The following is a 268,558-nucleotide window of genomic DNA, read 5'->3' as shown; positions in this document are numbered from 1 at the left end:
AACTTCAGTATTTTTTGTTTAACCTTCTCAATAGTTGTTCTACCTGAGCCTCAAGGGGCTCCGTACAGTCACAAACAGTCGTCGGTTCCCAAACAATGCAATTCCAAGATTCTCTTGCTCCAAGTGATTCACTTTGGAATTCCTTCCCTGCATTATTCTGTTTCCTTGCATTCTGCCCATAATGATTGGATTTCTTTTAACCTAATTATCTAGGCCTATAGGCCTACTTGTTTTTCTATCCTTTTTGTGTATGCCCGCACACGGGTCCCTTGTTCTTTTGTAATGGTAGCTTTAATGAAATAAATATTTAACTTATAAAAAATAAAGTATTTATATAGGTAAAACGACGAGAGCACGCAATTCGAATCCTTTATAAACAGATTTTTTTGGAATGAAGGTCACATATTTTTTATATTATAATGAAAAGAAAACTGATAGTAGAAGCCGGAATACTTAATCCTCTTTCCAAATTCCCATTGTATGTAGAGCACGCAATTCGAATCCTTTATAAACAGATTTTTTGGGATTGAAGGTCACATTTTTTTTATATTATAATGAAAAGAAAACTGATAGTAGAAGCCGGAATACTTAATCCTCTTTCCAAAATCCCATTGTATGTAGAGTGCACTGCGTCAATAAAGAAAACAACGTCTGCTTGTTGTTTTCATTTTGCCCGTATTCCCAAATCCCTCACTTTAGTCTCAAAAAAGAATTATCAAAACACTGGTCACTTATAAAAATGAGAATCATTGGTTCACAACCTTTTTCTGTATACCTGTCTTTGCTTTCTAATTGCATTGTCCAAACAGAAATCTCGTCCGAAGAAGACAGCCTTTCTATTGTGTAATAATAATCGAACGAAATTTAATCAAAATTTAATCAGAATTTTCATTTATAGTGACCGCCAAAAAAGTGGTCCCTCAGCTAGATAGTCATTCATAACCATCTTATTGAACAGTTAATTGTCAGACAAGTTTGTTCTTAAAATAATAAAAAAAGTAATAAATCAAAGGGAAGAAACAAATCCATACTTTCATGTCAGAGCTATAAAGTTTTGTAGTTGCAAGGAATTCAGTGTCAACGATTAAGACTTTTGTTTGTTTTTATCATACTGATTTAGAATTCTCACTTTTTGTCTGGTTTGCAGTTAATCTATCTGAACGTAATTTGCATGAGAAAATGGAATTAGAAGACGAATTGCTCAGCAATAATAATGTTGGTTTTACCCTTTCATCGACAGCACTGCATTTTAGTGATAACGGTTCCAAAAGGTTATTGATGGCTTGTGGTATAGTGCACCTCTGCAATCTGCACAGTTGATTGGCCACAATGAATTTCCAACTTTGTCTCTGCCACTTAAAGATACTGGACACTATTGGTAATTGTCAAAGACCAGTCTTCTCACTTTGTGTATCTCAACATATGCATAAAATAACAAACCTGTGAAAATTTGAGCTCAATCGGTCGTCGAAGTTGCGGGATAATAATGAAAGAAAAACAACCTAAACATGAAGTTGTGTGCTTTCAGATGCTTGATTTCTCGAAATCAAATTTGTGGAAAAATTACTTCGCGAGGGAGCCGTTTCTCACAGTGGTTTATACCATCAACAGCTCCCCCATAACTCTTACCAATAAGGTTTTATGCTAATAATTTTTTTGAGTAACTACCAATAGTGTCCACTGTCTTTAAACTTTAAAGGCAGTGGACACTATTGGTACTTACTAAAAAACAATTGTAAGCATAAAGACTTACTTGGTAACGAGAAATGGAGAGCTGTTGATAGTATAAAACATTGTGAGAAACGGCTCCCTCTGAAGTGTAGTTTTTGAGAAAGGAGTAATTTCTCAATAAAATAATATTTGAACTGAATTCTCGAGAACTCAGCTCAAGCATCTGAAAGCACAACTTGTGCGACAAGGGTGTATTTTTCTTTAATTTTTCTTTTGCAACGTTGATGACTAATTGAGTCCAAATTTTCACTGGCTTGTTATTTTTATGTATATGTTGAGATACACCAAGTGAGAAGATAGGTCTTTGACAATTACCAAAGGTGTCCATCGCCGTTAAGGTGATCACATCCACTCTTAGGTCACTGGCTCATCTGCTCATGCAGTTCCTGCTTTGTATTTAGTGCCTGATAACATAGGCTTCCAAACTGACCGTTACTGCTTTTAAGGGTGCCTTCACTAATTGGCCATCTGCAGTATACCGTATGGAAACAATATACACGGTTTCTAATGCTATTTTGCCGTGAATGTTTAAAGGCTACGATTGAATGTTTTGCTAATATTTTATTATCAATAGGCCGTCCGTGCTAACCAGCTTGGTCTGTTTATTAGCAATGGAAAGGCTTGACCAAACAATTCGCTTTATAAATTGTTAGGTCGGGTATTCGTCTCTTTGTTCACCAGACTCCACTCTGCTCCACCTGACAAGCAGTAATTTTGTAAAATTGTACCAAAATGCTCTTCAAAATCACGTTCAATGACAAAAGGTTTCATCTTTCGTTTTAATACAGAACTATTACATTTTACCGAATGTTTCATGGTTTTCCTTGCTTTGAATGGGTCTTGCTGTGGCTTTGTTGTCTATTGTATTATATGCATGTTTACTTTTTACTTAACAATTAATGTATGCAGTTTTATACGCCTGGTGAATGTAATTTCACGTTATGTTCCTCACGTGAAAAAAAAAAACATTATTAAATTGTGTGGCCTGTATTTCATTTGTAGCCTACGTTATCATCGAGGTACGTCCAAAACATGCATAAAATAACGAATGTGTGAACATTTTGATTCAATTTGTCATCGAAATTGCAAGACAATAATGAAAGGAAAACACTTGTATGCACAATAGTTTTGTGCCTTCAGATGCCTAAAATAAAAATAAAATACCTCAGGCCTGACAAAAAAATACGTTACTTCAGAGGGCACTGTGTCTCACAATGTGTTATAAAATGTTTTTATCAACAGCTCTCCATTGCTCTTTACCAAGTAAGTTTGTATGTAATAATTGATTTGAGTAATTAGCAATGGTGTCATGCCCTTAAGTGAGTGAACAGGGATCAAACACCAGCCAAAAGGACCAATCGGTATCCATACCGTATAGGCCTATAACCCTGTGCCCCGAAGGCAGTCGAGTCCCAAGGCATGCCCGTTTGCGCGGCCCGGTTGTACGGGGCAATTTTTGTCATGTACATTAGAATTGCCATACTCACAAATTGCTTCTTTTTTTGTTTTAATGATTCCCCTTTTGAAACCTTTTAGAGAAAGAATATTTCCCATTGAAAAGCAATACGACAGTGGCAATTTTGATGTACAGAAATAAAAATTGCAGAAAACAAACTGCGCAAAAAAAAGGGGGTGGAGTATAGCGAAAGTCTTAGAGGTCACGTGCGAAGGGTGTTGGAGGTAAGTGCGCGCCTTTGCGAACTTCCTCCACGGTCGAACTTCTTGACCACTGAAGACCATCCTTTTGAAGTACACAATTAATTTTGAAGAGCGACGGAGGCATAATTGTCATCTCGCTCTCGAGTGATTTAAAAGTGTTCAGTTATTAACATTTTAAATGAAGTGTCAGTTTCACTGTATATGTATTTATTTTTCAACTTTGAAGTAAGTTTGTGTGTGTGAATAGGATGTGCGTTTAATAAGGCTTCATTCGAGCCTTCATTATGCAGAGCCCGAATCTACAGGCAGGTATATACAGGTAAACTTGATTAATGCTGCCATATGTTTGGTTCTGTGCCAATATTGTCCGTATAATTTTGAGTTCACGGGACTTCACATTGATTTCCCCTTAAAGGCAGTGGACACTATTGGTAATTACTCAAAATAATTATTAACATAAAACTTTACTTGGTGATGAGTAATGGGGAGAGGTTGATAGTATAAAACATTGTGAGAAACGGCTCTCTCTGATGTGACATAGTTTTCGAGAAAGAAGTATTTTTCCACGAAAACTCAGGTTTAGAATTTGAGGTCTCGAAATCAACCAACTAAACGCACACAACTTCGTGTGACAAGGGTGTTTTTTCCCCATTATTATCTCGCAACTTCGACGACCGATTGAGCTCAAATTTTCACAGGTTTGTTATTTCATGCATATGTTGAGCTACACCAAGTGAGAAGACTGGTCTTTGACAATTACCAATAGTGTCCACTGTCTTTAAAACAAATCATCTGCAGGTTACCAAAAAAATAAAAAATCACTGCAGAGACTGTGTGTTAAATTGACTCTCCCGGTGTATACACAATGATAACACCGACACGGTGCTGGTTATCCCCCATCATACTATAATGTAATTGGTGAGGTTTAACACAGTGGCGGTGTAAATAAATACCAAGATAATAAATTTTAAGGCACTGGACACAATAGTGGTAATTTCTCAAAATGATTGTTAGCGTAAAACTTACTTAGTAAGGAGTTATAGCTATGAAGAGGTGTTGATAAACACTTGTGAGAAACGTCTCACTCTGAAGTAAGATACGTAGTATCTTTAGAAAGAGGTAATTGTCCACTCAACTATTAAAAGACATCACACCTGAAGCCCTTTTAAGGCATCTAAATAAAAGCACAAAAATGTGTGCAACAAGGGTGCTTTTTCTGTCAAACTGTTCTCTTGAAACTTCGATGACCAAATGAGTCAAAATTTTCAATGATTTTTTATTTGTGTGCATGTTGGGATAGACCAAGTGAGAACTGGTTTGGTAATTACCAAACGTGTCCGGTACCTTTTTTTCAACTAGTTTGAAAACCCCCAGTTTGAAAAACCCCAGTTTGAAAACCCCCAGTTTGAAAACACCCAGTTTGAAAACACCCAGTTTGAAAAAACCCCAGTTTGAAACAACCCTAGTTTGAAAACATCCCAGTTTGAAAACACCCAGTTTGAAAACACCCAGTTTGAAAACACCCCAGTTTGAAACAACTCTAGTTTGAAAACACCCAGTTTGAAACACCCAGTTTGAAAACACCCAGTTTGAAAACACCCCAGTTTGAAACAACCCTAGTTTGAAAACACCCAGTTTGAAAACACCCAGTTTGAAAACACCCAGTTTGAAAACACCCCAGTTTGAAACAATAGTTTGAAAACACCCAGTTTGAAAACACCCAGTTTGAAAACACCCAGTTTGAAACAACTCTAGTTTGAAAACACCCAGTTTGAAACACCCAGTTTGAAAACACCCAGTTTGAAAACACCCCAGTTTGAAACAACCCTAGTTTGAAAACACCCAGTTTGAAAACACCCAGTTTGAAAACACCCAGTTTGAAACAATCCTAGTTTGAAAACACCCAGTTTGAAAACACCCCAGTTTGAAACAACCCAGTTTGAAAACACCCAATTTGAAACAACCCTAGTTTGAAAACAACCCTAGTTTGAAAACATCCCAGTTTTTGCAGTGGATGGGCCTTCATCTCTACTTATTTCAATGTAGTCGTCAACATAATAAAAAATATTTAAGTAGCCCTACGGACCCGTCTGATGATCGCATTAAAAACTTACTTGGATAAAAGAACATCAGCTTTCAATAATATGAAGCATTTTGAGAATAATTTTATTTTGAAGTATACAATATGTGGTTATGGGAAAAAAATTTAGTTTTTATCCCACAAAATTTGAATTTGGGAAATGTTTCTACAGGCCCTATAGATAAGTTTCTCAGATAACTCCGGTGCGTACACTATCACTCCGGATTTTCGACGAAGTCTCCAAAACACTACCATTTTTCGTAATGAAATGATCGCAACATGTCAGTTTTATTGTATCTACATTAATTAGGATTGGTTAATCGAATGGTTAAAAACAAGCTTTGCAAAGGTATAAGTCCCCTTTTACCCATGGATAAGGCTTATCGTGCCATGTGCTTGTAAAGCCTGTCGAATCTTTACAGATTTCCACGTAGGCTGGCCATGCACACATGCAAACTGTACACCGTATAGTACATCAGACTAAGCACGTCTCGCACGGACTCGAACTTCCGGTTTTTTTTTCCGTGGCGTACACGGCGGAGCGACGACTGGAACGGGAGACCACGTGCGCGAACCGAGTGGCGATTATGGGGAGGGTTAGGGTTAGACTTGATTCAAGTCCCATTCTCGTGTGAGAGGTCCCTAAGCATATCACCCATAACTTACAATGAAACAACCCGTCATCCGCCAAAAATGATGTGGTCCCGAGAATGCATGTTGGGGAATGCATGCAGAGCATCATGCAACAATAGTTTTCTGGGGATGGCACGAGATTGAGACTTGATTCAAGTCTAGGTTAAGGTAGGCGAAGTGTGGTCTCCATTTCCAGTCGCTTGGGATCGCGGCTCTCGAAGCCACGAAGTCCTTGACAAAAGGCTATAGGACTAACACGGTAAAGAACCCTATCGAGTTGTTCATGCGCGCAATTCGGGTACCATTAGCAATGGGTTGATGAAAAATAGACCTACTTTCTCAAGTTTCCGTTTTGTTTCAATGTTAATTTAACAAACAAAATTAAATAGCATTTACAACATTGTGTTTGCATTTTCAAGAATTTTGTGTAAATAGAATGCAAAAAGAAGATTTGATTTCAAAGAAAAATGTATATTCTTCGTTCGATTCTTTTTTCTTGTCGACACGCGCGAGACGTGCGCACAAAGGCTATAATTAAGAAAGAGACACTTTAACTCGCCGAGAGTAATGTGCAATACGAATCTCTTTTAATAGTTGCAAAACAATGCAATACAAGTGGAAACCAATTAAAATGTATTTTCAATGTCCCAAGGGAACTATAATGTATCAATTAAGAAATATTACAACTAGTTAAAACTTTAACTTGCTGACAAAGAAGCATCAGCGGATGTTATATTAGGATGATTTTTTAAATAGTAATACAAAGAGATACAACATATCACATTTTTTCATTTGATTGTCTCGTGTCATGTCTCACATTGGATCCGTTTCAAATCGTGACTTTGCCGTCTTCATTCATGTCCGACAAATAAGACCCTGCATTGATGATAGCTCAACCATGTGGATTGTTGAATGAATTGTTAGGGCCTTGTCACACGAGGCAACTTCTGCAGGCAACTTGGTGGCAACCAACTGCAGTGCATACTCTACATGACCACTTTGGTAGATTACGGGTCAATTTGCAAACATTGTCTTACGATCCACAAGAGAAATAGGTGAACATTCAAATGTGGATGCATTTTCTTCATGGAGATTGCCTGGAACTGGTTGCCCGTAAATTGCCTCGTTTGACATGGCCCTTATAAGGTTTTTTTTTAATTTGAGCCTCACTGACAGAGATACATCCGCTAGCTTAGTGAATAAAATTTGCCTGTAATAGGAGTAAATGTGAATCGATGTATACTCGTATAATGTGGTTGTTGGGCTGATTCTTTATTTGTTTGTCTGTTTGTCTGTTTATTTGTTTGCCTGTTTTGTTTGTTGGGGTGTTTGACTTGATTATAATCTATACCAAAATTGCCTGGATGACGGAGAATATTCATAAATGTTTTTTTGTGGTTTTTGTGTGTGTCTTTTTTGCTTGTTTGTTTGTTTGTTTGTTTGTTAGTTGGTTACAAGTTAAACAAACTAATATAATACAATTTTGTAAACCACTATCAACCAACAAGGTGCTGCAAAAAGAGGGACATTCATGTAATAAAATAAGAACTCCAAACACCAGAGACATATTTACTGTACACTGCCATAATCAAATGGGTAAACACAAAATAACATTGAGTCATTCATGAGCAAGGGTGTTTTGGGGCATGATTTTTTTTGAACGTGGTTGTTTTATAGGAACATAACGAATGGGAAAAGTATTTACTTTAAATAAATATTGATTAGAGCTGTTGTCCATAATCGTCCGATCCGTAGTTTCTAAAAACAGAAAACACAAATCGAAATAATTAATTCAACGCGGAATTTTAAAAGCCCTTTATAAAAAATATAAAAAGACAGTTTTGTTGGAGATAATTATAGGTTTTTACGGTTAATTTTTACATAAAAGCAGCCCATTTCATTTGTTTGCATTTTGTAAGGCACGTTAACAAGCCATGCGTGTTCGGCTTTCATTTTAAAGTATAAAACGCGGCACTATAGAAATAGTACAGTCGGATTTCGTTATGAAGAGCCCAAGTAAGAAGAGGTATGCTTTTAAAGAGTATATTCTGAAGTCCTGAATCTTATTTACGCTTTCTGTTTCATGTTCTCTTTTAACAATGTTAAAGAAACATGTTGCCTTGGATTGGTCTAGTTGTTCTTTAAAAAGCGTTTGTAACTCTTTGTTATAAAATGCATATGGCTAGAAAGATGTTGTAAAGGTAGAATACAATGATACACATAAACATGTTTCGAAACTGCACGGTTTTCCTTTTAACTCGTCGACTAACACGGTCGGTCATTAATTATGGGAGTAAACTTTTTGACTTTTTGACTCCCATAATAGTTCTCACAGAAAACAGAAAACCACGAAACCAGAAGCAATTGCCCACCAAAATATTTGAATTGAATTCGAGACCTCAATAATACTACGTTACTTCAAAGGGAGCTGTTTCTCACGATGTTTGATTCTATCAACAGCTCTTCATTGCTCGTTGACCAAGTAAGCATCAACGCTAACAACTATTTTGAGTACAATAGTGTCCAGTACCTTTAACGTGGTTTTAATCGCATTACGGAAAACCCCCGTTGTTTTACAGTTTTAAGTTTTGCACGAATTTACAAAACAACGCGACAAAGGCCGCTGGGCAAGAAATGACCAGGTTAATCTAAAGTAATGCGTTTTCAGGCTTCCGGAATATCACTGTTGATATAGGAGAATATCTGACCATTAAAAGCATTGAATTACAAGCATCTGCGTTCAAAAGTCATGGCCAAGTCTCGGTGACCCTCTTTTAAGAAAGCCATGGTGTCTATTTTTTGTGAAGAATTTTAGGACAGATACTGATCAGTTAAGCCTATTAATGGGATCTGAATAGTTAATGAAGTTCCTAATATCATATTTGACTTGAGCCTGGCAGTGAGGGTGGTGACGTCACTCAGATTAAAAGACGCGCGTATACGTGAGAGTGTGGTTTGGCCTCGCAATAAGGGCCCAATTTTATAAAACATGTAAGCGACCGTTTTGAGTTTACGGAGTGTCCATTAGCAGAATTTCTATTTCTGCTGTTTACCGTAAGCAATGGTAAGTGCTAGCTAATCCGCGATAACCACATAATTATGAGTGACTGAACAAATCAAATCCATGATGACGATGCCTGCGCGCCTACTGCTTACTTGAGAAATCATTGTGACAAATACGTTTATGCTTACGCACATTTTTCTGCCACAGTAAGCACACACATTTGCTTACCGGTATAAACAGCTTTATGAAATTGGGCCCTGGGCTCCGGGCCCCGCTGAATTATGAAGGGTGGTGGTAATTGTTTGATTTATTTGTGTTATATCTATACTGCTATTTTTCTCTTAAAAAAAACCGCACAAATTATTAAGAAATATATTGAAAAAATTTCGGTCTTCTGTGTAATCTTTAGAGCTGGGTTAGCATTGGACAGGTTGTGTGGTTTCCTCAGTCTTTACCCTTTTTGAGAATTTGTTTTTACGTTTTGGTCAGACCAAGGGCATTCATCATATAACGTCAGTGCAAAATGTCTACAGAGTGTAGACAATTATTCTCCAGTGGTTTTTACACATAATATACAAAATCAACATGAGTGCATGCTATGTTACAACCATTATAATTTTAAATCTTTTACAAAAGAAAAACTGGTTGGGTGTCAAAAATATTATCCACTACACGGTTTTTAACTGATACCCCATTCAATATGGCTTAACATGAAACACTTGCTAAACAATTTTTTCCGCTTAGCATGGTTCTATAGGAGCTCGGATCCATGGCCCAATTTCATAGAGCAAAAATATTGCTTGACACATCTCTGCTAAGCAGAAATTGGCAAGATATCAGTCATAAAATTGTACATGGGACATGGTAGTTAGGCTGGTAACCTTATTCTGGTTAGCATAATTGTGTTGTGCTCAGTTGCCTTTTTTGCTTAAGCAGCTCTATGAAATTGGGTCTATAACTCAGCGTTTAATATTACTCCCTTGAACGTGACTATCTCTGCGTCTGGTGCGTCTACCGCAGCAAACAAGATTCATAAATGCATCCATGTACAGTGGGTTGGCTATGGCGTAGCAGAACGGGTTCACGGTGCTGTTCATGTGTACAACAAACACGCTGGTCTAAAAAGGAACGAACACAAAAATACAAAGTCATCTTTAGGAAATGGTATTACATTTTCAAAATAATTACGACAATGGGGTTGATAACAATAATCATCATCATCAGATGTACATGATCTATCGCTGTCCTTTATCACAATGCATTAACAACGACCTTAATTACTATGCCACTATTTTGAACATATTATTCTCTGTCTCAGTAACAGTAATGAATGACAATGCTTTTTTTTTACAATAAGGAAACAGGCTAATTTTCCTTCCAGCATCGGTTTGGTCACATTGATCTTTGAATGTGAGAAAATCAAGATTGCCGCACCATGATTAGGTCTATAGAATTAGTACTGATGACCTCTCGTTATGTTTGTGTGTGCTTAGACTGGTATAGCGGGCATTAGTTAAAAGCACCTGGACATATTTGGTAATTACTTTAAAGGAACGTTACAGAATTGGTAAGAAACAAAACACGTCAAGATCATAGATTTACATAAAACTTACACCATCTAATGATGATAGTAGAAATATCCCTTGAAATATTCCTGTCTGAAATTTCGTATTGGATGAGAAATAAATAATCTAAATTCGCGTTTGGGGTTTATCGCTCAGTGAGCGTTTTTATTCATTTTTGCTTTGTCATCGATGCAATGCAAAATTTGATGTGGTTTTTTTTCACTAGAACTCTCGTGACCCAGATGGCCTATCGATCTCAAACTTCTACAGGTTTGTCAGTTTATGTGTATGGTGGATTACATAAAGTGCTTACACTGCCAGCACTTTTTTTGCTAGCAAAAACCAATTATGTAATGTTCCTTTAAATATTATAATAAATTAGCAAACAAATTACTTGGTATCTAATAACGGAGACTGTTGACAAAACAATGTTAGAAACGACTCTCTCTGAAGAAAAAAAAAGTATTTTTAAGAAGAGGTAATTTCATCACTGAAATATTTGAATCTGAGAAAGACTACAGGCCTCAGGCCTTCCTCGTGCATCTGAAAAACACAAATTTGTGCAACAATGGTTTTTTTATGCAAATTGAGCACAAGTTTTTACAAATTTGTAATTTTATGCATATGCTGAGATTCACCAAGTGAGAAGACTTTTCTTTGACAATTACCAAAGGTGTCCAGTGCCTTTATCTCAGCGGGGTTTGATTATTATCATAATCCAACGCAAGGTTGCCCAAAAAAAAATTCCCGCGCGTGACTCTCGCGTCACATCATGTTTACAAAAGTGCCATGTGTTATTTGATGCGGTTCCTGTTTAATCACTCAATTCAGCCGGTCGGTTGCAATGTCACTTTCAATAAACCTTTCGATTAAATTCATCGAGCTCACAGATCATTTAGATAAAAGCAATTTAAGCGAATGTTTGCAATAAATGAAATGAGCCTGGATTTCCTGCAGGACACAACCCAAAGGAAGAACCAATAATTATCTTACATTTTACATTACACTGGTGACTTTGATCGACTTTTGATGTGAATAAAGGGGCATTACTCGAAGCTTGCTGTTATTTTTTTGTATAACTCTTGAATAAACGTGGAAATTATGACGCAGTGAAAATATAAATCATCATCTCGCCTACCAGGAAATGATATGGAATGTACAATGTACACGGTCATTCATTTTGTAAGCATGGGTTAGTGGTATATGTACTGTTGTGCATCATTCATATTTAAAAAAAAAAATCCTTTCTCTAAAACAGCATTGAGGCTGTCTCTAAAAATGTTTGTAGAGAAATTTACCAAAAGTACACCGAAGTGCCTTTTAGTGAACAAACAGGGCTTAGGTGGGCTGTACTGTAGTGCTTATAACGTCATTATTAATATTAAAATTAAAAACATAATCATTATCGTTCCAGTCTGATAATTTTGAAAACTTAAGTACGCACATCTCTGTGATGAGGCACTCCAGCGTGCAATCCTCCAAGCGCCATCTCACTTTTATAATACGAGACATATTTTTATAATAATGGGGGGCTAATCATCCTCACTCGCAGCTAATTAAGAACTGAATTGCGGAAGACGCGGCTACAACGTGTTCGAGAAGCAGGCATGCAAGGGCGCATCATCAACAGCCACATCAACCCATTATAAGGCACATAAGATGCAGGAACCCCTCCCTATATGCGCAACACATAACGTAAAACAGCGAATAAAATATACTATAAACAATATTGTTCAAAACAAAAGATTCAAATAATGAGTCTTATAAAGTTCCTTGAAAATCTAAACAGAGTCAGCTTGCGGCAAACAACGAATTTATAGTCGTTCAATAATGAAGGTGCAACTATGGAACATTATACAGGAGCCTCTATACGCACAACACAAAACATAAAACAATAAAAACATTGTACTAAAAGCAATTGTCCCAAAAGAACAACTGTTAAACAAATACGAGTCTTGTATAAACGTCCCTTGAGAGTTTGAAGAGAGCCAGTTTGGCAAATATGAAGAGGTAAAAGTCTTTCCATCATAACGAACGTGCAATGAAGTGTGGGCGGGGAATCGTAGGACTGATGTTTGACCAAACAACGTTTTATTAAAGGCACTGGACACAATTGGTAATTACTCAAAACAAGTTAAACATACGAACTCAATTGATGGATAGATGTTGATAGTATAAAACATTGTGAGAAACGGCTCCCTCTGAAGTAACGCATTTTTTTTTAGAAAGGAAATTTCTCACTCCAATAATAAACTACTTCATCATAAAGCTCTTTTACTACGCATCTGATGTGAAGCACACACAAACTGTGTGCACCGAGGGTGTTTTTCCTTTCATTTTCGTTCTCTTGCAACTCCAATTACCAATTGGGCCCACATTTTCACCGATGCGTTATTTTAAAGGGAAGGTACACGTTTGGTAATTGTCAAAGACCAGTCTTCTCACTTGTTGTATCCCAAATAAGCATAAAATAACAAGCCCGTGAAAATTTTGGCTCAATTGGTCATCGAAGTTGCGAGAAAATGATGAAAGAAAAAACACGAATTTGTGTGCTTTCAGATAGGAATAAAAGACTTCAGACTAGAAGTCTTTTATTGTTTGAGTGAGAAATTACCTCTTTCTCGAAATCTACGCTACTTCAGAGGGAGCCGTTTCTCACAATGTTTTATACTACCAACAGCTTTCCATTACTCGTTACCAAGTAAGATGTTATGATAATATTTGTTTTGAGTAATTACCAGACGTGTACCTTTCCTTTAAGCATAACATGTTTTAGTACACCAAGTGAGATCACTGGTCTTTAACACTTACCAAACGACCAAACGTGCCCTATGCCTTTAACCCGTAGATCTTGAGTGACAGGCAATAATTTTAATTAAATCACCTGGCGATAGTCATAATATCAAAAGTGTCGTGTCAGAGGCTGAACTAGCAGTTAAGAATCCATTTTATCTTGTAATATAACTGGACATTTTTTAGTACTAAAGGAACGTTACAGATTTTTTTTGCTAACGAAACAGTTTTGGGCAGTGTAATATTAGCACTTTATTTTTTGCAGTGTATAGCACTTTATGTAAGCCACCATTATTATAAATATACAGACCAACCTGTAGAAGTTTGAGATCGATCGGCCATTACATCTGGGTCACAAGAAAATAGGGAACAAATCAACTACACATTTTTTTTTGCATGGCATCGATTTAAAAATAATAATAATAATAATATTAATTTAGTTTCAAACGATTAGTTTTATCATCAAATATGACATTTCAAACATAAATATTTCAAGGGATGTTTTCATCACCATTGGACCGTGTAAGTTAACCTGTGATCCTAGATGAAATGTTCCTTTAACGGTTACTTTTTCTAACCTCAGCTACAAATGTTTTCTTTGAATAAGTTTTGATAGTTTGTGTGATGTATTTTGTCATTGTGGATGTAGTTTATAACGAACCAAACCGATTATGGTTGTCAATAAAATGATTCTCACCTTACTTTATTTATTTATTTATTGGTCCGGAAGCGGAACAACCCGGACTCAATTTCATGGCTCCGTGAAATACTGTCCCATGGTATACTTTACAGGGCTTGTTTAAAAGAAGGTATACGTTTTGTAATTATTCAAAACAATTATTAACTTAAAAACTGACTTGGTAACGAGCATTGGAGAGCTGTTGATATTATAAAACATTGTGGGAAACGGACTCCCTCTGAAGTATAACGTAGTTTTTGAGAAAGAGGTTATTTTTAACTAAAATATTAAAAGACTTCTAGCTAGAAGTCTTGTATTCCTATCTGAAAGCACACAAATTCGTCCAACAAGGGTGTTTTTCTTTCAACATTTTCTCGCAACTTCGATGACCGATTGAGCCCAAATTTTCACATGGCTTGTTATTTTATGGTTATGATGGGATACACCAAGTGAGAACACTGGTCTTTGACAATTACCGAACATGTATAGTGCCTTTAAGCACTTTATTCCGTGTTAAATAGAGGCAAGAAACTGGACCCGATATCGTGCAGTGACAGTTGCAAATCCACGGACTACTTCGTAATAACTGTATTTTACAATATTAATAACGACACAAGTTTATCCAAATCAAATTAAATGAATCCGAAAAACGTTGCAACTAAAACGTGTCCCATCAGCCAGACCCCGGATTCCCAAATATTCCGTATGGTTGCCCGGATCCATGGGACATCGTGTATTAATGTCTCGTGCAAATATTTGCGATGTCGTAAAACAAAAACTCGCATTATAGCTTTGCAATAATAGTTGCGATGTTGCAAATATTTGTGCAAATATTTGCGGTGTTGAAAATAAAAACAATAATAATATCGAAACTATATCTATCCTTACTTGGTGTAACCAAACATTATTGTGCATAGCATAAAATTACACCTGTGGATCACGTTTTTGCCCATGAATGAAGATTCATATTTAGTCGTCAATTTTTCGAGAGAAAAAGACGTGAAAATCACAGAGCAATGTTTTGCAGGAGAGTCACGTAAATCTGCTGTAGGCTACGTGCTAAAATAATGTCCGTCCCACTTTATACTTCACAACAAACTACAGCACCCCAGCAATTAATGTTTTGATGGAAGCTTTCTATCCATCATTGTCTTCTCAGTATTAATGTCAACCTGTTGACGTTTGAGTTTTGGGTCTACAAAACCCAAACCCTTAAAGCCATTATACACTTTCGGAACAGAAACAAACAAAAGTTCACAGATTTACAAATAACTTACAGGGTTTACAGAAGGTAATGGTGAAAGACTTCTCTTGAAATAATATTCCATGAAATGCTTTACTTTTTGAGAAAACATTAAAACAATTATCAATTCTCTATAACGAGAATTAAGGACACGACATGACACGGCGAAACGTAATGAAACAAGGACGGGTTTTCCCGTTATTGCCTCCCGAATCCGATGATCGATTGGCCTAAATTTTCACAGGTTTGTTATTTTACATAAGTTGTGATACAAGAAGTGTGGGCCTTTTGACAATACTGTTTACCGAAAGTGTACAATGGCTTTAACATCTATTTGGACAAAACAACATACCTGATACAAAACAAGTGGCAAGCATGTCGGGCAGAGGCTCTGTATAAGCACGATGATAGACCATGGTATCGAGGATACCATTAGCACAATGAAGATGAGGGTCAGTGTACGGGTAGCTCTGTTGCTTTCCTTGCTGCTCTCTCGGTCTTTTCCCACCTGTGGGTTGGGCTGAGGGACGGGGGCCGACCTGGTGCTACCGACTTCGGGTGTGATGAGTGTTGACGGTCTAGTATTACTTTGAAGTTCTGGTTGCTGTTCTTCGCCTGGAAAGAACCCCGGGTTTTCATGACCTAAGTTCTGGTTGCTTTCAATGTCGGTGTTATGTAAGATCTGTGGGTTGAGATTTCGGTCTTGAGATGAAACTTCCACGCTTATGTTCGGGACTTTTTCATCACCCGTCACTGTCGGGACTCTGCTTGAGCTCGTGCTCAGCTCCTGCAGCATCACTGGACCTCTGCGTTGGGTACTCGCGCTCCGGATGACCATGTAGATGCGCCAGTACAGCACAGATGTTATGGGCAAGGGGATCCAAAATAAGACAATGGGGGCCAAGATGGTAAAGAAGAAACTGTCTTTAATGTACTGAGGAAAGCACAGACCGGGAGTTATGCGACGTTCACCGACAAAGTACGGCCAGAGAATAGTGTACGGTAACCATATGAAGAACGGGATCGCGTACGAGATGAAGATCATGGCACTTGCGTGACGCAACGTGCGTTTCTGCAGGTGCTTCAAGGGTCGCGATACGGCCTGGTAGCGATCGACGGCCAGGACGAGGATACCCAATACAGTGATATGGATAAATGCATGATTGAGATACAGGTAGATATCACAAAGTGCTTCCCCGAATGGCCAGTTCCCAAGAACCCAATATATACTGTACATGGGCATAGTGAATGCTCCTGCAACCAGGTCTGATATAGACAGACCTACGATGTAGTAATTGGTGTAGGTGCGTAAGCGACGCTCGGCACAGAACGCATACAGGACAAGGAGGTTGCCCATAACAGTGATAGTCGATACCACTATACTCACAACAGCAATGATTATCTTTCCCGTATCCCAAATTAAACCAACATCTTCGTCATTTTGCCGAGGCACCTCAAAGGTTCCGTTGACGTCATTGTCACCGTCGTAAAATGTGTCATTTTGTGTCATGGTTAAACTCCCCTCAAGCGTTATCCATATGTCGGTTGTCATCATATCTGATGGGAGGCCCTGGAAAGTTTGGTTACCAAACCCATGTAAAGACATCGTTGGAACCCCCAACAAAACAGTTCCCCGCGCTAAAATACGTACACAGTGCACTGGACAACTTCAAACGGGTGTGTTCATGCAACGAGTTTCGTTCGAGCTTTACAGTAAAGGCCTACACGTTAGGGGCCTATAGTTATGAACTCAAGTCACTTACCGAGCTAGCCTGGTCATTGGCTCCTATACTTTGCCCTGCTTAATAATTATTATCTCTACTGTTACAACGGCTTACCCCGTATTTCTGTCTCGGGGACACGGGGGAGGGAGGGGGGGTCAGGCATTATAGGGGGGGGGGGCAGAACCACGTTTTGTAATGGTGGGACGCAATGTGCTTGTGTTTTATTTGTTTTTTCAGGGGAGCATAATCGTTTTGTTTTAAGGTGCTCTAACTTATCTACATATATTTTTTCTCGCAAAAATTTGAAGTTATAAGGGGGATTTCAAACGTTGCTTGGTTGGAGCATGGTTGGAGCGCCATATGTTAACCCTCTAGTCACTGCACCGCCCGAGTTTCTGAAAACCAATTTTTCAAGATTCTTGCAGTAAACAACTGGAATCGTAGTTCAATATTTTTAACAGATAGCTTAATATTTATGCAAAATTTTTTACCCTTTCGGTAATGTTTGTATAAAAGTACAAACTCCCATTGGGAACAATAATCGGCTCTCGAATATTTTTTTGTAAGGATAAAATGGACACAATAGCTTTTCAAAGCTTTTATCTGGCTCAATGCTCATACTAATTAAATGCGAAGGCGTTAGTTTTCGACAATATCATCATTAATGATGAATAAATACAGTTTCCGTTGTGTTTACTAATTGGTATGAGCTAAATTATTTCATCGAAGCTAATGAATTTAACAATGGCTTACCAATGCTAACGAATGTCGAGGCGAATGACCGTCTTCGCAACATTCGCTGAAATTAACAAACCTGTTTGTAAATTGACCGATCTTCGTAAGGAGATGGGGCGTGACGGGTAACCGCTCCGAGTTTTATACGAACGCTTACGAAGACACGGCGAATGTTGCGAAGTATGAGCGATTGTCAAATATTTTCATTCGTAAGCAAATTCACTCTAATATTATTCGCAACAGTGTGAAACAGCATTGGGAAGAGCTTTTTAATTTCAGCGAATGTTGCGAAGACAGTCATTCGCCGTAGATTTTCGTAAGCATTGGTAGCCATTGGTAACGTTGGTAAAGCGTGCGTTAGCGTTGGCAACTTTCGTAAGCTATTGTAAGGCATTGGCAATCATTGGCTAGCATTGTTAAGCATTCGTTAAAATTCGTAACATATTGGTTCGGACAGGTCGAGGGGTGACCGAGGGCGAACGTGAAAATATTCACTATCAATTCGCAAATTTTGGGCGAATTCACCGCGAATTTCAAATATCCATATTCGCAAGAATATTCGCCCAAGTGTGAGAGTAGCATTATAGACTCAATTTATTTTTACCACTTCGTCAAGGACTCAGTCAATGGGTGCATCACAGCCTTCACAATCTGTACAGGCACTGGCCACCAATTGATAATGTCAAAGACCAGTAGTCTCATTTCGTGTATCTCAACATATGCATACAAAAAAGAATCTCTGAAAAAATTTGACTCAACTGGTCATCGAAGTTGCAAGAAAATAATGACAGAAAAAAATACCTCGTTGCACAAAATTAATTTGCATAATAAAAGGCTTCAGGTCTGAAGTATTTCAATGTTTGAGTGTGAAACTATACCTCTTTCTCCAAATGTTACTTCAGAGGGAGCGGTTTATCACAATGTTTAATAGAAAATATCAACAGCTCCTCATTGCTTGATACCAAGTAAATTTTTATGCTTGCAATTATTTTGAGTAATTGCAAAAAGTGTCCAGTGCCTAATCAATGATGCACTAAATGAGCTTCTATTGTGTTCAACGTAGTTTTCTCCCCATCTAGGTTACCATTAATTTTACATCACTTTAGTGATTTGTTAAATACTAATAAAGGGTTATTAAAGCTTAGTTATTTTCTAATCGAAGTTTGCCATTTAAGAAATATTGTAATTAAGGGACTGTGAGCCAGTCATACTATTTCTACGAAGCCGCCCCCCCCCCCCAATCAATTCCATTAGAACGTCGTGAGGACAGCAACAAGTGTATGCCTGTTAGTCTTTATGGGTAGTCATCCGGTGGCTTTAAAGGCATAATAATACCTTTTCTTTTGATTGTCTTTCCGATCGCTTGCTTTAATCCTATATAAATTTAGATCAAGGCCTATGCAATTTTCAATTCAATTCAAGAATACATTTATTTCCATACTCTAATAAAATATAAAGCAGTGGACACTATTGGTAATTACTAAAAATAATTATTATCATAAAACCTGTCTTGGTTACAAGTATAGGGGAGAGGTTGATAGTATAAAACATTGTGGGAAACGGACTCCCTCTGAAGTAACGTAGTTTTTGAGAAAGAGGTAATTTTTCACCTAGAAGTCTTTTATTCTTATCTGAAAGCACACAAATTCGTCCAACAAGGGTGTTTTTTCTTTCATCATTTTCTCGCAACTTCAATGACCGATTGAGCCCAATTTTTCACATGGCTTGTTATTTTATGGTTATGATGGGATACACCAAGTGAGAACACTGGTCTTTGACAATTACCAAACATGTATAGTGCCTTTAAGCACTTTATTCCGTGTTAAATAGAGGCACGAAATTGGACCCTGATATCGGGCAGTGACTAGACTTGATTCAAGTCCCTTGATCGTGTGAGGTCCGAAACACAACGCGCCAGCAGTCAAGTCACATAAGACAAGTGCGCCCCCATCGTCAAAATGTAGTTATTGCAGCAGCCAAGCAGAACAGGTTGGGGCCCGGAAAACTACTACTTTCTGTGACGGGATTGGGACTTGAGTCAAGTCTAGGCAGTGACAGTTGCAAATCCACGGACTACTTCGTAATTGTATTTTACAATACTAATAACGACACAAGTTTATCCAAACCAAATGAAATGAATCCGAAAAACGTTGCAACTAAAACGTGTCCCATCAGCCAGACCCCGGATTCCCAAATATTCCGTATGGTTGCCCGGATCCATGGGACATCGTGTATTAATGTCTCGTGCAAATATTTGCGATGTCGTAAAACAAAAACTCGCATTATAGCTTTGCAATAATAGTTGCGATGTTGCAAATATTTGTGCAAATATTTGCGGTGTTGAAAATAAAAACAATAATAATATCGAAACTATATCTATCCTTACTTGGTGTAACCAAACATTATTGTGCATAGCATAAAATTACACCTGTGGATCACGTTTTTGCCCGTGAATGAAGATTCATTAGTCGTCAATTTTTCGAGAGAAAAAGACGTGAAAATCACAGAGCAATGTTTTGCACGAGAGTCACGTAAATCTGCTGTAGGCTACGTGCTAAAATAATGTCCGTCCCACTTTATACTTCACAACAAACTACAGCACCCCAGCAATTAATGTTTTGATGGAAGCTTTCTATCCATCATTGTCTTCTCAGTATTAATGTCAACCTGTTGCCGTTTGAGTTTTGGGTCTACAAAAAGTACCCAAACCCTTAACATCTATTTGGACAAAACAACATACCTGATACAAAACAAGTGGCAAGCATGTCGGGCAGAGGCTCTGTATAAGCACGATGATAGACCATGGTATCGAGGATACCAATAGCACAATGAAGATGAGGGTCAGTGTACGGGTAGCTCTGTTGCTTTCCTTGCTGCTCTCTCGGTCTTTTCCCACCTGTGGATTGGGCTGAGGGACGGGGGCCGACCTGGTGCTACCGACCTCGGGTGTGGTGAGTGTTGACGGTCTAGTATTACTTTGAAGTTCTGGTTGCTGTTCTTCGCCTGGAAAGAACCCCGGGTTTTCATGACCTAAGTTCTGGTTGCTTTCAATGTCGGTGTTATGTAAGATCTGTGGGTTGAGATTTCGGTCTTGAGATGAAATTTCCACGCTTATGTTCGGGACTTTTTCATCACCTGTCACTGTCGGGACTCTGCTCGAGCTCGTGCTCAGCTCCTGCAGCATCACTGGACCTCTGCGTTGGGTACTCGCGCTCCGGATGACCATGTAGATGCGCCAGTACAGCACAGATGTTATGGGCAAGGGGATCCAGAATAAGACAATGGGGGCCAAGATGGTAAAGAAGAAACTGTCTTTAATGTACTGAGGAAAGCACAGACCGGGAGTTATGCGACGTTCACCGACAAAGTACGGCCAGAGAATAGTGTACGGTAACCATATGAAGAACGGGATCGCGTACGAGATGAAGATCATGGCACTGGCGTGACGCAACGTGCGTTTCTGCAGGTGCTTCAAGGGTCGCGATACGGCCTGGTAGCGATCGACGGCCAGGACGAGGATACCCAATACAGTGATATGGATAAATGCATGATTGAGATACAGGTAGATATCACAAAGTGCTTCCCCGAATGGCCAGTTCCCAAGAACCCAATATATACTGTACATGGGCATAGTGAATGCTCCTGCAACAAGGTCTGATATAGACAGACCTACGATGTAGTAATTGGTGTAGGTGCGTAAGCGACGCTCGGCACAGAACGCATACAGGACAAGGAGGTTGCCCATAACAGTGATAGTCGATACCACTATACTCACAACAGCAATGATTATCTTTCCCGTATCCCAAATTAAACCAACATCTTCGTCATTTTGCCGAGGCACCTCAAAGGTTCCGTTGACGTCATTTTCACCGTCGTAAAATGTGTCATTTTGTGTCATGGTTAAACTCCCCTCAAGCGTTATCCATATGTCGGTTGTCATCATATCTGATGGGAGGCCCTGGAAAGTTTGGTTACCAAACCCATGTAAAGACATCGTTGGAACCCCCAACAAAACAGTTCCCCGCGCTAAAAACGTACACAGTGCACTGGACGACTTCAAACGCGTGTGTTCATGCAACGAGTTTCGTTCTAGCTTTACAGAAAAGGCCTACACGTTAGGGGCCTATAGTAATGAACTCAAGTCACTTACCGAGCTAGCCTGGTCATTGGCTCCTATACTTTGCCCTGCTTAATAATTATTATCTCTACTGTTACAACGGCTTACCCCGTATTTCTGTCTCGGGGACAAGGGGGAGGGTGGGGGTGGGGTCAGGCATTATAGGGGGGGCAGACCACGTGTTGTAACGGTGGGACGCATTGTGCCTGTGTTTTATTTATTTTTCAGGGGAGCATAATCGTTTTGTTTTAAGGTGCTCTAACTTATCTACATGTATTTTTTCTCGCAAAAATTTGAAGTTATAAGGGGGATTTCAAACGTTGCTTGGTTGGAGAGCCTGAGGATTGCGGTAGCACCATATTTTAAATCTCTTTATGAGAATAGTGTTGGTTCTGAAAAGGAACCGGTGACTGACAACTCAATTATTTTTTAGGAAGTAAGCTCTGATGGTGTTCCAAAGACGACAGATCGCGTCACCGTCGCCGTCGCCGTCGTCTCCGGACTCTTCAGATAGGCCCTATCGAAACGTTTCAGAATCAACACTATATATTCAAAAAAGGTTTACAAAATAACCGTATGCTATCGCAAACATCACCTAACTAAGTGACGCGGTTAGCCTAGAGACTCAATTTATTTTTACCACTTCGTCAAGGACTCAGTCAATGGGTGCATCACAGCCTTCACAATCTGTACAGGCACTGGCCACCAATTGATAATGTCAAAGACCAGTGTTCTCATTTCGTGTATCCCAACATATGCATACAAAAAGAATCTCTGAAAATTTTGACTCAATTGGTCATCGAAGTTGCAAGAAAATAATGACAGAACAAAATACCTCGTTGCACAAATTTGCATAAAAAAGGCTTCAGGTCTGAAGTATTCAGTGTTTGAGTGAGAAACTATACCTCTTTCTCAAAATGTTACTTCAGAGGGAGCGGTTTATCACAATGTTTAATAGAAAATATCAACAGCTCTTCATTGCTTGATACCAAATAAATTGTTATGCTAACAATTATTTTCAGTGATTGCAAAAAGTGTCCAGTGCCTAATCAATGATGCACTAAATGAGCTTCTTTTGTGTTCAACGTAGTTTTCTCCCCGTCAAGGTTACCATTAATTTTACATCACTTTAGTGATTTGTTAAATACTAATAAAAGCTTATTAAAGCTTAGTTATTTTCTAATCGAAGTTTGCCATTTAAGAAATATTGTAATTAAGGGACTGTGAGCCAGTCATACTATTTCTACGAAGCCGCCCCCCCCAATCAATTCCATTAGAACGTCGTGAGGACAGCAACAAGTGTATGCCTGTTAGTCTTTATGGGTAGTCATCCGGTGGCTTTAAAGGCATAATAATACCTTGTTTTGGGTTTTTTTTTTACCGATCGCTTGCTTTAATCCTATATAAATTTAGATGAAGGCCTATGCAATTTTCAATTCAATTCGAGAATACATTTATTTCCATACTCTAATAAAATATAAAGCAGTGGACACTATTGGTAATTACTAAAAATAATTATTATCATAAAACCTGTCTTGGTTACAAGTAAAGGGGAGAGGTTGATAGTATAAAACATTGTGGGAAACGGACTCCCTCTGAAGTAATGTAGTTTTCGAGAAAGAAGTAATTTTCCTCGGATTTGATTTCGAGACCTCAGATCATTGGAATTCGAGGTCTCGAAATCAAGCACACAACTTCGTGTGACTAGGGTGTTTTTTCTTTAATTATTATCTCGCAACTTTGACGGCTGATTGAGCTCAAATTTTCACAGGTTTGTTATTTTATGCATTTGAGATACACCAAGTGAGAAGACTGGTCTTTGACAATTACCAATAGTGTCCACTGCCTTTAAGGTAGGCGAAGTGTGGTCTCCATTTCCAGTCGGCCAGACAGACAAGAAAACAAGACAATCAGACAGACAGACAGACAGACAAAATCGCTATTTGTTATTGTTATTATTATTATTATTGTTATTACAAACAGACAAAGGGACAGATGAACATAATACATGACACAACGATCGTAATAAAAGCGACAAGACAAGTATTGAAGAGGTGGATGTGCAATACAAAATAATCTCAAAAGTTGTCACCGATAAACGGGAGCGCGGTTGTGTCAAGAAAAAGAAGAATCCGTTGGAACACTTCACGAGAAAAATGTTTTAAACGTTTCTCATATTCGTTTCATTTAACATTTTATGATAAAACCTGATCGAGGGGCGCTTTTTTATCAAAAGACACTAATAATTGGTGCGTGCGCGAAGGCGTGGGGTCCTGCCCACCTAAGGGCCACGGAAGCTTGTTCCTACATGCTTTGTCGTGCAATCAGATATATGTATTGACGTGGCACATTATGTCCCGTGGCAGCATTATTTTCAATAATACTAATAATAATAATTATAATAATATTTATTCGGGCAATCACATTTACAAGCACATGTTCATACATTAAAAATATTTAAGAAAACAAAGTAAAACAACAGTGGGGTGCCCAGGAGAGCATAAAAGTAAAAAAAAAAAAAAAAACTTTCGCCAAAAGGCGTATGTCTCCTAAATCCCCCAAAATACATTAAGGCAAGAGAGGGCATATAAAAAAGCACAGAAGATAATAAAAATCACTGAACAACTATAAAAGGCAAACAAGCAGAGATATACACAAAAATACACACAATCCAAAAAGGATATTCGTTAAAAAGCAAAACCTTTATGCAAAACATTTACCCCATGAAGCGAATGCGTAAAAAGCAAAGCAAGATTTCAGTTCTTGAAGCCTTTTAGACCGATATTCTGCCACAATAAACAGCTTTACTGTGTAGGGTAAGAGCCCCAGAAGATTTTATTTGGCGTCTCTTTTTGTGCCGTACTGCGCCTGAGCGACGGACACTTTTCATTTGATTGGATGAAGATGTCTACCATGGGCCACCGTAGAATACACAAGGCAAATTTTAAGCAGGATTGCTCTGGGTACTGTACTACAATTCCGATGTAAGACTCAAAAACAACTGATGTATATCCATGCGTTTGAATTAGAAATTGCTGCCCTTTTTTATGTTGTTGTTACCCATAATTAAAATTACCCAAAATCCTCACATGTCGAAGGTCAGCACCTTGCAATATACAACCTCGTTCTCAATGACATAATGGCATTAGATAATGACACGTGTTTCGTTCTCCTTCCCTGGGAAAAAGACGCACACTAGTCTGGTTCCAACGTTGACCTTGCCCTTTTAGTGTTAGTTCGGTAAAAGGTACCGTACACACATGTTGTCATTACAGAGCACGTGTAAAATTTTGGAGTTCCACGGACGGACCACCAGTAGTACATTCCATCGCTTCGGAGCTTGAAGAATTGCGCTGGTTTCGCAACATTATGGGGAAAAGAAAGAGACCAGATGAACCGGTAGGCAATCTGCAAGTAATCGTAAAATAACTGCTAACATAACAAAGAGTGTCATTTGTTAAAGTTTAAACAAAACCATCTTTATAATGTATTAATTATTTATAAAAATAATTTCAATTTGGGTTTGATTGAATTGAAGTGTGAACCCACCGCCGGCCGTCCCATCATCAGGCAATCATTCAATTCAATGGCATAGCACTATTTTTAGTATTAGTGAAAACTTAACATTTGATTGTCTAATTTTTGGAGTGGGATGGGGGGGGGGGTGTTACTTTCTCAATGGTGTTTTGAATGTTATTCATTAGATATTGAGGAACATCTGTTGACTAGCTGTCTAATTGGACGTGTTTGACCATTTCGCCCTGCATCGAATGGGAGTGACTTGTAACCCTCCGGCTCCGCCGTCGGCAGGAGGGTTACGTTATCGCAACTATGTATGGGATTGGTTGCTGCTGCAATGTACATGTGCAAGTTTGTAAAGCTAGCAATCTGTTAATTGCGCTGCACAATCTCGAGATTGCACAACAGATGTTGGTTGAGCGATGGGTGCCGACGTGTTGCGCTACGCTCTCGCATTTGCGCCGTCTGGAAATGCTTAAATTCCCACGTGACACGTCGAGTCTTGTTTCAATGCGTTTATTGCTGGTTCTTGACTTTATACCAATAGAGGGCGTTTAATCTCACGCTATTGCATTGTTCCAAAACGACCTCTAGCGTTCAATGTTTCTTGTATTTATTGTCGCACGCAAAGTAACAACGACTAAAGAAATGAAATGTGCTTTTGTGTCAGTGAAATTTACAGATGTCGGTACGGTTGCTTTTTGAGGGCTTATTTTCTGTGTCATTTTTAGAGATTTGCGAGACGAACTTGGACATCATTGAATTTACAGGAAATTTTTTGGCCAGTGTAATAGGAAGCACACATATTTTTTTGTTTGGCCTTAATAAACCGGATAGTCCTCTAATTACAACCACCAAGAAACCTGATTCCGGGGCGACGACAGATAGGAATGTTTTGTCTGAATCCTTATGAAGCTTCTATTAAGACAGCATAAAATAAATATTTAACTATGCTCACTTCTATGACATTTCCAATATATTTTGTTCAAAGATTATAAAGGTTTTTGTTCACGTCGAGTCAATCACGATATCAAAAAAAAATCGCCAGCTTTAAATTAGATCGGGTTGTTTTTATGAATGAACAGATTGACACTAGCACCCTCTAGCGACAGGAAAAAATATTTGAATATCCGGTTAATTTCGGATAGTTGGGCAGCGGTTAACCAAAACCAAATTTCTCTATTCTCCCAGCGAATGTAACTACATGTAGGTTTGTGTTCGTCATGAAGTGTTTTTCGAAAGAAAACAATCTTGGGCACACGAAAATTTTGTCCAGCGCACCATTTTTGTGCGAGTGCATTTGGTGTTTTGAATCCGCATGTGGAGACCCTGTTTGAGTTCACAGAAGTATTAGACTCAGTACAGTATCCAAATTGAAGTGGCCATTAAAAAAAAAAATCACTTTAAGACGGCTTTGACTTTGAAAAAAATGTAACTTTTAAAAAAAAATTAAGCAGCACAATGAAACTTTATCTTACGTGGATGTCACCAAGTTCAAAAGGAAAAAGTACCTGAGTGATACTAAGAGCTTTGCTTTGAATAGAACTTCAGGTACATGTATTAGTCGAGAAGGATTCCAAAGAAATTCAGGGTCAACTTGTAGTTGGGAAACATCTTTTGTCTAGCACTAAAATGTAACTTTCAGTATGAATCAATAATCTTTCTTGCTTTGGGGAAGACTCGGTCAAGTATTGACCAGCACTCCTTGAAACCGTTTAAGGTCAGCACTCTGTAACTGCAGATGAATTAGGGCTAATACTGGATGTTTCCAGATGAACTGAGATGTATGCTTTTATAAGATGAAGGCTGCTGCAGTCCTAATGCACTGAGCAAGGTTGTACAAATTCAAATTGGTTATTCCTGCAGTCCTAATGCACTGAGCAAGGTTGTACAAATTCAAATTGGTTATTCGGGCCAAATTGCCGCAGTCTGCAAATTGACAACAATTCAGCACTCGCATAATTGATCAATACTTCCACTTACTCATCCAAATGGTGACTTTCTGATACAGAGGTCAAGGGAGAAGCTTGGAGGCTGTGATAATTGACGCAATTTGCAATGTTTGACCGTATTTTTTTATTTTTTGGCCTGCACGCTCTTGTCATAAAGAGACCAGCTTTGTCGGGACTTTCTTTAATAATAATAATAATAAGACATTTGTAAAGGGCCTAATGCAAAAGCCTCTAAGCGCATTAAAGAAACAATAAAATAAACAATTAGAGAAAGATACAAGATACAAATAGGCAAATTACAAAAACAAAGCTTTAAACAAATGAGTTTTCAACAAGGACTTAAAACATTGTAAAGTATTAGCTTGGCGAATATGCACAGGAAGACTATTCCAAAGAAACGGTGCGGCGTAAGAAAAAGATCTGTGGCCATAAAAAATGGAAGAACCTCTAGTAGCAGAAAGCAATGACTGTTGAGATGATCGTAAAGTCCGAGTAGGGGAATAATGATGAACAAGTTCAGATAAATAAGCAGGAGATTGACATGTTTGAGCCTTGAAAGTTAACAGAAGAATTTTGTAAACTGTTCGAAACTTAACTGGGAGCCAATGCAATTGCATTAGTACAGGTAGACAAGAAACGAGGCGAGCAGCAGTGTTCTGTACACGTTGAATTTTAGCAAGATCTTTATCGGGGAGTCCATACAGAAGTGAATTGCAGGAATCAAGTCTAGTAGTGACGAAGGCATGAACAAGACGAAGAGTAGTTGCTTCATCCAGGCTCAATGCTGCAGGTCTGGTTGTGGTTTCCCTCCTGATTTCTTCCCATTTTTGTTGTTTTTAAGTGGTGTTACTATTGTTGTTTGTTTAGCATTCACTGGATATGTACATGTATTGTTGTGTTTACATTGTCTCTGCTTGCGCCTTGATTATCTGTAAAGATTGATTTGGCGCATTACAAATACCTACTATTATTATTATTATTATTATTATTATGACATGGGCTCAGGGCCTTCCTTGTTTTTGACTTTTTTTTACAAAACTGAATTATTGGGAAAAGGGAATTCTTTAGAGAAGGGAATCTGAATGTAAAACAATGAAAAAAAGCATTTGTCTTACATGGTTTCTCTAATAAATGATTGTTATTATTTGGCATTCAAAAACAACATACACAGGCATAAGAATCTTCCGGTTTAAACCGGAATTCTGTTTTTTTTCCTTTCAAAATTGTGGTCTCCGAGTTCGATGTGAATTTGCTATAAAATTCGGGGGGTAGGTTTTTGGGGTATACATTTGGATTTCTCTAATCCCTCTTCTCTAGTCAGACAATGTCAGTTTACCTTTGTAATTGTTATTATCGCGGATCCACACGTACGGCGTTCATGAAAAAAACAGCACCTAAAAACTAAACAATAAATTGCCGTCCAGCAACTGGCCCAGTTTACGGCTTGTGGTCTTCCTGGCATCGCGCATGCATGCAGCAGCAGCGACAGATGTATAAACTTGCCTCATTCCTTGGTTCGTTTATAGTGGTACGGTTCAATAATGTTTGCGTGTAATGCGCTTGCTGCTGCAGCAAAGATAACATGTGTGGAGACTTTTGAAAGTCTACTGAAAAAACAATGCACGTGTTTGCACCATGTGTACTGTGTACTGTGTACGTGCAGGTTGTACACGAACCAATGAGCGGCGCGGCACGAATCTGAGATCGCCGGCAGGGCATGGAAAACTGGTACCTGTTATTGCCTCACAACCAGCGAATGATATATTGGGAACCAGCGAACACACTGTACGTCCGGACGACATGCTTTCTTCATTGGTTCTATTTCTATGTTGGGGTCTAATCTCAACCTCGTTCCAAGTAAACCCTATGCTGAATAACAACCTCTTTCTCAAAAACACATCGCTCTCGCCAGATATATAGGCCTATATATAGTTTAAAATGTGCGTCGCCGACGGATCGTTAAAATCACAAACATTTAATTGCAAAAGAATTTCTTTTACACAACCGAATTTCAAATCAAGAACCTTTAAAAACGGTTGTTGGTGAGAAAAAAAGCATTTTCAAGGGCAGAAATAAGGGATAAGATCGTCAGAAAAATTAAAATATTATTACTATTATTTTTTTTTTTTCCTTTCTTTTTCCGGAATTGTTACAAAATCGCAGGCGAACCCAAAATTGTTTGAATTGTTTGAGCTTTACATTCCTTATTTTCCCTTAACCTATTTTAAAAAAAAAAAATGGAAAAATCACACAAAAGTAGCTCACTTCTACCTGGAAAAATAGGTGTCAGAAATGCATCAGAGACCACCACAGAGCTTCTAAAATACCCAGAGCTCCCAGGGCCCTTAAGCGGGCCCTGGACCCCGGCCGTAGGGGACTTCGCGCTGCGCGCTTCGCACACAAAAATGATGGAATATTGACATTTCCGATCAACTGAATTTTTTTCCTGTTTTTTTATCATCACCCATTCTCATGCCTGCATACAGGCTGTCAAAACAGAACCTGTAATTTTTATGAAAGAAAATTTAGTTTGCCATTGAAAGCACCCTCTTTCGTTCCAAAATGCGTTCAATTCACTGGACGCCCTCACACAAGAAGTCTTGGTGGCAACCTTTTGGTAGTAGGTTTCCTGAGTAAAGGGTGCATCAAGGCGATTTAAGAAAATAGACCAGGCCTTGTTTTTCATCTTTGAGAGGGCAAGGTTATTTTCATTTTGCAAAAGGCACCACCTTTGCAAATCTTTAAGTTAATTGGAAATTTTTGAAGGGAAACGACTGCCCAAGGGATAGGCTTAAGAGCCTGTACAGTCTGAAAAGGGTATAAGTACATCGACTTTGACTGCCTCACAATCACATTGGAATGGATGTCATGATAACACTTGGGTCAACTTCTAGATGCTGTTTGACAATCCCTAGTTTTACGCAACATGCGGGAAGTACTGTACCCCAAATTTACGCATCATGGGGGAAGTACTGTACCCAAAATTGTTAACGTTCCAGTGAAGTATCTTATCTTACCTGCAAGAACATTCCAAATTCATTCCTCATTATTGTTCCAGTTGACTGTTTTGTTGTCTTCTAGAAATTGCTTCTGCCCTTGAAAGCCAAGTGAAATAAAGAATGCCATTGTTTTTCTCATTTGCAGGCAAAGGTGGAGAGCACACCCACTCGCGAAAAACATGACGAGACAAAAAGTGCTAAAAAGAAACGGCAGAATAAGCTGGAAGAGGTAAGACAAGGCTGCAGAGAATGTTTACAATGCACGCTTAAAGGAACACGTTGCCTTGGATCGGACGAGTTGGTCTATAAAAAGCGTTTATAAATTGCATATATGGTTGGAAAGATGTATTAAAAGTAGAATACCATAATCCACACAAGTTTGCCTCGAAATTGCGAGGTTTTCCTTTTTCTGTGCGAACTAACACGGTCGGCCATTTATGGGAGTCAAAATTTTGACTCCCATAAATGGTCGACCGTGTTAGTCGACGAGGTAAAAGGAAAACCATGCAATTTCGAGGCATTTTGTGTGGATCATTGTATTCTACTTTTACAACATCTTTTTACCCATGTGCATTTATAACAAACGATTACACACGCTTTTCAAAGACCAACTCGACCGATCCAAGGCAACGTATTCCTTTAATAGGCCTTAGTCAAAATCAAGCCAACTCATACTCTAACCACCTTGTTGCCTTGTGAGTGTATTATTTTCTAAAAAACGATTGCCCCAACTTGAGATTATTTCTCAAAACGAAGGTATTTAGTTTCCCTTCCTGGTTCTCTAACAACAAAATTCATCTTTAATTGGAAAGAGACGTGTTCTGTCTTTAAAGACAGTGGACACTATTGGTAATTGTCAAAGACCAGTCTTCTCACTTGTATTGGTGTATCTAAACATATGCATAAACTAACAACCCTGTCAAAATTTGAGCTCAATTGATCTTCGAAGTTGCGAGATAATTATGATAGAAAAAACTCCCTTGTCAGACGAATTTGAAGGGAAGCTTTCTACTATCATAATCTTCAAACTGTGAATCTGTTGACATTGTGTTTTTTTTTGTTAGGAAAAAGTACATATACCCTTTAAATGAAAAAATACTATCCTTAAGTATTTCTTATAGGTAGGAAAGAGACTGTATTTCATCAATCTCCCGTGGTAAATAGGCCTACTGCATTGTTATGGATGGCCGTTCCTGAAATCTAGAATATATGAGAGTAATTTGTTCATAAGATCTTATACATGTACTGTGTGTACTTTGATTACCTTTGCAAAACTTAACATTCTACTACAATATAACCTTTAAAAAAACTTAATAATGAATCGAGTTGGCTGGAGTACAAGTATAAGGTTGCCTAGTCTTTAATTTTTTGTATTGCACTAAAATATAAACTGTTGCACCGAAATAATTGAAGATTCCCCCGTTTTCCTTTAATACAGGAGAGAGTCATAGGTAACACACCTACTAGTGAAAAAAAAGATGAGACCAAAAGTGCTAAAAAGAAACGACGAAAACAGTTGGAAGAGGTAAAGTTAGTGTAATGTGGTCGTGGAGTTTATTGTATCCGAAATAAGTTATGGGGTCCAAGCCACCAGAGTATGGGTTTTAATTAGTTTAATTCTGGTCATGACACTTTGTGTCGCTTTGTGTCGCTGGTCATGACACTTTGTGTCGCTGTTTTTGTCGTGCATTTATGGTTTCTATTGTTTTCCAACTTCGCTTGGCAAAAACTTCAGCTGTGGCGTTAAAATCCTTTATCTAGAAAGATCTTTATACATGTAGGTGGTAAGACAATCCTGTTCTGTGTTTGTTGTTTTGGATCATTTTCTTCTCACCAGTTTTAAGGATAATTTTACTGTTTCGCTCATTTTCAGGTGGAGGAAGTAAACAATAAGAATAATGTGAAGACAAAAAGTCCCAAAAAGAAACATCTGAATCAGCAGAAAAAGGTAAGACAAATGTTACAGAAAATGTACAGGGTACTCATTTGACTTGTTGTATGCTTTAAAGGCTTCAAGCCTGAAGTCTTTGAATATTTGATTGTGAAATTACCTCTTTCTTGAAAAAACCCATTATTATTATTATTATAGCTGGGATTCCAAACCAGATCTTGTGTCCAATGCGAATTACTTTAAAGGGATGCTGCAGTGAATTAAAATAAAACAGTTAATGTTGCTGTCATTTTATTCTGAAATATGCATTGAACATCAATAAAATGTGTTTTGTTTTTTCCCCGACATATCTCACTTGCGTAATTAGCGAATAAGTCATGCCCCCCCCCTTTTGTGGATTGTTACCGCCCCCCTACCATCGACGTCAAACATATCGTCGGCAAAAAAAGTGTCTGATCCCTAACTACACACACCTAGGTACCAGGCCACACAGTGCACACGTTTCTATATGCACACAGCCAGGGGGCCCGACGGCTCAGGTTCATGACATGACGTCACGTTTATGCAAATGAAGGCTCCCTTTTAGGGGCGGGGTGGGTTCCCCTAATCTCTTGAAAACCATTTTTTTAAATACTTGCGCATTTAATAAAAAATATTTCAGGTTTAAGAAGTACTGTTTAATCGTTTAAATTATTTAAAAAAAACACTGCAGCCACCCTTTAAGTAATTACCAATAGTGCCCGGTGCCTTTAAAAAGCATGGATTAGTCTACAAAGTTTAATGAAAATGGCATTTTTTTGTGCTTACTTTTAGGTTGAGGTTGAGAAAGCACTGTCGACACCCAGCAACAAAACTGAGACGAGAAGTGGAAAAAAGAAACGCCTGAAACAGTTGGAAAGGGTAAGGTAGCGTGTTGTGCATTGAGTACAAGTTCTCGGCCCAATTTCATGGTTTTGCTTACTGCTGAATTAATGTCATTTATGGTGTAAAATGTCATTATATTTTATCAGTTTCTTTTGCAAAATTTGAAACATGATGACACCGTATTGCTCCAAATAGGTCTGTATATTCCAAAGAGACATTTTTGCGGCGGTCAAAATTGTTGCAGAAAAATGTACAGGCCATATATATTTGAAATGTGACATCAATTTTGACAGATAGTGCACTTGAAGGGTTATCAAAAACAATTATACAATTTGAACTTGAGGTTAAATACTTTTATGGACTATATGAGTGAATAAAAAACTAAATTTGACATCAGAGTCTCTCTTTTTATAACAATGCTCGCTTAAAGGATTCGGGTACTTTTTCAAAATGTCCATAGATTTCCATTAAACTTACAGGATTTGAAGAGAAAGATAGTGGAAAGCTTCCCTTCAAATATTACTATCTAAGGTTGTGTAGTTTTTGAGAAATGAGTAAAACAAGTCACAAAATCATTTTCGTCTCATGAGACCAAAATGATTTTAGCATGTAAAATCCCCTTTACCAGTTATGATATTATACCAAAACCATAGCATAACTGGTAAATACGTTTTTACATGCTAAAACCAAGATGAAAATTATTACTTTTACTCATTTCGAAAAAACTAAAGCACCTCAGTAAGTAAAATTTGAAGGGAAGCTTTCTACTATCATAATCTTCAAACTGTAAGTTTAATGTAAATCTGTGGACATTGTGTTTTTTGTTAGGAAAAAGTACATATACCCTTTAATTGGCTTTAGTTTCACAAAAATCTACATTTTTCTTCCAAGTTCTTTGAAAATATTACTGGTTTTCAGGTTGAGGAAGCGCAAGCCATGGTTAAAACCCCTTCCAACAAAAAATTGGGTGAACCAAAGAGTGTAAAAAATAAACCACGGGAAAGTTTGGAAAAGGTATGTTACATAAAACTTTTACAATGCTCACTTGTCATGCCTTAGTTTCAAGAATTTGCAATATTGTACAAACATAAACTGTTTAAAGTTCATTGAAAATTCCACTGTTTGGCTTCATTTCAGGTGGAGGAGAAGACAACTATGGTTAAAACGCCTTCTAACAAAAAACCCGAAGAGACAAAAAGTGAAATAAAAACACGGAAAAGTTTGGAAAAGGTATGTTACAGAAAACTTTTACAATGCTCACTTGGTGTGCCTCCAGCTTCAAGAACTGGTTTAAATTAAAGGGAAGGTACACGTTTGGTAACTAATCAAAACAAATATTAACTTAAAAACTGACTTGGTAATAAGCAATGGAGAGCTGTTGATAGTATAAAAGATTGTGGGAAACGACTCCCTCTGAAGTAACGTAGTTATTGAGAAAATCTGAGGTCTTTAAATCAAATTCGCGGAAAATTACTTCTTTCTCGAAAACTACGTCACTTCAGAGGGAGCCGTTTCTCTCAATGTTTTATACTATCAGCCTCTCCCCATTACTCGTTACCAAGTAAGGTTTTATGCAAATAATTATTTTGAGTATTTACCAATAGTGTCCACTGCCTTTAAGAGAAGCAATTATAGTAAAGCATCTTGCTCAAGCACACGAGTGTCAGGACCGGGATTCAAACCCTCACTCTGTTCATCAGGCATCTCAACACAAGTCTCAGTAGATGATGCCTCCATAACGATAATAATAATAAGACTTGTAATGCGCACGTATCCACCCTGCTGGGGGTTCAAGACGCAGTAAAAACAAAACAAAAACAAAACAAACAAACAAACAAAGCAAAACAATCTTGTACAGCTCCATGAGCTGCCATGTATGGCGCTTTAGCCCCTCGGTGTAGAGAAGCAATTAAAGCATCTTACTCAAGGACACAAGTGTCATGACCCGGATTCAAACCCACACTCCGATGACTTAACCACCAGAACTTGTCACCCTACGGCTTTAAATAGAAATGTCTTTATAATTTGTTTATTGTTTTTATTTCCCCAAAACCTCCAAAAATGTAGAACATCTATTATACAGTACATAAGGGACATAAACACGTAATTAAAGAAACAGGATAACCCTGACACTCTCGGTCGACCCCCAGACCAATTTGAAAAAGTATGACATAAAATGATGGTCAGAATGATCTGAGATAGTATCGAGAATATCAAGATCATCATATTCAAGAAACTGGTTACGAAACAAAACTGTTTGGACACTATCACAAATACCATGGTTGACTCACTTTACGTACTTAAGGTCAGAGATAATGATTAGCGGGTGTCTCAAACTAATTTCAATTGAAGAATCAAAATATTAATGACCAGAAAAGACAGTTGCTATATGGCTAAAAATATTCCTCAGAGTGAACTAGTGTCAATCAATAATCAATGGGTGCGTTCGATTAGCTTCCCTGTGTCGACCCTGCGGTGCTCACTCGGGTGAGCCCCTGACAAGAGCTAATCGAACAATCACTCACCCTCTTGTGGTGACGTCATGCATCACGGGCCAGCGCCAAAGTGACCAACTCCATAAGCAGGGCACTTGGGGTTGACCCGGGTGAGCCCCTGGAATGACGTCAAAGCTATTTGAACGTACCGGGGGCAGACCAGGGTTGATCCAGGGAAGCGCACCCAATCGCACCCAATATTGAGTATGATTTGTTGTTGTTTTTAGATGGTAGCTGAGCTAGAGTGGCAAGTACGTGAACTGAAAGAGGCCAAGAATAACTCACTCCGGAAACAACTGATTGATTTAGGAGTTATCAAAGAAGACACGAAACAGAAGGTAATGTGGGAATGTGAAGCAAGCCATCTTACACTCGCTTCAGACATAACAGGCGCATAACACCCTAAATTTGATGTCTAAAACAGTAAGTGGCTTTAAGTCAAAAAATCAACTTTTGCAGTCCTTTGTAACAACTCTGCAGCCAATTCCACAAAACTTTATGCAACTGCGTAAGTCCACTTGCGCAAGTTGCTCCATAAACGCTGTGCAAGTGGACTTTCGCAGTTGCATAAAATTTTGTGAAATCGGCTGCTGGAGGCGTCTCACCGCAAAGCCTCGGCTCCGGTTCTCGCCTCGTAGAAAGGAGCTTTACGGTTACTTCTTTAACAAATTTCTGTTTTTTCTATTTACTGTTTTGAAATTTTCAAGAAGTATGGAAATAAATGTGAGTTTTCAATTGAATTGAAATTATTTGATGGCTTATTTTTAGGTTGAAAAGGAGAACGCCATAGTTGACACGCCTACTAGCGTAAAATCAAAAAGTGCTAAAAAGAATCGAGGGAAACAGTTGGAAGAGGTAAGACAGGGTTTACAGAATACAAGGTGTTGGAAGTTGACAAACTAGTTCCAGAGGCGAAGCCTTGGGAACTAGTTTGCCAACTTCCAATACCAAGGGGAGCTCATATCGACTAGTCAACCGGAAATAAACCATGTTATATTTGTTTTACTATACTTCATACATATATAGTTGTTTAGAGCAAGGGAAAATTACGACTGTGAAATGAAATGAACTACGATAAATTTGTTCATGTTATGGATGTCGCTAGAGCGATGTTTGTTTGGTGTACACTAGTACCACGATCGTAAAGCGCATAACAAGTAGAATAGTGCCCCAGGACTACGTCGCACAATGGTAATGCACATGACAAGTAGAATAGTGCCCCAGGACTACGTCGCACAATGGTAATGCACATGACAAGTAGAATAGTGCCCCGGGACTACGTCGCACAATGGTAATGCACATGACAAGTAGAATAGTGCCCCGGGACTACGTCGCACAATGGTAATGCACATGACAAGTAGAATAGTGCCCAGGGATTACGTCACACAATGGTAATGCGCAAGACAAGTAGAATAGTGCCCCGGGACGTCGTCGCACAATGGTAATGCACATGACAAGTAGAATAGTGCCCAGGGATTACGTCGCACAATGGTAATGTCCATGAATAGCTCCAGGGAGCTATTCTACTTGTCATGGACATTTACCACTTGCGTGAAAACTCACGTGCGCACTTGGTAAAAGCAAAATTGACACCTGACACGCGATGATGAGTGGACCAATGAGAACTCGACTCTCGGTCATGAATATGTATGAGGTATAATAATAGTGCTTAGTCGATCGCTGCAATCCTCAAGAAGAGTGCTGTATTTTGACACAGGATTTTGTTGGGACAAAAAAATCATTGACATATCCACTGTTTTAGTCCATTTTAGATGAAATTATGAAGTATAGATAAATTGATTGTATTATCTGGGGGTATAAGCTGTGTTTAGACGACGTGACCCTCTGACGTCACTCAAAACTATAACATGATTCGCGCGCAAAACCTTTGTGTTTTGGCAGCCAGCTAGAAAGTACACTCAATCTTACCATGACTACCCGTCTTTTTGCACGGCGAAACATGACGTGCACAGTGTTTTGTCAAAAGAGGGGGGTTTGAATGTAAACATAGGTCACATCGTCTATAAAGGAAGAGGTGACATACTGGAAACCTCGATCATTATTCATCCCAATTTTGAAACCAAAACTTCATTTTGCATTTTGAATTTATCTTTGCTTGATTTGACCTCTGTCTCTTTTCACACAAAAGCTTGGTTTTTGCTTTGTTTGATTTTGAAAAAGTCATTGTCCCAAATTGTTGTTTAGGTAGAGGTGGAGAAAGCTGCAACGCCTGATGTAACAAAAAGTGCTAAAAAGAAACAACGGAAACAGTTGGAACAGGTAAGACAAGGTTTACGGAATACTAGATAATAATGCTGATTTCAATTTGTTGTTAACCCTTACTTCTATACCACTGAGCTATTCGAATGGCAAGATGCAGTTTAAATCTTTTATCACGTTTATTGCAATGATTTGAATGAGAATAATGCTTAGTTGTTCGCTGCAGCTGCAAGAAGATGGTGCTATTTTGACGCAGGATTTGTTTGGACAAAAACAAATTGGCATTTCCACTGTTTTCGTCTCATTTTTTGGATGGAGGATGAAATTATGAAGTATAGATTTATTGATTTAAAAAACTTGAGGTATAAATTGTGTAACAAAGGAAGAGGTGACTTAAGATTACGGAAAACCTTCATCATTATTCATCCCAATTTTTTAAACAAACTTAATTTTTCATTTTAAACAAATCTTTGCTTGATTTGGCCACTTTCTTTTTTCACACAAAAGCTTGGTTTTCTTCGCTATGTTTGATTTAAAAAAAGTCATTATCTCCAATTGTTGTTTAGGTAGAGGTGAAGAAAGCTGTAACGCCTGATGTAACAAAAAGTGTAAAAAGGAAACGACGCAAACAGTTGGAAGAGGTGAGATCGGGGCCGAATTTCATAAAGCTGCTTGAAAGCAAAAAATATTCCCAAACAATGTTCTGCTCAGCTGAATTGAGCAGGATACCAGTCACAAATGGTGCATAAGACATGCTTCTCGGGCTGGTAACCTTATTCTATCAAGCATGAAAGATCTTAGCTTCATTTTGTGTTTAAAGGCAGTGGACAATGTTGGTAATTACTCAAAGTAATTGTTAGCATAAAAACTTACTTGGTAACAAGCAATGGGGAGAGGTTGATAGTATAAAACATTGTGAGGAACGACTCCTTCTTAAGTAATGTAGTTTTCGAGACAGAAGTAAGTTTTCACGAATTTGATTTCGAGACCTCTGAATTTGATTTTGAGGTCCCAAAATCAAGAATCTGAAAGCACACAACTTCGCGTGCCATGGGTGTTTTTTCTTGCATAATTGTCTTGCCACTTCGACATCTACTTGAGTTCAAATTTTCACAGATTTTTTGGTGTGTGCATTTGTTGAGATAACCCATGTGAGAAGACTGGTCTTTGACAATTACCAAAGGTGTCCAGTGCCTTTAAGCAGCTCTATGAAATTGGGCGCGGTTTACAGAAAACTATATTTTAATCAGTGTGCTCATGATGAGGATTGCCTGTGCAGTTCTTGTTCGATTACGTTTTTATATAAAATACATAAAACATTAAGTTTATATAGTCATTGTCTGGAGGAAAAATGGAATTTCTTTGAAGTATTTGTTTCTTAATGAAAACTAAGACCTGAAAACTAGTTGTTGCACAAACTGTTTACAAACCAAAAACTCTGTTATTAATGCAATGTCTTATGGCCTCATGAGTCAACATTTCTTGCAAAACAAGAAACATATAGAATAAGATGTTTTTCCTTGAATGCGAGTTTGAATAATCAGTTTGTTCCTCTGTTCTCACTTTTAGGAAGATGCTTCCCCTGTCGGCAAAAGTGCTAAAAAGAAACGGCGTATAACAACGGAAGTGGTAAGACAGAGTTCAAGAAAATGTATAACAATCTTCATTCAATTTTTTTTTTTTTTTTTAAGTGCCATTAAAAACCAGTTTTCAATGGCAGTGGACACAATTGGTAATTACTCGAAACAATTATTAACATAAAACCATACTTGGCAACAAGCAATGGAGAGCTGTTGATAGTATAACTAATTGTGAGAAACTGCTCCCTCTGAGGTAACATAGTTTTTGAGAAGAAGTAGTTTTCCACGAATTGGATTTCAAGACCTCGGAATTAGATTTTGAGGTCTCAAAAACAAGTAGTCTCAAAATCTCAAAGCACCCAACTTCATGTGACAGGGGTGTTTTTTCTTTCATTATTATCTTGCAACTTCAATGACCAATTGAGCTCAAATTTTCACTCGTTTGTCATTTTGTGCATATGTTGACATACACCAAGTGAGAACACTGGTCTTTGACAGATACCAATAGAGTCCAGTGTCTTTAAACAAAATTCATTGAAAGTTCTACCTGCTCTGCTCATTTTTAGGAAGAGGGAGAGAAATCCACAGCTAACACACCTACTAAGAAAAAATCTGAGAAGACAAAAAGTGCTGAAAAGAAACCACGGGGTAAATTGTTGAAAGAGGTAAGGCAAGGTCACAGAACTAATCCAGTGCTCACTCGATTTGTTTTAGTAAAAATCACATGAAACATTTTCGTTTAGTTTCTTTTATTCTGGCCGTGAAGCCGAGGACTCTCAGAAAAGTGAACCTTATCACCGGCCAATGAAGATAATTATTCCAGTGAAAATCCATGCAGTCCGGTAGGAACTGAAAACCCAAACCACATAGTGCCTAGGTTGGAAGGCAAGAAAAGATACCACTACGCCAACCTGACTTTCGTTCAGAATTACGCACTTTGTCAAACAGTTGACCAAGTTCATTTAAAGGGAAGGTACACACTTGGTAATTACTCAAAACAAATATTAACTTAAAAACTGACTTGGTAACGAGCATTGGGGAGTTGTTGGTAGTATGAATAACATAGTGGGAAACAACTCCCTCTGAAGTAACGTAGTTTTTGAGAAAGATGTAATTTCTCACTTAAATAATAAAAGACATCCAGCCAGAAGTCTTGTATTCCTATCTGAAAGTACACAAATTCGTCCAATGAGGGTGTTTTTTCTTTCATCAGATGACCAATTGAGCTCAAGTTTTCAAAAAAACCCAGTTATTTCTCACTGATATATTTCAATTGAACTCGAGACCTCAGCTGAGGTCTTGAAAATCAAGCATCTGAAAGCACACAACTTGTGTGACAAGGGTGTTTTTTCTTCCATTATTATCTCGCAACCTCGACGACCACTTGTTTGTCATGTTATGCATAAGTTGAGATACACCAAGTGAGAAGACTGGTCTTTGACAATTACCAAAGGTGTCCAGTGTCTTAAAAAAATTGCACTGTTTTGATGTTTTAGATAGAGTCGAAGAAAGCCTTGGTTAGCCCGCCTGACGAAAACGAAACAAAAAGTGCCAAAAAGAAACGGCGAATGCAACTGAAAGAGGTAAGAAGCTGATACAATCCTTGATGTGTTTTAGTTTTCCCAAAGAAAGATGTCTACAATAAAGAATCATCTACATGTATATTGTACTGAACTTGTAAAGCGATGTGATACCCTGTGTAAGAGCATTCTATAGACGTTATCAAATAACCCCTTTTTTGCTTAAAAGTGCCCATCTTGTAAGGCAGGCCGTATGCGTGTCTTAACGCGTACACCAATGAAGAACGTAGCACGCAGCGTTCCTGGTTTGATTTCTATGGCACACGCATGTACACGCTTACAGACGCCCTGTTGTAGGGCCGGTATATCGCGATGTTCGATATAATCGCGATTAATGAAATTTGACATCATCAGTCTTAAAACTCCAAGTGAAAGTTGTAGAAGAGACAGTCCTAGCATAAGAGAGGTGTTCTAATGACCTATTCTTCTGGTTTTACTCCAAACCTATGGGGTGCAAGATGTCTCAGCTAGCAAATACATCGCGATATTTAATTGATATATCACGATATATCGCGATATATCGATATTTCGATTAAAACCAAATCCATCCGATATCGAAATCGTGTCCAAATTAATATCGCGATATTCGATAATATCGTGATATCGCCCAAGCTTAGGTGACGTTGTATTTGATACGGTCTATAAATGCCTGTTATTGTTATCCAGCAAGTAGGTATACACATGGTGTTACCGCTTACCAAAGGTACACCATTGATCAAGTTAATTAAAAGTGCCTCTGTTTTGCTTCTATTTTAGATAGCATTGTTGGAGAAAGCCATGGAGCCGGCCTCGGGTAAAACGCCCAAACCAAAAAAAATAACGGCAAGAGAATACTACAGAAAAGACCACGTTCCTAAGGTGAAGAAGTTGAAAAAAAGTGCAAAGAAGAGGATAAAAAAGAAGCTGAAGAAACAGGAGATGAAGGTAAGACCAGACTGAACAATTACAATCTCTTAACAAAAGAGTTTTTCAGGCGAAGTTTGCGATAGCATCATGTGTAAATCTCTTTTGAGTACTGTTGGTTCTTAAAGGAACAGGTAGATGATAAATCTACATGTAGGTAAGGTTTGCCGTAGTATCATGTGTAAAGCTCTTTTGAGTACTGTTGGTTCTGAAAAGAACTGGCAGGTGATAACTCAAGGTAAGGTTTGCAGTAGCACCACGTGTAAATCTTATTTGAGAATTTTGGTTCTGAAAATGACCGGTAAATGATAACTCAACATGTAGGTCAGGTTTGCGGTTGCACCATGTGTAAATCTCTTTTGTGAAGTGTTGGTTCCTGAAAAGGATCGGTAGATGATAACTCTAGCTGATGTTTGCGATAGCAACATGTGTACAAATCTCTTGAGTTGTGTGTTTCTGAAAAGAACTGCTGGGCGAAAACACTAGTGAGGTTTGCAGTGGTACCGTGTGTAAACTACTTTTGAGTACTGTTGGTTCTGGAAAGAACTCCATCCTGAAGTCTCCAAAAAAATAGCCCCACGCAAGAAAACGATTACTTTGCCACCATCTTCACTGAAACTTTGACTAATGCAGAAAGTTAAAAGTTAAGAATTTAAAAGTAGATCAACAAGACCAGTTTAATAGACGTTAGATTTGCATCTGGGATAATAATAATAATAATAATAATAATAATAATAATAATAATAATAATAATAATAATAATAATAATAATAATAATAATAATAATAATAATAATAATAATAATAATAATAACACCATTCATACAGCCCCTTTTCCTAAGGTTGCAATGCACTGAGAGAATTACAGGAAAAAACAACAATGGGTATGCAATTAAAAAACCGAGGGAAAACCATGTCTAGGCAAAGCCTGCAGCATTTAGCCAAGAAAGTAGTCCCTCAAAAAGCGGTCTCCGCCAGGACACTCAACAAATGTATGGGCCTTTGATAAAGTCACTTATTAAACACTTTTAAAGATCAGTCAAACATGGAAACAACTTACACCACCAAAAAAGGCTAGAAACAAATTTTATTTTGAGGGGGCTTTTGTGCTTACTGTATTTGGTTTTTGTTTGTTTTTTACAGAAGAACATGGTGAGGGTTCCAGAGAAGGAGAATGAAGAACAAGAGAATGAAAAACAAGCGACTGATTCTGAGGTTGGTTTTAAATCTCAATTTTTCTGCGAGGAAGTAATACAATAATACAAAATATATTTTTACAAAAAGATTACTTTGCCACCATCTTCACTGAAACTTTGACTGATGCAGAAAGTAAAAGTTCAGAATTTAAAAATCGATCAACAAGACCAGTTTAATAGATGTTAGATTTGCATCTTGGATAGTAATAATAACACCATTTGTACGGTGCCTTTTCCTAACGCTGCAAAGCACTGAGAGAATTACAGGAAGAAAACAAAACCAATGGGAATGCAAATAATAACCAAGAGGAAAACCACGACTAGGCAAAGCCTGTAGCATTTAGCCAAGAAAGTCCCGTGAAAAGCCGGTCTCTCTTTGACAAGATAGTGCAGGCCAAGCGGGGCAAGATTGAACAAGTATGTTTTCAGTGACCTATTGAAGATGGTAACAGAGCTAGAACTTTTGATGGAGTGTGGAATGGAACTCCACATCCTAGGGCCTGCACCTGAAAATGCTCTGTCTTTCAATTAAGAAAGTTATTTGGTTGTACCCATTCACGGACGTCTGAAAGTATTTTATACTCGGTACTTTCCCCAAGTCATGTGAACAAAATCCAGGGGCATATTACTCAGGTGGGAGGCAGGTCGTTTCCTAGAACACTTTTACCACTAAAAGTGCCTGTGAAAAACACACAAAACCAACACACAAAAAGGACACAGGTGTTTGACCAAAACTTGTACCCACACACCGATGACTTGATCAAAGCATGAAGTTACTGTTCTACACCGCTCGGCCACGACACTCTACAGTGTAGGGGCTTTAGATAATATCACTAAGGCAAAGGACACTATTGGTAAACACTCAAAATATTTATTAACATAAAACCTTGCTTGGTAACGAGTAATGGGGAGAGGTTGGTAGTATAAATCATTGTGAGTAACGGCTCCCTCTGAAGTGGAGTAAATTTTGAGAAAGAAATAATTTCCTCAAATTTAATTTCGAGACCTCAGATTTATCAAGCATCTGAACCCACACAACTTCGTGTGACAAGGGTGTTTTTCTTTTATTATCATCTTGCAACTTTGACGACCGATTGAGCTCAAATTTTCACAGTTTTGTTATTTTGTGCATATGATGAGATACACAAAGTGAGAAGACTGTCTTTGACAACTTCCAATAATGTCCACTGTCTTTGAATGATAGACACGCTACAAGAGAAGTCAAACGTTGAAACAACTTACACCACCAAAATAAAATGTTGGAAAATAACTGTACTTTGAGGCGTTTTTTGTGCTTACTGTTTTTGTCTTTTGTTTTGTTTTATACAGAAGAGTATTGTGAGGGTTCCGAAGAAGCAAGAGAATAAAGAACAAGCGACTGATTCCATGGTTGGTTTTAATTCTCAATTTTTATGTGAGGAAGTAATACAAAAATATAAAATCTATTTCACAAAAAGACTACTTTGCCACCATCTCCACTGAAACTTTGACCGGTTTAATAGACATAAGATTTGCATCTTGGATAATAATAATAATCATACTAATAATTATAATACTGTTTTTTGGTTTTGGTTTTGTTTTATACAGAAGAACGTTGTGAGGGTACTACCGAGGAAGCACGAGAATGAAAAACAAGCGACTGATTCCGATGTTGGTTTCAAGTCTAAATTTTTCCCTGAGGAAGTCATACACAAATTTAAAGAGCAATGGAAGGAGAAAAATCAACACAGAAAAGAAAGTCTGGTAAGAGGAGAAGTTTCTTAAAGGCAGTGGACACTATTGGTAATTACTCAAAATAATCATCATCATAAAACCTTTCTTGATTACGAGTATTGGGGAGAGGTTGATGGTATAAAACATTGTGAGAAACAGCTCCCTCTGAATTGACGTAGTTTTCGAGAAAGAAGTATATTTCCACGAATTTGATTTCAAGACCTCAAGTTTAGAATTTGAGGTCTTGAAATCAAGCATCAGAAAGCACACAACTTTGTGTAACAATAGTGTTTTTTCTTTCATTATTATCTCGCAAATTCGACGACCGATTGAGCTCAAATTTTCACAGGTTTTTTATTTTATGCATATGTTGAGGTACACCAAGTGAGAAGACTGGTCTTTGACAATTACCAATAGTGTCCACTGTCTTTAAAGTAATTGAGTCCCTGCAGGGGTGTTCCCCCTGGTAGCTCAGAATTTGTACTGGACAGGAATTGTTGTTTTCACTAGACCGGATTCAAAATGAGAAAGAATTGAAAAGACCAGAATCACAGTGGCATCACAGATTAACACGGTTTGATGCTGCTGTTGTTTACTTTTTTACTTCAAGAAGTGAACATTTATCTCATTGACAAAGGCAAGTGTGTCCAGTTTGTGTTTTCTTGCCCAACACTAAAATCACAGGACATGGGCATGTGGTCCATTGTCGAGTTCAAGCCCTACCCTGTAAGTACGTCTATTCCCCCGAGGGAGTTTGAGTGACCAGAAGAGGGACCTATTTCCCTCTCACAGACACGAGGGGGAATAGACGTACACTAGTTACCAAATTATGCCAGTCAATATGTGCTTTATATTACACCTCGGTCTTTAATGTGAACAGAAATCTGGAAAAGAAAGGAAGTTTTGTAATTGCTGTTCATGGTTCACGTCAAGAGAGGGCGTTGTAACCAGGCAATAGTTTCAAAGAATGGTGCCCGGCGGGCACTATTCACGCAAAACGTACGCATGCGATCACTAGACTATGTTAGTTCATCCCACGTGCCGTATTTCAGCCAACCAGAATACACAACAGGTGAAAGGTGTGTTATAATTATTTATAGTTTCTTCCTATTTCTCTACACCATGCAAAGCTTCAAACAATACTTACCAGAGTTTTATCTGCTTAGCCACCACAGTCTTACAAATCACAAACAGTACACCCAATCAAAGCCAATGCTCCGACTTGGATCCAACAGCAGGTTGAGCAAGAGTTTCATTTTTGTGTTGACGGTAATAACAATGAAAAAAACACTAATTAGGCTATCTTGAAATGAGCACAGTCATGGCAATGACATACATTTCCCAATTTTTAATATATGTTTTTCATTCCCCGAAACTTCTGTGTTTGTAATTCAACAAACACATTTCTAGTTGTAGACATTATTGTTTTCAATCGTATCAAAAGCAAGTGGATATAAATCTAATAGTGAATTTGAAAACCTTTTTTTTCCATTACAGCAATATGCGAAGATGTTCCTGTATCAGGAATTTGCGAGTAAGCTTGATCCGAGAGAGACATCTCAGCCACTTCGTCTTCAGGATATCCAGGACTTAATACAATTTGCTGTCCTCATGGGAACGTTCTCAAATATTCCCACAATCAGGTATGACCATCAAAATATTAAAGGAACACGTTGCCTTGGATCGGACGAGTTGGTCTAGGAAAAAGCGTTTGTAACCGTTTGTTATAAAATGCATATGATTGGAAAGATGTTTTAAAAGTAGAATACAATGATTCACACAAATTTGCCTCGAAATTGCGTGTTTTCCTTTTACTTTGCGAACTAACATGGTCAGCCATTTATGGGAGTCAAAAATTTGACTCCCATAAATGGCTGACCGTGTTTGTCGACGAGGTAAAAGGAAAACCACGCAATTACGAATGATACGTGTGTGGATCATTATGATCTACCTTTAAAATATCTTTCTAATCATATGTATTTTATAACGAACGTTTACAACGTGTTCCTTTAATATCATTTTGTTTTTGCTAATACATTGATGTGTATTAAGCACTGTAAACTCAGTATTTCCCCGAGTTCTGTGAAAAAAATCCACAGGCAAACACTCGGGTGGGGTTTGAGCCCCACAACTTTTGTATTGCAGATGTCACCTTTAGACCAACGAGCTAGCCCGGTGGCTAAAGGGAGTTTTAAACCAAAAATAAATTGAAAACAAAAATACAATTATTAAAATATAGAAAAATAGAATTAGCTGTAGCATACTGCTTACCAACCAAAAGGACGCAAACAATAGTTTGTGACCTGACGTTTTGACCCTATCAGAGTCTTTCTGGGATACAAAAGTAATGAAATTTGAAACTTTTTTTTGTCTGTGCAGATTTTGTAAGATAGTGCGAGTGTCTAAGATCCCTAAGGTCGCCGTCATTGTGGTAAATGGAGTCACCGAAAAACGCTTCCAGAATAATCTTGATTGCTTCCCACACCTGTTGTCGCACTACAGCATCGTAAGGAGATCAGTTATTATTTATGCTACACATTTGTTATTTAATGTACTGCCAGTTTTGTGGTAAGGTTTAAATAATTTTTTTAAACGCAAACAACTTTTGTAAGCGTTAACAACAATTTAAGTAAGATGGCCTGCAACTGTCGAGGCCTATAATTATAAAAAAATGCCTGCAAATGCCTAGTAAATTATAGTAGAGTGTCTTGCTCAGGGACACAAAATAAAATGCTTTCCTCAATTTCAGGGTTTCCTTTTTTAAACATTTGTTTGTGTTTCTCGTACTCAGACATCGAATGTTAAGGAGCCAGCCACGAGGGGGTCACTCCTCAAAAAGCTGTACTTTGTGAAGATCAGCTCAGAACAGACGAGTAAGAGAGAAATCTCGAACAAGGAAATGGACAAGCCTGCGGAGCAACCTGTAGATGAATCAGTCAAAGGTTAGGATTCATCTCACAGGGGAAAATATTTTGCGACTTGTGTGGACATTTTTGTCTGATAAGCTCCCAATTTTGACTTGACTTCTACAGCCGATTTTAAAGGGACACGATGACTTGGATCGGGCACGGTTCTCCTCTCTAACTTTTGACTCAATAAAACGGCCAATTGTGTTAGTTCGCAAAGCAATATAAAGGCAGTGGACAATATTGGCAATTACTCAAAATAATTATGAGCATAGAACCTTACTTGGTAATGAGTAATGGGGAGCTGTTGATAGTATAAAACATTGTGAGAAACAGCTACCTCTGAAGTAATATAGTTTTCGAGAAAGAAGTAATTTTCCACGAATTTGATTTAGAGACCTCAGAATTAGATTTTGGGGTCTCAAAATCAAGCATCTGGAAGCACACAACTTCGTGTGACTAGGGTGACTTTTCTTTCATCATTATCTCGCAACTTCAACAACCAATTGAGCTAAAATTTTCACAGGTTTATTTTATGCATATGTTGAGATACACCAAGTTAAGTGAGAAGACTGGTCTTTGACAATTACCAATAGTGTACATGTACACCACGCAATTTCGAGGCATATCTATGTGGATCATTGTCTTCTACTTTTGAAATATCGTTTTAACCATAAGCATTTCAAAACAAACGATTACAAATACTTTTCATAGACTAACATGCCCTATCCAAGGCAACATGTCCCTTTCATTCACATTATCGGGGACAGAGCTACTAGGGGACAGAATCTCCTAAATGACACATTTATTTAACAATAACTAGAGTCCAACAGTTTGGTCGTCGATGGTTTTAAATTTTGAAGAGAGTGTAGAAAGAAACCTTGTAAAGTTGAGAGAAATTTGTAACTTGATTTTTAAAGTTTCCATCGTTTGTTTGTTTGTTTGTTTGTGAAGATGATCTTCCCATCTAGCGAACTTGTCAAAATCCCACAATGGGATGTAAACACCAAGCTGGCAACAGCCAATCTCTCCCCTACAAACTTTGGTTTAACGCCTATGATTATAGTTGCAAAAATCAAGAAATTCTTGATTCTTTAACCAGACGACAATATCTATTCTAGTCATTTTGAAATCAGTGGTTAGCTGGGGGATTTCGAAACCCGCAACCTTGTGGTTGCAAGTCCTGCAGTCTTTCCACATGACCACGGTGACGCTAAAGGATATTATTTCCGTTATACTCATACACTGATGTGCGGCGTACTCCCTTAATTAGTGTACCACTGGTTTAAATCAACTCGAAACACCTACTATACTTGGAGAAACAACTCCTTAGACATGATACTCCAGTGGGATTCGAACTTGCAACCTTTGCCATTCTATAGCAGATATCTTACCACTAGACACCACTGAGCTTGCATGAGGTAGTCACAATGCTAATTGATCTGCTATATATTTTAGCAGCTTGTACTTCAATGGTTTTTAAAAACTTATGTTAAATTTGCATCATGAGTATACTTGAAATGTATATAATTGTTTTAATTTTTTTTTTCCTCTCCAGAAAAGAAATTTGTTAAAATTGCAATTAAAGAGCCACTCCCAAACATACCAGGGAAACTTCGCTTTGTGATGGATAAAGCGGCATTGGCAAAATGGCGTTACCCGTCACCAAATGACAAGAGTTACGTTCATACTAAGTTTACCGAGAATCTGACTGAGAGAAGCCCCCTCATTAGTATTGATTGTGAAATGGTGAGTAAGGAGTAAAAACATGTCCGACACAATGACTTCAGCTTTAGCTAGATCAGCTTGTCTACCAGTGTTGGAGAATAGGCAGGGGCGTGCGATCTAGGCCCAATTTCATAAAGCCTGTAAGCACAACAATTTTGCTTAGCATGAAATTTCTTCCTTGATAAAAACAGGATTACCAACCAAATTTCCACGTGATTTTCAGGATACGCAAACAACAGCTGAATACCACTTACAATCAATATGCAGCAAATGGAAATTTGGTTGGTAATCCTGTTTTTATCAAGGAAAAAATTCCATGCTAAGCAAATTTTTGTGTTTACAGGCAGGCTTTTTGAAATTGGCCCCTAGTCATAGCTATAGCCAAAGTCATCATGTGAATACCAATAGAGGACGTTTGGGACGCTTGGTGGCAGCAGACTTACCAGGTAAATCTGTTGTTCTCGGTATTGTGCAGCCGTAACTACGTAAACAATGGAATTTTACCCGATAAGTCTGCTGCCACCTAGCGTTCCAAAGTCTCCCATTGAGAATGTTATGAGTGCTTTGAATCACTGTGGGGTTATTATTGTGAATACATCATAGTTACCAATGTCTGTCAGGTGTGACAAAACACTAAGAACATTGCTGTTCAAATCTCATGTGAAATTGGGTTTAGCTGTTGGAACCGGGGCCCAATTTCATAAAGTCTGTAAGCACAAAAATTTCCTTAGCATGAAATTTGTTCCTTGATAAAAACAGATCACCAACCAAATTTGTATTTGGTGCATATTGCTTGTTGTTTGCTTATCCTGAAAATCACGTGGAAATTTGTTTGGTAATCTTGTTTTTATGAAGCAAGAAATTTCATGCTAAGCAAATTTTTGTGCTTACAGGCTTAATGAAGTTGGGCCAAAGGCCCAATTTCTATGAGCACAATCTAAGCACAATCTTTTTCATCTTCAAATTTCGGGTTGACCAAAGGAAAAATGCACTTAAGTGGGATTTGAACCAGAGACCTCATTGTTACTGTGCAGGCACACTACCAGCTGAACTATCTAGACATTATGTTTGCGTCTCCCTATTTTTTCTTGGCAGCCTCCAAAAAGGAGATATTGATAATGTGGAGAGACAACGAACATCAGGCTAGATTTGATAGGTCAGTTGGTAGAGCACCGGAACATTAATCCAGAGGTTATTGTTTCAAATCCCGCTCTCGTCAATTTTACCATTGTTCAATCCCAAATGAATCCAGAATTCCTAAAACACCTTCCTTATCTGCGCTCTCATGTAGTGTGTAACCAAAGCTGGCAGTGAATTGACTCGCGTGTCATTGGTTGACGAGGATTATCAAGTTCTGTACGACAGTTTGGTCAAGCCGAGAAACCGCATCCTTGACTACGTCACTAAGTAAGTAGAAGATAAATAATACAAGTAACATTTAAAACCCAGGCATGATGTTCTTCCTACTAAAGTCTGTTTTTCGATTTTGTTTACCCTTGGGAAAAATCTGGGGTGAAAAGTGACTAAATAGCCTGAACAGTCGCTTAAAGCCTACCCTATGAGTACATGTGGATCTGCAAGTAATGGGGAGAGGTTGATAGTATAAAACATTGTGAGAAACGGCTCCCCATGAAGTGATGTAGCTTTCGAGAAAGAAGTAATTTTCCACAAATTTGATTTTGAGACCTCAGAATTAGATCTTGAGGTCTCAAAATCAAGCGTCTAAAAGCACACAACTTCGTGTGACAAGGGTGTTTTTTTCTTTCATTATTATCTCGCAACTTCGGGGACCAATTGAGCTCAAATTTTCACAGGTTGGTTATTTTATGCATATGTTGAGATACACCAAGTGAGCAGACTGGTCTTTGACAATTACCAATAGTGTCCAGTGTCTTTATCGTTCTCATTTTCGTTATTGATATCGAGGCCCGTGTGACTGTGCCTTTACTCTAGGTTGTTGTGCACTGTTCTTTGAATCATTTTGTGGTAGTGGCAGGGTTCACATTTTGCACTAGACCGCAGACCAGAGGCAAGTGATGTTAGCATCGGCCACTAAACCTACAACCAGGGCCCAATTTCATAGAGCTGCTAAGCTCACAAACTTGCTTAGCATGACATTTTTGCCTTGATAAAAACAGGATTACCAACCAAATATCCACGTGATTTTCAGGATAAACAAACAACAGCTGAATACCAGTAACAAGCAATCTGCAACAAATAGAAATTTGGTTTGTAATCCTGTTTTAATCAAGGAAGGAATTTCATGCTAAGCAAATTATTGTGGTGAGCAGCTCTATGAAACAAAACAATTTCATAATAAATCTTTCTCAGTCATGTAGTTTCTGATCTTGTAGAAGAAATTCTGGTCCGGTAAAAACAAATTGAGCTGCAGGTTCTGGGGTCTTGTGAATTTTTAGCCACAAATCTAGCCTTTGGAGTATTCTGCACATGTGTTGACTGTAATTTGTATTTTGTTTTGTGTGTGTGTGTACAGATTTAGCGGTATTACTAAGCAGCTTCTAGACCCTGTTACTACGCGGATAGAAGACATACAGAAGGACATCATTGAACTGTTACCTCCAGATGCCATCCTCGTCGGTCAGTCACTGGAGAACGATCTCAGAGCGATGAAGGTTTGAAAGAGGATTTCCTTTGGTTCAAATAATTTTGCAGTGACACCATGTAGATAACACCCGAACCAAATTATTGAATTGAGTCCATGAAAAGTTCGCGTCTGAAACAGTTAGGAGCGACTAGAGGCGCTTGAAGTCGAAAGATCAACTGTTGCATTCGTTTGGAACAACTCTGGAGCGCCTTGATTTCAGACGTCGATCTTTTCACGAGCCGAGCCAGTGTAAATGTTATGTTAAGTTCGCCTGTCTGAAACCAAAATTTATTTGGGTCAACCTTCAGTCGCTATTAATCTATTTGGTTCAGTGCGACTCTGGCGCGCCTGTCTGAAATGGGTGTAAATCTCTTATGAATGATGGGGGTTTTGAGATGAACTGTAGGGCTTCAACAACTCTGATAGTGTATTGGTTCTAAGCTTGGGCGGTTCCAGAAATTAGGGGCTCGGTTCCGGTTTCCGGTTCTGAGACATACCCGGTTCCAATTCAATATAAAACATAAGCCGCCCGCCCCGAGCTCACACACACACAATTGAGCCGATCTATTTTAACTTAAAATAACCAAGTGAATCAGACATCGGTCCGGAGCTCACACACACACAATTGGAGCCGATCTTTTTTTTAAACGAAAAATTAATACCAGAATACCCACCAAGTCAATCAGGCATCGTGCCACCGAGCACCTATTCTCCATGCATTTATACAAGTCTTTGATTTGGCCGGCAGCAGTACGTCCGTAATTCAGTACGTCCGTCGTGCAGTACGTCCGTAGTGCATGCAGTGTGCCGTCTCTGTACATGGAAGTGTACCTGCCTGTACATGCATACAGTACTGTGTGTTTTGTGCATGGGAAAAGCTTTTATGAATATGGATATATCGGCAGCCAATCACAACGTGCTGTCTGGTTGGACTTTGGACTCTGTATATCTCAGCATATGCCTATGCATCTGTGCACTGTGTGTTGTATAATAATGCAGCCACATGTGATAGTTGATACTCATGTCGGCTTGAAGCCTTTGCACAGTGTATCTGCGGTCACCATTTTCAACATCAAGCCTCAATTTCTGGAGCCGGTTCGTCCCAGGATCGGCTCCACAGAGTCTTTTATAATTGGGACTTGGTCTTTTAAAATCGGAACCGACAAAAGCGGGTACCCGGTTCCACAGAAGAGTGGAACCGCCGGTCCGGTTTTCAATTTGGAACCGGGTAGAACCGGGTAACCGAAGGAACCGCCCAAGCTTAATTGGTTCGTCATCGGGAGAATTTTGTTATGATCCTTTCTACCATGTCTAACTTGCAACCCTTCAGGTCTTTTGTTCAGCTTACTGAAACCAATCTTAGACTGGAGGGGAGAGTAATTAGCTCACTTTAACCCCCTTTTTTTTCTTTCTTTTTTTTTAGACCCAACCGGCCAGAAACGGCTAGTACCAAAGTGCCATAAATTTCACGGGAATGTTTTTTAATCGGCACAACACCAAACTCACTATGCAGTGGACCAGTTTGCTGTGCAAATTTGTACCGCAATAAACTAAATACTTAAGTCTCAAAAACCACTGTAGAAACTTGCTAAAATATTTCCTTCTATTGCTCACGTGTATTTGCTTCTTGGTAATTGTGTTTGGCTTGTTTTGGTAAAATAAATAGTAATAAGAATAATAATGTTTAGCGATTATATTTGTTTATGACACGAGCGAACCCCCAAGTCTTTTTGTGTTAATATTTTGTTTTGTTTATTTATTTATTTATTTGTTTTCCCCTCTCCTTTTAGATATACCACCCTCACATCATCGACTCCGCCACTTTATTCACGGGTGACTACAGATTAGCTCTCCGTAAACTAACCAAGCAATACCTCAAGTAAGTCCATTCATTAATATGTATGAAGAGTATTTTCCAAACCTCGCCTTGGGCTTCACCTCGGGCTCCAGGCTATGTTTGATGTTCCAAACACAGTGTAATAGGGGCATTGTCAGGGTATTCTTTTGTTACTCTGCGGTTTTGCGGGTCGTTCGAGCTCCTTCTCTTCCTTCCTCCATGGTAATAGGTACACTGCTCCAAAATTGATGACAGACACAACACTGAAATCACTATGCATTGCTTAGCCGAGTCACAACTACCATTTGTCAACTACTTGATTAATCGTGCCGCCACGACTACTACAAAAATAGTCCGGCTACCTGCTTGGTGAATTAATTGTGTCGCTCACGCCTATTCACGTTGACATAGTGTACTTACGAAACACAACCAAACACAATCCTTTCAGCACAAATTTTACCATATTGCGCCTGCGTCAAACAATATGCCGCAATGCAGCTTAGGAAGTAAAAATTGGTGGCGACTCGGGTCAAAATCGCAACTATTTGAGGCGTGACTAGTCGAGTAGTAACTTTCACTATTCGCCCAGGCCTACTTAAAGGCAGTGAACACTATTGGTAATTGTTAAAGACTAGCCTTCACATTTGGTGTATCTTAACATAAGCATAAAATAACAAACCTGTGAAAATTTGAGCTCAAACGGTCATCGAACTTGCGAGATAATAATGAAATAAAAAACACACTTGTCACACGAAGTTGTGTGCATTTAGATGGTTGATTTCGAGACCTCAAGTTCTAAATCTGAGGTATCGAAATCAAATTCGTGGAAAATTACTTCTTTCTCGAAAACTATGGAACTTCAGATGTTTTATACCATCAACCTCTCCCCATTACCCGTCACGAAGAAATGTTTTATGCTAATAATTATTTTGAGTAATTACCAATAGTGTCCACTGCCATTAAAACACATCGATGTAGGGATAAAAACAAATTAAACTCTTTATCCTGGATGCGTAACATCAGACCATGCCTCAGATCTTCATCATCATCACACATACTCTACGTTTCCAAAACTTGTCAAGTTACGGAGACTGTGCCTTTTCCAGCTGCGCACCGCGTCTCTGGAATTGCTTGCCAGACGAGCTGAGGGACACACCTGATCTGTCAACAGTCAAACACAACCTCAAGACTCATCTGTTCAATTTGTCAGCTTGCTAGCTTCCGGCGCCTTTGAATGGTACCATTCCAGATACTGTGTGCCTTATAAATTGTTTGTTATTATTATTATGCAAAACTAACTCTTATTTTCTTATCCAGTTGGGAAATCCAGAAGGGTTCGGACGGTCATTGCTCTGTAGAGGACTCCGTGGCTGCCTTGAAGCTGGTTCAACTGAAGGTGAACGGTGGAAAGGGCGTAGTAGGGGGTCTATCGGATGTCAAGAAACCTGACGCAGTCATTCCTCCAGAGGCTCCCGAAGAGCCGGAGGACCTCATTGATGATCCCAATGTTCCAGTTGAGAGGTAAGGTTTTTGTTGTATGCCCTGCCTGCCGAAGCAATCCAAAGGGGCATGTAGACCTTTATCATGGTGTGGCCATCTTGTTTTTACTCCATTCCAACTCATTGTAACCAAACTGAGGCTGGACGAAATAATAGTCTGGTGCCATGTTTGCGCAATGAATGTTAGCATTCATTACCCTTATGGAAAAAGGGAACATGACCAAGATGGTGAAAGCGTGATAAAGGTCTAGAGCATACCTGCCGAATGTAGAGAAATGGTTAAAGGAACACGTTGCCTTGGATCGGTCAAGTTGGTCTTTTTTTTTGACTTCCATAAATGTGTGGATCATTGTATTCTACTTTTAAAACATCTTTCCAACCATATGCATTTAAAAAGAAAACGGTTACAAGCGCTTTTTATAGACCAACTCGTTCGATCCAAGGCAATGTGTTCCTTTAAGAAAATTTGAGCTGTATATTCTGAATTGATCACCCTTTATTCAGAATTTTGTGTGGATCAGCTGCTTCAGATGGCCAAGTGTGCCACCAGTACTAACTAGAAAGCTGCAGTAGCAGGCAAATAGGCAGTCACTATAGGGATTGTATAGTGGTAATGCTGTCATTTGCAACGTCAGAATGTATACATGAAGTTATACAATTGTTGCACGCTGTGACAGGGTCCATAGCTTGTTGTACACCCAAGGGTGAACCCTGAGGGTGCCATTTCACCCTGAGGGTGTGCAAAACGCCATGGACCCTGTCACAGCGTGCAACAATTGTTTTGTTATACCCCGGTAACATTATTATTCCTCTTCACGAAATTCTGTTGTCATCTTCAAACATTATTTACGACAAGTTTGCATAATAAGCAAACAGTTGGTCAAATAAGAGACAATTCTTCACTGTTCCCTTCGAACCCGCGGCCGTTTTGTACAGAGCGCTTGAAATCTACCAATGCTGGGAACGATCAAGGTAATATACACTGGTTAACAATACTCATGTAACCGGCAACGCTGCGCAGCCATGACACGTGCGTTTTTGTTGCACATCATGTGATTGGTTCTTGATCAATCAAACTTCACAATTTGTTACAGAGGTATAACTAAACTGTATGTCGTACACCTTCATTTCAAGTAATGAGTGCATTTTTGATAACAACTTCTGTGCACATATTTTTGTAAGGAACACAAGATTTTGCTTGATTGCTATTTTTAATTTCCCAAAGTTGGCAGATAAGAATAGTGTTAACCTTGTCCTTCTGCGTGTGTGTGTGCAGTGTGTGGTGTAACACAGGGTACTTTTAACAAAAGAACGATTATACCTTGATATCATCGCTTAACTTTACTTTCCCAATGATATTATACAATGTTGATTCAGATGGCAGAAAACTGTAAAAACTAAAGTATTTTAAGAAAAAAAAACAGAATCATGCACACTTAAACCCCAATGTAGCTAGGAACAAACTTAGTACCAGAAGTTGGAATACGCATGTCTCGATTGGGTTGCTCTGGTTTTCTTTACAAGTTCTCTACTGAAGACAATCGAAGTATACTGATCGAAACATCGAGCTGTTAAACAACAGAATCTTCTCGAAATAACCACAGCTCATAACGAGATTTAATCACATGGTAAACCTCAGTGTCACTTAATTGAAAACCTCAACAATTTCTCCTGAAGACAATCGGAGCATACTAATCGAAACATTGAGTTGTTACATGTTGACCACAGTTTCTTCTCAGAATTTCGTCTCACCACACCACAAACTTCACTCCATCTTCATCATGCAAAGCTTCAAATCCTACTTATCAATTATTATTATTCAGGCATGATATTTTTCTTTCTTTAGTCTGATTTCTGATTTGTTCGTCTTCGAAAAATGATAAACCTTTTGAATAACTAGCTTCTGGAAAGTGTACTGAAGCCCAGAGCATGTGTTAATGTAGGTCAGCCCTTGTAAATGTTGCTGCTTTTGTCCGAGTTCCAAATACCATGCAGAGTTATTATTGTTACTACTCTGATTGATTTTCTCTTTACCATTCTGTTTTCCCAGTATGTTCATGGCGTCTCATGCCATTGGTAAAGTCAACATGATAGTGGACTGTGAATACAGAGCCATGAAGTTCTTCAGGTACCCTGTTGGAACTCTTCCCTGCAACTCTGATACAGAGGTTTGTGTTTTTTAAATAGCTGGTAGATTGCTTCTCAATTGATCGCTATGTATATTTTTGGTAATAGCTCTGTTTTTGTTTGTGAGATGGTTGGCTGTTCTCACCTGATGTTGATACTCCATAAAATGACTCCATAAAATGGCCGACCGTGTTAGTTCGCAAACTAAAAGGAAAACGACACAATTTCGAGGCATATTTGTGTGGATCGCTATATTCTACTTTTAAAACATCTTTCTCACCGTATGCATTTTATATCAAACATTTCAAATGCTTTTCTTAGACCAATTCGTCCGATCTAAGGCAACGTGTCCCTTTAAGCATTTTTGAAACGATCTCATCTATTTCTGCAGCATCGGCAGCCAAATGGGCGCACTGATTGCTACATGTTACCATTCACATCAACCCTCACAGGAGGCCTCCCGGGTGATGAGAAGCAATTATGGTTGATTATCTTTCTAAATAACACAAGTGTCGCAACTGGGATTTAAACCGACATTCCAATGATTTAGGCCATCAGACTTGAATTAGATGCTCTAAACTACTTTGCCTTTGCACGCTATGCATTCAACCTGTGTGCTATTCAGGCGTGAAATCGTGAAGCTTAAACGGTGTATGTACTTTTTGTAGGACAAAAAATACAATGTCCACAGATTTACACTAAACTTACACAGTTTGAAGATAATGATAGAAAGCTTCCCTGAAAATATTACGTGCTGAGGTGCTGTAGTTTTTGGGTAATGAGTAAAACAATGTCATGAAAATAATTTTGGTCTCATGAGACTAAATTATTTTTAGCATTTACAAACGTATTTTCATTACATTGTTTTACTCATTTCGCAAAAACTACAGCACCTCAGTAAGTAACATTTGAAGGGAAGCTTTGCACTATCATTATCTTCAAACCCTGTAAGTTTAATGTAAATCTATGGACATTTTGAAAAAGTACCCAAATCCTTAAAACGTAAACTTGTGTCTATTGCTGGTTTCCAGGAGGGGAGTAACGATTGTGGACTAGACAAAAATGTCCCAAAAGGGACAGCTTGAAGCTGGGCCAGTACTGGCCAGGGGGCATTTTTTTTTACCATGGAAGAAACAATATCATGCCTTATATAAACACCTAGCTTGTATTGTAATTTGTGACATAATTACAAAAAAATTAAGACATAATTACTGTTTCTGTTTTATGGATTGTAGGCAACCAAATTAGCCGTCGAGCGGATACCAACTTCAGATTTTGTCAGCGTTCAGTTCTACGATTACGAGAAGTTGATAAATTGGTTCACATATTCTGAAAGTGAATCCAAGGTAATGCAAAATGAGTTAATATGCAAATGATTCTTCATTAAAAATAAGTCAATATGTAAATGACACAATTAGACTATGAGATATATTCCAGAGTGCTGAAAGACACTGGACACCTTTGGTAATTGACCAGTCTTCTCACTTGGTGGATCTCAACATATGCACAAAAAAACAACCCTGTGAATATTTGAACTCAACTGGTCTGCGAAGTTGCGAGATAATAATGGAAAGAAAAAAAACCTTGTCACACGAAATTGTGTGCTTTCAGATGCTTGATTTTGGGATCTCAAAATCTGGTCTAGCTAGCGATCAGGTTTGATCTCTAGCCAGACCAGCATGCACCTCATTCAACAGTTGGCATTTGCGCAATTTGGTATTTGTCAAAAGGTCCATGTACATGTGGTGTAAGCTTTAGACAACTTTTCAATCAGTTTTCCTAGGTTTTTTTTTTCAAGGCCCCCCCCCCCCCCAAAAAAAGGAGCTGATATCAGATTAAAGTAGGAATAATAGCACGTCGGAATTCTCATGTTTTGTCGTCTGATCTTCTTATTTTTAGGCTGAACTACGCTTGCAGGATAAGAGAATAGAGGAGATTTATCAGACCTTACCTTTGGGGAGTATGTTTGTGGTCATCTTGGGAGACTTCACCATCAACCATCCCGAGCCCCCTGCCGATGAACTAGGAATACGTTTCTTTACTGGATTGAGAGTTTAGATGTACGATTACCCTCCAATGGTTTGGAAGTCCAAATCATAGAGTCGTATATATTAGAACTACATGTAGAGAGTGCACTGGCCTAGATTTGTTGACCGGTGTGGGGCCATTTTGTAAGTTGATAAAACAGCATAGCATAACGTTATCATAACATAACACACACACCAGCGTTCTTACAAAAATGGCGCGCGGTCTCCTTGTGGACCTGTTGCGATTGTGCATTTACCATCACCAGTGCGCCATCTAGTTCTAATATATAACTGTATAGTCCAAATAGACGTTCATGCATTGCACTATCTAGCCGCCATCTTAGAGGCAAACGGACGAAGAAAAATGTAAATACACAGATTGTTGATGTGCGGCAAACAGGATTGGCCAATTAAGCAGCCTCTTTTTTACCTCTAGGCATTGGACGTCCTACTCAAATGATGTCATATGCATAAGTCATATTAAAACCATTCTTTATTGGCTTTGATGGGGAATCATTCTAATAAAGAGTGCATTCTGAATCTCCTTGGTTTGTTTGTTTGTTTGTTTGTTTGTTGTGTTAATTTGTTTGTTATGTTGTCCTCTTATAACACCATTCCTGTAGTAAAGAGGGAAGATTGAAAAATGTTAAAAATATGTCAAAAATTCACCAGGGGCGAGTCCAGCACTATCATCAATTTGTGTCAAAATCTTTAAACATCACAAAGGGTAAATCCAAATTTGTTTAATCAAATTTTGCCAAACAAGTATATCCACAGTTTTATCAAATTTGGGTCCAAAGTGAAACATTTCACAAGGCAGTTTTATCAAATTTGTGTTCAAAAATCAAAAGGGAGCAGTTTTATCAAATTTGTGTCCAAAATTGAAAAATCATAAGGGGCAAGTCCAGCTTTTTGTATCAAATTTTTTCAACATTTAAAAAAAAACACAAGGGGTAGTAAGTCCAGTGGTTTTTATCAAATTTCTGTCCAAAATTGAAAAACTCACAAGGGGTAAGTCCAGCATTTTAATCCAATTTGGTAAAGAAGGAATTCACTAAGGGTTAGTCCAGCTATGTTAACGAATTTGACGTAATGAGTTACTTTGAAGTTACTGTCAACATGAAGTATGTGAATATGTGTTGTGTTATCAATTAGCTTTTGACAAATACTCGTTTAGGGTCAAAACCTCAGGCAATTAACTAATTTAATTGTTTGTTTACTTTACTAACATCAACAAATTACAATCGTTAACTTAATTTTAAACACACATGTTCCTTTTTATTTTCCATCGGTAATAAAAACAAAACAATGTACCTTTGTTATATACTATCGATAATCAAGAATGATCGCTACATTCTCCGTACTATAATGTTGGTATAAAATAGACTACATACAATTTGAAAGCCTTGAGTTAATGCATCTAAAGCCCGATTCATACTTCCTGCGAATGCAAAGCTAATGGTGACGTCACAAATTTGCAACAATTAATGCGCAGGGGTTGACATGTGCTCAACTCCCTCAGGACTTCGCAGCGAAAACCGAGTTGTGACGTCAAATTCAATTCGCACTCGCAGGAAGTATGAACGGGGTTTTACTGTACAAACCTTTCAAGGAGAATTTATCCAATTTAAATGTGAATAATTATTTTATTGCTACAAATAAAGGTATTTTTAAATTCAGTGTCTTTAGTGATTTGTGTTCAAGATGAAGTGAATGTCTTGATTTTTTTATTCTGACTTTGTGAAAGGTGCAGTAGAATTGGGCTCAAAGTTTGTATAAATCAAGTATGATACTCTTCATAACATGTATAACAAAACTTACACCATGCATGTAGAGCAAGACCTTGTACTCAATCAAATGTTCACATTTGTTTCCTAGGTTGAAATATCATGTTTGATAAATAAATGCATCTGAAAATTGACCAATCTTATCCAAATTGTTCTGTGTTTTACCAAATAAGGTCTGTATACAAATAAACTACTTTGGGAAAAAAACCCAGATTCACCAGCAGTTCGTTGTTTTCACAAACGACTGAGATACAATGTACAATAACTTTACAAGTAATTATTTTTAGGGTGAGGGATATTACAATACCTTCTTGATACTGTCTTCAATGGTGTATGGAAAATATCTCTCGAGAGTTAAAAGATGCAGCGTTAGCTTCGAGATGGAATAATGTTCAGACGATTATAGTCAAAGCTGAAAACGCTTGATTCAGATACGCCAACGGCTTGACCCTTTGGAGACCATGGCAGCCACAAGCTTTGTGTACCAAAATGTCTCTTGCAGCCACAAACGGCCGTTATGGTTGGACCTACTTCATTTACATGGATGTCAAGATACATTTTAACTTTCCCAATTTCTAAACACAAAACTAAATACTTTGTTTAAGTTATTTCTTTGACAAATTTTATCCTGACAAAACTTGATTAAAGACATTGGACACTATTGGTAATTGTCAAAGACCAGTCATCTCACCAAGTGTATCTCATCATAGGCATAAAATAACAAACCCGTGAAAATTTGAGCTCGATTGGTCGCCAGAGTTGTGAGATAACTATGAAAGAAAAAAACACCGTTGTCACACGAAGTTGTGTGCTTTCAGATGTTGATTTCGAGACCTCAAATTCTAAATCTGAGGTCTCAAAATCAAATTCGTGGAAAATTACTTCTTTCTCGAAAACTACGTCGCATCAGCGGGAGCCGTTTCTCACATTGTTTTATACTATCAACCTCTCCCCCATTACTCGTAAGGTTTTATGCTAATAACTTTTTTGAGTAAATACCTATAGTGTCCACTGCCTTTAATAATACTGTCTTCAATGGTTTGTGGAAAATATCTCACTAGAGTTCAAAAATTGCGTTTGCTCCAAAATGGAACAATGTTCAGACGATAATAGTCATAGCTGAAAACGCTTGATTCAGATAAGGTGTAACCCTTTGGAGACCATGGCAGCCACAAGCGGCTTGTACCAAAATGCCCCTTGCAGCCACAAATGCCCTTTATGGTTTGAACCACGTAATTATGGTTTGACTACTCATCTACTTAACTTTGGTTTTACTCAGAATGGTTTGAAATATGTACATGTACATGTATGTCAAGAACTTTCCCAATTTCTAAACACAAAACTTTATACTTAGTTTAAAGGTATTTCTGTTTACATTTCTCCTAACAAAATTTGATTGAGGAACTTATTAGCAATGTCTGGGCGTTTTTACAGAAAATAATCAGTGTCTCTTTAGGGTTAATAATGTACCAAACAGAGCCATACCAATGATAGTCGGGGCATACTGATTGAAACATGAACTATTTCAACCAATTTTTCTCGGTCCATTTGAACAAATCTGACATCTTCTACAAACAGAAATTACCAAAGTGAAAACCACATAACCTCCTCACTAACTACAAATGGATTCTATTAACTAACCCCAGAGTAGATATAACGTTTTAATTAAAACGGCTCAAAGCTCAGACCAAATACCAATTATAGCAGCCCCTGAAAAGGTCAATTCGGACAGGGCCAAAACTTGCAAGGTTGTAACAGGGCAATGAATTTGGCAGAAGTTCAAACTTCAAAGTTGTGCAATTAATACCAATAACTTCCCCTATGTTAATAACACACATTAACTCACCATGAAAAGGGTGCACGTTAGTTCATATACAGCTTGTGTACAAAAAACTACACCTGTTTTTCTGAATAGTATAATTATTATGTAATCAATGTACATATACAATAATCAGTCCTGATATTAAATTAAATTAAAATCAACATCAATTACACTCTAGAATATTACTATTGTAAACCGCAACTCCCCAAAATGGCTAAACAAAATAAGAACCAAAAGTAGATGGTTTGTGTTTTATCCAATCAAACAGTAAAACATCCTGCCCATATGCTGTTACAGTAAAAAAAAAAAAATAATAGTTGAAATTGCCAAATACTAATGGAATCTGATGAATACCATCCTGGGAACAACCACTTCCTAATGTTAACCCTCCTACTATCTGACCCTTTATTAACATCCAATGTGGGTTTAGTGATGGATAAACTATCCAGATTTGGTATCATGTGGTGAATACATCTACACAGTCAACCCTCCTACTATCTAATCACTCAATATCATCCACTGTGGTTTAGAATGATAGAAAAATTATACCAGCCTGCAACGGTATCATGTGGTGAATCACCTAATGTACACAGCAAGTTACTTAAGTGCGAAAGATTGCGACTAGCTCAAACACAATGCATAAGTTTAACACAAAGTGGAGGTTTACGGTTTAATTAATTATTCATCGTTTCTTGATAAGGTTTTTTTATGTTTTGTCCTCTATTTTTGGTTTGTATGTTCGTGAGTTGTTGTGAGTGCATATTATGTATGAAATAATAAAAAAAGTGCTTGCAAAAAACAAACAAAAAAGTTACTTAAGTGCACAGCTGTGCCACCCAACACAACCCTTGCCGGTAAATACTTTCAAAGGGTTTGTCAACTTGTGGTACTCAAGACTAGGAGAGTTAAAGCAAAAATCACACAACAGCAGAGCCCAGTTTCATTGCTGCTTACCATGGAATTCTGCGCTTACAGTATTAACCATTCTCTGCTTAAAGGGTTAGCACCAAATTGTGAGGAACACACGAGAAGCTTGAAATATGCCCATGTTATGCACAGATTCCTTAGGTCCCTTTTAGTGGTCAACACAGAACCAAGAAATTAGCACATCCGAAAGTACATTCATTATAAAAGAGTACAGGTTTCATAGAAACATCAAATAATAACAATTGGGAAACTTAAGATTTTGATTTCATTAAACATTACAGAAGCAACGACTCTGGCATTTGATGACAAACAAAAGTACACTCCCATTCATTAATCATTGTAATCTTCAAGATTTCAAGAAACACACAAAAACTTAACATTAATTCATAGAGTGTTTAGTATGTACATGTAGCAATTTAATAAAACATTTAAGGACATTTTAGAACCTGCAACTTTAAACAAACAAAAACAAGATGCATGTTTGTAAGCAGCCCCATTCAATTAACCCAATTCACCAATGTCCAACTCAATGCATACAGCATGTCCTACTTTTATAGAAGATAAATATGTTAGCACCCACACGCTCGTTGAATGAAGAAAAATAGAGCGTGCCTGCGCCCCATATCTTGGCATTCAGCCTCGTTGGATGTGGGATGCTGAAGCGCTAAATTTGATAAACGTGCGCTTGTTTGATAAAAACTCGATAATGGACAGTGTAACCTTAGTTATGAAAATACTATTTAGGTCAATATTTTAATGCATGGGTCTCCCAGAAGAAGTCTGAAAATGAACATGACATTGGATACAGTGTATGGTTAAGACACTGCTCTGGAATTGCAAAGGTCGTAGGTTCAAATCACACCAGAGTTATAGGGCCTATGCCTGTGATTTTGCACAAAGCTCGGGAAAGTACTGAGTAACACGCATTGGTAGGATGGGTACAAAAATTAACATAAAAAGACAGTTTACCAACAATATTAGGGTTTTTTTTCTTCAAAAGTAACGCACAGAAAAACCACATCAGAATAAGATCAAAGCTAAAAACCCTATTGATGCTTAATATGAAAACCACATACAATACTGTAAAAGAATGTCCACAAGGTTGGGTCATCGATTGTTTTAAAACACTTTTGCAGGTACCTCTTGAAAAAAGAAAAGTTACAACTGCTCGGAAAACTGCTAGCGTGACGGAAGAAAAGTAGTACATTGTGTTCCTGTTCATAATAATAATAATAATAAGACTTGTAATGCTCCTGTATCCACCCTGCTGGGTGTTCAAGGCGCAGTAAAAACCAACAACAAACAAAACAAAACAAAGAAAAACAGACACAACAAAATTAGTCCTTGAAAACCTGTGACATAAGATAAGTTTTGAGAAGAGATTTGAATGTTGTGGTACAAAGACAAGATCTAAGATTAAGTGTTAGAGACCAGTTGCGTGGCGCAGCTAAGGAAAAAGACCTGTCTCCCCACGAGTGTTGAGATAGACCCATGCTTTAGGTTAATACAGAGAAAAGCAGACAATCCTTGATCTAATAATGGATGTAATCATTCAGTGGGATATTAGACAACAGCCCATTAGATTACTATACAATGATAATGTGTCGTTATTGAAACATTAGATTAACTCACTTCATGTTGTAACAACAACACATCCAGTAGCCTTCAACTATTGGGAAAATAGTACAGAGTTAATGTTTGTTCTGCAGTGTGTTCAAACATTGATCTTTGTCCGAGGCAGGTGTAAATATAGAGGACTCTGAACCAACAGCTATTTTGTATCGAGTCCACCTAGGGTATCATGCTGCAACCCCACTAGTTAAAGGAACGTTACAGAATTGGTAAGAAACAAAAATCGTGAAGATCACAGATCAACATAAAACTTACACGGTCTATTGATGATGATAGTTGAAAACATCCCTTGAAATATTTCTGTCTGAAATGTCATATTTGATGAGAAATAAATAATCTAGTTTCGTGTTTCGCGTTTCATTCATTTTTATTTTGGCATCCATGCAATGCAAAATTTGTCATCAGTTTTTCACTGTTCTCTCATGACCCAGATGGCCGATCGATCTCAAACTTCTACAGGTTTGTCAGTTAATGTATATGGTGGATTACATAAAGTGCTTACACTGCCAGCAACTGTTTTGTTAGCAAAAACCAATTCTGTAATGTTCGTTTAATACATATCATCAGTTAGAAACAAGCCAAAATAAAAGCGGCAAAGTTTCAATGTATAAAGTACACATTGCCTTCAAATCTTTCACAATGTTGCTGATTTGGAATTGCAATCTTTCCAAGACTTGTTTCCGACAAACATCAACAGTGTTTCGTCTGACTCTCTTGACCACCAGTGGGGAAAAAAAGGTCTACTGCCATTTAGTGGAGTCGAAAATTGTGTTCCACAAAGTAGCCAACTGTGTTCTCATGAAACTACACAAAAAAATCCCACCAGTTTTTAGGGTTATGTAGAAGCATTATGTTTTAGTTTTAAAACATCTTTCCAACCAACCTAAAGCGCCAATTACAAAGGCAAGCGTGACCCATCATGTTTTTATAATCACCAAGCTGGCAACAGACAATCTCTCTCATCTCATACAAACATTGGTTTAATGATCTAGGATCATATGATGATTATAAAATGCACAAATCAAGAAATTGTGATCCAGTAACCAGATGACAATATTTTATCATAGCCATTGTGAAAATCAGCAGTTAGCTTTAGTTGGATTCAAACCTGCCACCTTGTGATTGAAAGTCCTTCAGTCTAAGCCACTAGACCGTACAGTGAAACCAAGCTAATTATTACCAATGCGGTGTTTAAGACCTTACTCCTCAAATTACACCAGCCGGACTTGACTGCTCCTTTAAAGACACTGGACACTACTGGTAACTGTCAAAGACCAGTCTTCTCACTTGGTGTATCTCAACATATTGATAAAATAACAAACCTGTGAAAATTTGAGCTCAATTGGTCGTCAAAATTTGGAGATAATAATGAAAGAAAAAAACACACTTGTCACACGAAGTTGTGTGCTTTCAAAGATCTGATGCTTGATTTCGAGACCTCAAATTCTAAATCCGAGGTCTCAAAATCAAATGCGTGGAGAATTGTTTCTTTTAAGAAAACTACATTAATTCAGAAAGAGCCGTTTCTCACAATGTTTTATATCATCCACAGCTCCCCATTACTCGTTACCACGAAAGGTTTTATGCTAATAACTATTTTGAGTAATTACCAATAGTGTCCAGTACCTTTAAGGAGCAGCTGTTATGTCATGGACTGATTTGCAAAAAGTCCCTTTTATTCAATTGGACCATTGATGTTGAATTATAGAGGAAGGTTACCCATTGTCAACATTTTCTGGTCAAAATCTAGACACTTCATCTCAGACAAGGTTGGAGTGGCTTTTGTGACATAATAATGTCCCTTGAATGCTTTGTTCAAACATGGTTCAGAGCATCAAGCTCGGTAATTAAACCCAGAGAGAAGGCACACAATAAATGAGTAATTAGTGCGGAAGCTTCACTCTCATATCAAGCAAGGCCCTCTATTGAAACATGCAGACGGCATTCTGAAAACAAGGCCATGGAATTAGAATTGCGATTTTGTGGTCTTTATAAGCGCTCACTGTAGGCAGGATTTTCTCAAAGCGCCTAGATATCAAACAACTTTTAATTTGCAAAATTCAAATACAAAATGGCCGACCACACTTTCTATTACAGAATTTCGCATATCTGGTTTTGTCTGATGCATTCTTAACAAACAAAATAAAAACAAGAAATTATCAGATGTTAAAGTTGACTGATTGCATGCACTTGTGGAGCGCTATAGTGCATCTGACTCAAGTTATGGTGGCCCAGTCATCAGGGTGTGGGTTCAAATCCTGGTCATGACACTTGTATCCTTGAGCAAGAAACTAACATACAATTGGTTCTCTTCACCAAGGAAGAAATGGGTACCTACCACCTGTTAGGACAGCGAAGGCTGTCAAGTTTGCATGCCACTCATTTTGTTTACTTCTCTTACAGATTGAATTTCAATCAAGTTTGAGCATAAAGTTATAACTTTGGGAAAAAACAAAGTTTGGGACAGGCCATATTCTTAGTAAGGCTGAAGTATTTCCGTTTGCTGAGCAGCTGTAGAAAACTGGGTCTTTTGTTCTGCTGCGACAATATCAATATCAATATCAATATCAATATAAATATCACATTCTCTGTTGTAGTGCTGGTATTGTTGTATTTTGTGTACGTGACTATGTTTGCAAAGCTTAGTGGATGATCAGGTGGTACAAGTACTAGGGTTTTACGAGCCTCCTTAACCTTGTAAATATTTTTGTTACAGCTAGATCTAGATCAACACAGAAAATCTGGTGGTGGGTACACAGTAGGTACAAAGCTCCTATCATGTGATCACACCAAGCATTGTCTAGTCACCCGTACAAAACTCAGATCTTAAAGGCCTTGACGGACACGTTTGGTAATTGTCGAAGACCAGTTTCTCACCTGGTGTATCCCAACATAAAATGCATAAAATATTATTATTAACAAAATGACAAAATTGAAAAAAAAAAAAAAAAAAAAAACGAAGTTGCAAGAGAATAATAACAGCAAACACCCTTGTTGCACAAATGTTTGTGATTTTAGAAGTCTAAGAAATACTTCAGGCCTGAAGTCATCTCAGATTCAAACATTTGAGTGAGAAATTACCTCTTTCTCAAAAATCATGTTTCTTTAGAGGGAGCCGTTTCTCACAATGTTTTATCAACAGCTCTCCATTGCTCATTACCAAGTAAATTTGTATGCTAATACATATATATTTTGAGCGCAGGCAGCTGCAAGCTTGCAACAAATGTTTCCAGTGCCTTTACCTCATGCCCATTACCTCTGTAAACACAGACAATATAAGTGTGTAATGGCCTCCAATCACAGACCTCATTTCGTTAACCTTTTTGTCCTGAAACGTTGACCCCATTATTTTCCTTTGTGATAAATTGTGGACCCATTGTCTGCAAAAAACAGTATATGGCCCAATGTTTTGACCTAAGCAGAGTCTTTCTTTAAGGCCAAAGTCCTACCTTGTGTAGGTTTGAATGTTACTTACAAAGTACACTGTCTTTCCGGGTCCTTCCAAAACCTCAAACATTTAACGGCTTTGTCGGAGGGGTGGGGAGGAGGGGGGGGGGGTGGGGAGGAGGAGAGGAAAACAAGAACAAAATCTCTGCAGAATTGGAACCAGTATAACCTGTATAATCAATGAGCTTCCAGATTTGAACTTATCCATTTTTTAATGATTAATCAATCCATAGTTTGTTTTAAAATAAAAAGATGACAAAAAGAACATTGACTTTTCACATTTGATTTTTGCAATGTGGATTAAAAACACAAACGGTGCATTATACTCCTGACAGGAGCATTAAGCTTCTTCAACTACTATACGGGTAGATAATGGATTCACGACACAAATACACGTCTCGTCTCCCTACACCATAATAATTATCAACGAAATAACACGGTACTACTAATCTAGTAGTTGAGTTTTGGAAACAAAATGCAACAATTTTAAAACACTTTTATAACGAAGATGGTAATGGGAAAGGATCATCATGAGGGCTGGGAAGATTACTGAAAAGAAAACAATGATACAAACAATCATTGTCACTATTTAGCATAAATGTTACATAAACTACAAATGTCATGGAAGTTACATGTAGTATAATACACTACAAGAAAACTACAGAAACCTGCCACTGAAATGTCATATCGTAAAAAATGTCTACATTACTTTTTCTTTTTACAAAAGAAAATGTTCTGAAGTCACCAGAGAGGGTACTATGGAAGATTCCATTCTACAATTGAGATGGAATCATAGACAATAATTTCATGTACAATTCAGCTTTTATACTGTCCCATGTGGCCACTCTAGGTGAGTAGATTTACTCATTGTGCTTCGCTAAATGAAAATCCATGCGGGAAAATTCTCTCTCGAGACTCCCTTTAATATATCGAAGTCTTCAATAAAGCACGTATCTACCAACAAGGTACTCCCTTTGACGGACCCGGGAGCCATTGCAAGAATGGCTTTCTCTAAGAACTGACTACTACAGTCCTCCAATTTCACGATCCTGGCCTCGGAAATCTTCTCTTTTAATAGGATTCCGATTTTACAAGGTGTTTTTTTTACCGGTATGTCAACTTCTAGATTGATCAATGATGAATAAAACTATGCCTAACCTTATCGAGCTGGTCCTCGCCATCGAGATACGTTCTTATTTAACGCCAACAGTCTAATGAATTCCTTGTTTGCAGAAATATCAGAGCGAAATTAGAAACACTTCATTGGAAATCAATAATAGAAATGACATTCCTCATTTTGTTGTTAGTCAAAAGTCAAATTCAACACCGACACGAAAAATCAAGGAAGAAACTTAAAAAGCCAGGTACAAATGATGATGAAACTAAGCCAAAACTTATCCAGCTAGTCCTCATCAATGATTAACATTCTCATTAGCGCTAAGGTTCTCTCCAACAATTACTCTGAAATGTAGTCAACTTTTCAGCTCAGCTACACCAAAATTTAACTAAGAACTTATGGCAGAATCTACAAATCCGCTTGTTTTTTTTCCACAGGTTTTCCAATAGATAGAGTCCTAATAAAAAGTGGGGTAATATATAATAACAAGTCCCTAACCTCACATTAGGGACTTTTCGTTTTCGACGACGGATGGTTCTGCGACGGTAAAGATGACATTTGGCGTCATCTGCGCATGCGTCGGCTTTGAGGACGGTCGTCTCTCAACTTCTACGACAGTACTTGGGATGAATCTTCGTTGTGCTGAAAACGACAACGTTTAGCTGAACAACCGTCGCAGAACCATCCGTCGTCGAAAACGAAAAGTCCCTATTGAAACAGTGTCAACCGTAATTTTGTAGTATACTTGTGTGCAGAAAAATCAGAGCGAAATTTGAAACAAGGCTTCATTTGATATTAACAATAGAATCGACATTCCACAATTGTTGTTAGTCAAATTCAACACCGACACAACAATCTAGGAATGAACTTACATGTAAACGCAGTGGACACTATTGGTAGTTGCTCAAAATAATTATTAGCATAAAACCTTTCTTGGTGACGAGTAATGGGGAGAGGTTGATGGTATAAAACATTGTGAGAAACGGCTCCCTCTGAAGTGCCATAGTTTTCGAGAAAGAAGTAATTTTCCATGAACTTGATTTCGAGACCTGAGATTAAGAACCTGAGGTCTTGAAATCAACCATCTAAACGCACACAACTCTGTGTGACAAGGGTGTTTTTTTCTTTCATTATTATCTTGCAAGTTCGATGACCGATTGAGCTCAAATTTTCACAGGTTTGTTATTGTATGCATATGTTGAGATACACCAACTGTGAAGGCTACTCTTTGATAATTGCCAATAGTGTCCACTGCCTTTAAAAAGCCTGCTACAATAATGTACACTTCCATATGTCAATGAATATTTTGTGACTTTGAAAATTTTTGCAGTGTAAGGGTGTATCATACACAATGGCATTATTTTTAAAGTGAGGTTGGAAATTGTTAATTTGTTTCTACTTTCCTAAAGAACTCTATCTATTTGAAAATGAGTGCAGCACAAAACTGAACATGACGTTAGTTAGAGATCTTTCAACAAACCATGATAGATTTACTTAGTAGTATCAGGGGCCGATTTCACAAAGAACTAAGATTGATCTTAACTGCAAATCAATCGTATAGTGATGGTAAAGTGATGGTAATCTTGCGATGGATTGTATTGCTTTGTGAAATCGGGCCGGAAATATCAGGTAATGGTAGTATAATTAAAATATCGCATTCCTCAGAATCCTCAACACGTTTGTCTCTAGTTCTAATTTTGCACATCACGGTACATAATGCTGAAACTCAATATTGCATACAAAATTTATAATTACAATTCTCGAGTTGACTCTTATTTACCACCAACCTAATGTTTATTTACACAGAATTTGTACAGTTTACTGTTTGCCACAAAAGTGGCGTCCACATTCGTTCAGTGTGTTTTTAACTACAATTACTATACGACTGAAAGCAGAATAGGTTTTAAAGGCAGGGTAGACTTTTGGTAATTGTCAAAGACCAGTCTCCTCACATGACAGTTTCTCAACATATGCATCAGATATTACAAACCTGTGAAACATTTTGCTCAAATGAAGAAACCACCCTTGTTCCAAAGAATTGTGTGATTTCAGATGCCCGAGGCCTTCCTTGGAATCAATTTTGTTCATATCAATATATCACAGGGCCGCAAGAAAGCTCAGTTGGTAGAGTGCCGGCACGTCACTCCAGTGGTTGTTGGTTCGAGACCAACTCTAGTCAGTTTTGCTTTGTTCAACCCCAAATGATTTTTTGTGAGTGAAAAATTAACTCTTTCTCTAAAACTACATAACTTCACAGTAATTCATTTCTAACAATGTGTTATAATATCAACTGCTCTCCAGTGTACTTTACCAAGTTAGTTTTGGTCATTAAATTTTGGAGTAATTACCAAAGGTGACTCCCTACTAAAATATTATACACCCAAGGGATTTGGTCTTTGTACAAAAAACCTTCAACGAGGGAAAAAACCTATGGAAGTACATAATAATAGAAATAATGTCATTTTGCACACACAACTGTCTTTGTATAATTTGCATATGCAAATACAATGAATATACATGTATGTTCCCAACCGAGGTCAGATAAGAAAGAACGTTATGCACATGGATTTTGTGGAAGAAAGTCACAATTTGATTGTAATCCATGTATCTCCATAGCATTTCCATCGATTCATAATTTACATCACTTTTTGAAGATCCACCCAGAAAAATCATTCCTGAAAAAAATTGATGTGCGCCAAACTACCAGAACCATTGTTCCATGTCAAATTTGTTATTAAAAATATTATAAACCAACTGGACGTATACCTGTTGTGAACCCCCTTATAATGTTTCCAACTTATTTCATTTCAAAATTGTGGGGGCCTTCAGGACCATAATATTTGAAGTTGGGCCTAAGCACGCTAAATTGAAACCTGGGCCCAATGTCATAAAGCCTGTATGCACGAAAACTTACTTTAAAAAACGATTGCTTATCAAAAAATAGGTTACCAGCCAAAACACCATTCAGATACCATTGCTGCGACTGGTACCCCGGTTGTTTCTTGCTTAGCTAAGAAACTTTACTAAGCAGAATTTTCTGCTCAACAGCTTTATGAAATTGGGCGCAGGTCCTCAGAATGTTTTTACTTGGTGTTTTACTTTGGTTTTATAAAGCCCTACTGTGCTAACTGGAGCATTCTACATGGTTAATGGTTTCATCTTTTTCTTGATTTTAGTGAATTTCATTTCAAGGGAATTGCCAATTCTTTTGAAACTTGATGTTGCGAGTCTTCCATGACATTTAGCATTCAAGAAAGAAACCGCTAGGGCTGAACTGATAGGGATTTATAGACGATGTGACCAATGTTTACATTTAAACCGCCCTCTGTTGAAAAAACACTGTATCCCCACCTTTCGCCGGGCAAAAAGACACGCAGTCATGGTGAGATTGCATACACTTTCTAGCTGGCTGCCAAAACACAAAGATTTTGCCCGGCGGTATGCGCGCGAATCATGTTATGGTTTTCGTGTGACGTCAGAGGTCACATCGTCTATACCATAGGTCTATTTGGTTGGTACATTGTAATAATTTTTTTGTTATAATATAGAAAGGTTTGCGGTAACACCATGTAAGGACTATCTCTAATGAGTTGGGGTGGTTCTGAAAAGAACCATTGGTTTCAACCTCACCGTTTCGATCAGTATGCTTTTTGATTTTTTATTCTCTAACTTTGACATAGCACATGGACAAGGTTAGTCAGTAAGGCACACATCATTCAAAGCAAAGTGCAGAGCATTATGATTGCCGACCTCAGGAGATGAGACCCTAACAATGTCACCTCCAATGTCCATACCAATAATGCAGTGTTACTTAACGATGAGTCAGGGAACCATACCATCTTCACTATTTAGCACATTTGGTGTACATGTATAAAAATGTTTTTTTTTTAATAGGTCAAATTTTTATGAGGTAAATACTAATATCTTGTTTGTTTACTGAATGCCATTGTTTTAAATCCTTGTACACGGCACAAGGAGAACGTTTCATGGGCCTTATTTTGAAATCTTTTCTTAAACAAGGGGGCGAGTTTGACTCGTATAGCTTAAACCTACAGCTTGAACACTCCCTAACCTTGAACACTTTAAGCCTTGATAAAAAGGACAGCGCAGGACAGCCTACTTCATTTACAGTGTCAGTCACTTTGTGCCGTTGTCATTTCGCAGCTTGGCCACTTCAAACCTTTGGGTCACTTTGATCCTTGGCAAAGTTGGTAATTTCTTACCGTCAGCGGAGTCACTTTGCAACTTTCGCTGCCTTTGTGTACTGTTGTATGTCAGTAAAATCTTACTTTTTAATGTCAGCGTGACCTTTTCGAAACAAGGCAGAAATCCAGAATCAGTACGAGGTACAAAGTGTCTTGTAAGAAGGTACGAAGTGTCCAAGGTACGAAGTGTCCAAAGTCACTTCATACCTTGCAAAAGGTTCAGAGAGTCCAGAGTACAGAGTGAGCAGACACCATCTCACAAGGTGAAGGTATGAAATGACACTGGGCCAGTGAGCAGGTTATGGTAATGGTTAAACATGAAACCGTTGTAGTTTTGTTTGATGATTGGGCAGCGCTGTTACCAGCCTTTGGCTCTGCATTACCGTGTGATCGTCTACCCTTGCAGTGTTGTCCATCTGCACCTCTTGAATCCTGCTTGGTTTTTGCTCCTATAAGCAATAGTCTCCGGTGTACAGGTGCAGAAATTTGTACTTTCCTTTCAATCACTCCAATCGATGATACATTACATACCTCCGAATCCGAGAACATGTACTGTTGCGAGGGGTGTATGAAGCCTTGCATCCTGACTCATACGACATGACCAGCCTACTTTCACTCCAGCCTCAATATGGTTATAGGTATTGTAATCATAAAGAGATTGTAAAAAAAAAAGGGGGGGCATTAAAGTGTGATTTAAAACTCTATCGTAGATACTAGTGATAATATTAACATTCCCTCTATCTCGTTATTTTTTTATATTTTTTTTTGAAAAAAAGTTAAATAACTGGCGCTTTGTTAGAATATTGCATACGTCAAGCACTCAGTGAGAGTCTAGGAGAATTTATAAGACATGATCTCTCTTATTCACTTTGTCTTCCTTCCCATGGTGGTGGTCGTCCGCACCCTCTGCAGACTGCGCCTTGAAGCGGGAGAATAAGTTTGGTACATGTACGTTGACGTTGGGCATTTTGGGTACATTGGGCATTTTTGGCATGCCGGGCAGCCACCCACGGCCGCGTCCGACACACCCAAGATCCGTCACAGATTCCGCCATGGAGGCCGTCTCGACGTTCATGCCGCTGGCAGCGACTGCCTCCGAGGTCATTTGAGGCGGTACCGACTCCTCACCAGACTCGTCTTCATCCGGTGCCCCGTTCCCGGACTCGGGGTCACTTGACATTTGACCCCTTATTCGTGACACAATGTTCATGTTGACGCTGGGTAGCCAGTTGCGACGGCCGGCAAACCAGCTCCGGGTGTGATTTGCCATTGCGCTGGGCAGCTTGCATGGCTGGATCTTGGACAGGTAGGACCCAAACTGCTTCATATAATCCGTGAGAAAGATATTCAGGAAAGATAATGACGCAATTCAAATTACCTTGATAAATTCTATTTTAAAAATAATAATAATAACAGTGGCTTCTTAAAGCCATTGAACACTTTCGGTAAACAGTGTTGTCCAAAGGCCCACACTTCCTGTATCACAACTTATATATAAAATAACAAACTGGTGAAAATTTAGGCTCAATCGGTCATCGGAGGCCGGAGAAAATAACGGGAAAACCCCCCTTGTTTCTGAACGTTTTGCCATGTAATGACATGTGTTTAAAATAAATCCGTAATTCTCGATATCGAGAATTGATAATTGTTTTAATGTTTTCTCAAAAAGTAAAGCATTTCATGGAATAATATTTCAAGAGAAGTCTTTCACCATTATATTACCTTCTGTAAACCCTGTACGTTATTTGTTTTTGGGGGGTTTTAGTGTCCAGTGACTTTAAAAAGCGCACAATTCCGTCAGGCAGTGTCGTTCAAGGAGCCCAACAATATACAAAAGCAAAGAGCAGAACAAATCTGCTTTGAAATCTTCATTTTAACGCAATCTCAGAAACACATTCAAGACATTTCCCAGTTTGGATAATGATGACTTGATTGAAGCACTGCTGTATAAAAATAGAGAAAGTGGTGTGGCTGGCTGATCCAGGGCAAGTGTATCCACCCCACCCCGCCCCCCGAGTCATTTCATAGCCCTTCCCCCTCCTCCTAAACTAAAATCTCTGTAACCACCTCTGTGTAATACTATTTTCCTTTAGACTGAAGAACCAAACAGAACTAAACAACTTATACATTTCTGAACATTCAAAGGATATATCAGCGTCCATGGTGGCTGGCCGCCATTGACGTACAAGACATAAGACAGGCCGTCCTTGGGCTGGCCCCGGATGGCGTAGTAATAAGGCAGGTATTCGTGCTTCCTGAAGTTATGTTTCTCGTAGAATCGAATAGCAGTGATGTTGGTGGCCAAGACGTGGAGGTAGACGGCTTTGCAGTTGGAACGCTCGCTGGTGGTCAGGTATGAGATGAGGCGATCAAGGAGAGCAGTTGCTGTTGAAGAATAACAGTAGAAGAGGCAATGGTGTTATTAAAGGTACGGCTTGAGTGGTTGTGAACAATTATTTCCGCAGTGGTTTTTTCTTCCTCTATTTCAACCAGAACCCTATTGGGTTGGTTATGGCAGTCTTAGATTTGTTTTTGTCAATGTACATATGTAATATTGATTTATAGCCAAAACTACACATAAAGAGAGAAACAATACATGTACATGTCACATGTGAAAACAATTTCAGCTTAAGACAGTGAAACTGTCCGGTATGTTCACACCAAAGTAGAATCCGTCCACAGGACTAAGGACCAATTTTTATGGCTCTGCTTTCCGCCAAATTCTGTGTCTACAATCACCATCCCCCCTTAGTGTGCAAACTATGCCCAGTTATGGAGTACGCATGCCCACACGCAAAAATTCCCTGCTAACTAGTGAAATACGACTGACGTCAGAGTGGAATTCCCTGCTTCCGTAAGCGCTGAATCTTTGCTTTGTAAGCAGAGCCATGAGATTGGGCCCAGTTAACTTGTCAATTCACTGGTACCCCAGCTCTTTCACTGGTCCTCATGAAGGTTTTCTTCCTACTGTCATATACTGCATGAGACTTAGGTCGGAAAATATACAGATGCAGTCAGTGGGTTTCATGTAGTGTTCGGACGTAATTAACTGGCACTACTTGGACAGAATGTTGACTGTTCCTTAGAAGTTATACACCATGTTACTGGCATTTGGCCAGCAAACCACTGTTAAAGGAGAACGCTGATAAAATGATCGTACTCGAAGAATGTCAACAATGTTCCATGTCAATCAAAGGAACTTCTGCATTTAGCCATGACGGCCTTACACTTTCGTACTATGACCACCAAAATCCACCGCAGAAAAATGTATGCTGCCATTGAATGTGAATTAGTGGCTTCTAAATGCATGTAAGCTTTGAACATTTTCCGCCCCAGAAACAGGCCCTATTATCCTGCGTATAGCACAGAGGAAGAGTCGTATTATAGGGCTAATCTGCACTATACAAATATGTACAAGTGTACAATCAACTACACTCAAGTACTTGAAATGTCCACTCAAATCATAATTTATTGCTGTTAATTTCTATTTCACCTATTTTCCTATTTCTGTCCCCATCAATCTTTCCTGCAGGGCCCAATAGAGCTTGCTCAAGCACAAAGACCAGCTAAGCAAGAAACAATCTAGCTTGAAACCAACAATAAGGTAACAGCCAAAATATCATTCCACATACAGCCTAAATTGCTGCTTAAATTAGTAGAACACATTTTAAGCAAAACTGTCCGCGTGAGAAGCTCCTAGATTTAGGGCATTTATCAGAGTCAATATTTAATTTATATCGGGTATTCCAATTTTGTAAGTGAACTCAGGCATACAGAGCATAACATCATTAACATATTCATAGTCGAGTACATAGAGTACATTTACAGGCCTTGTACTTCACTCTTGAAGAGGTATGGCAGTTTTCCTCTGCCAAGAGGTGATTCTGCGAAGAAAATGTAAATTTGTATTGGATTTTAGCAAAGGGCACCACAGCAAAACCCCAGGGCACCCCAGCAAATTGCTGTGGGTGATGTGGGGTTAATAATTCAGAGAATGCATACTGGACAAAACTCTCCTCGCCATACAAGTGTTCATCATTATCACAATAATCTTGGTTGCGCCAAGTTGGTTTTCAATGTCCCAGTGTCGGTTAGTATGGATTTTAGGTACATGTACCAGGGTATTTACATTTACAGGGTATTATGTGCAATTTTAACTTTCAAAATGGCAAGCGTTGCAGACATCAATGGCACAAGTGGTATTGCAGGATAAAACACATACAAAACAATTATGCAAATGGACGATAACCTTGATTACCAAACGAGGTCATTCTTGGCATTTTATACTCGTAAAATTAGTTTCCACCAAAATAACACAGTTACTAACTAAGAGAAATTCCAAACAGAATTTCATCAACTTGAGTAAGAAAATTAATTCCAGATTGAACATGAGTTACTTACTGTACCGTGTCTGTACCAAAGTAAGGCTTTCCATTGTAAGGTTCCCTGTATTAACTAATGACAATTTCTTATTTCAAATATAACGGGATCAGACTATTGTTTGTCTATTTATTCCATCTCCAAAGAATCAGACCTACCAAGTCTCACGCATTAGGCTTGAGACTCACGCAAAAGGGGTCTGTGTCACGCTCTCATGCGCCGCAACCATTTTCTCACGCATTGTCGCCAGACCGGAGAAAAAAAAATAAAATAATAATTACAATGCATTGCCATATTGGGCACGTGTGTACAAATAAACGCAATCTACAAAGTTTGCACAATCTTCAGATTGCATGCAGTTTATCAGAATCATCAACTTGAGCTGCCGTACAAACATAGCGCAAACTTGCAGATTGTGCACGCTTTTGCTCTCCCAGAAGATTGAGCAGACAATTCGGCAGAGCGCAAAATGCACATTTTGCACGAGTTTGTCCCGGTTCGTTTAGAAAATTCGTTCAGTGCGCTCCACCAGCGTAGACTCTTTAACAACAGGCAAAAGTCGTGAGCGGAGGATTTTAGGCATAAGTTTTAGCCGAAAAATGATCTTTTGGGGGAAATAGTCCGACACAATCTAACCTCTATATTAACCAGCAACATCTCCTATGTACCTCATGTGACTTTGAAGTATACTGAAGAGGTTTTTGATGCGTTTTGAAACATCTTTTTTTTCCATAAATAAATTTCTCAGAAAAAAAGGTTTTTTTTTTTTGGGGGGGGGGGCGGCGATTCCATTCTCCGAGAGAGGGAAAAAAAATGTTTTGGTTTTTTTTAGAGGGGGGGGGGGGGGGTTGGTGGTGAGCTTTGAAAAATTTCACGCATAGCTAGCCTCTGGGCTTGGCATCTCTGTTATTGTTTGCCTTCAAGCATTGGTTCAGGAACCCTAGACAGCAACGCCATGATACAAATCTACAGCCCACACTGCACACATTTTACGTAGTAATGTACTTCTCTGTTTCAGAATACATGTACCCGTGTATAAACACATAAACACGTATGCAGGATAAAGACCGAGTGTTATGAATCCCTTGATCATCCCCCTTCACGTTTTTATGAGTACACTGAACGCAGTTAATCATCTGCAGATAGATCATCTGTAAGCACAGATTAAACGATTGAACTACTCACTCAAATATACCTTGCTGGTGTGATGACAGCTGTAATATCTTTCAACACGTACAGTTGTACTAAAGCTCTAGTGTGGGGGGACTTGTATGAAAATTCTTGGCGGATATCATTTACTGACTTAACCCAACGATTAATTGGTTAAAAATGCACGTATAAAGAACACTATTACGGATTGAATTTTAACATTTTGTGCAAAATATTTAGTAATGAACAAATTCTGAGTTAAGCTAAAGACAATAAAATAACACTAAAAAATAATAAGGTCAACACTTTGGAATGGAGCTGCCTTGTGACAAAGGACATAAATAGGACACAATGAAAACATCTCCCACCCCCCCCCCCCCCCCCCAAAAAAAATAATAATAATAATCAATCAATCAAAAATCAATTCATGAAAATTAAATAAAAATAACAAACTAATTATTTTTCAAATACAAAACAACACAAACAAAAACCATAACAACAACAACCACAACTGTTGCTCACACCATCTGCAACAACAATAACACATCCAAACACACCAAACAAATATGTAAAAAAAAAAAACTTCAACAAAAACTGCAATTTACACAATCAATTGCAAAAGTAATTAAGGCAAAACAATGGTCCAAGGAAAGAAAAATATGACCTAAAATGGCAGGATACTTCAGGATAAGCTCATTGAAAAAAAAAATAACAATCTAAAGACACAACATGCTACTGTTTGTTTGTTTTGGTTTTGTTTATGCATGTGATGGATATTAGAGTAGCGCCCTAGTAGTTTACATTAGTGCCCTAGTCACTGAGCCAATAATATTCCTGTAATCTTTCTCAGCTCCCTGGGGAGTATTCAGCCCGAGCGGCTGCGACGCTCCGAAGGCTTCATCAAACACAATATCAACCTCTACCCTCGCAGGTACACATTATTACCCCGGTTAAAAAGAAGCAATTAGTATATTGCTCAAGGACACAAATGTCACGATCAGGATTCGAACCACACCCTGATGACTTAACCACCCGAACTTGAATTCGATGCTCTAACCCACTCGGCCATGACACCCTATAAGGCCTGCATTCCCAACAGTTCCAGATCATCAAACATGAAATATAAGGTTGTCAAGATTTGAGTTCGGCTCGTATTTCAAGAAACTTTCACACTAGATCTCAGCACTCTCACCGGAAATCATTTTACCAGACCTGAAATAAATTTGCGTTTTGTTTGCTGAAATTTGAAGAGGTTTGCATTTACATCTGTAAATCTTCTCGTGCAATCACTACTTTGAAGACCTTATGTGGTACTACATGTAGGTCAAACAGCCAAATGCTAAAATAAATGGCCTTCTAGTCGTAGCTCCATTGGGTTTATTGAGTCCTGCATGAAGACAGAGGTGTCATCTTTTTATGTGCTTATGAAGGGAAAAAATACATGTTGGTTTTGAGAACAGCTAGATTGTTCAAAATTCATTTCAAAAGGCAGTAGCAATTTTAGATTCCATCGAAAATGCAGAGCTGTTATGTCTATGCAGGAAGAATATATCCTTAATTTTGGAATATACAATTTTCAGAAACTTTCTGGCAGTAACAGACTCAAATTTTTTGGGGCTAAAAATTGATATATTTTTCCATACTTTACTAACATTACTTGAAATTTAAATGAGTCTTAAAGGCAGTGGACACTATTATTGATGGTATACAACATTATGAGAAACGCCTCCCTCTGAAGTGCCATTGTTCTCGAGAAAGAAGTAATTTTCCACGAATTTGATTTCGAGACCTCAGATCTACAATTTGAGGTCTCGAATCAACCATCTAAACGCACACAACTTCGTGTGAGAATAGTGTTTTTTTCTTTCATTATTATCTCGCAATTTAGATGACTGATTGAGCTAACCATTTTCACAGGTTTGTTATTTTATGCATATGTTGAGATACATCAACTGTGAAGGCTAGTCTTTGACAATTACCAATAGTGTCCACTGCCTTTAAAATGCTTTATACTATCAAAATCTGCTGTGCGTGTACATACTTCACACCAAGTAAGTTTTTGTTGCAACTATTTTAAGAGTGATTACAAAACATATACCTTCCTTTTAAAAGAAGTCTGACACCATTTTATCTTGAGAAATCATCTTAGATTGCAAAGCGTCTTTCATAGCGATCGTCTGCGACAGAATAATTGTTACATGTTCATGTAAATTCTTGCATGCATTGATTTCACAGTAAATCGCAAGAGTCTTCCTTGCAAAGGTAGACCCTGGACGAGGATCTCCTTACGACATCCCTCCGTCTTATCATGACAGTGCATGCGCTACTCTGAAGATTATTTTTCCTTCTGGCCGAGGGGGGAGAAATAGTATTCCGTTCTCGGCTGAGCACGGAGCATTTGCTGTTGCTCTGGTCTTCACCTTGCACTCTCCAGTGTCACAGCTCCGCACAGCGTGTTGCTGTCCTTTTTTCTGCACTTAAAGGCACTGTACACTATTGGTAATACATTGTAATTCGAAATAATTCTTTGCCTAAATAATTACTTGGTAACGAGTAATGGAGAGCTGCTTATAATATAAAACATTGTGGAAAAAAAAAGGCTCCCTCTGGATTAACGTAGTTTTTGAGAAAGAAGTTATTTCTCCCTTAATTTATTTGAATTCATTTCGTACCTCAAGCATCTGAAAGCACATAACTTTGTGTGGCGCGGGTGTATTTTCTTACATTATTCTCTCGCAACTTCGACGACCAATGGAGTTGAAATGTTCACCAGTCTTGTTATTTTAAGGTGTCCAGGGCCTTTAAAGGTACTGGACACATTTGTTTGGTAATTTGTCAAAGACCAGTATGGTCACTTGGTAACACAACAAATACATAAAATAACAAACCTGCGACAATTTTGACTCAATTGGATTGAAGTTGCAAGACAACAATGTGTGCTTTCAGATGCCTGAGAAAGACTTCAGGCGTGCACTATCTCAGATTTATATATATTTGAACGAGAAATTAACAAACTATGTTAATTCAGAGGGAGTCGTTTATCACAATGTTTTATTCTGTCAACAGCACTCCGTTGCTTGTTACCAAGTTAGTTTTTACGCTAATACACACTTGTATATTTTGAGTAACTAACAAACGTGTCTAGTGCCTTTAAGATGCACTGTGGGATATCCAGCGTTGTCACGGCGACTGAGTAACCGGAAGGAGGAGAATTGTCAGATGTCATGTTTGGGGGATTTTGACGAAGAAAAAAATGCCACAGCTGTTCAGGAATAGTTACAAAAAAATGATAAAAGAGATAGTATTTACCGACACAGACTGAAAAAAAAAAATCTTAACGGAATCTCCTTATGATATGATACTAATAAGGAAACACCCAAGTCTTGTCATGCACATCAATTATTCAAACTAGACGTTACATCTCAGACTCAACTAAAAATCTCCTACTGCAAAAATATCTCAAAATATTCTCTTCCTGATTACGCAAAGCATTCATTCCAAAACTTCCATTCTCTTCAAAAGTTCTCATAAAACTGCCAGAATACACCCCATTGTATACGACAACACTCGGTCGAACAGCGCCCTCACATTTAAGGTTACCTCACATACACAAAAGGACCACCGGACGAAACACATAGTTGTTTCTTTGGTGTGCAAAAACATGCGCATGACCTCAGCGTATCAGCAGCCTTGCGCTTCATGGAAGGGGTCTATTAATAAAGGCTGTCTGTATTTCACAAATGATAAAATTTCATCCATTAAGTAAAAATAGTACATTTACATGTAGTACTTCACAATCATTAGGCGACATGTAGGTTCTTGGTGCGCCAAAACATGCGCATGACCTGAGCGTATCAGCAGCCTTGCGCTTTATGGAAGAGGTCTATTAATGAAGTCTGTCTGTATTTCACAAATGATAAAAGTTCATCCATAGTACATACATGTAAGTACTTCACAATCATCATGGACTCTATGACTTTGTTTGAAGTAAAATGTGAGCGTGGGCCTGTTGTACTCAAATGTGCTGGCAGACTTACTAACAGTCAGTCCTTAGTTTACATTCGTGTACAATCGTTATTTTTTAATGAGTAAGCAATGGGAGGCGTGAAATTAAAGGTGTACATGTATTGGAATGTGAACATTAAAAAAAATACCAGGAGAGTGGGACTTGAACCTGCAACCTCCAGTTTCATGTGCTGGCGCTCTGCAAATTGAGCACTGACTTGCAACACCGAACAAAGATACTTGTTACAAAATAGGGAGACCGCAAACAAGGGGCTGGATAGCTCAGTTGTTAGAGTGTTGGCATTTTAATCAAGAGGCAGAAGGTCCAAGTCCCGCTCAAGTGAAACTTTTTACATTATTTTTAGCCCCAAAATACATTTCTTTAAAAATTTCTAAATGGTTTATTACTTGACACTATTTTAAATGCTAAATAAATTCTGAATGTAATTTTTAATCTTTTATTTGATATAACCAAAAAGCTAGTCTCCCATTTTGTATAGAGCATTATATTCAGAGGTATCCACAGTCAGTTGCTGCATACTGTACAAATCTTTGCTTGCTCTAGCTTTCCAATCGTGCATAACTTGCAAGCCGAGTCTAGGAATACGTCTTTGCAAGTTACACAATTTTCACTAGACTAGACCATCCACTGAACCAAACAATGATGACCCTAGTCTTAATCTTAAGCCATGTATGCTACGGTGTTGCATGGATTATAACAAAACCAATTGCAATGTCCATGTACAATGTGCATGTTCTTTTTCAGTGGCAAATGTATTCGCTTGAACACTTGTTTTTTGCACCATGTAATTTTTTCTTCTGAAGGGAAAGGTCGAGAGAATGACCTTGACAAGAAGAATGTCACTTCCGAAAGGAAGAAATCAACCACTTAGAAATGTAGTGTAGGGAGCATATATTTCTGTAATACACTAGTATATTACATGTACCAGTACATAAATTTATTATGCACGACTATCTTTCTTAAAGGCAGTGGACACTATTGGTAATTACTCAAAATAATTATTAGCATCAAACCTTACTTGATAACGAGTAATGGGGAGAGGTTGATGGTATAAAACATTGTGAGAAACGGCACCCTCTGAAGTGCCATAGTTTTCGAGAAAGAAGTAATTTTCCACGAAATTGATTTCGAGACCTCAGATTTACAACTTGAGGTCTCGAAATCAACCATCTAAACACACACAACTTCGTGTGACAAGGGTGTTTTTTTCTTTCATTATTATCTCGCAAGTTCGATGACCGATTGAGCTCAAATTTTCACAGGTTTGTTATTTTATGCATTTGTTGAGATACACCAACTGTGAAGGCTAGTCTTCGCAATTTACCAATAGTGTCCAACTGTCTTTTAATAAATTGTTTGTGTACGTGTACACTGCACTTCACGCTGGACTATTCATGCGTTCACAAATTAATTAGCCATTCATAGAAGACAATAAATTAAGTACAGTCATGCTAAAATATTTTGTAATGAGCAATAACGTGTCCATACTAATTTTGTCTAGTGCACACCTCATATAGTACTATGTGCATGACATAAACCCAGTGTGCAATCATTTACACATCTATCCGAGTGTAAATTAAGTATGTCACACATGAACTGTTCATATATCCATTTTTCTTTGCAAATGTATGTGAAGGGTCGTCCTAATATTTTCCCAAAGTATTATGGTAAATGGTAATAAGATTTTTGCGGGAAAAAAATAAGTGCCACTTTGATTAGAAATCAAAGAAAGTGTGCCAACAAATCTTAAAATCTCAAAAGATCGTCTGAAGGGGACTCTTCAAAAATTGGTGTGGTGTCCATTGGAATGCTGCCCTAAATATGACCAGAGATGCATTTGGAACCCACTAAACATGGATGAATTTGACGTACTTGATGAAAACACTGCGGTCAATTGACTGCTTTCTCATCTAGAGTAGACAGTGTATTCAACTGAAACATTCACATGTGACTTTTGTTGTATCATTCTTAATAAATTTGTCTATTAATCAGCATTGCATAACATACCAAAAATCGAGACATATACATAAGCCCCTAAATTTATGTATAAAAACAACATCGAAAAAAGAAAGAAAAAAAAATGATGGGCTCTCTTTAACTTAATGTGTGTTGGCCTGCACTGATTAACAACTAGTCATGGGTAGCACCAGGCCTGGGCGGTACACAGTACACAGGTAGACAGATACTAATAATAAGCAATCCCTCGATGTCGAGAAAGATGTTCTCCACAGAATAAACTAAGTTATTAGGGTTGAGGTAGACAGAGACCATTACATGTAACCCTTGTTTACAAATAGAATGACCTTAAGACAGATACCTGGATGTTATAGACTATTACGTGTACATGTAACCCTTGTTTACAAATAGAGTGACCTTGTACAATACAATCCAGGGCATCCCTAGCAGGCAAGACACCACACAGATGTCATCTGGATATAAGTGTTTACATTTTGTGTCATAATCATAATGTCCACAATATTTCAGAGGCTTCAAGAATAAACTGCCAATATACATTTAGAGATGAGCAGCCTTTCTTCATATCAAAATGTACAAGATATTCACATAATAAAGGCTACATAATATTATTGTGTATACAATGTAAGACATTTATTTTTATGTACAGTACATCAGAGGTTTCAAGAATAACATCCAAATAAATTTAGAGATGTGCCTCCCTTCTTCATGTCAAAATGTAAAAATAATCAGACAGTGGAAATACGTGATTTCAAAGGCTACATAACAGGTATCCAATATACATGTACAAAAAAAAAACCATTACATAACATACAGTTAAAACAAAAGTGATGAAATTAAAGACCACAATGTACACACTATGCTGTGCATATTGTTCTATTACTTTGGTTGATTTATTCTATGTCAAGTGAAAGAGAAAAAGCAACTAGCCGTACTCTTGCACACACAAAAAAACAGTGTTTGTACGTCATTAGGTAGGTGTCCTCCATACACTGCAGCCTCCCCCTTGACTCATCGTACTTGTACTGTGTGCAGGCAGGCAATCTGGTAACCGCTACAACCATGTAGGAAGGAAAATCCACTCTTCCTCCATGATCCATGCTACCGCTATGTTTTGATGCATTGTTGCGATAGTAACTGTCCTACATTTACCTGTATACTATCAATTTGGATATTAGTGAGTAGACTGATGAATGCACATCAATCAGCGTAATTAATATAGTTCAAAGTCCCCATGTACAGAGATAGAGTAGTACGTAGGATTTCAGGTAATAATAATATAATAATATCAAATTCTTATATAGCACACGTATCTTCCAAACAAGGTACTCAAGGTGCTTCATATACAAACTTATATATTTTATAAAGGTACTGTATGCTTCGTTTTTGAAAAGGCAAGGGCACCAAGGCGTTTTCTCCTTGAAAAGGGGCACCCTATCTACATGTAGGAGGAAATTGGAAACTTCTACTGAAGCATTTCAAAGGCACCAAGGCATTTTCTCGTGATAAAGGGCACCCTACATGTATATGAGTAAATTGTAAATTTCTACTGGGAGCATTTCAAGGGCACCAAGGCAATGATCATTTTGGGCATTGAGGCAGTCCCCATTGTTGCCTCCATGAAGTATCAGGCCTGCATTTGGAGCGAGTAGTATTCATGTAGAGTGATGACTGCACGTCAACAGTGTAATTAGTAGAGTTCAAAGACTCATCTTTTATTAGGTAGGGTAGTAAGATTTGTAAGCGCCATTATGTCAGATTGTCTGTTGTTGGTGGTGTGGTGGATAATGGGTGATTATTAGTACTGTAGTGTATGTCACGTAAATTGATGACCACACATTAACAGCATAATAAGTAGAGTTCAAAGACTCATCTACTTAGGTAGGGTAGTAAGATTTGTAAGCGCCATTATGTCAGATTGTCTGTTGTTGGCGGTGTGGTGGATAATGGGTGATTATTATTACTGTATGTAACGTAAATTGATGACCGCACATCAACAGCGTAATAAGTAGAGTTCTACAGAGTCTCCATCCCTCACAGAGATAGAGTGGTTAGGATTTGTAAATACTGCCGTTATATGTCTGGTCTGTCATTGTTTTGTTGTTGTCGTCCTTGTCATGCTCAAGTCAGGCCTGATACTTAACAGAGGCAGCGCAGGGGATTGCCTCAACCCCTGGGAATTGCCTTGGTGTCCTTAAAGGCAGTGGACACTATTGGTAATTACTCAAAATAATTATTGGCATAAAACCTTGCTTGGTGACGAGTAATGGGGAGAGGTTGATGGTATAAAACATTGTGAGAAACGGCTCCCTCTGAAATGCCATAGTTTTTGAGAAAGAAGTAATTTTCCACGAATTTGATTTCGAGACCTCAGTGTGACAGAGGGTTATTTTTCTTTCATTATTATCTCGCAACTTTGATGAATGACCGATTGAGTTCAAATTTTCACAGGTTTGTTTGTTTCATACATATTATGAGATACAGCAACTGTAAAGGCTAGTCTTTGACAATTACCAATAGTGTCCACTGCCTTTTAAATGTAGACATTAAAAATTTCCTCATGTAGGTTGCCCTTCCTGCAGAAAAAAATGCCTTGGTGCCCTTACCCTTTCAAAAATGAAACATGGACATGGTATAGGCCAGCCAAGTCATCGTCTGTCATTAGGGAAAAAGCATTAAATTAAAGCACTGTAAGCCTCAAGTTTTTCATACTATGTTGGCTATGATTGTATAATGATTTATGACTTATGGATTTTTGATATTTTTCGAAGATTCGTGTTTGTATTGCGTTGTTTATTACGTAACATTATTTATTCATGCCTACATGATAATATAATTGTAAATAACCTGTCACTTGTCTTTGTAACTGCCATCATGAAATAAATGTTTTTTGAAATGAATTTAACTGAATTGAATATATTGTCAGATTGTTTGTTATTGGCCATTATAATAATGGGTGAATTACACTACACTAATGATGCAATCAATTAATGACAAGAATTATGCAGTCTTTTTTATTTCTTGCAGTCCTAAAGAAAACAGCCTTTTAATTACAACGTATTATATAACACCCAATTAGGTCTTCGCCAGTTGAATTGGAAGTTTGTAGATCGCTAAGCATTTACTAATTAAACCATTTTATGGTCGGTGTGTACGTCATAATAATAATAATCAATGAGTCTGCTGTTTGTCTGGTTTTTATATTAATTGTTGTTTTGTTTGTTCTTTTAACAAGAGGTATCTCCACTGGTCAAGCTGAGCTTTCACACTTTTATTGACATTAAAGCTTTTAAACAATCCCCTTTTCGTGTTTTTGTGGGGTTTTTGTTTTTGTTTATTTTTTACTCATTAAGCCTCTGTAGGTAATTTTTAGCTGATTTTGTTTAGCATTTACTTCAACAGTTCATTGACAACTGATGGGGCTGACCTGGCTAATAAAATTTTGTTAACAAATGTTCTAAGTGTTACAAGGTTTTTAAAGATATTGAATAATAAACCACAATTGGGAAGCTGACTGGATAAATTTTGAATCAAGATTTGATATTTACTTCTTCTTTTTTCTTGAACTGTATATTACTGTATCTTACTGTTTGGTGCAATCTTGGCCTAATAAATAATAATAAAAAATAAATAATAATAAGACAAATGAAGAAAGTCCATTCAACTCGGCTTCCCATCGTTAATTGGAAAATTCTGTTTTCATTTAAAAAAATGTTCTTATTATGAAACAATTAGTACACTATTAAAACATGTACATGTGTACATGTACATTGTAATTGTATTACATTACACTGTACATTGTATAATGTTCCCACCAAGGTCAGTTTCGTTTATGTGTAAAGTCTACATGTACAGGTATGTACACAGCATGCTGATATTTATATCAGTTTATTCATTCAGGCATTAAATTACATGTATCGGGCCTGATACTTAACAGGGGCAAGAAAGGCGATAGCCTCCAAGCCCCCTGGTCATTTGCCTTGGTGCCCTTTAAACGCTCCAGTAGAAATTTACAATGTCCTCGCCCTTTACCGAAGAAAAAATGCCTTGGTGTCAATCCCTTCCAAAAACGAAGCATACAGGCCTGATGTACACAGATAAACAACACAAAAATAAACACTCAACCACAAACGTAGGACTTGGAATTGCCCGTAGGCGAACCAAATCACTGTCTCAAACTGTTGCTGTAATTGCCATCCAATTGTGTCATATTGAGAGTGACAGATTTCCTGTTAGTTGTTGCATTATAGGAAACAGAAGTTGAGGCCTTATTTCATGGTTAAACCTGACATGGGCTGGTAGACTTCTACACTCTTGCCAGGGATGTTGTTTTTCTTCCATGCAATGTCAAAATGGTGAAATGTGCTGGTACATCTCTGGATCTTCTGAAGGCAATTAGAGTTAAATCTGACAGCGTTTTTTTTTTTTAGCATTAAAGTGACTCCACCATAATATGAGGCTATCCATCCTCCATACTGTTTGTATCAGGCTGCAAATTTTCGTAAAGCCTTTTTGGGGGGAGTTCGGTGATCATACGAAGGGCAAGGGGGTACGATTTTTTGTTTTATTTGTATTTCAAAATTTGTCTTATTTCAAACATTTTTGATAACCTAGATAACAAAGCGCCCAATACCAGGAGTGATTCTTACTAAGGGTAGATCATTGAATACGATCCACGATCATGTTGTTTTAGAACGCGCATTTTGGCGACAGTTATATCTGTTTACTTTTATGCTTAACTTAAGTTTTTAATATTTCTAATGTGTGTAATGTATTATGCTTGTGAATGTTTTGCCCGAAAAAAAATATTATTATTATTTTAATAATAAAGAATAAAACATTTATCAACCCTGCAGCCGATTTCACGAAACGCTACGATTAATCCTAACTCGAGTTAGGAAGAGAAACCTGTCCGAACTTAGGATAGGTTCAATGCGTCCTACGTATTTGGATACGGAACTGAACCCGGTCTAAGTCATAAGATGAATCCTAAGTTAGAGAGAGTTTGGTGAAATCGACACCTAGAGGTTTCAAAAGTTTGAGTACATCAAAAAGATTGTACTATTGGCTCTTTCCGAGTAAATAAAATAGATTTTACATGTACATGTAAGACCTTGGAACTGAAAGTGAAAGAGGTAATGAAGGAAACGGCATTGCCCCGGCAAATCAGGCCTGCTAGGCCTATTCAATCAACAATGATGAAAAAAACTAAATCGTTACGTACACATGATATGCTTTTAATTAAGCTTGGGCGATATCGATTTATTTTATTCACGATATATCGCTGACAATATATCGCAATATTCGATATAATCGCGACTAATTAAATTTGACAATCAGTCTTCAAACTCCAAGTGAAAGTTGTAGAAGAGACAGTCATAGCATAAGAGAGGTGTTCTACAGACCTATTCTTCTGGTTTTACTCCAAACCTATGGGGTGCAAGATACATCGCGATATTTAATCGATATCGCGATATATCGCGATTATCACAATATATCGCAATATATCGCGATATATCGCGATATATCGTGATATATCGCGATATTTCGATTAAAACCAAATCCATCCGATATCGAAATCGTTCCCAAATTAACATCGCGACATTCGATAATATCGTGATATCGCCCAAGCTTACTTTTAATATGTCAAGAGGGAAGCAAGGGGGGAGGCAGTGGATCGAGAGGATGAGGCCGAGATTTGACCTCAGAGTCAGATTAGGTGCAAAGATGCGGACAGACTTAGCGTCGAGCATTTAGCAACAGGATACCTGGGATTAATGACATCAGAGTGCGTCCCTGCATCCTGGAGAGCACTTAAAAATCTCTCCCAAGACGTTGGCGCAGAAGGAACGGACACAACACATCAAGAGAAAAAACAACCCACAATACCTCACAAGGTAAACAACATGTGCATCATCTGCATGACAAAATTGATTTGCACAATTGACGAGATGGGAGAATAGAGTGGTCCCATAACAAACGGAATCCGCTGACAAAATGTTGGTTAAAAAAATGCGATGATAAGCTGGTCCACAAGCAGGCCTTGAAAGGGCACAGAAATTTCTCTCTGGTAAAGAGCACTTGTTAATTCTACATGTTTGAGGAAATGTAAATTTGTATTGGCACTTTACAAAGGGCACCACAGCAAAGGCACAGGGCACCAAGGCAAGTGCTATTGGTTCCATGGGTTATTTTAAGGCATGGACTAGTCAAACAACCAAGCTAGTTCTGCTGAAACGTGTGGAACGCCAAAGAGGCATTTAATCATCGGGGATGGTCTTTTGCAACCGGTGATCAAATTTGTCATCGGTGGTGGTCCTATGCGATTGGTGGTCAACTTTAGCAATCGGTGATAAAACACGATCGGTGGTCCATTTTAGCGATCGGCCATGCATATTCATGATCGGTGATGGTATTAGCGATCGATCATGCATATTCACGACCGGTGATGGCTTTTTGCGATCGGTGGTCAATTTTAGTGATCGGTGATGACTTTTTGCAATCGGTCAACTTTAGTGATCGGTGATGACTTTTTGCAATCGGTCAACTTTAGGGATCGGTGATGGCTTTTTGCAATCGATCAACTTTAGTGATCGGTGGTGGCTTTTTGCAATCGGTCAACTTTAGTGATCGGTGATGGAATTTTGCAACCGGTGATCAAATTTGTCATCGGTGGTGGTCCTATGCGATCGGTGGTCAACTTTAGCAATCGGTGATAAAACACGATCGGTGGTCCATTTTAGCGATCGGCCATGCATATTCATGATCGGTGATGGTATTAGCGATCGATCATGCATATTCACGACCGGTGATGGCTTTTTGCGATCGGTGGTCAATTTTAGTGATCGGTGATGACTTTTTGCAATCAATCAACTTTAGTGATCGGTGATGACTTTTTGCAATCGGTCAACTTTAGGGATCGGTGATGGCTTTTTGCAATCGGTCCACTTTAGTGATCGGTGGTGGCTTTTTGCAATCGGTCAACTTTAGTGATCGGTGATGGAATTTTGCAATCGGTCAACTTTAGTGATCGGTGGTGGCTTTTTGCAATCGGTCAACTTCAGGGATCGGTGGTGGCTTTTTGCAATCAGTCAACTTTAGGGATCGGTGGTGGCTTTTTGCAATCGGTCAACTTTTGCAACCGGTGATGGAATTTTGGGATATCCAAATTTTGCGCCCGGTCGATGCAGGCCTACTTCAAAATCTATTATTGTGTAGATTGTGGATATTAATTGTTGTTATTTTCTAGTTCACACCACCATGGAGGAATAAATTACACTCACCAGCAGGTTGACTGACCTGCCAAACATTTTTAGAAGAGTACCATTTTATACCCAGATAACATACATACATTGGGCAATCAGTTATTCCAAATTATTACATTATTGCAATCAAGATTTATTAATATCTACAATTTTGGGGGTATTTTATAGCAAAAAAATCTCAACAAATTACATTACTTTGTCATTTTTTAATTGTTTTGACAATCTTAAGACATCCTGTGCCACAGCTTTGACTCGCTGCCTTGAGTTGACTGATTGCAAAAAGCCACCTCCGATCCCTTAAGTTGACCGATTGCAAAAAGCCATCACCGATCCCTAAAGTTGACCAATTGCAAAAAGCCACCACCGATCCCTAACGTTGACCGATTGCAAAAAGCCATCACCAATCACTAAAGTTGACCAATTGCAAAAAGCCATCACCGATCCCTGAAGTTGACCGATTGCAAAAAGCCATCACCGATCGCTAAAGTTGACCAACTGCAAAAAGCCACCACCGATCCCTAATGTTGACCGATTGCAAAAAGCCACCACCGATCACTAAAGTTGACCAATTGCAAAAAGCCACCACCGATCACTAAAGTTGACCACCAATTGCAAAAAGCCATCAACGGTCGTGAATATGCATGACCGATCGCTATATACCATCACCGATCATGAATATGCATGGCCGATCGCTAAAATGGACCACCGATCGTATTTTATCACTGCTCGCTAAAGTTGATTACCGATCGCATAGGACCACCACCGATGACAAATTTGATCACCGATTGCAAAAGACCATCACCAATGATTAAATGCCTCTTTGGCGTTCCATAAAAACGTAGACCAATTTCCGATTACAAAAGTGATCCAAAGAACAAAAGAGAAAACACTAACTCCAGCCAGCTCAATAATTCTCAAGAAGAAGATCTTGCTAGGGAGACGTAGAGGCTCCCTTTCAGGAATAGAAATCAGGACATTTCTATATTTTGCTATTACGGATATTAAATTAACCCAGTTTCTGATGAAAGTAATGAATGACATGTACACTGTAGACTCAAGGACCCTTCCAACTGCACATTAATAATTTTGTTAAAAACCAACTTTAAAAGGTTAATACATGCAGCGCCAGTTGTAATACAACTCTTAAAAATTTGAAACTATTTTGAATCTCCTGAACAAATTCAGTTGACTGCATGTACGTATACCAAGGCTCGAAGTAAAGAATAAAGTACCTTTTTACTAAAAGATCTCAAGTATATGAAGATACAGAGAACTTGATACAAAACATGAGGCCATTGCCTTGGAATGATAAAGATCCTAAGGTAATTTGAGTGTCTTTGGTATGGCTTTGGTTGATAACAGTATACACATATTGACTGGCAACGAGGTAACTAGTATATGTCTATTCCCACGAGGGACTTTGAGTGACCAGAAGAGCGACCTATTTCCCGAGGCCGAAAGCCGAGGGAAATAGGCCCCGTTTCTGGTCACTCACAAGCCCGAGGGGGAATAGACTACAATAGTTACCGAATTATGCCAGTCAATATGTGTTTTATAACACAGCTCGGTCTAAAATGTCAAATTAGAACAGAAAAAGGAGTTTTGTAGTTGTTGTTCACGATTCAAGTCAAGAGAGGACGCTGTAACTGGGCACTAATTGCAAAGACTAGTGCCCGCTCTGGTACTATTCCAGCAAAACACGGGCGCGCGATCACTAGCCTATATTAGTTCATCCCACGTGACCGTGTTTCAGCCAACCAGAATACAGAACGAGCAAGAAGTGTGTTATAATCCAAATTAGTGCCCTTATCTCAAAAATATTAATTTTAGTGCAAAGATTCTGCTCCAACAATCATTAAAATACAACAAAGAAGTAGAGGAAGTGAACTTACCTATTCCTCGTCGTCTGAATTCCTTCACCACACCGAGACTGAGTATATACGCCACTTGAGTTGAATTGGGGAATGTGGCAGATAGTATGTTGAAATCCTGGGAAAATAAAGAGAAAAACAGACAAAGTAAAAATACTTGATTTCTTGAAGAATAAAATTTCAATATTTCTTTACACTTTCAGGGCTAGGGTTTTTACACTGGACCACAAGGCCGAGGCTAGAAAAGTCCAGCGGTCTTGAGATTTTCTCACTATGCATAAGTTTTCCAAAAAAAAAAAAAAAAAAAAAAAGATATTTGAAATGAACAGTTGCATCTCCTTTTAAAGGTGATCCCTCTGCTGCTGCTTCTTTAGGTTGTATCAGAAACGTGGGTGTGACCCCTGGCCATGTTGAATGGCTTTCGACTGGAAATCCCAACAAAGATATTGGCAAAATATAAAGATCTCCATTTAGGGCTAGATAGCTCAGTTGGTAGAGCACCCCACACATTAATCCAAGAGTTTCCCTTGTGGTTTATTACTGAAAATCTTAACAAGCATGGAGCAGAAGAAGAAAGAAAAAATAAAACACCACGGAATCACAAGACTTGTTACGTTGTAAGGTAAACCAGCCCATGTTATTATAAATCACTGGATTGGGGCCAGTCCTCCACTTTCTGGGCTTAATTTCGTAGCGCTGCTTAAGAAGCACAAAAAGCAGCACAGCACAAAATAATTTTGCTTAGGAGAACGCAGTTACCGGCCAAAATACCATGTCACATTTTGGCTGGCAACCATGTTCTGGTAAGCAAAATTATTTTGTGGTATTAACAATCATACCATTGTGATTGTTATCTTGCTCATTATTTTTCTAAACATAAAATTGATAACCAATGTTTCCTACTTTTAAAGCAGCTCTATGAAATTGGGCCCTTGTTCATGTACATGAACATGACTTCATGTTTTAATTAGTCGTTACGTTGCTGGATTATATAGCTGCCCTGATATCATTAAGCCATCAAGTCAAGCGTGTACAGCCACTTCAACAATAAATGGAGCCTAAACATAGCCTCCATAATCCAGCGATGTCTCAAAATGATAATAAGTAATTAAATAAAGACATGCTGCGTTTGACTTCGAGCTTCTTTGACTGAATACACTGTGCTCGACGGGAAGGAGGTTAGATATCGGGTAATTTTTATTAATTTTTTTATCAAATAATATTACACAAGGGACACTGACTGGGTATGTCCCTATAATTTACTGTTATTGTTTTCAGATTTTAGAAGTTATTTTTAGCCCCTGTTAGCAAATAAAGCACTACACCATTTTGACAGATAATCATTACTTGTTTTAATTACTGAATCCAGTGTGGTTCTGTGCTGAGTGAACAGCTCTTTCTTGAACAGTGGAGACTGTACATTGGTGGGCAGAGATTCCGCAAAGATTCCGTAAACAACTCCTTATAAGGGAATGCTGTGCGCGTCGCGTATCGCGTGATGTGGCACAACTGTTTCAGCCGTTGCTCTCAACCAATAGGAATGAAGAAACTGTCTTATAAGAACAGGTGCAAGGTCGCGTGTCACGCGTGCCCAAAAATTAACACTTTTTACCGGTCATAAACAAAGGTTTATACACACCCACGTGACGTGCTCTCCACCAATGGGAATAGCAAAACTGTCTGAGGTATTTACAAATTAGTTTTTATGGCAATATATATTTTAAATATCAACCAAACGTGTCAAGTGCCTTTAAAATGTGCACTGTGACGTAATAAAATTATCCTACATTTTGCAATCTGTCATTGGTAAGAGAGAGGTCACTTATACCATACCATATACATGGTATACAGCTTAGTGGATTATTTACTTTTATCTGTTGTTTTCAACTTCCAAAATCTCATTCACAAAACAAACAATGGAATTAGTTTGTTAAATAACAGGGAGTGGGAATAAATAAAAGTTTACAGATACAGATAGTGTGTTTTCAGGGTTCTGCCCACACTGTGGTCTGTGCCGGAAAACCTGCATGGCAATCAGGATTTCCCAACCACCACAGGAAGAATTTCCTCCGCTTCCAACCACCACACATATTCAAAATTTTTTAATTTTTAATTTTATTATTATTAATATTATTATTATTATTTTTTTTTTTTGGGGGGGGAGGGGGTTTAAAGGCAGTGGACACTGTTGGTAATTACTCAAAAATAATTATTAGCATAAAACCTTTCTTGGTGACGAGAAACGGCTCCCTCTGAAGTGCCATAGTTTTCGAGAAAGAAGTGATTTTCTGCGAATTTGATTTTGAGACCTCAGATTTAGAACTTGAGGTCTCGAAATCAACCATCTAAACGCACGCAACTTCGTGTAATAAGGGGGGTTTTGTTCTTTCATTATTATCTCGCAAGTTCGATGACCAATTGAGCTCAAATTTTCACAGGTTTGTTATTGTATGCATATGTTGAGATATATCAACTGTGCAGGCTAGTCTTTGACAATTACCAATAGTGTCCACTGCCTTTAAACAGTGAATACAAATCTTTCAATTATTTTTAAATAAATAAACTACATGTATGTATGCATTTTAATTTTTAATATAATTCCCTTAGGATTCCAAAAATACAAACTAAATTCATTAGATTTGGAGCACGTCATTTGATTTGTGTAGTAATTCAGATTTATATGTAAACTGAAGCAAACATCTCCTTAGGAAATAAATCTTGATTTTTCTTTTGTTCAAATCTTACATTTCGGGTCCAAACCAGCCCTTTCAGAAGCATCAGTCCAATGTATTCTGAACACGTGTCATGTACACAAAGAACCCTTGTGCAAATAGATGATAAAAAATGAAATGTCTGACAATGAGTTCATTGGCAAACTCTCTATGTAATTGGCGAATATGTTTTTTTTCTGTAGTATAAATTATTGTCGCGTCTAGACAGTCTATTTTAGTCTGAAACCTTTTAAACAAATTATTTGTATCTCCCTATTCACAACCCAGCTTTTAGAATCTGTTAGCGTACAATATCATAAATTGATACAGCTTCCCTAAGTCCATTGCGATTAAAGATAGGGTCATATATTGGTCAGTACTCAACAAAATAATAATCATAAAATAATAACCATACAATTTTACTGCAGCTGTTGACAAACAATTTTGATATGGTTTGGATCATTTTCACCCCAAATAATTTCAATTTGAGAGATGATACATGTATATGCATGAATTGTTTCTCAGATATCTGAGGACTGGTGTCCGTTCGCTAATGCTGCAGAGAGAGATGCGATTGGTACCCGCTGTCAACTCGCTCAATGTGAATGGATTCAATGAATGGGTGGCATGGTTGGCTTGTGCGTTAAGCGCTCGCCTCTCACCAAGGTGACCCCGGTTCGATTCCCGGTCAAGGCAATATGTGAGTTGAGTTGTGCGTTGGTTCTCTGCTGTGCCACGAGAGTTTTCCAGACCATTCGGTTTTCCTCCCTCGGGAAAAATCAAACACTTTCGATCTTGGCTGTGCTCCGTGGTCATAATGGGTTGACAAGTAGACACAGTATACAGCTGTTACTTTCACTAGTAGTTTTTATGCCTCATAAAAACTTATATACTTGTATGTAACCACATTACTTTGATTGAAGTGAAATGTTTCTCAAAATGCTTTATAAATACTATTCATAAATACCTCAGACAGTTTTCGCTATTCCTATTGGTGGAGAGCGCGTCATGTGGGGGTGTTTAAACTGTTGATAATGACCAGTGTTTATAACTGGTTGTCCGCGCTAGTCTTGATGCAAGACGTTTCTTGTTACGGGCGATGCAGGCGCTGTCGGTGATTTGGCCGCGCTGTGTGTAAAAGGAAAACCAGCCAACATGCACCAAGACTATACGCGCATGCGCACGAACGGAACCGGAAAACACACGCGTGTACGGACATCGTACATGCCATTCAACACGTATACTGAACATACCATGGAGGTGGAAACATACAGAGCTCAAGCACTCGGAAACAGATAAGTTTTACAGAGTTTCTTACTTTATTACGCCTTTTAAGGTATTTATGAATGGGAATCAAAGTGTGTTGAATCGGTTTTCAACTAGTGGTTTAAAACCGCCGAGGCCTGGTTCTTGATAATTTACCTCGACTTCGTCTCAGTAAAATTATCAAGAACCAGGCCTCGTTTGGATTAAACCACTAGTTGAAAACCTCTTCACCACACATTGATTCCCTTAATAAAAGCTGCTATAGGCTTTTAATCAATTATAGTTTTATTGCCATTAATTTTAAGAGTGATTACAGATACATGTCCCTTCCCTTTGAAGACACTGGACACAGTCTTCTCACTTGGTGTATCTCAACATATGCATTCAAAAAAACTTGTGACAGTTTTAACTCAATCGGTCGTCGAAGTTGCGAGATAATAATGGAAGAAAAAACACCCTTGTCACACAAAGTTGTGTGCTTTTAGATGCTTGATTTCGGGACCTCAAAATCTAATTCTGAGGTCTCAACATCAAATTCATGAAAAAAATTGCTTCTTTCTCGTAAACTAAGTTACTTCAGAGGGAGCCGTTGGTCACAATGTTTTATACTATCAAAGGCTTTCCATTGTTTGTTACCAAGTAAGTTTTTATGCTAACAATTATTTTGAGTAATTACCAATAGTGTCCAGTGCCTTTAAAAAAAACTAAAAGCGCACAGCCTGTCATGGTACATAAACACAAATAGAACCAAGGTAAACATTGTGACTCCATATAAACATTTAAACACAACAATGCAGGATATGATTGTTTAGATTGTATGAAAACCCATCTGTCATCTGTCATTGGATTCCTCTTTCAAATTCATGGAGGACAAAGATTTGCATAAAAAGCTCATTATTAACCATTGATAACATTAACCTTTAAAATTTATGGACATTAAACAATTAAAGGGGAATATATGCATCATTGAATCTACTGAATAGTAGCTTTAGCCCAATCACTTGTGCAATATTTTAAGTCGTTTTAATTTGCCTACAAGTTTACTTTTTATTTATTTATTTATTTATTTATTTAATTTTATTGTTTATCCTTACCTTATCTGTTATTTTTACTTATTTATTTTTAATTTATTTTTTATTCTTATTAGATTTTTAATTTATTTTTTCTTATTAGATATTTATTATTTACTATTGGTTGTATAATTATCTGCTTTTACTATTGCTTTGTGTACTATATTTTGTTAAATCTATATTAATTTTATTGTGTACCCCAGATGTGGGGCAACAGATCTACGGATCATAGTATGTATTTGCTTTTGTTGTCCCTTGCCCATCTCGGGGTTATTGTCAATGTATTTTGTTTTGTAATGTTATGGCAAATAAAATAATAATAATAATAATAATAATAATAATAATAATAATTGGTTTTTGGAAGATAATTTTGTATAGATCCTCTAGTTAACAGTGCAAACAATCTGAATCTAAATTGTTGGCAAAGCATCCTACTGGAAACATCACACCAACTTTATGTAGAGGACAGGGAAGCAGCACGCTGAATTGAACCAAGGTCTTAAGCCCGGTTCATACTTCCTATGAATGCGAAGCAAATTTGACGTGAATTTGGCGTCACAACCCTCCTTTTCGCAGCGATATTCGCAAGTGAGTTGCTTAGAGTTGAACTGCTGCGAATTATTCGCTGCGAATTTGTGACGTCAACATTTGTATCGCATTCGCATTCGCAGGAAGTATGAACCGGGCTTTAGGAATTTCTTTGTACATGTACATGTGTATGTACCTTGGGTTTATCTTGGTTTTAAAAGCCCTGTTCAAGCTGTAGCATAATGGTTTTCTTTTAATGTTAGTGTGAAATCATTCAATGCATATCCACTGCGTTCGTTTTTGCATAAATACTTGTAGACCGAAGTTTGCATGTATCGGCCCACGATACTAGCTTGTTCATTGAGAGAACCCTGGGCATTATTTTATTTTATGAGAACGGCCACTTCGAGGTGAGGGCTACACTTAGGCACAACTAATTTGGGCTGTTGACCGGGGGCACATTGACCCGGGGGCACATTGACCCGGGGGCACATTGACCCGTACTCCTGGGACTAAAACAAGGTTACCCCCTCAACGTCCGTAAGGCTGTATTTTGATTATGATGATGATTGCACACCAAAGCTGGCTTTGTGAATTTGACCGTACTTCAGACAGAAGGTTTGGCACTACAAATATAAACATAGTTGGACAATTGCTATTACACATAACTCCCGAAGGTATTACAAGGATCAAATGGACCAATGAAAATACCGCATTCGATCAAGGATAAAGAGGTATAAATATGAACTTTAAAATGGAGAGCTTCAACATGTACGCTGAAACTAATATTCTTTACTAATATGAATGAATTTATATTATATGAGACCAAATATGCCCCATAAGTGAACTTACATCATGTGGAATGTAACATTTTTATCGAGGGTGCTTACATGGTCAACCAGAAACACCAGGGTTTAACCCCTACTCTTCCACAATAAGTTTTCTGGGTTCTTTTATGTGCACTGCCAATTCTTATACACAGGTCATACAGCTAAAATGTCGCGCGACCAGGGCTTAAACCCACACTCTGTTGATCAGAAACACCAGAGCTTGAATTCGGTGCTCTCAGAATCATTCTTCATTTTATCTTCAAGACAAGTGCACTATCTGTTGCCATCTGGTAAAGGTGTTACACCTCAAATGTCAAAACAAACTGTATGGAAACTGGCAACGATGGGTGTGAACTTTAAGATAGGTATGTCATTCTTCAGGGAATCGGGTACCAATTAACGCTTGATGGAAACTACAGAGATATAAAACTCCTTTGATTTTGGAAACATGTACATGTACTTCAACTCACTCTGGGCCCAATTTCATGGCTCTGTTTATCGTTGAATTCTGCACTTACAATCTCGGATCACCGCTTACTGTGCAAGCGCCGCAAATCTGCACTAGCATTATAAGCGGAGAATGCCTAGTAAATTGGAATATGCATGGCACCAGAGAAAAACGGCATTCCCAGTTACCTTGTTAGCGCCAATTCTTTGCTTATGGTAAGTAGAGCCATGAAATTGGGCCCAGAACTAAACCATACCCACAAAGTGGGTTCCCCCCCCCCCCCACAAAAACAAATAATAATAATCCTATGCTGTAAGTAACACATTCTTTCCCCTCTTGTAAACAGAGAATCTGAAAGCACTGATCATTTGTTCTACAAGAAATGCAGTGCTACATTGTATGTGCATGTATGTTCAAATTATAAGACTCATTTATTTACCTAACACCATCATGTAATGGTTTAACATAAATAATTGATATGTTTTATTGTATTGTACTTTTATACTACCTGTAAACGCATGAGAAATTAATAAATTAAATGAATAAAGAATGAAAAAATGAGAAATTAATAAATACAAAATGAATTAAAATTTAATGCTGATGTAAGGGACAAATCAATAGGTTTATAAACCTTGAGCTTCAGTTCAGACCATAATTATCAACATTAATCTTGTAAATCATACCAATGTATAAATCAACATTATACGAAGCCGAATCTCCATAATTTAGCTATCACTTTGTGACTACCCTGGTCTGGCTGTGGGTTTCTAGTCTAAGTAGGGTGCTGCTGTTATGGGAATTAACAACAAAAGGGAGCACAGCATTCCGTTCATCCTGGAAAAAAAAATCAGCTGCCCACGTACAGAGGTTTTGTTCACACATCGCCCATCCAAGCCTTGCAGATGAATCCTCCTTTACAAAGACTACATGGGTGAAAGTGAACTCATTTGACATTACGCGCTCTAGCATTTGAGTTGGAAGAAATCTCTTGTCTGATTTCAACCACAATGACCTGGAGTTTTATTAGGGCAAACAAATCAGACATCAGAGTAGGCAAAATAACATGCCTGATCTTGAGAACAAAACACAGGATTTTGTGCACATAAAACACATGCACTGAAAAGCAAACAAGGCAAAATTGTACGAAGCAGGGCCCAATTTCATAGAGCTGCTTAAGCACAAAAAGTAACTTCCAAAACAAATTATGCTTAGCACAATAAGGAACCAGCCAAAAATACCATTTCACATGTACAATATTTGTGACCGGTATCCTGCTCATTATTGCTTATAGCAGGGATTTTTCAAGTAGCATTTTCTGCTCAAAAGCAACTACTGAAAATTGGCCCAGGTTCTAGATCCTCTAATCAGGGCCCAATTTCATAAAGCCTGTAAGCACAAATACTTGCTTCGCACAAACAAAATTTGCTCAGCAAAAATAGATTTCCCACTAGATTACAGTACAGTTACTGCAACTTGTTCCCCCGATCATTTCTTGATTAGCCAAGAAGATTTCTAAGCAGAATTTCCTGCCTTAACAGCTTTATAAAAATGCATGTGGGTCCAGAAGTTCAGACAAGAGGGAGGAAAGCTAGGGGACCTTCTTAAATATGCTTAGCAAGTTTATAGCTACCTCTCTGTGGCATCTTGACCTCGTCTTGACCTCAGCAACGATCAGACCAACGATCTTCCCAGCTGACTCTGCCGAGAGGGAATAGAATTTCTGGTCGCTAGTGATGTCTCGATACCAGGAATCTGGATATCTAGAAAGAAAAAATAACAGTTTTTACAACAAATACCCTTTTTTTATTTGTTAACAGTTTGATTGTTTTAATCCTATATAAATGTATAATATTGAAACTATCATGTGAAAATTGACAAAATTTGCTTAGCAAAATAGATTTCCAGCCAGATTACGATACAGTTACTATTGCTGCCACTTTTCCCCCGATCATTTTTTGCTTGGCCAAGAAATTTTTTTAAGCAGTTTGAATTGAAATTGAATTGAAAAGGTAATAGGAATAGGTAATAGGAAAAGGTAATCTGAGAACATCCATACTCCTCTTTGTCTTACATACATTGTAAAAGATGTTTAAAATTTGCAAAAGTAACATTTTTTAGATATCGTCGCTGTACCCACTGCCTATAATGCCAAAACATGGGATTCTCACTGCCTCTAGCTACTGGGCAATCTCGGGCAAGCTCTAGAATTGCAAGGGTCGTGGGCTTGAACCCCACCCGATAATATGCCTGTGAGGTTTTTTCACAGGACTCAAGAAAGTACTGAGTATACAGTGCTAACACACATCGTTGTATGGGTAAAAACCAAAATTAACATACATTATATTCACTGCATTCCTGCATGTGTTTATTTCACATTCTCACATTTAACTACCATTATTGAGGGTACATACAAAATATTCCATTAAATTGAAATGTACTGAATTGAAATGAACAGAAACAAACCATTTAGTTTCAGAATCATGTTGAACACATGTAAATAGTGCTCTATTTTTAGAACGTTTGAGGAGATTCTGCTAAATTATCTCTGAGAGACAACCCTGAAGCTATGATCCACCCACTCCTCGCTTCAAAACATTCTCAGGATCCTCAGTCTCATTAGTTATTTCTTTTAAAAAGACACTTGGTAAATGTCAAAGACCAGTCTTCTCACTTGATGTATCTCAACACGCATAAAATAACAAACCTGTAAACATTACAGCTCAAGTGGTCGTTGAAGTTGCGAGATAATAATGAAAGAAAAACACATTGTCACACTAAGTTGTTTACTTTCAGATGCTTGATTTCGGGACATCAAAATCTAATTCAAAATTTGGGAAAATTACCCCTTTCTCGAAAACTACGATATTTCAGAGGGAGCCATTTCTCACAATGTTTCATACTATAAAATAAGCTCTACATTGCTTGTTACAAAGTAAGGTTTTTTATGTTAACAATTATTTTGAGTAATTACCACTAGTGTCCACTGCCTTTTAACATTCTCGGGATCTTCTTATCTGTATCATCATTTTACATTTTAGTAACAAATTACAACAGCAACTGAGCTGCCCTGTTTAACTTCAATCAGCAACGACAAACAAAACTTATTGCTGGAAAACAATAAATAAATAACAGCATGATCCTCTTCCCCTCCCCCTTCCCCTCCCCCTCCCCCTTCCCCTCCCCCACAAAGAAAAGTAATACAACCTTAAGGTTGTATTACTTTTCTTTGTGGGGGGGGGGAAGACCTTGTGTTATGACAAAGCTTACTAAACAGCTCTGAAATAATCTGGAAAATCTCACAGTGCGATAATATTGAATTGCCCGAGGAGGTAGAAAGACATTGTGATTTGATTTAAGTCTTGCATCCTTAACGCTGGACCGTTGTCGCTACGGATTTAAGTTATTAAAAGATGTGATGGCATGAACAGAAAATTGAAAACTTCAAAGCAATGTCCAGATCTCACAAAAGCAGCTCTCTCAGTATCATTCCAAGAAGATCTTCTTCATATCAATGCCTGACAAGCGAGCCTTCATGTACAGTGTCGATCATTAATCACCCCCCCCCCCTCCTTTACCAGGCCGGCGAAAGAGTAAACAAATCTGAGCTACACTGTAAAGAGCACCAAAATAGTACCGTATCTGACCAAGGTCAAAGGTAGTACAAATACATGTACCAAGAATGTTTTTGATGCAATTAAACGTGAGATTGCAGTAAACACAGTTCTTCTTTATTGAGAGGTTTTAAAAAATAATAAAAATAAGGTTACCAGCTAAAAAATACCATATCACATGGGTACAATCTGTGACTGGTATCCTGCTTATTTTTGCTTAGAAAAAAAATGTGTATGCACTTTTTTCTGCTTAAAAGCATACCTGCTCATAATCACGCAGTGTATAACCTGAGCATCAAGTACTGTGGAAGTTTCAATTCAAAAATGAGTGAACAACTCAAACGAATACCATTTTACTGTCCGAAATCTTGCAAACAAAAAAAACAAATACTAATTATAGTAAGCAAACATAGAAATTTTTACCACAATTTCAATGTTGATAATATACAAATAGTTTATTTAAATTAACACTGAAACAAAAATAAAATTTGGGACAAGGATGCTTTAAATGTTTAGAAACCTCTTTTGGTAATCACATGAGTTTGTGCGACCATTACTTGTTACAATGTAAGTTTTAAATGATACATGAATTTCAGTTGGGCAATAGTCTATAAAGACTTCAGAGGGAGCCGTTTCTCACAATGTTTTATACCACCAACCTCTCCCCATTACTCGTTACACCAAGTAAGGTTGTATGCTAATAGTTATTTTGAGTAATTTCCAACAGTGTCCACTGCCTTTAAAAAATGTTTACATTTATTGGAAACCAAGATCTAGTCTTATTCTCAGGTTTTCTTTGTTTATTTGTTTGTTAAACTTTTTTCACTTTCACGTTTCATCGCTAAATTTCACTTTCCAAACAATTCATTGTATTACATCTACTTGGCTTGCAGGGTTCTGCCCACAGTGGTCAGTGCCGGAAAACCTGTCCAGCACTCAGGATTCCCAAAACGAATTTCCCAATCTTCCGACCACCACACATTTTCTTAATATTTTTTTCAATTACACATGCAGTACCCTTCATAAGGTTTCCAACAAAATAAAAAAAGGTATTTATACGTACATGTACCAATAGAAAAAGTATCCAAAACCATCAACTTTGATCACTTCTTTGATTTGGATCTACCATGTAAATTCATTTATTAAGTTGATATTTTACCAGCCTGATGAACTTGTTTCATGACATGTAAATGATCCGTCTCGCAATTGTTTCTAGGGATTCATTTTTACACCACTAAATAAATCCTAGGCAGAACCCTGGGCTTTCCTCTTCACTGCATGCATGGTATACATGTAGGAAATAGTTGTTGCTACCAAAGCTCATCCAGTTTTTGCATTTTTATTAGTTTTGAAGTGCTACTCCTACCTTTCTTGTTTTTCCCATCAATATAACTATTAAAGGCACTGGACACTATTGGTAATTGTCAAAGACCAGTCTTCTCACTTTGTGTATCTTAACATACGCATTAAAATAACAAATCTGTAAAAGTTTGAGCTCAATTGGTCGTTGAAGTTGCGAGATAATAATGAAAGAAAAAAAACATCCTTGTCACATGAAGTGACTTTCAATGCTTGATTTCGAGACCTCAAAATCCAATTCTGAGGTCTCGAAATCAAATTCGTGGAAAACTACGTCTTTCTCGAAAACGATGTTTCTTCAGAGCAAGCCGTTTCTCACAATGTTGTACACTATCAGCAGCTCCCCATTACTCATTACCAAGTAAGGTTTTATGCTAGTAAACAATTATTTTGAGTAATATACCAATAGTGTCCACTGCCTTTAAAGCTACACATGTACAACAAATGTTAAAAGTATGAAAAACAGAATCGAACTACTAAAACTCAATATGGATGGTACAGTATGAACTTGGTCATGCACGAGACTTGCACAGTCTATTGCAAACCATGGGTCACAACCAAAAAGTGGGGCGACAGAACATTCAGGTTCACCAAACTCAAAGTCAAAACTAACAATTCATTGGAATTAGTCATAAAAATACAATATTTATAAATTTCTTCAATAAAATATATTTACCCCCATTACAAGTAGGGTCATAGATTGTTTTTTTTGTTTACATATTAATGTTTTACAGGCAAATTATAAGGAAAGATACAATAAAAGTCGCATGTAAAAGTTTCAGATAAGAAAACAGCAAAAAAAAACTGTCATCCCAGTATTTTCACATGAATGTCAGATCAATCCACAGTTTTTTAGCAAGTTTGGCGAAGGGTACCAACCACATCTTGGGTCACAAAGATTTGCAATCGGACACCCACCCTCAGAAATCTTTAAGCATCATTTTTCAGTTGTTGGGTGAAAATTTATCAACATCATATTCCTTGGAGGGAATCCTTTCTCAAAGTAGTGCTGCTCACCAAGAGAGTTTCGATGACCATTAATTCTTTTGCTTACTATGAGGGCGCACTGGCCTATATATATACACGCCCCGGCATGCGCACAGGCGGCCATTTTCTAAGTTGACAAAACAGCCATTTCACAGCGTGTGTTTGTGCGGCCATTTTGTAAGTTGAACAAACAGCATCTTGTGAGTGTTCAATAAAAAAACCTCAAACGTGTATTTTATATTCAACGCGCGTACATAATGGCGCGCTTGTCATCCTGCGGTCCCGTCGCGTTTGTGCAAGCAGCATCACCAGTGCGCCCTCTAGTTCTTATATAACTGTATGATATGACCCTAACTTTAAGGTCAGTCTGTTATTACAGGGGCGAGGGTCATTACTAATAAAACAATTTGAAACTTGGATACAAATTCAAAGGTATGTTGAAATGATGGCATTTCTACCATTTGGTAACCCCGGGGGTTATAGATTACAATGAGCCTTTGGGAACAGTATCCACAGCACTAGAGAAGTACACCAAAGAGCAGGATTTTTTTTTTTTTTTTTTTTAATAAATATATTGTCTGATTTTCTTCACCAGGCCAACATAAGTGCTGCATTCAGATAAAAGTCTGAAGAATCTCATCCCTGTTTTTAAAGGAACACGTTGCCTTGGATCGGACGAGTTGGTCGTAACAAAAGCATTTGTAACCGTTTTTTATATAATGCATTATGGTTGGAAAGATGTTTTAAAAGTAGAATACAATGATCCACACAAGTTTGCTTCGAAATTGCGTGGTTTTCCTTCTCCTGTCCTGTGCGAACTAACACAGTTGGCCATTTATGGAAGTCAAAATTTTGACCCAAATAAATGGCCGATGTGTTAGTCGACGAGGTTAAAGGAAAACCACGCAATTTCAAGGCATGTTTGTGTGGATCATTGTATTCTACTTTTACAACATCTTTCTACTCATATGCATTTTATAAAAAACGGTTACTAACGCTTTTCAAAGACCAACTCGACCGATTCATGGCAATGTGTTCCTTTAAGACGTTACATGTCAGCCTGCACATATTTGCATCAGGGTTCATTCGGCCGGCCATCACTGGTTTATAGAAAGGTTTGCGGTAATACCATTTAATGACTATCTCTAATGAGTTGGGGTGGTTGAACCGTTCGATCAGTATGCTCTGATCGTCTTCTGGAGAAAGAACCATTGGTTTCAACTCTACGTTTCGATTAGTGGGCTCTGTTCATCTTCTGGAGAAAGCTGGAAGCTGGATCACTGGTTTCTTTCGTCACTGATAGACTGAAATTTTCATCGGGACGATGGCCCAACAGTTTTCAGGCCAATGCTGCTTTGCTGATTGCAAGTTTGTGTTCTTACATGTATGGCATGCTTAGTCACACACTTGGTGGGACTGGGGCTTTCATCACATTTGTCTATAAATCTCCTCTCCACCTGGACATTGCTTCATAACCAATAGACAGCATTTTTCCCTAAGGCATTCAGAAACTGTGAAATTGAAACCTTTACGGAATCAAATTTCTTAAATTGAAACCTGTAAGGAATCAAATTTCTATACAAGTGACACGCCTGTGAAGCAATGTGTAGTTTAGATTTCCACAGAGCAAAATGAGGACTCAAAAAGAAAAAAGTAAAAAGAAATCACCTTTAAACATTGAAACAATCTAATATAATACTTACTCGACAGGAAACCATTCCCCGCACAATTTCTTGACCTCCCCCACATCATCCGGACATAAGAACCTCAGCTTAAGAAGCTGAGTCTTTCCTCCTCCTCCATTGCCACGCCCCCCTCCTCCCCCGCCTCCACTATTGGTGCCCTCTGGAACCCCACTAGGGGCGTGTTCTGTACCAGCACATGAAGTCATGCATGCAGTGGGGTGCAGTTACACTACGTCATTTAGTTGCCCGCTACTCACGACCAGGAATAGGGCTGCAATGTCAATAGATACAAAGAGTTTAATTGTTTCAAATGTAAGAAGATTATATTTGTATAAGATTTGAGGGGTTGCATGGTGAGGTATCAATGTATATTTGGTTTGCGGTAACACCATGTGTGTACTCTACTTTCCAGGTAGAGTCAGTTTGTTCTTAGAGAACTGTCTTGCTTTATTCTACTACCGCGGAGTAGATGTTCAGGGGTTCGGGAGACTTCTCAGTTCTGAAAAGTTTCGGAATAAAGCAAGACAGTTCTCTAAGAACAAACTCTGCCTGGCAAGTAGATACATACATGGTGTTACCGCAAACCAAATTTACATTATATTTTTAGTTGTTATTAAAATACACACTTTTGTTTGTTAGTAAATGCAGTTCTGGTAATGATACCAATGATGCATTATTAGTGAACCAAATCACTTTGTCGTTGTATGCAAGCCTGAGTGCTTACCACATACAATACGGTATTGTATGTTTGTTCGAATGATCTTCCCATCAAGGGAACTTGGCAAACTCAAACAAAGGGATATAAACACCAAGCTGGCAACAGCTAGTTTCCTCATACAAACACTGGTTAACGTCTAGATGATTATGTGCCCTCCCTATTACATACATGTATTTTCAATAAGGGAATCAATGTGTGGCGAAGAGGTTTTCAACTAGTGGTTTAATCCCAACGAGGCCTGGTTTTTAGTTAAAAATACAATTTATTCAACAGTTTGAAGGTGCATATGACGGTGCATATTTGGGTGCATATGACTCTTGTGCATATATTTAACGGTTGACTTATGTTCAAATGTTCTGTTAAAGTGCATTTAAAAATTGTTGTCGTGAGGGGTCGTGAGTTGTTGGTATTTAGTGCGACCCCGTACACTTGACCCACTACTATTCCACCAACCCCAAAACATGCAAAATATTGCAAATCTAGTCTCTAAAATTATGTTAAATATCTATCAGCTTATGTCATAAGCAATACAACAAAACAAGTATAATTTAGGAATTTATTTTCTTTTATTTTTGTTTATCATCCGATCCGAACCGGCTGATCGAGCATAATCCAAAAATAGGGCAAACAGGTTTGTATTTTTATTTCTCTACTCTAAGTCCAACTTATTTTACTTCGTCTTTCCTGTGTGGTCAGTGTGTGACTGATACAGACTGAAACACAGGATTAATCCGATTAATCTACCATGGAAGTATTTGTAACTAAATTTGTACATACCATTCACAATTTACTTCAAAATATCCCGAAGAAAAATCCGGTTCTTTCTCGAAGAATCGCCGACAAAAAACATCACTGCAAAAAAAAAAGGCTGCACAAAAAGATAAACAGAGATAGATACGCAAAGGTTAATGGTCAGTCTGATACCCATTGGATGTTATTATGACATAACTACAGACTGCACTACAGGAACCAGATTTCAAAGTCCGAAGATCGTACGGCTCTCTGATCGTACGATCGAGATGGCGCCCTCCCTTGACTCAACTTATCTTGGCCTGGGGAAGTTATGAAACACCATTTCAACCAAGGCCGTCACCGAATTAGCGGATACAGCTACGACTACGGCTAGATTTCCACTTCATTGTGCGCCGAAGTATTTAATGGTGTCCTTAGCAACACCCTTAGCAACAGCCTTAGCCGTAGCTGTAGCCGCCAATTCGGATACGGCCTAATAAACGCATAAACTTTAATCCCTAGTCATTTTTCGCTTTCAAGCAAAGATTAGTAGGAGGACATGCCTCTAAAACAATTTTGTTCATTATGTATTTTTTTATGAGACACTCAAACCAACATTCACTGAGCCATCATCTGACTTATCCGGATGGCAAGGGTTTGTTTGAATGCATGTCCCAAAGACAAAAGAAGATTCAAAATTCTGCAACAACAAAGAAACTACGTTCGCCCACTTGTCATTAACCTTGCCTCCCTCCCTACACTCCGTGAAAAAAAATGCAACAAAGCGTTCGTTCTTCTCAAATTGTAATTCCTTCAGACTACTTTTTGACTGGAAACTAAAAGTGTACATTGTTATAATTATGCCTTTTTGCAAACAAAAAATTAAACAATAAAAATATTGAAGAAAGTATTACAAACAACAAGGGAATCTGCGGTAATTTTATATTTATTCATTTATTTATTGATTTATTTACTTATTATTTATTTTAATATTATTCTTAAAAAAATCTATAGGTCGCTTCTTTGTTCAACCCAAAATTATTTGAAGTTGATAGTTGTAAGAATATTCTACAACATAAATTATTTTGTATCTAATATTTTTTTTTTTTGAATTATTAGCTTATTATTCAATGTCACACCTTAGCTGTAAATAAGGCAAGGAGGAATACAAAAATACCCTTTGTAACCAAGGTTTTGAAAAAAAGGAACCTAGCTTAAAAGACAGTGGACACTATTGGTAATTTATTGTCAAATACCAGTCTTCTCACTTGGTGTATATCAACATATGCATAAAATAACAAACCTGTGAAAATTTGAGCTCAATCGGTCATCAAAGTTGCGAGATAATAATGAAAGAAAAAACACCATTGTCACACGAAGTTGTGTGCTTTCATATGCTTGATTTCGAGACCTCAATTTCGTGGAAAATTACTTCTTTCTCGAAAACTACTTCACTTCAGAGGGAGCTGTTTCTCACAATGTTTTATACTATCAACCTCTCCCCATTACTCGTAATCAAGAAAGGTTTTATGATGATAATTATTTGAGTAATTACCAATAGTGTCCACTGCCTTTAAACATGGAAGGCTTTAAACATGGAAGATTTTTTTTTTTAAATGCCTTTCAACCAAGGTTCGGTGTGGCAGGAAATTCTGTCCCCCGGAGATTGTGTCCAGTCCAGCCATATGAACTGCGTACAAACTTCATCTAACAGCGCCCTCTTTAGAAACAGTCATTCAGTAAGCCATAGTTTGGGTAAATTGTCTGTATACACCAAATCAAACAGAAAGTGTACATACCTCAAAAAGGCTAATTTTCTAAGGGGGGGGGGGGGCAGAATCTCCAGCGAACAGATTTTCCTGGGACACCGGTTGTCAATGAGAAGAGAACTTCAGGGTTTCCGCTCGAAACGGCGCACCGAAACTACCACGCTTTCAGAGCCTGAAAACCTATGTTTCGCAAAGATCCTGGAGGTTTCATTTCGCCCAAAGGAAAACCAGGATTTTTTTTTGAAACGGCACAAAAAGAGTACCAAGCCACGCATTTTTTAGAGCCTGAAGAGTTTTTGTAAACAATATTATTATTATTTTTGTGACGAGGATCTTTGGGGTATCAGCCTGCATCTCAGCCTACCGAAACCACCTTTTCACCCTCTTCCATTTCGGTAGCTTCGATTTTCTCAGTAAGTTTGGGTGGGCTATTTTTCTATTCTTGCCCTTAGCAACAAGATGATTGATGTTTGGTCCGTCCCCCAAAACCATGTCACACATATTCTTATCCTCATCAAGACTGTGAAAACTCGAGGGCGTTTCGCATACTTTATGGTTAGACTTCTTTGTACGACTTCTGAACGGTTTACGAAATCGGAGTTTCCTGTCAAATGTCTCTGCAAAACGGTAAAACTCCAGCCGCCTCTTCTCAAAATGACCCGGTGTCGTCAAGACGTCTAACTCAAGAACGATCTGCGGACGCCGGCTATCGCGGCCTGGATTTGTCGAGATGTGAGTGAGATTCTTGTACTGGATTCTAACAGTGGTGATGTCGGTTGCATCAGCTGTGCTCTTGATTTTACAATCAGGAGCTTCTAAGATGGTTTGATGGAAGCTGTGTGGTCCTTCTAGAGGATCCTCATCTCTGGAGTTCTCATTACTGACATTGAAGAGGTCGATTGACTCCCACGGTGGTTGGACGTCTGTCATGAGCTCATCCTCCCAAGGCCCATCATCATCATCAATACCGTCAGCAACATCCTCTGTCTCCTCCCACTCCTCCACATAATCATCCCCTCCATCCCCACCATCACCATCATCCTCGTCACCATCCACCACCTCATCTCCAACATCTTCATCCTCATCAAACATCCAGAGCAACCTGACGTCCGCAATAAGTCCATCCTCCTCTGCATCTTCTAAGATAGCCACTGATGCAGCGTATCCATTCTCTCTTGCATCCTCCTGCAGGCAGTCATTTATCAGGGTTTCCTCATCCAAGATGCTCTCAAAGGAAGAGTCCTCATCACGCTTGGACTTTGCTTCAAGGCTGTCGTCCAGTGAGCCAGCATCCCTGCGAACGTTTTGACGAGGTGCAGAACCCTCATCACTCAAAGGAGAATTGTTTACCACCAACTCAACGGGTTTGTGTTTGGTTGATGTCATCGTGCCGTTTGTGTTGATGATAAACTGAACCTGGCCTTGCTGGTTTGATCCTAACCGGGCAAACCCTGAAGTAGACTTTATACAGCAAGCTGCTGATTTTCCACCGTTTACATCATGTGTCTGATAAACTGTTTCCTTTGTTGTGTTATAAACTGCACCATCTCCATTAGAAGCTCTGCCTTGCACAAGAACGTCGTGTGTGTCGATTTGTCGTTCGTTGCGTCCATCCTGCTGCCCCTCGGTCGTTTCCCCCTCTTTCCTTTCTTCCCGTTCTGCAGTTTCTTTAAGACTGTTCCTGGTAACTTCTTCAACCAAACAAGAAACCACTGCTCCCAGCAACACCTGGAAGATGAACTCCTTGATCTGCCGCCCAAGCTCCGGATGATAAACCTTCGACCAGGAGCACGTGTCTCCAACGCTGCTCACTGTGTGCTCGATTTGGAATGAAGAGTCAATCTCACCTTCGCTTTGGCCGATGAGGGCGATGTTCTGTACACTTCTTGCCGATGATGAGGATTGGGCACCAGTCTCCTTCACTGGTCCAATAGTGTCTTCTTCTTTTGGACAAGAGATGTTGGACGACGTCTCAGCGTCAACTCGACAGTGCACGCGTTCACCATACGAGCCGATGTTATCAAATGGTTCTTCGGTAGAACGTTCAGATACCACAGAAGTCCTGAGTCTGGTTCCATCTCCGTCGTTGTGCTGAATGTTGAACTCGTGTCCGTCCTTGCAGTGCGTCATCGTGTTCGTCGCGATGACGCACTCATCGGCTGCTTTTAAAGAGAGTTAAAAAGAATATAGTACATTTTGAAATTTTACACTTTGGCAAAATTGGCACAACAATGAATTCATCTTTCAGGTTTCTGAAAATTGTGTATACACAGCCACAGAAAACACAAATTAATGGCCAGTTGCCAATTACAGATATCTGATGTGCTATTACTATTTTGTGACGCGTATAATGTGTTGGGGTGTCTCACTCCTGCATGGTCATGTCAAGTTTTGTACACTTGTCAAAATTACATTTCAAAGTCAGTCTTATACCTGTAGGTAGCATCATCAACCTCCTCAAATTTATAGGTCATTACAGTTATGTTTTGTTACGCAATGACCTTTTAAACACAGGAAAGCTGTTTGAGTGTGATTGGCAATGCCTATAATATTGGTTTTGCCTGATCTTCATGTAAAATACCCCTTGTTGGAAGTCTTCATATACATATTTTCCCCTTACAATTTGACAGTATCTTTTTCATCCAAGTGGGAGCAAAGTGTACTTTATCCTCCTCCTCGTTTGTGTCTTTAAGACTGTGGACGTTCATTCTCCACGCCTTACAAGCCTTGGATTTCTTCCTCTTTACTTCTGGTATCTTGTCATCTACTGAGTCTACGTCAGCTTCAAAAGGAGCGGGAAAGAAGAATCAATAAGTTTTCCTGATCTTTTGTGATTTCTTTAGTTTCGGATATTCTGTAGCCTTTTAATGGTAATTTTATACAACAATGATAACTTAAAGGTAAAGGGTAATTCGGGCCTAACATCTTACTCAGACCACGTATGTCATGGCCTCCGTTGCCCCTGGTCTTGGCATTGTTGCCCCATCAACAGTTTCCCATGGACGTTAATATTTTACAAAGGAAGTGCCCTTTTTGCAAAATGAAAATGGCCCTGCCCTTTCAAAGGTTAGATTCCAACCCTGGATCGTCGTTTTGGCTCTTGTCAACGTGATAATGATTTATAGAGACACAATATTGTCAAGAAAGACGGATAAAAGTTGCTTCTAGAAAGTGTCAGCAAGAAAAATCAGGAAAATTGTTAAAAAATTGCTGCCCCTGTATAACACAAAAGGTCACGACAGAGGCCAGAGAACTGTTGTGACCCTTGACAGCTGCAGAGCTATGGGAGCCCATTATGGTACCCCAACGACAAGGGCCTAATTTCACAGAGAAGCTTAAGCACCCCAAAAATTGCTAAGCACAACAACATCGTGCTTAATACCAACAATAAGGTTACCTGCCAACCTACAATGTCACATTTACAAATTGGAAATTATATTAAATTGGGTCCTGCACTACGGTCCCAGGATGAGTAAGTAAGTGAACCATTCTCAAATGCTTCAATTTATTTGAGAACACCAACCTTCCCCCTCGTCCTTGACGGGGGTCTCTCTCTGCCTCAACCACGCTGGCTGGAAGACCTCTGAAGTGTCTCCATCTTCCACTCGATCGTCCCTCGAGAAACCCTCCCCGTTGCCATGACTATCAAGACGCCTCAGGTCTGGTATTTCTTCAAATTGGACAACATCGGGCTTCCATTCTGACTTTGGCTGATGTGGAGGAACGAAGGCTGGCGGAGCTGTAACGTCAGATTTTGTTTTTATTTATAAAATAAAAGTGTTTGAATCCCTCTTTTGTTAGAAGAAATAACTCTTCAATCTCGGGACAAGATCCTTGGGCCGAATTCACAAGGAAGCTACAATTGATCTTAAGTGCAAATTTAGACCTTTGTAAGCAAAGTCATATAAATCACTGTGAACATTTAAGATGAATTTGAGTTATTTGTGAAATCTGGCATGGGAGACAACTGTCATTGTTGTATATGTGCTATGGGACATCATTTGCTTGGAACCTGCATTATTTTCCTATACTTTTATTGGTCATCTTCAAACTTGGTTATAACCTTTAAAATAATTAATAAAGATGGCATGGAATCAATCCAATGCTAGAATGTGAGATGCGGTTCCAGCATTTTATTCAAGTCTTACAGTTGATATCCGCTGTTTTCTTGACGACGCGGGATCTGAGCTTCAATGAAGTTTTCTTGAGCAGGTTTTCGTCCCTATTTAGCTGGGTGGTTTCGGCGTTGTTGTTGGCGCTCTCCACCGGGGCCGATCGCGTCAAACACCGGGCGTAAGATCGTGTCAAACTCGGGGGTAACACCGGGCCTGATTCCAAACAATGAAAGTATTAATTTTTGTCTTTCTACTTCAATTTCAAAGTTTACCATAAAAAGGGACAAAACAGATTTACGATGATAGAACCTTCGACCACGACAGTTTTTTTTTGTCAAGCATAATGATTAAAAAAAGTATCCCAAAAGCGCCGGTTAAATAAAACACAACAGCATTAAGACAAGTTTTACATCAGTGGTTTCCAAACTGTTAAACATCGACATGAACAAAAACTGTGTACCCATAATATTAAGTCTTGACAATTTTCTTGTAAATGTTGTAAAGAAAACATAAAATGTAATAAATATTCAATTTTCCAAGCGATATGGTGTATGTTAAAATCTCCATAGGAACTGGGATGTTAATTATCACAGTGAAATGAACCTGATGCTGAGTCGGTCACGGCAACGTATGAGTTGTGACTAGTTGTGACCGGTTTTGACGTTCGGTCATAACCGCTTAAAAGCTGTCATTTGCAAAAGCAAATGGGTTCAATGTTTAAAGACACTGGACACCTTTGGTAATATTGTCAAATACCAGTCTTCTCTCTTGGCGTATCATGCACAAAATAACAGACCTGTGAAAATTTGAACTCAATTGGTCGTCGAAGTTGCGAGATAATAGTATAAGAAATAGCACATTTTGTCACACAGAGTTGTGTGCTTTAGATGCTTGATTTTGAGACCTCACGGATGAAGTCTCGAAATCAATTCAAATAATTATTCTACTGAGAAATTACCTTTTTTTCTCAAAGAGGGAGCCCTTTCTCACAATATTTTATACTATTAACAGCTCTCCACTGCTCACTACCAAGTAAGTTTTTATGCTAACAATTATTTTGAGGAATAATTGCCTTTAACCAATATACTATTACTATACTGTAGGTTTTTTGACACTATATTGTTTATTGGTTTATTGATTAATTCAACATACTTGGTGTGCAGATCCAATCAGGGGCGAATACGTCAACATGCGAAGTCTGCCTTACAGAGACCAAGCCTGTATTAATCAATATCAACATATGGATCAATAATCGATATCATTGTTAATTGATGTAGATCGTTCGAGCACTTGACCTCGCTCATTTAAGTGAAAACGACGGTCGATAGACTCGAGAGGATGATAGGATAAAGTCTTGAAGTTTCATAAAATGGCAGCAGCAAACATGTGTGTATCACTAAAGATGCACAGAAACTTCATAATTAATGGCATGACATTTTATTTGAATGTTACAAAAGTGTTCTCCTAATCACTTTTAATTTGATGGTTTGTCTTTAATATTATGTTTAAAAGCTTCACAATTGTTTATATTTAAAAGTAAAATCTCAATCATGTTTACTTCAGGGGTGGGGGGGGGGGGTCGGATTCGTTGCTGCTGTTAAAAAGTGCTGCTAAAATTCGGCCTTCAGTTGACGGTATAGGCTAATGACATGGCTAACCCTATAGGACTCTTCCTCTGTAAACCGCCAGGGCTAATGTCATGGCATGCATGGAGGAACATTTCAGTAAAATATAAGATTTTGTAAATTATTAAAGTGTGTGATAGTAAAACAAAAACACTAAATAGATTGCGCCATACATACCAGTATAATCCATGGCACATTCTATGCTCTGTTTCGTTACCACCGTATACCAGGAATATTTACTCCAAATCAACAAGTTTTTCGGCGAAAAATTTTGTCAGACGTTATTACAAAACGAAGTGTCATGACTTTTCAATGATACGCGTATGGAACATTCAAGTCATCACTCTGTATGCGAAATTCCAAGCAGTCAGAGTAATAAACAAAAATACACGTATAGAGAAAAGGAGACAAATTCGGACGCGGTTCATTCGGCGCGTATAAATCTCGCCTAGGTCAGCACATAGATATAGAATTAAATAACTAGATCGGCCGCGCGTACATACGCGCCATTACCTGTGTAGAAAATAAATTGTTCGCCATAGACGCGGTAAAAATTTCACGTTCGAAAGGCGACGCGCAAAAATGAACACGGGAGATAGGCCTTTGACGCGCTAAATGTCACGTGCTGACGGCAAAAAACCACGTGCTGACGGCAACGCACAGAAAATGTACAAGGGAGATAGGCAATGGCAGCCCCCATGCCAGAACCCGCGTATGTACGCGCGGCCGATCTAGTTATTCTATTCTATATCTATTGGTCAGCAGGGTCAGCAGTCAATGCGTCACGCGCGTGCGTATCAGCTGCGCACCCACATTTTTCGATGCATTACGGCCATTGATCTCCATTATACTGAGTATAATGGAGATCAATGATTACGGCCGTCTTGCTTATAGACCTTTATCATGGTGCAGCCTACTTGAATTTCGCTCATTGATATCAATGTTACCAAACCGAGGCTGGAAGAGAGCAAATTGGTCTGGTTCCTATTTGCAAAATGATTATTAGCATCCATTATAGTTATTCGATCTGAGGAACATGACCAAGATGGATACATTATGATAAAGGTCTATTAGCAAACATTATGTCACCAGCCACAAAAATGAGACTTTTATCATGGTGCAGCCAATCAACTCGTCAATGTAATCAAGAGGCTGTGAGAAAAAATACTATGGTTCCTTTTTGTACAGTGAATTGATGTTAACGGGGAACATGACCAAAATGGTGGCAGTGTAACAATGGTCTTATACCTGGTATCCATTGCTGCTAATGGTACCCCACTCATTTCTTGCTTAGCAAAGAAATTTGCTCAGCAGAATTCGGTGCTGATTCTCAAATCATCTTACAATTCTTACGACAGAAACTTTTTATTCTGAGAATAATCTTCGAAGAACGTAAGACAAGTTCAGATATTAAACTGTTATATAAGTGGTATAGAAGGTCACCAAAGAAAACTTGTTCAGTACCACTCCCATGGGCGTCTGGTAGGCCCTAATTAGAGATTTACAAATATTTGAACATTTGGCGGGAACATTAAATGGCCTTGACACACACAAACTTTTACACGCAACTTTGACGCAACCAACTTCAGCGCACGCAATAGGACCACTTACGATCCAACAGCGCCCTCATTATGGTATATCATTAAAATCTATTAACCTACGAAAAAAGAGGTAGCTCCGTTATTTCAGTGTAACAGAAAATATCCTTCGCCTATGACTACAAACATTCACATCACAATGGACTGAAATGAAGAAGTCACGTGGCTGTCTGCATAAATCAGCATTCAACCATTATCTTAACAATGGCTGGGAGCTAGGCCAACATAAAAATGGGAACAGGACTTTACTGTTTGAACACACACAAACGTCAAAAAGAAATTAACAAAGCTGGAAATTTCTTTGGCTTAGTTGCGATATATAATTGTGGTGATATTTTATTGTAATCCGGTATATTGAAAATATTTTGCGACCTTTTTTGTAAGAATTGCAAATCGAACGCCACCCGTGACACAGACATGCGCTATTGATCACAATGAACCATGACGTTGTACATCAAGCCCAGCATTTTATACAGTACAAAGACAAAAAATATATAATAGTATAGATGGCCTTGTGGAATTCACTGCACCAATTTCATCTACGGGTTTGGTAATAGCACGAGTGACAAACCAAAGGTAGAACAAACTGGTCGGTGATAATACTAAGGCAATGCCAGTGCTATGGCTATGTCTATTGAGTGGAAACCTATAACGTTGTGATGTCAGCATTTAGAAGGAGACACCAAACTGGTACTTGTGGACTACTATAATTACCACACATGCAGTCAGTAAGGCAAGTGTCTGTTGTATATCACTACCATTGTCATCTATGGTGATCGATGTGCAGTACAACTAAACATGCATGGCCTTTAAGCATGGTGTGACGTGTACAATATGATTTTAATTTATGGGAATCATAACCACTATAGCGAGCTCACCGTGACACAGCCTCTTGGTAGTCTAAGTGACTACCATGACATGTGTGCTGCACAATGTCTACTATTTTTCATCCAGTGTTAGTGATGAAATATCTCAGGGAAAAAAATACCAACTCGTGGATGCGTTATAGACACAGCCTTTGTTGAGGAAAATTGTTGTGTGATGCCTCGTAGTTTAGTGCAGCCATGAGGCGCAATATACGATGGCAAATAAAACGACTGCTCGTCGTCGTCATTATCCTGTTCTGCTTCCTCAACTTCGGGAGGGTCTTTCTGGCGCTGGAATCCAGCGAGTTGAATTCCTTCGCCGCGGATGCAAAACCGCGACACGACCTCAACTATATAAGGGAGCTCTATCAGAAGCAAATCAACAATGAGGAAGTCAGTCTCGATGAGGAATATTTCGGAGCATCACTGACGATTGGCCCTACGGTAAGCATTGGACCCATGTACAGTGATGAAGTTATCAACCCACACCCTTATTCTTTTACACTGACCAACCCCAACGCCTGTGTGGGCAATGCGGATGGTGACTCTTCCAGCAATGAACTCTTCCTTCTCTTATTGGTGAAATGCAGCACTTCGGAGTTCCTAGACCGGGCGCAGATACGTCGGACTTGGGGTGGAGTACGCTACCTCAAGGGAAGACGGACGTTGACAATGTTCCTCCTTGGATTACCGGAGAGTGCTGAAGAGCAGGGAAGGATCATAATGGAGGATGCCATCCACCACGATGTGATCCAGGAGAACTTCTTAGATACATACCGCAATCTCACCGTTAAGAACATGATGGGGTGGAAATGGATGACGACGTACTGCCCGCACGCCACCTATGCGGCGAGTATAGACGCTGATATGCATCTCAATATCCATAATTTATTGGCCCATCTTGAGACCGCAAACACAACTAACTATGCAGAAGGCCACCTTAAACCCACAGATAAACCCATGAGGAATCCTGAGGACAAAGCCAATATAAAATGGTACACCCCACCCGAGATGTACCCAGAAACCACGTATCCGCCATTTTTAAACGGGGCGTGTTACGTGTTGTCTGGTGACGTAGCCAGGAGGATTTTCAAAACCTCACTGCATGTCCGTTTTCTTCCTTGGGATGATGTCTTTGTTGGCATGGTGATGAAGAGATTAGGGGTTTCACCGTCCGAACATTTGTCTTTTGAACAGTTCAGGAAGCTGCAGAGAACACGAGATTACTTGAGGGCGTTTGCGGGTGGAATAGCAACAGGGGTCGGTCACCATCGTAAAACAATGGATAGTAAAGTCATCAGTGTATGGGACTACATCAGCACTATGCACTTAATCTTGAATACTTTCAAGAACTCAACTTAAACGTAAAACCAACGAACACGCGTCCTTCGTGATGTCCCATCGATGTTTACTATTGTTGTATTTTTACTTGCCTTGGCAGAAATAGCCATTATCACAGTGTTGTCACTATCGTTGCGTGCAATACTTGCAAAAGAGACTGCATCGAACCAAAACGAGGCCAGACCTACTTTGCCTTTCTAGCCTCACTTTGGTTTCATTTTTGTTAAACATGAGAGAGAGAAAGAATTTGTGGCACTATGGTGAGGTGGGGTCAAATTAAATCTTATATAATATTGTATTTTTTGTGCGAATTCTGGTTTAAGAATTTGTGGCACTATGGTGAGGTGGGGTCAAATTAAATATTATATAATATTGTATTTTTTGTGCGAATTCTGGTTTACTTTGGTGTTAAGTTTTGTTTTAAAGCAATAAAGGGATTGCCTTGGGTCGGTCGAGTTGGTCTGTGAAAAGCGTTTGAAACCATTTGTTATGAAATCGATTTGCAAGAAAGATGTTTTAAAAGTAGACGGAATAATCCACAGAAACATGCCTCGAAATTGCGTTGTTTTCCTTTTACTTTGCGAACTAACATGGTCGGCCATTTTATGGAGTCAAAAACTGACTCCACAAAATGGCGTGCCGTGTAAGTTGACGACGTAGAAGGGAAAACCATGCAATTTCGATGCATACTTTGTGTTGATTATTATATTTTACCTTAAAACAACTCTCTAACCATGTGCATGCTATATCAAACGGTTTCAAACGATTTTCATCGACCGACTCGCCCGGCAACGTTTCCTTTAATTGGCCACTTTGTCTTTTAATCTCTGAAAATGTTGCTGTTTCAAAGTACTCCTTATCCTTTAAAACACCGACATTTTGTTGAAATAAGTGAGTAGTGATAAACACATTTTGCCTGTGGAACTGAACACCGTAGTGGAACATACAGTCCGCCATTTTGTTGCGTCAAGTTGGTCCAGCAAAATAGCGACCGCGTTCGATCATGAAGTTACACAACACAAATTTCAAGGGACAGGAATCTATTTGAATAATTCATTCTACTTTTGAATTTCCTTTCCACCCAAAGGCCTATTCAATTTCTAACAAACGCTCTTGAAACAAAGCGCCCCGTCCAAAGGCAAAAAGTGTGCCAAAATTGTTTGCCTTTGTTGGTTGAAAAATTCAATGTGATATCGTCCACCGATTTGATGCACGTGTCGTGCACAACACTGTTAAACATCGATCAGGCACAACCCTAGCCCTAACCCATTGCAACACAAGCAGAGTTCAGGTTGCACTTTTGCAACCCTAATTTTGTACTTTTTGTATACGACAGAACAAAGACAGTTGTTTTCGGGTATAGGCTATACTTGTCCCTGAACATGAGAACAGGAAAGTGTGTCTTTCTGTATGTGGGTCAATTCTTTTTGCCAGAGAAAAGGTTTCAAAAAGTAAAATAAAACAACCTTTCCAGCGAGTACCAATTATGTTACTCTGTGGCTGAAACGCTGTGAAACAATCGTGGGAGCATTGTGTGCTTGCGGTTTTCTAAATGCTTTCCTACAACTGTCATGAATCGGATATCTTGGAAAAATTATATCACATATATTAATTTTCATAGTTTCCCTCGTCACACGGAATCATTGCATAAGTGGGCGTTAATGCTTGCGGTTTTATGAATTGAAAAATGCAAATGGCAATGATGGAATTTTTGTACGTAATGTTTTTATCATCATGAGTGCGACACAAACGTACAGTATATAGCGTGGGTCCGCCTCCTACACACTCAATCACAATTGAATTGAGTTATTCTTTTCGTTTTGTGATTGTGTCTCCTATTCTATAAATAGCGTCCTGTTATGGGAAAACGTCCTTGGTTTTTATTGCTTATTATAATATATTCAAGTTTATGCGAAACAGCTTGTATTTGAGGGTTGTGGACATTAATTTTAATGTTCCCAGGTTTCGTCCTTCGTTGTACCATAGAGTAAGGTTGTACTAATTATACCCGGAATAATAGCCCAATACTGTGTAAAGCACCACTCCATGCAGTTTAAAGGTATAATACAGGATAAATAAAGGATAACAAACATAGTTGTTTAGTTTTAGTCTAAAAACTTAAAGGGACACATTGCCTAATTGGATGGGACGAGTTGGTATATAAAAAGCGTTTGTAACCGTTGGTTATAAAATGCATATGGGTAGAAAGATTATGCAAAAGTAGAATACAATGATTCACACAACAACGCCTCTGAAGTGCGTGGTTTTCATTTTACATAGACTACAACGGTCGGCCATTTATGGTAGTCAAATTTTTTGGGGGAGATGGTTGGCTGTTCTCACATGATGTTGATACTCCATCATAAAATGGCCGACCGTGTTAGTTCGCAAAGTAAAAGGAAAACAACGCAATTTCGAGGCATATTTGTGTAGACCATTGTATATTCTACTTTTACCGTATCTTTCTATAACCGTATGCATTTTTATAACAAACGATTTGTATAGACCAACTCGTCCGATCCAAGGCAACTTGTCACTTTAAAGGCACGGGACACGTTTGATAATTGTCAAAGAACAGTATGCTCACTTTGGTGTATCCCAACATACGCATAAAATAGCAAACCTGTGAAAACTTTGGCTCAATCGGCCATCGAATTTACAAGAGAATAATGAAAGAAAAAAACCGATTGAGCTCAAATTTTCACAGGTTTGTTATTTTATGCATATGTTGAGATACACCAACTGTGAGGGCTAGTCTTTGACAATTACCAATAGTGTCCACTGCCGAACATGAAGGACAACGCGTTTACAAGCTAAACTATTTTGCATGGTTTTTCACACCGACTCCTGACTTCTATCTATTTAAAGACTCTGGATGCTATTGGTAATTGTCAAAGACCAGTCTTCTCACTTGGTGTATCTCAACATAATATGCATAAAATAACAAACCTGTGAAAATTTGACCTCAATTGGTCGTCGCAGTTGCGAGATAATAATGAAAGAAAAAACACCCTTGTAACACGAAGTTGTGCTTTCAGATGCTTGATTTCGAGACCTCAAAATCTAATTCTGAGGTCTCGAAATCAAATTCGTGGAAAATTACTTCTTTCTCGAGGAACCGTTTTTCACAATGTTTTATACTACCAACAGCTCCCTATTACTCGTTACCAAGTAGGGTTTTACGTAATTTTTTTGAGTAATTGCCAATAGTGTCCACTGCCTTTCAGTACAAATTTTCACAGGTTTGTTATTTCATGTTCATGGCTGATCAGACAATTAAACCATAAACACTGTGTGCGACTATTTTGTTAAGCTCCACCAAACCTGTCTGTCCCATGGGCGTTTAAAATTACACAATGGATATTGTAACAAATTGATACTAAAACAATAATCAAAATGTACACCATAGTGTGTTAAAACAACACTAATTGTAACACCATATGGTGTTTTATTTTTTATTCGAGGCTCCGGGATCTAAATGTAGCAACACCAATTGTGTCAATTGAAACACCTGTTCGTGCAGACAGGGCCTACCTTTTTGAGGAATAATCTTGTATGTTGCATACATAGCTTTCATTGCAACAATGGTTTAAGTTGGCAAGTTTACCACATTGTCACGCACCATTTTTTATTCGAGGCTCCGGGATCTAAATGTAGCAACACCAATTGTGTCAATTGAAACATCTGTTCGTGCAGACAGGGCCTACCTTTTTGAGGAATAATTTTGTATGTTGCATAGTTTACATAGCTTTCATTGCAACAATCGTTTAAGTTGCCTATAGTGTACAGAAGTAACTTGTGTACAGTTCAAGTGCCTTTATACCTTTATAGACTTGACTCATTTGGTTTTGTCACAGTATTTTTCGTGACGATACTTTAAAGCTAATGTGAGTAGTCGACATTTATATATTTTGGTTTAAGAAATTTAATATTTTTTATTGTGGAACATCATCAGAAATATGACAACTCACCACCTCCATTAATAAATAATCTGTGAAAGTTGTAATATTTTATGGAGCTTTTGTTTGCATTTAAAGGCACCTGGAAATAGGATTTCTTTTCTTTTAAACATAAGAGTATTTGTTAATTAACAATAAAACAATTTTTTGAGTAATTGTTTGTCACGATTTATATGTTAAAAAAATTAATTAAGTGCTTGGGGGTTGACTCCGCCCACCCCTTTTGTGACGTAGGAAAAGGAAGACTTTGCCTCGATCAAACATAGACCCCCCTCGATGCGTAGATAAACACGTGCAAAAGTACATGTAATTCTAAGACGTGAGTTTGTACGCTGCGAAAAAAAAAAAATTTCTGGCATTTTTCCGGCAATGCCGACCAGGTGTATTGCTGCTGGATGCAGCAAAACAACTAAAGATGGGGTCAGTCTTCATCTGTTTCCTGCAGATCCCAAGTATAGGCGGCTGTGGGCTGCGAAAGTCAGATTAACTAGAGCAAAGTGGTCCGGTCCGACGTCTTTTTCAGCGCTATGCAGCGAACACTTCGAGCCGTCGTGCTTAGAATCCGGGATACACCACTCATTTGACATGACGAGAAGAGCCATTCTCAAACACGACGCCGTCCCAACAATTTTTCCAGCTAGTGGGAAGTCGAAGAAGGTATCTGAAAGACGTGACGAACCCAGAGGAGCATTTGCTAAACGTGAACAAATTCGGGTAAGTTTGAACTTTGAGGGTATGTTTTTAGCTTTTGCCAAGTGACACGATTTTTTGTTGGTACCGCATGCGATTCACCGTGCGTGCAGGGCCCAATTTCATGGCTCTGCTTACCGTAAGCACAAAATCGGCGCTTACGGAAGCAGGGAATTCTGTGCTTACGGCAAGCGTATTTCACGGGTTAGCGGCGAATTTGGGCTTCTGCGCGTGCGTACTTCACGTTACTAGGCATTCTACGCTTACAAGGCTAGCGCAGAAATTCGGCGCTTGCACGTAAGCGGGGAATCGCGATCGTAAGCGAAAAATTCGGCGGTAAGCAGAGCCATGAAATTGGGCCCAGGTCCTATGTGACCGTCCGCACATTATACAGCAGCCATAGTGCGTGCGTGCAGTCTGCTCCGTGGCCGTATTTCTATAATGATACGTTGACAGACCCACATCTTACAACCCATTTGGTCACTAAAAAGTCGCATAGTTAAATAAAAACAGCAGCAATAGCTTTTGTAAAAACCACTAGGCGTTCAACATGTTCAAGTTTCAATGTACGTATGGGTGTAAAATCGTGTCTTAATTTGTTTTGATGTGCCATGTTCCCAGACGTAATGTACGGGGGCCTGACTACAAATTTTCTCTTCAAATATCGCGCCTTGAATTACGTCACGAACAGCGCCCTCTCGGGTCGGGGCCTACTCGTAAATTTGTAAATACAATCAAAACTAATATTTTTAAACCTTAGTTAACTTTTTATTCACATTCCTCTCATAAAAACACATATTTAAGTGACAAAAGCTTTATTTAAAAAAAAATACCACTTCCAGGTGACTTAAATGTAGTTTTCGAGTTGTTTGTGCGAGTCTACTTGGCGCCACAACCCGCGGTGGTGATGACCAATCAGTTGATGCCACGTCACAGCCTGAATTATTTCCTACCTGCTTGTTCTCAATACACATCCATATCTGGACAGATAGTGACAATATTTTTGCATGGAATTAAATGCATAGTCAGGGCATAGAGCTCTCATGGTTAATGTGTGCCAAGAGAAAGATATTTAGTTACATGTGGGCCACCGGCGCATTTGAATTTGGAAACTACAACTTTCAAAATGGCTGCCGTTGCTAAAGGTACCATCTTTTTCAAAAGATAAATCTGCGATGGCAATACATGTATATAGCCATCTTTCACAACGTACCTTTCCCTTAAACAGATCGAAATGAGAATGTTAAACTGCGTTCATTTCTTTACACGGCCTTTAATATTGCATTTACTGAAATAAAACTGTGAGAATTCACCTGGAGCCCGGTCTCCTCGTACAAAGTATTAATATGAATTGTTAATGGCTTTAAGGCATCATGTCGTCAGATAATGCTACAGGAATGAAAAAGTAATTACCGAGACAGACAAATAAGTCATGTTGTCTACATCGTCCGTTCCGTGGTAGACGACCGGGCAGATGCAATTGTGTCCGCCATGCAATACTGTCCACTCCGGACACTTTGGCATATGCAATCGTGTCCGGGGGCTATGCAAAAACCGTCCGGTGGACATGTACATATGACTGTACTGGTACATGTATGTGCGCGCGTAAGCGAGCATGGATGCACCGAACCTACGTAAATGCAGTTTATGATTGCAGCGAATACCCGGCGGCCAAACATTTCCCATGGCATTCATGACATGCACTTAGCTTGTATGTAAACAAAATGGCGAACGTGTTCCGTCGACCAAGGGCGTTTAATTTACTGCATGGACGGTTTCGCACGGGGGCGAACACAACTGCATATGCAAATGTGTCCGGGCGGACACCATTGCATTCCGCAGCAGCGTCCGGGCGGACACGATTGTATATGCTAAACCGTTCGGCGGACATTATTGCATATGCAATAATGTCCTCCGGATAGTATTGCATAGAGGACATAATTGCTTGCGACACCTTTTCCCATGAAATATGTAAATTGCACACCATGCGCACGGACCCTTATACGAAAGTTATTTTTTCCCACGGAGGAAACTATCTAATCAAACATAAAACAACTCCTCACCCTACAAGATACAAGTATTTTTCCAAACACTTTAATTTCATGTTATTTTGTTTATGTAAGGTTTATTAGGTTTTATTATCCACCAAGGGCAACCGGGGCCCTGCATAAATTTAGTTCAATGTTTACGACTTGCATACACGGAGGAAGAGAAGTGACCATCTGCTTTTCTGGTATCAGAGTAGTAAAAAAGCAGATTTTGTGGGTTCTAATGAATGTTTCTACTTTTCACTTTTCTGCTACATAAAAATGCATGTTCTCCCGTCTACTTTTCTGTTACTAGAAAAGCAGGTTTTACTTTATTTCCTTTGCATGGTGGCGGACGAAAAGTGGCAATTTGCTCTTCTGCTATCGTGGTGGTAGAAAAGTAGATTAAACGTTTTGTGACCTTTTTTCTAATTCTCTGCTAAAAAGCAGATTTAACTTTGACGGCCGAAAAGTGCTCTTTTGCTTTCCACGCCTATACGTCAGTCAGTCTGTACTGGCAGAAGTGCTTTTAGGATGACCGCGCAGTAAAGTTTGATCTTCCGGTATCTGAAAGTAAAAAACGCAAATGGCCACTTTTCGGCCGCCAGAGTAAAATCTGCTTTTCAGGTGGCAGAAAAGCAGAAAAACTGAAAACTACATTTTTACAAAACGTTTAATCTGCTTGTTTACTATTCTGATAGCAGAAAAGCAAATGGCCCCTTTACGTCCGCTGCATATAGCATAATAATAGGAGGCAAAATCGACACCTACTTTCCTGGTAACACAGAATTAACGTTCAACCCGATTTTCAAGTAGAAGAAAAGTAGAGAAGTCGAAAAATGCACACTATTCTACTATTCTGATATATACAAGGAAAAGCAGATGGACACTTTTCGTCCTCCATAGTCCACTCGCAATTAGGGTCAAATTTCATGGCTCTGCTTACCGTAAGCACATAATCGGCGCTTACGGAAGCAGGGAATTATTTGCTTACGGCAAGCGTATTTCACGAGTTAACGACGATTTTGTTGACTTCTAGCATTCTACGCTTAAATGGCTAGGCAGAAATTCAGCGCTAGCACATTTCAAGCGGGGAATCGTGATCGTAAGCGCAGAATTCAGCGGTAAGCAGAGTCATGCAATTGAGCCCTGTTTGTCTGATCCCAACTAAGGCCTTTACACCGCAGATGTTTCTAAACAATGAAGGTGCTTCGTTATTATGATCATAATGGTTTGATTGAATTGGCCAGTTTTCAAAGGTGTCATCCAATTTCAACAGAACACATGTGACTAAAAATAATGACTTTTCATTCTCAGTCATGCAAGCATGAACTTTACCCTTTTCCATTTTTGTTGTATACTATAAAACTCGGGGGAAAACTCCATGGTCTGTACATTATTGTTAAAAGGTCGGGCACAAAATATTATACACGCATTGAGTCCGAACGGCTGTCTGGTGAAAGGTTGAGGGATCCGTCTAGACTTGACTCAAGTCGAACTTTCGTAGAGTCGTCTGTCATATAATACCTTATAGCTTACTTTACTGCTGCATGCCGTTGACTTGGGTTCGACTTGATTAAAGCCTAGGATCCACTTCGTTACTCGCGTTTTCCCGCGCACAAAAATAACAATTTACACAGCAGTGGCAATCTCATTAACAACCTTGTTGGGTTGGCTAACTTAAAGCAATTAGCTTCAATGGTTATTGCTTTGGAGAATCGATTTAGGCTTATATGTCATGGAAATAATAATATATTATTGTTTACTAATGTTTATTTAACCAACAGGTGTGTAGATCCCATTTTCATACGTTGAGAAAAATATTACAATATTCTAAGACTGGGAGGCTCCATGTGGTAGAAAAAATACACAATGGATGTGCGCGCAAAAAATAATGTTACTTATTTGCTCTATTATTCACGCTAGCCTATTCTCCCAAGTTGATGAACTCGCCAACCGCTCAAATAAACCTACATGATATTATTTTGTCAAACTCCTAAAAAAAACTCATTACAAATAAATATATATTTTGAAAAGAGTGAAACTAAGTTACATAAAAATTAAGGTTTTCTTTGTGCCATTTTGTGTGCCCCGCTCCGAAATTGATTTACGAAATGATGGGAAGAAATCTGACAAAACGCCAGGTTTAATTTGCAAAAGAATGTATATAATTACGGTGCGCTCTAAGAACTAAGGCACCATAGTCACGTTTAAACATAATTGTCAAAGAACAGAATTAAAACTTGATGTATCCCAAACATGCACATAAAAATAACGAACCTGTGAAAACATTTTGCTCAATATTGGTCATCGGAGTTGCAAGAAAGTAATGACATGAAAATCACTCTTGTTGCAAAAATTGAAGTGCCTGTTAGATGTCTGAGAAAAGCTTCAAACCTGAAGTATTTTTCAGACTCAAATAATTTAGTTGAGGAATTACCTCTTTCTCAAAAACTCTATAGTTTCTTCAGAGAGAGAGTCGCTTCTATGAACAGCCCATTGCTCGTACCACGTAAGTCTGATGATAATGATTTGAGTCTACCAAACGTGTCCAGTACCGTTTAAGACACTGGACACTATTGGTAATTGTTAAAGACCAGTCCTCTCAATTGGTGTATCTCAACATATGCATAAAATAACAAACCTGTGAAAATTTGAGCTCAAACATTGGTCGAAAAATCACCCTTGCCACACGAAGTTGTGTGCTTTCGGATGGAAAACTACTTCTTTCTCGAAAACTACATTACTTCAGAGGGAGCCGTTTCTCACAATGTTTTATACTGTCAACCTCTACCCATTACTCGTACTAAGTTTTTATGCTAACAATTATTTAGAGTATTTATAACCAACAGTGTCCACTGCCTTTAATTATAGTACGTCTACTCTACTCCCTAATCATCATAGAAATCAAGGTCAGTGAATTCCAATGAATAAATTATCATATAATTTTTCACGATGAATCAACAACAGTACAATCTGATTGTTCTTTGAAAGACTGATTTAGCGTGATGCACATTATGTTCCAATTATGATACATGTACATAGATAATGTAACAAAATTGAAAAACTTTTCACTATAACAACAATTCATTTATTCCAAATTAATGTTTGCATAAGATTACTTATATAACATCTGTTCTATGAACCAATTATGATACATTATATACTGTTACAAGCTTGAAAAGGATTTCACTAACAACAATTCATTTATTCAAAACTAAATTTTGCATAAAATTACTTCTATAACATCTGTTCAAACATCCGTTAACAAGAAGCAACAATAATATTTCAAAGAACATTGGAAGAAGCAATGTATTAAGTATTAAACAAATCCACTAATTAAAATTGTTTGAATCCACAGTACAATTAAATTTGTAATTTTGTTTTAATAAACAACAATAGACAATCACAGTTCATGAATAGAATTTTACTTTGATAGTCATTCATAATCATTCCACACATTTCAAAATATTTAAAAAATTTAATTTTTAATCATTTCCATAAATTCCAAAGGTTTATGTTTTTCTTGTTCTTTTAAAACTTCCTGTAAAACTCGGTAGAAAAGTGCATTATACAAAACTAGATATTCATTAATTCATTATGTGATTATGCAGTTTGGCCTTCCGGAAGCGTTAAAATAATCATAAATTGTATTTAATAAATAAAAAAATCACAGCAGATTTAGAAAACCTGAAGTCTTAAAAAGAAATGTATCTACTGCAATAATTAATCGAAGATTTCCATCACTTGTCCGTGCCAATGGCTTTGGCTTCAGCCGGATTGGTCTATTCTTCAACGTTATGCTCTAGCCAACGACCATAGCCGTAATTTCAACATTGGCTTCTCTTTTCTTCTTTCCCATTATCACTTTCTGCATGGTTTTAACTGACTGCAAAAAAACAAAAAGGGTGGGATATTACAAACTGAGATACAGTTTATGCGTACGTTGGTTAGGAAAACATGGCATAGGCATGTAGGCCTACATGACAGATATTATATCAATAGGCCTAAATAATTTAATTATTTTTTATTCACCCTATACACCGATGTGTATTTAGAGGGAAAGTACACTATTGGTAATTGTCAAAGACCAGTCTTCTCACTTGGTGTACCCCAACATAAGCAAAATAAAAAGCGAAAATTTGAACTAAATTGGTCATCGAAGTTGCGGGAAAAAAAGATGAGAGAAAAATCACCCTTGTACTTTGGACGAATTTGTGTGTTTTCAGTTAGGAATAAAAGACTTCTAGCTACACTCAGAAAAAGAATGGTAAAAAAAAGTTATGTTAAATGTGTTAAGTGAAAAAATACTTAACATAAGTAAAAATTAATGAAAAATTTAAACAAAATGTTTGTGTAAATAAAAAACTACTCAAATAGTTAGTAAAACTAATAGTTTACATAACTTAGCAACTTTAAACACATATTATGCAAATTTTACTGAACTGGTTGTAAAAGTTTACATGGTGTTTAGTAAACCACGATATTTTACTCAAGTATTGTGCAAAATACGCAGCGTGTGACTTGTCTGCTGGGGTCGCGCTCTGCAGTACCACAGTGTAACCACACACAACGTAACGAAATGGATCTCATGAAAAAAAAACCTTCTTGAGTGGAACTTCCCTCATTTAGTTGAGACGTTTGAAGGTAAGTACTATAACATATTTCTGTATTGATGTTATTATCTGTAGTGATAGACTATACACGACTCGTTAGCACGAGTTAGCACAGATAAAGGGACAGTTGAACGTCATATTTTGACTGACAACACTTTTGAACAGTGACTTGAATATCACAAATACATACGTAGGTCTGATCAATGGTCCCCGTATTGTGCACATAGTACACGTACAGCATGCATCGTTGAAGACCATTGTACACATGTACATCGCCACTGTGTTAAAGCACCACCACTGCATACAGCCACGGTGCATCAGGCCAATGATTGGGCTAACTTTAATCTCTCATTTGTTCAGAAGAACAATCAAATAACTTTTCAACATTTTGTCTTTACAAGATACTGACAAATGATACAACTGACTTAAAATGCAAATTCTGGGAGAGGGGAATCGCACAAACACATCTACCCTTTGTTTATTTTAACCTGTTAAAGGAATTATTCAAGAAATCTCACCCCCCCCCCACACAAAAAAAAAGGACGAAAGAAAAAGAACAAAAAGAAAAATCAGATAAAGATCAAGAAAAATCAAAGTTTTCAGGTAGCCTACTGTTTGTTATGTGGGATTGCATATATAGCACCAAAATTATCTCTCCTCCTGGGATCCTATCACCTTATTCCAGAACTGCAAGTCTCCATCATTGAACCTTTTGTTGATTTGTTTATTTTTTAAGCCCCTATGTATTTGTTTATTTATTTTATTTTATTTCAATTTGTATTTGTACTTTTTTAAATTTATGTGCATGTACATCATGTACAAATTGTATTGCACATACATTGCAGTACTGGAACGTTGTCTCTATTGAAGTGTTGTAATATGATAATTAAACCACTATTGATATAAAATAATGGTTTAATCTGACATTGTGTGTACCCCCATCCTTAAGACAATCAGATTAAATCATTATTTTACAGCAAAATTGGTTTAATTGTAATATTACAATACTTTAAGTTCATTACAGACAATATACACGTGTCATACAATTTGTACTGCACCCCCATTGAAATTTAACCTATTGTGTTTAATATTATTCCCCTTTATGCAGGAAAACACAAGTTTGGACCAGTATTTGAAAGACATCAACAGGGACACCAGATCGCAACCATGCTGATATTAGGTGGGTCTGCACTGGCTCCACAGCAAGTGTTCGTAATTTTTGAGCAAATGCATTTGAACAGTCATCCCTTGTGAAAGCACTGGATGTGTGTTTCAAAACACATTTTGTCTTCGACTTGAGCTACCAGGAGGAGTGTTCTGGCGTTTGGGAGTTCATTGAATTGGTTGTGTTTGAACTCAAAGGCGGTGTGAAGAGCAGCACTATTCGAGAGTTCAGGGCTTACTGTTCATCTCATGATGCATCTGATTAATGTTGACCATTCCATAAGCATTGTAGTTAAAGAAGTTCTTGCACAAAATGTTTGCAAATACGTATCAAAATCATAAGAGATGTGATAGTTGTGATAGTTTGGATTTATGGAACAACCTTACAGTTTAAATAGGAACTCAAAGGTCAAATTCAAATTTGTATTCAACACCCTTCCAGTTTTGTCAAATTTGTCAAAATGTCAAATTCAACGCCGTTTTGATTGCTTAGCGACAATGAGGATAAACCAATAATTCCCCATACAAATTGTTCAAACCCAAAATTGAATTTTTACCATGGAGTTCTTCTTTAAGCTGTGTTAGCCTGGAAGTATTTATTCTGACCTTGCCAATTAATGTAATTTGACCATTCCAGAAGCATTGTAGTTAACCCTCTAGTCCCTGCACCGCCCGAGTTTCTGAAAACCAATTTTTCAAGATTCTTGCAGTAAATAACTGGAATCGTAGTTCAATTTTTAAAAGATAGCTTAATATTTATGCACAATTTTTTACCCTTTCGGTAATGTTTGTATAAAAGTACAAGCTCCCATTGGGAACAATAATCGGCTCTCGAATATTTTTTTGGAAGGATAAAATGGACACAATAGCTTTTCAAGGCTTTAATCTGACTCAATGCTCAAACTAATTAAATGCGAAGGCGTTAGTTTTCGACAATATCAATATTAATGATGAATAAATACAGTTTCCTTTGTGTTTACTAATTGGTATGAGCTAAATTATTTCATCGTCATTAGCTTCGATGAAATAATTTAGCTCATACTAATTAGTAAGCACAAAGGAAACTGTATTTATTCATCATTAATGATTGATGATATTGTCGAAAACTAACGCCTTCGCATTTAATTAGTATGAGCATTGAGCCAGATAAAAGCCTTGAAAAGCTATTGTGTCCATTTTATCCTTACAAAAAAATATTCGAGAGCTGATTATTGTTCCCAATGGGAGCTTGTACTTTTATACAAACATTACCAAAAGGGTAAAAAATTGTGCATAAATATTAAGCTATCTGTTAAAAATTGAACTACGATTCCAGTTGTTTACTGCAAGAATCTTGAAAAATTGGTTTTCAGAAACTCGGGTGGTGCAGTGAAAGTTCTTGCACAAAATGTTTGCAAATACGTATCAAAATCATAAGAGATGTGATAGTTGTGATAGTTTGGATTTATGGAACAACCTTACAGTTTAAATAGGAACTCAAAGGTCAAATTCAAATTTGTATTCAACACCCTTCCAGTTTTGTCAAATTTGTCAAAATGTCAAATTCAACGCCGTTTTGATTGCTTAGCGACAATGAGGATAAACCAATAATTCCCCATACAAATTGTTCAAACCCAAAATTGAATTTTTACCTTGGAGTTCTTCTTTAAGCTGTGTTAGCCTGGAAGTATTTATTCTGACCTTGCCAATTAATGTAATTTGACCATTCCAGAAGCATTGTAGTTAACCCTTTAGTCCCTGCACCGCCCGAGTTTCTGAAAACCAATTTTTCAAGATTCTTGCAGTAAATAACTGGAATCGTAGTTCAATTTTTAAAAGATAGCTTAATATTTATGCACAATTTTTTACCCTTTCGGTAATGTTTGTATAAAAGTACAAGCTCCCATTGGGAACAATAATCGGCTCTCGAATATTTTTTTGGAAGGATAAAATGGACACAATAGCTTTTCAAGGCTTTAATCTGACTCAATGCTCAAACTAATTAAATGCGAAGGCGTTAGTTTTCGACAATATCAATATTAATGATGAATAAATACAGTTTCCTTTGTGTTTACTAATTGGTATGAGCTAAATTATTTCATCGTCATTAGCTTCGATGAAATAATTTAGCTCATACTAATTAGTAAGCACAAAGGAAACTGTATTTATTCATCATTAATGATTGATGATATTGTCGAAAACTAACGCCTTCGCATTTAATTAGTATGAGCATTGAGCCAGATAAAAGCCTTGAAAAGCTATTGTGTCCATTTTATCCTTACAAAAAAATATTCGAGAGCTGATTATTGTTCCCAATGGGAGCTTGTACTTTTATACAAACATTACCAAAAGGGTAAAAAATTGTGCATAAATATTAAGCTATCTGTTAAAAATTGAACTACGATTCCAGTTGTTTACTGCAAGAATCTTGAAAAATTGGTTTTCAGAAACTCGGGTGGTGCAGTGAAAGTTCTTGCACAAAATGTTTGCAAATACGTATCAAAATCATAAGAGATGTGATAGTTGTGATAGTTTGGATTTATGGAACAACCTTACAGTTTAAATAGGAACTCAAAGGTCAAATTCAAATTTGTATTCAACACCCTTCCAGTTTTGTCAAATTTGTCAAAATGTCAAATTCAACGCCGTTTTGATTGCTTAGCGACAATGAGGATAAACCAATAATTCCCCATACAAATTGTTCAAACCCAAAATTGAATTTTTACCTTGGAGTTCTTCTTTAAGCTGTGTTAGCCTGGAAGTATTTATTCTGACCTTGCCAATTAATGTAATTTGACCATTCCAGAAGCATTGTAGTTAACCCTCTAGTCCCTGCACCGCCCGAGTTTCTGAAAACCAATTTTTCAAGATTCTTGCAGTAAATAACTGGAATCGTAGTTCAATTTTTAAAAGATAGCTTAATATTTATGCACAATTTTTTACCCTTTCGGTAATGTTTGTATAAAAGTACAAGCTCCCATTGGGAACAATAATCGGCTCTCGAATATTTTTTTGGAAGGATAAAATGGACACAATAGCTTTTCAAGGCTTTAATCTGACTCAATGCTCAAACTAATTAAATGCGAAGGCGTTAGTTTTCGACAATATCAATATTAATGATGAATAAATACAGTTTCCTTTGTGTTTACTAATTGGTATGAGCTAAATTATTTCATCGTCATTAGCTTCGATGAAATAATTTAGCTCATACTAATTAGTAAGCACAAAGGAAACTGTATTTATTCATCATTAATGATTGATGATATTGTCGAAAACTAACGCCTTCGCATTTAATTAGTATGAGCATTGAGCCAGATAAAAGCCTTGAAAAGCTATTGTGTCCATTTTATCCTTACAAAAAAATATTCGAGAGCTGATTATTGTTCCCAATGGGAGCTTGTACTTTTATACAAACATTACCAAAAGGGTAAAAAATTGTGCATAAATATTAAGCTATCTGTTAAAAATTGAACTACGATTCCAGTTGTTTACTGCAAGAATCTTGAAAAATTGGTTTTCAGAAACTCGGGTGGTGCAGTGAAAGTTCTTGCACAAAATGTTTGCAAATACGTATCAAAATCATAAGAGATGTGATAGTTGTGATAGTTTGGATTTATGGAACAACCTTACAGTTTAAATAGGAACTCAAAGGTCAAATTCAAATTTGTATTCAATACCCTTCCAGTTTTTGTCAAATTTGTCAAAATGTCAAATTCAACACCGTTTTGATTGCTTAGCGACAATTAGGATAAACCAATAATTCCCCATACAAATTGTTCAAACCCAAAATTGAATTTGACCTTGGAGTTCTTCTTTAAGCTGTGTTAGCCTGGAAGTATTTATTCTGACCTTGCCAATTAATGTAATTTGACCATTCCAGAAGCATTGTAGTTAAAGAAGTTCTTGCACAAATTGTTTGCAATAAAGTATCAAAATCATAAGAGATGTGATAGTTTTGATTTATGGAACAACCTTACAGTTTAAACTGTGTTAGCCTGGAAGTATTTATTCTGACCTTGCCAATTAGGAAGATTTTTTGTAATTTTTTAAATTCACTGAAATTGTTGACTGATTATGAAACATACAGAAAACCCATTTTTGCACATGTGATGTTTTGGATTGTTAATATTATTACCATTAAATTTTTATTAAAAAGTTGTTATCTTGAAATTCATGTTGTAGTCGCCAAGTCTCAGTATTTATGATGTGTCCATTTATTACAGCCCTAAACTCCATGAAATAACACTTTGCTAGTATTCAACACAAGCATTGTGTATATTATTACCAGTTTTAAAGGCACACAGTTTACATTAAAAATCGGTAAAATCTATACTTCAAAATTGAGTAATTATTTTACATGAGTGGATTTATACCCAGCAATTCAGTAAAAAAAAATACCCAATATTGATGTAAAGTTTTACACAACTATTTACATTGTAAAGCGGTAAAGTCTTACGTCACAATTAAGTAATATTTTACATGAGTGGGTTTACCCAACAATTCAGTAAAGAAAACTACCCAATATTTATGTAAACTTTTACACAGCTATTAAGCAAGATATTACCCAACGCCTGTTGGGTAAAGTTTTACCTAATAGTTATGGTGTTCGCCCACTACATCTAAAACAGGTAATATTTTACACAAGTTGTGTAATCTTTCCTCTGTGTGTAGAAGTATTTTATTATTTCAGTGAGAAGTTACCTCTTTCTCAAAAACTACGTTACTTCAGAGGGAGTCGTTTCCCACAATGTTTTATAATATCAACAGCTCTCCAATGCTCGACCAAGTCAATTTGAAGTTAATATTTGTCTTGAGTAATTACCAAACGTGTACCTTCCCTTTAAGGCCTATACAAATCTGTGCAAGGATGAAAAAAAAATTATATTATTTATCCCCGATGCAAAATAACATTTTTTTTAAATCTTTAGAACTGGTTGCCCATCGCTCGCATTTCCAAATCCAAACAATAATCATTCGATCCATTTAATCAGAACTAGGCCTATATTCTGTGTAATAGTGGTAACATGCATTAAGTGGCACATGGTTGACGGGTAACGCCGATCTTAATGTGGTGTTTTAATTGCTTTTGATGGCGCTTTAATAGACCGTCGGGCTTGTTGCCGTGACAGCTAATTATACAAATGATAAATGATCTTTAGCATTTTTTAACCAACGGCAAAAAGACCTGAACAAACGTTGCATGAAATGAATCAAACAAGATAGTGACTGTGATTTAATTGTGATGTTATATGGAATATAAAAAACTCCTGAATCACACGGGTCAGAGTGATCCAGGGCCCATAGTTTCAATAATTATGGATGGTGGATGGTTCTGCACAGTGACCGTCCTTTTAAAGGAATATTACAGAATTTGTTAGAAAAAAAATCTTCCAAGATCACAGATTTACATAAAACTAACACGGTCTAATGATAATGATAGTATAAAACATCTTTTGAATTATTTCTGTCTGAAATGTCATTGATGAGAAATAAACAAATGAAACTGAATTCCCGTTTGGAGTTTATCGCCCAGTGAGCTGCTTTGTTCCTTTTTTTAATCGATGTCATGCAAAATGTTTAATCGGGTTTTTCACTATTTTCTAGATCGATCTCAACCTTTTACAGGTTTGTCAATTTATGTATAATTGTGGATTACATACATTGCTTACACTGCCAGCAACTGTTTTGTTAGCCCCAAAACAATTAAGTAATAACACAATTTAGCGGTTGAATAAATGAATACATTATCATGGTTCAGCAGTAAACGTCCTGCTTTTTTAATGGTAAATTTAAATTGCATTACTATATGAAAATCTCACGGACATTGTCTCGAGATACAATATGGTGATTAATATGAAAATGAAATGTATTTGTAGGAATAATGTTCACTCATCACCAAAAGACTCGATGAGCGGAAACTTGTTATCAATACACTGTACATGTAATACAAAAACTGTGTGTCATATTGTTGTTAGGAATATTGCAAGAAATATGAATATATTTGTTAAATACTGTATGTAGGGTAGGTTTTTTTTTAGCCTTTTATTGATATAACAAAACATATTGTATTTTGTGTTTAGTTTTTAAATCTCCCCACCATGGCCATAATATGCTTCCCTTACCCAGTTCATTAACTTCAGTCACTACAACTCCTCTTTCTTCTGTCCTGATCCTCTTTCGGTTCGTTTTTTGCCCGTCATCTTTCCTTTTCCTGTCTGATCACGGACAGCCTTCCTTGTCTATTTTTTCAAAATTAGAAACAACATCAGCTTATACATGTAATTATCTAAAATCTTTACTCAGAACGTAATATAATAGTGGGCGTTTTGTTTTATGAAAGAGTCAATTTTGTTCTGATTTTTTACTTGTAAATAGATAAAGGTATCACGCCACCAATCTGTATCAGTGAGAATGTCGTTACATTGTTGGTCACTTAATGATATTAAATGAAAACCGAATGAAGAACAATCTTATTATCAAAATAAAAAGGAGTGGAGTTTTGCAAAGAAACAAGAACTGCGCTTGTATCTATATCTTTTAAATGTTATTAACAAAAACTAATTTTCAAAGTAAGAAGGAAAGGAACTACACTTTAATTGATTCTATTTTTTGTATTAAAACTAAAAAACAAAGAAAGAAGGACAGGAATTTTGCAAAGAAGCAGTAACTACGCTTTTTCTACAATGGAATTTAGCAAAGAAGCAGTAACTACACTAGTATATTGATCCTACGCTTATACAAAAACTACAAAACAAAGGAGGAAAATAATTTTGCAAATAAGCAGGAACTCTAACTCTAACGCTCGACTCAAATGTTTGTTTGTTTTAAACTACTTATCGCAATCTAAGAAGGAATGGAATTATGCAAAGAATTATACTTTATTTCTACTTTATTTTCATAAAAAAAAAATACTTACCGGTCCTTTATACTTATTGATACGGAAACCAGTTCTGTCTACCCCCACACAAGCATCAGTGACGTCAAAGCAGAGTGCAATCTCTCTCTCCTCTGGGTCAGAAAACTCCTTGAAGACTTGGGTAATTTCTTTCTTATAATCACCTGCAAAAACATAACAAGTTTCATTTAAAATGTCCACTTTATAAAAAAACATGATAAATAGGATAAACAGTTAGACATTTTGCACGTTTTTTTAGAGTTGGATGCAAATCCAATTCGTGATCATTTTTAGTTAGTTGCCATGATTTATTTCCTGGTATTGTATGTCTGTGGGTGTGCCCACGACCGGCATAATATAAAGGGCGCCCACTCTTGAGATGCATGATGCATCACTTTTTTCCATTTTATACTGTGAATAATTGCCGGCCCAGATCTAGTCGTCTTGCAAGACGCACCAGCCACATTTCGTGATTACACAACTCGGGCGTCTTGGAACCAAGACTAACCTTCATCACGAAAACATACTTACTTGCCCAGTAGTCACAAACTTTTTGCATGTTAGGAGGACTGAACTCATAGGCGCGTAAATGTTCCGTGTTACATGTTCTCTTTAGGACGTCTTTAATCTGGACGTCAATCTTGTCTTTGGAAGTGTGCCGTCTGTTCATCAATTTTGTGGCTTCTGAAAAGGGGGAACATGATAACTCACAACTTAACCTTTATCTTGAGAAGTCGGCTGATGGGCCTTATTGAAGTTCGTGTTTAAAGGCAAGGAATATATGTGGTTTGTGTAAACATTCGTTTGTTTTAATCCTAATTATGTTCTCGAGAAAGAACTAATTTTCCACTAAAATATTTGAGTTTGATTTCGAGACCTCAGAATTTGAATTTGAGGTCCCGAAATCAAGCATCTGAAAGAACACAACTTCGTTTGACAAGAGTGCTTTTTCTTCCATTATTACCTCGCAACTTCGACGACCAAAAAAGAGTTCAAATTTTCACAGGTTTGTCATTACCAATAGTGTCCAGTGTCTTTATAGAGACAACTATTTTATTGCTTTGCCAAATGTGATTTGGTTGTGATTAGATTTGAATCTATCAAAATCAGAAAGAGGGAACGAATAATGAGGCGCTGAAGGAAAGAAAGATTTTCTATAGCTTGTTTTTGTTTCAATTCTGAACTGCAGTGTACCAGTTGATTTGCCTATTCAGATAACCATATTAGCCCTTTTGGCCTTTCTATACGTTGCTCATATTTATAAAATAAAATAAAAATCAAACGGCCACACTTACCTGTTACAAATGCATGGCAGCCTTCACAAACGACCTCTACACAAATAAACACAAATGTAAATTATCAATTAAACAAATTTACAAAAAAATACATGAAACTAGTTCTTTTTAAAGTTTACAATTAGGTATAATTAGATTTATAGACCTTATTTGTTTTCTACAGGCAGAGTGTATACTCAACAAGTCAATTGAAAACTTTAAATCTAACAGTAAGGAATACACTGTGATTGTGGAACCTCAGTGGGTATAAATATATATCTTTTACTTGTGTGTCAGTGCATAATTATATCATTTTGGGACAAGTTGTGTTTTTGCAAGTACGTGTCATTAAGTTCAATCCTTTAAAATTTTATCGTTTTTGTTTTTTAATCACCATGTTATTTATTTGAACAAGAAAATAAGTGGCTTACTTTTTCCTATACGCCCCCCCCCCCTCTATTTTAATGGCCTTACCTTTCGCAAACTTTGTGGGTTTATATGGAGTGGCATAATCCACCATTAAAACCATCAAGAAAATGCTAACTATCCACTGCAACTGCATCGTGCGTTTGTGGTTCCTGAAAAACAAAGAAACACAGAATTAAAATATAAATGTCAAATGGGTCCCGTGATCTAAGTCCTGCCTGCCAACCTCGAGGCTCTAATAAATGGTGCTTAAAAACATACTTGGTGAAATGAGCAATGTTGAGAACTGTTGATGGTATAAAACATTGTGATAAACGGCTCCCTCCGAGGTAACGTAGTTTTCGAGAAACAGGTAATTTTCCATGAATCTGATTTCTCGAAGTCAAGCATCTGAAAGCACACAACTTCGTGTGACAAGGGTATTTTTTCTGTCATTATTATCTCGCAACTTCGACAACAGGTTTGTTATTTTATGTATGTTGAGATACACCAAATGAGAAGACTGGTCTTTGACAATTACCAATAGAGTCCAGTGTCTCGAAAAGATATTACTTTCGAGACCTCAAATTCTGAATCCGAGGTCCCAAAATCAAATTCGTGGAAAATTACTTCTTTCTCGAAAACTATTTCAATTCAGAGGGAGCCGTTCTCACAATGTTTTATATTTTCATCCTCTCCCCGTTACTCCTTAAACCAAGTTAGGTTTTATGCTAATAATTGTTTTAAATAATTACCAATAGTGTCAACTGCCTTTAAAATATTTTCAATCAATAAGGAAATCGAGTCAAATAAACATATATTATTTTAATTAATGTGTAAAAAAAATAATAATTCGAATCATTTCGAACACCCTTATTCCGCGCTTTTACAACTAAATATTTATGAAAGATTCGCGAAAAGCTTCGTTAGCGTTCTCATGTACGTCATAGTTGGGAGCTTCAATAACAAAGCAAACTCCCAGTCATGACGTCAAATGTGTAATTATGACGCGCGCCATCAACGGCAGAAGTGTTTTAAGCTTTTCAAAACCTTGTGGTTTGGGGGCCTGATTTTTTAATCGATAATTTAAAAAAATTCAGAAGTGAGTGAACACATATCAAGACTACATTAAAATGGTGAAATAAAACGCATTATAAACAAGTTGAAACAGCATTTCCGTTAAAAACTTTCTGCGCAAGTACCGGTAGCTGTTTAAAAATTGCAATCATATCAAAGCCGGATCTCTTCCTTGCTCTACGGTCGGATGCAGTGAACGTCCACCGGCCTCTCGAATGTCCTGGCCGTCGCAAGAATATAGACCTTTATCACGGTGTGGTCATCTTGATTTTACTCCATTCCAACTCATTGTTGTAACTAAACCGAGGCTGGACGGAATAATAGTCTGGTGCAGCATGCTCAATGAATGTTAGTATAGCATTCATTATTGGAAACAGGGAACATTACCAAGATGGTGACAGCGTGAAAGGTCAACCACAAAGCCCCGTTAATCACCTCCATAATGAGGCATGAATGTTTACTTCCATGGTAAACATTGTAAAAGGGTCTGGCTCTCTGATCAGCTGATTTGGTCGACCATCGAACCATGGAGTAATTTATTCCTCCATGATCGAACGTAGAATTTCATGGAGGATTTTGAGCCGCCAAAAGGTCGTTGAAGAACCGTATGGTTGAAACATGGAGGAAGAAACTACACTCATGCTACTTGTTGAACGATGTGAACAATGAAGAAGGAATTTGTAAGGTCAAACATTTCTGGCGCTTAAACATAAAATGCAAACTACCCACAACCAGAGAACCTCAAGTTGTGTCACAAATACATGTATACAAATTACAAGTAGGATTTGAAACTTTGCATGATGGAAATACGATATGGAAAGGTTTGTAATAATGACTACATGTATCTCTAAAATGTATAAATGAACTTAAATTCTTACCTCTTCACGGGATCTATTCTACTGTAACAGTGAAGTTGGATTTTAACCAGTGTTACCGGCCCCTTCCAATTAATATTTCTACATGTGGTTAATAAACCAAAGGTACAGCGTGCTGCGGCACTCTTTGACCTTTGTTTAGACTAGCAACGATAGTCTATTGAATGGTTGAATACACAATTCACCTTACACTGCAACGACGCGGAAATACGAGCGCAAGCCTCCTTTGCTTGTCTATGAATCCAAAATCAACAACACTGGCCGATTGTTATCGCACTGACTGTGAACTGTGTAATCAAAAATGGGCCAACCACATGATGCCAGGTCGACTTAAAAAAGACACGCATGATTTAAACAGTAAACAGGGACGGCAAAAGCTTGATTTAATTATATGTAACGCAGGTTTTCCCACAAAAAGGTGGGTAAGATTTTCTCGACATTTGGCGCTCGATATGGGATAATGACCCCGCCCCTTAGGTCTGTATCGTATGACTGGAATCTCTAAGTTGATTTTAGGTGAGCAGGCCTATCACACATTTTCGTACAATACAGGAGGAAATAGGTAACACTGGGGGACACCTTCTGCCCAATTCTGGCATGGCATAATGTACAATGTAGAAGTCTATCCACCAGAATCAGTGGATGAATAAGTCGAGTTCGCTCAACCTTACCCCCCCCCCCCTCACATAAATGATAAATTATGTTTTACTGCTAAGCAAATTGGAGCAGGATACCAATCACGAATGATACATACATGGTATTTTGGCTGGTAACTTTCCTCTCCACGAGCATATTTATTTTACGCTCAGCTATGAAATTCGGCACAGGTCCCATATATTTTATTGGCACGCTCACGGTTCCTGGCTGTTATATCTAAACTATTAAAAGCGTAACCCGCGCACTCTTGGTTTAAAAAATTAGAAGGTCCAGTGGCATGGCATCCTTGTGGAATACAACATGGTTGTGTCGTTTCAGACGTCGGGTTGCAAGTCTACAAAACCCTGACCCGAACTCCCACTTACGAGTTGTCTGATTGGCTGGAGTCACGAGCGATATCTCCTTACATGTGTGGTTGTCTGGTTTTGATATGGGCCACCTGTTGGTCTAAGGGGGGAAGCCGTAGGCTGCACACAGAGCCACCTCTTTAGATTTGAAGTGGGTGGCAACCTCGGACTCCCATTAACAATCCAGAGTGACTCATTGATGTTTCGCAGAGGGGTAAATGGCATTGTGTATAAATACCATTTTGTACAGGGGGTTTAATTTCGCGTGTTAAATAAAAAACATTAGGCTTTAATACATCTGTTACATATGTGTCTATTTCAATTAAGTCACCCATGTATAGGCCTACCCAACTTTCCAGCATTTTTTAAACCCATCAAACAGCAACCCATTGTTGTGAAACTTTATTTGTTCCATTAACTCTGCACCATTAGTGGTACAATCGATATGTCATCCCCCACACACAGAACGTATACACGCAAAAGTTGAAACATTTTCAAAAAGAAAGTGAATACATTACTGATTATTTTCATAGGTTTTGCCAGTTAAACCTACAAAAGAGTACATGAAATCACTGTTTAAGAATAGCATGCTTTCATAGTTACGAAATTTGTGAAACATCAACGGCTGTTTTGAAGCTGTAAACGAACATTCCATTCAAAGTTCTGAAGCAACAAAATTGTTAGATAGCAGTTTGGTCAGGACTCAGGATGTAGATGGTGCCAAATCCGTTTTGTATTAAGCAGTCGGCCGTCAGGTTTTGTTATCGAAAGAGCCCTCATGTACAGCTGAATCGGGTACTTTTTACGAATTTCTCCATACAAAATTAACCAAACTGGCCTACAAACCTTTAAAACAACAAGGCAAATGTTTTCTGAAAGTGAACTAAGTGAGAGGATGTAAGGGTAGTTGGCATACAAACCCTCAAAATAACTAGGCAAATGTTTTCTGAAAGTGAATTAAGTGAGAGAATGTAGGGGTAGCTGGCCTACAAACCCTAAAAATAACTAGGCAAATGTTTTCTAAAAGTGAATTAAGTGAGAGAATGTAGGAGTAGTTATTAAAGACCAATAAAATTACCGTTTCTATTATTTTAGTTTGTATACACGTATATAGTGTTCCACAGATAATTATGATATCATATATAATTGGACATTTTATCAGGGGACTTCGTCACGCGGGGCGCGCGCCCCGGCGGATGTTGACCAGAAAGTTTACATGAGAATTAATTGATATGAGAATAAACTAAAAATTAATGAGGCCGACGCTCTGTTACTCCCAAAAGCGGTGGTAAAAAAAACAGTAGATTAGATGTTGCACAGCATGTTCCGAAAACTCGCTTTATTTGGTGCTCAGACAACTTTGTATGCGTCGTTGGACGTACGCTCAATAAATCACGATGAATGGAGCCTTAGATTTTAAAATCGTGTACACGTCATTGGAAACAAAGCAAAAATCATTCGACAGTTATATAGCAACCAATCATTAAATATATTTATTTTCAAAACAATTTTGCAGAAATTGACTTTGTCAAGTCCATACCAACTGGCGCGTTTTTTTTTATCTGCTGTATACCAGAACTTCTTCCTTTTCAGTCAGATAAACTCCGCGGCTATTAGTGGCTGTGATTATGAGTCTGTTTTAAAAGAGGGTACCACTTTCATACAAGCCTTTTTAGTCGGATATCTCCTCTGCTATTAGCAGCGGTGATTATTGTTGAGGGGGGAGACCAGACTTAGACCACTCAAATCCGTGGCTATCGGTGACTATGGATTTGTTGCTAAGGGAACCAAATACCACTACTGATTCCAAATTCAGCGTGTTATACATAATCCGATTGGCCCATCTCCATATAAATAACCAAACTGGACGTACAGACCCTCAAAATAACAAGGCAAATGTTTCACAAAGTTCGTAACTATGAAAGCAGTTGTACATTTTGCCAAGTGTAACTGAATTATACCAAATGTGCTCAACACAATAAAATAAATGTGTCATTGGAGCAGTGTACGTGCTATATTTTTAGTCGACTAAGCATTATTACCCTTACAGTCATCTTAGCTGGGAAATACTCAGTGCAGTGGATAAAATTGGTACAATGACAAAAGCCGATTGCATTAAAACTATGCGTTAATGAGGCGAAATATAATCCACATTACGGATAATGCATTGGCCCGCTCGATCAACACTAATATAAATTATTACGAAATACCCTACATATCATGCCAAATACCATCATTGCCAAGTACACCCATCCCCAATATTAAAGCTCAATTCCAGAAACAAACACCAATTTCTTTAGTTGGAGAACGCAAGAGAGAAGGTGAAGAGGGGAGGCGACCGCGACGTTTCACAACTAAGTTGTGCACGCTCAACAATAAATTTTTATCAAAATACAACATTAATGACAAATTTCCATACCGATTACATGTATAAATACATTTCTAATCCAATCCTACGAAATGATTATTACCTGTAAGAATACCTCCCTTACCCCACATTTGTATACTAGAATCCTCCTCATCTACGCTAGTCATGGTTATATGAACACACACAAGACTCTCCGAGGTGAACACCCTTTACTAGTGTTTACACTGTGTAAATATCGCTTTAACCATAGAGATAGCAGGGACAGCTCCGAATAAAGTAATTTTCACCAACGCCAATTGGGGCCTTTTCATACCCCAATCTGTATAATTATAGACCACGTTTGCCTAACCTTTGTACATGTACATGTATACACAATTAGAAATACACTGTACATTCCAGGGCAATCCATGGCAGGCTATTAAAACTACAATTGTGCACGTTTACAAGGTACCCCTTTCTGCATTTCACCAAGGATGACGAAAACAAGACAGTGCAATCTTTTGTTTACATTGATGTGACCAGGTTGTTCGTCCTACGTGGTTTACTGTAAAGGAAACCTGAGAAAACTAACTGCGATTGCAGAAGTATCATTCGGCAGTACATTATTTCCTACAGTGTTTTGCTATTGCAAAGAAAGTTATACAACTTTGAAATGCAAACAATGTGTTTTTTTAGAGATCGACTGCAACTGGTTTGGGCTTCCGATTCTTTTCGATTTTCCACATAATGATTTCTCTCGTGCAGGAAATGTATTTCCCATAATTCTCTTTCTTGCGCAAACCTAAAGAAAGACAAGTAATTATTCATAATCAAAAAGCAAAGTTGAAGTATAATAAGACTAGACAACTTATGAAACAACACGCATCGTTTATTTATAAGGTTCGTGGGAATCCAAAATTAAAAAGTCCCCCATTTTAATGGAACACCTTCCTAGTGAAACGTACATGTACACTTACATGTTTTTGAATGCAATACACTAATGTTGACATTATAATGTATTAATGTAAAACAAAAGCTCTTTCGATCACTCTACAAACAAACAAAATAACATAAGTTTTTACATTAGGCAAACAAGACTCTACAAAAACTGTTGATTTCGGGTCACTGTACAAAATATACAAGTTTGGAATACTTGCAATATTATTGAAAAGGTAAATGAAATAATTCAATTGATTTAACCAACAGACTTTGATCAAGCTGAAACTATCATTACAAACAAATGTGTGCAAAATGTCATAACCAATCGAGCGATGATAAGCTGCAGCACTTAACAAATATTTTTCATAATTTCTTGTTGTCTTCAAAGATATGAAAGGGATTGTAACCAAATCGAACCAACAACCTGTACAAGTGAACAAATACTTTCTCTTCGTTCACGACTCTCTTTACATCCAGCACTGATGAATTGAGGTACAAACAAGATGGCCACTGGCCACAATATAAAAGTATTCCCAACGCAACATTACATGCAAAACTTAGATAAAATTCTGACACGGTTGAAATACCAATCCACTCAATTTTTCTGGGTGTTGTCAGTTATACTCACTATCCAAAACATCATATAAGACTTAACAAATAACACAGGAATATCATTACTCATATAAAGCAAAAAAAGCAAAAAAAATAAAAATGTAACAATCGGATTTCATTTTAATTATCTACTCGTGCACTGCTTAAAATGCAGGCTGCTACACTGTTGCCGTGGTAATTTCGACTACCCGATAGAGGCATTTGGCTTTTAATATGCAAATAATCCACACAGTCCAGTTAAAACTATAAAGGGATCAACCTCCCAGCTGGTTAATGAATTTGAAAAAGAAACATCTTTTTGAAACAGAAACGTATTTTTGTGTTATGTACAATTCAAATAGTTAGCAAGAAACATCAAGTAGTGATGATTGGTTAAGACATGGACATGACCTCTGACCATGTGACCTTTGACATAGAGCAACTTGATTTCCCCCATTTATTACCTAAATCTAATCAAATAGAGGATGGAAGAAAACAAAAAACAGTCAGGCACCTTTACATTAAATGAAAATATTCACTGTCACTGTCATTGTGTGAACAGGGAACCCAACAACAATGGCCACACCATAATGACAGACAACATTTGCCACCAAAAGTCAACAGTTCATGGTTACACTGAAGACATCACACACCATCAAACTATGGTGAAAATACAATCCCAAACTTTTGAATTGTGTGAAAACAGTCCACAAGCTTGCTTTAATACTTCTAGTTTATCAACCCCTAAAATTTGCAGCTGGAGGGCTGGAATTACATGGAAGCAACGGCATCTGTTGGCCCTGGTATTGGTCGTAGTGCCCCTTCAAAAGTTTCCTATAGATTATATGATTTTCCAATGGAAGCGCCCATTGGAAAACTAAAATGACCTTGCCCTCTTGAAGATGAAATTCCAGGCCTGCAAATGGTAAAGTTTGAAAAATATTTCACAGCTTCTTAATACTGTAGTTACTGTCTTTGTATTATTATGTCTATTAAATAGTCTACACGCTTTACAGATAGTTTACATAGCATTTCTCTTTGTGTTCCTGCTTCTTTTTAAACACATTTTAGACGCAGGCATGGTAAAAAAATTCCTGAACATACAGACCCCACCCACAGAAGCCACACATGAGCTACAGAAGGCCCGTGGTCAGGGAATCTGACTCACAAAATGGCGAAACCAAGATTTAGCATCTAAGGGTGATGATGGCGTCTGGTAAAATGAGCCCATACCCGCTCTTGGATACCTGTTCATGTGGTAACCGGCTGATACCCAGTTATACCCATCAAAACCCACTTTATATACCCATTTTATGCAAAGCCAGATCCATTTCGCAACATGCCTTAAGGATTTACATGCTCAAAAGAATAAGTCTGCCTCGTGGTAAATGTTCAAGGCACGTCTTGCAAAACTAGACGGGGAAATAATAATGGCAAGTCGAAAACACACCTACAAAAAAAAATACCCAAAAAAGAAGCCTATGTGATCTAAATATTAAAGTTTGTTACAAGTTGAACTTAATAAAAACCCTTGATGAAGAATAACTGTAGGCTGAGCTGACATGCGGCTCGACATGCAGGATGGCTTTATGCAGGTAACGAAAGCTTCTTGCCTTGCATAACTGCAGGAGAAAGAGAACAAGGGTGTAAGGGGAAATTGGTAAAAATATTGAAATTTAATAAAAAGACACAAAACAATTTAAGTATATTTATAGTCATAACTAGACTTTGGTAGCCTCTTACCATCAGTATTAAAGGTAACAAATTGTTTCCACAATCCATTGTCGTGCTTTAAAGGTTTTGAAACGCCCAAATTCTTAGAATCTGATAAGATTGGATTTGGACATCATGCCTAAACCCATGCCAATCATGCTTTGGCTTTGAAATCCCTCAGGAAAAAAAAAATCAGAGAATCAAAGAATTGAGGCATGTGGATTTGTGGTAGTTTGTGTTTATCCATGACAAATTTTCCCTCTGTCTAAAAAACCAGCTGCAGCAGTTGATCATAACCCCAGTACATCACACAGCACAAGGGCCTTCCATCTTTGTACTGCATTTCTTGTACGGTTGAAGCTCTGAAAGTGCAATCCAACTTGTTGATGTTGAGATCCTGTGATAATTTTCTGCAGGATGACGACATCATAGACCCAAGATACAACATCCGAAGATGATCATCTCGCGATGACGACATCTTGAAAGGAGAATGTTGTCTTCCCAATATATATTTTCTCTCAGGTTCTCAACATTTTGAGGTCGCTATCATCCCAAGATGAATTATATTGGAAAGTCATTGACATCCTACGTTCGGGATGTTGATATCCCGAGATCATTCATGAATCTCGGGAGGTCGACATCTTACTTTCAAGATGTCAACATTCTAAGATAAAACATATCGGGAAGAGTCAAGACAAATTGGGAATCCAAAATTAATGGGACACCTTCCTAGTGAAACGAACTCAGAGTTAATGTTATAGGTAAACCAATCAGGCCTTAAACTTCATCTATAAAAAGGGGAGACCATTTTCATTTTGCAAAGGGCACTTCCATTTGAAAAATCTTCAAGTAAATGGGTATTTGTTGAATAGGTACCAAGGCCAAGACCAGGGGCAACAAAGGCCATGGCCTCCCAGGTCGCATGAAATTGCAAGGTCGCATGAATGTAGGATAACACACAATTGCAGTATAAAATAACACACAGTTCTCTGTCTTTTCACACACCAAAATAAAGATAGTTGGTATCCTAGTATTAGGCAAACAAGAATGAGCTTTTTTAGGATTAGCGTTAAAGATTACACCCTAGACCACATTTAGTTATGAGCAATATAATTTATTAACTGTTGCAGCTCCTGCAAAGCCCAGAAGTTAATTGGTGTGGATTAGAGTAAGAACACAGGATTAGTGCCATCATGAAATGTGGTAAACTAAGAAGCGGCCTGTGTACTGTTACACAATTCTTGTGTCAGTCTGATAAAACCCCTTGCATACGACATCATGAGGTCAAACAGCTCCATCACTGAGGTCAAACCAAAAAATGCATTGAATGAGCATTGTATGTGGTGTGAACATTAAAACACATGCCTTGAATTAACCCAAAGCATCCACAGCAATTGCAGCGGTGCCGTGTGCTTTTGTTGTGATGTCCAACACATGTTTACATTTTTCTCATAGATGTGCCCCTTACCAGAGGAAAATTGTTGCGCCCCCTTCAAGAGTGAAGTTCAAGGCCTGGTGTATGCGAGGGGTCTATGCAAAATAAGATGGCAAGCAACACTTAGCTGAGGCTGTGTCAGATTTAAGCGATTACGGCTATTGGCTATGACTATTGGCTGCAGCAACAACATTGACAAATTGTATTTTTCTGTGTTGTGGCTGCAGCAACAGCCGAAGCCGTAAGTGTGGACATGTCCCAACACACAACATATCAGTCAACACATAGCATATAGGAACACATTAGGCTGTGGTTTGGGACAGCAGAGGATATAAAAGAAGCTCTCACTCTCTCTGAGAAGTCATTATGTCTTTGTGACAAAAACGATTTCTCAGATAATAATATGAAACACCAACCGACACATAATGATTGCTAAAGATAATCTAAGCAAGTTTAGGCGGCGTGAAGGTTACACAGAGATGCAGGGATATTCAGCTTACTTTAAATCAAAATTTCTCAAATGATAGTTTGATATCCCCAATGGAGCAATGGCTTCTAAAGGTCCAACTCGTATCCGCTTTCTTTTTCAGGGTCCACCAAAAGCGGCTCTGAAAATAATTACACAGCTAATGTAACTGAAAGGTAGAGTGTCATAAGGTACGTCCTATTATATTCAGGATACCTTGCAGACATTCTGTGTGATAACACTGTTTTTCTGAAGCCCGATTCATAGTTCCTGGGAGTTCAAAAGCAATGCTTGTTTTTGCTGCAAATGTTTTGAAAAAGGAGAGCACTGGGCAACTTCTGCGATCTATTCGTTGAAAACGCATGTAGTCAAAATCCTTATCGCAATCACATTCGCATTTGAAAGAAGTATGACCTAGACTTTAAGAGAGCACTACGCACAAAACAGAGTTGGCCTTCAACAGAGCATCAGTAAAAGGGCAGTTTTGTCAGAAAAAGACAAACATGAAAAGTTTCCCCTTAACTTTCATAAAAGCCTGTCGGTGAATCTATTGGGCTTCACTGCAGGATAAGGCCAAACCGCATGGATTAACAGATCTTCAATATTTGTTATGGTAGAAACGAGCCAACAGCATGAAAAGCAAAGCCGGCAGACTTGTCGTTACTCAAACCTTACCTTTAGTGATGTATAGATAGAAAAAGTCGCAATACAGTATCGTCTGCACACAGCCAGCCACGATGGCAATCAGGTCAAAGAAACCCTCAAAGTAGAAGCGGTAGACCCAGTTGACGATGTAGAGAGCTCGGTAAGCACCAAGGGCAAAGAGATAATGGCTTGTGATGGACTCTGCCTCGCCGGTCTTGCTGATCATGAAGAGCTGTGGTAAGATGGCAACTGACTCCAGGTAGATGGAGAAAGTCCACAGGATCTGATGGGAGGAGACAAAACGCATTTTATTCCAAGAGGTCAAGTCCGAAGTTTCAAAAATTTACATAGTAACATCATGGAGTTGTTGTATGAAAGGGTCATGTCACACAAGGCAATTTACAGAAGAATCTCAAAGAAGAGAAGCCATTCTCAATTGTAAGCATAGACTGAAGTTGGTGGCCTCCAAGTTGCCTCGTGTGACAAAGCCCCTTGCCAGACATGCCAAAGAGGAAATTACTGTGCTCCTTCAATCAAAAGCTAAGTTAAAGGCATGATAATGGAATATCTCGATGTGTTAACATTGCGGTTTTCCATCATCCAATTTCGTTTCTGGCACAAAAAATTTCTGCGTGTATCATACACATCTTCTGACACTTCACGAAGGCAACTGAAGCGATTACCTCCATTCCCCCTGGTCATTGCCCATAGAGTGCCATTAACCAAGGATAAAATGAGCATACAGGCCTGAGAACCTACCTCAAGAGGAGTGAAATCATGGTTGACAAGGAACGCCAAGCCACCCACAGGAACCACCAGGAACTCCATCCTGAACGTGTCATGGTTGCTGTCATAGGTGGCCTTGAACTTGATGTAGATTAAATATACGGTGGCGTAGGCGCACAGAATGTAGATGACTTTCATGAATGTGTTGTAGGGCGAGATGAAATTGGTGAAGAGATCTAGGTACCGCGATGTGAAGACAAGTGCAAAGAGGATCTGACTCTTTCCGGAGATTCCTATTGACAGGTGTTGGGAAGAAGAAGAAACATTCAATTTAACAATGTATTCACAGTTCCTAAAACTTGGAAAATTGCAAAAGTACAATTACTATAATAACACAAGAAATAAACAAATGTAATGCAATCCATAAAGGGCTCTAGTACATAGGATTTGAGGCATTGCATGGTGAGGTATCAATGTATATTTGGTTTGTGGTAACACCATGTGTGTATCTACTTGCCAGGTAGAGTTGTTATTATGGAACTGTCTTGCTTTATTCTACTGCTGTGGAGTAGATAATCGGGCTCTAGTACATTTTAAAGTTGGTAGGGCCTATTTTCTATTTTCACTATTTTCTATTTTCACTATCACTTTATTTATCTGGCCTGAAATTTTATTGTGTCTAACAACTTTTGTTAAACAGACATGCAAACTTTCTTTTACAATTTTGAACATGCTCCTAAAAATATATTGATAATGAAAATGCAAATCAAGAATTAGTTTGATAATGCACATCATTCATCAAATAAAACCATAAAACTAAAAAAGACACAATTACAAAATTACCCAAATAAAAATATATTATGAAAACACAACACAAAAATTTGAGAAACATGCACATTAAGCTGTTACTTCTTAGTTCTTAAAATAAACTGTAAATTTGTATTTCATTGTTGAGACACATTTATAAGGATGAGTTGACTCAGTCACAAAAAAAATAAAAACCCCATTTTATGTTTTATTAATTAATTAAAATCAATTGTGATTGTGATGTGACTGAAAAGAGAGAACTAGAAGTCAACAACACACGTCAAACTATAAAAACAAATTTCTCTCATCGTTCAAAACAATGAAAAAAATATATAAGCTCCCCACATCTACTTCACTTGGGTTACAAAATTCGCCAACCCAGTGGCCAGTGCGATCCAATTTGCCCGTGCCGCAAAAAGTGACCAAATGTCGGTGGCGGTGTTGTTCGGTGTCAACGTGGCCAACCGGTGTCGTGGCGGTAATAAACAAAAATCAAAAGCCAACAACTTTTTTGGTTATTAAAATGTAATGGATCTCACCTGAACAGGACCTGGTCTTCCATATTTTCCAGAGAAGAATTAAGATAGCCAGCAAGTGAGAAAGATCACCAACAAGCCGAAAAACATTCATTTTGATGCTGGTTGTTGGAGGTAAAGCACACGTAAATCGGTCAGGTTACTTCGAAAATGGCTGTAGGTTGACGTGGCGGCAGCGTGAAAAACTAAGTGGTAACCGAGATATACAATCGAACTGTACGTCACCGGCACACAGTGGGTACCAGTGGTATTGACGAATTAAATGGTTACTAAAAATAGTAGACTCGCCCCTCGACCACCGCGCGATTGTGTACATGTATTTCCAATGCGCACTTGCGGTTTGTTTATTCCGGTCCTTGACAATTTTATTCAATGGTTTATGGAGGACACGTCGGTAACAACAGCAGTGTTTTGTGTGTACCTTTTTTGTAAGTTTAATTCTCCACAGATATATAGAAGGTCAAGGATGACCAATGACCTGCCCATGATCAAGTCGAGGTAAAAAAAAAAAAGAATCGTAATAATTTTACCAGGGAGACCCCACCCCAAAAAATGAAACAGCACAGCGTTTTATTTGAAAAAAACTTCCATATGGGTACGCTAGTGAGCACTAGGGTATTAGTGGCGAGTCTATGGAGAGATAGAAAGTGACAGAAAAAAAGTTATCCGTTGTGCGGAGGGTGGGATGGGAAGGGGGGGGGGGGGCCGGTCAGGTTCTTTCCTCACAAAACATCAAAATACCAAAAACATTATGCTATCGGTCTTGTATCTGTAAATGGGGGGGGGGGGACAAATTTGCATTTGCGAAAAAAAATATATGCCCTAGGCCTACAGTATAGATGAAAAGTAGGTAGAGAGGCTACAAAGCTATTTTTCTAGATGAACCACAGACGTTTACACGAAAGTACCCGTAGGTTCAACTATGGAGCAATACTTGCTCCATGGTTGATTGTGTGTATGTATGTGTGTGTTGGTAAGAAAAATACAAAAAAAACACAACAAAACATAGGATTCAAACTGCCTTTGGCTACCGGGCAATCTCCAAGGAGAAAAATTTATATTAAAAAAAAACGGCGCTCTAGCAGCACTTTCGAGTTGATTTTTGCTCTATGATTATGTTTTCATCACGATGTCTTAAAAAAGTAACATATCCGTGTTAAAGAAAAAAACGTGTAGTGTGAACACCGTACTTGCACTGCTCCGTGTTAGTGTGGAACTGGGTTAAATTGGCTCTGGGTTAAATATTGTAGTGTGAAAGGAATCTCCGGGACGGTAAGTTTTAATCCGTGTAGAAAACTTTTACACGGGTCACAACTTACACGGATCAAGGTTGAGTAGTGTGAATAGGGCTTATTTGTATCACAGGCATATTTCTTCTCGGGTGGGATTCTAACCCACGACCCTTGCAATTCTAGCATTGCAAGGGTCGTGGGTTAAAATCCCACCCGAGTATTAAATATGTCTGTGCATGTTTTCACAGGACTCGGGGAAAGTACACAAGAGTACAGTGCACACATCAGTGTATGGGTAAAACAAAACCATTAAAACACAACTTTGTTTCAACTTTACAGTTACTTTCAATTTCATCTGCATTATTGTTGTTCTTTTATGTTCCCCTTGTTAAGGCTGGATCGACCATCATTCCACCATGCATCAACCATTACACGTTATTTGGCAATTGAAACAAGATTTACCCGAAGCACATTTTGTACGTTTACTTACCCTACACGAAAATAATGTAAATTGTGTGGGATTGTCAGTTGGTCTCCATTCTCCAAAAAGGTCGTGGACTCGACTACAACACTCCTATTTGTCGGGATAACTCACTTAGTAGGAATTCTCTGAGAAGTGTTCACTAAAAGTGTTCACAGATTAATTTTAATGTTAAAAACTACGAAACGGTTCCTTCCAAAAACCAAAGGCATACCTTGCCTATATAAGAGGTAGCTTTTTAGAGCGTATTTGGATCTGTAACGTTTATAAGAATATGTTATCTTTGTAAAAGCTTGGCTGATAGTTCAGTTGTATTTTTTAAGTTGTAAAAACCAAGTTGCATTGTTACTATTCGTATAGCCAAGTTAACAGTCAGTTTATTGTGTAACCGCCATGCCACTTGAATTGCAAGAGTTATAACATGATGGAAAATGCGTTCTCCGTGATTATAAGTAGGCCAACGCATGTGGCTGCATTTAGAAATACTGCGCGCCAACCGTCTGCATGCTCTTTTATAGGGTACTGCGCACGCGGCAACTTTCACAGGCAACTTGGTAGGCAACCAACTGCAGCGCATTCATAAAATGACTTGTGTGCCCAGTTTCATAGAGATGCTAAGCACAAACAAATTTGCTTAGCATGAAATTTCTTCCTTGTTAAAAACAGGATTACCCACCAAATTTCCACATGATTTTCAGGATAAGCAAACAACAGCTGAATACCAGTAACAAGCAATCTGCAACAAATGGAAATTTAGTCGATAATCCTGTTTTTATGAAGGAAGAAATTTCATGCTAAGCAAATTTTTGTGATAAGTAGCTCTATGAAGTGGGCCCAAGTCACATAGCACATTGAGTAATTGTTCAAACAATGTCTTACGATCCACAAGAAAAATAAGTGTGAACACTCGGATTGCCTGAAACTGGTTGCCTGTAAATTGCCTCTTGCCATGGGCCTATGAGGAATGGATAATTATTGTTTAAAGCGGGGGACGCACCTCAGCACAAAACAAAATAAAGCGCGTCTGCAATTTCCGCCATTTTTGGGAGTCAATTCCCACGTGTTCATCGACTCCCAAATGGGAGAGGCCTTTTTAATAGTGGTGGACACATTATTGTTACCATGGTGGAAGAAACCTCCACCTCCATAAACTCGTTTGTAAATACCAACCAAACTGCCAACCATATCTCGAAAAGGCTCAGATTTCACTATTAAATTCGACCTTCACGGGACGGGCAACGAATCGGTTTTTTGTGTGTTTTTTCACGCCAAACTTGTTTCTCGTAAACACCTTTGTGTGTTACATGGGAAAATTCACTATATGCAACAGTTGTTGATGAACCATTTTGGCTATTTTTGATAATAAACAAATTTTACAGCTTGACGCAGCTCAAAGTGAAACCCAAAGTTGCTCGTAATGATTGAGTTTACCCGGAACTCTGACTAAATGTGGCTGAATTATCTTTATAAAATTTCATTTATAGGCCAATTCTTAGTAAACAAAGGTAAAATGTAAATTAATTAGCAAAACAGTAGGCCTATATAGTCAACATGTATAATTAAATAATTTAATAAATAAATAAACAAAACAGAAATAATATAAAAGAGTCAATCAATCAATCAATAAACAGATAAATAAGTTGACAAACAAATCAATCAATCAATTATCCAAGCATTTATATAAATACATCGTAAATATAAAAAATAGTTTACACAAAAACATATTTACCTGGAATATTAGATCACTGAAGCAAGTACATATCCCTTGCCCATGTACTACGGGTGAACCCCAGAGGGACCTTTTCCCCCTTTTCTGAGACTATTTCCCACAAGTTATGTGTAGGCGATGTCCCAAAGCACATCTAGTTCATAATGGTACAAATTTCATAAATTTGCCTATTATTTACCCCACAAGACCCTAATTCTGCTAACCAGAATGCAGAACTAGAAAAAAAGTGTTTCTTTAAAATAAATATAAACAAATCTTGCGACATGAGAGAACACCTGTGACTACTTTTTTTTACATTTGTAAGTCATGAAAATAACTGGACAAGCTGTTGGCAAATCACAAAAATGCAAAGTATACCTTTGGTTTTTGGAAAAATTCAATCCTATAAGAATGTATAGATATACAACAAAACTAACCTGTGGAAGTTTTATTACTAAAGGTTGTAACGTTTGTGAGATATCATCAACAGACTGGGGCGGTCATGTGCACAGAAGAAAAATCCGGAATTAAAAAAACACAATCTGAGACACGCTTCTGTCTCAGATTGCAAACTTGTTGGACCCCTTTCTCTAAAACCACATTCCTTAGAAGAGAATCGTTTCTTAAAGTGTTATACATTATCAACAGCTGCACTGTGGTTCTTAAACTTTACGGTCATTATTTGTTTGAGTAATTACCAAAGGTCTAACCGCCCTGAAACAGAATTCCTGATGTGCGAGTGCAAACTGATCCAGGTTTGATGAGATAGGTGACAGGTGACAGAGACTGGTCTACGGAGAAAGTGCAATAAACTAGAGTCAACTTTTTATACCCCCAAAAATTAGAACTTGTTGAAGAATCGAATAAACAAAATATCCATGATTTTGTAAGTAGTATAGAAAATATTATTCATGTAAATAACACTGACATTCACCAGCCAGCATAACTGGTACTGTAGAGCTGTTAGCCATGCAAGTCATCCTAGCAAGATTCTCTTGAAGACTATCTTTAATCGTTTGCAACAACTGCAGGCAGAAGCCATTCTCTCGGAGGTGCGAGCTGGTTTTTGCAAAGGCAGAACAACAGAGCAAATCTTGAACCTTAAAGCCAGTGGACACTATTGGTAATTGTCAAAGACCAGTCTTCTCACTTGGTATATTTCAACATATACATAAAACAACAAACCTGTGAAAATTTGAGCGCGATCGGTCGTCGGAGTTGCGAGATAACTCTGAAAGAAAAAAACACCCTTGTCACACGAAGTTGTGTGCTTTCAGGTGCTTGATTTCGAGACCTCAAGTTCTAAACTTGAGGTCTCGAAATCAAATTCGTGGAAAATTACTTCTTTCTCCAAAACTACATCACTTCAGAGGGAGCCGTTTCTCACAATGTTTTTTACTATCAACCTCTCCACATTACTCTTTACCAAGTAAAGGTTTATGCTAATAATTATTTTGAGTAATTACCAATAGTGTCCACTGCCTTTAAGTCCGACTTGGAGAAATACAGGCAACTTGGAAAGCTGATAACTTTGTGGACTAACAGAAATGATTTGATCATATCTGGAAAGATGGCCTGTGGGCTGTTCTTGAAAGATCCAGCAGCCGGGCCGCGGGGCACCCAGGATACTCTGGTTAGCATGTATTTGTGCTTATCTACAGTGTACTTGCTAAGCTTCATTGTCTTGATCCAGGTAAGGTTCATCAGTAAACTTGGTCTCAGTGGCACTGGTTCTCTTGTGTCATCGTCTATTAGCAGAGTTCTTGTATTTTGTGCCAGGCGTGTCATCATTGACAGTCATTATTATTTATTATTCCTACTTCACATCAGAGTGTTCGTTCATTCGTCTTCTCATCCTACCTCCTTTTAAATCCCTCGCATTGTAGAGATAGGAAATAACGCAGGTCTTGCTGTCATCTTTCGTGGCGTCCCTCGTTATTGGATTTTTTTGTAAAGCCTCTGAAGGTGCAAGAATTGATTCAGTTTCAATTATTAAAATGAAACATAAGCCATTTAAAGGTAGGGTCATATATTGGTTTAACACCCAAAATAATTAAAGACAAAGCAGAGAGGCACTGCAGCTGTTGATAGTATAAACTATTTTGAGAAAGGATTCCATTTGAGTTAGTATGGTTTGGAGAACTGTTCACCCCAAAAACATTTTTAATCCAGAAACGATTCACGCACTTTGGGAGTCAAAATGCACGCAAAGAAATTCACTCCCTAAATGGCAGAAAAATATGGCATGCATTTCACATCATGCAAGGGGTCAATAGTGCCCTGTGCCAGACTCACCTGGAAGGCCATTGACAGCATTTTCAGTAGGCTTCAAAAAGGGGAGGGAGAAGCCATTGACCCCTTGCACGCGCGTCACACACGGCGAATGATGCCACGCTCAACATATTGGTGGGCAGTTAGGTTTTTAAGTGTATTAACACCGCATTGCCTAAAATGTGCACTTCACTGCATAACGCACAGCATAGAGTTATTATATAAAAACCCACATTGAAATTGCCCATCAGTATGGCGCATTCAAGATTTTTCTGATGATGACGTCGGGTGAAATGGGTCAATAGGCCAATATTCACAATAATAAACAGAAAATAAGGAATAAATACTTACCCCAAATAGTTCTGTTAATATTTTCAAAGGCCTGGAATTCCATCTTTCCTTTTTGTCCCGTCCAGTTATACTGGTATGCCAGTTTTGGAGTCAGGAGGTTGGAAAGTATGGACTTCCCAGTGCTAGCAAGGTTCTTTCCACCTAGTACACCAAGCTTGAGTTCCTGCAAGAAAAACAGCGAAACAAATTTCATTTTCTAGGGTGTTTATTAATTAAGTGAGATTTTAAACCGCATGAAGGGAATATAATCTAGTGATTTTGTAGAGATACCTTGTAAATGGTTCTTTCAAGTTGTAGTGGTTCTGAAAAGAATGAATTACAATTTCAGGGCTACTGCCAAAATCTGCAGAAGTTTGGCACTTGCCCTCTAAACGAAGAGGTTTTGCATGATTTTATAGGACAAGCACCGATGAATTTCTGGCTAGCTTTGTTTGAAAAGAATGTCTGGTTTACTGTAAGAGTATTTTTGCAATTAAATCCATGCTCACTTAGCTGGAACTATTAAAGCACGGAATTACCTGCTTCTGCAAGTGCCAACTCTCTGGTCCCAATTTCATAGAGCTGCTTAAGCACATAAAGTAGCTAAGCACAACAAAATCATGATTACCAGAATATTACCGGCCAAACTACCTTGTCATGTGTACAATTTGTGACAGGTGTCCTGCGTATTTCTATGTAGTATAACAGTTTGTGTTATTACAACCACTGCAAGACCATTTCATGACAGACCTTTGCTTACAGCCGAATTCTATGCTTACGATCACGATTCCCCACTTACGTTCAAGCACCGAATTTCTGCACTAGCCTTGTAAGCGTAGAATGCCATGAAATACGCATGCCGTAAGCACAGAATTCCCTACTTCCGTAAGCACAGATTCTGAGCTTACAGTAAGCAGAGCCATGAAATTGGGCCAAGATAACGTTGCAGTGCACTGCACTATGTGCAAAGGCTGGCCAGCGGACAGGAACAACAAGTATGATCTTCCCTCTTACCATTTTTTTAGCAAGTTCTTTATCTTCCAGTTTCATCTCTAAAGCCTGCAAGTCTTCAACGGTTGATACTGGAAGAGCTACTTCAAGGTGAGTATGGAATGCATCTTCTTGCAGCCTGAGGAGAGATGCATCGGTTCCTTGATGGCGGAGATCTTCAAGGAGCAATGTGTTACGGTCTACTCTTTTCCTTAGTTCCTTAAGTTCGGATAAACTCTCCTTCAACAACTCCACGATAGTCTCAAAACCTGAAAGAGAATGGAATCAAGGAAACTGCAATTTGAATATAAATGAACACATATCTACCACACAGAAATAAATGATATTCACATCACTTTTGCGATCCTCGGCAGATACATTCCAGAAACACTCAACGTCTCTGAATGAAAATGGGTATGAATTTGCCAAACAGACATTTGTATAATGAACATTTGTATAATGAACAACCGTGTCTGATATGTTCATAGCAGTACCAACCAAACTTATGGTGGGATAAAAGGTTCTTAAAATGCCTTAGTTGAATTCCAATGTGAAAGTGTGAAAAATGTGATTTATGTTACGATGCTTCCTGTGCATGGAATGTGTTAAATATGAGCCTTTGTGTGTTTCTACTACAGATGATGGGCCTCATACTTGACTGGTTTTGTTTCTGCACTGGAGCAGTCGGCACACCTGGTACATCAACTGTGGGAAACCAACTCTCTTTGCCTGGGGCCGCTTCATGTGGATGTCTGTTTCGATACCTGAAGGGGAATAAAGGGAAAACGACATGATAGAACTTGAAGCCCACTTGGGACAGAATTAGCAAAAAACAAAAGGGTCAATGGTAGACTTTTGGACGGTCCTTTTTCAAAGTTATCAACAGTTGTGCGCATGCTTAGACCCAGGTACGCAATACTGAGCATGTGTGCACGCGCTCAGAGTCGCAAGAAAGGACCATTATATCTGGCGTCTCATAAGTCTCCCATTGACAATGTTCATTCCTTGCAGCAGCCTGATTTATGATCACCCCAACCCATGTAAAAAAAGGAGTCAAGACTATTCCACGCAAATACGGCTCATTTAGGCCAGTTTTCATCATCGGTTTCATTTGCATTCATCGACAGAGACTTTTTTCATTCCTCTGCCCTGGACAGGATGCGAGTCAATCGCAGGTTACTCCCCAGCTCCAACCTGTACCCTTTTGTAGTCCTGAGAGTCCAAAATTTGGCTGACCATGTAAGTCCAAGAAGCAAAAGGAAAACCACACCGTTTCTGGCATGTGTTGATCTATTTGTACTCATTTTATAACAAAACACTTTCAAAAGCCCAACCCAAGGTTAAATGCCCTTTATTCACACCTCATTTCTAAAAGTGCTAGGCCTATATCTCAGATGAAAAAGTAGTATAAAACAGTAGAACAAAATAATTGTATACTTACCGAGATAACTCTGAATCCTTGTGAATAACCTTCTTCATTTCTAAAATTTCCTCCCAGCTATCTGATAGATAAAATGAAAAACATAAATGCAAATTATACAAATTATTTTTTCACTATTCATACAGGTTATTTAAGGCTTGAAATATAAAGACAAAAACAAATTGTTTCATACCACTGCGATAAAAGTCTATTCAACATATTTTAAAGGGAATTTCCCTTTTTTTAATTAAATACTTACCAGAAAAGTTTAAGAGCCTGACAGCCTGATATTGGTTCCAAGTAGTCTCGTCAACTGGTTCCAGTTTCTTTGCCATCTTTAGCACTTCCCTGATAGAGGAACAGTTCGGCCACCAACACGAATACAAAACATGTTTATTTACATTGGAAGCGGCCATCCAGGACGTGCAAACAACTGCAATGCCATCGCGGATTTTCACCACTGCATACGAGAATTTCTTCCTAAAGTACAGAATGAAAAATTTTAAAATTCACAATGGTTCATGGTTGCAAGCAACAATTGTAGCGAGCACAGCTGGCCAAATGGTTCATGGTTGTAACAACTGTTGCAGGCACACCCAAATTTTGAGAGATTAGAAAGCTTCCAACCAATGCATATGGCTTACCCTACTCTACCCCACCCTACCCTACTAGCGAAATGAACCTCATAGTTCTATGAGGTCCGCTTTGCTATCGTCTCCACGATAGTGGAATTAGCCCAACTTGTTGGCTCTCTTTTAACAACATCGTCTTCTAATTTCAAAAGATGAATATCAATATAAACCACTTGTAAGGGAAACTGACTGGGTAAATTTTGAAATGATTTTTGGGGTTGAACAAAGAATTGACTAGAGTGGGATTCGAACCAACGACCTCCAGATTAACGTGCCGCGCTCTACCAACAAAAGATGAAGGCAGATGAGAGAGCTATATAAACAGCCCAACAAGATAGGCTTCTAACCAATTTTATACCTATTAATAGAACTGTGATGAGATTCTTTCTGCTATCGAGATAGTTGAAATATAACCCTGACCTCCCAATGGGGGAACCTGGGAGGAGGGTTACGATTGTCACAACTACACTATCAAATTTGCTCCACGACGAGGAGAGATACCACATTACCCAGAAAGAACTTCCATAGTTCTAAGAGTAGGACTCTACCTCCCTAGCTAGAACAAGTAACTGGGGCACTGTACTCTTTAGTTGTGATATTGTAACCCTCCTCCCGACGGCCCCTCCTCCCTCCCGACGGCCCCTCCTCCCTCCCGACGGCAGGAGGAGGGCTAAAACACTTGGAATACGAACTGCAGACGTCAAAATCTTTTGTTTATTTACAGAGGAATACAGCCCTCAATAACTGCACTGGGCTGCTGGATGTACTCTACTCCTAGTCCTAGAACTATGATGTGGTTCGTTCCGCTATCGATCGGACATTCGAGGAGACGATAGTGGAACAAACCTCATACTCAGTTTCAGAGTAGGAGTAGTCTACTCTACTCCTAGAACTTTGAGGTTCGTTCGTCTATCATTCGTGGAGACGATAGCTGAATGAACCTCATAGTTCTAGTAGGGGAGGAGTTTTCTACCTCCATGGTCTACTCATGTACTATATCAATCATTATCAAGTATCAATCATGTTGGTTTTTCTTTGTGCATTGTGATTGTAATTGTGTAAACATTGCTGTGTTACTGATTTGTTAGTTGCGATAATATAACCCTCCTCCCGACGGCGGCCGTCGGGAGGAGGGTTACATCGGGAGGAAGGTTACGTTATCACAACTACTGTTTTGTTAACTTTGATTTAATTTTAAACAACAATCAATTTACAATGTATAGTAAATTTTCAATTTTTACTTGTAAGTTGTAATCGTGAACTAAGAATTTTTACTCGCACCTTGTAAATTCATTTTAGTGGCACTGTATGGAGAGGCGCCCAAGCTGCACATAGCACATTTAGTTTTTTTCCTTGGCGTTATATATCCTGACTTTAATACGGACATTGCCTGCCGAGTATCCAGAGGTAGAAGTAGAAGTGGGTGGAGTGGACCATGGAGGTAGATACTTCTAGAAAGTATAGTTTCTAGAAGTAGGAGGTAGAAATACCTCCCTACCTAGTAATATTTCTACCTCCACGAGTGGACACTGCGTGACTCAATCAAATCATGGAGGTACTAGGGTTGACATTCACATTGTATAATTGATCTCTACTCCGTCTGTCACATCACAGATTCGCAGTCATTGATTGAGCATGTTGAGTCTTGACCATAGAGCTATATATATTGACTAGAGCGCTAACACCCCGTTATACACGCACTAAGGTTTTGAAGCCGTGTGGGCGCATCCATGTTTATGTACAAACCAAAACAAAAGCTTGAAATTTTGTACGGCAATTGTACGGCTATTTGCATGATAGTGCGTTTGTTCTTTTTTAGGTGTCATCGAAGCAAAAAATGCAGCAAATGTGAACGCACAATCTGCTGATCAGCGTCACAAACTGCGAGCGTCATGTGCGTCATGTTTAAATGGCGCGTATATTTCTTTTAGTACGTCAATCAAGTCGAAGTAACGGTTTTCGTAGCGCGGACGTACGCTATTGGGCAGTCACGTACGTTAAGCGCACAGTAGGCCTGCAATGTGTGTTCTCTTAAAATTAAAATCGTTCCGAATTCACGCAACACATCAAACATGTCTGCGCCTAGGGTGGCTTCAAAACGCAGAGCAAGTTAGCTCTCTAGTCAATATATATAGCTCTATGGTCTTGTCTCTTCTACTTCTACTTCGATACTTGGCATAGTCCTTCAGTCAGGATATAAACGCCAAGGATAGCTACGTATGTGCGGTGCCAAGTGTTGCAGGTGCATTTTATTGTACAAGGTGCGAGTAAAAAGTTGGGAGGTAGCTAAATGATTGCTCCAGCCGCCCCCTTAAAGACCCCGATGGATGGGAGCTCAAGGATCTGGCTGGGGAGGGCATTCCACCACAAGACTGTTCGTGGGAAAAACGAATATTTGTAGAGCTGGAGACGTGCTGGGATGGTTTGATATTTACGTTTGTGGTAGGATCGAGTACTGCTTGGGATCATGGGTATGAGGTATTGGGTTGGATTGATGGCTACTAGCTGATAGCGGATCTCCTGTTTGCTTTTGCAGTTATGATGTATATTATGGGATTGCCATGACAAGTTACTTGACAGTGACACTAGTACATGTATGAGTTAGCCTAGCCCACCTTGTTGAGCTGTTAATGACTCCGCTTTTAACATCGGTCTCATCACTGTCAGCTTTTAACATCGGTCTCATCACTGTCAGTGACAGAGACCCATGTTAAAAGAGCTAGAGGAGCCATTAACAGCTCAACAAGGTGGGCTAGCTGAATCCTTAGGATTCAGCTATCCTTGGCCACACAAGTGGGGCTATAGTATGAGTACTTGAGGGGAGCCTAAGTTATAGTTTCTAGAAGTATAGTATGAGCATGCCTCCATGGTACGAGTATGATATTAATACGAGTATGTATGACAGTTCTGAGTTCAGCAATCTGCGATTCGTCCATATGTTTACGTGCGCGAGTTGAGAGAAAGTTATAATGATACAATATAGAATAGAACGAACCAACAATGCTTACCAACACTCCATATCGGAATGGTTGATTAAACTTTCAAAAGTTAGTTCGGGCACCGCAAGGATCTAGTCGGAATTCATTTAATCTGCTGGTTGGTTGCGCTGCTGCTGGAAAGCGGAAGATCAACAATAAAGCAGCTGTTTGGCTGTCTTGCGCTATCTCAATATATTCCCAGCAGCCAGTCCGTGCGCGCGCAATGACTGAGACTATAGCAAACGCTGTACATTGAGATGTGCGCTATCTCAAAACTGCTCGCCAGTCAACGCACGCGACCAAGTTGCAGAAGGACAATGCACTTTGTACACAACAAGAAAAATCCACGTGTGTGTGTGTGCACGAACGGAATATACAAAGATGTGCTGATCTGAGTTCCGTTGTCCTCCTCTATCTTCGGGTCCCTATCTCTGAGGTCACTTAGCGCAATGTAGCCAATGTGGTCACTAAGCGCAACAACACCTTGAGAAGAAATAAAAGTGTCACTTGCATAAAAGAGATAACTAGCTTTGCTGCCAAAATGACATATAAAAAGCCACATATCCTAATAGCAGAAGGTAGAATCGAAAGTAGAACCCTTTTGCTAAAATAACAACACAAAAGCAACACACTCACATACTGGTATTTTCTATATCCACGATGAGTGTAAAATAATCGGTCAGGTGGAAATAACTAAGAAGACAAGATACACCGATCTGTCCCCCTTTTCATTGTTTACCCCTTGCTTTTCCTGTGTTTCTGCAAGCCCCCTCCCCCACTCCCCATGTTTTCATTTTCTTCTCGCATTGGCATTCGAGAAAAACTTTGCTAGGGTAAAAAATATCAGGCCATTTAATAACTATGTTGACTAAAAAGGCCGAATACAATTTGTTTCTTAAAAGCACATAACGGCCGTAAGTGTATTTTATTGAGACCACCCAGTAGCTCCCTTTGATACATTTTCTGGTTTTATATAAACTACATATTAATTGTGACAACATTTCAAATGACATGATGAACTAAACAGTGTCTACTTTATTTATGAATGCTACAAATATTTAAATGGAATAACATATACAAACTTTTACCATAGAGGAAGGACAGCCCTCTATGCTTTTACTCTCTTCTTGTAACTTGTTTAATGAGAGGCATTTTGAGTAACACTTAGACGTAATTATAAAACAAGATTTACCAAAACACTATTAGATTAATAAATACAGTTAATATCATGACAATCTCATGACTGCGTATGCATGTGTGTTGTACAAGCTCTTTTTTTCTTCATTCTTCCATTTTTCCCCCCAATTGTTTATAAAAATTGCTTTTCAACAGTTCAGTTACACCACTTTGTTCAGGCACCCCTATGTTTCGACACCCTACGTTCCGACGACCCCATGTATTTTCCTCTAATCTTAACTCTAACCCTAACCTACCCTAACACTAGAATCCTATCCTGTAAATCACATGGGGGTTTTGGGAACAGGGTTGTCGGAACATAGGGGAGAGAAGAATATAGAGCAGTCCCTTTCATTTATGGGCCCAATTTCATAGAGCTGCTAAGCACAAAAAATTGCTAAGCATGAAATTTCTTCCTTGATAAAAACAGGATTACCAACCAAATTTCCACGTGATTTTCAGGAGCAAGCAATATGAAACAAATAGAAATTGTGTTGGTAATGCTGTTTTTAAATATTTAATGCTAAGCAAAATGTTGTGCTTAGCAGCTATATGAAAATGGGCCCAGATTTCTACCTCCATGGTAGGAGGAATGACCACACAATCAGGTAGAGACCAAGTCCCAATCCATATGCAGGATCTGGTACGGGGCTGGGACTCGAACTGGAGTCCAAGGAAAGGTAGGGAAAGGAGCTCCAAGGCTAACATGAAACAACTCCGGCAACAGTTTACAGATGATAACATTGACACGAGAAACCTTCAGAATCAATGTTACCTTCTCATGAACAACCCAACCCAGCAGTACTCATCCCACAGTACCCACAGCAATTACTTGGGCCCTTCAAGAGCGAAATTGCATGCTGTTCCATGAAAATGGGGGTAAGATTTCTTTTTGGTAAAATATCAGAATAAAAAAGTGAACCCAGATTAATGTGTAGCATCATGTTCATTTCCAACAATGGTATTTTTGTGCCAAAATTCTATGAAATATTTCTCCAAAGGGTATTTTGACCAATGGATTGTTATTGCCATTAATTTTAAAAGTGATTACCAATTGTATACCTTTCCTCAAACAAAACTCACAATTTGTTTTACACTGGAATCAAATGGTCTTCTCAGTTGCTTTGCATCCACTCAAAAGAATTGCTTTGGTACTGGGGTATGGCAATGAGATCATCACAGCAACCAACAGCCAACAGCCAACAGCCAACAGCGAAAACCATTGTGCAGTAACATAAGAGTCCATAAGGTCAGAAGGAAATGTATCACAAAATCTTGATTAAACAACGAGAATAAGCGTTTAATCATTTACAATGATTGGACATCTTTGGAGGTACAGCGCCTCACTCAACATACAAAAACAAAAACTTCAGATAATATTTTAGTGTGATTAACATCTGTTTCTTTACATCATATGTAATCTAGAAATTAAGTTCCTGTTATCTTCTATATTATATGAGTTGACTCGTAGAAATGCATTATCATACATATACATTCTAATAAATAGTCAAACAATTTAGCCTCTGGGGACAAAATTTATAAGAGTTTTGGTACAAGTTCAACCATACAGGTTCCATTTAAAAAAAGTATCCCTGCAGGAAAAAAAACAGAAAGATAGAACTTAAGAGGAAATTATAAGAAAAAGTCAAGTTAAACGAACACGTTGCCTTGGACCGGTCGAGTTGGTCTTTGAAAAGCGTTTGTAACCGTTTGTTATGAAATGCATATTGGGTAGAATGATATTTTAAAAGTAGAATACAATGATCCACACAAACATGCCTCGAAATTGCACTGTTTTCCTTTTACCTCGTCGACTAACACGGTCTGCCATTTATGGGAGTCAAATGTTTGACTCCCATAAATGGCCGACCGTGTGTGTTTGCAAAGTAAAAGGGAAACCACGCAATTTCGAGGCAAATTTGTCTGGATCATTGTATTCTACTTTTAAAACATCTTTCCAACCATATACAAATGGTTGACAAACGCTTTTTATAGACCAATTCGTCCGATCCCAGGCAACATGTTCCTTTAAGACTCCCATCATTTGTTTTCTACACCATGAGGTAATAAAGACTCAAAAGTTTTACCCTTCTTTACATTTCACAATTATTTTCTAGAGAGAGCTCGAATCAACTTTCAAAAGAGCCAGTTTTAAACGTTTCACACTAAACATTCCGCAGTGTCAAACAGTGCTGTCTGAATGCAGTGCGTAAGCCTACACAAAACCCCTCAAAACAAACATAAATACAATACTGTTTCTACAAATTGGTGGCTACTGTTACAGCTATGACTGTTTGATAAAAGAAGGCTTGCTAAAGGCCTGGTCTCCCACTGCAGCGATAACGATCAAGATGCAAAGAGAACGCATTCTATTGGTTAAATGAGCGTGTGCGTATTCTGTGTGGAGCAATTCAAACAATGGAATGTGTTCTCTTTGCATCGTGATCGCTATCGTTGCAGTGTGATTCGGCCTTAAGGGTGGTGCTGCCAAGGACGCCCTAAATTTCAACGCATGATGCAGTGATCGAGCAATAGTAGTAGCCACCAAATCGCACAGGATCTGAGATAAATAATCGCTGGCGCTATACACCATTAACAGGCACCCCATGCATGATGACAAAACGTTGACAATGGTAGTAAACAGTGCCCAAATAAGAATATATTAGCACTTGTTAAAATAACTAATATATTTCTAATTAAGACATGAGCTAGAATTAACCCTTACACAAGTACCACATTTCCTCCAACACTTCCTCCAAAAAAAAAACTAACACGTCCGCAGTAGTATTTATAATACACCATTTACGGTGAGTATCACTGGTCTAAACATCCATAAATGGGCATTATGACACGTATGAAAGTGGTTTACATCAACCTGTGCAGAGTGCCTAGCTTTTAGGCACTAGCCAACAGATCATCCAACTTGCGCAAGGGATCAAAATGCTGAGTGAACATGGAGGGAGTGGGGATGGTCGGGGGAAAAAGGGGCGGGGTGAAAGGGCGGGGTCCAAGGGGAAGGTATGGGAAGCTTAAACACCTGCACAAGATCGTCTTAGTTAGTTTAGATACAAAATGTCATAATAATATTGAGCATTCTTCTTCGTTTTTTAAATCACAAGTAAATACTCTGAAAAGAAAACCAAAGTAAGAATCCTAAACCTGTGAACAATTTCAAAACTTTTTTTTTGACTGGTCAATATTTTGTTGGTGAATTAGTCATTAAAATCGCCTATGGTGTGGTATAATTACTTTGGCTTCCAAGGTCTTGGGGAAAAAAAACTTATCTGAAGTATCCCACTCACATGGTGAACACAACGTCCACAGGAGTCTGGTTTTAACCAGACTTCTTTTTCCTTGTGCACTGCTAGTTGAACAACCATTGTTGAACAGTTGTGCCATAAACTAAATGTGTATATTATATGTGCACTCTGTGTACAGTAGAAACACTCATCACATGATATCGTAGGCCGACATAGTTCATCTATCATTCCAAACCATATTGAATAATAGAAAGTGGTTGATCAGACAGTCTGAGGGTTGACTGTGTACTGTAAAGATGCATTCACAATATCATTTTGCAGGCTGTCATGGCTTATCTATCGTCCAAAACCACAGTGGATGATTTTGTTTAGTCAGACAGTAGGAGGGCTGACTGCGCACTGTGTGTGTAGATGCACTCACCACATGATATCATATAGCAGGCTGGAAATTGTTATTCTACCATTAAAAACCACAGAAGATGATAGTGAATGATTAAACAGTATCTCAAAATAATTGTCATAGCAAGCTTATAAATATCTTTACAAGTGCGGCTCCAAGAATATTTTCCGTTGTCATGTAAAAGCAACACTTACTGAACGAAGGAGCACTGACCAGTTCACTTTCAAAATATAATACATGCTTGACTATGATTTCAGCCCACAGTGAGCTTGACCATGTAGCACCAGTCACCAGATTTTACGGCTGAAAAGCGGACTTATATTTACAAGCAAAGAGCTTTGGATAACAGAAAGACAGCATGCTCAGCGTTTTTTTCAGGTCTTGAAAAGCTGGAAATGTACCTGGAATCCATTTGAAATTGAGACACATTTCAAAAGACGAAATTGTGCTAAGCAGCAAAATGAGGAAACATAACTGGTACAAAGAAGTCTCTCGGCTAAAATATTTGTTACTTTTTCTTGTACATTATCTTTTTACAAAAAACTTCAAAAGTTTCTGGTTTCACCAGAGAATGGACTTCCTCTTGTGGGGATAACTGCATCAATTTGAGACAGAAAAGTCCGTTTTGTTTTAATTATGCAAGGTTGGAGTTTGTAGAAAACTTTCACCTGTACGACGAGAGACAGGCCATCGGTTTTTAAAATTAACTACAGGAACAGAGTCTTCTGTATCGATACCAAAATACAGCAGTTTTGCTCCGCCTGTGATGATGATGAGGAGCCAACATGGCGAAGATGACTTTGTGATGGCGTGGATGAAAACTGAGAAACGGGATGAGGACATGATGACAGTTCTTAGCTTAGGATTTAGGAGCAAACCGGTCCGCTTGTTCTTTAATTTTCTTATTGTATTCTGTCCTGTTGTTACTGCATAGGGAAAACAAGACAAAACAAAACTGATTGCAATAAACTGAATCAAGATTTCAGAGGGAAACTTTTTTTTTTTTTTTTTAGGGGGGGGGGGGGGGGGTCAACTAAAAGCATTTCTTTCTGCAAACAAAAATTTGTAAAGAAGTTGACTCTTCAAGTCTCCCAAACCTCCGTTTATCTACTCCGCGGCAGTAGAATAAAGCAAGACAGTTCCCTAAGAACAACTCTACCTGGCAAGTAGATACACACATGGTGTTACCGCAAACCAAATATACATTGATACCTCACCATGCAATGCCTCAAATCCTATATTGACTCTTCAACAAACCAACATCTTATTTTCAATAGATGTATTGCATGTGTCGTCATTAATGGCCATCTTTGATGACAAACAATGGAAGAGTTAACGTGTGTACTCGCTGCGCACCAGTCAATAGTGGCCTTTCACACGTGCATGTTTCATCAATGATGGCAGCCTATGCAAGGGGTCTATATGTTGAAGATTCGCGCAAATAAGACATTTATTAATTACTATCAAGGTCCTCAGCTGAACTTTTTCAATATGTCAATGATTTTGAAACACTTCTCCCGAGTGAATTCAAAACTTACCTAAATACAGTGTAGGCTTCTGCTTGTGCTGGATCTTTAATGTTGGGCTCTGTAAGCAATTCCTGAATGCCTGTGAGAATCTACAAGAAAACATCATCCAGAGTTAATTCAACAGTTAAAACTTGGAGGGAATTATAGCTCTTGAACATTGGAGCAACTGAAAAACATAATACCTAGATCGGCCGCGCGTACATACGCGAGTTCTGGCATTGGGTCAGCCATTAGCCTATCTACAACGTTCATGCAAACCGGCACGTGACTTTTAGCGCGTCCACAGTGGTTTAAGGCCTATCTCCCATGTTCATCTTCAGCGCATTAAAACCAGCACGTGACTTTTGAGCGCGTCCATGAAGAACCAGGAATGTTTGTGTACGGCTTATGGCGCGTATGTACGCGCGGCCGATCTAGGTCTTATATTCTATATCTATGGTGAAAAATAGCAGGCATGATATTTGGTCCATGGAAAACAGTAGGACCATTTTATCAAATACAAGGGCTGACCTACATGTACACATTGTGTAAGCTTTAATGGAATTTTCAGGCTATTTTAACAGGCTATTTTACCAGTGGAAGTGTCGTGGCGGAGCGGTTTAAGAGCAACAAATTCAAACTCTGGTGTTTCTTATCAGCAGAGTGTGGGTTCGAATCCGTGGCACTTGCGTCTTTTAATAAGCAAAACACTTAACCATTGCTTTGTCCTTCTGATGGGGCGTAAAGCCAGTGGTCCCAGTGTTGTGTAACACGCGTAAAAGAACCAAGTGCACGCATCGAAAAGTGAAGGGGTTCAATCCCGGTGTTCCTGGCTGTGGCTGCTGTATGCGCCGTAGCACCTTGTAAACCCTTATAAGGTGCCAAATAATTAGGTCTCAGAATTCATCACTGCAATAACCTATCTTTCTGACAGTTTGTATGTATATACTCAGCACCTTGAGTACCTTGTTTGGTAGATACGTGCGCGATATTATTATAACTATTACCACGACTGTCTAGGGGGCAAATAAATGATCTCAAACGTAAGTAGGAAGAATATCATGCCTGGAATAGATAAGAGCAGGAGGCCTGGAATTATATGAAGGCCAAGAAGGCATCTGTTGTCCCTGGTCTTGACATTGGTGCCCCTTCCAATAGTTTCCCACAGACTATTTGATTTTTCAATGAAAGTGCTCTGTGCAAACAAAATGGCCTCGTCCTCTAAAAAATGAAACTCCAGACCTGGAGCATGCTCCGTCGACTGCTCTCTTTAAGATTGCCTGCATCTGGTGGCCAGTTATTTGCCTCATGTGACATGGCCTTGTCGTTTTAATTATTGGTTCAAAATTAAGCCCAAATCTCGTTCCATGTCACTCAGAAACACACACAAATTTTATGAACCCAATTCCAGAGTTGATAGATACAACAAAAGTGCAATCCCCCACCTCACAATTTTAAATAGAGCCTAACTGATTTTAACTTTTATCATTTTCACTTTTGTTTGGCCCGTTTTCATGTAATTTTTTCTCGTCCTGTCAAATTTTTGTTTTAACTTATGATAATTTTATTTTCTTGGTGTTCCATGTTTTAATCGTAGGTTTTTTGTGGCCTTTGTGCCGTTTTTTATATAAATATATATTTTAAACATATTTATTGTAATGTTTGTAATTCAAATGCAATTCGGGTTTTTGCTGAGACTTTTGAAATGTTTTTAATAAACCGATAATAACACTTATTTTATGACGCTGAGTTCTCTGGTAAGCAGATGCCAGAGTCATAAAATTTGGCCACGGTTTGAAGGGCTGAAAGGAGCATGGACTGGGGAAATCTTACCTGTTTTATTGTAACTGCAGGCCTCCAGTCCTTCTCTTCATCCAATATTGACAAGCATACTGTACCAGATGGGTATACGTTAGGGTGGAACAATGGAGGCTCAAATTTACCTGGTAAGAGGAAAGAAAAACAATATATATATGTTGTTTTACATTAGTACACTGGTCATTGGGCTAGTAACATTTCTGTAATCTTTCTCAGTTCCCTGGGAATATACAAGCCCTGGCTATCGTGGCACCTGAACGCTATTTCAAACACAATATCAATTTCTACCCTTGCAGATACCCATTTACACCCCTGGGTGAAGAGAAGCAATTGTTGTAAAGAAATTTTCTCAAGGACACAAGTGTCACGACTGGGATTCAAACCAACCTCTCCGAAGGCTTAACCACCAGAACTTGAATCTGTTGCTCTAAACCACTTTGCCATGACACCCTACAATGGCATAAAAGCACTGTTTTCACAATAATGAAATCTTTCATTTTATCCAACCATATTGTACCCTTATCCAGCAGCAATTATTTTGTTCATCTTTGATGGACTGGTATGGAACAGAATGTGTAAGTCTTGCACATATTAAAACTGCTGTCAAAAATATTGAATTTTACGTGTGCAGAATTCCACTTCTTCCATCATTTTTAGTTAAAGACACTGGACACTTTCGGTAATTGTCAAAGACTAGTCTTTACAGTTGGTGCATCTCAACATATGCATAAAATAACAAACCTGTGAAAATCGGTCGTTTAAGCTGCAGGATATTAATGAAAGAAAAACACCCTAGTCGCACCACGGTCACACAAAGTTGTGTGCTTTCAGATGCTTGATTTCGAGACCTCAAATTCTGAATCTGAGGTCTCAAAATCAAAATCGTGGAAAATTAATTTCTCGAAAACTACGTCACTTCAGAGGGAGCTGTTTCTCACAATGTTTTATACCATCAACCTTTCCCCATTACTCGTCACCAAGAAAGGTTTTATGCTAATAATTATTTTGAGTAATTACCAATAGTGTCCACTGCCTTTAAAAAAAACTTTATGACTATACAATATCATACTGTTGGGAAAGTGAAATTGAGAAAAATGAAATATACGAGAGTAAAATAAGTTAACGAATTGACAATAAAAACCTGCGAAAAAAGACTCAACCTCCATTTGCAGTTACTTGTAATTTAATAATTAAGACTCAGACATTTATATTATCATATAACCTATTTAATGGTCACTATGATCATTTAAGGAAGGTTCGCAGCAGAAAGCATGAAAATAGGCAAAATATTGCAATTAGACATGACTAGAGGAGCCTGTCAACATAACTTTGTTTGAAAAGTCAAGTCACCTCTTCCTTGGTCTTACAAAAAAATGTTTATACAAATTCTCTAACAAAATCTTACATTTTGGCGGCGACGATGGGTAGTCATCTTTGAAGATCATTTTTAATTTGTACAAACCATTCTCCCACAGTGTCTGAAAAAAAAGATGAATTTATTTTGTTTATTTATCATTTTGTTTATTATTTATTTCATCTAGCTTTACCAGGGTAGCTACATCAGTTGTTATAGAACTGGTTCAAATTTATTGGCTTTGCACATAATTCCCCCGTAAGCAGGGCCATGAAATGGGGTCATGTTTTCCCTGGGAGACAAACTGATTTGAATCTGCTAGAAAGAAAGAAGATAAACACAAACATAGACCAAGAGGGCCAAGGCCTCTTATGTCCTGGGGTCGATTCCGCAAAGACTTAAGATTGATCCTAACTGCAAATCAATCGTAGTTGCTAAGTAAAGTGTGATGTCACAACACAAATCACTATGGTAATACTGGCAATTTGTCTTACAATGAATTTTATTTCTTTGTGAAATCGGCCCCTGGTCAGCCTCCGTTGCCCCATGTCTCAATGTCATTATGGCTTAATTACAGCTGCATTTAAAGCACCAAAAAGTACCTAAACACGACTTATTCTTAACAGAAAAAGGTTACCTGCCAAAATACCATGCCACATTGTACAATTTACGAAAAGGTATCCTGCTAATTTTTGCTTAGCAGACAGAGTTAAGCAAGATTTTTCCCAAGAGACTTTCAGATTTTCCAATAGAAGTGCCCTTTGCTATAAAATGAAAATAGCCTTGCCCCCAAACAAGTTAGGAAGGTTTGTATAAACTCACCCCTTTCTTTCCAGGAATTGCTGCAGGACAAAAATGAAAACATTAGTTTAATAAAAGTACCCTTCACTTTCTTAGATTCGTCTGTTTGTAGCCAACAGAAGAGAGCAGCCTTTCAGTGTACAGGTTAGAAAATGGCAGAATAAGACTTGCATTTATTGAACTTCAAGATTCTTATGAAATTGGTCCAATAAATACCCCAGTAACCCACAGCGATTATCGTAATGCAGGGGTCGAAATTAAGTGTATCTTCAAGGTGGTCAGCAGGGCTAGTAACTCAGAATTTTTAGTAGCCCTGATGAGATTTTGGTAGCCCGAATAACACTTTATATATTGAGTCATGGCACAAATTGGTCACCGAAAGTATTTCATTTTACAATACCATCAGCACAGTTCAATATTGTTTGTAATGTTGATTTTTGCATTATATTCCCACTAGCCCGTCAGGCTATCAAACTGGAAAAATGAGTAGTGGCAATTTCAACCCCTGTAATGCACTGTGCTTTCGCTGGGGTGCCCTGTGCAACGTTCATGTACAAACTTGTATTTTCTTCATAGAAGTGCCATTTACCAGAGGGAAATTGCTGTGCCCCTTCAAGACCTAAGTTCAAGGGCTGTCGGGCCGCACAGGCTGATAAAATGTCTCACAAAAGACACCAAGATTGACACTCGACCTGAAACTGCCATTTAGCAAGGGATCACACCCAAGTTTATGACACAACCTGGGAAGTGGCAGGAAACGGACCACTTTCAGGTCAGTCTTTCTCAAAGATGCAGCCTTCTGTAGGAAACTAAAGCTACTTTTTCCCTCAGGCCTGGGCCGGAAATCAAAAGAAACGTTTTAATTAAAATCCCTGTACTTACCGCAATCCCAAATCATAAGATTCATCGTTCCATCAAGGTTCTTGGTAGGTTTGGCAACAAATCCCTGAAATGATACAAACATATTTCACAATTATTATTATTATACATAACAATTTCCGACAAAACGAGTAACACAACACACACAGTGAAAAACAAACTTGAGTAACTTGTTAACACACTGTGCTAGTTGTAGCTAGACCAATTTTATTGGTGGACAAAATCAATTTTTTTTTTCTCCGTGACATTATATACTCCTTATCAAAAGCTGAGTCACAGATCAATGCACAGAGGACAATATTTGTATGAAATATATTTCTTGGGGAAATCTGTGCTTGTTGGTGGCACAATGTATTTTGCTGAAAGTGCTGGGCAAAAATTGGGAGTCCTGGGCAGGCCTGTTGCCATGAACCGCCCAACGTGGCTACAACCCTGCATCACAGCAAGTAACACACCACACCACAATGAGAATCACACCAAGTTCACAAACTTGAGCGACACCAAACCCGAGTACTTTCACAACGAATAACACAACACAGTGAATAACACACAAACATGAGTCACACTAACACACAACACACTGTGACAGAACTTCTGTGCACCATCACAGCAAGTTAACACACTTAATTGACACAAAATCCAAGTATCATCCAGTGAGTATTAACACACCACAATGAGTAACCGAGTAACACACTAAAAAAGTGGACACGCTTGAGTGACACAAAATCAGAGTATCATCACAATGTGAGTGACACACCAAGTTCACCAAACTGAGTGACACCACATCTGCAGACCAGTACAGCAATTCAAATCAAACAAGAGAGTAAACAAAAAATTAAAAAAATCAGAAATGCCATGGATGCTTACATATGGATGACTCTTTCTCCATTGTTTTCTCTCTTCACCTAGCCGTGCTTTGGCAATACCTGCAGCAATGTTGCCGCAAGCAATGTGTCCTCCCACCATGGTCATCTTTGGTGCTTTATTGTTTAAGTTTCTTGCTACTTTAGTGTGGGTCGACGTGGATGTTACTGCAAACTTCTAAGCAGTGTTGCTGTGTTAAATCTGTAGCATCAATCACTTGCTTGTTGGCGTAAGGAACTGTACATGAAAAGTGATATATTGATTTAGAAAGTTATGTCTGGTATCACAGGCCCTCTGTTGACAATTTTGTTCTATTGCAGATTGCAGCAACCATGCATGAGCACACCACAGTTCCCAACAAGATATCAAATGGCAGGATTCATTTTTTGGACTTGTGTCTTCGACTCTATTTGGAGCAAAACACCAAATAATAATTTGTAGTTGTCATTGTAGTCATGTGAGCTTGGTAAGAGTCCCATTCCAAACTTTCTCAGTGAGTCCATCACATTTTGTGTTTTATACATTACTTTTTTTTCAAGAATAAATTAAAGATTGAATTTTGAGCCTTATGATAGGGGAAAGAAACTTAGGCCTACTCTTACTAAACATTGCATTGAGCTCAAACACATTCTTGATCTATGAACCAACAAACTACCATTTTTGGTAAACTCACTCCGTTGGCCCACTTGCCCGTGACTAGTTGCGATAACATAAACCCTCCTCCCGACGGAAGGAGGGTTCCATATCGCAACTAGCCTGTGACAACAACCCTTAAAATATCCTTCCCGGCTCCTCTCCTGTATCTGTATGTCACTTCAATCATACCAAATTAAAACATATTAAACCAAATTGTTTGGACTTGGATAACATTGGAATGCATTGGTCAATTTCGTCTCAAATACTTGACTTTTCCCCAAACAAATTATTTGTGGTCAACGTAAATGAAAAAGTGTCACTGTCAGGGGAATTCAGCATACTTCCCTTTCTTTATTAATATTGATACAACTTCACATTTATTTTACACATTTGTAAATAATATAATATTAGGCCCCCTATAACTTATTATTTTAAGCATAAAGCATATTCTTCAAATTTGTAAATCATCTTTTCTTATGATCTTTTTGTTATATTTAAAAATGAGGAAAAGTTTCTGTATGACGCCACAACTTTTTCATTCGATATGAAATAATAGGCCTATCTATAGTTTCTAATTTAGCTACCTTTTTGTAAAAATTAGTAAAAAAGTGGTGGCGCCATACAGAAAGTTATCCAAAAATGGTAACGTCAAGATAGACACAACCCCAACAATTATATATACTATCAAAAACATCAACAACACTAAAAATCAATAAACTAACCAGTAAAAGTTTTAACAAAATTATAATTATATGCATGATGATTGATGTTGTTTACATTAAAATGCAGTTGGTTTTTTTTTCTTTCTTTTTTTTGTGTGCAAACTCTGAATGAAAGGTTCTTCACAGGAGAAATATTTGGACTAGATGTTCTTACATTGATAAAACCATACACAACAGGAATATTAAAATAATTTTTTTTAAAGATGATTAGAAAAGAAGAAACAAATACAGTTCACAGATTCATGATTTTATTATGTTGAATTTTATTATCTTAATAACCTTTGGCTTTGCACACACAGAAATAACAAAAAAAATGTGCCTTAATTTGCATCAAATTTTAATTGTTTTCATGCATCAAATGTGAGGATTAACAACACTGAAGGACCCCAATGATGTCTTCTTTCAAACCGTCTATACATACAACTGTTTCTTTACACAAGAAGTGGATCAAACAGTGATTATTTAGGGCACTTACCAAGCACTTCCACAATACATTCGAACAACGTCAGTTGAAAACTTTCGTTTTGATGAAGGTTTTTTTTAGTTCTGTGTGTGCGTTACACAATGAATGCATGTGGAAAGTACACTAAAAAAAATCGCTGGTGTACTTCAATAACATTTCTTGAAACACATTTTATGGCGGGAACCATATGACAGAACGCTGGTACTCATTAAAGAGTACCAGTGAGAAAACCGCAAAAAAAATATCCACCAAATGGTGGCGCTATAACATTTTTTTAATGATTTTTTACTGCGATTTCTATATCTAAAAATAGATTATGACGCAAGGAATAAATTCATGGACAACATCCTTGAAACCATGCGTTGTAAGGAGCTCCAGAAGAAGTTAGTCTCTAAAACAAGCTGCAAAGTAATAACAATCTTTGCGTTTGTTTTGATCTAATTTTAAAGGACTGCAAGGGAAGTTTGAAGGTGTTAACTTATTATTTTAGTTAAATTTTGTTTTTAATTGAATTGAAATTAATAGCAATTATCAAAATTTAAGAGACATGTGATTGTTAATCCAAATGTCAATCCATTTTTGTTTTTTAACTGACTGGGTAAATTTTTGAGTTTTGGGGTTGAGAACAAAAAATTGACTACAGTGGGATTCGAACCAATGACCTCCGGATTAAAGGCAGTGGAAACTATTGGTAATTACTCAAAATAATTATCATCATAAAACCTTTCTTGATTACCAGTAATGGGGAGAGGTTGATAGTATAAAACATTGTGAGAAACAGCTCCCTCTAAAGTGACGTAGTTTTCGAGAAAGAAGTAATTTTCCACAAATTTGATTTCGAGACCTCAAGTTTAGAATTTGAGGTCTCGAAATCAATCATCATAAAGCACACAACTTCGTATGACGAGGGTGTTTTGTCTTTTATCTCGCAACTTCGACGACCGATTGAGCTAAACTTTTCACAGGTTTGTTATTTTATGCATATGTTGAGAGATACACCAGGTGAGAGGACTGGTCTTTGACAATTACCAATAGTGTCCAGTGTCGTCAATGGGTACCTAATGGGTCCCTTGCATTGCTTGGTCACACAACATGACTTCTCAGGATAGAGGAATGGAGGTACCCAGTACCCACTTCCCCAAGAGGTGGATACCCCAAAATCAAGCATCATAAAGCACATTGAACTTCGTATGACGAGGGTGTTTTGTCTTTCATTATTATCTCGCAACTTCGACGACCGATTGAGCTAAACTTTTCACAGGTTTGTTATTTTATGCATATGTTGAGGTACACCAATTGTGAAGACTAGTCTTTGACAATTACCAATAGTAAGTGTCCACTGTCTTTAATGTACCATTTTTTTGTACCTATCCGAACTGGAAATTAAAATAGAAATGATAATTTCATCATTTTAAAAATATGCGTGCTGACATGACTGTCTGTTGTCTCATGGCTCTGCTTAATACCATTTACAAGCAAATAATTAGTAGCAGGGAATTTGGTGCTCATAAAGCGGTCAAGCGTACTTTACTATAGGCAAATATTTGCTTACACATAGCAGAAATTTGGGGATTGCACAGTTTGTTCTGGTTGCAAAGTAGCGGAGAATGGTGATATAAAGCGCAGGTCGGAATTTCGGCCAGTATGGCAGAGCCATGAAACTTGGCCAATAACAGCCCCTTGGCAGTGTCAAGTGATATATTTTATATGCTGATGATACAACTAAACTGTATCATGGACAGATCTTAAGACAAAACCAAATGATGATCTTTTTATTTGGTATTAATTCTTTTCAAAAACATCACTTTTCAATGAATGTATTTTTCTTCCCTCTTTGAGGGTATAAGCGTCTGAATAAAGACCACGTACAAAGTCTCTTCAGCTAAACCTGCCGCTAGTGTATGGAGTCTAGCTTTCATGAAACTGTAAACAAAGCTAGATTATTTCACAAAATGGCGTTAAATCGCAGTCACAGCGATAAAATTCGCAATGGACTCATCCTTCTTCATCAAGAAAGGTGAGTATATTGGTCTTCTGTAGTTGTTTTCTTTACTGTGATAAATAAGGAGGGTTGTGAAGTTAGCGTTCATTCATCTTCGCGTCAGCGTGATCGTAGCACTGGGTGGGCGACCCGTACCCGCGCGAGTCCGCGACCCTTCCGCCGATGACGTGCAAAAACTAACTCAACTGTGTCTGTGCAATGCAATGGAGGAAGGAAACCATGGTCTGTGTTTTGTTAGCCTCATAAAAATTGGTCCAATCCACTCCGCAGTGGATTGGACTAATTTATGGGGCTGTGTGTGTGTGACTGTCAATTTCAATGTCACTCGATTACTATTATTTTAATTATGAATATGATATTGATATGTCGTAATTACGTGTGGTGTTTTGTGTGTGGGTTAAATAAAAATTAAACCAACCAACCAAAATCAGTAAATAACTTTGGAACTTTTATTAAGGTTTATTGCAAATAGCAAAATATCAAGAGAGGGCGCTGTTACATCCACCCAAAGATATAGACGGTGTGTGCGCGAGTCGTGCATGACAACATACACCGCATAGCAAACTGCCCCATCTGACTACCCACAACGCATTGCGGTTCTGAATCACGATAAACCTTAGATTGAGCATAAGCCAAATAAATACTGTCTATTTATTGTAGTTTTCTATTTACAAAATGAAACATCGGGCATTTATAATTTTACTCAGTTCAGACTCATGTCACATCATTATCTTTCTTGATTATTTTGGAAACATTTCTGTATCCTCATCTTGCCACCACATTCCTTTCATTAAATTTACATTTACAACAAAATATTCAACTGAGTAAATAAGATTAAATTTAGTTGTTTTTTTAACAAATGAAAAACTGGTAGAAATGGTGGAAAGATACAGATGTTTGTTGAGCATTTCTGTGCCATCTCAATCTCAAATGTTTGACCAAATGGGGTCAATGCGTTATTTTAATATTTAAATTATAATTTTTAGGATCAAACTTCTATTCTACCTCCATTTACTTCTATAAACTGTACTAAAATTATAAGGCACCCCTGTGAGCCTTATAGTTTCTAGAAGTAACCATCCCCTATTAACTTGAGTCTAATTAATACATTTTTGCTTTGCTCATTTACAGGATATTAATGCAAAAGGAGAAGGTTGATTTGACCTTTGACATATCGCCAGAACATGGGGCCTTCAAGGGAACAAAAGAAGGGACGGCTTTCCTCACCAACCAGAGGGTAAGGCCATCAGGGAATTACAAAAAATCTCTTTTCGTTTGTTGTTCCTTTTGTGTAAAAATCAGCCGTTACAAAAAGCAAGCTTGATACTTCACCTTGGCCTAAATTCATGGCTTCTTATCGCCGAATTTCTGATTACGATCGCCATTCTCCGCTTACCGCCCATTACCTTGATGCCCCTTGAAATGTTTCTGTAGAAAGTTTCAATTTCTTCCTAAAGGTGCCCTTGCCCTTTCGAAAAGGAAGCAAATTAGATATAAGACAAAAACTGGAGATAGTTATTTTTAGAGAAAGTTCAGGATTGATAATTGGGAAATATAGTTTTTTAAATAATGTTGACAATATTTAAATAAAAGGATTTCAAAATGCATTATATGCAGCGTGATGTCATGAACCACCAGAAAAATGTTTAACAAATAAGTGCCATTATTTGAAGATGCACCACAGACAACGGCAATGCTCTTCTCTACAGTCTTCCTAACAACCAGATTTCAAGACTTCAACGGCTCCAAAATACTGCTGCCCGCATTGTGACACTGTCTAGAAAATCCTGTTCTATCACCCCCATTCTGAAACAACTACACTGGCTCCCTATCTCTCAACGAATCATCTTCAAGCTGATGCTCATTGTCCACAAAGCTCTTAATGGCAAGGCTCCCCACTATATTTCTGAACTGCTTCAATTTTACACTCCATCAAGGAATCTTCGATCAAGTTCTATGCTTCTCCTCATTGAACCCAAGTCTCGACACTCATGGGGTGACAGGTCTTTTTCTTCAGCCGCGCCACGCATCTGGAACTCTCTACCACTTAATCTTCGATCTTGTCTTTGTACTGCAAAATTCAAGTCTCTTCTCAAAACTTATCTTATGTCACAGGTTTTCAATGACTAATTTTGTTGTGTCTGTTTTTCTTTGTGTTGTGTTTTGTTTTTGTTTTGTTTTTGTTTTGTTTTTGGTTTTACTGCGCCTTGAACACCCAGCAGGGTGGATATGTGCGCATTACAAGTCTTATTATTATTATTATTTAGACTACTTTAAGTCACACAACAGAAATCACAGGATTTGTCTTGTCTTATTTCAGGTGATCTTCATCAATAAGAAAAGCAGCGATGTGATGAAGTCTTTCTCCATGCCGTTCTTTTACATGAAGAACGTGGACATCAAGCAGCCAATCTTTGGTGCTAATGCCCTGACAGGAGTCATCAAGGCACAGCCCGGAGGTTGGTAATAATAATAATAACAAGCGCATTTCTATAGCGCCTAACGCCTCCAAAAGAAATTCTCTAAGCGCCCAGAGGAAACAAAAGAATGATTATGTGTATATGATGATTTGAATAGATATGTTTTGAGAAGAGTCTCGAAACTTGAGATCGTGGTGGCTTGTTTGATGTGTAGAGGGAGATTGTTCCAGTATAGTATAAACAAAAACATACAACTGTCAGGCCTTTTAAGAATTATTACCCCTGACTAGCCCGCTCTCTTGGCTTGTCAGCTGGCTTGTCAGCTGCATGTTTGACTGTCTTTGTGATTTTGTTCTGATATTTTTTTGTAAGATAGACATTGTTCACAGGTAGGATGATTAATTTCTCATTTTTGCTGAGCAAAAATGTTCTGCTTAAAAGCAGCTTTAATGAAATGGAGCCTAAGTCATTGCCCTTCTTTTCGTTTTTTAGGAATCTTTTATAGTGACGGCATAATCGACTGTCTTGAAGTATAATAGTTTTTGGTTCATTTGATTTGCAGTTGGTGTTTGTAAAATGTGTAGCGCTAGAAACATGCATTACCTCCAAGGGGATTCCTCTTTTTACCAATATCGAAGCATCAACCCTGTTTAATATTTGTAATTGATGCTCTACATTTGTGAACAATTCTGAGTATTAATGAAGACTCTGATAGAGTGAACTTAAACGTGGCCTCGGGGAAAATGCTCATCATGGCTACAAATTACTGAGAAGTTGAGAACCATATAATCACTGTTGAAACCAATGTTTCACCTTGGACAAAATAGGGATAAGAAACACATTGTTTATTATGACTTCTGACTGGCGCCCACGAACAAAGATATTAGGGACTTTTCGTTTTCGACGACGGATGGTTCTGCGACGGTAAAGATGACATTTGGCGTCATCTGCGCATGCGTCGGCTTTGAGGACGGTCGTCCCTCAATTTGTACGACAGTACTTGGGATGAATCTTCGTTGTGCTGAAAACGACAACGTTTAGCTGAACAACCGTCGCAGAACCATCCGTCGTCGAAAACGAAAAGTCCCTATTGACAAAATAGGGAGAACGCTAACATAGGGCTCATTGATATCTCAGTTGGTAGAGCTGGTCAAATCTGGCTCTAGAAATTTGTTCAATCTCAAATCATTTATTATTGCTTTAATACTTTTTATATATTCTGTAAATATATTCCATGTGAATATCTCTTTTTGAGTAGTGTTGGTTCTGAAAAAAAAAGTGGTTAAGACTCTATTCAGAACCAACAACTCAAAAGAGATTTTCACATGGTGTTGCGGAACCCTCTCTAGTAACTGTTGTACTTCCACCATGCAAAGTTTCAAGTCCTATTTATAAATTCTGTTGTCATAATGTTCTACTTTGTAGGTGGATTGGACACGCATGCTAAAGCAGACTTCAGGATGGTCTTCAAGACTGGAGGTGCTATTGAATTTGGGCAACTCCTTCTTAGAGTCGCCACTAAAGGTATCATAAAGTTCCTGGCCGTTTTTGTTGTTGAGCCGGACTCTATGTTCACTGTTCACCCACCTGCACTGTATATATCCACATCCTTTCAAGCTTGTATAAACTGTAGACCTCCTATTTTCACTCTTTTGTTTTAAATTTTTTGGCAACAGCTCCCATTGTTTTTGTACACGTTTTCCAACTGTCTACCTTTCCGGAACCGTGGACCCTATTGTCCTCTTTAGTTATAGGTCTCTGGTTTGAATGTGTGTACCTACTCTTACATGCACTCAGTAATCACATTACATAATACACCAGATGATGGATCGTAATCTTATTGACAAGGAAGTTATTGTAAAATTGTCTTTCCCCTTAAGTTGTTTCGTTTATTTTGATCGCAACTGCAATGATGATATGATATTTTTTAATGTTCTTTTTGCAGCACCAACGGTTCCCCCTCCTGCTCCCGGACAGTCCGCAGTCCCTCAACCAACCGCGGCATACAGCAATACCTACCCAGCAAATGGATACCCAGCACCCATGCCAGGTGCCCAGTACCCACCACCCCAACAACCACCCATGGGTGCTTATGGGTACCCTGGTCAGACAGCATACCCAGCTTATCCTCCAGGAGGTGAGTACAGTTGAGTCGCTGGTAGTCATTGACCTATTGGTTAGCTTTTTGAAAATCAAGGAATGGGCGCCATGTGCCTAGTACCTACCCTTTCATCCCAAAGTGTACTTAAAGGCTGTGGACACTATTGGTAATTACTCAGAATAATTATTAGCATAAAACCTTACTTGGTAACAAGTAATGGGGAGAGGTTGATAGTATAAAACATTGTGAGAAACGGCTCCCTCTGAAGTAGCGTAGTTTTCGAGAAAAAAGTTATTTTCCACGAATCTGATTTCGAGACCTCAGAATTAGATTTTGAGGTCTCGAAAGTAAGCATCTGAAAGTACACAATTTTGTATGACAAGGGTGTTTTTTCTTTCATTATTATCTCACAACTTTGAAAACCAATTGAGCTCAAATTTGTACAGGTTTGTTATTTTATGCATATGTTGAGATACACCAGGTGAGAGGACTGGTCTTTGACAATTACCAATAGTGTCCAGTGTCGTCAATGGGTACCTAATGGGTCCCTTGCATTGCTTGGTCACACAACATGACTTCTCAGGATAGAGGAATGGATACCAGGTACCCAGTACCCACTTCCCCAAATAGGTGGATACCCCAAAAAGGCAACCATTACCACATATTAGACAAAAGTTCAGAGCATTTATAAGTCCCTACTCAGGGAGTTCTCTGAAGAAAATTCAAACTTGTATTGGAACGTTGCAAAGACAACGACAGCAAAAGCACAGGGCAATATCGTCGGTTAATTTGAGACCCGTTATCATCAGGTTTACAAACACTTCTTCTGTGTGTTGGTGTTGGACAAAGGGCGGACCTAGAACTTTGCTCTTCAAGGAGTACATCAACTTTCCTCTAGTAGGGGAGACATCTGTGAGGATAATTTAAATTTGTACTGGAACTTGTCAAAGGGCATCACAGAAAAAACACAGGGCTGGGCAGCAAGGCAATTGCAGTGGGTCGGGTGGGCTAATTCAAAGTTGCCTGCGACTACCCATGGTTTGAGCCATCTTTTAACCCATAAATGGCCGACTGTGTTAGTCCATGAGGTAAAAGGAAAACCGTGCAATTTTGAATCATACTTGTGTGGATCATTATATTCTACTTTAAAAGCGTCTTTATAACCTTATGCATTTTATGACAACTGGTTACAAACGCTTTTCAAAGACCAACTCGACCGATCCAAGGCAAAGTGTTCCTTTAACTAAGAACAAATATTTGGAGAAGATTTGAAAAAATTCTCCACAAGAAATTCACTGAAAGTTGGCCAAATTATATTTATCTTCTGTATTTCAGCCCAACCTTATGAGCAACCCCCTCCATACTCGGATGCAATGATGAACCCCTCAGCCCCACCCCCTCCAGGTAAGGTCCACAAATATGAAAAGCTCTGATGTGACTTGTTTCTATTAAAAATAATAGTGGCTTCTTGTATAGCGCGCATATTAGTCACTCTTTGACACTCAAGGCGCTGTAACATACAGTGTTTGCCTGCAAGGTTTGTGGGACTACGTTTGAACTATGAGACCTACTCCTTTTACACAGCACCATGTAATGGTTTTACAAAGTGCTGTGGTGCAATATGCTGCCAATCAGACCAGGATCACCAGGGGCAAACCCCTTCTTTTCGATAAGTGCACTGGGTTCTTTTTACAACCGTTACACAACACACTGGACCAACGGCTTTACGTCCCATCCGAAGGATGAAGGAATGGTTAATTGTCTTGCTTCAGGGCACAAGTGTCACGACTGGGACTCGGACCCATAATTCAAATGTGATTGTATTGTATTGACTTTTTTACACTTCTTCAACACCACAGGACCAGCATACTACAACCCTAATGATCCACAGTATGTTTATATGACGCAAAATCAACCCTCAACCATTCCAGTAAGTATAAAAGTAACTGTATCAAACCCGGTCAAACATTGCTCATTCAAATTTTATTAAGAGGAAAGTCCACTTTGCCAGTGGTGTAGAGTTACAGAATTCACCAAAACATAGCAAGGTCAGAGACAGAAAGTTTTTTATGACCAATGACTGATCAGAATATTTTGAAGCTTTTAGGATACAATCAAGAAAGATTTGCAGTAACTCCGAGACAACAACAATTTTTGTGTGAAAAGGACCACTTGTTTAACAACACACCAGCTGTTTAGTAACAGAACAACCACAACTCAAGAGAGGTTATTTCTATGCTGTTACCTTGAAACTTGTTTCTCTTACGACCTTACTAAACCATCGAACTACAAGACACAGAAATTAAACTGGTATCTTAAAATAATATTCAAACTTAAATAATTCGGGGGACTTACTTATAGAGGGTGTTGCTTCATGGTCAAGGCAGGCCTGTGGCTGTACATGGAATTATGAACTCAGTTGTGTGCGTGCTCTCCATAGATGAGATACAGAGGGAAATAACAATCCTTACTGATAATGGTTGTTTTCAAAGTTTCTTTACGTTCATCATTTTCTTTCAATTTCTTTTCTACAGACTGCTCCTCCTCCTGCATATTCGGAGAAACCCAAAACAGACTAAGTCAACTCAAGATATCAAGACGGGGGAACCTAGATAACCTGGTAAGCCAGCATGTTGGTAATAACGGCAAAACTAGGGTCAAACATTAGGGGGGCACAAGTAGGAGCATTTCTGGGGGGCACTTCTAGCCAATTAAAACTCTAGTTTCTGTCTTCGTTTTTAGTAAACAAGCCCCTTTTTAAAATTCCTGTTATGCCAATTACTATTTTTGTATAAGATAATCTGACGTGAGTGTAACAGCATTTACATTGTCTACATGTAAATGAAAAACAAATTTTAAAAATGATTACATTAAAGCTTATAAACGTTAAAGTTTTATTTGCAATCAGAACGAGCTTGAGCAAAATGTTCATGTCGCCAATACCACAGAATTCTGCGTTTATGACTCATCGAATGGCACAGTTTACTTTAGGTTCTGTGATTTTTTAAAGGCAGTGGACACTATTGGTAATTACAAAAAGTAATTATTAGCATAAAATCTTTCTTGGTGATGAGTAATGGGGAGAGGTTTATGGTATAAAACATTGTGAGAAACGGCTCCCTCTGACGTGCCATAGTTTTCGAGAAAGAAGTAATTTTCCATGAATTTGATTTCAAGACCTCAGATTTAGAACTTGAGGTCTCGAAATCTAAGCGCACACAACTTCGTGTGACAAGGGTTATTTTTCATTCATTATTATCTCGCAAGTTCAATGACCGATTGAGCTCAAATTTTCACAGGTTTGTTATTTTATGCATGTAGTGAGAAACACCAACTGTGAAGGCTAGGCTTTGACAATTACCAATAGTGTCCACTGCCTTTAAGCAGTGCCACGAAATTAGTCCTTGATGATCTCAATACACTCCATGATGACAGTATAGCGCCCTCTAACATCACATGTTTACATGTTAACCACAGAGAGCCTGGACTTCCTGCAGGTAGGGCAGGAGATTCTGTCCCCCTCCCCCCCAAGGGGTGGGTACTCAAGACTCTTTTAGAGCTCTTGGTATTGATGTGTCGATCTACCTTGATAAAAAGGTTAATATTAATAACAGGGTTTTAGATTTATTGTCTAAACGTATTCTTACTGGGTAGAGTTACTGTTGTGAAATGTCTAATCTTGTCTACTCAGCTTACTTTTTAATTTTTCGGAAACAAGATTGCTTCACAGGAAGTATGAATAAGGCTTTTACTACCAACAAACAATTCAAAACTAAAAGTTAAAGTTGGGGTTATTTTAATATTAATTTTTGGTTTTTACCCATACACCGATGTGTGTCAGCACTGTATACTCAGTACTTTCCCGAGTCCTGTGAAAAAATATCACAGGCATGTTACTCGGGTGGGATTCGAACCCACGACCCTTGGATTCTAGAGCAGTCACTTACCAACTAGACTACCGAGGTTGCCCGGTAGCTAGAGGCAGTTCGAATCCTATGTTTTGGCAGCGGGTACCGCAACGATAATAATTGGGGTTATTTGATGGAACTTTGTTCTGATATAAATGTCTCTGAAGTATAATATGCATTATACGTTATACGTTAAAGTGTATCTCTATTGTTAAAAATATCCAACCTCCTGAATATGCTTTTCCTGGGTTGTCCTGTTTTTGCTAAGCGAAAATATAAGTGCTTGAAATGATTGCAGGATAAGCATCATTTTACCTGGTTGTCATGTTTTTGCTAAGCAGAACTATAAGTGCTTGACATGATTGCAGGATAAGCATCATTTTGGCTGGTTGTCATGTTTTTGCTAAGCAGAACTATATGTGCTTGACATGATTACAGGATTATCATGTGGCCTCGGGCGCCAGTCGGATCAATTATCATGGCCTTAGTGTGGTCATGGGAGTTTGTATCCGTTTGTGTGTGATGGGGGGGGGGGTTTGTGATTGACTATCAAGGCGTAATGTCCGATGTCGGTCAATCGTGTGAGGGGATGAGTTCATGAGATCCCTCAATCCAATCGGCCATACACCTGTGACATGGACATGGAATTGCATTGATTGCTTTCTATACAGGCCGACGACCATTCAGGTACCCCCCCCCCCCTTGTACCGTAGTTCAGTCTTCCTCGTTTCAAATCCAGAGAATGATTGGAATTGCTTTTAGTTTTCAGCAAGAATTGATTTGTGTGAGTCGATGAAGTAGAATGAATACTATTTCAGACTTGTGTGATCTTGGTATTGCATCAATATATAGGATCATTGGGGAGTGTTTTTTATTAATTTATTCTATGAATGCGATATTTTGGAAGTTAATTCATCTCAAACATCAGTTAATGAATATGTCAAATATATTTCAGGTTCTTTATTAAAGCACTGTAAGGATTTCAGAAGATGGAAAATAATTGTTGTAACTGTCTTTAATTACAATTTGCAATTTTTTAGTGATATTTTTAATACTTTTGTTCCTTATCACATTATAATATGGGTCCGGGATATTTTTTTTGTTTTAGATCCAAATTTGTGGATGCTGGAAGATCTATAATTCTATATTCAATTAATCTAAATTACAAATTAGTCAATCATGGAATTCTTGAGGTGTTTTTGTAAAGTAAAACTAGTATGTTTTTTTCTGCATTTGCAGATTGTATATTTTTGGGGTAAATTTGCCCATTTTATTGGTTTCTTGATAGTAATATAATGAATTAAACTGGCCTCAATTGAGCTGTATATTATATATAGGTGTTATTATAAAGTTTACAAATGTCCTATATATTTGAAAGGTATAATAAGTGCTATATTCGGTGGAAAATAAACATCATACCAAATATTAAGTAAAATGTTGGTGTTTGTTGCTTTGTTCTTGGACAGATTGATATTGTAAAGACAATCCGACCTTTAAGGACGAGTCGACCTCCGGATTCAATTTTATTTTTCTGTAAACCAACATTGCCACTGTTGAAGTGCTTTTCAATGGGGAAGTTGTTTTTCTAAATCGATTAAAAAATGGAATCCTGGATGGAAATTCTAATGTACAGTAAAAACAATGCCGCTGGATTATGCAGCCATTTTCTATCCGAGTCAGTGTAGCAAATTCAATATCTTTTTCGAAACGCAAAAAAAAAAACTGGTGCCGTTTTGGGTGTAATGAGAATCTGTATTTTGTTTATTGTTGTCAAAGACAGTCACAGTGTAAGGTCTCCGTCACGAAATAAGTCTATGATTATAAACAAGAAGAAAACACATCAAGAAGAAAACACATCATTGTATAAGATGAAGTTGCCATTTCTTGGAAGAGAATATCAACAAGCACAATAAAACAGACTGAACAATTCTGTACATTAAAGACACTGGACACTATCGGCAATTGTCAAAGACTAGTCTTCTCACTTGGTGTATCTCAACATATGCATAAAATGACAAACCTGTGAAAAGTTCTGCTCAATTCGTAGTCGAAGTTGTAAGATAATAATGAAAGAAAAACACCCTTGTCACACGAAGTTATGCGCTTTCAGATGCTTGATTTCGAGACATCTAAATCTGAGGTCTCGAAATCAAATTCGTGGAAAATTACTTCCTTCTCGAAAACTATTCCACTTCAGAGGGAGCTGTTTCTCACAATGTTTTATACTATCAACCTCTCCCCATTATTCGTTACCAAGTAAGGTTTTATGTCAACACTTATTTTGAGCCATAACCAATAGGGTCCACTCTCTTTAAACGAGTTCAAACAACAGCCAAACTGAACTTGCCAGTGTCCAGTAGAAAGGGATGACATAATAATTAGTTTTCCGGTTCATACAAAGTGATACAAGGAGAGCAGTCTATTCATAGGCCAACCCCACATAGCACCTGAAGCACCATTAATACTATCCTCAAAACAAATTTTGATATTCAGAAATAGATCCCAGCCCAGCAACATTTCACATAAAATGGGTGGATTCGATTTCCCTGCTTGATTGCGCTAAGCAGGATTAAGTCATATTTCCTGCTTAAACAGCTCCATGTGAAGTTGAGCCCCAATTTGCAACAATAAGCTCTGAGCAAATGCTGCATTATGGAGACACAAAACATAGATTCTTGTACAGTGTAGTACACTCTTGAAACAAAAAATGCTCCGTGAATTAAATGTTTCAATTGGGAGCTCCCAAAGGCACTTGACGCTTTGGAAATTGCCAAAGACCAGTATTCTCACTTTAGTAAATCCCAACATCATAATGCATAAAATAACAATTCGGTAAAAATGTTGTCGAAGTTGCAAGAGAAAAGTGAAAGAAAAACACCCTTGTTGTTGCACAAGTGTGTGTTTTCAGATGCCTAATAAAAAAGGGCCCGAAGTATTTTTATTTAATGTTTGAGTGAGAAATTACCTCTTTCTCAAAAACTACATTACTTCAAGAGAGAGCCGAAATGTTATACTATAAACAGCTCCCCATTGCTCGTTACCAATTACCATTAGTGTCCACTGCCTTTAAGAAAACCATTTTTCTTACACAGGCTGTGTTTATTTAGGCAAACACTTCTGTCCTAGCAGGTTGATCCTTACTGCTCTTGTGTCTAATGGGGGTTATTATTTTATATTTTTGAGCGAGACAAAATGTATGGTGACGATGAATGGCTTTATATCAAATTGCTCTAAACTGTCAGGGTTTTTGTCAACTCAATCATGGTTTCTTATTAGTAAAAGACATTTACGATTGTTATGTCCAAGACAAGGAAGGATGTGAGAGAGATTGTGAAGTGGTCAATCGAGGGACAGGTGTGGAAAAAGGATAACAAAAAGAAGTATTCATAATGAAGAGAGGAGGCACTTAAACATCTTGTTCTTTTTTTATTTTTAGTAAATCTTTGGACAGAAGTGTATAGGTTATTTTTAGTTTTCATTATGACATCTTTCTCGGAATTTAAACACTGAACTCTCAAAAAAGTAACCCGTAAGCCTGAAGAGTGAAGAAATGATATTAATAGTGATGAGAGTGGCTTCCATACTATAATTTCGGTAACATATCCGTCACTCTGTGACGCTCAATATGCTAACATACAGTATTTTGTTGCAAGATGAGTGGGACTGTGCGTTTGAATATGAAACTTATTCTTTTTACATAGCACCATGCACTATTTTACAAGGTGCCGTTGAAGAAGTACTAGTATACACATGACTGGCAATGAGGTAACTAGTGTACGTCTATTCCCCCGAGGGACTTTGAGTGACCAGAAGAGGGACCTATTTCCCGAGGCCGAAGGCCGAAGGAAGTTTTGTAGTTGCAGTTCACGGTTCAAGTCAAGAGAGGGTGCTGTAACTGGGCACTATTTTCAAAGACTAGTGCCCGCTCGGGTATTTCCCGCAAAACACGCGCGCCCGATTACTAGACTATATTAGTTCATCCCACGTGACCGTGTTTCAGCCAATCAGAATACAGAACAAGCAAGAGGTGTGTAATAAGTTAAACTAGTGGCAACCCGACGCAATACGGCTTGAAAAACTAGTCTGCATTCTTCAGCCTCTGCATGGTCCAGGGCTCCCCCCCCCCCGGGGTCTACAGAGGCGCGATAGGGATCAAACCACAAGCCAATATAAAATGACTGCCCAACTCATGGAAAACGGGATAATAATTTACCTGGACACCTTTTGAACTGTCGAACCCAGTATTTTCACACGCTGTATCCCAACACATAGACCTACATAAAATCACAAAGCTGTGAACATCATTTGACTCAATTGGTCATCGAAGTTGCTGAAGAATGACAGAAAATCACCATTTTGCACAAATCTGTGTGCAGGATTTCTCACAATGCATGATAAAAGGCACTGATACCCCAGTGTTCAGAATTCCATATGGAGACCTTTTGTTTTCCCTTTTTTGTTTTTGTCAAGGAACCGAAATCGAGCACACAAACACATGTGCGTCCGCTACCATCATCCCCATACAAACAAGGCGCCATGTTCCCTCAGTTTTCCTAACAGTTATTGCGCATGCGCGATATGCAATTTACGTAACTTATTAGAAAGGTCTATACCTCTTATCAGGAAATTGGCCCAACTCGGGTTAGGTTTTTCCCAAACACGGCTGGTTAATCACACTATACTGATGAAAAACACTTCCATCTTAATAACTCTATAATTAACACCTTATTTCTCCTGAGGTAACTTTTTAATAATGCCATTCCCCCCTCTCCCGCCCGCATCGGAAAATGATTTTCAATAACAAGAAAAGGAGAAGAAGATAAAACACCCCGCCTGGGTTTTTTTCTATTAATTATTACCATTATTATCATTTTGTAATAAATTCCTCCCCTTGGGGCGCTTTCCCCGCCAGAGTAATCCAGTGGGGACTTATTAAATCGCAGGCTGTTCACCTCGTTCTCAGGCGGGGTTCGATGGACGGTTCAATGTGATTAGGACTACTGATAGGGAGTCTCCTCTTGACCTGTCCGCCGAGCAAAATAGTTATTTTCCCGGTCGGTCCTTTTGCTGCGGCCCGCTGCAGTGCAGCGTACTTCCAGTGCATTAAGGCAATCTACAATTTTCCATATTTTTAAATCTCTCGACGGAGTTTTTTTCGAGTGTATTTTCCGCGCTAAAATATTTACATAAAGCCTCCGTAATTTTATCATCTCTGTGCGTCTGTCATCGAATTTTCTTCTTCAAAAACACCAAAGGGAAAAAGGTCTCTCCCTATACTTCATAAATAACCTAAGAGACAGAATAGTGTGTATTCTCCCAGTTGAACCGATCGAATACTTCATTCGAAACTTCAAATTATTGATTGCAATATTTTCTGAAAAATGAAAGAAGCTAGAATATAGTGGTTTTTATAACCCTTCGCATCGGAGCTCTATTGTATAGCCGACCGCACAAAATCACTTTAGTTAATACGTATTAGGGCCTAATTTGTTGTTTTATATATATATATTTTTTTCCTCTACTTTGTTATTTCACTGTTGACAACAGCTATCAGAGTAGGCCTAGTGAATGTTGCGGGCCCAGTTTTATAAAACTGTGAAGCAGAAATACTGCATGACAAATACACTGCTGAGCAAAAGAGTTCGAGTCAGGCATTAGCCACAATAATGCAAATTTAAAGGAACACGTTGCCTTGGATCGGACGAGTTGGTCTATAAAAAGCGTTTGTAACCGTTTTTTATAAAATGCATATGATTGGAAAGATGTTTTAAAAGTAGAATACAATGATCCACACAAGTTTGCCTCGAAATTGCCTGGTTTTCCTTTTACTGCGTAAACTAACACGGTCGGCCACTTAATGGGAGTAAAAAATTTGACTCCCATAAATGGCCGACCGTGTTAGTCGACGAGGTAAAAGGAAAACCGTTCAATTTCGAGGCATGTTTGTGTGGTTCATTGTATTCTACTTTTACAACATCTTGCTACCCATATGCATTTTATAACAAACAGTTACAAACGCTTTTCAAAGACCAACTCGACCGATCCAAGGCAACGTCATCCTTTAACTAAATCTGGTTGGTTAAAAATATGGAGTACAAAAAAAGAAAAAAAGTATCCATCAATATGCGTATTGTGATTACAGAAATGAGCTGGTCTCTAAAGGGACAACGTATTAGTTAAATATTCATATGGTTCCCTGTACTTTTTTTATATTAAGCAACACATTCGTATAAACATTTTTAAATTTTACTTATTAATTTAGTAAAAATTATGTTTTAGCCCACATAAATGACATGCCACCTTCGTGTATATCCTGGGAATACAGCTGGTGACACCATGCGTGCCATACACCCTGTGGCAACATTTTTAAATAATGAATTTTCTATTGAGTTTTTCTACCGATCAAGCCGGTGTTTAATTTCTAGTTTTTGGACAAGGAGGCAATTTAAATTAGATGAATTCCGCCCCAGACTCACGAGCTGAAAGTGAAAAGGGGTGAGAGGTACCACGATCACGCAATTAAAACTACCCAGCGTATTCTGAATGACCTCTGGTGAGATTATGCCCCAAGGCATCATTTTGAAGTGTCGGGATAATCTTTAAAGACATTGTACACTATTGGTACTTGTATAAGACCAGTCTTCTCACTTGGTGTATCTCAACATATGCATAGAATAACAAACCTTTGAAAATTTGAGCTCAATCGGTCGTCAAAGTTGCGAGATAATAATGAAAGAAAAGACACTCTTGTCAAACGAAGTTGTGTGCTTTCAGGTGCTTGATTTTGAGACGTCAAATTCTAAATCTGAGGTATTGAAATCAAATTCGTGGAAAATTACTTCTTTCTCGAAAAGTACGTTACTTCAGATGGAGCCGTTTCTCACAATATTTTATCAACAGCTCCCCATTACTTGTTACCAATTAAGGTTTTATGCTAATAATTATTTTGAGAAATTACCAATAGTGTCCACTGCCTTTAAGGCAAACTTACTGTAGCTGCTATTAATAAAGTAGCATGAAAAGTATTCCTGACCCTTTCCTTTGTTTTGACTCTGGGTCGAATTCACAGAGCTAGATTCTTAAGATGTCGTTCTTGACTATACATTTTTACAATATCCTGTAGTTCATTTCCTCTCTATACTTATTTACAGTTCTGATGAAATTGAGTGGCTTTTACGAATTCGAATGATCTTATTCGAACAGTGAACTGTTGAAATTGTGACCTCCTTATTTTGGATAATGCTGATGCAAGGGAGCATCAAACAAAGTCGAATGAGCCGGGTGTCGAATTTAATGCATATACTTGTTGAAATTGAACGGGAAAATCTTGTTCCTCATTTTTGTTTTATCAAAGTATCTTGTTTATTTAGTTATTTATTTATGCAACACCGGGACTGTTATCTGCAGGGCTGTAAATTTAACTGGGTTTTTTGTTTCAACAGATCGAATTTGACTTTTGCGATTTCAAAGGCTTTGCATGTGGAAATTTAAACCATTACAGACCAGTTCAAAGTAGCCTTCTAAAAAAGACAAGACAGCCCAAGATAAAACGAAAGCGATCTCCCTCGTGCAACACTTTTTGTTTGAGCAGCAGCTCTGACAAGCTGAGCCATACAGGGCATGGTCAGTCACGCACGCTACCATCACTGCCTGCATCAACAGAAATACGAGCTGCGTTTCGTTAATGTAACACAGTTTTCATGGGTATTCTGTTTCAATTCTTACATTTCCATGTGTGGCAGGTATGTGGTTAAACAAAGACATGCCGCACCGCCGGTTTTTACGGTGATTTGTTTGAGGAGGGAGGATTTCGTATTCGCACTCATGACGGTCTGCGATAGTCATTACTTGTACAAGGCACCGTGAAAAGACAGTCTATAGCTGTTAGGAATATAAAACCTATAGGTTTCATACATCATTTGAGGTTCTGAAAGAACATTTTTCTGGCGCAATGTACACTGGTTTTCACAGAGCAAACTGTGCAACCTAAAAACACTGTCCGCAACATTATTACGCCAGGGTCACGAATATGCGCTAGTCATTCTTATACAAGGCACTGTCACTATCTAAAGCTGTTAGAATATAAAACCTAGTTTAGAATTCATACGATGTTTGGTATTTTGAAAAAACTCTATTCGTCGTAATGTACATGTACACTGGTTTTCACTGAGCATACTGAGCATACGCCATGGCCCTGATGTCGAGAAACTAACTTGTACAGTTGTGTGTGCTTTCAGATGCGTGAAAAACGCTTAAAGGAACACATTGCCTTGGATCGGTCGAGTTGGTCTATAAAAAGCGTTTGTAACCGTTTTTTATAAAGTGCATACGGTTAGAAAGATGTCTTAAAAGTAGAATACAATGATCCACACAAGTTTGCCTGCGCGAACTAACACGCTCGGCCATTTATGGGAGTCAAAAATTTGACTCCCATAAATGGCCGACCGTGTTAGTCGACGAGGTAAAAGGAAAACCGTGCAATTAAGAGGCATGTTTGTGTGGATCATTGTATTCTACTTTTACAACATCTTTCTACCCATATGCATTTTATAAAAACAGTTACAAACGCTTTTCAAAGACCAACTCGACCGATCCAAGGCAACGTGTTCCTTTAAGGCCTGATGAAGTCTTTTTCAGATTCAAATGTTTGATAAAGTACCTCATTACCCCCAGAGGGAGCCGTTCTGCAATGTTGTATACTATCAACAGCTCTCCGTTGCCCCTCACCAAGTAAGTTTATTTGCTAATGTTTTGAGTAAAATAGCAAAAGTGTCCGGTGCCTTTAAAACCCCAGGAGTGATTGGGGTCATTGTTGAGGGCTGCACTACAAATTAACATTTCCAAAAATGGTCAAAATAATTATGAAGAAAACTTACAAGCCGTAGATCAATCCCCTGTGTACAAAAACGACATGTCATGTCAACCGTCTGGTATAGAATTATGAAACGTATTTAATTAAGCAAAATAATCAGCTTAAATTAATCCGGGCATTATCTGGACATGTTGACAGAATTCACCTAAAAGTATAAAAAGTAACCGTCGAAACGTATGGACAAAACTGGTCAGCATGTGGTAACGTATACCATGGATGTTGCAAAATACAACGTCCCTCGCTAATAAAGCAAAATCACTCAACAATTTGAAACAAAAGGAGCGTTTACGAATCAATATTCGTTAATGATTGTTATGGGATATGTTATTGTTTTTACAAAGTCATTGGCATCGTTTCAAGAAATGAAGGTCTCACAGGAATAGTTAAAAAGCAAACTTGGTTGTTGACAAGCTCAGAGATCGCAGTCAGTCGAGACTCAGAGCAGCCAAACTCCGTGAATCATCCATCCGAATCTTCAACACTCACTGGTTCGACCAACAAATACAGTAAGTTCACTGAGTTCCTTTGTTCGGTCTAAACAGGTGAGTATTAGTAAGTTTCCACAATCCCTATATAGATTCTCAAGTTTTTTGTTTAGATATTTCCCCCATTTTGCGAACGTCATAATATTATTTTTCGTTATGTCTAAACTGCATTTTCATGTTTTAAAAACGATTTTGGTTTTTTTCACGAAAGCTCAAGAAACCTTTACATTTATAACGTTTCGTATTTGATGGGTAGTACGTCTCCACAATCCCTATATAAATTGTCAAGTTTTTGTTCAGATATGGGAATAGTTCATGAACCCTGATTATACGTCGATCATAAAAACAGCTGTTTTTTCCAATTTCGGAACACCTTTAAAGTATTAGTGCCTATACAGGATTGGTATAGAGCTGACAAGACAGTCATGTTCGTGTTCTGTTTGATTAAACCATGCATGCAAATAACAAACTTGTGTGCGGGCTTGTGAGTTGTTAGAAAATAGTGGACAAACATGCAGATTTCAGCTTTAACACGTTTTTCATGTTAATTTTGGTTGTATCAACCGCAATCGGCTGTTGTGTTTTATTTTTGTTTTCTGCTAAGGTTTTCAGATACACTTTTCTCGAATATATGACTTCGCTGCCGAAAAAAGTGTTTCACATAAAAAAAAAGTGTTTCCCGCGTATGCTTTCAGACTAGAAATGAAGCAATGATATGTTTACATCATTACCATTATTCAAATACTTTTTGAAATAAGTCTAGTTTAAATTTCCCTTATTCTGCATTTTGTAACTCATTACATTAATATTGATTCTTACAGACCTTCTTCAGTTATCATCAACAGATTTTCCTCATCAAAATACGTGAGCTCTTCAGGTATTGTTTTACTTCCAAGTTAATATTATGGTTATAAGTCACATCATTTAAAGTGTTTAAACTTTTGGAAACTTCGCCCTAAACCCGTGTATAACTTACAAACCTCCTTATAACATCTGCAGTGTTATATATTAAATAGTAGGCCTACGTTTAAGAAACACCACTGGTTATTGCAAGCTTTACTGAATACGAATTTCAAACTACTGGGTAAAAACAGTACTATAGTATAATATCTGAAAGCTTAAAAATTGTACCCAAAACTTGAAAAGGTTCCCTTTGAACATCTGACCCATTGGATACAATTGGCCCAAAGTCCTATTCAGTCGGTATATTTGTTAATGTCACCACAATTTTGTGTAAATGAATGCTTATTCTCTAGTTGTCATTGGACACTAAACTTTGAAAATTTCCTAAAACTCAGTGGGTCCGTATACACACCAAGCTTATTTCGGTTGTGTCGAGCCAAATGGTGACACGACATTATCGGTAATTGTCAAATATCAGTCTTCTCACTTGGTGTCTCAACATAATGCATAAAACATAATAAACCTGTAAAAATTTGAACTCAATTGGTCGTCGAAGTTGCGAGATAATAGTGAAAGAAAAAAAAAACCTCGTCACACGTAGCTGGTGCTTGATTTCGGGACCTCAAAATCTACATCTGAGGTCTCGAAATCAAATTCGTGGAAAATTACTTCTTTCTCGAACACTACGTTACTTCAGAGGGGGCCGTTTCTCACAATGTTTTATACTAACAACAGCTGACCAAGTAAGTTTTTATACTAAAAATTATTTTGAATAATTACCAATAGTGTCCGTGCCTTCAACATGATACTATTCCTGTAGTTATTTTAATATAAGTGAGCGTAATAATAGACACTATTTTGAAACCAACCAAAGTGTGAATCTGAACTTTCACATTTTCTCTTCCGTATAGGTAACTGATTGTAACCACTTTGGTACAAGCAATGTCTCTCAAGCGAGTGTTGATGGTGATCTCTGTAGCTTTCGGTGTGGCTTCCACAGCCGATTGTCCATCTTACTGGACAGCGTATGGAGGGAACTGCTACCGTTCCTTCGGCTACATGACGACTTGGCATAATGCCGAAAGTCGCTGCCAGTCGGAAAAATCCACATCAGGACAGTCGGCCCATCTCGTCTCTATACACAGCGCAGCCGAACAAGAATACATAAAATTACTGTTGAGGACAGGGTATAATTTTTTTGAATTTTGGTCAGGAATGAGCGACCCCGTTCACTTTGTATGGTCCGATGGATCGGCTTACGATTACAAACACGGGGTTTACGCTGAACTGAACCCCGGACCGGGGCAGCACTGCGTTGAACTTCACTATTTCGATTTAGGCTTCGTAGATGTAATGCGTTGGGACAGTGTGCCGTGTACCACGCAGCTGAAATTTCTTTGCAAGATGCCCAAGTAATAATGTCGATTTACGGAGCGCATAATGAAACAAATTAAAATAAAGTCATTTCCTCGAAATAGTAATGCGCTCCCTCGATACACTATTTCGTCAACTCGAAACACCACGTCCTCCCTTTGAAAAAAATGTGTCATTTCTTCGAATGTTATTTTCAGGGAACAAACTAATATTTCGAGGTAACGAAATAATGTGTTGAGGAATACTTACACATTTTAGTATTTGTTTTACGACCCCCTTTTCAGTTTAATTTTTCCCCGTTCCTTTATAGGAGCTTCGGCTGCGCCTAATTTAGAATTCTTATTCGGTTATAATATGGTTTGATCAATGGATTTGGGAGCTAGAGAACGAATATGTATAACGTGCTGCAATATTGAATGTTTAATGCATTTTTTTACCCGTGTTTGTGGTCCTTTATCGGTTTATTTCTCTCTCACTAAGTTACAATTTAATCAATTTTAAGATATAATCAAGTCATTACAGAAGAATAAAATCACTCTTATACTTTTTCATTTTAAATGTAACAGTCCAGATATCACATCATGATATTGTGGTATTGCACTCCCGTCGCATCCAGTATTGGCATCGTAATTTGCACTGGCATGCATTTTGGGATCAAAAGATCAAAGAATGAAACCGAAATCAGCAGAATTGTTGTATTATTATTTAATTAAAGATTCAGTGACCTGACGTCGACGCCTATGTAGACTGGAGTCTTTTTCAAAGGCTAAAAGAGAAAAACAAGTCTGCAGTCTGGGTCGAAACGTCAGGCCAAAAACGCTTTGTTTGCATACATAAGTCCCTTTGAGAAAGAAGTAATTTTCCACGAATTTGATTATTATCTCGCAACTTCGATGACCGATTGAGCTCAAATTTTTACAGGTTTGTTATTTTATGAATATGGTTGAGATACACCAACTGTGAAGGCTAGTCTTTGACAATAACCAATAGTGTCCACTGCCTTTAATAAACTATTTTAAATTATATGCACTTGATGTTTTCATTGACATCTATGTTAAGTCAATTTCCATCTTGTGTGTGGACATTACAAGCAATAATATTAATAAGTAAATTAAGCATTACGGGTGTTTTTTTCAGTGCAATATTCTATTGCAACTCCAATGACCAATTGAGCCCAGATTGTTCACAGGTTTGTTATTTGATGCATATTTTGGGTATTGGAATACTGGTCTTCTAACCATAAGTTGTCCAGTACCTTAAAGCTTTGGTTAACCCAGCCAACACCTGGAAATATTAACAACAAACTTACAAATACACAAACCATCGAAACATGGGCGTTGCAACAAAACAAGGCCCTTGCTGCGCAGCAAAACAGCTGGCAAAGTCATTGTTTTCAGTTTTTATTTATCTCTTAAAACAATTGGTTTAAATTCTAATTCCGCTGCAAGGCCGAAGTAAATATATCTATATCGGTAACAACACAAGGACGGGATGCCAACATTTTTGTTTTACCAGGTACCAATTTTAGCCGCTCCATCTTTTTAAATAAATACCATTTCACAGAAATCAATAGGATACCAGTCAAAAATGGTACATGTGGCATGGTGGTGTGGTATGTGGCATGTAAAACATTCGGCAAACTTGCCTGCCTTGTTTTGAAATAATGTACATTGAATATCATAATCTAACAAATTGTGCAAATTATATATTGTTAATGCGATCAATGTATCTTTTATTCAATCACAATCAGCAACATGAATTTAAGCAGTGATGTAAAAACTGCAAGAACTATGTCTTTCAAATAGGAAACAATTCGGCCTCATCAATTATTGTTACACGGCACGCAAAATGTGAACATGTTTATATATTCACCAAATCGTAGCACTGAAAAAAAAAAACGTTTGTATGTCATCCCAGCTCCATTTTACTTATTTCATTTATTGATCCACGTGCGGCCTTGGATAAAAATGACGAAGGGGTAAAACTTGATTTTAAAAGATAAATGTAGTTTGAATGTCTATCACGCTGCCGGTTGATTGACAACTCATGCTTGAAACTGTGGCTAAAGTTAAGCGGGGGAGTAAATGTCATGGATGCTGATTTAACTTCTTTTTTTTACGATGGCTTAATCCAGCACTAGGCCCTTACAAATGTCAGAAGCATCAATTTAAAATTCTTGGAAGGGTCGCCCCTTAAGAAGAAGAAATACACGTTTGCTAGTCAACATGAAATTTGTAGACCTACCCTTTCACCGGTTTAAGGGTACTAAAGCAAAAATTAACACAGACTACATGTTTTATGTTATGTTTTGCCCGTGGTCATCTCGCCGTGATTCCGAGTCGAGCTACTGACAGCTTTGGTTTGGGAGTCAAATCGAAACAGGGTCCCTGGTGCTGAGGTCACAGTAAACTCCGCCTGGTGGTCCATAATCAATAATGACAACTTCACCGATGTTTTAGGGTTTGGACACGGGGTTAAAGTCGTCACACACAAAAAAAACATTGTCACCAAGCATTGTTAATAAAGCAACGCTGAAGTTTATTGACAAAAAAATTATAATGCAAAGGCAAGTGGTGACAACATAGCAAAATTTGTACATGATAGTCGTTTAAGTACAGCATTAAAATGTTACACAATTACTTTAATGTTTTGTTAAAGGCGTCTTGTTAGTTCTTTATTGTCTTCGAGATCGTAAAATGCGAAAATGGTTCATTCTCGTGCTCTATGGTTTAAAGTCGTAATAGTTGCCAACTTGAGTCGTAATAGTTGCCAAGCTGCCAACTTGAGCTCTCAGTGCCCAATTTCATAAGCCTTTTTAAGATATAGTGGACACAATGCTATGCCACTAGAATTGAGTAAATCTGTCTGTTTAAACCAAACAGTGGAGCCTACTCCCATACACCTCTCTTTATATTTATGCATGAGGTACGTCACAATGCTAACCCAAAACGAGGCTATGGGCGCAGCCACTGCAAGTGATTGAAGACGTGCGCCCATAGCCTCATTGGGTAAGAATTATGACGTCATGCATAAATATTAAGAGAGGCGTATTATTCACCATGTCTCAAAAAGGCTTATGGCACTGGATTCGACAAAATTACGGCTTGAATTTGGGCGTTGTAATCTAGTCAGAATTCCATGGTATGCAGGGCCATAAAATTGGGCAAAGGTTTTGATAAATTTCACGTAGGAATTGCATAAGCATATCGTGTGCAATTTCATGCATTGTGATGTTACAAATTTGGGGGAATATTACAGAACATTTTTTGAAAGACACTCTTCGCAACTATTTATATAGCATCATAAAAATTCCAATCTTATTTTTTATAAGAGAGCAAAGTACTCGTGGTTTGACACTGATCTTCTGTAAGAATGACATGGTGCAAGCGAATTATCAAATTTATTCAAAATGCCTCGTACTCTCTAAATGCAAAAGAGTAAAAAAAAAAACACTCTTCTCTTTTCGAGTGGTCTTCCATTGTCTTTTAGATTGAAGTTTGCATCTTTTTGAGTGATTTTTCACTCTGTCCTGGAGTGAAACCCCTCTAAAAGAGTGAAATAACCACCACTCTTTTTAAAGAGCCATGTGAGGGTGGTGTTTTTCACTCTTTTACATTAAGAGAGTAGGCCCTATAGGTAGTCGTTATAATTATTGTATAATGACAAAGATATTTTTCTACACATCGGACCTTACGACGTAATTGTGGTCAAGGTCTTTAAAAAAAAAAACTTTATCAAACTCCACCGTTTTTGTTAGGTTCCCCGTGCAAACAATGACACTGACAATTTTGATTCTCAATTGTTAAAAAAGGTGCCGGACTATTTTTCCCTCCAGCCTCGGTTTGGTTTAAAAAAAATTGTAAACATTTTCTATGATAAGAGTTTCTGGCGGAATAGACATTGCACACGACGTCACTGCAATTGTGTTGCGCCCTCTATATCGGGTCGGAAAGAGGGCTCATTGGCCCATTCTGCGGGAACATGCAAAGGGATAAGCAGACTCTTCCTCTATATTATAAAAGGAAATGTTCCACAACCCAAAAGGTATTGCTAGAGAAAGATGTGAATTATGGTTTCATCATCGTTTTATTTCTAAGATGGCGGCGGTATGACGTCACTGCACAATGCCAATAACCTTGGATGACACCACAATGGTCATACTTTAATGTGTGCCCTACCCGGATGCTATGCTTAGCATTGTTTTGAACTCGGTGCTTTTTATATATTATCTATAAGTACACAACTTAATAATTTTATATCATCACCGATGAAGAAAATAAAACAATTAATACATTTTTAAATCGGGAAGAATTAAGTAACTATTGTTATCGAATGTGCCGAATCAGTTTCTCTCAAATCACGCCATATAACTTTAATAGAAACCTCTTTATATAATCTTTTTGACTTGGTACTATTTTCGGTGTTGATCCACCTCGTTCAGGCCACTCACCTCACATGACCATGTTATCTAAGTAACATTTCCAGACTTTATTGAACATTCTGACTGATCGATTGCCAGTGGGGGTTAGATAAATCTTAACATCTTGTGCATGTTAGCTAGTTGGACACTGTTGGTAATCACTCAAAATAATTATTAGCATAAAACCTTACTTGGTAACGAGTAATGGGGAAAGGTTGGTAGTATAAAACATTGTGAGAAACGGCTCCCTTTGCAGTGACTTAGTTTTCGTGAAAGAAGTAATTTTCTGCGAATTTGATTTTGAGACCTCAGATTTAGAATTTAAGCTCTCGAAATCAAGCATCTGAAAGCACACATTTTTCTTGTAACAGGGGTGTTTTTCTTTCTTTCGTTATTATCTCGCAACTTCGACGACCAATTGAGCTCAAATTTTCACCGGGTGTGTTATTTTATGTATTTGTTGAGATTCACCAAGTGAGAAGACTAGTCTTTGACAATTACCAATAGTGTCCAGGGTCTTTAAGACCGTTGGATTACTACAAGATAACGAGACCCACGTTGAAGAATATCACGTATCATGTCTTGTATGAATTCACGGCGGCATTGTGTTTCCTTCGATAAAGGGAATATCCGTGCCCTCCCGACAGGGAGCGATTACCATTTGACAAATAATAATTACCCTCCGGCATTTACACGGCAAAAGGGGAACACGAATCCCCATGTGAAAACATGTTGTTGCAATTTTATTTGCAGTAATGAAATTGGCGGTTTAAACCTCCGTGATACTGAATGCTTGTTACTTCTCAAATTGTTTCTCGGAGCAAAAAATAAATAAAAAACAATCATCACATACTGAAATACTTTTTTGTTTTAATTCCAGCACTGGTGAATGCAGCACTATACCGTGTCTGTACTCTTGTTCATTTTGTCTTTAACCAGGTCTCTTTTTTTAATTTTATATAATACCTTACAGTGTCCACTTTACAGAACATTTCTGTGTATTTTTTATAAAAATAACAAACTACAATATTTCGACCGAAACCACAAATAAAACTCTCTTGAGCAGTTTAGCTTAACCCTTTCCCATCAAATCTTTCAAAACTCAAGCCAAAATTTAAGTGTCCAACAGATATTTTTAAGCAAAGGCCTACTGATCCAAACGTTGAGTCATTTTCCACCTTTTATTTTATAGAATCAACACAACTCAACAGAGATATTCACTCAACAGAGGGATTCTCCAGAAGACGATCAGAGCATACTGATCGAAACGTCGAGTTAATCCAATGGTTCTTTTCAGAACCACCCCAACACATTTAGAGATTGTCATTACATGGTGTTACCGCAAACTCGTCTATATAGAGCTCACATGGTGTTACTGCCAACCTCTCTAAATACATAGTTATACTTCCACCATGCAAAGTTTCAGACACTTGATATTATTTTGTATATATCCAGTGAAAACCATACATAAAAATAAAATGATGGTCTTATCTCATCGCTGTCCATTGACAGAGGGAGCATAAATGCCCGGTATAGAAAGAACTTTTAAAATAACATTTTAGTTGATATCTCCAAAAGCCATCTTGACATAAAAGATGTATTCCGGCGTCTTAACAAAATTACCTGATAACAGCGATACACTTTGCCTCTGCCTAACAGCCCCCCCCCCCTCCCCCGATGATCAAAATATTTCCGTGATTACATGTGAAGTTTTGTGGCTTAACCAAGATTTCGTTTCCATGGTTTTAAATACATCAACGGTTCAGGATCTGGATGTTCTATATGCCGAGAGAGACAACTACATGCAATCAACGGCTATTGCATGCAAAATATTATGTTCATTTGGAGAGTGCTCCCTTTTTTGTCAGGCGGCTCAACTTGTTAAAGTATTGTCGAAGAGTGTCTTTGTATTTTTTGTTGCGGATACGTCATGAACTCAGTGAATAACTGGGGGATGAGAAGCCAAAATATACAACTTGCTTGCTAAATAAGGGCTGGACTTTCAACCTCAAAAGTAAGCAAGTCCAAAGTTGTTCCCTTTATAGCCTCAAAAATCGACACATTGCAAGTTTACACAAATTCAACGACTGTTTCATTCGCCACCTGTTTTATTTTTTTTACAAAAAAAAACAAAAAACGAGCATCGACGTATTTGCCTGGTTGTGCTTTCATTTTGTCCAGTGTCGCTGAATGCAGACATCGATATTACAAACATCAAACAGTACGTGACTCGGGAACAGATGCGCGTCCCTCGTCACGGCACTTTATCCACTAAGAGATTCGAAAGCTCCAAAGAGAGAAGACGTTTGAAATGTGGGTTAAGGTTGCGAGGACTGCCACTTCTTCGCATCAGTATTTCTTCCGTTTCAGGGTCTTCTATGTAGTGTTTTGAGAGGAGCAGTAAACACACTGTGAAGCAATTCAATGGGCGTGATTTATTGACGTATAACTTGGGAAAAGGGCGCGGGGCAGTAAATATCACACTCTCTTGCTTGACGTGATCTTTACAAACTGCGTTGCGAAGAGAAACTTTAACATTTATGAAAAATCTTCCCACAAGAATTTATTAGCAAAACTGCCGTGTTGAATTGAAAGGATGGTGTTGCAGTGTTAGTCTCACTCCCAGCCGGCTGGACATTCGGTGTAGGCTTTATCCCAAGAATTCTGAATAATAAATTGTGTACTTGGATATACAACGAACTAAAGAAGACTAGTAGGTGCCACTATGGACTGGTCGGTATCAAAATCGATACTAATTGAAAACCAAATTTATTCCTAATCGAAGTGATCGCAGTATCCCTGAATTTCACACCACGGCATCGTGCAATATATCGCTTGGTCTTTGGCCTACTTAATTCAACCTCATAAAAATTCCTCTTTTTGGTGGTAAACAGTGACCACGCGTTTTCTATTATATTGAACAAATGTTACATTACAACTTAATAAGGCTTCGAAAAAATGTCTTTGCAAAATAATATTGTCATTTCACATTGGTTGGGGTGTGACGTCACTGGATCACGCATGCGCGTTTCTTTGTGCTGCCACCGGAAGCAGTGTCCTCCCCTTCAGCCTCGTCTTCGTACTCATCGTCGTTATGGTGATGCTCCTCGCGTAGCACATTGGTCCTGACCTGCATGAGGTCACTGCGCAGACTCGGTCGCCTTGCATTCGGCGATATCACTCCGCATGCGTCACTGATGCGCCTGCGTAGTGACAAGCCCCTCGGGCTCGTCCCACTGTTCAGATTGGTGGAGGTCGCAGCCGTCACCTTCCTGTGCATAGATGGCGTCATCTCACTGGGCATTCGGGCATTTTCAAAAAGTGTGCGAAAAACACCGTCAATGTTACAGTTATTCAGAGCGGATAACTCGTGGCACGTGACCCGTCGACCGGAAGAGAAAGCCCTCTTGACCTCGTCTAGTGTGACCTCCCGGATGTCGTTCTTGTCGGTCTTGTTTCCCGCTATCACCATGGGAACTGCCTTGGTTCCTTTCCGGCTTCTTTTGGTGTCGATAATCTGTTGACGTAGGCGGCGCACTTCTTGAAAAGACTCCATGCTATCGATGCTGTAGACCAGCAGGAAAAAGTCGCCTGTGAATAAGAATTGAAACAAAGTATCGGTAAATAAGTTTATGTACGCTTGGTTATGTTTTTATTGGCGCTATAAAAAATACGGCAAATTTAAACTTTTTCATTATTTTGTCGTCTGGGATAACATAGCTAGCGTGGTATCCTCGACACACGCCATTAAACAATCATCAAAGACCCAATGGCCTAAGGGGTAGATACAGGTGGCTGAATAATTGGTTTACATTATATGGCGGCTACCGGTTCCTAAAAGAGGAAATTACTTTTAGCGCTGTTTTAAGATCGGTCTTCAGTCATGTCGTTTTTTTCTGATATTCAATTTGCATGCAGACTCGACGGCCGTTCATTTGTTGTTTTTCCGTCAGTCACGTGATAGTGGAGAAAATGTCGCTCGCGAGTGGAATCAAAAACGACGAGAAAGCACGAGGTTTGTCTTTCTTTAAGGCATCGTGATCGCCCTTTGCAAAATACAGACTCTAAAGCTAAAATGGCAGACTTCGTTCCTAATCTTGGTATCTATTAACATCTTCGTGGTCCACGTACCATGCAGGTAGTTTATATTCCTAAATGCTCGTACCCTTAAAGTTAGCCATTCCGTGACTTTACTTAAATCACCAACTCAAATAATCGTCTTATTTTCCTTGTCAGGTAATTTATTTTTCTGACCAGTTTCCAGGTCAGCCAGAAATGGGGCAGGTCCCACATTGGACCCGGGCTACAGTTCACTTTTGACCCATAAGGAGTATTGAAACCAAATAGAACCTTTTCAGAGACATTCATCTTACATACATGGGTCTTGATATCCTTTCTTATGCTTCATCTCAACCGTGCAATGAATTCCTTCACATCAGGGTGGATTGTATATGCATGTTATACTTTGATCCTACTATAAACCACTGACTGTATATTATTTCATAATGACGAACGCCACGCGGTAAAGAAATGTTTTAAGGTGACTTTTATACTACTGCTCAATATACGAGATACTTCAAAATAGTTCGGGGTATGTAGTCATGTCCAGTCACACGGGGCAATGTGAAGGCAACCAGTTCTGGGCAATCGTTAGGAAGAGAATCCATTCACATTTTGAATGTTCACATATTATTCCTAAAGATTGTCAGACATTGCTTAAAAAAACTAACTCATGTGCTACCAAAAGTGTTCATATAAGCACTGCATTTGGTTATGTCCAAGTTGGCTGTAAAAGTTGCCTCATTATTATAACAAGACTATGGTCGGTAAAACACTCCAACAACTAATGAATCTATGCAGCTGAAGTATGTTGAGGAATGGTTTCCTTCGAAGTATTATGGTTACACCCAAGGACATTCGAACATAAAAATGCGATGCATGCATGAATCTGTTATCTGAGGGCTGGTGCCGTTTAAAACGTGGATGAATTTGACGTTCTTGTGAACATGCCATGACAGTTTGTTGTTGTTTTCTCAGCAACTACACACACTGTACGCAGCTGAAACTTTCACAGGGGACTTTAATGGACATTTCTTTAAAACGCTTGCCTGTAAATTAGCATAACTTTAACAAAATACAATTTAAAGACCATTGCTTTAAATTGAAAGAATTCCCGGTGGGATTCGAATTGACAGTGGTTAAAAGGGGAAATTCCGGGATAAGACATCAAACCAAGAGTTTGAGTTGAGTGTTTTGGACTCCTCTACAGTATATGTAGGAAAGGTTGTAATGTCCACACAGTTGAATATTTTACAACCGGTCGCAGAAGGTGACAGGAAATCTTTTAAAAGGATGGGACAACCTACAAACAAACGAAACTCACATACAACGGGGAATTTGAAACGACACACGGAAAATCTGTACGTGCGTGTGGTGTTTTGATAGTTGCGTTTACAGTCGTTGACTTGGGGTGTAGGCATGCCTACACCCCAACTCAACCTTCACACTGTCCAAACTCTCAGGGTCGGAACCAGTTCCGAACCGGAGATTTTGTTCACCCCGTTTCACACTGTACAAATGTCAACCCACCTCCGATCCGGGTAGCATGCTCTAGCCGGATAAAAATCAACCCTGGCAGGGGCTAGGGTTGAAAACCTCAATTCGGTCCGAAATTTCATTTTTCGGCGTTCACGCATTAGCCGGTTCAAGTAAAAACCAGTGTGAATGTTGCTTATCTGTAATAGTGTCTAAAAGAAGCGAGGACCCGGGTTAGGTTTCAACGCGGTTCGAAATGGAGGTCGTGTGAAAAGGCCTTTATATGGTTTAAATTGAATTTGACGGTTTCTAGAATGTTGCGGCCATCTTGTGTATAGGTTACCTGTATTGTAATACCCTTTATACCTCCAACATAGTGCAGTAGCGCAGATCAATAAAGAACCATCCTATATGGCAAGTTTGATTTCCATTGCATACAAGATTGTAGAAAGCACGCCCGAATAAGAATAATATTTATGTATTTATTTTCTCCGTTTCATCGATCTTAATCGAAACGTCATTCTCCCGGTACCACGCCCAACACCAACATCACTAAAATGAGAAAACTACTCATTCTCAAACTAATCTCACATGTTCACGGGTGCATCAAAGTCTCGGTTAGCCTACATTCACGAAACAGTCGTCGGGTAAACCGAAGAAATGGGTGTCTATCTCGTTCTAAAGAGTACAGGTTCGTGATAAGTTTAATTGATTGGTAATAATGACAGAGAACGAAGACAACAAGACAAAACCAACAACAAAAAACATGATTATAAAACTGTTAAGAAAAACTTTTATAACATTCAGCCCTTTATCCGGAGTCACGTGACACTAATAATTATACATACATACAAAAAAGTTTGTGTTGACAAATTAACAGCAGATAATGACTGCAATGAGACCAAAGAATGAATGAAATCTCCGCAGTAAAAAATAAATATATAATATCTATCACTCGATATCCAGTTATGGCTCGAGACACCTTTCCCTTGTATGGGCTCGATTCAGTACAATTTCCTGGTTACAAATATGAACTCTTCTCATTAGAAAAAGGAGGGGCAAATAATTACGGGAGCATTGTGGCAAAATGGGGTCTGCTCCTTCTAAACATGAAAAAACGCATTCACCGAGAAGCATGCAAAGACCGGCCTTGCTTTGTTACGGGTGAAATAGATCCTGCTGCCCCGCCGAACCGTACGGAGTCACCACGCTTCACGAATTCCCTTACGGTGTGTATATTATCATCTACTCAACATTTTTTTCTTTTTTCAAATATGAAATCAAGTTGAAAACTTCCTATAACCTAGGGGTTCTCCACACTTGCAAAAGTTGTAAACATGCTGTTATAGGCCGTGTATTTTTAACAAGAGGGAGCACAAAATCTGGAATTTTGCCCAAAATAGTCACTAAAAAATACTGTAGATTGTTTTACAAACTTTCAACTTTTCCTTTAGTCGTCGGTTAAGAATGAGAGACTTCACAAATAATAATAATAATAACAATAATTTATATAGCCCAATATGAATTGGCATTCCTCAAAGCGCTTTACAGCAAAATGAAAAGGATTACAAGAAAACAAAAACTTATTATAAACACCGTCCAATTATACAAACACTGTCCAAAATGGTCCTTGTTTATAAAGACCAACGCCTGTTGGCGTAAAGGTTGACTACGTCATGTGTGTAGACTTGAAAAAAATACTTTAAAAATAACAACAAAATAATTCACTTGACTGAAAATATATTATTATTCCCAATATGGCCCTACCTTTCAAGACTCTAGGCCTGTTATAATTTTAAGAAATTAAGTTATAGTGTATTTTGTAACTATAACTGTCGGCTATTGATGAAGTAAGGCGGCATGGGTAACATTTCCCTGAACGAAAACCAATCAAGCGCCCATCCAGACAAATCCTACGAAGGATACAAAAATAATCTTCTTCCTTATATAGCGGACGATATTTTTCCGCGGGAAAATTGTGCACTTATTTGCACTTCCATCAGGAAATAAAGGAAATTGAGCTGTCATGTAAAACTGCCAACCGCTTCAAGGTTTTGACGTAGAAACTGTCCAGTTATAGTTGTGCTTATGATTAAGTGTGTAGCTGCGAGGGGTTTGTGTAATGATGTCATCATCGTTTCCTTGAAGACGAAGAGGTTTACTTTCCAAGACCTTTTCTATTTCGTCTGTTGTTTGTCACATTATTGACAGGAAACCTTTCAGGTGTTTTCAAAAGCTGTCATAAGCGATCGCTTGTAACTGTGAATAGGCGAAACATAAGACTGTAAACGCGATATACTCACATTAGGCCTATGTATTTGTCGCAGTGATAATGGCGAACCGTATTAGTTTCGCTAGTTGTAATTCAAGAGGCAAATTAGGGTATTTAACTCACTGGTAACTCACTAGTTACAAAACACTGTATATGGTTTTTGTGCACGGAAACAAACTATTTTAAGAACAAGGAGATAGCCAAAACATTACATTTTTGAAAGATAAGTCAATGTGCCCCTTTAAAGCGAGCGGTGTTGAATGTTGTTTAAAAGAAAAGAGCATGACAAGCGCTGAGACGGGGGAATGAAAACGACTTGACAGGGCGGGGAAATAACAACGCACAAAAGTCAATGAAGAACACGATGCTATAACGACTCAGTGTCCAAACCCAAGGGCACAACAAGTCAATTAATTAAAGAAGGCGTCTGAAATGTGCTCATTCCTTGAACATAATTATTTCTTGCCAGCCACGCTCGTGTCGGATTTAAGTGACAAGGCCATACTGATTTGTCTCTTTTTAATATATCCAAATTAAATCACCCCCACATTGTGTACAGCAGGCTTTTACATGGGTGTGTATAGACAAGGGGCACGAGTACGTGTTATAAATCAAAGCGGGGTATCGGGATCAACACGTTCCTCTTGGAAACAGTCTTTCGAGGCGAGCTTGGACGAGATAGACTTTTTTAAAGGCACTGGACACCTTAAGTAGTTGTCAAAGACCCGTGTACTCACTTAGTGTACCCCAACATTGTATGCATTTAAGTAATAAATCCGTGAAAACTTTGACTCAATTGGTCATCAAAGTTGCAAGAGAATGACAGAAAAACGCCGTTGTTGCACCCATCTTTGTGCCTTCAGATGCATTGAAGCCTTTTATTATTTGAGTGCGAAATTACTTCTTTCTCAAAAACTACGTTACTTCAGAGGGCGCCGTTTCGTTTTATCAACAGCTCTCCGTTGCTCGTTACCAAGTAAGTTTTTACGCTAAGAAATATTTTGAGTAATAACCAATAGTGTCCAGTGCCTTTAAGACGAACTTGGCTTCTTGTAAACGAAGATAATGTTTATTTATATTCATCATGACTCCGAATGGTTTAGACAATTTGTCCTAAATGGAGGAAACGTAATTCGCTTGGCGTTGGAACATGATTAATGGCTTGCTGGAATGTTACTTAATGAACTTGACTTCATGGGGCTGCCGTTGTAAATCACGGTGAATTGGCACAATATTCTGAAATCTGATATATCTTATGATTATTGTTATTACTAAATATTCCTGGTATAAATTAAATCAATGTAATAGCACTGTGATCTGTTTGAATGTGGACACAAACCCACCCTTAACCTCACCACTCTCGCCCACTCCCCTCACCATCACCACCCTCACACCACCAACCTCATCCACACACCAACACTCTCACCTTCCTTCCCTCAATCCATCTAAAAAATGTTGTTCAAGAAAATCATCAAAAAAAAACAATAATAGCTGTCAAATTGACCTATAAAGCATTTTCAATTATATTTATTTCTTTACTTAGTTTTAAATGAAAAATGCGAAAGCCACTCAAGGTGAGTGAATATCAACGAAATACGGTGAGAGAAGAAACCTGACCACATTTCTCTTGAACTGGCACAGATTGTAAGCTGGTGGGACATAAGATGCAAGGCAGGGAGCTCAAAAGTCCAGCAGTGCGAGGGGAATTAAGCCAAGGAAGAATATGTCACAGTACGTGACCTTTTGAACAACACAGTAAAGGGACTGACGTGTGGGTTTGGTTTGCCATTAGTTTATATGCTTTTAAAGGGTTTTCCCAGCCAACTTGTCAACAATTATTTTTTCAATTTAGCACTAGGCTTTAATATTCACATTCGTTTTCAAATGAATGCTCCGTTGCATCAGCATTCAACACTCAAGGCCTAATTCAAATTTCGCAGTTTAGCATTGACTGGTCACAAAGAACATTCAGATTCATTAGGTGGAAAAGATCATTAAATGTAGCCGAAGCCAATAAAGCAGCCAGAGGCTGGTCAATATCTCAATTTCATAAATTGTAGACTATGTATAAGAAATTTAACCGAAAAATGATGCCTTTAATTGAACTTTGTAGAAATGACCCGAAACTTCAATGGGTAGCCTAATGAATCGCATTGTTTTCGTTAATAGTGTCGGAATTGCATGGTTACAATACCTAAAGCAATGCAGTGCAAATCGGGAGTAAATATTACTGGTCTTCGGTATGGTATTCATCCATTTGTGATGGTCTAGCCGAGGGATGACGTTTCCTCTTTGAAATAAAATGCAATGTATGGGGCGCCCTCTAGAGGATTTATTCCAGTCTGGTGAGCTCAATGGCAAACGGGTTTAAGGAGATGATCTAAACACATGTGACACACAAAACGCTATTCTGATTATGCTTGAATGATGAAACGTGACGTCATTTGTGTGGGTCTCTAAGAAATGAAAACGAGTGGGACTTTTGAGAACGTTATGTGGGAGAAAACTTTCCAGGTGTATTATTCTCGGATAACCACACATTCAGAATTACATTTATTATGAAAGTTTGCTGCCACATCGTTCCAATGTTATCATTTTTCGCACACTGTCTCCGGACAAACTTGTATACTGGTATCATAGTTATTAAAAAAGGAAACTTTCAAAATAAAAGTATTTTAAAGGTTTTTTAATTTTCAATCAGTACGAATCGTGTATCTTCTCTTTAACCTGTCCCCGTGGGACTATCGTAAGCCATTTAAGAGAATTTCACGTGTTGTTCATCCCATGTCGTGTTTACCAGATCATGACAAAATCAACCAACCACACAAACAGATGACGGTAATGTAGTATGCCAATGGCAATCGGCTTAGGTTTGGTTCTCAGAAAAACAATCCTCCATAAATTGACCATCACAAAATATAACGATCACTGCAGGTATGTCCGAATTGGGCAACAACTCACATGGCTGCAGTTAACACTATTGGTAATTACTCAAAATAATGTTTTGCATAAAAACTTATAACATTGTGAGAAACGGCTCGCTCTGAAGTAACGTGGTTTTCGCGAAAGAAGTAATTTTCAACGAATTCGATTTCGAGACCTCAGATTTAGAGTTCTAGGTCTTGAAATCAAGCATCTGAAAGCACACAACTTTGTGTGACAAGGGTGTTTTTTATTTCATTCATATCTCGCAACTTCGATGACCAATTTTAGCTCAAATTTTCACAGGTTTGTTATTTTATGCATAGGTTGAGATACACCAACAGGGAAGACTGGTCTTTGACAATTACCAATAGTGTCCAGTGTCTTTAAGTGGAGGTACGAATACATAAGCTGCAAGGTTTTAAACGGCCGTGAAAAACTAGTAGCTACCCTTTTATTCCCATTAAGTTCATAAATACCTGTTTGGTTAAAAGTCGTAATAAAGTAAGAAACTCTGTAAAACTTATCCGTTTCCGATGTGCTTGAGCTCTGTATGTTTCTACCTCCATGGTATGTTCATATTACAACCGGTTATAAACACTGGTCATTGTCAAAGGTTTAAACACCCCCACGTGATGCGCTCTCCACCAAGGACTAGCGAAACTGTCTGAGGTATTTATGAGTATTTAATCATGAGTATGAGTAAACAAATTGAGAATACAAGCTCTCTGTACTCAACTTTATAGAGCTGCTGAGCAAATACGTGCCCGGAACCAGTTAAAACAATAATGCGCTATATGATCTTTTGCTTGCTCTGTTTGCTGCTAACCGTAAGCAATTTTGTGTACTTTGCTTTGGAGTCAGTAGGCTATTTATAGAACTGGCCCCTACTCACCAGCAAGGTGAAACCTTGTCCAAATTTGACCAAGCTTAGCAGAAAAATATATGTGAACAAAACTTTTTTGTCATAACTGCGAGACTGTGATTTTAGACCGTGAGTCCATTGGTGCGTTAACAATGGACATCGTGACGTCACTCATCCGCTAACATGAATTCTACCAGCAAGTTTGAGTGTCTTTTGCTTCGCTTAATGTTACAGTGTTTATAAAATATCAGTTGGCAATTGACTTCCTCGTAAGCATAAAACATCCGCTTACCCAAGCTCAATGAAAGTGGGTCACACTTGACGGTTGTGACGGATGAGGCTAATATAAGGTCAATGACACTCACCCCGAGAGAGCTAGAAATGTAAGGCTATGTATCCCGTGTGTATAATTACTGAGTGTCGAAATCATCAGCTAGGGGCCGGACATTTATGAGACAATCATGGCATCATTAACGTCCTCAGACGGACAAGTCATATAAGTGAGCATCATGGTACAGATGTACACCCTCAGGGGCATACAATCGAGCTGCATCTCCTTCCACCCGATACGCTCTGGAGTCTAAGATGACAGTAGAAACCCATCGGAGTGAATCAGTAACACGCCTCCCAATAGGGCTGTAAACCTATAACGATTTTTCGTCTACCCCCCCCCCTCTCTCTCTCTCTCTCTCTCTCTACCCGGCCCTTGAGCGTCATGATTACTCCTCTCTCGATTTGATCAGTTTTCAACTCATCGTCTCCGTTCCATATATAAGAAATCCCCCGTAAAATTGCTTCTCGTATCCACACCCAAAGGACTTTAGACAGATGCATGAGAATCTGACGTATCTGGAGGAGCTTGAGGGGTATACAAGTGGAGGGAACGTCCCCGGATATTGCTATCAGAGTAGGACTGTATAGAGACGGGGATTATAGAGTTACATGCAGCAACCTCGGCAAAATGTAATCTCTCATTTTGAATTGATAGTGACGATTCATAAATTTGTTTTCTCCGTCGTCAGAAGTACCATGTTTCCGCATCACTTCAGCATGCAGCTATTTTATATCTTCATGATTTCAGCATCAGCATGTGGCACTTGTGTTCCACACTTTGCTGAGGTAAATAATTATAACGGGGGAAGACGGGACGAATAAGGTGATGTGGCCCCACGGTATTTTGATTAAATGCAATATAATCATGAAGGGTGCTCCAGCACAAGTGTAGGTGCTTAACATTATTTGCATGCCTAGTAAGGAGCGATAGAGACTTTGGAATGGACAATTTAGTTTCGCAAGATTGTACATGACTTGTTTGATTAGTGTACACTCATCCATAAAGAAAAACTCGCCTTAGATCACAGATTTACACAAAACTTACACGGTCTATTGATGATGATAGTAGAAAACATCCCTTTATATATTTTTTTTCTAAAATGTCATATGATGAGAAACAAACTAATTTCCCGTTTGGAGTTTATCGCTCAGTGAGCGTTTGGTAAAAAAATATTTTTTAATCGATGTCATGCAACATGTGTAATCGGTTTTTCACAATTTTCTCGTGACCCAGACGGCCGATCGATCTCAAACTTCTACAAATTTGTCATTTTATGTACAATTATGCCATGTTCCTTTAACTGTATGTACATTTCTACTACAGAAACCAAGGGATCGCTCATAACATATAATAAGCGACTAACAATGGAACCCTTAGCCGGGAAGATACCATGTATTTTTTAGGGCGATGAAGACATTTTCGTCGTGGGAGGAAAACTGCAAACAGAGAAAACCCACGTAATCAGGTGGTGATTGATACAAACAAACAAGTCATACAAGACTCAATGTCAAAGATTTATAGAGCTGCTTAAAGGCAGTGGACACTAATTGGTAGTTACTCAAAATAATTATCGGCATAAAACCTCACTTGGTAACGAGTAATGGGGAGAGGTTGATAGTTTAAATCATTGTGAGAATCGGCTCCCTCTGAAACGACGTAGTTTTCGAGAAAGAAGTAATTTTCCACGAATTTGATTTCGAGACCTCAAGTTTAGAATTTGAGGTCTCGAATTCAAGCGTCTGAAAGCACACAACTTCGTGTAACAAGGATGTTTTTTTCTTCCATAGTTATCTCGCAACTCCGACGACCAATTGAGCTCAACTTTCACATGTTTATTATTTTATGCATATGTTGAGAAGACTGGTCTTTGACAATTACCAATAGTGTCCAGTGTGTCTTTAAAGGCTCTGGCCACTAATTGGTATGTTACTCAAAATAATTGTAAGCATCGAAACTTACTAATGAGCAATGGAGAGTTGTTGATAGTGTAAAGCATTGTGAGAAATTAATCCCTCTTAAGTAACGTAGTTCTTGAGAAGATGTATCACTCAAATATTGAAAGACTTCAGCTGGAGCATTTTAGTAGACATCTTTGCAACAAGGGTGTTTTTCTGTCATTATTCTCTTGCAACTTCGGGGACCAAATTAGTGCAAATATAGTTGTACAGATTTGTTATTGTATGCATTGGGATATACCAAGTGAAACCTTTGGGCACACAAAGTAGCAACGCACAGAGAGATTGTCATGCATGCAGCAAAAACTACAAGTCACAAATAATTAGTTGTATCCTGCTCGTTAATCTGCTCGTACGGAATCTGTTCTAGACAATGCTACTGGGCAGTGGGGCGTGATGCAAGCCTGAGTCCGCAAACGAGAATTAAATTTATGAAGGAGACCATGGGCCAACCTGATCCATAAATTAACCGGATTTTCTATTACACTAAAATAAAACGAACTTTTTTTGTTTAATGAGAACCCAGACTTTGCTTAGCAATTAAGATTAATTCAGTTGCGAGTCTTCCAAGAGCTGTTGTGTGCGTGAAATCGAACCCAGACAAATCATCCTTGTGGACAACAATGCCACAAACGGACAATGGTATCCTTGTAGACAAACATGACTACCACAAACGGAACAATTTCTCAATGAATGTAGACTGTAAAAAAACTGCCGTCCTCTCACCTGAAGATCATTGTGTAATACTTCATCACGCGTCATTTTGTAAAAAGGGCTTTAGGCTATCGTTTCTTCAAATTTGAATAGTTAAACTACACCATCTCATAAATTCTTCCTACAACTATAAAATATTTTCATCATCGACTTCACTGACTCAATCACTCCATCGATTGAAAGGCTAACCGTACTGTTGGATTCATTAATATTATAACTAAATTAAACTGGTTCAATTTGGACGCGCAATCATTTTAATTACCCAATCAAGCAATTACCATACCAAAAAATGATTGCCCATTTTGAATCAGGCATTATTTTGTTTCTTATTCGGTTTGTAGTCATCAGAACCTTATGTTAATATAGTGTTGCCTCCCCACCCCATCCCCCATCTTCAATGTAATTACTCTATAGAACCAATCTCATCCACACTGTTTTTTACAAATTAATAAAGAAGGCAAATTGAACAGATATGCGTATATGTCCTTATTTATGATTCGCTCAGCCCCGAACGGTCTCAACTAAAGACCGCACGGTGGACTGATGAGATTGTACAAGTTCTTGTTCGGGATATTATAGTGATACAAATTTATGGGAACGATTGTGCTGCGTCGAACATGAACAAATACACACACACACGATGGTAATACATGGTGCAGAACCCTATATTTAAAGAGTTGCGACAACTTGCGATAAGAACCCATTTTGTGTCAAAAAACGCATTGGCGAGTGTAGGGTGCCAGACCATAGTCCTGCTCATTGGGTCGTGTTGCACTTGGACCAAAATGGGGTCCAGTAACCACGTGGCCATATAAAACTTAATATTCTATGTCGCAACTATCTTGACACACATCTCTGGTCTGTATAGGCTCCATGCATAACGGTAAACAGCCTTTTTACAAGTTGCAAGAGGTAACGTTGTGATCGAGCCTATTGTGTGTATACAACAAGGCAAAGAGTGGCAATAACTAATTGCCATGGATTTACATATAAATAGGGCTACATTACCCTTGATGGTCGAATCTTTCGTAAACAGAAAAACAGGTGCCTGGTCAAATCGGCAAAACAATTGACCTATAGCGTCTTTAGCACTACACTGTCAATGTGCATTTATATTCAAACTATACAGCTTTGACTAATTTGCATTCTAATGCATACCGAGAAGCATGGTTGTGCCTAGGTGTTGCTAGAGTTAGGGTCATTTAAATCTTCGCCCGCCAAAATCGATCTTCACCCGTATAGTTAGTTTTGTTTTCTAATTATGGCGCTGCCTCACATTCCAGCGGCTATTACCGGCACGGATAAACCTGTTTAAACATCGGTCGCCATTTTGTTTTTGTCATTCTTCACAGTCGGTTCTTTGTTCACACCATGTTTTAAAGACTATATTTTGCACAAGTAGCTTTGTATGTATACAGTTTGAGTGTTTCGTGAACCTTATATTTTGTGAAACCAAGAAGTTGACACACTTGAAATTCCTCATAAAAATTAATGAGGGTCTTCGTCATCTCTTGACGGGATGATGTAAGCATCGAGCGCTGATATGACAACGAGGACGGGTTTAAAAGATCTTCAAGGAATATAAGGTTACTAAATAGTTAGTATGTGGTTGTATAGAGCGGCTGAGTATAGGGTTCGTATAAACTTGCTTGAACATCTGTTTCAGTTAATCTGTAGTGTTCTGTGGTTTCAATCTTCTTGCAACCTGAGATCCAATTTGTTAAGGAGCTGCTAACTAAAAAAACATTGCTGTTCAATAAAAATTTTGCATCATTCTACAGGAACCAGTCACAAACAGAAAAATTCCACCTGACAGTTTGGTTTCAGCCCTTTTCCTTTTTATTAATAACTTTCTGAGCAAATTGGTTGGTTTTGGCATCTCTGAGTACTTGGCTGCATGGCCCAATTTCATAGAGCACATCAATTGAACAGTTGAGACATTGAGCCATAAGCCAATTGAACAATGGCCCATTAATCTTCGACCTGGGCCCAATTTCATAGCCCTCCTTAACGGTGAGCAAATTTGCGTGCTTACTGTGGCAGAAAAAAATTGCTTAAGCCTTAGCGTATTTCACAGGTTAGCAGAAGAATTGGGCGGCCAAATTGCGTGTTTACCGTGGATTTGCATTGTGACGTCATTTATTTTCGTGCGGTAAGCACCGGAAGGTTAGCATGCATTTTCGTGTGCTTACGGTTAGCAGCGCTATGAAATAGAAGCTAAGCAGCGCTAAGAAATTGGGCCCTGGTGTCCGTAACTTAAAATGAGCATCACGTAAACGCCATTGTCAACAATAAAGTTAAAGTGATATGAATCTTTATAAGAAAAACGTCCGCAACCAACGAGTTACAGTGGTGAGTAAGCTTCAACATGAACTTAAAGACAGTGGACACTATTGGTAATAGTCAAAGACTAGCCTTCACAGTTAGTGTATCTCAACATATGCATAAAATATCAAACCTGTAAAAATTTGAGCTCAATCGGTCATCAAACTTGCAAGATAAAAATGAAAGCAAAAAAGCATCATTGCCTTACGAAGTTGTGTTCTTTTAGATGCTTGATTTCGAGACCTCAAGTTCTAAATCTGAGGTCTCGAAATCAAATTCGTGGAAAATTACTTCTTTCTCGAAAACTATGGCACTTCAGAGGGAGCCGTTTCTCATAATGTTCTATACCATCAACCTCTCCCGATTACACATCACCAAGAAAGGTTTTATGCTAATAATTATTTTGAGTAATTACCAATAGTGTCCACTGCCTTTAACATCATGAAAAAGTCTGACGTCATGCATGAAGTGCTTGGCTTGTAGCCACAAAATACCGACTAGTGAACCCTGGACACGGACACGGTGTGTGAGTGTAAATGGATTATTGTGTGATTCTATATCGATTACTGCATTCATTATCGGCTCTGCAGACGTCAGATTCAGCTGCAATAACAGGTAGACGTGTTGGATACAGACTGTAAAAATTAAATAAAGTACAGCGAACTGTCACCACCATTCACCTACGTAAACTTGCAGCATATTACAAACTCGGGATCAACGCTTTATCATTCACTCGACCTGCTGTAGCATGCTGGCTTAAATTTGACCCAGGAAACGGTCAATTACACGATCGACTCTTTTTGGGTCATGTTGTCTTTTGAACAAAAAATTACTTTTTAAAAAGAAGGTCACACCAAATATTTGGGGTCAAATTGTTTAGATTATGAATAACGTCGAATCAGAATACAAAAAGACTCGCTAAAATAAAGACTTGGGATCAACGGGTTGCCCATTTTGGGGTCGGTTTGACCCATTTTCAATCACACTGACCAGGAATCCAAATCGCCAGTGTATTCTAGAATGCTGATTCAGAAATGGGTCATGTACTCATGTTTGCGTTTGGCAGCAAAGGGTTTCTACACGTGGATATAGCCTAATGATGTGGCCCAACTGACCCAATTCTAACGCCGAGTTGAGCCATTTCACTTATCAAATAAATGTACGTGTAGAACTAAAAGCGAGGCAGGACGGGGCATTAATCTGGCCCTTTTTGGTGTAATTCAAATTTGTATTGGTTGTTACTTTTGCATAAAGGGTGCACGGTGCCTTTGGTAAGTCCACATCTACATCGGGAACACAACAACCATTTACGGCAAAGCACCATTTGCGTTTATATTCAGTATTGTAACTTAAGCTTTTATGGGGTAATCTCCTCTTCTATAAAATTAAAGGAACACGTTGCCTTGGATCGGTCGAATTGGTCTTTGAAAAGCGATTGAAACCGTTAGTTATCAAATGCATATGGGTAGAAAGATGATGTAGAATACAATGATCTACACAAACATACCTCGAAACTGCACGGTTTTCCCTCTACCTCGTCGACTAACACGGTCGGCCATTATGGGAGTCAAATTATTTTTGACTCCCATAAATGGCCGACCGTGTTAGTTCGCAAAGTAAAAGGAAAACCACGCAATTTCGAGGCAAATGTGTGGGGATCATTGTATTCTAGTTTTAAAACATCTTTCCAACCATATGCATTTCATAGCAAACGGTTACAAACGCTTTTTATAGACCAACTCGTCCGATCCAAGGCAACGTGTTCCTTTAATGTACGCAATATCCACAAGTTTTCCCATGGGAAACTAAACTGTAACACTCCGATGAACTCTCAGTCTCCACAACCAAAACATGAATAATTCAAAAAACCTCAACCGGTGTATTTTCATTCGGCTGATTCTGATATGCTTTAGTAGCGTAGGAGTGTAGCCCTCCCCCCTCCCCTTCCCTCGCCCCAAATTATCTTATTCCAGACAGGGAAGCCTTTGGGGCCAAAGCTTCGTTTCTGTGACAGGCGTAAACACCCACCAGACACGTCAGCCCGTGAGAAAGTTACACCATGGAGGAATGGTTACACCATCATTTAAAATGTTGCCACATAACAGAGGAGGTTTATAGTTTGCACGGTAAAAAGGCGCACCATTCTCACTGATAATTAAAGACAGGCCCCGGCCTTTGGAGGTGGTAACATCTTGTCCCTTGTGGAAATCCCGCCTTATCCATGTCGACGGAATTTGATCAAACTGTCTGTCCCGCAAACTACAGTGGGGTGTCACTGAACCAAAACAGAAAGCAATGTAACAGAAAACCAGGTCAACATAAAATCTTCAAATTCAGTAGTTTTTAAACCAAGTTACAGAACGTCTGTCATGAGACACAATGATTTACCAAAGAGCTTTATGATTGTACTATGGAAACTGATATACCTTTGACATACTTTGGCCCTTTTCGAAAACAAGGCTTCAGCTTTGGCACCATGACTTGAGACTTCGTCTGCTTGTTTGTAGCACCCGTACCGAAAGCACAACCGGAGTCGAAGCCAGAGCCTAGCCCCATCAAACCGTGGTTTCAGTCATCATACCGTTAATGAGGCCAATGGACCCATGTTACTCCTCCTGCAAAGGATACTCCATGACAAAACCAGTGTCAAAATACACGCTGTAGCCACCATTGCTACTCTCGTCAACTTTAACTTTTTTTTATATACAAGTGTCTTTGCATCCCCCCCTTTCGTCTGAGTTCTTGCAAGCTTTGAGGCTCGTTTGCTTTGCAATACGCAACACCTATAAAAGTGAGTTCACGCACGAGTAAATCATTCATAATTTGAGTACATTCGTCATCAGTCGGATTTGAAAATTATGCCACACTTTTGGCGCAATTCTAATCCACATCACATCCAACAAGGCATACAACTTTTTGCGGGGTGAAGTGCGAGGAAGCCTACGGGCTTAAACCTCAATCAAGACTAGGCCTCCTATATTGTGATCGAGAAAAAACTAGATTGCTTTTTCCGTTTGAATTGTTGGAAGTCGCATTTATTTCTCAGCGGATTTGTTTTGTGGTGCGTATATAGGCAGCGTTCGTTGGAATAGGGATGTAAGATGCTGAAATCCTATGGCAGGAGTAATTGAACACCAAGCAAGCTTTATGGTGTGAAATACGCATCAAAGAATGCAGGAGAGGATTATAGTAATATACCTTGACAAATTTGAACTTAGCTTTCAAAAATCTCATTGCGTCATATTGCCAGTATACATTTATACAAGTTAATGATTTTCTTCAAAATGTGTTTGTGATATTAGCTGTAATGCCAAATGTAAAGGGAATTACATCGTTGTTTTGAAAAAAGTAGAATAATTGTCACCCTCCTAGGTTTCAATATAGACCTTACTCACGGTGGAGCCATCTTGTATTCCTTCCAAATATTGTTTAATCGACCTGTCCCATTCTCCAGTGACTGCCGAGAGCTATAGGTGCCGATTTGTAATGTTGTAAGACAGGTCTTGATATAAAAGCTCACACGTTCAAATGATGGTCGTCCGACAATCGCTTAAAATTTATACACTGTATACTCGGAAACATGTGGGGTTTATGTATTCTCTAATTCAATATATATGACACCCTCCACTTTAACCCCAATTTAAAATTTCGCCACTATAAAGATACAAGGACAATATCGATTTGTACCTTTTACTCTTCGATTTATTAAGTGGTCCTCGAAGTAATATGTAACACAACAGTGTATCCGATGTCTTAGTATGTATTGTGACAAAGTGACTGCCCCTATCCAGCCCCCCCCCCCCGTCCCCCGGTCATTTTCCCCTGGTTAAATAAATAAACCTCTTCATTATGACGTCACAGTTTGTTTAATGCAATGCTTTTGGTAATACTGGCTATACTGGCGTTTCCAGAAGATAAGTGGGGACCCAATGTTAAACCATTCTTTTGCAAAGTGAACCAAACTGTGACGTCATCAGTATCAAGGTCCATTATGCACTTCTATAATGTTGATGAAAAGGTGCAACCTTTTAGAAAACAATTCTGTATTTTTTATTTTTTTTTATTTTATCTGTGCACTCTTTCAGAATCTGATTCCAAAAGTACCACATCGAGTGTTCGGTGTTTTTTATATCACTAATCACCAATAAAGATGGCTTTCAAGAAGATCTGTCAATCTTTCGGTGATTACGTGTTACTCAGGTAAAATTTGAAAAGCATTTCTGAGTTGTAAGGCAATATAATTTAAATCATATGAATATTATTCTTTAAAATGCAAATGTTGAACTAATGAACAATAATATTTGCTCAAGTGCGCTGACCAAGACAGTCCAAATCTATACGGGTAAACTTGTTTTTGAAAACGAAAACTTGTTTTCAAGACCCTTAAAGACAGTGGACACTATTGGTAATTACTCAAAATAATTATTAGCATAAAACCTTTCTTGGTGACGAGTAATGGGGAGAGGTTGATGGTATAAAACATTGTGAGAAACAGCTCCCTCTGATATGGCATAGATTTCGAGAAAGAAGTAATTTTCCACGAATTTGATTTCGAGACCTCAGATTTATAACTTTAGGTCTCGAAATCAACCATCTAAACACACACAACTTCGTGTGACAGGGTTCTTTCTTCTTTCATTATTATCTCACAAGTTCGATGACCGATTGAGCTCAAATTTTCACAGGTTAGTTATTTCATGTATACGTTGAGATACACCAACTGTGAAGACTAGTCTTTGACAATTACCAATAGTGCCCACTGCCTTTAAAACAAAGAAAACAAGAAAAGCCAAAGCGCAGTTGCTTAAATTTGTTTCCGAATGCCCCTTCAATCCTAATATAAGAGTAAATCTTGTTAAAGTAAACTTCGTAAATATAAACCACAACTGTAACACACATCGCTACAGGGGTTTAAGATAATGAGGCACTATCATAACACCAACACCTTGCAAATAACAAAAAGCATGGAAATGTCTTAAACCGTGGGGAGAAGGGACACCGGTAATTGTTTGAAAGCCAAGAGGGTATCCAGAGGAACTTTGAATTCAAACCAAACAACATCTGTCACTGATACAAGGAAGTCAGAAGAAAAGGTGCATCGAGAGGCCCTTCGGGCAGCATACAAAATCATGGAATGAGATATCTTAGTTATTTTTCGATGAAATTACCGGTTTAGATGGAAACAATCCCAACGATATCCCCATGTGAAACAACCTTCTCGCACAAACCGGTGGGGCGGTTTCAACTTTCCGCCGTGTTCAGTTTTCCGAATCATACCAAATACGGTAACATTACGTCATGCGATGCCTGCGCACAGCAAGCAAAAGTAGTAAATTTTTAGTGCTGTATTGAGTCATCCGTGTTACTCTCCGGTAGCTGTCATGGCGGCGTCCACGAGTACAACGAGCGGCGAACGCGTGGATCGTATGAGAGAATTTGGTGAGGCACAAGCAGTGTGACCTGCTTACAGCTGTACACATGAATACGTGTAAAGATGGGGCAAGAGAATGTGACTAAACAGAAAAGAATCGTAATAATAAACAATTTGGGGTCACTGAGAGAACTACAGTACTCGCCAGGGTATTCGCGGCTGTATTTTTGTCTGGCTACGTCACCCGGAAAACTGAACACGCCGGAAAGCTTAAACCGTTCCAACAACGTGGTGAAATGTCCGGCTACGTCTCCCGGAAAACTGAACACGGCGGAAGACTGAAACCGCCACACCGGGGTCCAATGTCATAGAGCTGCACCAGCACTAAAAGTAGCAAAGCACAACAGATTTATGCTTACAACATTAAGGCTCCATCCAAACTGCCAAAGTCACATGAACAAGTTGTGACTGGTATCCTGTTCATTTGTCCATAACAGACTATTTGTTATAAGCAATATTTTCCAATAAATATCTAGGAAATTAGGCCTTAGGACATGAGCTCCAAAGAGTAGCCAAGCACAACAGATTTATGCTTACCAGAATAAAGGTTACCCGCCAAACTGCCATGTCACTTGTACAACTTGTGACTGGTATCCTTTTAATTTCTGCTTAACAGATAATTACTGTTAAAGACACTGGACACTATTAGTCACTTGGTGTATCTCAACATATGCATAAAATAACAAACCGTTGAAAATTTGAGTTCAATTGGTCGTCGAAGTTGCGAGATAATAATAACAGAAAAAACACCCTTGTCACACAAAGTTGTGTGCTTTCAGATGCTTGATTTCGAGACCTCAAAATCTAATTCTGAGGTCTCGAAATCAAATTCGCGGAATTACTTCTTTCTCGAAAACGACGTTACTTCAAAAGGAGCTGTTTCTCACCATGTTTTAAACTATCAAAAGCTCTCCATTTCGTTACCAAATGCTAAGCATCATTAAGAGTAATTACTAATAGGGTCCACTGCCTTTAAGCGATAGGCCTATTTATTTTCGAGTAGTAATATATATGACATGAGCTCCAATACACCAGAGCTCAAAAATAATCCTAAAACAAAATTGTACCAAGGGTATTTGATCAGAAATTTGAAGCCAAGAGGAATAAATATTTCAACACGCGAATGTATAAGTTACTGCGCCTTAGCGCTTTACCGCAACGGGGTGAAAATCGTTTATTATGGCAAAGTGTCACTTTACGCCAGCTACACCGGTAAGTCTACATAAACCTCAGGTTATTACTCTTTCCTAAACCAAGACCCGTGAGTCTCCCCGACACTTACATTTCACACATTTTTCTGTAAATCTATCAATTCATACAGATATAGGTTAATGGAGCCGACTCGGATTTCCTTGAAGATGGGACAACCCTGAAAAAGCAAGTGTGCATAATAAATATACCTCAGAGCGGAAAAACCACTCAGTCAGGTCTAATGTGGGACTTTTTGGTGTCTACACATCACAAATGATTATTATGGGAAATGAGGTTATACGAATGGCGCGGTTGGCGGTTGACAAACAGTGGGCATTTTGGCCGCACAGGTACTTCATCGTCTCCCTGCAACGTGCCCCGTTACGTAAAATCACTGGCGGCTACAAATTGAATATATTGGTTCTAATATTTGTCATGATATGGTAAACCTGAAAGCCGTGTTAGATTTAAACCTTCAGTGTTTTCGTGACGATAACATAAAATTCCATCACCCACCAAAGCAACCAGCACTCTTGTGACTACAGCTCTTATCAATATGTCACAGATCAAGTTATCACACTTGACTTTCCCCCGTACTATACATTGTTTATTCTGTGTATTTTCTTAAGACACAATGTAAAGAATTCGAAGAACCTGTAGTGCTTTTTTAATAGAGTTGTGGGCCGCTATACTATAACAGGTATACCATCTCAAGTGACAAACTTATGAATGTTTATCAAAGGTGTCATATAACAACGTTGGACAAGGGACCCTGGACACTCCAAAATTTGTTGGCTTTTCACACGAGGTACATTTTGAACAAAACTGTACAACCATGCTACAACTTAGCAATTGACCCTTGCTACATTGCTCTCGTGTGAAAGGGGCTTGGTAACTGTTCCTTGTCCAATATACAAACTTGTCTGCACTCCTTCAAACTCACAATATCATATCTGCATATCTGATAATATCTTAAACCTTACACCCTGGTTTCTTATTTTCCTACGTCTCAAGAGGGCTATGACCAAAGAGCCGCATCTTGGGTAAATCACAACCGTTCCACGGTAATCCTAAAGCCTTAGAGTGACTGTAAGTGCACCTTTCCCGTCTACAGCTTCAGGGATGGGATTACTGGCTCATGTCACTGGATCCTCCTTGTGAATTCATTAAAGGTTATAGTGAATCTATGGGGTTTTATGGCAGAGTAGATGCATTTCCATACCCTACATTTAAGTGAAGACACCATAATGAAAACCTTCAAAATCTTCATGAAGTTAAGTTGATTATTTGTGTGTGAAAAAACATTATTATTATTTCTTATTATTGTTATGATTATTTATTCGGCATAAAAAACACAAACAAATTACAAACATAATCAAAACAAAACAAAAACCAGGGACATATGCATGTAGTTAAAAAAAAATTACCAAAAAACTGTAACCCAAAGGACTTCAATTCCAATATCCCTTGTCATTTATATTAAAAATCTATATTTTTATTTACAATAAATCTATATAGACATTAAAAAGCAGAAAAAAAGCAATGACGCAGAATTAGTAAAAATGCAAACGACTTGTTTTAGTGCACGTTGATATCATAATATATTGCTGTAAGTCAATTATTTGCAGCCGTGTCCTCAGTCGGGTGTTGTCAAAATATTTTACTTTCCCAAATTTAAAGAGGAAAATGCCTGAGTAAACTCATTTCTCCTAAGTTCATTTAGCACACCAGGAAAGTTTGTTTGATTACTTTTTGTGTGTGAAACAACGACAGAGTTTATTTTCTGTTAGTACACGTTGGTATACTAATAGATTGTTGCATGCCAACTCTCTAAATGTAAAAGAGTGAAAAACACCACTCTTTACATTTCGAGCTGTCCCTCATATGGCTCTTCAAAAAGAGTGGTGGTTATTTCACTCTTTGAGAGGGGTTTCACTCCAGGACAGAGTAAAAAATCACTCAAAAAGATGCAAATTTCAATCTAAAAGAGATGGAAGACCACTCGAAAAAGAGTTGTCCTTCATATGGCTCTTCAAAGAGTGCTTTTGCAACCATTATCTTATTCGGTTATTTTCCAATTTTGTATAAATTTCTCGACTAACTATACTATACAGCTTCCCACACGGAGATAAATACGACATTGGACCATTTGGCACGAGTTTGGTTTTCCAATTTGAAAATAATTTTGAAAGAAGAAGTCCAATCTATGTTTTTCACCTTTAAATATTGCAAGCCAAAAGAAACGATCTCAATCATCAATGGGTCGGGGGTATAAGTGACCCACATTCACGAGGTTAATACGCCCTGTGGCTTAGAATTCTCTACATCATTCTGTATCTTTATTCTCAAGAGAGCTTAATAAATAAGAAAAAATAAGAGTAATGCTATCACTGAAACAAAAAGACATGCAGCATGGGGATTATGTATAGACATTGGATATATTATTATACTTGCTCCATCGCTGCAAAGTCACAATCGTGAAGATAATGAAAAATCGTAGATAGAGCTGTTAAGAATTCCTATTTAGTATGTAATCTTATGTAATAAGTATGTGGTGGTCGCGATTACAACTTCGTTTTGTGTCCCATTGTCCCTGATCACTTCTGCGAATGGACTTTAAAATTCCTTCAAGTAATCGTTGGTTTAAAAGGACTGTTCGGCCGTCGATCATCAGATTCTAAGCCTTGGTTTCCAGAGTTCCAGCCGTGAGGCCGGGTGGCGTACGATGTTCTGGCGGGCCAGCGGCCGTGAGGTGTGGCCGGTGCCGAGTGAACGCTCACTACCATACCCATTGATGTCCTTCACCAATCCTCACTACCGTTGAGTTGAGTCTTCGATGACATCTGGGATTCTCCACGCTGGTTCATCATCATCATCATCATCGCTAGACCCTGGCCTAGATTCTCACCATTATTGGAGGTACCTCCCCCCCCTCAGTTGTCCCTCTCATTCTCGTTATTTTCTCACCACAATTATATTTATCTCGATGTATTTATTTAAATTCCCCTTGGGGTCTTTTGTATGTAATTTTCGTTGCTAATTTGGTATTATATTAAATAACTTTAATTTCTTGTTCCTAAACTTGACTCCATTTACATTCATTTCTATTGTTGGTCCTTCCCTTTAATGTTCTGTTATGTTGTTTCATTTTGGTATGTGACTTCGTAACAGAAATTTGGGGGCTTGTCCGGGAGAGAGACCATTAGCAAGTGTCATTTTTGCGGTTAATCAATATTTTTGGAAACCTTCCGAAAATGGCGGAAGCCCAAAAGAAACCGAAATTTAGTTTCCACTCTGCTGAAGAGTTCTTAAGCAGAACCGATTTAACGGTTGACATTGTTGATGAGTTAACCAAAGATCAATTGTGTGCAGTTGCACAAGTTCTTGGAGTCAAGGTATTCATTGGGGCGAAGAAGAGTTATTTAAACCGTACTGTTTGCCATGCTTTAGTATCAAATGGTTTAATTGAAAGTGATGGAAGTGTAACACAATTTGCGGATCCAAAAGAGCAAGCTGAGCTTTTGAAGCTACAATTACAACTTAAAGACAAGGAGATTGAATTAAGAGAGAAAGAAATGGCACATGAGTTCAAGCTTAAAGAGTTAGGAATGAAAGAATCCAAAGTTCAATCTTCAAACTCAACAAAAGTTGCTCACTCAGGGTTTGATTTTGGTAAGAACATTAGACTCGTTCCGAAATTTGATAGCAAGGAAGTGACACGGTACTTCACGTCATTCGAGGATTTGGCAAAAAAGCTAGAGTGGCCAAAAAAATACTGGACCACATTACTTCATACTGTTTTTGAAGGGAAAGCAAAGGAAGTGTACACTGCCTTGTCTTCCGAACAAAGTGGCGATTATGATGTAGTGAAACAAACTGTGTTAAAAGCATACGAGCTCGTTCCAGAAGCATATCGTCAAAAATTCAGGAAAATGAGACGAAGAAACAATGATGGGCAAACTTATGTTGAATTTGCACGGGAGAAAGCTAATGCTTTTGATCGTTGGCTCAAATCAAAGGAGATTGACAAACGTTTTGATAACATGAGGGAGTTGATATTAATGGAAGAATTTAATAGGAATGTGACCCAGAGTTACGTAAAGTAGCTAGTGATGCACTTAGTTTACAAGAGGCTGAAAAAGTCCCGGTGTGTTATTTTTGGTCAAATTCTGGGGTGTTAATGCGCAAATGGCGTCCCCCCGAGGTACCCGCTGATCAAGAATGGCGAGTTTTAACTCAAATTGTGGTACCAAAACCGTTTCGGGCTGAAATTTTGAAACTAGCCCACGAACCACCCACTTCAGGCCATTTGGGCGTTCGGAAAACTCAAGACCGCATCTTGTGTCACTTTTTTTGGCCAAAGTTGTACCAAGATGTCGGCGACTTTTGCAGGACATGTCACACGTGTCAAGTAGTGGGAAAACCAAATCAGAAGATCCAAGTTGCACCACTTATTCCTATTCCTGCATGTGGACAACCATTTGATCGGGTCATAATTGATTGTGTGGGTCCCTTGCCAAAAACTAGATCTGGTCATATGTATCTTTTGACAATTATGGATGCGTGTACCCGATATCCAGAAGCAATTCCTTTGCGTAATATTACTGCCAAATCTGTGTCTGACGCTCTAGTTAAATTCTTCACTAGAATGGGACTTCCGAAAGAAATTCAGCACGATCAAGGTTCCAATTTTATGAGTAGAGTGTTTGGTGAAGTAATGCAAGCTTTGGGTATTGAACAAATGGTTTCATCTGCTTATCACCCTCAATCACAAGGTGCGTTAGAAAGATATCACCAAACCTTGAAAACAATGCTCAAGACCTTTTGTCATGATAATCAAGAGGATTGGGACAAAGGAATTGATTTCTTGTTATTTGCCACACGAGATTCACAAAACGAATCTACCGGGTTTAGCCCGTTTGAACTTGTGTATGGACACGAGGTTAGAGGCCCATTGAAATTGGTCAAAGAGAGATGGCTTGCCGAGCCACAGGTAGAAACTAACCTGCTAGAGTATGTTTGTTATTTCAAAGATCGTCTATATAAAGCATATGACATGGCTAAGTCCAACCTGTCTAATTCTCAAGAAAGAATGAAATCATGGTATGATAAGAACGCTAGGGAACGATCATTTCAGGTTGGAGAAAAGGTGTTGATTTTGCTACCAATTCAGGGCGAACCATTGAGAGCTAAGTTTAGCGGCCCATACATCATTGAGAGAAAACTCAATAGTGTCAATTATGTTGTCAAGACACCTGATCGTAGGAAAACTGGAAGGGTTTGTCACGTGAATATGTTAAAGAAATATCACGAGAGAATTTCTGAGACCAAACCTGTAGTTGTGACGTGTTCCTCTATAGAGATTAGTGAGAACAAGGTTGTAGATAACAATGAAAACGACGAAGATGTTAGATTTGCGTCAGTCACTAGTTCTCTCATGAATCAAAATTCTGATGTGTTAATGAACCTAGATTGTAAACTTTGTCATTTACCTGAACTAGAACACAATGAAATGGTTGAGATTCTGGAATCGTATGTGCAAATATTCCAAGATAAACCAGGGAGAACTTCAATGTTATTTCATGATGTTGATGTTGGAAATGCAAGTCCGATCAAACAACACCCATACCGTCTAAATCCGACCAAACTTGAGTATGTTCGTAAAGCAGTGACATACATGTTAGAGAATGACATAATTTCTCATGCTAATCAGAGCCCATGGAGTTCACCAGTTGTGTTAGTACCAAAAGAAGATGGAACACAACGTCCTTGTATTGATTATAGAAAAGTGAACTCTGTTACCAAAACTGATTCATATCCCATTCCACGGTTGGATGAGTGCATTGATCGAATAGGGCATGCCAAGTATGTAAGCAAGTACGACCTTCTGAAAGGGTATTGGCAAGTGCCATTAACACAAAGAGCTAGAGAAATTTCTGCCTTTGTAACTCCCGATGGTTTGTTTGAGTGTAATGTTATGCCATTTGGCATGAAAAATGCTCCTAGCACGTTCACAAGAATGATGAATCAAATTACTTCAGACTTAGATGGTTGTGGTGCTTACATAGATGATGTTATCATTTATTCTGATACATGGACTGATCATGTTGTTAGAACAAAAGCATTGTTTGATAAATTATCTGATGCTAATCTAACTGTTAATCTGAAGAAAAGTGAAATAGGTCAAGCTCATGTGACTTATTTAGGTCACGAGGTTGGTCAAGGAAAGGTTTCGCCAAAAGCAGCTAAGGTTCAAGCAATCAATGATTTTAAAGTGCCAGCACATAAGAAAGAACTCATGCGATTTCTTGGCATGACGGGTTTTTACCGTAAATTCTGCTCAAATTTTGCACATATCGCAGAACCGTTAACCAATCTGTTGGCGAAAAACACCAAATTTGTCTGGACAGAAAGTTGTCAGGCGGCTTTTGAGAATTTGAAAGGTGTGTTGACCCTTGAACCAGTTTTGATGGCAGCAGATTTTGGCAAACCTTTTAAGTTAGTAATTGATGCAAGCGATGTTGGCGTCGGTGCCGCATTATTGCAAGATGATGACGAAGGTGTTGAACATCCAGTTATTTATTTCTCGAAGAAATTAAATAAGCACCAAAAGAATTACTCAACAATTGAGAAGGAAACGTTGAGTCTCATGTTGGCAATTTCACATTTTGAAGTGTATGTTACAGGCCCTTTCCCAGTTACTGTGTTTACAGATCACAATCCATTGACTTACCTCAATAAGTTCAAGAACAAAAGCCAACGTTTAATGAGGTGGAGTCTGTTGTTGCAAGGTTATAATTTGGAATTCAAGCACATCCCAGGCAAACAGAACATAATTGCTGATGGTTTGAGTAGATCATGAATTTTTCAGAATTTAAGTTTAATGAGGTATTTAAGGATTAAGTCTGCTGTGTATTTGAATTGTATAAATCACAGTTTTGTAATGTGAGATTTATTGATCGATAACGGTTAGTTTGATGGCAAACAGTATTTACATCGTTATTTTGATTGGTAATTTATATTTTGGCAATTCAATTTGAAATCCTTTAATTAAGTAAATTTTTTTAATGTGAGATTACTACAGAAAAATACTTCATTATTGTCGTATTTTTCCACCCTGAGGGGGAGGGTGTTAAGAATTCCTATTTAGTATGTAATCTTATGTAATAAGTATGTGGTGGTCGCGATTACAACTTCGTTTTGTGTCCCATTGTCCCTGATCACTTCTGCGAATGGACTTTAAAATTCCTTCAAGTAATCGTTGGTTTAAAAGGACTGTTCGGCCGTCGATCATCAGATTCTAAGCCTTGGTTTCCAGAGTTCCAGCCGTGAGGCCGGGTGGCGTACGATGTTCTGGCGGGCCAGCGGCCGTGAGGTGTGGCCGGTGCCGAGTGAACGCTCACTACCATACCCATTGATGTCCTTCACCAATCCTCACTACCGTTGAGTTGAGTCTTCGATGACATCTGGGATTCTCCACGCTGGTTCATCATCATCATCATCATCGCTAGACCCTGGCCTAGATTCTCACCATTATTGGAGGTACCTCCCCCCCCCTCAGTTGTCCCTCTCATTCTCGTTATTTTCTCACCACAATTATATTTATCTCGATGTATTTATTTAAATTCCCCTTGGGGTCTTTTGTATGTAATTTTCGTTGCTAATTTGGTATTATATTAAATAACTTTAATTTCTTGTTCCTAAACTTGACTCCATTTACATTCATTTCTATTGTTGGTCCTTCCCTTTAATGTTCTGTTATGTTGTTTCATTTTGGTATGTGACTTCGTAACAGAGCGTATACAAAGTCATCATTCAGCCTTTGAGATATTTTCTGTATAAATTAAACTTTCATCAAATTCCAAGTTGGTTTCGGGCGTTTAAAAATTTATGTTTGATTGAGTCTTTCACCTATGGGTCGCTCCAATAGATCTTTATTCATACAGCTGAGCTTATCTTTGCAAGATTCTCTGTAATAGCAATTGTGGAGAGTTGCCACTTCCTGAGAGATTCAGTTTCATTCCACCCTCGATTTGGTTGCGTTAAAGGCAGTGGACACTATTAGTAATTACTCAAAATAAATATTAGCATAAAACCTTACTTGGTAACGAGAAGTGGGGAGAGGTTGATAGTATAAAACATTGTGAGAAACGGCTCCCTCTGAAGTGACGTAGTTTTCTAGAAAGAAGTAATTTTCCACGAATTTGATTTCGAGACCTCAGATTTAGAATTTGAGGTCTCGAAATCAATCATCTGAAAGCACACAACTTCATGTGACAAGGGTGTTTTTTCTTTCATAGTTATCTCGCAACTTCAACGACCAATTGAGCTCAAATTTTCACAGGTTTGTTATTTTATGCATATGTTGAGATGCACCAAGTGAGAAGACTGGTCTTTGAACAATTACCAATAGTGTCCAGTGTCTTTAAGTTGGAGGGGAACACACACAAAATGGTTGCTCTGAATGTCTATATACGTACATAGTGTTTGTCAACATGGAAGCAATGCAATATACATTTTTCATTCAGTGGCAGGACTGGCAGGTACCCTGCACACCGTAGCGGGGACAAAGGCAGTTCTGATTCTCATATCATGTAGGGCACCAGCCTGTATTTTCCTTCCAGCCTCAGTTTGGTTACATCGAATAAAAGAAAAGCAAGATGGACGCAGCATTGCAAAGGTCAACTGACATCTTCAGGAATCAGACGATCGTAAACTGAATATAAACTGTTCGATTTTAACCTTGATGATAGAATGTATCTCTAATACTTATACTTTGCTACCTGCCTGGCCCCCATGTAATCAAACAGTTTTTCCCCAACCGTCCAATTTGAACTTCTAAATAACACCACGTGCAATCGACTGCAGTGATGTTATTCGCATTATCAGCCAAGGTCAGGGGCTCCTTCAAATCGATAGGATATATTGAAAGGGTTTGGCGCCCGTCTTTGTTTTGTGGTTCTTAGCTAGCTATCGCAATTGCTTTGTTCAATAGAAAAACCCACTTCCCGAAGTCTGCAATGATGCCCGCCTTTAAGGCCATATATGATGGTTTATGCGGCGAAACTTAAATGCCACTGTTGCCAACATTTTGAGTGTTTAATCTAGATATTCATCCATCAAATGTCAATTTGATTTGATTCACAATCGTAAAAGTTATTCCCTGGAATATTTAAATTCCTAGTAGGAAAAATACGTATACGTATTATGTCATTACCCAGTTTAGGTAGGCAACGCACAGCTGCATGGCGGGCTGTCTAGTAAGGCGGGACCGAAGGCTTTGACATGCTAGAAGACAATAGCATGACGAATCTTTCTTAGAAGAAGAAGAAGTGGCCACGAACACAAGTTAGCTTCGATTCTTCAGATGTTTTTCTCCACGCATGTCTTTTTTCTTCTTCTTCTAGATATGCTTTTCTCAAAGGTATCAATATGGAGGAGGATAGATCAATACGGCTGTTTTGTGTCACATCGATGGCTCAGTTACCACAAAGTCAATTTTGAGAAGTGAAGTTAAAGGCGGGGACAGAAAATACCAAGAATCATTACGCGTTGAGCCGTTGAAGACATTGTGCATTTGGCGCCAAAGTGCAATTTGGCGCCATAATTTGGCCCATAATAAGCTTGTGCAGGTGTTTTTCATTTAAAGATCTGTTCGTAAACGAACAAACCTTGGGAAGACAAACATGTTGTGACGCACGCAACTCTGGCAAAAGGTTAGCGTCAGGGTCAACTTTTGTTAAAACAATTAAGCTTTTCTTCTCCTCAACACAATCAATAGCAGCAAAGAAAGAACATTTTGCAAGGGTGTTAATGAAAGGAATTATTCAACCGAAGTCAGAATAATAAATCAATTTTCTTTCGTGTTTGGCTGTCAGACGAGGAGCCAGTGACTCGAACAATACACCGAACTAATTGAGCTGTTCCAAGAGGCTGAATAAAAGCCCGGGAGAATTGATAAAATTTATTCATATTTCATATGGTTTTCAGTCACTTTCAAAGAAATGAACTGATAAAAATTACTGTGAAAGTGACAAACAACTTCGGAGACATAGACACGTGGTGATTACAAGGTAACTGTCCAACGCTCGAGTGAGCTGTTGATGAAGGGTTAAACGCGGTGGTGCAGTAATTTATTTATTTATTAATACTTTAATTGGATAAATATAAAATAGAGAATGCTTGTCCATCAGAGTTAGTGATATTATTGTAATTTTGAGAAGATGTCGCACTAAGACTTGACACTTTTTTAATTGTTTATTGTCACATCAGTACGGGTATATATACCTCCTATATTAAAGGCACTTGACACGTTTGGTAATTGCAAAAGACCAGTATTCTCATTTGGTGTATTTCAACATATGCGTTCCTAATAATATTAATGATAATATTCATAATAAGAGCTGTGTGTATTCATCATTCGGCACCTGAAACTCCAAGGACCTTGTGGTCTTACTGGAGTGCCCTTGTGGGGTATTTGACAAAATGTAACAATGGACCCCACAAGGGAATTCTTTGTTCAACCTCGAACCGACAAGGGAATTATGTAGAAAGGTGTGTGATATAACCTTTGTAAGACGGTATACATCGTTCCTTTAAAAAGCATGATTTCATCTATCCACGAGAGTCAGATTGGTCATGGAAGTTGACCTTCTACTCTATTGGCTACAATTAAGGACATTAGACCATCCGTAGAGCGTGACTAGATTTCAGGTTAACACACGCAGCCCTTTAGATTAAAGGTCATCATCCAAGCGTTTACGAATATCGTTTTGTGTATCACACCTTGTGTTTGAGTCATCTCCTTTAACACGTTTGCCCGTGAGCTCACCGGACTGGAATAAATCCTCTTGAGGGCGCCCCATACTTTTACACTATATTTCAAAAAGGAAACGTCATCCCTCAGCTTACAATTCAAAATGGATAACAAGCATACCGAAGACTTTTGATTTCTAATCCTAATAAGCACTTTTGGGTTGGGTGGGCATTAATCTACTTCAAAATAGTTCATCCAAAATGTTTGATGAATCGTTTTCAGGGAGTGTTAAAACACTCTTTAATGTAAAGGGGGTGTTTCAGTCCAATCGAGTGAAGGATATTGAAAATGCCGCAAGGATTCACAATAACTTCATGCTTGGTGCGAATACTTTACCCCGTAGGCTCTCTGTAAATATTTCAAAGCTGAAGCAATCGACATTCTCTGAATGTATCGCCACGGTTTAAGAGCCCAGTACGCATCGGCGCATTTTTACAATTTGGTGAGCCGAGTTGATGTATCACTTTGGAACACGCTACAGACAGGGGGAACGGGTTCCTCAAAGACTAGGTCTGAATTTACGGCTGGTGATTTCAGTTAACCAGGTTCATGCTCAAGTAAGTTGATGTGAATTGTCTGCGACACAAAACATAGCCTCTCTGATGTACTGCCCTAATTTGCTTCATACATTCGGGGGATTTAATACTTGTCGTCACAAATGTTTTTACTTGATCCCGATGGATTTGGTTAAAAGGGTCTTTACTAGACCTGTGTCACGGTGCAGCTTTGATCATTGAAATATTCCACTTTAATCAAAATAAAAGAAGGCGCTGTATGTAATGAAAAAGTACGGTTCGTTCTTGTTATTTGCTCTCGCGAGATCACTGCTCTCGCGCGAACTGCTGGCTCCCCGATTTATACTCCTCATTGAGGAGTAGAAATCGGGGAGCCAGCAGTTCGCGCGAGATCAGCCAGCAGTTCGCGCGAGATCAGTGATCTCGCGAGAGCACCGCCACAACTCGACTATCCCTCCGCGTGGGACCGATTTAACGACTTGTCCACAAGTCTACCAACAGCTCGGTTTCACGACTGCTACGTCACCGAGGCACAACCGAACTGGCGATTGTTTCTGGTCGGGGTCGCCAAAAGGCACACAGTATAGGCTTATTCGTTTTAGATGCCAATCACAACACTTTAAAAAGAAGATGGCAACTCGTTCAAATATGCCTAATTTCATTTAGTTAATCAAAACGTCCAAAACGTCACACAACACTTTTCCAACTATTGTTGGATAAATAAAATTCACGCCGCTTGGCATGAGTCGATCGTGACTGCAAACTCAACTTCTTTGTAACTTGTTACGTCACGTTATGCACTATAATCCCTTCATCCAATTGACTTCATTTTATAATACCTCATGTTTGATGCATTATGGTTCTTTATTTGGTTTATGATTATCATATTACGGAGAATCAGACGTGCCGATATCATCACCAGTAATTGGATTTTTATGGAAGGGCGTATGAATTGAGGAACGTCGCCATGGAAGGACGCTGTTTTTTGGTCATGATTAACCTTGCCATGATTAATTTTACAGATTGAGCAATATTTGGGTTTCGGCAGAGTGTGGGGTTTCAATCATCCTTGTAAAGGTTATTTTGATCGAGTTCTTTGATAACCTGTTGTCAATTTCATAGAACTGCTTAAAGACTCTGGACACTTTTGGTTATTGTCAAAGACTAGCCTTCACATATATAGGCATAAAATAACAAACCTGTGAAAGTTTGAGCTCAATCGGTCATCGAAGTTGCGAGATAATTATAAAAGAAAAAACACCCTTGTCACACGAAGTTGTGTGCTTTCAGTGCTTGATTTCGAGACCTCAAATTCTTAACTTGAGGTCTCGAAATCAAATTTGTGGAAAATTACTTCTTTCTCGCAAACTACATCACTTCAGAGGGAGCCGTTTCTCACAATGTTTTCTACTATGAACCTCTCCCCATTACTTGTTTCCAAGCAAGGTTTTATGTTAATAAATATTTTGAGTAATTACCAATAGTGTCCACTGGCTTTAAGCACAACATTTGCTCATGTTAAACTTTAGTAAAATCAAATTACCGGCCAAGATTACTCAGTTGTTATTTTAAGCAAACATCATCTAAAAAACAGTCACACGCGATGTATTTGGCATGGAATTCTGGCCAGTTATATGTGTAAAGTAAGCAAGCTATTTTCGTGCTTGGGCAGTTTTTGTGCTAAGCAGCTCTATGAAATTGGGCTCCGTTCTTGAAAATGCTTTCCCTTCAAATCAATTCAGTTCAATATTTTATAAGTCATATTGAAAAGTACAAAAATTCCAGATCCTGATATGACTTACCAAAACAATTGCACTTCATTATTGTTATTTTTGCATCCAAAATGAGCGTGTAAAAAAACAAAAGTCAAGACATAACGAATTTATACTAGTCCTATGTCTATACCAGACTGAAATTTTACCTTAAATTAGACACAAAACAAGCCCGTTTTGACTGCAGACGCACGTCGTACATTATTTAAGGTCCGAATTGACATTGATCGTCATTAAACTTTTAAATTCTACAAAATGGCCTTGTCCGCCGTTTAATTCACGGCGTCACTTCACAGAAGGTTTACATACAGTGAAATGAAACTGGTGTATAAGGGAAGGTGTTCCTATACGTTTGGTTATCACTCTTAAAGGAACACGTTGCACTGGATCGGTCGAGTTGGTCTTTGAAAAGCGTCTGTAACCGTTTGTTATAAAATGAATATGATTAAAAAGATATTTTAAAGGTAGAATATAATGATCCACACAAGTATCACTCGAAATTGCGTGGTTTTCCTTTTACCTCGTCAGCAAACACGGTCGGCCATTTATGGGAGTCTAATTTTGTATTCCAATAAATGGCCGACCGTAATATAGTTTGCACGTAAATGGAAAACCACACAATTTCGAGGCAAATGTATGTGGATCATTGTATTCTACTTTTAAAACATCTTTCTATGCTTTTTATAACAAACGTTTACAAACGCTTTTCAAAGACCAACTCGACCGATCCAAGGCAACGTGTTCCTTTAAAGTCAAAGGCAATAACAACATTTGGGTTATCCTTTATGAATAAACCAGTTTTGAGAAACATTTCAGGTAAGAAAGATATCAGTTGTTTATTCTCCAAAATACGCTCTCAGGGCTTCAGCAGAGAGGATAGAGGCTGCAAAGCCGAATCCAAAGCCGAAGCCGTGGATTCAAATCGGGCAACAGACCCGATTCTGCGGAAACTGTTGCTTTAAAGGCAGTGGACACTATTGGTAATTGTCAAAGACCAGTTTTCTCACTTGGTGTTTCTCAACATATGCATAAAATAAAAAACCTGTGGACATTTGAGCTCGATCGGTCATCGAAGTAGTGAGATAATAATGAAAGAAAAAACGTCTTTGTCGCACAAGTTGTGTGCTTTCAGATGCTTGAGACCTCAAATTCTAAATCTGAGCTCTCGAAATCATCGTCGTGGAAAATTACTTCTTTCTCAAAAAGTACTCCACTTCAGAGGGAGCCGTTTCTCACCATGTTTTATACTATCAACCTCTCCCCATTACTCGTTGCCAAGTAAGGTTTATGCTTATAATTATTTTGAGTAATTACCAACAGTGTCCACTGCCTTAAAACAAATTTCCAATGAAAGGAACAAGATTCTATAGAGGGAGCAATTACACATGACAATGCAGATTTGCTGGTAACTATCTTTTTGATGAGCGAAATGGCTTCTCGCTTGCAACTCCAGACTAAGGAACAGATCGAGTGTTTCGAGGGTTCCGTTAAAGTAAACGTCACAAGCTCCAAGTAAAAATCTCATCCGATCAAAAACCTCTCATGAAAATTTAACAGCCAAATACTTTATGCAAGTTGCCCTTATATCATTTATTGAGTTATGGGACTTTCCCCATGGTCATTGCTTTAGTGGACGGGGCGCAAGTAGTGTAGTGACACACACACATCAATATTTTCCATTTGTGTTTTCCAGCGGAATGCAAACAGTTCTTTATATTTCATCACCGCCAGTGTTCATTATTCTAGCGGCCTACGACACAGCCTTGGAGAAGGAATTACTTCAACTAGGGCCCAATTTCATATTGCTTCTTAACGGTATAAAGCAAACATTTTTGCTCACTCTAGAAGAACAATAATTTGTTAAGGTGTGAACGTATTTCACAGGTAAGCAGAACAAAAAGTGGCCATGATGCGTGTTCACCATGTATTTGTATTTTTACGTCATTCTTTTTCGTGCAGTAAACACCGATACGTTAGCATGCCCTTTCGTGCAGTTGTTACCAAAAGGTTAGCATGCATTTTCGTGTGCTGATACGGTAAGCATCAGTATGAAACAGAAATCACACAGTAAGTACAAAATTGGCCGCTAAGCAACGTGGCCCTGTGCGGTGTCGTGTTATCTAGGTCGGTCACCCGATATTACAAGGTGTTTGTCCGATCACGCACCGGTGGCTCCGACGTGAGGTGTTACGGGGTGATGCGATATTATTGCCCGCTGATATTGCCGCCTCGACACGGTCTAACAGGTCCTATGCGGTGCGAACGTACTCTATAAGGACGCTACTTAAAGAAAACGTAAATTTTACAAATATCTGAGCCTCAGACGATATTGCGTCGATCAGCGTGAATGTCAACAAAACCCCGTCACTCAGAAACCCTTTCTTACATTCGCGCAAATTCATTAACACAAACTGGACAAAATTAAGGTGTTCATATGTTATAGAAATCCTTGCCTTCATATAAAAAAAATCTACTCGGATACGACAGTGTCACCAAGCCCAGAAAGATTTATGCAATGGGAAAATGGTGTTCCCTTATTCAGTGAGGACAACGCGAGTGGGATTTAAATTAATAACACAGGCAACCCAGCAAATTTATTGTATATGGAAAACGATACACACAGGTGAGAAGTAGTGCATAATCTCGGACGGCGACCTTTTAAACTGGTATCTAATTTACCAACGGCGCCAATGGGGGCCGGGGCCGCGATGAACGGGTCTATAGAGCCGCGTTTTTGTGAGGTCACTCTCCTCTCATCTCTATAAAATAAAACTCATTGAAACTACTGAAATTTGCTGGTAACTGTGCCAGCAGGGGAAAAGAAGCAGTTTCTAGGCCCATTATATAATCACCCCAAAACTAGAGGTCCACTTAGAAAGGATTAGAAATTAGATTTCATTTCATTTCATTTCATTTCAAGTTTTTTCAATTCCAACAGGGAATCAAAATAACAATAAAAAAAGAACAGTAAGATAAGAAATTGGAAATGGTGGCATGCCTATAAAAGACAAAGCCTTTGTGGCAGGTATGCCCAAACAAACAAACAAACAAACAAACAAACAAATATACTTACATTAACAAGTATTTTGAGAGTATGAACAGTATTTAAATAATACATAGTCTTTATACTCTATGTGAGCTATGTCACCTTTTATGAGCTAGGTCTGGGTGGGCACATCTTTTTTTATGATTTTTATTTATTTATTTATTTATTTATTTATTGTTTACTTTTTACTTTTGTCCTTCCCTTTATTTATTTATTTATTTATTTATTTGTTACTTTTTACTTTTGTCCTTCCCTGGACGGCCTGTGCTTGTTTAAATGTTTTTTCCGAAGATTTGAAGAAGAAAAAAATATATATAACTTATGCAACTTGAAGATAAAGCCTTGGTTAGGATACAGAACTGTTTGCTAAACAGAACTGTGTGGAAGGTCATCTTAGAAGTCCAACCCTTGCAATAGGCAAATAAGCAATGACCAAGACTTGTCATCAACCGCAGCGTAAGGAGGTGTTTTAGCCCCAGATGCAATTTAATAACGAGTGGGGACTATTGACCTCAGATCACGGGTTCAAATCGGGCCTGATCCACAACTGGTCAATACAAACTGGGCTCGAGTTCACAAAAGCCCTTAAGGCCGCGTCCGAATTGGTGGCTACCGTGCGGCTCATGGACTATAGATTTCCGAAAACATGTTTGAAATCGAAATTTGGGTGAAATCGAAAGTAAGGTGGGTAGGATTGGTCAAACAAATTTGAGCAGGAAAAAAAAATACATTTTCAAATATTGAACAATGATGTACAGATGCATTTACCAGTAAGGTATGGTTCAACAAGGGGTTTTATATTCAATGTACGCTACACATTTTACCCAACATTTTGATGTCGTTTTGTTGGCATGTCGAGTGGGCATGGTTCTGTGAAAAGGGCATACTTTCTCTACTCTTATTCATTTTTTTAGTTTTTTGTCTTTGTTTACCCATACACACTGCTGTGCCACCCCGAACCCGTGTCTGCTAAGAAACACATTTTGGTTCTTTGTAAAACGCATGTGCTCAGTACACAGCCCTATAATTACTCTTGATTGACGGTAGTGGGTTACACGTACAGACTAAAAGGCCTGTCAGGGTTGTTTTCAATCACACATGGCTAGAAGAAACATTCCATTTTAATCAAATTCAACCAATTAATTGAATTCTACCGAAAATGGATATAGACAGTGATCGATATCTTCCTTTTTTTTATGCACGTTATGAAAACATATAGGATATGAAATAATATTTTTGGGGAAGGCACGTAACTATATATGCGGTCAAATTGACGCCTTGGGGAAAACCATACGCAAACCATCGCAAGCTTCCCCGAGGGGAGAACATCCTTCAATCCACGGTGTATAATATACACACAGGCATAGACCCCTGGATACGGTATCATATGATGGCAAGATGCATGGGGAGCCTGTGAGCTAGTACATGAGCTATGAGTAACTGGACGAGGTTTTGAGTTTGAAGAACTTTCTATGCTTTCTCAGCTTGATTCAGAAAGATTGAGGAAACCTAAACCAGAGTAATACGCTTCGACAATAGTTGTCCTTGATAAAAAAAATCTTGAATCAAAGTGAGGCCAAGTAAAGCAGCAAGATAAGTTTTGCCAGCATTTACCATCACTGTACTCTATGATGTTTCAACGAATGTATAAGCAGACACCAGCGGTTCAGCCAAAATGTTATCAACGCTACTTTAAAATATCATTCTCATATAGATGACCACAAGGCTTGAAGCATGCACCGTCCCATATGATAGCATTATTAGTTTAAAATTGACTTCTCTGAAATATTGATTCGTTGTGTTGCAACCTGAATCATGTTGGTGGTTCATGGCATTCAATATCATCATAGCTGTGTACTGTCGTCCTTTATATGAAACTTGTTTTGCCTATCGATCTAACAGATGTTGCAATCAGCCATTAAACTAGACATGCTGTTCTATTTTCATGTCATAGTACTCTACGCACAGACAGTGATACCTGCAGCCGACAGACCTTTGTCACAGTGTGGTAATCTTTGTATGGATTCGAAATGGTTAGAATAGAGCGACATTGTGGGCTGCCCCAGGTATTGTCTATTTTGATCCCTTTTCTTTAATCTTTTCTGTCAAAAACATTGTGAGTGCACCCCACATTGTCAAAATAGCCCACAAGTGCAGTCCTAGAAACCATCCACAATGCATAATATATTATATAATAAGCAAACTGTAAACACAGGGCCCAATGATGTCATAATATGACAGACTGTCTGTTTCCTTTCTAGTAAAGTTTGCGTTCAGTCGAAAAGCAAGATGGCGGTTCCATGAGAGCGGCGTGTACACTCAACAAACTTCCGTATATCAGAAATTACCCGGGTCCGGGTTCCGTAGGGCGTGACTCATTTATGGATGACCCAGAATCTGTCTTAAAATGACCCACAAGTGGCTCAGACAGACGCAGGGATTCAAGTTTAAAGGCTCATCTGTAAACCACTTTATGGGTCAGCATGACACCGGAAACGGGTCAGTCTTCCTGTTCCTTGGAATCGGGGTCATTTTCTGACCAGGTTTTTTTTTAACGTTTGCCAGCGTTTGGTTTTGCGCGTAACCCATGCAGTCCGTGAATTGTTTAACCAGAACATTTCCAAAGTCCCAATCAATACAAAAGACCCTCAAAAGACCCTGACTTTTGAAGCTCTACTTTTAGAAACCTTTTTCGGGGATAACAACCGCGTCTAAAAGAGATATCCACATGGTGTTACCTCAAACCTCTCTTAGTAACCAGGTCACTGACCGCACTTTTTATCTTTTGGATGACGTCTTATCATCGTCAGTTATAAGAGCGTAAGATGAACTGTTTATGAGTATCAAAGAGGAAGCTCGGGCTTTGAGGCTATAGGCCTCCACCGTATAGAACAAGGTCATCTTGTCAAGTTTGGACGCCCAAAGCCCGCGCACAGATTAAGTATCAAATTCCACCCTGCTATATCCTTATGCATAGTACCTCGCGGACCTTCAATCCAGGGCATTAAGCATTATTTTATTTTATACACTGAGAATGAGAACGAGGCCTGCAGTCTTCAGTGCGTAATTTGATTTCTCATGCCCCATTTTTCCACCATCAAGTTGAGTTTAACTCAAAACGAGTACATGTGGTGAATGCCTGGAGTCGAAACGGGGTAAAAAAAAACACACATCTCGATTTCATTCAATGATTAAAACCAGTCAAGAAGGCTGTAATTCCAAAAGAAGAGAAAAAAAAGAAGATAAAAACATACAGCCGCACTTATTATTAAGGGATTTTCCCATGTGCATTGGCGCTAAAAGGAGATACCATTATTCAACCCCGGAAACTCAACGAAAATAACCATAGAGCTTTTTGATGAATAACGAAGCCACAAGAGCCTTCCAACATTCTCTCGGTTCTCAAAAAGAATTGCTGATAGATATTTCAGGTGATGGACTCACACTGAGGTCTGACAACGTGCAAGCTCCCATACCCATGGTTACGCTAATCAGGCCACAACGTTTTATTATATGACAACATTCGTTAACGATCCGTGCACTTGATTGCTACACTCTGAGCGTCTCGGCAAACTGTTCATTTTGTACCCATGAGCAATTTTATTTTCTGTACATCAACATTTTTAAAGGGGAATTTTTGTCTTTCTTATAAATCAAATAAAAAAAGGGAATCCATAAAAAAAACAGATGACAAAATTATTTGTGTTCATTTTTTGTCACCACACGCGCAGTATACCCGTGAGCAATTTTTTTTTCTGTACATCAACATTGCCACTGTCGTAGTGTGCTTTTCAGTGGGGAAATGTTATTCTTCTTAATCGACTCAAAAATGTGAATACTTTCAAAAAATCAGGAATATATTTGAGGATGGTAATTTCTCAAGAAGACCGTCAGGAGCATACTGATCGAAACGTCGAGTTAAAACAAACGGTTCTTTATAGAACCACCCCAACTCATTTAGAGATTATCATTACAAGGTGTTACCGCATCCCTAATAGTAATCGTATTTACACCATTCAAAGTAGAAAATCTTACTGGTGGCAATACTTTGATATATAAATATATAAAAATTGCGACCGGTGAAGCGTTCGAGTGTGTGAAATGTCAGGATCAAGCAGAGATCTTTTTTTAGATTTGCCTCCCACTTTAGTTTGATCTCATTTTATCTGCACCATGGACGGTGGGCTCAAAGATAAAGTGCATTATTATTAGTCGAATTATTCACGCCACTTTTACATGAAGTGCACGCCGACTAATTTACTGCGAGGCGGGCGCTCTACCATTGATTTATACATAAGTTCAATCTGAAACCTTTAAAAATGCCGTTAAATGCAGCGTTTGCTTCCTTCCTTAGAGTAATATTTGTGTACTCTTTATTTACTATTCAAAGTGCACAAACTCCTTTCCATATGCTTAGTTACAAAATGGACAAATGAGTCGAGTGTTAATTGGGCATCTATATCAGTGAACTTTTAGATTGAAGCTTATGGGAGACTTTGGGACGCTAGGTGGCAGCAGACTTACCAGGTAAATTTCCATTGTTTACGTAGTTCTGAGCGTGCGCGCATGACCGAGAACAATAGATAAGTTTGCTGCCACCAAGCGTCTCAAAAGTCTCCCATTGAAGATATTTTGCATCAAAACTATCTTCAATTAGCTTCAATTTTGATTGATGTTAATCATTTTTAATTTCCAAATTATGAGCATTGTAACTGCACTTGAGGGGTGTCCTGGATTGCATTGTATCGCATCCGGGTTGGGATCTGCAGCCTTAGGCATGCATAACTGATCACTTGGTACGCTTATGGGCTTTCATCATTCAGACAGGATATAATGTACATGGCTGGTCACAGATTAGGTTATCATTATGATAATTCAACTGCGACTTGCAGCCTTCTGGCTCCGATAATAATGTTTATAGTTTCTGGTTACACACCCTGTAACAGCAAGTAGATACTGAATTAAACTTAACCCTTTAGTCCCTGCACCGCCCGAGTTTGCTTAAATCCAATTTCTCAAGATTCTTGCAGTAAATTACTGGAATCGTAGTTCAAATTTTAAAAGATAGCCATGGCTTAATGTGTATGCACAATTTTTTACCCTTTCGGTAATATTTGTCTAAAAGTACAAGTTCTCATGGGAACAATAAATGCCTCTCGTTAAACGGCTACGGTAATATGGCGAATATTTTTGTGCACGGATAAAATGAACACAATAGCTTTTCAAGGCTTTTGTCTGGCTCAATGCTCATACTGATTAAATGCGAAGGCGTTAATTTTCGACAATATCATCATAAATGATGAACAGTTTCCTGTTTACTAATGAGCGTTTTATTTTTCGTAAGAGCTAAATTGTTTCATCATCATTAGCTTCGACAAGTCAACTGTGAAGGGAGAATTAATAACGATCTATAACAACTATAATATTAACAAATGCGTAGACTTACTAATGACTATCGAGTTTTCTTTTGATGTTCCTTTTTTTCTACAAACACAAGCTAGCGAGGTTTCCTCGTACCGCATACAGTGTATCGCTATATGCGGCTGGGCGGTACAGTGGCTAAATGGTTAAACTTTCACATGCGACTTTGTTTTTGTACCTTACTTCGAAATTTTGCCTGTTCAGCATAGCATCTTGTCCACAAAAACCAAGTACCTTTATGCTTTTTTCAAAATATTTACAGTTAGCCACTGGACACTATTGGTAATTGTCAAGACCAGTCTTCTCACTTGGTGTATCTCAACATATACATAAAATAACAAACCTGTGAACATTTGAGCTCGATGGTCGTCCGAGTTTGCGAGATAACTATGAAAGAAAAAACACCTTTGTCACACACGAAGTTGTATGGTTTCAGATGCTTGATTTCGAGACCTCAAATTCTAAATCTGAGGTCTCGAAATCAAATTCGTGGAAAATTACTTCTTTCTCGAAAACTACGTCACTTCAGATGGTTCCGTTTCTCTTTATAGTATCAACCTCTCCCCTTTTCTCGTAATCAAGAAAGGTTTTATAATAATAATTATTTTGAGTAATTACCAATAGTGTCCACTGCCTTTAAATTCCATAAGAGACTCTTTTATTTTGTTCCTTATATATAAACTGAGAGGCATGAACTGCACTGGTGATTCCTATATACTTGTTTACATGAGAGGAAAGTCAACTCCACTCAGCTGTTTACGCTCAAGCCATATCATTATACCCCGCGCAATTACTCATTATACCAAGCCATGTTGTTTAGGGGAGACATAAATATTTTAGGTCTCATTTCATGCAATGAACTGATGATCACCATGTGCGGCGCCAGTCCAGTGTTTAACAGAGTACTTTACTGCAATATTTCTATGTATGATTTGTCATCTCTCTCGCATACGTTATCACCGGGAATAGTTAAAGGGGCTGTCCCATCGACTTGCCCTGGCCCCCATGAGGGTGCATCATGAAATTGTATTATTTAAGCTATTGAAGAATTGCATTGGCTTAGAAAACAATCATGTATACGTACACCCCAAGACGTAAAGTGTGCAACCTCATTTCCAGTCTAAACGTCATTTTCCCCCGATGCCTTGCTCAATGATAACCCGTTGGGTTATGGGGAGATGGGGCAAGACAAGGCCCTGATGACCATGAGAAAGAGGTTGGCCCACATAGCCTAAACGCTAGGTGGCAGCAGACGTACCAGGTAAATTTCCATTGTTTACAGAAATCTTGGCGTGATGATGGCGCCTTTAACGATGAGCATGTAATACACAGTTCACTTGAATGTATCTTATTATGAACGGCTATTAAACATACAGTAATGATTTTATCATTTTGATATGCCTCGGTTACAACACTGCATTAATGTTTTGTACGCGTGTGTTTGTGATGGTTGCCATGGATATTAGATAGCCATTAATCTGATATAGACACACTTTTTAACAATGTTAAAAGACAATGCAGTCACGTACAGCTGTGGTGTTTTGGCGAAGGTGACAACAGACATCTGTGAAAATTACTTCGTGTTTACACAATCATCGGGATACTGTATGGCTTTGGTGAGATTACCCTGGCTTTTCACCTCAGTGGACCCCAGTTCGAATCCCTCTCATTGTGGAAATGCCAGTTCAGTCCATAACTGATCAAATGGGGTTTTCGGATCACATACACCTTCAGTACAAAAATTAAAATGTTAATTTTACCATAGAGCATGCAAGGATACAAAATTTAAGTCGATACGAACTCATGTGATTTATGGATACAGTCAATACATTTTGTTATAAATGTTATTGTTAAAAAGGACAAAGGGCAAAAAAGGAGAGAAACACTAATGGCGGACACCTGTAGTGATGAGTGTTTATGCCCGTTATCATTGCCATATTTCAATCTACTGTCATTAGGCAGGTGTCAAATCTAATCTATAAAACAACTTGAATAGCTTGAGATGATGCTAGTGGACAACAACAAACAACAAGACGAACTGCATGTGGAAAACACGTGTGTTCTTCTATATAGCGATATTATACTCCAAGGGTTGTTTTTGTGTGGGGTTTCTAATTTGTTAATTATTTGGCAGTATTTAATTTGTGTTTATTTATAATTTAACAAGGGGGACCTTTGAGTGTGCGCGGTGCCATGCAGAGTGCAAGGGGTATTTGCACTTGCCAAATCAAATTTTTACCCCCACCCCCCCCCCCATCCCCTCCAAAAAGGAGGGGCAAGGGGTTGTCAACCATAACGACTACAGTCCTACGATATTGAGTGGGTATCTTAAACCCAACGTTCCATCGATAGCATTAGACGGTATATGACACTGCTCTGGAATTGCAAAGGTCGTGGGTTCGAATCCCACCCGAGTAATAACCCTGTGAGTTTACTCAGTATATGGGTAAAACCAAAATTACTATGGTTTATCCCCAATGCAAATTGTACATATACCATTGCCACGTGTAAATTCGTGAGTCACCACATGATATGTGTTCATGTACAAGCTACCTATTTGGTGTTTTTAATATTTAGAGAAGTCATTCTTGTGTGGCTATTTGTCACCACTGGATTGTTTTCATATCAGGCAACTTTGAAGCAATCCAACTGCAGAAGGAACACTATACATAAAAGCGCAAGAGTACTTTTCCAACCATGTCTCATCACTGTCCCAAAACAACAAAAGAACTTGAACGAGTCAGAATGAGATTGCCTTTTCTTCTTGAAGATTGCCGAAGACTGCAATTGCCTCTTATTATTGTATCATGTTTAAAGGCAGTGGACACTACTGGTAATTACTCAAAATAATTATTAGCATAAAACCTTACTTGGCAACGAGTAATGGGGAGAGGTTGATAGTATAAAACATTATGAGAAACGGCTCCCTCTGAAGTGACGTATTTTTCGAGAATGAAGTAATTTCCGCGAATTTGATTTCGAGACCTCAGATTTAGAATTTGAGGTCTCGAAATCAAAAATCTGCAAGCACACAACTTCGTGAGACAAGGTGTTATTTCTTTCATTATTATCTCGAAACTTCGACGACCAATTGAGCTCAAATTTTCACAGGTTTGTTATTTTGTGCTAATGTTGAGATGCACCAAGTGAGAAGACAGGTCTTTGACAATTAGCAATAGTGTCCACTGTCTTTAAGTACTATATGTACAACGCGTATATCACAAATAATATTTTGTTTGTAGTTTGATTGCATCTCTGTTGGGATGCAAGACAGACGTTTCCCGGAGGCGTAATTCCCCATGGTAACATGGTGAAACTATTGAAATACGGCTGCCAACAAAACAAACGTTTGATAACTGTCAAAGATCAGTCTAATTCTCACTTGGTGTATCCAAACATATCCATAAAATAACAAATCTGTGAAAAAAAATTGACTCAATTGGTCATCCTATGGTAATGCCATTGAATCATGATTGCTTGAGCTAGGGCCTTACATTTTCCGTTTGAAAGCTTACATTTTTAATGATCATCTCGTTTTACCGGTTGTCATGGGAAACATCGCAGTCTGATATACAACATACAAATACAAAGTGAGCGGAAAATTTTCCCGCGATATTTAACGCCCCCCCCAAAAAAAAAAAAACAGTAATAAATCAGACCTTCAAAAGACACAAGGGGAATTCCAAACAGCGACTAATTCAACCTTAACTAATGCTCCCAGTGCGACATTTTCAAAGTGAAGGCCATTTTCATTTTGCATCAAGCATTTACAATTCTAGGTAATGACAATGTCTTAGCGGAGATATTAAAATAGACACCAAGGCCGAGAGGTGCTTCAGTGTATCAGAAGTGAAGACATGAATGACACAAGGCAGAGGGGTAGGCCTGCTCCGGGGTTCAGAATGGGAAAGGCCTGTTCCGGGATTAAGAAGTCAATACATGAATGACACAAGGCAGCGGGGTAGGCCTGCTCCGGGATTCAGAATGGGAAAGGCCTGTTCCGGGATTCAGAATGGGAAAGGCCTGTTCCGGGATTTAGAATGGGAAAGGCATGCTCCGGGATTCAGAATGGGAAAGGCATGCTCCGGGATTCAGAATGGGAAAGGCCTGTTCCGGGATTCAGAATGGGAAAGGCATGCTCCGGGATTCAGAATGGGAAAGGTATGCTCCGGGAATCAGAATGGGAAAGGCCTGTTCCGGGATTTAGAATGGGAAAGGCATGCTCCGGGATTCAGAATGGGAAAGGCATGCTCCGGGATTCAGAATGGGAAAGGCCTGTTCCGGGATTTAGAATGGGAAAGGCATGCTCCGGGATTCAGAATGGGAAAGGCATGCTCCGGGATTCAGAATGGGAAAGGCCTGTTCCGGGATTAAGAATGGGAAAGGCATGCTCCGGGATTCAGAATGGGAAAGGCCTACCCTGGGATTCAGAATGGAAAAGGCCTGTTCCGGGATTCAGAAGTCAATACATGAATGACACAAGGCAGAGGGGTAGGCCTGCTCCGGGATTCAGAATGGGAAAGGCCTGTTCAGGGATTCAGAAATCAATACATGAATGACACAAGGCAGAGGGGTAGGCCTGCTCCGGGGTTCAGAATGGGAAAGGCCTGTTCCGGGATTAAGAAATGAATACATGAATGGCTTCACAGAGACATTCCGGGTGCTATTAATAGTGTTCGTCGTGCACGTAATTTATCATTTTAGGGGTTTTACGGAGGCATATTTACACAAACAGCCACTTTATCCCTTGGTGATATGGACGGCGAAAACCCGTGGTCACAACGTCTCGAGATCCGAGTTCGGCCCGAGTAGCGTCAACTATAGGTACACATTATCACGTAAGCCTTGTAAAGTTCCCTGCAACCTTACGAACCCTACAGCCACTGATCTCCGATTGCGTCTTGCCATTTTGATGATGCAATAACAAATCCAACACCTATGGCGTCCAGCCTCATCTCAAACCACTGGAGAACGAAGTCTGACCCCTCCCTACATCTCAACCTTTCCACGGATGTCTCGCTCCAACGCCCGACTTAATGTGTCTCATTCGCTTGCTTGAAACCGCTCCATCATAATTTTGTATGTTACACCCTATAGGATTTCGTTTATTGACGTTGTGGGGTATTGGGTGCAACACAAAGTGCTCCCGTGGGTTTGTTTGTTATTGTTCATGGGCTGCAAGCCCGGTTCCCTTTTGTTTGCGCATCTTTCTTTGTAGCATGTTTTTGTTTATCGGTATGTTTGATATGAATCAAGTTGAACGAGGCCACAATATTAATGTGCTTTCTGACCGTAATAGATTCACGCAATGTTTTATTTACAAGTATCACAGTACTGCTGAGATGAGCACCAGCGATTCACAATGTACCATGATTGTAATGCATTGAGATGAAATTAAAGGTAAGGTCGTAGATTAGTTTTCTGTTTTCCTGTAAAGCTGATTTATTGACCAAATTATCAATAAGGATGCAACAAAACTCACCGAAAGTTTCAGCTGAATTTTCTACTTGGAAAACAGAGAAAACAATTAAAAATTTCACGATATTTCCATCAAAATTGTTGAATCCGTCCACTTTTAGGGAGGTTGCAAGCGGGTACCAACCGCTTCTCTGGCCGTAACACACAACAAAAAACATTTGAATCTGCAAAGGTCGCCTTTATGCAATCTTTCACGATTTAAATTTTCGATAGTTTTGCAGGATACTCATTTACCATTACAACCTTCACATAAGGTTTCAGATAAAAAACATACATATCGGAGTCTTGGCCCAAAAAGTTATGCTAACTAGAATAAGGTTACCAGCTAAACTACAATGTCACATGTACAACTTGTGACTGGTATCATGCTCATTTCTGCTGAGCAAACACTTAATATTATATTTGTAAAATAAAACGAGTGCTTTGAGACCCCCCGGGTTTTAGTTTTTGCTATATATTATAAGAACTACCTAATAAATCAGAATCATAATATGGACGTTAAGGTGGGTTTTGCTTTTAAATTGGGTCAATTCGATGTGTGATGAAATCCCTCCCCAAAGATAATCCCAAATACGCTTAATGTACACGTTAGTTTGAGGTATATACAGTAATATGCTCGTTGGGGCGGGAACAATTACCTTCTCCTCAAAATAAATTCATGGTTTCTAAGACTCGAAATGAGCCAAAGGTGGCACGAGAGAGAAAGTCTCAACACCATGCCAGGGGCCGAGCTTCGTATTGCGTGAACTCATCTCAATCATTTCCCAGGGAACTGTATCTTGACACTAGTCTAAAGGCAGTGGACACTATTGGTAATTACTCAAAATAATTCTTAGCATAAAAAACTTACTTGGTAACGAGTAATGGGGAGCTGTTGATAGTGTACAACATTGTGAGAAACGGCTCCCTCTGAAGTAACAAAGTTTTTGAGAAAGAGGTTATTTTTCACTCAAATAACCAAATGCTTCAGCTGAAGCCGATTTTTATTAGTCTTTTCTTTCTTCTTTCATTATATATTCTTGCAACTTCGATGACCAGTTGAGTCCAAATGTTTCAATTACCAAACGTGTCCAGTGCCTTTAACCATAAGAACAGAATAAAATAGTACTCTCCACTCGACGGGAATGTAGGGGAAGAAATGATGATACCCAATTACGTCTTGATACGCTTGACTTGGGACGAACGAGAGATCGGTGCACAAGGGGGTGATAATAGGTTGCGCGTACACAGATGCGGGTTTTTTCTGTTGTGCCTGATTACTGTGACAGTTAGACTCCCATCACACCGAACTCGTTCTCACTACGTTCTAAAAAACAATGCAGTCTTGTTGCTACAGATAGTAATGTGCCCGGCGAGGAGGGAGCGAGCAGGGGAACGAGATAGTTGAGTGATAGTGTGAACAACAACGTCTTGCACCAAGACTACATTCTGAAAAATGTATAGTCTTGGTGCAAGACGTTGTTTATGTTAATTTTGATTTTTACCCATACACCGATGTGTGTTAGCACTATATGAAAAAATATCACAGGCATGTTACTCGGGTGGGATTCGAACCCACGACCCTTGCAATTCTAGAGCAGTGTCTTACCAACTAGACTACCGAGGTTGCCCGGTAGCTAGAGGCAGTTCAAATCCTATGTTTTGGCAGTGGGTATCGCAACGATATAATAGACGTTAAATTTTGCATCGGGGATAAAGAATATCGTTGTTTATGTTATTCACATCACTCAACTATCGCGAAACCCTGCTCGCTCCCTCCTCGCTATCGACAATCGTCTTGCACCAAGACTACATTTTTCAGATTGTAGTGAGAACAAGTTCGGTGTGATGATTGGGGCATTATTTCTGAATGTGTTTTTTTTTAATTATATAGCCTAGTCGGCAAAGAATCTTAAATGGAAACATCACACCAACTTTTTGTAAAGACGAAATGACGAAACTTCAGCTTTAGACGTGGGAGGACACCTATATGAGGGAAAGCCAATGCAGTCAGGTAGGGACTGAAAAACCTAATCCACATGCAAGGCTCCGGTCCGGGAATCGAACCTGGGCTCACATAGGTGAAAGGGCAGGGACAGGAACCACCGAGCCAATCTGAGTTAACACTGCAAACCGATTAGAACCAACTCATGCATTCTGAAGGTGGCGTATTAAAAAAAAAAACGTCCACAAGCTCCCCCCCCCCAAGTTGGTGCAGTTCGATGTGTGTAAACGCAAATTCAATTTTGTTTTGTGTTTGCTCGTTTGTTCAGAAGCAACCGGTTTTAAATGGAATACATCTCCCCCATCCCATCTGAACGGTTCAAACTTTCGGGTCCAGATTGGTCCGGATTCTGACGCAGATCCAAGTTTAGAACACACCAAAGTCACCCGGATCCATAGTATAGTGTGCGTGTTTTGAATTAGTTATACTAACAATCCGGATCATGGCTCGGAATAAGCTAAGTCACACTCATAACGTGTCATAAAAGTCATAGGGACCGTAAAGTGTTGAGAGTCAACGCTAAATTCTTCAGTGTGATTACTGATTAATACTGAGAGAATTGTGGGAGCTTTTAAAGGGAATTACATCATTTGTAAATGCTGTATTTTTTCCAGAGTGGACTTAAGAGGTGGGATTTACTAGGAAATATCGTTTAAACGACCAGGACCCAATTTCATGGCTCTGCTTACCGCGGAATTCTGCGCTTACGTTTCATAGAATTGTGTGCTACAAGAGTTCCGTGAGCGCAGACTTCCGTGGTAAGCAGAGCCATGATATTGGGCCCTGGGCCCAATTTCATAGAGCTGCTTAGCTCAACAATTTGCTTAGCATGACATTTCTTCCTAGATAAAAAACTGGATTAACAACAAAATTTCCATTTGATGCATATTTCCTGTTACTGGTATTCAGCTGTTGTTTGCGTATCCTGAAAGTCTCGTGGAAATTTGGTTGGGAATCTTGTTTATATGAAGGCCAAAATGTCGTGCTAAGTAATTTTTTGTGCTTAGCAGCTCTATGAAATTTGGCCCTGTTTAAGTATGAGTCAGTCAGTGACTGCTGGGAGAAAATTGTACTGATTTGTAAACTGTCATGCAGATCGTACTGTACAAAAATTCACAAGTTCAAACGAGGGTTGGTCACCCATCGCTTCAAAAAGTATACAAAACGCCATTTGTTTTCATTAAAATTAAATAATACCTGGCGAAACTTTTTCACTTGACACTTGGGAATAAAATTTGGGGCTACTTTCAGGAGTACGTTATTCTTGTATACTTTGAAGTACAATTATGTCTACGTCTGCAGACGATGTGATCGACCTTAGAAATGCACGTGGTTTGTTTGGAGGGTGCGTATGAGGTTAACCCCAGAATTGTAAAGAAAGGAATACAAAAGATTACAAATCCAAATAGACATCCTATGGGGAAAAGCTCACAACGCTGCTGCTCTATACGAAAAATGGCTGGCCTAAAACCAATACACAGGCTTTGATATCTGCTGGTCATTTGATACAGGGACAAAATAGCTGTTGATTGTAAATGCATGATTCCAACAGCCAATGCATCTCCATGCTGATTTCGGCTACTAAATTAATAATATAAAACTGCAAACAGGAACAGTTAACAAATGTATACTGAATAAATATCCTAACAGTATCTACTACACAGAGTAATCCAGGATAAACGACCACCAGCTAACGTCACGAAGCCGTAGATTATCAGTGTGGGTATCAATGCAGGGACAACTGACGAGCATTCTAATATTTTTGTAGAATGTCAAATTTATTGTGACGGCCACAGAGGCCTATGAGGTTTCCCACGCCAAATACAACAGCAAACATGGGTGCGTTGTAGGGTGTCATATACCTTTACGCAAATACCCATTGCACACACGCTACCTGTCGAATGAGGTGCATGCTGGTTTAGCTAGCGATCAAACTTGATTGCTAGCTAGACCAGCAAGCACCTCATTCCACGCCTAACGCGCGCGTACCGAGTATTTGCGATAAGATCTATGGCCGAGTGGCTAAAGTTCTGGTGGTTAAAGTCATATAAGTGTGGCGCTTGGTATATATTTCTGGGAATTTATATATTTCGAAGTTTGATTTATTTATGGAGGTAATATATTTGTGGCGCTTGATATATTCCTGGAAATTTATATATTTCGGGGATTGATATATTTCTGGGAATTGGTGTGATTCTGGGTATTGATATAATCTGGTGATTGATATATTTCTGGGGATATATTTCCGGGGATTGATATATTTCTGGGGATCGATATTATTTCTGGCAATCTTTTATTTAACTTTTGGCAATCTTTTTATTTGTGTAGTTGTCTTGTTTGCCCTGATGGCCGCCCATACACTTGTGTCCTTGAACCAGATGCTTAACTGCTTCTCTAGCTTTTCACCCAATATTGGTACCTATGAGGGCAGAGATGGTTCTTGTGACTGATTTGGCTTTAGTTCGCTACATTGGCAGCACAGGCTGTATACTAACCAAGGAAGCTGAGATGGTTTAAGGATTGAAATAAGATGGCCAAGTGACCAGGGATAATAATGTTGAAGCGCTATGAGCGTCAGTATTAACAGTGATGAACCTGAGCGCCGAAATAAGAAACCACTGTTATTTAATGCTTGTTAAAAACCACTTGGGGAGGTCTAACACCCAACATCTCCCTTTAAAAACATGTGTATGTCGACCGTGGCCGCCAATACTGACGGTCTCGTGGGAAATTCAATCCATCACTTGCAAATCCAATGTATGTTTCGGTTTTTGCCTCTGGCTGTATCAAAATGCTCTGCCCACAATCCGCATCGAATTCACCAAATCCATTTCCTTGCATTTCCTTAACTGCTAATGCTTTCTAGAACATGGGATTGTTTGGGACAGACACAATATCAGGAGAGAATTTACATCAACGCATTCAGATCGGTGCTTCGTGAGGACCTGGAAAGACCCATGATAGACTTTTAATGTCACGTCATTTATCGTTTGCAGCTCGATCCACTGTATCCACTAACAATAGCACATAGTTAATGTCAGGGATGGCATACTTGTTCCCATCCAGCCTCGGACTATACTCAGAATATGGTTATTGTTCCAGAATCGCTGAAAGATGTTCTCTCTCATAAAGCGATGAACCAGTATACAGACTTATCATTGTCGGTGACTACTCTATATTCTGACACCGTGTTCCGAAAACCCTATAATGTTAGAACAAATCCCCTAATGGTTTACACGTTATGGTAAGGGCTGTGTTAGAATTGGTGTTCTACCATTCATTGGTCATAAAAGGAGGAAGATCTATTTTAATATGCATAGGTACAGAGAAAACGTGTCTTTTCATTCTAGCAACAAAAATGTCTCATAAAGACGATTTATCACTGATCGAAATATTGAGTTCTCAACCACCGGTGCTCTTAGAAACCAACACTACTCTCATGAGAAATAGGCTGCCAATGGTGCTACCGCAAACCACACCTGTAAAATGTAACCATAATGGAAATATCTTTAGGAGTAATTGCTCCCAATCTTACTGGGTCAGAAAGTACTTTCTGTGTCTGATGGAAGAAGGGCATCTACGAGAACCATACGCTCATTTCACCCACTGTAAAATCATAAGTTCAGTATATAGCCCTAGTAAAACACTTCATGTGTACAGCATCACTGTAGTTTCATACGAAAATGTCCTCAAGGGCTATTTCAATAGCATTCTCACATCACTATTAATTAGCAGCGCTCCAGTAGACATCTTGTGTTCTTTGCCGACTGCATATACCAGACCTGGCTTCTTATTGATTTCCGAAACACAGCCATGAAGTTACGCATTATTAGTACCTCCCACTTGCCCAAAGAAAAGATGATGAAATTGGAAAAAGGTATGTGTTTATCTATTATAACATGCCACGGCTTCTTCCACATCACCAATGAATTGATTTAGCAAATAATGTTTCTCCACCAATCAATAGTGTAGCTTGCATCTTAAAGGCACTGGAAACAATTGGTAATTACTCAAAATAGCTGTTAGCATAACAATTTACTTATTAGCGAGCAATGGGGAGCTGTTGATAGTATAAAACACCGTGAGAAACGCCTACCTCCCAGGAAACGTAGTTTCCGAGAAAGATGTAATTTTCCACTAATGTACTTTGAGTTTGATTTCGAGACCGCAGAATTAGATTTTAAGGTCCCGAAATCGAGCATCTGAAACCACACAACTTCGTGTGACAAGGGTGTTTTTTCTTCTTTTATCCTCTCGCAACTGTGTGACCAATTGGGTTAAAACTGTAACCTGCTTGTTATGCATATGATGAGGAGTTGTCTTTAATACAGACATAATGTAACTCCCGCTACCTTGCACAAAACAGTCTGTTTTGGAGTCGTGATGTAGAAACGATCTCTTCTTAAATCTAAAGCTTTAGTTCCACCCGAAAAGCAATCACGTACAAGGTCAAGATGTCCTCTGCATCTTCAGGAAACACTCAAACGTCTTTCTAGAAAGCATGCGCCCGAAGTGGTATTAGACTTCATTCAAGTCTTATACACTGACTTGCGATTGGAATACAATAAATGACTTCTACGCGACCAACCTCGAAGGTGCAGCGAAGCAGTTTTGTTCATGTACATCACTTAATACTGTCACTGTCGTAGTGCTTTTCAATGGGGATTTCTTTTCTTTTTCTAAATCGATTCAAAAAAGGCAATCAATACAAAAAACAAGGACAATTTCTGACACTTCTAATAACAAGACAAAAAAGTTGCACGGGGGAAATGTTTCCTTGCTCTCAAAATCCCGTCGGTTTTTGTGAGCGGTACGTGAATAAGCAGTGGGCTTCAGAATAAAACCCACACGCATTGCAAAAAGGCGGATAGCAACTTTTGTTTTGTTTATTTGCCACTGTCGTAGTGCTTTTCAATTGGAAACTGTTTTCTTCTGAATCGATTCAAAAATGGGGCTTCTAAAAAAACAGAGGTTGGCAACTTTATCCAGGAAAAAATTGCGTTCAAATAAATGTATCCGTGTATCCGTGTACTTTTGTGAGCGGTAAGGACACAGGCGAGATGGCTTCAGAATAAAGCCAACATGCATTGCTATACAGACAGGGAGATATTGCGATACCACTGATGTGCGGCCCCTAAATGTAGCCCGAGTCCTAAATGTCGCCAGACAAGTTTGGGGCTACATTTAGGTCAGGCGACATTTATGGCTCGGGCTACATTTTGGGGCCGCAAACTGGTCGGATAACAATCATAATCCCCGCTGTATATTGCTTTCATATATAGAGACCTTGACATTGGTAATGATGTCGTTACTCGTGATGATAAAAAGCCAGAACCACACGTTGCTGCAAGGCATGGCGTACGTATGGGCCTAGTAATAATCAAGTTGTACATCGCGATGGAATTGGCGTATACATCAGAGCCGTTCGTCAAATCAATTTAAAAGCGCCACGTGTGTTTTGCTGCAACATTCAATGTGGGGTTACCATCGTGTGTGAGGTGGGGTGTAGCAAGGGGTTCGCACTATTAATTGCGACGTCAGTTGTGTTTTTACTCGCTCTGAATATACCCTGAGGATGCATTGCGATACAATTAGATTTCCTTTACAGATAAAATATGGAAGTGTATCAATGACGACTGAAAACATGTATATAGGGCGATTATACATGGACCTTCCAGGCAGCGCAAAGGCGTGATTGTCAATCCCTACCGTGTAGTGATTTGCACAGGCCACGAGCTCAATTTAAGAAGATTGGGAACCGCTCGTTTATTTTAGAATAAACTTCCGGAAAAATCGTTCCCTTGTTGGATGGATACCATCAGGAAAGACCTTGGCAATATGGTAATTTCTTCACTTTTTTCAAACATGATAATCCCTATTAAACTTTAAATGTTTTTATGATGTTAACTCAACCTCTGATTTCATTTTGAACCACATTATAACAAAGTCTCATTAAACCTTCTCTTATAAGGACGCCTCTATGTCAGATAAGTGTACAATCGACGTCAACAATAGCGCGCGAAAACAAAACACCCCCTTAGCTTGATTTCACAGAATGGCAACATTATACACTAGCCGATACTGCCAAAGTGGTGGTTTTTTCATAGTGCTATGGAGCCACTTTTAGGGTTGATGCACATTTAGATGCGCAAAATTAGAAAACTGTCGGTATCAAATAACTTTACAACAAAATGCATCTAAACAACATTAGACGTTTACGCTTTCGTGGTGGGCCTCTGCGCTGCCCGTATAGGCTTACTAGTACCGGTGGAGATAGTACACGAGTGTCCTGAAAACTCAGACACCCAACACCAAACAAGAAAACCTGCACACATACCTGTAAGTATAGACAGCCTGCTCATAGCTGGGAATGGATTATTTCCCGACGTATCCAAGATATCCAGGCGGTATACCTCCCCCTTGATCTTGTATATCTTCCGGTGAAAGTCTTCGATAGTCGGGGTGTACTGTTCCTCGAACTGCCCCGTCAGAAAGCGCCTGACGATGGCGGTCTTGCCTACCTTAGAGGAGCCAAGGACCACCAGACGGTAGCAGTTCTTGGCGGGAGTGTTCAGCTCACTCTCCAGCACCTGAACACTGTCGTCACACATTGTGTAATGAAATTGATCGCGATATATATAATATGTATCCTTATTTTGTTCTTGGCAGTGTCGTCTCGGCAGACGTGAAGTTGCCCTTTTAGGGGTTACTGGATCACTCGGGTAATCTTGCTCGGCAGATAGCTATCAAATACCGGCAAAGAATTGGAGACGAGTGGAGGAAGAAGGTGATTGGGATCTTGAAGGTCGAGTCAAGGCAAGGGTTGAAGAACAACGCTAAAAACAATAAAGGGATGACGTGGGAGGGGTTGAAATTGCAAGTCGGTTTCAAAGTCTAGCTCATGTAGTACGATCGTCGTACGCGGCATGGTATTCCATT

At 38.5% G+C, this 268,558-nt stretch overlaps 11 protein-coding genes across 13 annotated transcripts; 3 read left to right on the top strand and 8 right to left on the bottom strand.

The window, feature by feature from the left end:
- Positions 1–10,066: 10,066 nt before the first annotated feature.
- Positions 10,067–16,993, bottom strand: LOC117292395 (muscarinic acetylcholine receptor M3-like). Its single transcript, XM_033774424.1, has 2 exons — positions 15,740–16,993; positions 10,067–10,225 (listed from the first exon to the last, which is right to left on the bottom strand). The coding sequence occupies exons 1-2, from the start codon at positions 16,991–16,993 to the stop codon at positions 10,067–10,069; spliced, it is 1,413 nt and encodes a 470-aa protein (XP_033630315.1).
- A 3,515-nt stretch (positions 16,994–20,508) lies between these two features.
- Positions 20,509–21,840, bottom strand: LOC117292392 (muscarinic acetylcholine receptor M1-like). The gene has a single exon (XM_033774420.1). The coding sequence runs from the start codon at positions 21,838–21,840 to the stop codon at positions 20,509–20,511; it is 1,332 nt and encodes a 443-aa protein (XP_033630311.1).
- Positions 21,841–25,281: 3,441 nt separating this feature from the next.
- On the top strand, positions 25,282–59,690 carry LOC117292561 (uncharacterized exonuclease C637.09-like). Of its 2 annotated transcripts, XM_033774664.1 has the most exons (28): positions 25,282–25,362; positions 30,579–30,662; positions 31,872–31,958; positions 32,307–32,381; positions 33,138–33,224; positions 34,326–34,418; positions 35,911–36,021; positions 36,452–36,538; positions 37,889–37,963; positions 38,470–38,544; positions 39,473–39,532; positions 40,050–40,148; positions 40,980–41,066; positions 41,820–41,987; positions 43,109–43,180; positions 44,491–44,550; positions 44,749–44,904; positions 46,372–46,517; positions 47,254–47,380; positions 47,666–47,816; positions 49,339–49,529; positions 50,800–50,915; positions 52,003–52,141; positions 53,904–53,992; positions 55,268–55,471; positions 57,500–57,617; positions 58,812–58,922; positions 59,476–59,690. In XM_033774664.1, exons 1-28 carry the CDS (start codon positions 25,333–25,335, stop codon positions 59,632–59,634), a joined length of 3,057 nt encoding a protein of 1,018 aa, XP_033630555.1. In that variant the 5' UTR covers positions 25,282–25,332; the 3' UTR covers positions 59,635–59,690. The 2 variants fall into 2 exon arrangements, with proteins under 2 accessions (XP_033630555.1, XP_033630556.1); XM_033774665.1 differs by lacking the exons at positions 32,307–32,381; positions 33,138–33,224.
- A 14,232-nt stretch (positions 59,691–73,922) lies between these two features.
- LOC117292966 (N-alpha-acetyltransferase 60-like) lies at positions 73,923–111,318 on the bottom strand. The gene is made up of 6 exons (XM_033775146.1): positions 111,197–111,318; positions 109,720–109,972; positions 103,690–103,819; positions 95,228–95,324; positions 76,691–76,925; positions 73,923–75,874 (listed from the first exon to the last, which is right to left on the bottom strand). Exons 2-6 carry the CDS (start codon positions 109,905–109,907, stop codon positions 75,382–75,384), a joined length of 1,143 nt encoding a protein of 380 aa, XP_033631037.1. The 5' UTR covers positions 109,908–109,972; positions 111,197–111,318; the 3' UTR covers positions 73,923–75,381.
- A 9,491-nt stretch (positions 111,319–120,809) lies between these two features.
- Positions 120,810–122,923, top strand: LOC117292719 (beta-1,3-galactosyltransferase 1-like). Its single transcript, XM_033774865.1, has one exon. It carries the CDS (start codon positions 121,323–121,325, stop codon positions 122,484–122,486), a length of 1,164 nt encoding a protein of 387 aa, XP_033630756.1. The 5' UTR covers positions 120,810–121,322; the 3' UTR covers positions 122,487–122,923.
- Positions 122,924–132,995: 10,072 nt separating this feature from the next.
- LOC117292280 lies at positions 132,996–159,014 on the bottom strand. 2 transcript variants are annotated; one of them, XM_033774279.1, is made up of 7 exons: positions 158,358–159,014; positions 143,544–143,647; positions 143,091–143,126; positions 142,327–142,479; positions 141,817–141,959; positions 141,023–141,139; positions 132,996–133,030 (listed from the first exon to the last, which is right to left on the bottom strand). In XM_033774279.1, exons 2-6 carry the CDS (start codon positions 143,629–143,631, stop codon positions 141,044–141,046), a joined length of 516 nt encoding a protein of 171 aa, XP_033630170.1. In that variant the 5' UTR covers positions 143,632–143,647; positions 158,358–159,014; the 3' UTR covers positions 132,996–133,030; positions 141,023–141,043. The 2 variants fall into 2 exon arrangements, with proteins under 2 accessions (XP_033630170.1, XP_033630169.1); XM_033774278.1 differs by lacking the exon at positions 158,358–159,014 and adding an exon at positions 146,181–146,207.
- LOC117292279 (ER lumen protein-retaining receptor 2) lies at positions 149,646–156,806 on the bottom strand. The gene is made up of 4 exons (XM_033774277.1): positions 156,639–156,806; positions 155,326–155,585; positions 154,597–154,849; positions 149,646–151,929 (listed from the first exon to the last, which is right to left on the bottom strand). Exons 1-4 carry the CDS (start codon positions 156,727–156,729, stop codon positions 151,895–151,897), a joined length of 639 nt encoding a protein of 212 aa, XP_033630168.1. The 5' UTR covers positions 156,730–156,806; the 3' UTR covers positions 149,646–151,894.
- A 2,463-nt stretch (positions 159,015–161,477) lies between the features above and the next one.
- LOC117292793 lies at positions 161,478–168,871 on the bottom strand. The gene is made up of 7 exons (XM_033774953.1): positions 168,708–168,871; positions 165,327–165,547; positions 165,089–165,149; positions 164,302–164,411; positions 163,672–163,916; positions 162,679–162,841; positions 161,478–162,015 (listed from the first exon to the last, which is right to left on the bottom strand). Exons 1-7 carry the CDS (start codon positions 168,716–168,718, stop codon positions 161,873–161,875), a joined length of 954 nt encoding a protein of 317 aa, XP_033630844.1. The 5' UTR covers positions 168,719–168,871; the 3' UTR covers positions 161,478–161,872.
- Positions 168,872–173,746: 4,875 nt separating this feature from the next.
- On the bottom strand, positions 173,747–182,656 carry LOC117292618 (SUMO-conjugating enzyme UBC9-B-like). The gene is made up of 8 exons (XM_033774738.1): positions 182,571–182,656; positions 180,741–180,974; positions 179,877–179,940; positions 179,016–179,035; positions 178,245–178,317; positions 176,855–176,964; positions 175,052–175,131; positions 173,747–174,439 (listed from the first exon to the last, which is right to left on the bottom strand). Exons 2-8 carry the CDS (start codon positions 180,843–180,845, stop codon positions 174,373–174,375), a joined length of 519 nt encoding a protein of 172 aa, XP_033630629.1. The 5' UTR covers positions 180,846–180,974; positions 182,571–182,656; the 3' UTR covers positions 173,747–174,372.
- A 1,840-nt stretch (positions 182,657–184,496) lies between these two features.
- Positions 184,497–192,151, top strand: LOC117292679 (WW domain-binding protein 2-like). Its single transcript, XM_033774815.1, has 8 exons — positions 184,497–184,575; positions 185,692–185,797; positions 186,881–187,019; positions 188,406–188,504; positions 188,926–189,117; positions 190,417–190,485; positions 190,941–191,011; positions 191,616–192,151. The coding sequence occupies exons 1-8, from the start codon at positions 184,511–184,513 to the stop codon at positions 191,658–191,660; spliced, it is 786 nt and encodes a 261-aa protein (XP_033630706.1). The 5' UTR covers positions 184,497–184,510; the 3' UTR covers positions 191,661–192,151.
- A 19,697-nt stretch (positions 192,152–211,848) lies between these two features.
- On the bottom strand, positions 211,849–268,230 carry LOC117292391 (GTP-binding protein Rhes-like). Its single transcript, XM_033774419.1, has 2 exons — positions 267,957–268,230; positions 211,849–212,634 (listed from the first exon to the last, which is right to left on the bottom strand). Exons 1-2 carry the CDS (start codon positions 268,228–268,230, stop codon positions 212,051–212,053), a joined length of 858 nt encoding a protein of 285 aa, XP_033630310.1. The 3' UTR covers positions 211,849–212,050.
- Positions 268,231–268,558: the final 328 nt, after the last annotated feature.

This window comes from Asterias rubens, chromosome 7 (genome assembly GCF_902459465.1).
Source record: "Asterias rubens chromosome 7, eAstRub1.3, whole genome shotgun sequence".
Lineage (NCBI taxonomy): Eukaryota > Metazoa > Echinodermata > Asteroidea > Forcipulatida > Asteriidae > Asterias > Asterias rubens.
This window is presented reverse-complemented; position numbering and strand designations above follow the sequence as displayed.

Excerpts from the sequence above, each read along its gene's own strand:
- LOC117292679 (XM_033774815.1), top strand. The coding sequence starts at position 184,511 with ATGGCGTTAAATCGCAGTCACAGCGATAAAATTCGCAATGGACTCATC. Across the intron at positions 184,576-185,691 it reads ATCCTTCTTCATCAAGAAAG|GATATTAATGCAAAAGGAGA; the intron begins GTGAGTATATTG and ends GCTCATTTACAG. Across the intron at positions 191,012-191,615 it reads ATCAACCCTCAACCATTCCA|ACTGCTCCTCCTCCTGCATA; the intron begins GTAAGTATAAAA and ends TCTTTTCTACAG.
- LOC117292966 (XM_033775146.1), bottom strand. The coding sequence starts at position 109,907 with ATGACTTCATGTGCTGGTACAGAACACGCCCCTAGTGGGGTTCCAGAG. Across the intron at positions 95,325-103,689 it reads GGTCAAGATGCCACAGAGAG|GATTTCAACATACTATCTGC; the intron begins GTAGCTATAAAC and ends TTATTTTCCCAG. Across the intron at positions 76,926-95,227 it reads ATTCAGACGACGAGGAATAG|CAACTGCTCTCCTTGATCGC; the intron begins GTAAGTTCACTT and ends ATTCTTCAACAG.
- LOC117292391 (XM_033774419.1), bottom strand. The coding sequence starts at position 268,230 with ATGTGTGACGACAGTGTTCAGGTGCTGGAGAGTGAGCTGAACACTCCC. Across the intron at positions 212,635-267,956 it reads CAGGCTGTCTATACTTACAG|GCGACTTTTTCCTGCTGGTC; the intron begins GTATGTGTGCAG and ends TCTTATTCACAG.
- LOC117292561 (XM_033774664.1), top strand. The coding sequence starts at position 25,333 with ATGGGGAAAAGAAAGAGACCAGATGAACCG. Across the intron at positions 40,149-40,979 it reads GGGGTAAATTGTTGAAAGAG|ATAGAGTCGAAGAAAGCCTT; the intron begins GTAAGGCAAGGT and ends TTGATGTTTTAG. Across the intron at positions 50,916-52,002 it reads ATCCTTGACTACGTCACTAA|ATTTAGCGGTATTACTAAGC; the intron begins GTAAGTAGAAGA and ends GTGTGTGTACAG.
- LOC117292719 (XM_033774865.1), top strand. The coding sequence starts at position 121,323 with ATGAGGCGCAATATACGATGGCAAATAAAACGACTGCTCGTCGTCGTC.
- LOC117292395 (XM_033774424.1), bottom strand. The coding sequence starts at position 16,993 with ATGTCTTTACATGGGTTTGGTAACCAAACTTTCCAGGGCCTCCCATCA. Across the intron at positions 10,226-15,739 it reads TGCCACTTGTTTTGTATCAG|ACCAGCGTGTTTGTTGTACA; the intron begins GTATGTTGTTTT and ends GTTCCTTTTTAG.
- LOC117292279 (XM_033774277.1), bottom strand. The coding sequence starts at position 156,729 with ATGAATGTTTTTCGGCTTGTTGGTGATCTTTCTCACTTGCTGGCTATC. Across the intron at positions 155,586-156,638 it reads GAAGACCAGGTCCTGTTCAG|GAATCTCCGGAAAGAGTCAG; the intron begins GTGAGATCCATT and ends ACCTGTCAATAG. Across the intron at positions 154,850-155,325 it reads ATGATTTCACTCCTCTTGAG|ATCCTGTGGACTTTCTCCAT; the intron begins GTAGGTTCTCAG and ends TCCTCCCATCAG.
- LOC117292392 (XM_033774420.1), bottom strand. The coding sequence starts at position 21,840 with ATGTCTTTACATGGGTTTGGTAACCAAACTTTCCAGGGCCTCCCATCA.
- LOC117292793 (XM_033774953.1), bottom strand. Across the intron at positions 165,150-165,326 it reads CAGGCTCTTAAACTTTTCTG|ATAGCTGGGAGGAAATTTTA; the intron begins GTAAGTATTTAA and ends TTTATCTATCAG. Across the intron at positions 162,842-163,671 it reads AAGAACTTGCTAAAAAAATG|GAACTCAAGCTTGGTGTACT; the intron begins GTAAGAGGGAAG and ends TTTTTCTTGCAG.
- LOC117292618 (XM_033774738.1), bottom strand. The coding sequence starts at position 180,845 with ATGACCATGGTGGGAGGACACATTGCTTGCGGCAACATTGCTGCAGGT. Across the intron at positions 179,941-180,740 it reads GGAGAAAGAGTCATCCATAT|GGATTTGTTGCCAAACCTAC; the intron begins GTAAGCATCCAT and ends GTATCATTTCAG. Across the intron at positions 176,965-178,244 it reads CCCATCGTCGCCGCCAAAAT|GTAAATTTGAGCCTCCATTG; the intron begins GTAAGATTTTGT and ends TCCTCTTACCAG.
- LOC117292280 (XM_033774278.1), bottom strand. Across the intron at positions 143,127-143,543 it reads ACCCACAAAGTTTGCGAAAG|AGGTCGTTTGTGAAGGCTGC; the intron begins GTAAGGCCATTA and ends TTATTTGTGTAG. Across the intron at positions 141,140-141,816 it reads TCAATAAGTATAAAGGACCG|ACAAGGAAGGCTGTCCGTGA; the intron begins GTAAGTATTTTT and ends TTGAAAAAATAG.